Below are 228,490 nucleotides of genomic sequence, written 5' to 3'. Positions count from 1 at the left end.
GGGGCTGCTGCAGCCTCTGCCCGGGGGCCCTCCCTCACCTTACACGGGTTCCCAGCAGGCGGAGCAAGGAAAGGCCAGGCTCGGAGTCCAGGCTCAGCCTTGCGCACACTGGCGAGCGCCTTCCTTTCCAGGACTCGGTCCTTCTCTGTGAAATGGGGATGACCGCGACTCAACCACACCAAAAATGTGGCCAGAGTGCTTTGCGCCCTCTTGGCTGTCTTTGGCCGCCTGGCTTCCAAGAATCCAGAGGGCCGGGCCTTTCTACAGCAAACATCGGTCCCCGCAGGGCTGGTCTTCTTCCCCGAAGGCTTCCTGGAGGAGGCAGTGGAGCGGGGCCTGGAAGGACAGTGACGCAGGAGGGAGCCGAGCCGCTCTGGCCCCACGCCTGGCAGGCGACGCCCGGGCCGGCCTCGAGGGGGCGTGGGCGCGGGGAAGGAAGGCGCAGGCACCGGGCGGCGGCGGCTCGGCGGGAATCGAGAGGCGCGATCCAGTCCGGGCGATCACGTGGGCTCCAGCCGGCCCAGGTGGGGCTGTGACCTGTGACGCAGGCGGCGCCGCCACAGGTGCCCGGGACGCGCCCCGCCCCCTCCCCGGCCTTCCCCGCCCGGGCCCTCGGACCCGGAGCAGCCCCGCCCGCCCAGCGCCCACCTGCGGGGCCGCAGCCGCCGCCCTCCAGCCAGACCACGCAGGAAGTGGAGGAGGCGCCCCGGGCCGGACTGCGCGGCCGCAGGAGCGAAGCGGCTGCAGAATAGGACGGGACCCGGCGCTGGAAGCTGCACCGCCCGCGCGCCGCCCCTCCGTCCCTCCGCCCCGCGGCGCAGGTGAGCCTGGGGGACAGGTGAGCCGGGGGACAGGTGAACCGGGGCTCGGGGAAGCCGGGCCAGGAACCCGGGGCGCCTCTCCTCCCCTCCGCTTTTCCCGCAAGCCCCGCCCCGGGAGCCGCAACAACTTCGCGACCCTCCTGGGGGGCTCCGCCGGGGCGGGAGGGGCGGTGCGCGCGGGCTGAGCCGGACGCGACTTTGGACCCGCCCCCCACACACACCAGGCAGCCCCCTGCTTGCCCCCGTCCGCTCGCTCGCTGCCCTCTCTCGACCCCGAGTGGCCGCTTCCTCTTCCTAAAGGAAAACTTCCATGCAACCGGAACCTGGGTTCAGACTTGAGCGCAGAGGACTCTGGAAGCCCCAGGGAGTTTGAAAGAGCATGGCGTGGGGGGGGGGGGGGGGCGGCGCGGAACAGAACGACCCTCCCGGGAGCTCTTTGGGGAATCTGACACCCAAACCTGCTTTGGCCCCAAAAGTTCAGAAAAGCCCCGAGAAGGAAGAACCCCACACCCAAGACAAACCCAAACCATACGCCCCTCCCCCACCCTTGGCCTTGGTGGGCGGTGGCAGGAAGGGACCTGCTTTGTCTCCCCTGAGAAGGGAGACGGGGAGGGGGAGGGGTGCGTCCCACCTACCAGGGAGCCGTGGCCGCTTGTCTTGGCTGCTCAGCCTCTTTCTGAATGGGAACAGTATCCCTTTTGAGATTTGAGTAGGTGGAGGGACTGAGGGAGTGGCAGCGATGGCAGGTCTTGGTGACCTCTGCATCTGACCAGAATCAAGGCCTGAATCTTCTCTGTGTCCTTGAGGGGAACAGTCTGTGCACCACCTAACATGGGGGCCTAGGAGGTGCATGTGGGCCTGGCTGGGACCAGCAAGGGGGTCCAGGTGCTGTGCCTGGCTGCAGGCCCTGACCCCTCCATGGCATAGTTCCCAGGTGTGTGGGTTTCAGGCTCACATCCTGGCTCTTTGTGAATGAACTAAGCAGCTCTTGGGGCCTCGGTTTCCTCATACGTAAAATGGGACTAGCAGGAGTGTTGAGGAGTTAGAAGATGTTGACCCACAAGTGTGCCAGGCAGACGTGGCCCCTGCTGTGCGATGCCCACAGCCAGGAGAGCGGAACAGGGTGAGATGAAAGGCACTGTCCAGAGCAGGAGGCATGGGCTGAAGGTGGGCACTCCTCACCCACCCCAGTCCTGCTGGAAGGGAGGTGTCTTGGGGACTTCCTGGAAGAAGTAAGTCACCTGGACCAAAGTCACCTGGAGGGTGGGATGGGCCCTCCCCCAACCTGGACACTGGGGAGAAACCCTTGTTGGGGGTGCCTCCCTGAGGGCGCTGGCTCTCCAGGGGCCATCTCTGACCCACAGGACCACCCTATGTGGGAAGCACTTTCCACCTACACATGAGGAAACTGAGGCACAGAGGTGAAGCAGTGAGAAGCGGCGTGCCAGGGTCCCCACAGCTCACATGTGGCGTGCAGGTCCCCATCCTGAGGATGGCCACCTGTGTTCACGTTGTGATCCAGGCGCAGGCGCTCCCCGCAAGTTTGGGTCTGAGTTTTAGTTTTGGTTTCCAGATGGATCTGGGCTGCTCCTGTCCTTAGCGCAGGGGACCGTCCGTCTGGAGCAGCGTCCTTATTTCTAGTGACTCCCTGGCTGAGGCCAGAACCCCCAGTCCCCCCAGTCCCCGTTTGGGGACAGCCATCCAGGTCAGGACAGGGCCTGGCCAGCAGTCCCGCCCAGGCAGGCCACATTCCCTCTGCACCTGGTTTCCTTACCTGCCAGGGAAAATACCCACCTTCCAGAAGTTTGGGGAGGGGCAGAAGACACAGTGGATGACGGGGCATTCAGAGGGCACTGTCTGTGTGTCTGTCCTACAGCGGGTGAACGGGTGGCAGGAGACCTGTCACCCACGTGGGCACCTGTCAGAGGCAGGCTCTGATTCCCACCCTTTGGGGGAACCTCGTGAGTGGCAGCAGAGCCAGGGACAGCACCTGGGTTTATGGGATGTCTCATTCAGAGCCGGAGCTGGGGAGTGACTGGAATGCACTTTGGGTTGAACCAGCTATGTCCAGGTGGGAGAGCCAGGTGCACTTCCCCGCCCCCACCGTGCAGGGTGGCTCTCTGCTTAGCTGCCTAGGGTTTCCCTACCGCAGCCCTAGGGACCTTGATCCAGATAACAGGTCTCTCCAGCAGCCTTGCCAACCAGTAGCCAGGACTCCTGACTACCAGCAGTGTCCCCAGACGTTGCCAAATGTGCTCTGGGGGACAAAACTGCCCCAGTGAAGGCCGCAGAGCCAAATCCCTGGCCACCTTGCAAACAGAGCTGGCTGATGTATGCTGCATGATTTGCAAAACCAAGCCCTCCCCCCGATTATGTGACTGAGTCCGAAGTTTGACGGGCAGAATTACCAGAGTACAAGGGCATCATTGTAGCTTGAGTTTGCCTTCAATGAGGTTGGATGGACAGGTGCTAGAGAGGCCACGCCCCACTGGGCTGAGTGGGGTCAGCTGGACCTAGAGGCCAGGGTAGGGGGGACAGAAATGCCTGAGGGTGGGACCACATGAAGCTGGAGGCCTGTGCAGCATCCTAACTGGAGGGGCAGCAAACTTGGGGCAATTGGGTCCTGGTGGCCGTGAGAGCAGTTGTGCCCAGAGCCCAAAGCCCTGGCTGGGAGATTGTACTGCTATGGGGATGCAGAAGGGACGAGGCTGGCGCCCACTAGACTCACTAGAAGCCCATCTCTCTGGAAGGATGAGGGGGCAGGAGGGCGGGGCTACAGAGCGGCCCACCCAACCAACGCTGGGTCTTGAGATCCAGCAGATCAGCCAAGGCCAAGTACAGACAGGAACGGACAGGCTGGGCAGGGGCCCCTGAGACTGGCCAGCGACCACGGATTCCACCTGCTCGGACAGGCCAGGCGGGGGCCCCTGAGACTGCCCAGAGACCATGGATTCCACCTGCTCGCCTCTGCTGCACACCTCCTCCTGGCAAGTCCCTCGTGCCCCATAACTATATGTGTTGGGGATACCAGGTGGGGTATTTAGTGGTAAAGAGAAAAGAGAGAGTTCTGGGTCCCAGGGCTCAGCCATGGGAGGTCCTTTCCAGCCCACCCTGAGCAGAAGCAGCAGGAAGTCGCCCAAAAAGTGGCACAGATGGGCCCGGAACCTCTATGGGGCTGCCCTGGCCCAGGCTCTGCTCATTTTGAGCGAAGTCCCCTTGCAAGTTGGTTCTTGGCATGGAACACCAGGGCCTCTCTGGGAAGACACAGAATCAAGGTACTAGGAGACCAGGACAGAGCATGTGCCGAGGCAGGCATTTGCTCTTTAGTGCAGAAAATGAGCCCGACTGTGGGGACACGAACAGGAAACTGTCCCTGCCCCGCAAGGGCTCACAGACATGGGGAGACAGGACAGACAGCCAGCCAGCCTGCGGCTCCCTCTGCCCTGTGCATGCCCTGTGCTGAGCCCCCGCTCAGCAAGTCAGGGCTGCCTTTGCTGGGGAGCAGGTCTGCCACTGGCCCGCATGGCTGCTGCAGGAAATCTGAGCTCTCTCTGTGGCGCTGCAGGGACAGCATGGCCAGCTGCTGAAAGGAGTCTGAGCTCTCAGCCCCTCCCTTTCACTGGTTCCACCAGGAGCAGACCAGCATCTCAGTGAGGAAATGGAAAGAGGCCACTGTAGAAACCAGCCGGCCTGCAGGAGAGGCTTCAGGATACAGACCTGGCATGGGGCTGGGGGTCCCATTGGGCCCTCCCGGTCAGACACCTGTGCTCAGGGTGTGCGTACCTGGGCCTCCCACCAGCATAAGGCCTGTCTCCTCAATAGAAGCAGAAACAATCAACCAGCAGCAGCAGATGTTTGAGGAAAACCTTGTGCCTGAGAGACAGAGGCCAGCAGAGGCGGACACAGGAGGAAGTGTGTGGTAGGGGCGCAGCTCCAGCAGCCAGCGACAGAAAGAAAGAAACTCGCTCCAAAGAAAACGTAATCCTTCCTCTCTAAGACAATAGAAGATGTTACACCCATAAAGCAAGAGCAGGATGCCAGGAATGAAGAGCAGAGGGCTCTTCGAGGATAATGAAAATGATAAGACCAGGGGCCAATAAGAAGTCCAAGTAGAGAAAACCTCACACAGAGAACAAAGTAGGGGAGGAAAGGTAAGGAATTAGGGGAAAACGCCAGAGCTCTTTAGTGGGTACTCATTAGTGGAATACTCATTAGTGGGTATTCCAAAAAGAGAAAACAGAGTGGAAGAAATAATATGAAAATCTGCGCAGCCCTAGACAAGAGTGACCGCCTGGCGGGGTTCCACCCAGTGCCTGGCTCAGTGAACGAACGCAGACCCTACCGAGGCACATCAGCAAGACAGCCAGAGCTCCCAGGCTGGCTCAGTGAACGAACGCGGACCCTACCGAGGCACATCAGCAAGACAGCCAGAGCTCCCAGGCTGGCTCAGTGAACGAACGCGGACCCTACCGAGGCACATCAGCAAGACAGCCAGAGCTCCCACGCTCCAGCAGGTGCGCCAGACCCTCAGTGGGGCCAGGGAGAACCACATATCAGTCGTGACCCAAGAAAGAGATCGGGGCCTTGGGGCCCTTCCCCAGCAACTGTGACAACAAGGGAAGGGCGCTGCCCGACTCTGGGAGAAAACCATCTACAGTGGGAACGTTCATCTCCTTGCCAGTCAGGGAAGAGGAAGAAACAGGACATTTTCAGGCAGTCCAAAAGGTGCCTCCTGTGTGGCTTCCTGGGACAGTGCCTGGGGATGTGCTTCAGCACAGTGAGGGCCCAGAGCAGGTGAGAGGGGCCCCGGAAGCAGCAGAGGAGGTCCTGGGATCCGCCCAGGGTGAGGCCCAGAGCACCGGGCCCTCTGGAGAGGGAGGATGGGGGGTGTCTGGGAAAAACATGGAGCTGGCCTGCGGAACGTATAGAATATATTCTCAAGAAGCACATGGCAGAGACGCCGGAACACTCAGGGAAAAATTAACTGGGGAAACCAGGCTGGTCAAATGAGAGAAAATCATTAACAAGATGTGGGCAAGGCCCTGCCCTGGGGCTCAGCGCCTTGTGCCGGCACAGACGTCGTGCGATGGGGCCGGCCGTGATGGAGTCCTCGTCCAAGAGGCAGGGAGAGTGTAGGGATGCCCATAGGTGGGGGTCACTGAGAGCAGGCTGTGCCTTTTTCTGGGAGAAGCTGAGGAGCCCGGAGCAGTGGCCTCCGGGGATCAGGGCAGCGTGGAAGAGGGGACGCTGGGCTTTCATGCTAAGTCTTTGGTGCTCGTTGACTTTTGAAACGGTGTCTATGTCTTCATAGTTCTTTAGAAAAACTGAAAAACAGAAGGCAATGGGTGCACGTGCCTGCCAGGGCCACAGCTCCCGAGAGCCGGCTCCTGGGGGGCTCTGGACTGCCCACACCCCTCAGGCTCTCTGTTAGGCCTGTGGGTGCGGCTGCCTCGCTGGGAGCGGAGGTCACACCCAGCAATGGCTCAGGCTCTGGCTCGCCTGACAGGTTCCCGTTTGGGCGCCTTCTGGCAATGGAGCAGACTTTGACCTCTCCTGGGACAGCCGCTGCCAGCCAGGGAGTGCTGCCGGCCAGGGCCAGGACACAGTCTCAGAGGACGTGGTCAGGGACAGTCAGGCCTGGGCAGTCTGGCCCCATTAGGAAGGAGGAAGGCCTCTATGAGAGTTGGAAGGCTGAGACAATGCAGGCTGGGGTCTCTGTATTTGGGGGCTGTGGGGTCTTGGGGACATTTGTTTGGTGGGAGATGGGGCACAGTGATGGTGTGGGCATGTCAACCCACATCAAATGCCCCCCAGGTAAAGTAATCACATTTAGAATAAAAGGACTACAGGGCCGTAGACCGCCTACGCTGGCCACCCGCTGGAGTGCGCTCTGCTTGGCGTGTAGACAGAAACCTACAAGAAACGGATTTCTCGGCCAGGCCTGGGTAAAACGCAGACACGCTACTGTGAGCGGGTGATCCTGGGATGGTGCAGACCAGTGTCACCCTGGTCAGTGTCATGGACACCAGCCCCGGGGGAGGCCTGTTGTGTCTGCCGCTGTCCTCCGCCGGTGATCCGGAATGCCCTGAGGAATGTACCCTCCCGGCCAGCGTGGGGGCCGTCCCTCCCTGGGGCCTGGGAGGCTCAGCCGCACGTGCGTTCCTGGGATGGTTTTAGCAGAGAATTTGTGTCCTGGGAGAGTTTGGTGGCTCCCGGCGCTGAGCAGGGACAGAGGGGTGTCCCAGGTGCCCCGTGGACGCTCCAAAGGTACTAATCCAGGTCAGTTGTGTGGCTGACTGTGTCCTGGGGGCCCTGTGGACGCTCCAAAGGTGCTAATCCAGGTCAGTTGTGTAGCTGACTGTAGGCAACCTCCCTGTAGGAAGTGACTTTGGGCGAGTGACTCAGCCTTGTTTTCCCATCAGAAAAATCAGTTTCCACCCTCAAGAGACTCCGGTCATTTTCATGTATGTGACGTTCTGGGTGTATAGGAGGCATACTGAGTGGTGGCGGTTATTGTTTTTATTTTTATTTTTTAAAAGGGAAAGAATGAAAGCAGTGAGTTTTCTCCATGTCGTTACCTTTTGAACCTACAAAGCTCCCTGAGCTGAGCATAGGGAGCGTGAGCTTGTCTTTGATTCAGCAAGCGCTTGGTCACTGCAACGCAGACGTGGGCCTCACACCGGCCAGGCCTGTTACACACTTTGCACGCTTTACACTTCCCACTGTACCTTCAGGAGGTGGGCCTTGCTCTCATCGTGCCCATTTTGCAGATTTTGAAACTGAGGCACGGAGAGGCAGCGTCACTTGCTCATTGACCACGTGCCTGGGTCAGGGCTGCTCCCTGACACATGTGGGGAGCCCCTGAGCAGCAGAGGGGAAAGCTGGGAGGCCTGAGAGATCAGACCCTCGGAATCCATTGCTCAGTGGCCTGAGGGTTGCAAGTGCCCAGGCGGGTTGCAAGTTGCGCGGGGCGTGAAAGCTCGCCGTGGGCCTGACCGCTGTGGCCGAGCAATGCGCCGTCACTCAGGAGGTGATGTGTAGCCAAACAGCCCCACGAAGTGCCTGGAAACAGACCTCTGGGCCGGGCTCCTGGAGGCCGTGTCTGCTGGGGGCTCTGCACATCTCGGTCACACGGGGTCCAGGCCATTGGAGCTCTGCCTGGCCACACGTGCCTATAGTCATGGCAGCCAGGGAAGATGCAGAGGCAGGTCGAGAGCTGGCTCTCCACATTCCTACCTGGCAGGCACACATGTCCCAAAGCCAGTCTCAGGACTGTGCCATTCCCAAGGGGCAGAAGGGCAGCCCTGCCTTGGGTCTGGAAGGAGGAAAGTGAGAAATGGGAAACAGCAGTGTCAGGGGCAGGGTGCCAGCCCCGGACCATGAAGGGAACAGTGGGGTAGAGATGGACTCGGGGGCACGCGCTGCCAGGAGGGGTGGGCAAGAATGTGGCGGGGGCGTGGCAGCCCACGGGGTGTGGGGATCGGGCTACAGAGATGTCTACGGGGCAGCTCCCGCTCTGTGCTGGGTGGTATACGTGGGACTGTGGGCTGCCACCCCTGCCACCACCACACCTGCCCAGTGGCCAGGTGTCATACCGGACTCTCGGGCTGGTACCTGGTGGGGCTCCTGAGACCAGAATTGTCAGCTTTATGCCCAGTTCAGAAACGTGGAAAAATGCAAGCATGTTGCCTGGTGTGTGGAAAGGTTCCATGGACAGTCCACAACAGTCATGTCACTGTGTGGCTGAGAGAGGAGAATCACACAGGCCTGGGCTTGGGCTGGGAGCATGTGGGCAAATGCACCTGCCCCCCCCCAACCCAGCAGAGCCTGGCTTAGGTGCCTGGAAGACCCCAATGAGGCAGAGGCTGTGGTCACTGCCGCTGTGACTGATGCCAGCCTCAGGAAGCCCCCCAGTGCAGCGCCATCACCCTTGTGTTCACCATGAGGAAGTGGTTCCAGGAGGCTGCATGGCTGCCAGGTGTGAGCCAGGATTCCAGGCCAGGTATGCAGGGCTCCAGGGCCATGCACCTGTGCTGCCCCACCTGCCTCCAGGCTCAGGAATGTGTCCTCAGCACATGCTGCCTGTCAGAGGAAGGAGTGTGGCCTCCCAGCCTCCGAGGTCCAGCCTCCCCCCATAGGCTGTGCCTGCCTGGTCCCTTGGAGCTCAGAGAACCAGCGCCTGCCCAGTCCCATCCTGTGTCCAGCCTCCGGCCTCAGATGCGGCTGGCTCCCGGTGGTTAGGGCTGGCTGTGTCGCTGACCCACTGTGCTCCTGGCTGCGTCGCTGTCCTTGCCCGCTGTGTCCTGGGAGCTGTACTGGGGCCCCAGCCAGGCATATGCGAAGGAGCACGAGGGTGGACACCTGAAGGGGCCGGGGAGAGCAGCCTCACGAGACCTCACTTCTGCCCTTCCCCCAGGACCCCACAGCCGCCCAGCATGTCCCAGCGGCACTCAGACAGCTCCTTGGAGGAGAAGCTCCTGGAATACCGCTTCCACTCGGAGCTCCGGCTCGATGCCGGTGGGAACCCAGCCTCTGGGCTCCCAATGGTCCGTGGCTCCCTGCGTGTTAGAGACAATGCCGCCTTCCAGCCCGAGGTCCCGGCACCCCCACAGCCTCGGCCCCCGGGGCACGAGGAGCCATGGCCCATCGTCCTGAGCACAGAGAGCCCAGCAGCCCTCAAGCTGGGCACCCAACAGCTGATCCCTAAGAGCCTGGCCGTGGCCAGCAAGGCGAAGACCCCAGCCCGCCACCAGAGCTTCGGGGCCGCTGTACTTAGCAGGGAGGCCGCCCGGCAGGACCCTAAGCTCCTCCCAGCCCCCAGCTTCTCCCTGGATGACATGGACATGGACAAGGACCCCGGGGGCATGCTGAGGCGGAACCTGCGGAACCAATCCTACCGGGCGGCCATGAAGGGCCTGGGGAAGCCAGGTGGCCAGGGGGACGCCATCCAGCTAAGCCCTAAGCTCCAGGCTCTGGCGGAGGAACCCAGCCAGCCTCACACTCGGAGCCCGGCCAAAAACAAGGTAGGGGCCTGCTCGTGTGGACCGTGGGGAGGGGGCTGCTAGGCAGAGGGGCGGTCTGGCCGTCTCCACCACCGTCATCTTCTGCATCATGGCAGCTGCCATTAGTAAGCACCTGCTGCATGAGGGCTCTCGAGTGGTTTATTCCAGTTCAGCCCAGTCTGTGAGTGTGAAGATCCCACCTTACAGATGAGGCAGCAGAGGCTTGGAAAGGTCGAGGGTTCTACCCAGGCCCCGACTCTGGTGTCCCCGCTCCCAGCCTTGGTGGAGGGCAAATCCCTGGAAGGGCCCAGTCCCTGTTTCTGAGCCCCGGACAGGAGCCGGCCTGCCTGGATGATAGGGTTCAGGGTGACCTTGCTGCAGTGACTGGTCTGGGCTCCATTTGCCCCAGCAGCTCCGGACAGGGACTCAGGCGGGAGGGACTGAGGCAGAGCAGCTGTGCGGCGGCCTGGGGGTCGGGAGAAGTCTGCACGTTCCCTCTGTACACAGAGCCTTGCTTCCCTGCCTGCTGGCAGTGGCTCTAGGTCTGGGGCATGGTGGCGGCAGACCCTTTGCTGGGCAGGGTGTAGCCTGGCTGCATGTGTCACTAGGGCCCAGGGGACAGAGCGTCCAGCTGTGACTCCTGGGCCCAGTGTCCCTCATCCTCGGAGTCACCATCCCCTGCGGCTGGGGGCCAGGCCTTCATTTCAGGCAGCCCTGGAGCTGGAAGCCAAGTTCAGGGAGAGTTGCGTGGTACCTGGACACCCACCCAGCCAGGACTGGGACTCTGGCCACCCTGCTTGGTCTCTTTAGCTGGTGGGTCTGGGCTCAGGCAGGGCTGGGGTGGGGGAGGCGAGCTGCCCTGGAACCGCCCATCAGGAGGCCCTGGCAGCCCCGAGCATCCTCAGGAATGCAGAGCAGATGCAGGGCTGGCCTCAGGGGCATCCTTCTTGTTGGGCGCCTTGCTCAGACATGTTGGAAAACAGGCCCCAAGCATATGGGCTGCCTCAGTGAAGGACGAGGGCAGGGGCAGGTGCCATGTGACCCAGACGAGTTCCTGAACCTTCCTGAGCCTTGGCTTCCCCATGTAGAAGCAAAGATCACAGCCGCCCTCTGGGCGTCCTCTGGGCAGTGTCCACGGAAGGCGCGTGCCAGAGTGTCTTCTTCAATGGTTGCCGTCCCAGCTGCCTCCTCAGGCCCGGCTCCTGCCCAGACTGGGAGTGGCAGTGCCAGCCTCAGGAGACGCCAAGACCACCTGCCAGAATGTCCCATGGGCATCCACTGCAGGCCGATGGTGGCTGAGGTGGGCCCCCCCCCGTGTCCCCAGCACCAGCCACTGTCCTCGGTCACAGCTCTCTCTTGTTGTGCCTACCTGAGACGCCCAGGACTCAGAAATGCCTCGGCACCTCTGCCGCAGGCCCCTGCACCCCAGCAGCTGGAAGGGCCCCAGCACTCTCTACACCCACCAGGCCCAGGCCCATGGCGCTCCATTCATTCATTCACTGTTGATTTCATGCAGTCAGCAGACACTTCCTGGGCACCTGCCACATGCTTGGTGCTGGGGTTCCAAAGTGAGCCAGGGGCATGGGCCTGGTCCTCAGAGGGCCTCCAGTGCAGGGAGAATGCCGAGGGCTGGGCTGAGGGCAGCTCGGGGGTGCTGGGAGCACAGAGGAGGGGGCTCCCCATGGCCTCGGGTCAGGGTAGGGTCCCAGAGGAAGGAGGGTTAGCGCAGAGGCAGATAGGAGGAGAGGATAGTGTCGGGGGGTGGGGGAGGCAACAGCTCCAGCCAGACCTGGAGGCCGAAGGGGGGCTGGCGGAGCCCTTGAGGTGGGGTGTCGGGCACGGGGCTGAGGGTGCCAGGCCAGGTGCAGCTGGGAGCGCCACATGCTCCCAACCAGTAAGGGGAGTTTACAGGCCCCAACTCGTTCCGAGAAGTCAGCCCCTTTCCTTCCGGGAACCAGCACACCTGTGGCGTCAGGAAAGTGTGGTGTCCCAGCCAAGGAGGGTGGGCTCCGAGTCGGGCACCTGAGCATGGGGGCTTCCCAGGAGCCCAGCCCTCCCATCACTTCTGCCATCCCGGCCTCCTGCTGGGGCCACCAGGCCCATGCTTGGGGCTGGACACTGACCAGCCAATCCTTGCTCATCTGCCCCACCAGGTCCTAGTCCCCAGGGGCCTGTGTCCTGCCCCACTGTCCCTTCACAGTCCTCTCCCAGCCACACCTGCCCTGCCACGGGCCTGCTCAAAACTCTTCTGAGCGTCCCCTCACGATGAGTTCAACCCTTCCTCCTCCTCCAAGCAGCCCTCAGTCACGTGTCCTGCCTGCTCTGAGCCCTCCTCCTACCTGTCCTGGCCTCTGCTTGGCGGCCGTGAGGCCCTGTGGAGCTGACATCTATTAGGCACAGCTTCGCATGTGGAGCCATGAGGTCTCTGGGATCCCAGGGCAGAATCGCTGGGGCCACACCTGCCCCGGCTGACAGCTGCGGTTTCTGTGTCTCTCTTTTGTGCAGAAGACGCTGGGGAGGAAACGGCACAAGGGCTCCTTCAAGGACGGTGAGTGTGGCTTTGGGAGGCACCGCAGGCTGGGCTCCAGTTGAAACTGGTCTCACTGGGGCACCCTGGGGTCCGAGTGGGCCTCAGTTAGGTGTCTCGGGGTCACCAAAGCTGCTTGACACGGTCCTTCCAGAGGCTGAGGTCCCAGTGGCTGGTCTGATCATGTAGCCCTGATGAGTCTAGAAAGGTCTAGAAAGTTCCCTTGAACTCTATTCTGTGTGTTCTGAAGGTCAGGGTACAGACAGAGCCCCCAGTCTTGCCCTGAACACCCCATGTGTGTGCTGGGCCCAGCCTACAGTGGCCGTGTCGGGGGACCAAGGCCAGATCAGAGGGCGCCGGCCCCATGCCGCGGGCTCTGCCCAGACTCTTCGAGGCTGAAGGGGAGCCGTGTGTTGGGGCCTCCAGCAGGGGTGCCGGTGGTGCACACTCAGCCTGCTGGGGGGAGATGAGAACATCCCACAGGGAGGTTGACATAGGGAGGTGCCTGCTACCTGGGTCCAAGTGCCCGGGGGTGTAAAGAGATTAGAGGTAGTGAGGCCTCTAATCAGAGGGGAGGGCTAAGGCCTCGAGTGCCCAGCTCCAGGCCTGAGGCCCCAAGACACAATGGCCCCTTCCAGCCCCCAGAAGCTTTGTGGACAGGCATGGGCCCAGGAGGGGGTACCCAGGCCTCTTCTACAGAAATCTCTGGGAAGTGTCCCCAGGAGGCAGCAGCGATGCCCCACGTCTCAGGGTAAGGCTGGTTGGGGGATGCTGTGAGGGTCTGGAGGCACCCTGAGCCGGGACCAGCCCATTTCAGGTGGGGCTTGTGGCATAGGAGAGGTCTTGGGACTGGTGCCCAGCCTGGGGCAGTCCCCTCCCAAAGCCTCCCTCTCCCACACAGCCGTGTGGGCCTAGAGGACTCAGCCAGCGGGTTCCAGGGAGGCGCGGCCTTTTCCAGTACCCCAGGGCCACAGGTCACCCTCCTTCTCTCTCTAGACCCCCAGCTCTACCAGGAGATCCAGGAGCGGGGCCTGAACACCAGCCAGGAGTCTGATGACGACATCCTCGATGAGTCCTCCAGCCCCGAGGGAGCCCGGAAGGTGGACACCAACATTGTGGTCAAGAGCTACCGGCCCGCCCAGGTCACCTGGAGCCAGCTCCCGGAGGTAGCGCCGGAGGGTGGGTGAGGCTGCCCCACAGAGGCAGGGAGAAGCCACAGGGGTCCCCCTGCTGTTCCTTCCCCGAGCCCAGGTGGCTGGTCCCCAGCAGCAGCCCAGTCCTCCCAGGGAGGGTGGGCAGCCTTCCCAGAAGCCCCTCGGCTGTGGGTGGCAGACCTGGGGGTCTCCCTCCTGGGCCCTCAGAGTTGCCCTGCCCATGCAGGGCCCTGCCGTCATGCGTGCGAGGGCCGGCCCTGCTCAGACTGCCCTGCAGGGAGCTGCAAGCACCAGAAGTCCCTTCCCAGGGCCCCCGCCCCAGGAGAGGGCTGAGTGGTCTGCGTAGGGAGACAGCTGGGATGGGAGGGGCCGGGACGTGGAGCTGGGGCCAGGGCCAAGACACTCCTTCACTTTCCATATCTGAAATTGGGGGCCCGTCCCTGCCCTACGGGGGTCTCAGTGGAGAGCGTGGCCTGGCAGTGGTCCCCGTGCTTGAGGGGGAGGTGGCTGCTCCTACCCCAGGTGGACCGGCATGTGACCCGCGCCCTGAGGCCCGAGGGAGGGGACCATGTGGCCGTGGGTGTGGCGGGCAGCGGGGAGGGCGGGCAGCGGGGAGGGCGGGCCCCCACCTGTGGTACAATGGGGCTCCTTGTTCGCCATTCAGAGGGGCTAGCACTGCAACCACCCACCACGCTCCATGGTGCTGCGTACCCCGGGACCCCGGCCAGGGCAGGTCCAGCGTGGGGTGAGGGCAGGCAGCGGGCAGCCTCCCCACAGATAGAAAGGTCTGGAAGTGCAGTCTTACTCCCCTGCTGGGAGCTGGGGGCGTGTGGTCTCCGTCTGTCTGGGATAGAGTCCAGTACTGCACCCTGGTAACTGCCAGAGATTCCGACCCTGCATGGGAAGGAGGCACTGGCTTGGGGAATGGGGGACTCACACTTGGCCCAGGCACTGTTGGCGGCCTTTCTGCCCAGCCCAGTGAGGAGCAGAGCACGAATCAGGGTGGCCTGAGTCCTGCAGAGGGGACCCCCGGGCGGTGTGGCAGCCTCCTGGTCCTGATGTGCTCTACCAAGCGAGCCACGTTCCCGCCAAGGTGACCCGCCAGCTGTGGGCCCCGAGGAGGAGGGAGCCCGGGCGGAAACAGCGTCACCCATAGCTTCCAGGCAGGGCACTGACTCGCCTCGCCCAGGTGGGGTCTGAGTCACAGTCCTTCCCTCCACACTCCCTCCCTGGGTGGGTTCCGCGCCTCTCCATCTGCCAGGAAGATCTTTGGGACAAGATCCCCTCCCGCCCTCTGGCCTCTCCCTCTGGATGCCCCATGCTTTTTCTGGGCTGCTCTGGGGCTCTTTGGTGGCTGGGAGGATTGGGGGGGCTGACCCAAGGAAGGTTCCACAGAGAGGAAGGTGACAGGGATAGGCCGTTGGCAGGACAGGCCTACTCCAGGATCGGACTTCCCTGAGCCCTGTGGGGTGGCTGTGGGTGTTCTGCCCAGGTCCCCGCCTCTGCTGTCCATGTTGGCCCTGGTCCGTCAGGAGGAGGAAAGAAGGGAGACTTTGGCCTAGGCTTCTAGGACGTGTGATCTAGAGCTCCTGGGCCTGTGACCCCCCAGGTGGTGGAATTGGGCATCCTGGACCAGCTCTCCACTGAGGAGCGGAAAAGGCAGGAGGTAAAAGGGCCCTGGGTGAGAGGGGAGGGCCCTGGGCGGGAGGGCTGTCCCCCATGGCTTGGGCCATGCAACACCCGGGGAGGGGCAGCAGCCACGGTGGTGCCACCCAGCCATCCCTCTGCGGCCACCGCCAGCGCCAGTCCCTGTCACGCTGACCAGCGCCTCGCACAGGCCCGGGCTATGCCTCCACCTGCGCCAGGCCGTGACGGAGCCCCTTCGCGTCACCGGGTGAATCCTCGGAGTCCAGGGGCTGCCATCACCCCCTTCTCCGACGAGGACGGGGGTTGTTGCCCAGCTTCATGCGGCTCATAAGGCACCCGGCCAAGGGCTTCCAGGGACGTCGGCTGGCATCTCCAAGTCAGCCATCCTGATAGCCCCATCCAGGGGTCTGTCCGGGGCTCCTGTCCCCACCTGCCCCTGCCACCCAGGTCATGTCCTCCTGTTCCAAGCATTGGTCACCGAGGCACGTCCGTGTCCAGCGTCACTGTGGGGCTCACCCAGGCCCCTCTCCACAGGCCATGTTCGAGATCCTCACGTCGGAGTTCTCCTACCAGCACAGCCTGAGTGTCCTGGTGGAGGAATTCCTGCAGTCCAAGGAGCTGCGGGCGACCGTGACCCAGATGGAGCACCACCACCTCTTCTCCAACATCCTGGATGTCCTGGGTGCCAGTCAGAGGTAAGGCCACGCCACAGCCTTCCACGCAGGGTCCTCTGCCAGGAAGGTGCCTCCCCCTGTGGGCACCACACCGTCGTCAGCAGGCCCCGGGGAGCCTCAGCTGCACCTTGATGTGGATGGTTTAGGGCAGCTGCTGACTCCCACGGAGTGTGATGACCTCTGAGGGTCCCCGAGGCCACCAAGAGCTGGCCTCAGGGCCGGGCTAAGCACTGGGGCTGTGGTATCCTGGTCGTTCATAAGACATGGAGCACTTCCCAGGGGTACAGCCCTGCCCCACTGCCAAGCACCATCCCACCAGGACACCCAGGCACAGAGGGCTGCATGACCCAGGCAGTGGTGGCCACAAGCTGCTCACCTGTAGGCAGGAGGCCTAGAGTTGCAGCTCTGGGTCATGTTCCACCCAAAGGTGTCTGGTAGCTGGACCTGAGCTCTGGTTGCAGGGCCTGGAGGTAGAGGAGAGGCCGGACATGCAGCTGCAGCCATGCACGGGGGTGTGTGTGTGGGGTGGAGTGTGTGTGCATGGGTGTGTGAGTTGGGGGTGGGGTGTCTGTGCATGGCTGTGTGTGCATGGTCAGTGGTGTGTGTGAGTGGGCTGGCCCCGAGGCCTGGAGGGTGACTCGGGAGCATCCAGCACCCTGGTGTGTATGCATGGGTGTGTGGGGGCAGGGGTGTGTGTGCATGGGCAAGGGTGTGTGTGCATGGATGTGTGTGTGTGGGCAAGGGTGTGTATGCATGGGCAGGGGTGTGTGCACGGGTGTGTGTGCATGGGTGTGTGTGGACAGGGGTGTGTGTGCGTGGGTGTGCATGGGTTTGTGTGCCTGGGCAGCAGTGTGTGTGCATGGGTGTGTGGGGGGCAGGGGTGTGTATGCATGGTTGTGTGTGCACGGGTGTGTGCATGGATGTGTGTGCATGGACGGGTGTTGTGCACGGGCAGGGATGTGTGTGCATGGATGTGTGTGCGTGGTCAGGTATGTGTGAGTGGGTAGGTGTGTGAGTGGCTGTGTTTTCGGTCAGGTGTGTGTGAGTGGGTGTGTGTGTGTGGGCGGGGGTGTCTGCATATCTGTGTGCGTGGTCAGTGTGTGTGAGTAGGTGTGTGTGCATGGGCAGAGGTTTCTGTGCATGGCTGTGTGTGCGTGGTCAGGGGTGTGTGTGAGTGGGCTGGCCCCAAGGCCCGGAGGGTGGCTCGGGAGCATCTAGCACCCTGGTATGTGTGCATGGGTGTATGTGCATGGATGTGTGTGTGGGGAGGGGTGTGTGTGCATGGACAGGTGTGTGTGCGTGGGCAGGGGTATGTGTGCATGGGCAGGGGTGTGTTTGCATGGGTGTGTGTGCCTGGCCAGGGGTGTGTGTATGTGGGCAGGGGTGTGTGTGCATGGACAGGTATGTGTGCGTGGGCAGGGGTGTATGTGCGTGGGTGTGTGTGCGTGGGCAGGGGTGTGTGTGCCTGGCCAGGGGTGTGTGTGTCTGGCCAGGGGTGTGTGTGCCTGGCCAGGGGTGTGTGTGCGTGGGCAGGGGTGTGTGTGCATGGACAGGTATGTGTGCGTGGGCAGGGGTGTGTGTGCGTGGGTGTGTGCGCGTGGGCAGGGGTGTGTGTGCCTGGCCAGGGGTGTGTGTGTCTGGCCAGGGGTGTGTGTGCGTGGGCAGGGGTGTGTGTGCCTGGCCAGGGGTGTGTGTGCATGGGCGGGGTGTGTGTGCGTGGACAGGTATGTGTGCGTGGGCAGGGGTGTGTGTGCGTGGGTGTGTGTGCATGGGCAGGGTTGTGTGTGCCTGGCCAGGGGTGTGTGTGTCTGGCCAGGGGTGTGTGTGCATGGGCAGGGGTGTGTGTGGTCTCGACCCTGTGCTGCTCCCTATATGCAGGAGGACCCTGGAGCATCATCCGGTGTCCTGAGCCTCAGCCTCAATGCTAACCTGAGGGGCGGTGTCTCTGGTCCCCTCGTGGGCTTAGGTGGCTCTGGGAGATGATTAGGACCCTGTAGTGCCTGGCACAGGGCTGCCCCAACAGTGGTGGTTGCTGGCGCATTCTTATATCAGCCCCGCCCCTGGCGAGTCCCACCCATCTGCTGCCTGTGGGGTGCCCTTGCGGAACTTTGGGGCCCTGAGGGTGGGCAGGGAGCCGCCTTGTCCCTGGAGACAGGGGCTTCCTATAGAGCTCCAGGGACCAGCTATGGGAAACTCCCAACCTCTGACTCAGCATGAGATGGGGCTGGGGGAGGGGGAGGGGTCTATCTGACATAGCGGCTGCCCCTCCCCCAGCTCTGTCCCCAGCCAGGCAGGCTTTGTGTCCTCTGAGCTCTGTGTCCTCCAGTCCCTTCTGCCTCAGGCAGCTGCGTGTTTGCCTCTGACCTCCTCAGGGCTTTCGATTGCTGCCCTGGGGCGGGAAGCTCCGGCCTCCTCCCCCAGCTGGGCCCCCGACAGCTCCTGGCATGCACAGTGAACTCTCTGGGGAATCATGGCTATTTGGGGTCAGCGGCTGGTGGGCGGCTCTCCCAGACCTTTCTCAGAACCTGCAGTCGCCCATGTGAGCTGCTGACCGGCCTGGCCAGCCTAGGCAGGCACGCATGTCGTGGCGCTGCTCATCCAGCAACCGGGGCCTCCCATGGCCTCCTGGGTCCTCGTCCACGGGGACTGCGGCTCCATCTGCTGGGGATTCTCAAGGGCAAGCGGCTGTCAGGACGCATTCCCTGCAGGAAGTGTGGCTCCTGCGTGGGTGGCAGGCCCAGTCGGGCCCGGTGAGCAGGGGGAGGTGGGACTCCTGCCCACCTCCACGCTGGGCAAGGAAGTCCTCCGAAGGACAGAGCTCTTGGGCTGGGAGGACCTCCCGTGGCGGCGGCCTGGAGACATGGATGTGGTCTCCGGTTGGGGGCTCTGAGGGTCTGCAGGATGGACGAGGCTCCGGCCACCGCCTCACACACCAGGTGACCATCGTGGGTCCAGCCAAGCCCAGCCTTGGTGGCTCTGGCCGCCCATGGGGGCAAAATCCTGGCAGCCCTGGCCTAGCTCTGACCAAGTGTTGACGCCCTTCGTCCTGATCACCCTGGGCCAAGGCCTGGGTAATGGAGGAGGTGAGGGGCTGGTAGTCCCTTCCAGGGAGTCTGCCAAGAGCCCACACCTGGCCCCCCTGGCCTTGACTGTTCCCTCAGAACAGGGTGGGGGCCCTAGTGAAAGTAAGCAGACAGTTCGTGAACACAGCTGGGAGCTTGCCCAGCAGAGCTGCCTGGGATTTGGGACTCATCCTTGGAGGGGGTGGCCCCAGGCATCACCCCTCTTTGTGACCCGGAGGCTGGGCTCTTGTGCCTGTCCCCTGAGTCTCCGTCCTTGAGTTTCTTCCCAGGGGCAAGCTGGTGCAGCAGCGGGGGCCCGGGCCTGTGTGGAGGCCCAGTCGTTTTAGCTGGAAGGAGCTTGAAGGGCGAACGGCACCAACTGGACAGGCACCAGGACAGGAGGTCCAAATGGGCCCACCTTTGGGGACAGTCCCTGGGGCTGCCCCTGGACAACAGAGGGATGGCACCAGTGTGTGGGATCGTGGCGGGGGGCTCTGTAAGGAGCCCCGGGCCTCTGTGACCACTTCCCACCCGCCCTCCCTGCCATCCCGCATCCCGGGCCCGGGTCTCCCTGCCGTCCCGCATCCCGGGCCCGGGTCTCCCTGCCGTCCCGCATCCCGGGCCCGGGTCTCCCTGCTGTCCCGCATCCCGGGCCCGGGTCCTGCCCCAAGTGCTTGCTGTGTGCTGCCTCTGGGAGCTGAGCTTAGCTCCTGCCACGTCCATGTATGTGTGAGTGTGCACGCAGATGCATGTCTGTGTGTGTGCACACATGGGGCCCGACCACCAGGCCCGTGGCACCCTCCTCACCCCCCCTTGCCTTCAGGTTCTTCGAGGACCTGGAGCAGCGGCACAAGGCCCAGGTGCTGGTCGAGGACATCAGTGACATCCTGGAGGAGCACGCCGAGAAGCATTTCCACCCCTACATCGCCTACTGCTCCAACGAGGTCTACCAGCAGCGTACGCTGCAGAAGCTGATGTGAGTGGGTGGCCCTGAGGCCCGGAGGGTGGCTCAGGAGCATCCTGCACCCCGGTCTCCCAAAGCACATTCCTGCTCCCAGCCCGGCTTCTGCAGGTCCCGCCTGATTTTGATACAGGCCGGCCATGCAGAGCCTGGAAGAACAGCCTTGTCCTCTTGCAGCAGCAGCAACGCCACCTTCCGAGAGGTCCTGAGAGAGATTGAGAGGCGGCCGGCGTGCGGGGGCCTGCCCATGCTCTCCTTCCTGATCCTCCCCATGCAGCGGGTGACCCGGCTGCCCCTCCTGACGGATGTGAGTCCACGGCCTGAGGGTGGGGCCGGGCACACCATCCTGGGGTCCCACGGCCAGAGCCCTGCCTCGGATGGAGCATTACGTGCTTGTGACCTTCTCCAAGCTTGGCCTGTGATATTGTAATAGTTATGATCCTAAGATGGCTTTAATAACCAGGATAACTTTGTGGTTGCCGCCACCCACAGAGCTCACTGTGCCGGGAGCTGTTCCAGCCCTTGGCGGATTCGTGTTCGCTTACTCAATGGTTCATGAGGTTCAGGCACACTGACGAGCTGGAACTGGCATCACCCAGAGCCCTGCTGAGCCTCCTCCCAGCCCCCACCCCCCCAGTCCTCCTAGATGTGGTAGCCCTGTCCTTGGCACCTACTCTTCCCGTTCTGTGGATGCAGAGAGGGGCTCAGAGAGTCTCACCAGTATGGGCTGTGTGTGTGGGATGCCAGCCCACAGGGCAGAGGGTACATGAGGGTGAAAGGCGTACACACACACACACACACGTATATACAGCGCACATGCACTCAGGCACTTATGTGCCCATGTGCACACAATGCATATGTATCGATGCCAATACACACATGCATGCACACTTGTACACACTGCATTGCACCGATACATGCATGCACACTTGCGCACACTGCATTGCACCGATACATGCATGCACACTTGCGCACACTGCATTGTACCGATACATGCATGCACATTTGCGCACACTGCATTGCACCGATACATGCATGCACACGTGTGCACACTGCATTGCACTGATACATGCATGCACACGTGCGCACACTGCATTGCACCGATACATGCATGCACGTGTGCGCACAATGCAAACACAGGCGCTGCACACACATACACGTGGATGCACACACATGCACGCACACGGTGCACAGGCATATTCACATGTGTGCATGCTGTCCGTACACACAGCCCCGCACATGGCAGTACTGAGCTAAGCTCCCTGAGGCTACAAATGGCAGGGTTGCCCAAGCCAAACAGAACCTCAAACTCCTGGGGGCCCCAGGGATGTGCAGAAATGGGGATGCCAGGGGGCCTCCACTGACGATTCCCCAGGTTGGATGGAGATGGCCAAGGACGGAAAGGGAAGGGTTCCAGGCAGGGGTGCCAGCTCCTGTTCCCACTCAGCCTGGCCTGACCTGGCAGAGCTCCAGGTGGTGCAGAGGCCGTTCAGGGGCTGCACGTGCTGGTGGGGCCCTGCAGGAGCCCTCTGGGGGCAGCTGTTGACCACCTGCAGCCCCACACAGGGTCTGGTGTTGGTGGGAGCCTCCACACCTGGGATGCCAGAGGGGACTTTCTGTCCCATGTCTGTTGTCCATCCAGACGCTCTGCCTCAAGACCCAGGGCCACTCTGAGAGGTACAAGGCCGCCAACCGTGCACTGAAGGCCATCAGCAAGGTAAGATGGGGCCTGGCCCCAGCCCCACCCAAGTCCTGTACCCTGACCCTGTCCCCACCCCACCCCACCCTACCCGATGGCATAGGGCTGGCTCCCCCCACCTTCCAGGGCAGTGAGTGTTCTCAGATTATCCATCCCAAGCCTTTCACAGTGCTGACAGGGAAACTGAGGCCCAGAGGTTCCCAGATTATCCATCCCAAGCCTTTCACAGTGCTGACAAGGAAACTGAGGCCCAGAGCCAGTGGAGCTCTCGCACAGTTGATGAGCCTGTGGCACGGCTGGTCCAGGGCAGGCACTGTGGGCAGCCAGAGGCTGGCTGGGCAGGGGTCCTGGGCACACTGTGGGCCGTGTGGGCTGTGCCAGGGCCCTGTAGCACCAGCCTCTCACACGGGGACCATGCCCTGCAGCTGGTGAGGCAGTGCAACGAGGGGGCCCACAGGATGGAGCGCATGGAGCAGATGTACACGCTGCACACACAGCTGGACTTCAGCAAGGTCAAGGTAGGTGGACGTCAGGCCACTCGCACCACTTCCCACTCAGCCCTCCCTGCTGGCCTGCGTGTGAGGTTACACCCCTGAGCCTGAGGGCTGGAGAGTGGGTACCTGCCCTCATGAGGCCTGGGGGCTGGGCCTCCTAGGGCTGGTGCCTTTGGTCTACCCAGGCCTCAGTCTCCCGATCTGGGAGCATCCCTTGTGTACCCCTCCCCTACTCACACTGGGTGGGCCTCTGTGGCCCTTGCCCCATCCCCAGGACTACACCGGCAAAGGACAGACCCAGGCCCTGAGTGACCAAGCCGAGGGGGCAACAGGAGTGGCCCTGTCAGTGCGCTTGCCTGGGGCCAGGGCTCCTTGCTGGCCCCTCAGGGGCTGGGCAGGGCCTGAGGACAGAGGGAAGGGGACAGGGTGATTTCAGGGCCAGCCCAGATCTCATGTTTCCCAGTGAGCCTTGGATTCTGGGTAGGGTGAAATATTTCCAGCCCAGGCCCGGGCAGCCCTAGTCCCTGCCACAAATGGGCAGGGCTTGGACCTCTCCCTCCAGAGCCCCCCACCCACAATCCCACACACTGGCCCCATCCTCTGTTGTCCTGGGACAGCCCAGGGCCCCTCCCCTAAGGCGGGCCCAGGTGGGTCTCCTGTCCTGGTGCCCCATCCGGTGGGTGCCCTTCAGGGTGGAGCAAGGAGTGGGTGACAGGCTGCAGGCCACCCTCACTCGAGACCGTGGACAACCAAGTAAGGGTGCAGAGGTCCCAGCTGGGGGATGGGGTTCCTGGGGTGGGTCAGGGCGGGCTGCCTGGAGCAGGCATCAGGGCGGTGACTTTGCGCTGCTGTCGCTGAGCCCACACCCGTGCAGGCCTCACGCTTGTCTCCCTGATCCTCTCGGGTCTGGGGTGTAACACCTGCCCCTGCCAGAGCAAGGACCCCCTCCCAGGCCTGGCCCACCCCCGAGTGGGGCTCTCACCCCCACATGGTCTTGAAGTTGATCTTTGAAACAGGTGTGGGGGCAGGGAGAGCAGGCCCATCCAGGAGGGAGGGTGGTGGCAGAGGCCGGGAGTGGGAGGTGCCGGGGGCTCTGAGTCTGTAGTGGGCACAGGTAGGGAAGCCGGGGCCCACAGGGAGCAGGTGGGGAGGTGTCAACAGTGGCTGAGGAGCGGGGGCTGGTGGGCAGGCTCCTCATTCCCACTCTGCCCACCCCACCACCCTGTACTGCCATCCCCTATTGCGACGCTCACCCCCGTCACCGCCACACTGCCCACCTACACGCTGCCCATTCCTGTCACCCCTGTGCTGCCCACCCCCATCGCCCCCACACTACCCACCCCATCACCCCCACACTACCCACCCCCATCACCCCCACACTACCCACCCCATCACCCCCACACTACCCACCCCCATCACCCCCACACTACCCACCCCCCTCACCCCCACACTACCCACCCCCTCACCCCCACACTACCCACCCCCATCACCCCCACACTACCCACCCCCATCACCCCCACACTACCCACCCCCATCACCCCCACACTACCCACCCTCACCCCCACACTACCCACCCCGTCACCCCCACACTACCCACCCCCTCACCCCCACACTACCCACCCCCTCACCCCCACACTACCCACCCCCATCACCCCCACACTACCCACCCCATCACCCCCACACTACCCACCCCCATCACCCCCACACTACCCACCCCGTCGCCCCCACACTACCCACCCCGTCGCCCCCACACTACCCACCCCCATCGCCCCCACACTACCCACCCCCATCGCCCCCACACTACCCACCCCCATCGCCCCCACACTACCCACCCCGTCGCCCCCACACTACCCACCCCCTCGCCCCCACACTACCCACCCCCTCGCCCCCACACTACCCACCCCCTCGCCCCCACACTACCCACCCCATCGCCCCCACACTACCCACCCCCATCGCCCCCACACTACCCACCCCGTCGCCCCCACACTACCCACCCCCTCGCCCCCACACTACCCACCCCCTCGCCCCCACACTACCCACCCCATCGCCCCCACACTACCCACCCCATCGCCCCCACACTACCCACCCCATCGCCCCCACACTACCCACCCCGTCGCCCCCACACTACCCACCCCGTCGCCCCCACACTACCCACCCCCTCGCCCCCACACTACCCACCCCATCGCCCCCACACTACCCACCCCGTCGCCCCCACACTACCCACCCCGTCGCCCCCACACTACCCACCCCGTCGCCCCCACACTACCCACCCCCATCGCCCCCACACTACCCACCCCGTCGCCCCCACACTACCCACCCCGTCGCCCCCACACTACCCACCCCCTCGCCCCCACACTACCCACCCCCATCACCCCCACACTACCCACCCCCTCACCCCCACACTACCCACCCCCCTCACCCCCACACTACCCACCCCCCTCACCCCCACACTACCCACCCCATCGCCCCCACACTACCCACCCTCACCCCCACACTACCCACCCCATCGCCCCCACACTACCCACCCCCATCGCCCCCACACTACCCACCCCGTCGCCCCCACACTACCCACCCCGTCGCCCCCACACTACCCACCCCCGTCGCCCCCACACTACCCACCCCGTCGCCCCCACACTACCCACCCCGTCGCCCCCACACTGCCCACCCCCGTCGCCCCCACACTGCCCACCCCCGTCGCCCCCACACTACCCACCCCGTCGCCCCCACACTACCCACCCCGTCGCCCCCACACTGCCCACCCCCGTCGCCCCCACTGCCCACCCCCGTCGCCCCCACACTGCCCACCCCCGTCGCCCCCACACTGCCCACCCCGTCGCCCCCACACTGCCCACCCCGTCGCCCCCACTGCCCACCCCCGTCGCCCCCACACTGCCCACCCCGTCGCCCCCACTGCCCACCCCCGTCGCCCCCACACTGCCCACCCCCGTCGCCCCCACACTCCCCACCCCGTCGCCCCCACACTGCCCACCCCCGTCGCCCCCACTGCCCACCCCCGTCGCCCCCACACTGCCCACCCCCGTCGCCCCCACACTGCCCACCCCGTCGCCCCCGGACTACCCACCCTCACCCCCACACTACCCACCCCACCACCCTGTGCTGCCACCCTCCACTGTGATGCCCGCTCCCACACTGCCCAGCCCCTGGCCTTTGCCATCCCTCTGCCCCCCACTGACTCCGGCAACTCAGCACCAGGCAGGGAGGATGTTCTGTGGCTCAGGAGCCAGGAAAGGCCCCAGATGTGGAGCGTGGCCATCACAGGTGGGCCTGCCCCTGCCAACTCTCCCTCGGGGCTGAGCAGGCCCTTGTGCCTAGGAGGCCCAGCGTCTGCGTAATCGCCACGGAGGGGTGAGGTGTGTGTGGAGGCTTCCCCAGCACTGGCCTTCGAGTCCTGGCTTGGGTGAAATGTTCAGTGGTCACCCAGCCCTGGGCTATCGGGCAGGGTCTGGTCCAGGGCCTGGTGCACCTTGATTTGAGGCCTGGACACATCGTGCCCCTTTCCTCTGCCCAGCCCCGACTGGGGGCAGCCAGCTGGTCACCCAGTCCAGAGGCAGGGGTCAGTCCCACCTGGTGCTGTGCGTCCTTGACCCCCTGGGGACCTGCTCACCCCGGCTCTGTCCCCCCAGTCCCTCCCACTGATTTCCGCCTCCCGGTGGCTGCTGAAGCGTGGAGAGCTGTTCTTAGTGGAAGAAACCGGACTTTTTCGAAAAATTGCCAGCCGGCCAACGTGCTACCTGTTCCTGTTCAACGATGTCCTGGTTGTGACCAAGAAGAAGAGGTGGCCTTAGGGCAGGAGGGTGTGGGGAGCCCCACTCCATGGACACTGGGCCGCTGGCCCTGGGGCAGGAGGGTGCGGGGAGTCGGCCCTGAGCCCCTCTGACCTCAGAGCTGAGGCGTGGCTTCCACTCGGCACATGCCCTGCGTGACACTCGGGGGCAGGTGGCACTCGCTATGCAGCCTCCGGCCTCCTCTGCAGACCTGGGTCTGCCTGTGACAGCCACGAGGACTGGAAAGCCATGGCCTCTGTTCTGTGGGACGCGGGAACTCTTGGAGCCTGTCCGTGGCTGCCTCCCCACCACTGCAGGGGAGCCGGGTGGGAACTGGACGGGAGCCCAGCAGGCACCGGATAGTAGCTGGGTGGGACCGTCCCACCGACTGCCCACGTCCCCACAGCGAGGAGAGCTACGTGGTCCAGGACTACGCCCAGATGAACCACATCCAGGTGGAGAAGATAGAGCCGTCTGAGCTCCCTCTGCCCGGGGGTGGCAACCGCAGCTCCTCCGTGCCCCACCCCTTCCAGGTGACCCTGCTTCGCAACAGCGAGGGCCGCCAGGAGCAGCTCCTGCTCTCCTCGGACTCCGCGTAAGTGGGCTCCCGGGAGGGCTGTTCCCAGGCCACAGGCACGTTAGCTCCACGGGGACTGGGTTGTCCGCCTGCCTCGCTCGCTGTTCCATGGCTGGCTCTGAACGCCCGCCGTGCACCTGGCCCTGCTGTAGGTGCTGAGGTAGAGCCGGGAGCAACAGAAACGGCCTTGTCCTCATGGAGTTTATGTTCCCGGGAGGGGACGCACCAACAGTTGGGCCACCAGGAGTGGGAACAAGGGAGGAAACAAAGTGGGGGGTGGGGTGCGGGGGGTGCCGTGAGGAAAGCTCAGCCCATGTGAGCAGAGGGAGGTGGGGCCAGAGGGTGGGGTTGCTCAGCAGAGGCCCCGAGGCAGGAGAGCCCTGAGGCCCTGAGGGCACAGCTGCAGGTAGACAGCAGTGATGCTGGGGTGCAGAGAGCCTGGCCGGTAGGGGCCAGTTCAGACAGCAGGGTGGTCCTGGCACTCAGAATGGGAGTGGGCACTGATGGGGTCTCTGCGGGCCCCCCGTGGAAGGCAGGCACACAGGTGCGCCAGTCTCCATATTCCCTCTCAGCTCCTGTTGACAGAGGACAGCTCTGGGCCCTATTTCCAGATGAGGACGCTGGGGCTGAGTCTGTCACAGCAAATGGAGGGGGCAGGGAGCTGGGGCCCAGTGCCAGGAAACAGGGTGGCCTCAGGTCCAGCAGGCTGGGGTCTGAGTGTGTGGCCACTACGCAACTCTGTGACCTGGGGCTGGGGTGACTTGGGGGTTAGCCTGCCTGGCAGTCTGCCCAGCCACTCCTGCCCACACCCCCCATCTCCTTGCCACGGCCTCCATGGGTGGCTGTCAGGAGTCAAGGAACATCAGACGGGCAGGATCGGTCTCCAGGCCTGGCTCACGTTGTCTCTGGTCCCCAGGAGTGACCGGGCACGGTGGATCGTGGCGCTCACACACAGTGAGAGACAGTGGCAGGGCCTCTCCAGCAAAGGAGGTGAGTGCGGGCTGGGGGCCTGCAGGGCTGGCCCTCTGCCGTGGCTGGGCACTTTGGCCCTCACTGTAGCCCAAGGGAGCCTGGCACCTGGCCTTGTGCTGGGGCCTGGCAGTTGGGGGATGGGGTGCCCCGGCCCCAGGGGATGTGTCTGCTGGAGGCCATTGGGGCGTGGAGCCTGGCCCATGCCTCCCGACAGCCCTGTGATGGCCACTGCCCTATCCAGACCTGCCCCAGGTGGAGATCACCAAGGCCTTCTTCGCGAAGCAAGCAGACGAGGTCACACTGCAGCAGGCGGACGTGGTCCTGGTTCTGCAGCAGGAGGATGGTGAGTGCAGGGGCGTTGGGCACAGATGGGCGGGCACGGACGGGCGGGCGTGAGTCAGCGTCCGGCCTGGCCAGGTCCAGAGCATGCTGGGCTGCAGGCTGACCATGTGCTCACCCTCTCTCGAGGGCTTCCTCAAAGGGAGCACTCCCACATCCCCGAGCCCCAGAATCAAAAGCAGGTTCATGATCACTGTGTCCCACGTGGGGAGGAGGAGGTGTCTCTGCCCTCCCAGGGGATCCCCGCTCAGCCGGGCCCAGCAGGAGCCTGCAGAGGGCAGGCAGGGTGCCTCCTCATGCCGGGCAGAGCTGTGTGGGGTGTGCTCAGCCCCGCACCCTTCTCAGTGGCGAGCACCTGAGCAGGGGCCGGGTGCCTGGTGACCATGAGCAAGGCCTCGGCAGCTGTCTGCTCTGAGGCAGGAGCAGGTGGTCAGTTCTAGGAGAAGCCTGGCCCTGGTGTGCTCAGGCACAGCAGCTCAGAGGGGCTGGGGGACCCACAGCCTTCCTCTCACCTCCCTCCCGCCCCATCCGGGTTCAGGGTGGCTCTATGGCGAGAGGCTCCGGGACGGAGAGACGGGCTGGTTCCCCGAGGACTTTGCCCGCTTCATCACCAGCCGTGTGGCCGTGGAGGGCAACGTCCGCAGGATGGAGCGTCTGCGGGTGGAGACGGATGTGTAGCCCTGGCGAGGCCAGCCGGCGGCAGCACAGCCTGTCCCCGATCAGCAAGTGGCCGTGCCTGGCTCCAGAGAGCGTGGGGAGCTGGTCTCAAGGACCCAGCATGGTTCCCTGGGGCTTCCCAAGAGCCTGTGGCTGTGATCCCGGGCTCCGGACACCTCACAAAAGGAAGATCACGTGTCCCCCGAGAGGCACCCCCAGGCAAGCTCCAGGGGGCCACCCCATGTCCCAGGGAGCCCAGCCTATTCCCATTGGCTGGCTGGGCCTCTCTCAGCTGCTGGGCGCCACCTCCCCACTGCACCCAGGGGGCAACTCCACCCGGACTGATGGGCACAGGAGGCACCAATAGCGATTATCGGGGGCAATGCGAGGTCTCCTCCTGTGTCCTTCCTACCCCCGAGTGAGGCAAGAAGGGCCCCGAGTGCCCAGGAGTGCCCACGTTCTGAGAGGGGGCCGGCCGGAGGGAGGGGACCTGGCAGGGAGATTGCGGTTTTGAGGTTTCTAAATACATTAAAGTTATTTCTTAAGAACCTGGATTTTCACAGTGACTCTGAGCCCAGGCAAAGGCCGTGGCCGCACATTTTCCAGGGACATACTCAGGATGCCGCGGGCTGGCACCAGGCCCCCTGTGCATGGCCCCGCTTGTGTTGGGTGCCGTGTCATGTGTGGTCGCCCCAAGCTCACCCCTGGTGTGGCCAGTCTGCCCACCGGCTGGAGCATTGGAGCAGGGCCAGTGGCCCCGATCGTGTACTGAGAACCCGGGGGGCAGCACAGCTGCGCTTTGCAGGGCCCAGGCTGGCCAGTGGTTTAGAGGACTCAGGGATTCAGTAGAGCTTTTGGGGATCCCTCTGCAGTGTCCCCAGGGTTGGAGGCAGGCCCCACCTCCCTCCCAGCCTTTCCTCCCAGCCATCTCGTCCTGGGACCTGCAGGCAGAAGAGGCAGTCCCTGAGCCAGTCGGCTGACCTGGGATGGCACAGGGAGAGGAGGACTGGTCCTCTCTGTCCCAGGAAGCCCCTGCCAGCCCTCCTGTGTCCCACGCCGATGCCCATTGCCTTTGTGGGCTTGGGTCATGCTGTCCTTAGGGAGGGAGCACCCAGCATACACCTGAGAATCTGCCCTAATCCTCCTGGGTCTGGAGCCCTGGCTTCTGCAGGAAAGTCAGGGGTGCATCTACCCCCAGTGCTAGCAAGAAATGGTGATAGGAGGCTGCCCTCCGCCCCTCCCTGGCCTGGGGCAGCTGCAGGACCTGGTGCATGAGAGGTGGGGTGGGCTGAGAGAACAAGCTGCTCCCAGCCCCCACCTGCTGGACCAGGGCTCAGGGGAGGAGGCGAGGTCTGGAGGGCCGTGCAGTGCGAGGAGGGCCAGCTCCTCTCCCGGTCACCTCCATGGCCTTGGGCAGCAGCAATGGCCCAGTCCAGGCTCAGAGCCCATGCAGGACTGTCCTGGGCAGGGCTTTGGTCAGCAGCCACCTCGCAGGGTGGGGCACAGCCAGGGCTCTGGGAAAGAGAAGGCACCTGGGAGCAGAATCCCGAGATGGGGCCAGCCCCTCCACGCCCGCCGCAGCATCTCCAGCCTCCGCTGTCCCGCCTGTGAACTGGTTACTCGCTGGGCTTTTCTGGGAGCTGCTGTGGGAGCAAACTGGCAGCCAAGGCAGGGCATGTGTGTTGGCATGTGGTGTGCACACATGTGCTAGCATGTCTCTGTGTGCGTGTGCGTGTGTGTGTGTGCGTGTGTGGTGGCAGCCAGGGGGCAGCATTTTCATGTTAACCCAGCTCCCCTGCAGCCTCCGGGCGGTTCTCACTGCCAAGTTCATGCTCAGCTCACGGAGCAAGGCGGATCTGGAAAGCCTGGCCTCTGACTCTGTGACCTCACTCTCGCGTATGTGACCTGGGGCAGGTGACTCAGCCTCGGCACCTCAGTTCTGTCTGCAAGTGGCTACAGCAGCCTCTGCGTTTCAGCGGGCAGTGAGAATGCTCAGCCTGCAGGGAGGGGGTCCGGGCCCAGGCTGGGTGGCTGTCCTGCTATGGCAGTGGCCAGGCTGTTGGGGGCATCTGGGGCATCCTGGGGAGGGCCCAGTTCAGGCCTGCTCAGGACGAGAGCCCCTCCCAGCGGAGTCAGGAAGCGCAGGCCTGGGCTGCCAGCGAGGTGTGGGGGCCCAGGCAGGGGCGAGACCTACGGGCAGGAGGGGCGCCAGGAGAGGGGGCCACAGGCTTGTGTAGCCCCGTCCCCAGCACCAGTGCCAGCTCACGCCCCTCTGAGGACCCCTGCTCAGCCTGGGGTGCCGCTCTCACTGGCCCAGGTGCCATGGCCCCCTCAGCAGGATAGAGCCAGCCCGGATCCCCAGGGCGATCACCCCCTCCCTGGGGTCTTCTTGCTCACTCTCCTCATGGAACCTCAGCCTGTCCGGTACTTTCAGTGTTGGGGCCCAGGGACACTTCCCCACCCACAGTCCTCAGATAATAGGGCTCCTGCGGGCGCCCTGCCACACCAGCTCAGCTGGAGAGGGGTCCCAGGAGACAAGGCTTGCCTAGCCCAGCCCTCCTGTGCAGCCGCATAGCCTGGGTAGGGTCTCCAGCTGCACAGACCCTCCTGTTGCAGGGGGTGAAACCGAGGCCCAAAGACCCTCTTCCCACTGCAGGGGGCTATCAGGGCTCTAAAGACACGCGTCTCGCCAACAAGGCCTGTGCCCCGAGTAGGGTGCCAGGGTGCCAGCAGTGCTTGGTGTCCCAGCCCATCCTGCAGGCCATCGTTGGCCTGGGGTGCCGTGGGGGCTGTGTGGATGCAGGACAGTGGGAGGGGGCTGCTGCTGAGGCCTTGCACCCAAGCCCTGTCCCCAAGGCCACCCTGGGCAGGATAGCCCAGGCTCGGGGCAGCCCAGGCCGAGGGCTGGGGTTCATCTTGGCAAACTTCAGTGCCCAGCCCTGGGCGGGCACAGAGTGGACACTGCTGGGTCCAGACAGGCACCACCTAACCTTTCCTGGGGCCAGGGGAGCAAGGGGGTGGGGTTCACAGGGGCACAGAAGCCAGACGGGAGTGGCTGCCCCAGCTAAGCCAGGACAACCATCAGAGACTGGACAGGCCACCGGTCCCTCTGTCCAGCCAGAGACAGGACAGGCCACCAGTCCCTCTGTCCAGGCACGGAGTTGGGTCTGTCACCTGTCAGGTCCGGAGCCCCACAGTGAGCACATCCCTCCATCCCACCCCCGTGTCCCCGCCACCCCATCCCGTGTGCCATGTGCATCTTCAGCCCAGAGCCCCCACTGCTGTCCTGTGACCGGGAGAGAATTTGTACGCAGGGTGTGCACTCACATGACCTCATCCTAGTTCCTGCTCTTGCCCAACCACGTTTTAGGATCTATCTGAGTGGCTCTCTGCTCATCTGTCCCCTCCAGAACATTCCGGAACATGCCCCGCCCTGGCGGTGTCCTCTGCAGGGACTCCCCTTCGCCAGCCTACTGCACGCCTTCCTCTCACGCCACCTGGTGTCTGGCAGAGGCACTGCTGGCTGGGCCCCGGGGCCTCCGATGCCCGGACTGCCGCCGGCTCCAGGGCTGGCCCTGGGACCCCGGTGGTTTCTGGGGGGATCCTCAACCCACATTCACTCAGAGCCCTCTGCCTCCAACTTTTGCTGGTGGCGTAAGCCGTAGACCGGTGTTTTGATGTGCAGATCTCTGGTCTTGGCGAGACGGGCCTTCTCTGTACACTTGGCCTTGGCTGTGGGGTCTCCGTGAATTCTGCCCATCTCCTCCCGCCTCCGGCTGGGCTCCGTCCTCCTGTCTCCGGCTCAGCTAGGCCATTCTTGACCCCAGACCTTTGTCCGTTTTAGACATGGCAGGTTGCCCACCAGATGCCACCTGTGGGCTCCATCGCTGGGCCTTTCCAGCAAACTGGAATGCATCCGACACAGCTGGGAAGTGACATTTTTCATGTCACATTTGCCTTCCAGTTGTCATTTGTTCAGGCCTTTTGAGGTCTTTATAAACTCTATTAGAAGAATTGAAAGAATCCAGAAATTCTTTTGCCAGATACATTCACGTAGATGTATAGGTTTTGTTGCCATGCTGAACAGTGTCTTATTTTGTCGTTTTCTTGTTGGTTATTGTTGGTGTTGAAGCACTATCAACGTATTAGGTTTTATACATGTCGTACATTTTCCACGATTTATAGGATTTTATTGCTAACCTTGCTGAATCCTTATCAGCTATAACAATGTCTGTTAGCCCTTTGGGGTTTTCTGGGGAGATAATCTTGTCCCCTGAGAACCACGGCAGGTGTGTCTTCCCCTGGGTTCCTTATACCTCAGTTGCTTCTCCTCGTCTGAAGATACTGCCTGCTGGGGTGGTGGGGGACAGTGAGGCTGATGCAGGCATCTTCTGATTTGACTTTATTCACTCTTGTGACGATGCTCACCGCTCTCTATCCAGGTCCGGTTCCAGGTGGTCCAGATATGCAGTGAAGCCCCTGCTTCCCGAGTTTGTGCTCTGATGGGGAAGGCCTAGCAAAGACATGGGATGTCACAGCAGGGCTGTGAAGAGCAGAAGGCTGGGAGGAGGTATAGCAGGACCAGATGACTGTCACCCCAGTGGGCACGGCAGGCCCCACTGGGCGGCATCTTTCGGACAGACCCGAATTCATTGGTTTCTCCCCTGAACGTGACTTTTGCACCTAACCACTATCAAAAAAGGTCCTTTCTCAGGTTTCCAAGAATTTCTATCTCAAACAGGCATTGAACTCTGTCCGGCATTCTTTCTGCTGCCATCAATACAGTCATCTGATTTCTCTTCTCACCCAAATGCACCGACGCATCTTCTGATGTGAAACTGTCTTTGCATTTGGTCCATTCGGTCAGGTCAGTGTTCCTGGTAAAATACTCTTATTTGGATAGCTAACATTTGATTTAGGATTTTGCCTACATGGAGTGAATCTGCGGTTACCTTTCCTTGTTAGTGTCCTCTCTTGGCTTTAGAACCAAGTTTCCGCTGCCTTTGTGGGATGACGTGAGCTGGTTTTCCTCCATTTAAAATTTCTGGGCCAGGTACAGTGGCTCACGCCTGTAATCCCAGCAATTTGGGAGGCCGAGGCAGGCAGATCATGAGGTCAGGAGATCGAGGCCATCCTGGCTAACACAGTGAAACCCCGTCTCTACTAAAAATACAAAAAAAAAAAAATTAGCCAGGCGTGGTGGCAGTCGCCAGTAGTCCCAGCTACTCAGGAGGCTGAGGCAGGAGAATGGCGTGAACCCGGGAGGCGGAGCCTGCAGTGAGCCAAGATCGAGCCACTGCACTCCAGCCTGGGTGACAGAGCAAGACTCTGTCTCAAAAAAAAAAAAAAAAATTTCTGGAACGAGTCCTGGTTGACAAATGTATGGTATACACCTGGTGTAACCATGCACGCTACAGCTGTGCCAGGATTCCTGGGGCTGAACAGAGGGAAGGAGCGGCTCTCCCACAGCTCTTCGCCTCTTAGGCCACCACCGGATTCGCATTTTTAACCTCTGTTTACACCAGTCTCGGCATTTTTCCCCCACTTTATCATTTTTCTAAGTGTTTTCCAAGTTATTGGTACATAGTTGCTCATAATTTTTTACGCCTTCTTCTCTATTGTGTCTGTAGTTAATTCTTGTGTATTTTTTTCTCTCGTGTTTAAAAAATCAGTCTTGCAAGGTGTTTTCTTGCTTCTTAGTCTTCAAAGAAGGAAATTTTGGTTTTCTTAAGCGTTCTGTTATTCTCCACTTGCTGAATGTAAAGTTTATACACAGAAATGTAAGTGTGAGTATCACTCATCATCAGAGAAATGTGAATTAGAGCCACGAGGCTGAGTGCAGTGGTTTGCACCTGTAATCCCAGCACTTTGGAAAGCTGAGGAGGTCAGATCGCGTGAGCTCAGGAGTTCGACACCAGCCTGGGCAACATGGCAAAATCCCATCTCTACAAAAAGAAAATACAAAAATTAGCCGGGCCTGGTGGCTCGTACCTGTAGTTAGCTTCCTGGGAGGATAAAGTGGGAGGATTGCTTGAACCCTGGAAGCGGAGGTTGCAGTGAGTCGAGATGGCGCCACTGCACTCCAACACGGGTGACAGAGTGAGACCCTGTCTCAAAAAAATAAATAAATAAAACCACAATGAAATATCTCACACCGTCAGAATGGCTATTATTAGAAAGTCAAAAATATAACATGTTGTTGAGGATGCACACAAGAGGAAATGCATATACACTGTTGGTGGGAATGTGAACTCACTTAGCCTCTATGGAAAATGCTACGGTTTTTCTCAAAGAACTAAAAATAGAACTCCCATTCCATCCAGCAATCCCACCACAGGGCATCTACGCAAAGGAAAGGAATCCATTGTATCAAAAAGATGCTCACACTTATGTGTTTATCACAGCACTGTTCACACTAGCAAAGATATGGAATTAACCTGTATCCATCAGTGGATGACTGGATAAAGATGTGGTGTGTGGAGGTGTGTGTGTGTGCACGCATGTGTGAATTTTACATTCATATATATATATATATATATATATATATATATATATATATATACACACAAATCTGCATTCCATGTAGTACGGACCTGCAGTATTTACATGCATACACACACCATGGACGACTACTCAGCCATAAAGAAGAATGAAATCATGACTGTTCCAGCAACACGGATGGAACCGAAGACCACTATCTTAGGTGAAATAACTCAGAAACAAAGTCAAATACTGCATGCTCTCCCTTATACGTGGGAGCTAAATAATGTGTACAGACAGAGAGGGGAATAACAGACATTGGAGACTGGAAGGGTGGGAGGGTGGGAGGGAGGAATGAGAAATTACTTCATGGGCAGAATGTACACTATTCAGTAAGGGTAACACTAAAGCCCAGACTTTTCCACCATGCGATATGTCCATGTAACAAAACTGCATGTGTACCCCTTAACTTTATACATATTGTTAAGCTGGAAAGGTGTGTGTATGTGAACACAGTAAACATGTAAGTATAAACACAGATGTGCCATGTGTGTCCAAGCTTATTCAGGTTATCATTGCTATGTCTTACTTGCTTAACCTATTGGTTTTTGTAAAGCGCACGTTCAAATCACCCATGACAGCGATTTATTTCTACCTGTTCTATCCATCACTGCTGGATGAATGTTTGAGCCTCATTGTTGGGTGCGTGTATGTGCATGTATATTTACAGACTGTCGCGATGCTTCTCACCCTGAAATATTCAAACACCTGCCCTAATTCTCCTTTGCTTTACTCTGCATATGTGTATTTCTACCCTTTGAAGCATGTCTTTTATGGTGAAAATACTATTTAGTATATTTTTAATGCAGTCTAGTCTGTTTTTAATGTTTTTAATTGACAAATAATAATTGTAGATATTCATCAGATACACAGTGATGTTTTGATACATGGGATGTCTAGTGATCAAATCAGGGTAATGAGCATATCATCTCAAGCGTTTATGATGTGTGTTGACAATGTTCAATATCCTCCTTCTTGCTATTTGAAACTATATAATATACGGTCAGGAGTTTGTTTTTCTGTCGTCATTTGTAACCGTTAACATTAGGATCTGTGAGCGTTTTCTAGTTATTCCGCTTTATTTTCCTCCGCTCCTGACTGCCGTTGGATAGCTGAGATTTCCTCCGGATGGGCAGAAGCTCAGCCTGCCTTATGGCTTCCGTAGCTGAACACTGTGTCTTCACTGAGTGGATGAGTGATTGGTACCTGCCAGGCCCCCGGTCCACACCCTCACACCATGCTGAGACTGTCGGGGGTTCCCACTGGGGAGTAATGGGGATATTTTGATTCTCTGAATTGCTAGGCCATTTGGGAACTGTGGTGACTGAACATCTCAGAGCACCCTCCTGGCTTCTTTCTCTTCTGGCTGGAGAACGTCTCTAAGAGCATTTTCAAATAAGGCTTTTCTGTAGAAAAATGGCCGAGGCCTTGAAGTTCTAAGAATAACATGGACTTTGCACGCCCTTGATAGTTTAGCTGGACATAAAATTCAGCCTTCAAATATTTCCTTCAAACTCTGAGGATGGAACATCACAGTTTTCTGGCTCTCTGTGTTTCTCACGTAAAGTCTGAGGTCAATTCGATTCCCATTCTTCTTTTTTCTCTGGGACTTTAGAATTTATCTTTGACACTGATGTTCTTCAAGGTCTTATGGCTTTTTTATGTTATTTTTCCACCTTGTGCATTTCCAGGCTGAGATCATTCACCTTTAGATCTGAGAACGTCTTGGTCATCGTTGCTTCATGTCAATGACTTCTTACTTTTGTATTTTGCAGTTAGATGATGTGAATGAACACCTCCCTTACCCATTTCCATTCATCTATCTTCTGTACGTTGTCTCTCTTTACGCCTCCCTGCTATTCCTGGGAGAATCTCCTGAGCTGTATCCACTCACCCCATCTGCCGGATGCTTCAAGGTGTGCATTTTCCACATTCCGTCTGCACCCCAGTCCGTCTCTCTCTGGCTGCTGCTCCTGCCTCCCCACCATCCCGCCCTCCCTTATCACTGTTTTACTTTGAAGTCTCCCCACAGCGGTCCATTCATCAGCTTCCTCTGTGACAGCTCCCTTGCTGTCTGTGAGCAACCGAGCTCACTGGACTCCTCCTCCTCCTCCTGCTGGTGAAATCCTCTGCCCTGGGGCCTCAGCCACCTTGGCTGGTTTTAGGGTGATGGGGGGTGGCAGCCCAGACCCTAAGGGGGCCTTCTCAAGGGAGAGAGAGTCCTGTGTTGCAGCGTGAGTGCAGCCCTCTCCATTTGCCACCCTGCCCTGCAGAGGAGCCCCCAGCCACCACCTCTACCCTCTGCCTCTACCGTCCACTCTGGGCCCTTCTTCCGGGAGAAGTCAGCCTCAGCCCATGAGTGCCAGGTGCTCGGGAGGGCCGGCCTGTCCTCACCCAGGGAGTCCCTTCCCTTGCAATGCTGCCCTCCCCCTACTGCTGATGCTCAGGTAGGGGTGGGTGGGGTGGGCCCGAGGAAGTTTGGCCTCAGTCCAGGTTGCCCCTCCACACCAGCCCTCCTCCCGCTGGGCCCTTCTTCGGGACCAGCCACTCTCTGGGTCTCCGGGGGTGTCTCAGTGGTAATGAATGCAGCCCCAGCGTTCTCCTCAATAGCACCGGGAACTGAGATGAGCCCCAACTTCTTCACTTGTGTGGCACCCCCACCCCTGCAAAGGGACCCAGGTGCACTGGGAGGTCCCTGTGTGCACCATTATGCTGGCTGGGCCCCAGGGAGGAGCCCACACAGAGTCCACGTAACACAGCAAACACACAGGCCACGAGGAGGCTGCCTGCTCCTTTACCTTCCTGGGTTTACATGGTACAGGAGCCAGCAGCCTGGTGAGCCCACAGGACCCTGCAGACCTGAATCAGCGTTTCTGGGGATCGGGCAGGAGATGACAGGCAGCTTCCAGCTGATCCCAGGGCTGCAGCGGGCATGTGCAGCAGCCCATAAATACCTTTACATAAATACGGGCTGGGCGACTTCCAGTCCCAAGGCCTAGCACCAAAAAGCCTGCCTGGAGGACAGTGGTCCTGTGCCTGCACCTGCACCCACACCCACACTGGGGCCCACACCTGTCCTCAGTCCCACTCAGAGCCGCAGGGAGAGCGGGGCTTCCTCAGCCCAGGCCCAGAGCGTGCCCCTGGGTTCTGCAGAGCCAGGCCAGGAGGCGCCTCTCTTCCAGCAGCCATGCGAGGCTTCCCTCCTCAAGGCCACACCAGCCTCCAAGAGCGACAGGTTGCTGGGCTGTCCACAGCCCTCCACGGCCCTCAGAGGAAGGGCAGTACCAGGAGCTCTGGGCCCATGAAGTGTCCTTCTCAGTGGTCACCAAAGGCCTGGGTCCCCTCTGGCTGGGACTGGAGAGGCGGGCTCCATGGGACTGCCTCTGCTAGTGCCTCGCTGGTCCACCGCTCCGGGATGTGGGTCTGCTGGAGGCAGGCAGTGTGGCCACTGGGGAAAAGGAGAAAAGAGGGCCAGTCCAGGGTGGGGTGGGTGCTCCCAAAACAGACTGGGTTCTGGGTTGGCACCTCTCCCACCCACCCCTCCCCTCAGCAGCTCAGCCCAGCAGAGCAGGGTGGGGCCCACCCGTCCTTCCCAGCCTGTCCTTCCCAGCCTGTCCTTCCCAGCTCTAGCCCCAGCCTTGGTCTCTGAGCTCCAGATTCCTGGGGCCCAAGGCCCCGGGTGCAGCCGCTGCCCTGTGGGGCCCAGATTATACTTAAGCTCTCTTCTTTGACTTTGCCATAACCCACCCTCCCGGCAAGCCCACAGGCATTCCCCACACCCCTTACCTGAGCCCTGGACTAAGGACGGGTTCTCGGGGAGCCGGAGGGGCCCACCTGGAGGGGAGAGAGAGCAGGCCATGTTAGTATCCCCAGCCTTGAGTGAGACACAGTAATGGCAGCAAGGCGTGACCCCATCCAGGCCTTCAGGGACCTCCACTTCCCCCGCACAGCCTCCTTCCCTTCTCACTCCTTTGCACTCGGGGAAGGAACGGGGGCAGGGGGTGGGGGGGAGCTCTCCCTCTCCCCAAAGGAAAGCTCTCAGCCCCTCCAAGCCCCCACTACCCGCGACATCAGGGGCTTTACCCAACGCCAAGCCAAGTTCACTCCAGGGGAGGGCGCAGGACCCAGGACTCCCCACGCCCAGCAAGACCCTGCCCATGGGGCCCCAGGCTCCTGAGGCCTCCAGCTCAATGTCAAGGCACTGCCCTCGGCACCTAGCTCAGGTGCTGGCAGCCGGCGGTGCAGTACCACAGCTGACCACTAGATGCCGCTGCCGGGCAGCCTTTTGTCCCTGAACCAGCGCACGGGCTGCGGCCCCGCCCCTCCTCTCCTCGCCCCGCCCCGCTCCACCTAGATGGGGGCTCCCCGGTCTTAAGGCTCTGAACAGTCTGCAGCCAGGACTGCCTTAGAAAGCCACAAACAGATGCACACATACACAAAGTCAAGACGATTTGGAGGCCTCCAAGCCGAGGACCCCAAGTGTGAAATCCCCAGTTAGCCAAAAGGCAGAGCCTGCAGCCTGGTGCCCGGCCTTTGCCCCGCCCACATGTCCTGCCCTGCACAGGCCCCAAGCCTGCCTCTCACTTCCCTCTGCAGAGACAACCTTTCCCAACGCCGCTGGGGGGTACACGGTGTGGGGGTGGGGGGTACACGGTGTGGGGGTGGGGGGTACACGGTGTGGGGGTGGGGGGGCGGGCAGCAAAGTCTGGGCTGGCCAGAGGGGTGGCTACATCCCAAAAGCACTGCCTGCAGGCAGAGAGCACATTCCAGGACAGCCTCAGGGGCTTAGGCGCTAAGGAGCCACCTTCACACAGGTGCTGGAACACGCTCACACATGCCTGTCACACACGCCTGTGCCTCCTGCCGCACATGCAAGCACTATTACGCAGATGCACTGGCCACATTCACACAACTGATGCACACTTAACACACAGGCACTGGCACACACAGGTGCCTGCTGCCCGTGCAGGACTGCATCCATGGACTGGCACACACTGAGTGCCACACACATGTACTGGCACACATGCACACACCCCTGCTGCTCACACTGTTGCATATGCGTGCACAGACACACCCTCACACCCTGGTGCACGTGTATGGGGGCAGGAGGGGCAGGGATGGCCAGCGTCCGTCCGCACTGTGGATGGTCCAGCCCAGCCATGGGGTCATGACCCTCTTCACGCCCCCCGGCGGTTTGCAGCCCACCCTTGCAGCTGTTGGGGCTGGGAAGGATGGGCTGTTTCCAGCTGGCAGCATGGCCCACCCCTGTTCCCTAGTTAAGTGACTGGGAAGCTCACACTCCACCCATCAGAAGCCAAGTGACACTCTGGGTACCAGATGGGGACAGATGACATTCGCTATGTCTGAATAGCCATAGGGTGACCCGGCCAACTCTGCAGTGGATGAGAGAGGGGTCCTCTGCCAGGGTGGAGCTGATGCTGATGGAGGGAGGGTGCCTTCCCGCCCTTCCCCAGGAAGCCCAGCTCACCTTCCCGGCACGTGGGCCCCATGTAGCCATCCACACAGTGACACTGCCCACTGACAGGGTCGCAGTCAGCCCCACCCCCGCAGTCACAGTGCAGGGTGCAGTTGGGCCCGAACTGGCCCCTTCTGCAATCTGCAAGGCGGAGGGGGCGGGAGACAAACCTGAGCATCATCCCTGCCTTCCCTGCGCCAGGGACCCTGGGCCTAGGGGCCCCCGGCAGAGCCCGGGTGGAGTGAAGCCTTCCGCCTGGGTGTGTGTGGGAGCTAAGACCTTGGGCCTCGGTTTCCCCTGAGGAGTAAACAGTTCCTGCCCTGCCTTCCTCAGCTACATTCTGCAGCCAGTGAGCTCCTGCATGAGAAAGCCCAGGCCCCAGGCACACGTCCAGAGTCACCAACGAGTTCCTGCCCCACCCCAGGAGGGCAAACAGAAGCCAGTGTTCAGGGATGACCCTCAGGGCACAACAGGCCTGAGAGCCACAAGGCCAGGTAAGCAGCCCCAGCAGGAGGGCCCCTCCTATCCTCAGGTGGGTCCCTCCTATCCTCAGGTGAGCCCCTCCTATGCTCAGGTGGGTCCCTCCTATCCTCAGGTGAGCCCCTCCTATCGTCAGGTGGGCCCCTGCTATCCTCAGGTGGGGTCCTCTAGGCTGGAGGGGCCACAGCCCCCTCGATGTCCCCCCATCCACGCCTGGCAGATGAGGGAAGTCTTTCCACCCAACCAGAGACCCCTCCCATGACCCCAGCCCTCCTGGGACGTTGTGGGGGCCACACGGCAGAGCCCGGCCTAAGGCTGCAGCAGGAGCGCCATGCTTGGCACCGCATGTCCCAGCAGCTGACTCCAACCCCCCCAGGGGGCACAGTCCACGTGCAGAGGCCACAGGAGGGGATGGTGCCCAGCCCAGGACTGGCACAGGTAGGGCCCAACCAATCGATATTGGTCACTGATGGAGACCCACACCCACGCCCTTCCTGGGCAGGACCCCAGACTCACCCAGGTTACAGGTGGCTCCTGAGCGCCCTGGTGGGCAAAGGCAGAGACCGGTGACAGGGTCACAGGGTGACCCCCCGTCGCAGTCACACCGCTGGTGGCAGCCCTCTCCAAATGAACCTGGCTCACACCCTGGTGGGGGCAGTGGGCTCAGTGTCCCCCTCCTGTCCTGTACCCAGACGGGATGGGGCCAGGGAGCGGGGGTTCAGGGTGGGGAGAGGAAGAGGCACGAAGCACTCACCCCTCTCACAGAAGTGGCCGTGGAAGCCAGCGGGACACAGGCACCGGCCACTGATGGGGTCGCAGGGGGCTCCATGTTGACACCGGCACACTCCCTGGCAGCCAGCCCCGTGGAAGCCAGGTGGACAGGCTGAAGGACGCCAGTTAGCACGAGACAAGGGCACACGGTGGCAGAAATGTCCAGTTTGCCCAGAGTGAGTAAAACCCGCCAATTTGGGAGCCCATGAGAAGCCCCCTCCTGCCCGTCCTCATCCCTCCCCACTGCTGCTGGCTCCCCACCTCCCCACCACTTCACTGCTGCCCGGATCACCCACATGGGAGGAGTGGACAGTGGCTCAAAGGGGCCCCAGCCCAGCTGCACAGGCCCCCAACTCACGGTGCTCACAGGCCTGGCCGTAGAAGCCGGGGCTGCAGCGGCAGGTGCCCGTGGCGGGCTCACATGTGCTGTTGTTGTGGCAGGAGCACTCCAGACGGCAGGCAGTTCCGTAGCGCCCAGGGGGACAGGCTGGGGACAGAGCAGGGCGGGCAGGGCGGGGTGGGCAGTCCTCAGGTACCAGCCTTGCCCAACCCTATGGCAGCCCAGGGCACATCCCTGAGGGGATGCTGCGGTCCCGCTGGCCCCGCACACTCACCCAGCTCACAGTGCAGCCCTGTCCAGCCCAGGCCACAGGAGCAGCTGCCATTGTTGGCGTGGCACAGCCCTCCGTTCCTGCAGGAGCAGGTGTGCTCACAGCCCACGCCAAACCGGTTCTGGGGGCAGCCTGGGGACAGAAGGCAGGTGCTGCCTGGACCTCTGGCTGAGGGCTGGGCTCCCTCTGGGGATGTGTCCCCACAGGCTGACAGTCACTCAGTAACTGCTTCCTGAGGCCCATCAGTGCCAGTCTCTGCCTGCTGGGTGGGCACATGCCAGGGAGTGGCACCAGCCGCATCCTCTCATTCATTGGTCATCTCAGGCTTCCAAGTGCCAGGCCTGGTCTAGGAACTGAGAGTGGCTCAGTCATAAAGGGGCTGGGTGAGCGCCTGCCCAGCCTGCAGGAAGGGGTTCACAGAAGGCTTCATGGAGGCAGTGGCCCACTGTGAACCAGCTGTCTCCCACTTGGGAGTGCACATCCTCCAGGCCTGAAAAGTAGCGTGGCTGGGCTGCCATGGGCTCAGAGGTGGCTGGCTGCAGCCCTGCTGTTACAGCCAGATGCCTGATGACCGGCTTGATGGCACTACCCTTCCTGGGAGTGAGGCGGGGCCAAGCTACACCCCAGCTGAGGCCTGAGCCTTGGGATCCTGAACCCTCTGCTGTCACAGGCTCCCAATAAGCCCAGAAGGCCAAGAACTGCTGTGGGGGCAGCCAGTCCCTTGATGCAGACTAAGGGTGGGACCAGGCCAAGAGGCTGTGGCTGTGTTCATGAGCACTGGGCCTGTCCGTGCAGGAGCCACTACGCCTGTCCCCTGGGTCCAGCCCGTCTCTCTACTCTTGACTGTGCTCTAGGCCTACCTCCACTTTGGTCCCTGAGCCCTGGGCCTGGCAGAAAGGGCCAGAAGGACTCCACCCTCAGGCAGAAGACAGCCACCCAATCCCTCCTGCAAGGGGCCAGGCAGGCGCTGGGTAGGAACCTGCAGCCCCCACGGCCACCTCGATGAGGATGGGGTCACTGGGTGGCCTAAGCCCCGGGGGCTGAGTGTCGAGGCAGGGGCTGGGGTGGCATGGGACGGTCCATTCCCCCAGGCAGGGCAGCGTAGTCAACACAAGCTACAGCACTCTCGTCTCAGCCCCAGCGTCAAGTGGGGAGCTGGTGGCAGCCAGGATGTGTGGGTGCCTGGGCTGGGCCCACCCCTCCAGCGTCCCCACGGCTAATCCAGTGACATCTCTGTGAAGGGCCTGTGAGCACGCCCTCCAGAGTGAACACTCACCTCGCTCACAGCGGACGCCGGCTCTCCCCGGGGGGCAGAGGCAGGTGCCGGTCACAGGGTTGCAGGCTGCCCCCTGCCCACACCCACACACGTGGGTGCAGTTGGGGCCGAAGCGGCCCTGTGGACAGGCTGCCGGGGAGGAAGTGGTGATCGTGGCTGGCTTCCCTTCTCTCCCTACCCCGTCAACCCGGGAGTGGGGATAGGACAGGATGGGATGGGGTGAGGGGACCCTGGGTCTGCCCCAGACAGGGTGGGGCCAGCCAACTCCCATGCACCCACCCTGGCATCTCCCTTCCACCCGCAGGCCCTGCTGGGGCCAGGCCACTGCCGCCTGCTCTGCAGTGACTCACTGCCACCCCCGCCCACCCCACCAGCTCTGCCGGGGTCCCAGAAGGGGAAAGTCCCTGCATGACTGAGGGAAGAGGCCCGTTTCCCAGCAGGACGCTTGGCCACAGCTGAGCTGCCCGACTGACCTCTGTGCCCGGCTGTGCTCAAGCCCCTGGCAGACATGGCACAGGTGGCCGGGCACAGCAGGTGCAGGGGCAGAGCTAGCAGAAGCCTGTGGGACCTGGGGCCACACAGACACCCCCAGCGCTGCAGATCCTTTCTGCCCCTCTGGCTTAGCCCCACTTGGGGCCAGGCCCAGCCAGAGGGGGCTGAAGGGCAGGGAGGTGGACAGTCGGGGGTCGTCCTCCTGCAGGCTGGCTGGCCCTACCCCGGAGACACAGGAGGCGCCACTCAGCCCTGCTGCCACCAGCCACTCACTGAGGCTGCAGTCCGCCCCGAGGAACCCAGCGGGGCAGCGGCAGGCCCCCGTGGCTGCATCACAGGAGCCCCCGTTGAGACATCCACACAGCTGTTCACAACCTGGCCCATACCGCCCGGGCGGGCATCCTGCAGGGAGAGGGGCTAGCTGCAGGGGCTGGGGCTGGAGGCTTCCCCAGTGCCCCTGAACACAGCAAGGCAGCTCTCGTGAGGCCCCCACACCCTCCATCTTCCACCCCCTCAGACGAGGGCCTTCCCGGGGACCAGGGGAACTGGGGCCCAGCACGCCAGGCAGGACTCCCGATGAGGGCTTTCCCAGGGACTAGGGGAACTGGGGCCCAGCATGCCTGGCAAGACTGCTGAGACCCTGGGTGGGCACAGGCAGCACTCATGTTGCTGGCACCTGGGGCCGTGGTAGCCAGCAGCACATGAGCAGGTCCCAGTGGCAGGGTGGCAGGCCGGGTTCTCACCGGGACACTGGCACATCCGTGCACAGTCCTCCCCAAAGCTGCCAGGCGGGCACGCTGGGTGCAGACAGGCAGGGTGGGTCCTGGCCCAGCCCAGCCAAGGAATAGGCAGCCTCTCTGGATTCCCCCTGCCCAGCCGCTCCTCAGGGTGGGGGCTTGGGAGCACCTACCCTGCTTGCAGCCAGAGCCAGTGAAGCCAGGGGGACAGTGGCAGGCCCCAGTGACGTGGTGGCAGGCAGCGCCAGGCGGGCAGCTGCAGCGCTGGGCACAGGCCTCTCCAAACCAGCCCCATAGGCAGGCTGCAGAAAGATGAGGGCTGGGGAGGCTTCCTGGGAGGGGCCCGTGGGGATCTGTGGGCCAGGACAGGCCTGGAGCAGGTGCTGTGGTTAGGACCCACCCAATGCTGGCTGAACTGGGGGCTGTGCTCACCATTCTCACACACCTTGAGCCCCCCCACCCCGGAGGGCAGAGGCAGGCCCCAGTGGCAAGGTGGCAGGGGGCTCCCCGCCGGCAGGCACAGCGCCCCTCACATTGAGGCCCGAATGTGCCCTTGGCACAGGCTGCAGGGACCAGACAGAGATTGCTGAGAGCTCAGCGTCTGGCAGCCCCGCCCCATGGAAGGCGAAGGAGCAGGCAGACAGCAGCCAGGGCTCAGCACTGAGGCAATGGGAGCCAGCGACAGCCCTGAGGCCAGCCAAGTGCCCAGGCCTCCCTCAGACAGCAGACCCAAGGCTCCTACCCTGAGCAAGGGACCGCCCAAGCTGCACCCCAAGCAGTGGGGACAGCGCCTCTGCTGGAAGGGGGGCTGGTGTTAGGGGCTTGGGTGGGAGGCCGGGGCTTTGAGGAATGAGGCAGTGTTGCCCTTTCATGTCTGGGCTCTGGACGGGCTGAGGCCCCACTGGGTGGACCAGGCCCTGCTGGCACAGCAGCCACAGCCAGACTCCCACTGGCAGGAGGCCTCCAGCCAGCACAGGCTCCAGGACAAGGGGTGAAGGGGCCCCTTTCTGTATGCAGGAAACAGGAACAGCCCCCTGAGCCCCAGAGCATCCTCCATTCCACCCACCACAGGGCTGGCCGGGGCTACCCCAGCCAAGGCAAAGCAGCAGCACTCTGTCCCCCTAGGCCAGCTTCCTAGGCTGAGACCCTCCCAACAGGGTCTTAGTGCTCCGACGGCAGCTCTTGCATTCACAGGACAACAGATCCCCTGGTGAGGCCCCACCCCGGGCACAGTCCTCAGCCCTGCAGTGAGGCTGATGCCACCCCTTCCCAGCAGGGCCTGCAGACCCCCCTGCTGCCCCGCCCCACTCACGGCTCTGACACTTGTCCCCAATCCAGCCGGCTGGGCAGAGGCAGCGGCCTGTGTGCGGGTCACACAGGCCCCCGTTGAGGCAACCGCAGCTGTGCCGGCAACCAGCTCCGACGTCCCCAGGGAGGCACTCTACAGGAGCAGAGGCAGGCACGAGGGTGAGGGTCCTGCCTCCTGGGCTTATGCTTCCTGCACACAGGGCTGAAGCCCACACCCCAGGGCGCTGCCCCCTGACCCAGGAGCCCTCCTAGGCCTGCAGGTAGGGCTGCATCAGGCATGCTGGGGTATGTCCCTCCTCTGCCGCCCAGCGCTCACCCTTCTCACAGGCCAGGCCAGCCCAGCCCTCCAGGCACGCACAGTGGCCTGACACAGGGTCGCAGGTCCCTCCATTCTGGCAGAGGCAGGAATGTTGACAGTTGTCGCCGTACAGGCCAGCAGGGCAGGCTGGGGCCGGGGAAGAGGGAGCAACCTGCATCCCCCAGCCAGCTGGCCCCACAGGGTCTGTCTGGCTTTCCAGCCCCATGTTGGACTTTGGGGCCAGGGACCTTGCAGGGGGCTGCCTCTAGGATGACCTGCCAGCCCAGCCTGACTCAACATCCCTGCCTGGAGAGGGGCGCAGGTGAAAGGCACGGTCCTCAGTCCTAACAGCCCCTTCCTCCCTCCCCTAGGCACCAAGTGTCCTGTGGGCCCCGCAAGAGGCCAGCACCCTCGCTCAGGCCTGGACCCCGGTCCCTGGACTCCTGGGTGGGGCTTACCCTGCAGGCAGGAGGGCCCCATCCAGCCAGGGGCACAGTGGCACTGCCCGTGGACAGGGTCACAGGAGGCCCCGTTAAAGCAGGCACAGGCCTGGCTGCAATTGTGCCCATAGGTGTGGGCTGGGCAGCCTGCAGGTGGAGAGGGCTGGTCAGAGCCAGGGGTGGGCAGGACCCCAGGGGTTGGCAGCTGGGCAGATCTGCCAGGGTCCCCTCGGCTGCTGCGGCCAACTGTCCCCTCCCTCTGGCTCAGGACACCCGCTCCGCAGAGTGGCCACAAAAAAGGACCAATGCTTTGGCCCGAGTGAGCAAAGCATCACTCTCAGGGGGGTTGCCTGGTAGCTTCGGACACTCAGGACAGGTGACAGGAGGGAGTCTCACGCACTCTCGGGGACTCTCACGCACGCAGGGACCTCACGCACTCTCGGCACAGCGGGGGCCCCGGCGGCCAGCGGGGCAGAGGCAGGAGCCATTCACAGCATCACAGGCAGCTCCGGCGGTGCAGTTGCAGGCACTGCGACAGTCCAATCCAAAGAAGCCGGCCGGGCAGGCTGCAGGTAGGGGGCAGTGATGTGGAGGGGCCCACACTGGAGGCCACCCAGCCTAGCCCCCGCCTGTGCCCTAGCTCACCACGCTCGCAGAAGGTGCCCCTCCAGCCGGCCGGGCAGGTGCAGGCCCCGCTGACGTGGTCACAGGCTGCTCCGTGCTGACACTGGCACCGCTGCTCACAGCCGGGCCCAAAGTGGCCCTGGGGACACCCTGAGACATGCGGCCCCGGCCCACTATCAGCCAGAGGGGCCAGGAGCCTGACCCAGCCATGCCCGGGCCTTGCCGCCATCCCCAGGACTACGGGACAGGCCTGGCTCCTGAGAAGCAACTTCCTGCCCAAGGGAGACTGGGCTCACTCACATGCTTCGTCCCCCACCCAGGTGGGGCCATGGGAGTCTTGAGGGAACTCCAGGCATCAGCTTTAGGGATGGGAACCTCCCCAGGGGCTGCCTCTAGGACACCCGACCCAGGCCTCCCCCAGTTCCACCAACCAAGCCTCGGGGGCACACATTGAGGGACACCAGCCTCAGTCCTAAGCAGATCCCTTCTCCATCCCCCAGGTGCCAGGCCTCCCGCAGTGGGGGACAGGCCCTGCCCCTTCCTGCTGCAGCTCTGGGTGCAGGTCGGTGAGAGGGTGGGACCTTGGTCCAGGCTGTGGAGCAGGGCAGTGGGGGCTGGAAAAGCTCAGGGAAGGCAGAGGAAGCCAGGCCAGGGTCCAGCCGCAGCGCGCATGTGTGTGTGTGCGTGCACGTTTTGGTGGGTGCGTGCACGTTTTGGTGGGTGTGTGCACACAGGAGGCGGCACGGCAAAAGGCTGTGTGTGTGTATGTGTGCGCTCACAGGAGGAGGTATGGCCAAAGGCTTCGTGTGTGTGTGCGCACAGGAGGGAGTACGGCCAAAGGCTTTGTGTGTGTGTGTGTGTGTGCGCGCGTGCGTGCACAGGAGGGGGCGCGGCCAAAGGCTTTATATGTGTGTGTGTGTGCGCGCGTGCACAGGAGGGGGCGCGGCCAAAGGCTTCGTGTGTGTGTGTGTGTGCGTGCACAGGACGGGGCACAGCCAAAGGCTTCGTGTGTGTGTGTGCACACACGCTCACAGGAGGCATGGCCAAAGGCTTCGTATGTGTGCACGCAGGAGGGAGTACGGCCAAAGACTGTGTGTGTGTGTGTGTGTGTGTATGTGTGCATGTGTGTGTGTGCGCTCCAGAGGGGGCGCAACCAAAGGCAGGGCCAGGACTCACGCTGCTCGCATCGTGGGCCCACGTAGCCAGCCTCGCACAGACACAGGCCACTGATGGCATCGCAGGTCCCGTGGCCAGTGCTGCAGTTGCAGGGGTGGCTGCAGTCAGGTCCCCAGTGCCCACTATCACAGGCTGCAACAGAACTCAGGGTCATCCAGCGCAGGCCCAAGCGCAGGCCACGGGCACCACAGCCAAGTCAGGCACAGGGGCGTCTCAGGACTGGGGCACGGCCTCCTGCAACCCCCTAGTCCTCAGGGGCCCTGGGCAGAGGCCTCTCCAGGGGCTAGGAAAGGAGGGATGTCCGGACAAAGGGCAAGCCAAGGGCCCCCATACCTCTCTGGCAGCTAAAGCCGGTCCACCCGGGGGCACAGCTGCAGTGTCCGGTGGCTGGGTGGCAGTGCCCATCATTGGCACAAGAGCACCTTGTCTGGCAGCTGGGACCATACCAGCCTGCTGGGCACACTACAGGCAGGCGAGAGAGGGTGAGTGGGGCCTGGCCGCCTACCCGGGGTCAAAGGCTCAGGGGCGGCTCCAGCTCACTCACCATCCTGGCAGCGGCTGCCGACGAAGCCAGGGAGGCACAGGCAGGCTCCGGTCTCAGGGTCGCAGCGGGCAGCGTGTTGGCATGCTGGGCAGATCTCCTGGCAGCCCAGCCCCCAGTGGCCCTCGGGACAATCTAGTGCCCATCCCCCATGGCCAGTCAGTGCCCAAGCTGCCCTTGCTCAACACATCAATAAACATAGCATAGCACGATGCCCCTGGAGCCACGGCCGAGGAGGCGGAACCACTGTTACCATCTCAGCCTGCCCCGGGGAGGGGAGAGGGCCTGGGCGCCTCCTGGGGCTGCAGGCTGCGGGGTGCCCACCCACAGTAGAGGAGCCCCAGCCCCAGGCACCATTCAGCTGGCAACACAAGGAGCCAAGCCCGTTAGAGACTGGGAGCCTCATGCAGAGAGGGAGCAGCCCGAGAGGGCAGCCTGTAGGCCCCAGGGGCTTGGTGGGGCAGCCGCAGACCCCAACTCCCTACCCTAGGGGAGTGCACTGTGAGCTCTCACACCTGCTATAGACGGGCCTGGGATCCACAGGGCTGGGGCCCCCACAGTTCAGGGCCCCACCAGCTCGGAGCCGTGCAGCCTGGGGAGGCAGAACTGGGGCTGCGGCTGACACTCACCTGCCTCACAGTCTTCCCCGGTCCTCCCTGGCGGACACCGGCACTGCCCCGTGAGCCCGTGGCAGGGGGCCCCCCCACAGGAGCAGGAGCCCGAGCAGTTCACGCCGAACGTCCCCACCGGGCACTCTGCAGGAGGAAGCACGAGGGGCCTCAGCCGCGCCACGTGGAGCGGCCCAACCAGAGCCTTTCCCCCAGGGGCTCCTGGCGAGTGTGCCTCCCACGCCTCCTCTCATGGGCTCTGGCTCTAGCCCCTGGGGGGGCTGCTGAGCACACCTGGGGTCCCCAGAGTGGCCAGGCAGGTCAGAGGAACAGGCAAGGGAGGGGTGAAAGGGGAGCTGATGGATGGGAGGAGAGGGGAGGGGCAGGGCTGCTGGGGCAGCCTGGGAGAGGCTGAAGCAGATCCCTCGGCCGTCCAGGACCCTGGAGAGCTCCCAGGAGCCCGAGGTAGGGCCTGCTCTTCCTCCGCCACCATAGTCACCAGACGACCTGTCCTGGTCAGGCCACTGTGTCCCCAGCCCAACCTGGTGATGCTGGTCCAGTCTCTCCCACTTCCCTCCACCCAGCTGGGAGCCCCTCCAGGGACTCAGCCCGAGGGCTGGGGAGGCTGTGCACCCACTCACTCCAACCCCAGAGACGCTGCCCTTTCCCTGTGCGATGGGGCTAGAATGGGGAGGGCAGGGGGCCTCCTGGAGGCCTAGGGTCCCCCCTGCTCCACCCGGCAGGTGAATGAGACCCCAGGGAGCCCAGAGGCCAGGAAGTCAGAGCATCCCAGGAAGGGGGACCTCGGGAGAGAAAGTGGGGGCTGAGGATTGGGACCCCTGGAGAGGGCCTGCAGGGGCTGCTCCCCAGGGCCTGGCAGAGCCGTGGGTGCTGGAAGCCCTGGAGTGACCTCCCTAGCAGAGCTTTCCTCTGCCCTCCCACGCCTGCCCTGCCCTTAAGGGCCCGGCCTTGGCCTCTCCTGTGAAGACAACAGAGCATGAGGCTGGCCGGGAGCTCGGGTGGCAGCAAATCCTCCCTGCCTCCCCCAGCAAGGCGCAGCCACTCTGATGCCCTGCCTGCTGCTGGAACTAAACCTCTCCCTGGGCTCACAACAGCATCACAGCAGCCCCAAGAAGGTAGTCGACAGAGACCCCGTGCTGCACGCCAAAGATCCACAGAGCCCACGCGTCAGAAGGCCCACAGCGGGGCTGAGAGCCAGGATGTGCCCTGCCTGGGGAGGAGCACCAGGCCTGGCCCCGCTGAGGCCCTGTGGACACACCCTCATGAACCCTTGTCACCAGGGCCCATCCCCAGGGGCACCCGCCCACAGGGACACAGGCAACGTCCCTGGGACTACAGGCCTGGCACTCACCGTGCCCTAGGGCACTGGGCAGTGTGCACAGGGCTGGGGGGTCGCTGACCAAAGCAGCCCCACAGGGCCTCAGGGAACACCCCCTCCACTAACTGGAGCAGATGAGTGCTGGGCAGGAACAGTTTCCAGACCCAACAAGAGGGGATGTTATCTTTATAAAGAGTGTTGATCTTTATATCAACACTCGGATGTCATTGCCTGTGGCTTATCCTCTGAGCACCACAGGCTCTTAAAGAAAAGAGGGGAAGGGGCAGAGGAGGAGCCTTCCTCCTCTCAGGAACTGGGGGCTCTGGGAGCGCTGGAGGTGCTTCTCTGGCGAGGCCTCCTCACTGTCTCCGGTGTAGAGAGCGGGGACTGCAAGGAGGGTCACAGGCATCAGGGGAGGGTGAGCTGCTGGTGTGTGTGTGCATGCACCTGCCTGCATTCATGTGTGTGTGTGTAAGCAGTGTGTGCATGTATGTGTGTGTGTGTGTAAGTGGTATGTGCATGTATGTGTGTACACGTTTGAGGGTGGTGAGCGGGAGGAAGGGTGGGGAGGGGATGCCGGGGAGTCAGGAGGAGCTGAGTCCCCACGTCCGCGCACTCATGAAGCCCTAGGGCTTGTGCACAGATGGGAAGTGGGCGCTCAGAGCTGCTGCACGCCGGCCTGAGACCACAGAGCTTCTACGAGTCCAGGTCGGGAGTCTTGGCCTAGAGTGCTCCGGCCCTTAGTGGCTGGGACCAGGGTGGCCTAACAGCCGGCTGGTGGGTCCTTGGGTGGACGTTGCTCCCTCTGCGGACCCCTTCTCATTCCCCAGATGGAGGTGGGGAGGGGAAGGGCCCATGCTGGAGAGGCTTAAGTCCAGAGAGCCCCCTGGTATGGCCCCAGGGGAGGCAGAAGAGGGGGCTGGCGCCAGGAGAGGCAGAGGAGGGGGCTGGCCCCAGGGGAGGCAGAAGAGGGGGCTGGCACCGGGCTTCTCGCTCTCTCTCCAGCCCAGGCCATGGTCTTGCTGGTCACACAGCAGGCCCTCGTGGCTCCGGTCTCTCCCGGCCAATGGGCGTGGACAGCATGTGCCGCGCCAAGGGAGGCTCCGACCTGCCCAGGCCCTGTCGGCGGCCGCTGCAGCAGCTCCGTTACTCATGCCAAGGGCGTTTTCCATCCCCTCATGGGCCGATGACACACTCGGGTATTCCCTACCCTGGTCATGAGACTGAGGAGTGACCATCCCGCTGAGCCTCAGACTAGCTTGGTCAGCTTTCTGTTTGGCCAGGACCACACGCCGTTGTCCTGGTCATTGCACCTCCCGCCAGTGCAAGCCGGGGCAGCCAGGACACCCCCACCTTCCCAGCCCTCTTGGCAAAGCCCCCAGCCCCATGCATGCTGGGCTGGAATTGTGTCAGGGAGTTGGTCCCCAGGTCTCCCGGGAATACCTAAGCATGGACTCGGCTGGTCCATCTCTCAGCCAGCTCCTAACAGCCTCCTCCCTGCCTGCCATGTAAGCATGGGGCTCCCAGGCTCTATGCCTGCTCACACCCAGGCCACAGCATCCGCGTGCAGGGGCCTGCAGCCATGACCCCAGGCCAGCACTGCAGCCCAGACCACTCTCCGAACTGCCACCTCCAGGGGCAGCCTCTGCTGCTGGCTCACATGTGAGGAGGGAGCTGCTGCCCGGGCCTCTGAGAGAAGCCCACAGTCTGTTCTGGTCAAGCAAGGAGAGAGTGGACGAGGGAGGAGTTTGGAGAAGCACTGGCCCCTCTCTGGGCCAGGCCGTGGGCAGACAGCAGCTCCTGCCCTGAGCAGACCAGACTCAGACTAGCAGCCGCACCACTGCTACGTGACAAGCTGTCAAGGCAACACCGGTAGCAAGGCACCACCTGGGCTTAGGCTAAGGCGGCCGACAGTGACAGCTGTGCAGCCCTTCTGAAGCCCACCCTCCAGCCAGGCAGGCAGCCTAGACCCCACAATGAGACTGCCGGGAGCCCCAGGGACCGGCCACTCACCTTGGCCGCAATCCTTTCCCTGGAAGCCAGCGGGACACTGCTTCCCACACTCGCCGCTCAAGGAGTCACAGGCCACGCCCACTGGGCAGGTGCATGCCTGCCGGCACCCCGGCCCAAAGTAGCCCGGCTCACACTCTGCAGGGCGTGAGAGAGGGGTGGGTGGGGATAGCCGACCCTGGCGCCCCCCCAGACCCCATGCCTGGACTCACCTGCTTGACAGCGCTCACCCCGGAAGCCGGCCTTGCAGGAGCAGCTGCCATCCCTCTTGTCACAGGACCGCGTGTGGGGCTGCACACACTGGCACTCCTCTGAGCAGCCCGGCCCAAAGGCCCATGGCGGGCAGGCTGCACCCACAGAACCGTTGAGGGGGGCTCCCGTCTGAAGCCCCGCCCTCCCAGACCACTTCCACCAGCCCTGGGTCAGCCAGGACGACAGCCAAGATCACGTAGGGAGCTGTCCTCCTCCACCTCTCCCCCTGCAGCCCACCGCCCTTTCCCTCCCTGAGTGTCTGAACCCCAGGGATGGGTGACCCCACCAGGGACTCAGAGCTTGGCCTTGCTGCCAGGAATCTCCAAAAGCCAAGATAGGCCTCATCCCCCGGAGGCTTCTGCAAAAGGCCTGGCCCTGTCCTCATCTGCAGCTCTACCACCCATCAGGGCTGGGAGGCACCACAAGGTTGGGGACCGTCCACCCAGACGCCCTGGATGCCAGCACAGTCACAGTCGAGAGGATGTGGCTTGGAGTCCAGACTCAGGGCGGATCCCAGACCCACATCCCAGCCAGCGGGTGACCTGGCTGGGCTCCGACGGCCTCATCCCAACCCAGACTACAGGTAACAGGACATAGACCCTCCCTTCCACCCGCTGCCACCACCATGGACACTGGAAGGGGCAATGAGACTCACTGAGGTGGCAGAAGCGGCCGTAGAGCCCCGGGTCGCAGAGGCAGGCCCCGTAGAGGCGGTGGCACCGGCCCCGGTTGGCACAGTTGCATTTCTTGCGACAGTGCTTGCCATAGTAGCCCTTGGGGCAGCCTGGGGGCAGCGGGGCTCCATGAGAACCTTGGTGGCAGCCAGCCTACCACATGTGGTCCCCCCATGTGGTAGGATGCTCGGGGGCCCAGGGCCCAGCACAGGAGCTGGGAGCAGCCCCCGCCAGGGCACTAGGTGAGCCTTCTGGATGTGGCCGTCTGCCCTGGCTGGTCTGTCCCCTACATCCCCTGCCCCCAGGGTTTGTGGCAAGGGCGGGTGGAAGAGCACATTCCTCGGCCTACACTGGAGAGATGCACAAAGCTCACGCCCCACTCTCCCCAAAGTCTGGCCCCCATCAGGAGCTGCCTGACTTCTGTCCCATGGCGGTCACTAAGCTTGACTTCAGAACCTCAAAGCGGGAAGGACATGTGGCCCCAGTGGCCAGGGTCCCAGGCCCAAGCCGCAGGTGGCCCCAGAGCTAGAAAGGTCCTCGCCTTTCTTCCCCAAACAATTCCCTCTGGCTGCGTCCAGCCCCACGTCCTTCCTCCTACTGAAGGCGGTAGTCAGCTGAAGGTACCCCCACAACTACATACACGTCCTAGTCCCCAGGACCTGGAGACTAGGCACAGTTGCATTTCTTGCGACAGTGCTTGCCATAGTAGCCCTGCGTTATTCAGGTTGGCCCTGAATCCAAAGACCGATGTCCTCATCAGAGAGGCAGGCAGAGGCTGAGACAGAAAGAGGCCTGGAGAAGAGGAGGTGACCCCTCAATGCTGCAGGCAGCCTGGAGGGTACAGCACAATCCCAGGGGTGCAACACCCAGGAATGAATACAGGGGTTCCCCAGCCCCCTGTAGAACAGAAAGGGCAGACAAAGTGGGGAAGGGAGGCACGCTGACAGGGAAGAGGTAGCAAGCCCTGTGCGGCTGCCTAAGGTCCCCACCACCACCAGGCAACCAGCCCTGCAGAGCCCAGCACATACAGCCAGGAAAGCTCACGGGGCCACCTGGGGGACGGGTTCTAGGGCTGGCTGTCTTCCTCTCACAAAGGCAGAAAGTTTATGATACGTTAGCTGCACTCTCCATCGAAAGAGGCAGAAATGATGAAGTCTGAAGACTTAAAGATGAAGCTTTAGCCACCTGGGAAACAGTTTCTGGACTAATTCCTCCAGAAAGGCTGAAACTTTAGAGTTAATAAGGAAGTCAACATCATCCCTTGCAGCCACTGGTCCCTGAGTAATCCCTTCTGCAAACCTCACCCAGCCATCTACCAGTTCTATTTGAATGCTTCCAGGAACAGGGACCTCACTGCCTCTCAAGGGAACCCATTCCAAAAGTGTTGCTCTGTAAAGTCTTATCATCTGCTATAGTTAGGCCCTGGGAAAATTAGCAACAGTGAAAAAGCAATGCCCCTCTCATTCAAGGGCCTCATTCTCTCTCAAGCACAGCCTAATGCTCTGGAGACAGGGAGGCAGGAAGGGAAGGGAGTCTAGGAAAAGTTTGGCGGCAGTTTTCCTGCTCCAGTGGGAGGAGGGAGACAAGGAGGACGTGGAGGCGTGGTGCCTCCCACTTCCCTTACAGCCCAGGGGTAATTCCAGAAGCACCAGAAGAGGCTGCACGCACCATCCTCACAGTTAGTTCCACTGACACCTGGGGGGCAGCGGCAGGCCCCAGTGACAGAGTCGCAGGTCCCACCATTCTGACATCTGCAGGAGAAGCTGCAGTTCTTGCCGAAGGTGTCCGGAGGACAAGCTACAAAGAGTGACAGGGAAGTGTCAGGGTCACCAGCCAGCACGACACTCTGAGACCCCTTCCTAGGGTTGGAGGCTCTGGGTTTAGAAGCAATTGCCTAGAGATAAAATGATGGCACTTGTACCACATCACCCCTGCCCATGCTCATGGCAGACATCACTAATCGATCACTGACTCCTCTATCTGAACATCAGCGGAGAGAGGAGTCTCTTCCTTCTGAACCAGCTCTTTCAAACAGGCAGAGCCTCACTGACAGTTATGACGGGTCCCCGGCCATCTGAGCTAGAGGAACCCCGCCTGCTGGCTGCCCTTCAGCAGACACCCCTCACTGTCTTAGTTATTTGCTGGCTTGCTTGTTGCTGGACCGTGACGACTGATATTTAGGAAGGACAAACACTTTGGCTCGCTTGTTCCCAAGGAATCCTTACTGCCTGGAACAGTGCCTGGCACAGAGTGAACAGTCAGGGGATGTTTATCAAAGGAATGAACAAATGGATGAGTGAATGGATCTGCACGGAGCCCCCTGCCCAGGGCCAGCAGGCAGGAGTAAAACTGAATGGGCTCAAAGGGCTGTCCCCAGGTCTTGGGGCTCAGAGGCCCCTTCCCAGCCCCCAGCCCCTGCCCAGCTGCCTCACTCTCATTGCAGATGAGCCCAGTCCAGCCCTCGGGGCAGTCACAGCCATCCAGGCCCGGGAGGCAGGTCCCTCCATTCCTGCAGTCATCACAGGTCAAGCTGCAGTCATGGCCAAAGGAGTCATCCAGGCAGACTGGGGGACGGACCAGGATGGGGGGGTTCAGAGCCTGACCCCTGGCCTCAGCAGGCACAGAGGCCAGGCTCAGACCCTCAGGCCAGGGAAGGGGCATAAGGGGCATCCTTGGCCCATGAGGGCCCCAAAAGGGTGACATGGGGGCAGATGCTGGGGCCAGAAGGAGCCCTAACCTGGGAGCTGGGAGCCCGGTCCCGCCCAGGCTCAGCCCACACGAGCTGTGCAAACTGAGCCAGTGGCTCACCCTCTCTGGGCCTTGGTCTAACATGGCATTGCAGGGGTCCTTCCTCACGTCCCCAACCTCTGATTGGATGGCAGCCTAGCCCGAGGGGTTGCTGGCTGCCGGCCCTGCGAGCAGGAGCCCCCGGGGGCTGGGCCTGCGCTCACCAAACTTCTCTGTGAGCGTGTGTTCGCCCCGCAACTCTGCCTCTTCCTCATCAGCCCCGACGTCGTCATCCTGGAAGAGTTGCGGCAGCTCGTCCTGGAGCACGGCAATGTGGGGCAGGGGCCGCACGAAGGGCAGCTCGCCGTCCAGGTCTACCACCGGCTCCTCCAGGGCTGCCAGGGACACAGAGGCCCCTTAGCCCCTGCCACCCACCTGCCTGCCCCAGCGACTCCCCGGCAGATAGGGCTGGGCCTGAGCCCCACCCCAGGGCCCCTGGACACCCTCCTGCTGCCTCCACTACCCCCACCTCCTCAGCCTGGTCCCAGGGGTCATCCCAGCTGTACCCGACCCTCCTTCTCAGGACAGAGAAGGCTCTGGGCCCTGAGGACCTGAACCCTGCCCCTCTGCCCCCAGCTTCATCCCAGCTCTAGGGACTCTGGGGCCTAGAGGGGTAGGGGTGGGAGCAGCTGCCATCAGTCCCAGGAACAACATCACCTTAGGTCTTGGTCTCTTCTCTCACCTGGTCAGGACAGGTGCTGGGTTCCAGGAGGATGCCTGCCTCACCAGCTTCCCCCACCCCACTGTCCCCAATCCCCACACGGCCCTCAGAAGAGGCAGGAACTCAGTGGGTCCCCAGGAGCCCGAGAGCCTCTGAGGTGTGTTGGCCCAGAGAGGCCAGGGGGCAAAAGACCCCAGGCAGGTGGGGGTGGGGTGGGCCAGGCCTGCGGGACGCAGGGTCAGCTGGGGCAAACTTGAGAAGGCAGAGGCCGGTGCTCCGCGGAGGGCGGGAGACTCACGGCTGCAGCCCCTACGGTCCTCGTGCAGCCGGTAGCCGGCCTCGCAGGAGCACTGGAAGGAGCCGGCCAGGTTGGTGCAGCGGTGCTCGCAGCCGCCACTGCTGGAGGCGCACTCATCCACATCTGCGGGCGACCCGGGGCCACTGAGGCCTGTGCTCCCGGGTGGGGAACCAGGGAGGCCCCTGCCCACCCAGTCCTACCCGCAGGACTGAAGCCCTGGTGGCCCTACCAGAGCTGAGTGGCTCATCTCTTGAACCAGCCAGTAAAACTCACCCTCAGCCACAGTGGCCACTCTGGCCGTCCTCCCACCCCAGGGTCAGAGCCATGGCAGACACCTGCTAGAGGGGCCAGGCCCAGCTCCAGGAGAGAGCGGCCAGCGACCTTAGGCCAGACGGAGGGAGGGGGCAGGTCAGCACAGCCCTGCACTCAGCGGGCGCTCAACCAACACCCACAGCCCCGCACGCAGCGGGCGCTCAACCAACGCCCACAGCCCCGCACGCAGCGGGCACTCAACCAACACCCACAGCCCCGCACGCAGCGGGCGCTCAACCAACGCCCACAGCCCCGCATGCAGCGGGCGCTCAACCAACGCCCACAGCCCTGCACTCAGCGGGCACTCAACCAACACCCACAGCCCCACAGCAAAGCACAGAGCAGGCCAACCCCATGCCCACCATGGGGGTACCAGAGCCAGCCCCGTGTCCTTCCTTAGGGCGGCCCTGCTCCCAGGCCACCCCAGCTGTGCAGTGGCAGGGCAGTGCTCACCCTCACAGCCACAGCCATCAGCACTGAGCCGGTAGCCGGCGTAGCAGCCGCACTCGTACCCGCCAGGGTTGTTGGTGCACACCTGCTGGCAGCACGGGCTGTCTGCACAGTCGTCGACATCTGTGGAGCACACACCATGGGCCCCCTGGTACCAGGCACCTGCACGTGCACACGCCCCCACCTGCACACAACTGCATGCAACTGCATACGACCACACACAACCCACACGCCCGACTGCACGTGCACCTGCCCACAGTCTCACGTGTGCACACCTACATTCATGGCGCCTGCAGACAATCGCACCCACCACACAATCACACCCACGCACATGCACATTCCTGGTCCCGCATATGCACACACACAGGACACATGTCACAGCCCCAGGGCCACCCGCCTGTCTGCTGTGGACAAGGTGTTGGGACTGGGGCTAGAGGGTGGGGACTCCATCTGGGAGTCAGGGTCTGAGGTGTGACTTCCAGGACACTGGGTCCTTCCCAGGTGAAGGGGCAGTACTGAGAAGGTGCTGATGGGGCTAAGGGGGTGCCGTGAACATGGGTATGGGCCTGGCGGGCCGATGTGGGACCAAGGGACTTTCCCGGCCAGGATGCTGCCTCTGTCAGGCCTGCCCTACCACCCCGCCTGGGCCCAGGCAGCCAGACCAGGACTCAGGGAGACTGACGAGGACTTCCAAGTCATGGCACGGAACTGATCCCAGACCCAGGGCAGCAGCGGGTCCCTGGAGTGGGGTGCAGGCATCTGGGAGGAGCCAGTGCGCACCGATGCAGGTCCTCTGATCTGTGTCCAGCTCGTAGCCACGGGGACAGGTGCACAGGGGCCCAGCACTGGTGTGGCTGCAGCCATGGGAGCAGCCGCCGTTGTTGGCCTCACAGCTGTTCACGATTTCCATCTCAATCCCTGCCGTGAGACCAGCAACCCGGGGTGTGGGATGGCGGCTAGGATGACCCCCACCTACCTTAGTTCCCCCTACCTCCACCCAGCAGCCAGCCTCGGGCCTGGGGACACCCGTAGGAAACAGCAACATGGAACTCCCAGGCCTTGTCGGGTCTGGGACTCCCTGCCCTCCCTCGACCCTCTGCTCACCCAGGGCTGCCCCTGATTGACAAGGAAGCCCCGCCCTTCAGCCAAAGCAGGCCTTGGGGTCCTGGGGAGCAGCATGGCCATCTCAGGCACCTTCAGCCTGTTGCCGGCTACCCACTCACGGTAGCACTGCCGGCCATCGGCGCCCAGCTCGTAGCCCGCATGACACACGCACTTGAAGGACCCCTGGGTGTTGAGGCAGCCATGGGCACACTGGGCCAGCCCTGCGGCACATTCATCCACATCTGGAGGGAAGAAACCACGGGGAGGGCTCAGAGGTGCCAGGAAGGACCTTTGCATGGGACCAGTGGAAGACAGCACATGGCCTGCTGACACCCAGGGCCTGTGGCCGCATGACACAGGTGTTCAGGGCCAATCCCACTGTCCCTGACGACCACTAGTCACAGCCCTGCACGTCCCCTGGGATGAAGAAGTTGGCACCCACACGGGTCTGACGCTAAGCCCGTTGCGTGACCAGGTGCTGTTACCCAGGCGGCACTTTCCTGGTGTCAGTGAGGACGCGGAACCACACACCACAACACCCCGTGGCCATCCGGTGGGGGCCTGGTGATATGGTCTGGCTGTGTCCCCACCCAAATCTCACCTTGAACTGTAACTCCCACAATTGCCACGTGTGGTGGGAGGAACCCAGTGGGAGGTGATTGAATCATGGGGGCGGGTCTTTCCTGCGCTGTTCTCTTGATAGTGAGTAAGTCTCATGAGATCTGATGGTTTTTAAAATGGGAGTTTCCCTGCACAAGCCCTCTCTTTTCCTACCGCTATCGACGTGAAGTGTGACTTGCTCCTCCTGGCCTTCCGCCATGATTGTGAGGCCGCCCCAAGCCATGTGGAACTGTAAGTCCATTAAACCTCTTTCTTTAGTAAATTGCCCAGTCTTGGGTATGTCTTTATCGGCAGCGTGAAAATGGACTAATACCCTTGGAAACTGACCACTACCTGGTCTGGACACCCGCCACTGCCTCAGAGACTCACCCTGTGGACCACTGGGGCGGCGGCAGCCTGACCCCTCCCCAAGGCTGCTTGGCCCAGGGAAGAGTCAGGAACACCCAGACGTGGAGGGACAGGGTTAACAAATAAACATTGCCCAGCCGTGCTGCAGAGGACGGCGTGGTGTGGCAGAGGGGGCAGAGGGTGCAGCGGTGGGTTCCAAGCAATGGTACCTGCCTGCGACCTGACTCTAAACAAGCACATTCACAAACAGCCCCAGCAAAGCAGCAGCAGAAGCCCATCCCATACGTCCAGGTGTTTCCTGGGCTCAGGAACAATGTCTCCTTTCTTCTTGAGTTCTTTTTTTTTTTATTATTTTATTTATTTATTTATTTATTTATTTATTTATTTATTTTTAGACAGGGTCTCATTCTGTCACCCAGGCTGTAGCGCACTGGTGCAATCATGGCTCACTGTAGCGTCAACCTCCTGGGCTCAAGTGATTCTCCTGCCTCAGCCTCCCGAGTAGCTGGGACCCCTGCCTCGGCCTCCCGGGTAGCTGGGACCCCTGCCTCGGCCTCCCGGGTAGCTGGGACCCCTGCCTCGGCCTCCCGGGTAGCTGGGACCCCTGCCTCGGCCTCCCGGGTAGCTGGGACCCCTGCCTCGGCCTCCCGGGTAGCTGGGACCCCTGCCTCGGCCTCCCGGGTAGCTGGGACCCCTGCCTCGGCCTCCCGGGTAGCTGGGACCCCTGCCTCGGCCTCCCGGGTAGCTGGGACCCCTGCCTCGGCCTCCCGGGTAGCTGGGACCCCTGCCTCGGCCTCCCGGGTAGCTGGGACCCCTGCCTCGGCCTCCCGGGTAGCTGGGACCCCTGCCTCGGCCTCCCGGGTAGCTGGGACCCCTGCCTCGGCCTCCCGGGTAGCTGGGACCCCTGCCTCGGCCTCCCGGGTAGCTGGGACCCCTGCCTCGGCCTCCCGGGTAGCTGGGACCCCTGCCTCGGCCTCCCGGGTAGCTGGGACCCCTGCCTCGGCCTCCCGGGTAGCTGGGACCCCTGCCTCGGCCTCCCGGGTAGCTGGGACCCCTGCCTCGGCCTCCCGGGTAGCTGGGACCCCTGCCTCGGCCTCCCGGGTAGCTGGGACCCCTGCCTCGGCCTCCCGGGTAGCTGGGACCCCTGCCTCGGCCTCCCGGGTAGCTGGGACCCCTGCCTCGGCCTCCCGGGTAGCTGGGACCCCTGCCTCGGCCTCCCGGGTAGCTGGGACCCCTGCCTCGGCCTCCCGGGTAGCTGGGACTCCTGCCTCGGCCTCCCGGGTAGCTGGGACCACAGGTGTTCACCACCATGCTCAGCTAGTTGGGTTCTCTTATTTTTTTGTACATACAGGATCTCATTATGTTGCCCAGGCTGGTCTTGAACTCCTAAACTCAAGTGATCTGCCCACCTTGGCCTCCCAAAGTGCTGGGATTAGAGGTGTGAGCCACCACGCCTGGCCCCTTTTTTTTTTTTTTTTTTAAGAGACAGAATCTTGCTCTGCCACCCAGGCTGGAGTGCAGTGGCGTGATCATAGCTCACTGCAGCCTTGACCTCCTGGGCTCAAGTGATCCTCCTGTCTCAGATTCTTGAGTAGCTAGGACTCCAGACAGTACCACCACACCTGGCTAATTAAAAAAAAAATTGTTTAGAGACAGGGTCTCGCCATGTTGCCTAGGCTGGTCTTGAGCAACTGGGCTTAAGCGGTCCTCCCTCCTTGGCCTACCAAAGTGCTGGGATTACAGGTGTGAGCCACAGCGCTTGGCTCATTTCTCCTTTTCTCTTATTCATCTCTTCAGTTTTCCTGCTAAGCAGGCACTACTTAGGAAATACAATAGTTTAGCCCAGGCACAGTGGCTCACGCCTGTAATCCCAGCCCTGTGGGAGTCCGAGGCGGGCAGATCACAAGGTCAGGAGATCAAGACCATCCTGGCCAACATGGTGAAACCCCGTCTCGACTAAAAATACAAAAAATTAGCCAGGCGTGGCGGCGCCTGTAGTCCCAGCTGCTGGGGAGGCTGAGGCAGGAGAATGGTGTCAACCCGGGAGGCGGAGCTTGCAGTGAGCTGAGATCGCGCCACTGCACTCCAGCCTGGGTGATAGAGCGAGACTCTGTCTCAAAAAAAAAGGAAATACAATAGTTTAAAAACTATAAGCAACACCTGGGCTCCCTGGCTCACTCCTGGTGAAATGAGCCTCGGGCTGGGAGCAGCTTTTGCCAGCCTTCCTACCCTCGCCCCTTAGCCCCCAGCAAGGGAGATGAGACCGCCACATCCCAGGTCACCCAAGGGGGCAAGGCCAAAGGGCCTGGTCTCATGGGAGGCTACGGCCCCAGAGTTAGACACGGGTCCCTCCACAGTGCCTGGGTGCGCTTTCTGACCCTGGGCGGGGCGGGGCAGGGGAGGTCCTACCTTCACAGGCCTTGCCGTCTGCTGCTAGCTGATAGCCCGCGTGGCACTCACAGTGGGCGAGGCCCCGGATCACCTGGCACCTGTGCATGCAGCCGCCGTTCCTGTCGGCACACGGGCTTCTCCCTGCAGCCACGGACCCGAGGAGGGGGTTGGGGAGAGGAGACCCCAGTGGCTGCAGGGCGCCTGCACCCAGGCTTCTTGTGAGACCCCTCACCCAGTGCTCTCCCCACTCTGTGCTCCAGGCTGATGGGCTGGGCAGCGGGTCTCGCTCCTCCCAGGTGCGGGAAGCCCCCAAGACACCGAGAAGACTCTGCAGTCTCAGGATGAGGCCAGCCAGCCCAGGTCAGGCAGCGGCCCAGGCCAGCTCCTCCCACCACCCTTCTCGGCCCGGGTGCTGGCGCTGACACCAGGGCGGTGGCCCCCAGCTCTGTGACTCTGGCCCCTTCAGGCCCACACTGGGGAGGACCTAGAGGCCAGGTGGGGGCATTCTCTCAGCACCTGCCCCACCCACAGCCCCCATTTCCATATTCTGGAGGACTGCTGAGTCTGCCACACGGTCACCATCAGCAAAGCCCCCCGCTTCCACACAAGCAGCCCTGAGGACTCAGAGCAAAGTGCCAAACCGGGCTGGCCTGCCTCCTCCTCCCAAGGGCAGCAAGCCTCAGGTGGGCACCTACGGAAATGAGGCGGCCCCCATCAGGTGGGCACCTACAGCAGTGAGGCGGCCCCCATCAGGTGGGCACCTACAGCAGTGAGGCGGCCCCCATCAGGTGGGCACCTACAGCAGTGAGGCGGCCCCCATCAGGTGGGCACCTACAGCAGTGAGGCGGCCCCCATCCTGAGCTTCCTGGCCCCAAATGTGCCATCCCGGGGCGCAGCCTAATGGGCTGGGCCATGCCCTACCAGGCCTCTCAGCAGCCTTGGGGGCCTCCTGAAGACTCACTTCCCCTAACAGCCCAGGCAAGGCAGCTTGTCCTGCCCTCCACCCCCAGGGGAGGTCCTCCTTCCCTCCCGGGCTGGCGGCACTCACGGACACAGCGCCTTCCGTCCTCCTGGAGCTGGAACCCGGGCCGGCACTGGCAGCGATGCCGAGTGATCGTGAGCTGGACACAGTGGTGCTGGCAGCCGCCATTGCCCAGGGCACAGGAGTTAATGGCTGGGGACACAGGGAGGACCCCAAGTCAGCCCAAGAGGACACCTGGCCAACAGTCTGTCCCTGGCTGGCACGGAGCAGGGAGTGGCATGGCCACTTCCTCCTGCTGTAGGACCCCTCCCGGCCACTCCGAGCCCCTTCGCCTTTTCATCTCCATTGTCACACGCTGCTCCCTGCCCAGCTCACAGGCCTGGTTTTGCCTTCTCTGCTGCCTACAGGATCCTCAGGCCTGTGGGGGATTCACTGGATCCTCCGGCCCTGGCCTGCTCAAGGGCTGGACACAGAAGGGGACCCCACCCAGACAGAAGCCCAACACCCTCCAGCACAGAACACTAAGCACCAGGGGTCTCTGAGAAGCTGCGAGCGAGGGCTCAGTGCCCCAGCAGGCCACATCTCCCTGGAGGAGGATGCAGGCTGGCAGGGGGTGACTGAGACCCAGGCATCTCACCATTGTGGTCCTTAGGCCAGGGCAGGGGCAGGTGTGGGGACGCCGTGGACAGCTGCCATGGGCCACAGGCTTGGCCCCCAGTTCCCAAGGGACCAGCACAGCTCCTACCCACCCCAGGCCAGGCCACACCTCACGCCTGACCCCACTCAGTGCCCATGCCCCCATTTCTTCGTGCACATTCCTGCAGAGCGTGGACTGTGGGGCCAGGTTGGCCCAGTGGGTGCCTGTACCCCGTGGATGGATGGGGTTGTGCCCTGAGCTGGCCCAGGGAGGCAGGGAGAGGGCGCTGGGCCAGGCTGGGCACTGGACCTCTGCCAGAAGCAGCAGCCAGCCCCTCAGCGGGGGTTTGGTTACTGTCAAGTCTGGCAGTCGCCTTGTGGTTAGGGAGGGAGTCAGCCCCGAGCTCAGAGGGAAGCCGCAAGAATGTGCTGTTGCCTGTGCCCAGGCAGGGGAGGCCGTCTGCCCAAGCCTGTGCCCAGAGCAATCCCAAACCCCATTACCAAAGCACCGAGACTCTCTCGGAGTGGGGAGGCTTCTTTGAGATGCCGCCTCCTCTGGGACACCTCCTGGGGGGCTGCCACCATCCCTGGGAGGTGGCTGGGCCTGGGGCTGAGACTGGGGAACCCGTCTACTGTTGCTGCATGGCGGATGGGAAGCCCGGCACCACAGAGGGGAGGGCGGTCAGAGGTCAACAGAGCAGGCAGCGGCTGCAGCAGCAGAGTTGCCTCTGGGCCCTGAGAAGGCAAAGCCCCCTCAGAGCAAGCTGGCTTAAAAACCCACTGCGCTCGCCGTACCTGTCCCACAGGGGAGCAGGCGCTGAGGGTCCCCTCCTGGGGCAGAGCCAGCCTTGGGAGGCTGTTGGGGGTCGCAGTGATGGCTCTGTCTCCTGCCCCACGTGTCCCTGGCACATGCAGGCTGTGGGGAACCCAGGGCAGAACTCAGGTAAGCCCGTCTGCCTCTGAGCCCCGAGCACCATCCACCTACCTGCCCAGACAAGATGGGAGCTGTCCTGGCCCCCAGGCCCGGCCTGCCTTACCTGAGATGGCTCTGCTGAAGCCACTACCGTGGCTCCAGGGGCCTCTGACCATGGCCTGCGTCAGCCCCGCCTTCCCGGGGGCCCTGTTTATTGTGTTCACTACAGCAACAGCACCCCTGTCTGGAACACGTAATAGGAAACAGACCCCCTCCTGGCAGGGCCAGGCAGGCACAGGGGGTACAGAGCCCATGGCAGGGAAGCTGGGCCGTCAGGACCCAGGCGCCACAAGGGCCCAGGAGGCTGTGGCAGGGCTCGGAAAAAAACAGACTTCTCATTAGCCCCTCCAGACAGGCAGAGCCCCGAGACACACCCAGGGACCACCGGGCATGGCGCCCACTGGAGCCCACCAGCGCGGGGGGATCAGAGGCAGGGATCCCCCCAGAGCCTGTCCTCTTGCTACTCCAGTCCGCACAGTTCTAACACCCCAGATGCTCCCAAGCTGTGTGCAGCCGGGAGCCAAGCCCAGTGTCGTCGCATATATCCTGTGCCACGGATTCCCAGAAAGCTGAACCAGGCAGATTTTCGCCAGCACTGGGATGTGCAGCTCAGGAAGGGCCACCCCTGCGTGGCCAGTGCCCAGCACTGCTAGGGATGTGTCCAGACCCCTTGGGACACTGAGACCCAGCTGCAAAACACACAGCCCAGCCACCCCTGCCCAGGCCACAGCCAAAGGTTCACACCTGCTACAGCCCTCCAAAGTGGACCAAGCTCAGACCCGGCAAAGCTGAGTGTGTCCATCAGACATGGACTGGGAATTTGCCTCCCAGTGGGGGAAGACCCTCCCTGCCTGTGCTCCACAGCCCTCACCTGGCTCACCTGCAGACAGATGCGGGCTCGACAGCAAGCCCTACCGTGTCTTTCACTTCTTTAATACTGAAGTGATGTTTTCTCAAAGGAAAAAATCCCCACCCAGTGAGGGTTTGATGGTCAGCGTGCATAATCACACCGGGTGCTTCCACAATCCGGCCCAACATTTCTGCCTCTTCCTGACTCTGGAGTCTTGTTCTGCCAAGGCCTAACTTCGGTCCTTGTCCACTTCCAGATCAGATGCAACTGACTGTTGTTGGGGGGACACTCTGTTATGAATGGAATGTGTCCCCCCTAAAAAAATCCTATGTTGGAGCCTTAATCCCCAAGGTGAATGTATTCGGAGATAGGGTCTCTGAGAGGGAATAGGGTGGGGCCCTGACCAGGTAGGATTCATGTCCTTGTAGGAAGAGACACAGAGCACGCTCTCCATTATGGCAGCCAGAGCTGCCTGGGTCACCCTAACTCCCCAGTTTGCCAATTCTAGGAGACATCACTCCAGCCCAGGCACATGCAGGTCCACTCGGGCTGGGGTGCAATTCCAACCTCTGCCAGAAGGAGGCGGCACCACCCAGGATTCTGCCAAATGTGAGGCTGAAGCTCTGCAAAGGTAAAGGGGCCTCCTTCCGCCTGAGCTGGCTTGGTCTCTGCTCGAGGCACAGCATCCTGGGCGGCGGAGGGAGTGGAGGGTGGGGCATCGGCGGCCAGGCCCAGCCTCTGAGCTCGTTGGCTGACTGCGGGCTGCGCCGAGGCAGGGGCTGGATGCAGGCCCACCAGCTTCTCTGCCCAAGCCTCCAAACCCAGCCCAGTGGTTTCGAGGCCAGCTCTCCAGGGTGGTTCTTGTCCCTGCTGGTTTCACGAGGCTTGTAATTACTGCCCTCAGATTGGGATGGTTTCTAGATCTTGAGTCTCCTGCCACATGTGGTCAGTAGTCACCTGCAGCCCTGCCTTCTAGGAAGCCCTCTGTTGGGGACAGGGACAGGATGGCAGGCTGGGGTGCGTGTTCATCCCCCAGCTCCCCCCCAGGCGGCCCTGCCCTGTACACCTGCCCCATCCCCTGCCCTCTCAATGGGGCCTCTTTGTCGCACAGGCGCACTACTGACTCACAGCCTGTAAGAGTAGCTGTCTTCATCCACACGCCAAGGGGTCTGAGCCCATGATGTCACCCCAACAACATAGAGCACCAGGCAAACACTGGCCCTTCAGCATGGCCACCAGGTGTCCAGAAACAGAGCAGGGAGGGAAACGCCCGCCACCCCCCTCCATGGACCACGCTAAGCTGACCCCACAACCCACACCCCAGCAAGGCCCCCACCCCTGGCCAGGGCCAGATCATCCTGCCCAGCGCCTGCCTTTCTGGATGGTCAGCTCGTCCCATGCTTGGCTGCAGTGGTCCAGACCCACTGGCCAAGGTGACAGGTGGGTCCCTAGAGACAAGTGCTAGCAGTGCCCTACTGGCCTACCAGGGGCACCGGGCACTTTAGGGAGTGGCGGGCGGCAGCTGGACCACACACATGGAATGAAGGAGGCCAGACGGCGGGGGCCAACGGGGTCACTCCCAGGTGGGAGCCGCAGGGCGCACCATGGGCACCCAATGCCCTCAGTGCCTGCACCGCCACATGCGCCTACTCACTGCTGAGCGTCAGCTCCGACCTGCCCTCCTGGGGGAGGCCCCGACCCAGGGTTGCGTGAGCATCACACTGGTTCAGCTTCTCCAGAGCGTTTAGGAAGGCACCTCACTTGTCACCAGAGTCCCGGGAGGGCAGGCCTGGTCTATATTGACAGGACAGCAACCCACTGCCTACGCAGTGCCCGGCAGCAGCACATCAGGCGGCGGTCAGAGGGCAGCAAGGCGGCCAGCCCTGGCCCTTCAGCACAAGCCAAAGGCCTGCCAGCAGCCTCCCCCGGGTCGGGCCTCCCCTCCAAGAAGGAACCAAGGGGCCGGGGGGGCGTCTATGCAGCCTCTCACTGCCGTGATGGGGAGACCCAGGCCCGGGTAGGGAAGAGTCTGCCCCAGGGCACACAGCACACCCATGGCAGAGCCGGGTGGGGAGGCAGGGCTGGGAGGCCTCCCCTAGCCGTGTGCATATGAATCCATCCAACTCTGGGGGACACAGGCAGGGGGTGGCCAGGCCACCAGGGGGTGACAACAGAGTCCCCTCCCCAACAGTGTTCATCCCAAAGGCCTGATGGGCATGGGCTGAGAAGGGGAGAAGGACAGAGGGCCCACCTCTTCCCTGGGGTGGCACAGGGTGTTTCATCTGGAGGGACCTCTGCTGGTTAAGCCAGTGACATCTGTGGCCCTCAGACAGGGCCCAGCAGTGCTGCTCAACCCAGGGCACATGAGGGAACAGCCATGTCCAAGGCTAGGGTCCAGAGTCAGCCAGGCTGCCTCCGGGGTCATGGGCGGGCATCGTGCTGGCCCAGAGCACCCCAGGTACACAGAAGCGGAGGCCTCCAGTGCAGTGTTAGACCACATGGGAGCTGCTCTCCTCTCTGAGTGTTGCATGCTGGCACTCTGCAGGGTGTCACGAAAACCAAGAATGATGGCCCCAGACACTCGGGCCAGACCACTGCTCCCCACACCACCGGGGAAGGCAAGGGCGGGCTCAGGTTTAGGGGCTGAGAATGAGAAGCAAGCTTGGCCCCACCCTCGGGCCTCACTGGGCCCTGCTCTTCCCACCCCAGAGACTGGGCGCCCTGGGCAATGGGGCACACCAGGACTGGGCGGGCAGGGCTGGGGAACGAGGACCCACACTCTCACAGTGTGGGAGCCACTGGCAAAGTCCTTCTTGTAGATTCTCTTTTGAGAGGGGAACCCTTTTGGTGTCTGATTTCCATAAGATCATCTAGAAAGCAGGGAGGTATGGAGGTTGTACCTTTCCTGCCCTCTCTGCCTCAGAGACAAGTTCAAGTGTGTTTCAAGGCCCCTCTGGGGTGTTTTAAGGCCCCCCTCAGGTGCAGCCTCCTCTGGGGCCTTCCCAGATTGCTCCGGGCCCTGGAGGTGTCAGCCCCCTGAGAGCTCCGGCCCCATGCTGGGGAAGGAAGGGTGGATTTTTAGGCAGCTTCTCCACCAGCCTCTCTGTAAGCCTCACTCCAAGCTGCTAGAGGGGAGTCTAACCGCAGAGCCTCAAGCCTGTGGGGGCATGTTCCTTGTCCCCCTGCAAAGCCCCAGGAGGGGTCACGACACCCTCCCGGCCAGGAGGACCCCAGCAGGCCTGGGGGAGGGGCTCCACAGCAGCCCCAGGTTCCAGCTGAGCAGCCCTGGGTTCCAGCCCAGCAGCCCGCCCACAACTGGCCCATGGCGGGTGGGAGAGGCCACTCCTGAGGACCAAGGTCTGGGCAGAGGGTGCCAGTGTGAACCAGAAGATGCCCCCACACTGAGGCCGGAAGGTAAGGCAGTGGAGGGCAAAGGGTCTCAAACTCCCCAGGGGCCAGAAATCCAGCCCTACCCCCATCAAGCCCTCAGAGTCCAGGCAGCCTGGAACGGACTGGGTGGGCAGTGCCCTCTAACAGGCCCAGGCCGAGCTGCCGCAGGAGACCCCCCACAGGGCAGCCCTTGGCCAGGAGCTGAGATGCCCCAACACCCTCCCCATCCCAGGCCAGCATCTCAGGCCCACAGCCTGGCCAGGTCCCTCAGCAACAAGAAGCGGCTTAAGACGGTGAGGCACCCCTCAAACAAACACGCCTGGCTCTGCCTGGGAGGTGGCCCCCAGGGGACTCTGTCCCCGGTCTAGAAGCTTTTCAGGCCCCCACAGAGAGCAGCTCCCACTGGGCCCAGGCTGACAAACCCACGCCAATCCTGGAAACTCCCGGGAGACTGAGGAACTGGCCCCACCCCTGCAGGCGTCAGCTCCCAGGAACTCGCCATCTGGTATCCCCCACCCACAGCTCCCACACAGAGGCCACCATGGGCAAGGGACAAGGGGGGACAACATGCCCCAGAGAGTGCCAGGAAGGGGGTCTGGATGGTGCCAGGCAGGGTGGCCTGGGAATGGGGCTAGTCCTCACGTGTCCCCAGGTCAGGGGTCGCCAGGCCACCACCGGGGACTTCAGAGAGAGGAAGGCGTTTCTCCAACTCGACTAGCCAAACGCTAGTGGGACCCAAGTCACTCTTGTTGCCAAAGCGAGGGTCACCACCTGTTCCCAGGGGGTGAAACCAACAGCATCTTCTGTAGCAAAACAGACGCATCACAGCTCCGGGGCTGTATTTCCTGAAGCTTCGGTGTAAAGACTTTGCTGGGAGCCTCAGTCAAATGAAAGAGAAGGTGCACTCCGAGGTCACTGCTCTGCGTCCAGCAGACCCCTGAGTAGGTGAACGCACTTAAGTGACAGGCTGGTACGCAGGCGAGAGTCTCACCTGGGCCCTCCATGGGGCGAGGAGGCCAGGAGCCGGGCACCAGCCCTGGAGAAGGCTGTGGAGGCACCAGGAGCCCACCACTCACACAGGAGGCACCCTGGGGGGGTGACGGCCAGAGGGGCCCCGAGGTCCCAGGAGCCTCCTGCCAGGCTGTGCAGGCCCTGCCCAGGGGCCCTGGCATCTGGCCCAGAGAAGACCTTTAAAATGGGCGAGCACCACAAATTAAGCCTTCTGGGGCCCCAAGTGTGCAGACATCCCTAGGACGGCCTCCTGGGAGGCAAATCCCAGAAGGCCTGGCTATAGGAGGAGGCTCCAGCCAGGTGAGTGATGGGTGGGTGGGCAGTGGGTTGTGGTGGGTGGGGTGGTCCTTGTCCCTTTTGAGGGTTTCAGGGAAGGTCACCATCACACAGATGGTGAAAACAAAGCCTAGGAGAGTGAGTGTCCCAAGGCCTCCCCCCACCCTCACAGTAGGAGGCCAGGAGAGGCCCCACTGGGCTGATACCTGGGCTACCCTTCTACAAGGAAGACCCCGCCTGAGAGGAGGATCAAGAAAAGGATATGCCCCCCCAAGAGCTGCCTCTTCCAGGGGGCCTGAGGGGACCAGGGGGTGCAAGGCTAAAGTGCCCCAGGCTCCCAGAAGCCCCCACAGGGCAGCGGGCTGGGGCCGCACCCCCGTCTCTGTTGTCCAGAAGTACATCACAACATTCCTGCATCTGTTTCTACTTTCAGACCCAGGGAAACTTTACAGAGCGGCTGCCTGGATCCCCACGGCGGCCGGGACATGTGAGTGTGTGCCAGGGGGGCCCCGGGGCTGGCGGGCCGCCCTGCCACATCGCAGGCAGGACCGGGAAGGAGGCTGCTCAGAGCCGGCCTGGGCCCCGCTCCGGGCCTCCAAGGCAGAAAGAAGGGGCGTCCTGACCCCTGTCACCCAGAGAACGACCCCCCATGCCTCCCAGACAGAAGCCAGCAAGAGGGTCAGTCCTGTCCTTGCTTGGGGCACCTGTGTCCAGAGCCAGCCAGGAGCAGGGGTGCCGAAGGGTGAGGGTGGCTGACTGGCTACTTACTCTTCACCCCAGATTCCTGGGCTCCAGCCCCCTGCTCAGCCCTGTGCCGGTTCCCCGGGGCCTGGCACCTCCCCTGCTTCCCTCTAACCCTCCCTCCCTGCGGCCACAGTCTGTGTCCCCGACGCCTCCTCCAGCCCATTCCAACAGCCAAGAGACCCCGCAGAGGAAGCTGAGGGACAGGGTCCCGCTTCTTGGTCACCCCTACCCCACCTGCCACAGCCCACACCCTCAGCCCACACCCTCCAAGCTCCCCAAGGCTGGGCAGGGATCACCTGGGCCCACAAAGCCCGGCTCTGCAGGCGAAGGGTGGCCTCACGCAGCTCCTGCCCTGGACCAGGCCTCCTCGGCCAGCGTCCCCCACCACCTAGCAAGTGACCCAGGTCTCCCTCAAATCAAATCTAGGGGACATCACAACCAGGCTAGGTCCCTGCTGATCAACCACGGCAGCTTCTGTTGTAGAGAATCTTTAATAGGAGCTCCACCCACGGGCTCACTCCCCTGTCCACTGGGAGAGGCCTCAGCATCACAGCGGGGCTTAGTGTGGCTGCAGAGGGTCTGCAGCCGGGGTCCTGGGGACCTGGCAACTTGGCATTCAGTCCCTTTACCGGCCTGAGCCTGGGGCAAGGTGCGGGCGGATTCCATAGAGCCATGCTCCGCAGGAAGGAGCCACCGCCAGAGCGGCCTCTGCCTCTCCATGTCCACAGCCACCCTCTCAGGCCAGGCCTGGGCACACCCCAGAGGGCAGGGATGGCCGAAGCCAGGAGCCCAGGCAGGGTCTCCAGGTGACACTCACCCAGGCAGGTCCTGCTGTCAGTGTGGAGCCGGAAGCCGGGCATGCACTCACAGAGGTAGGAGCCTAGGGTGTTCACGCACCGGTGCTGGCAGCCACCGTTGTGGGTTCGGCATTCGTCCACATCTGAGCAGGAACGGGGAAGGATCAGCAGCTGGGCACCTGTGCCTTCCTGCCTTGCCGACACAGCCCCCCAGGTGCCGGGGGCCCAGACCCAGGACCCTCCTGTGCCTCAAGGGCACCACCCATGAGCCCTTCACCCACATTTGCCGGAGCCGGAGCAGAAGAGACAGGGTCTGTGCTCCCACCTTGGACACCTGCTCAAGAAGGAAGAGCCACCGCCTCGAGGGCCAGCCAGAAGGTGGGGAGCAGCAGAGGGCTCCAAGGACAGGCTGGGCCTCTAGCGCCTTTCAAGACTGAACCGGGAGCGCACCCGGTTTTCTTAAGTCCAAATCCACAAAGTGCTTCCTGGGCAGTGTCAACCGCTCCACCAGGACCCACAAGCCCAAAAAGAGAAACTGACAGCTTTTGAGACGGCCATGCCCAGGCTGTGGGGGGAAGGAAGCCTGAGAAAGGGGAGGGCGTGCTGGCTTCAAGAGTGTCCCCACAGTTCATGGCCATCTGGAGCCTCCCAGTGAGGCCTTGTCCGGAAACAGGGTCTTTGCAGCTGTCCTAAGTTCAGGCTCGAGATGAGATTGTTCTGGATGAGGGTGAGCCCTAAATCCAATGCGCCTGTCCCAACAAGAGACACACAGAGAGGGCCATGTGGAGACCAGGCAGATATTGGTGACGAGGCTACAAGCTAAGGATGGCCGGAAGGAAGAGGCCAGGAAGGTCCTCTCTACAGGTTCACAGGGAGCGTGGCCCCGCGGACACCTTGGGTTCAGAATCCTGGCCTCCAGATGGTGACAGAAGAAACTTCTATTGTTTGTAGCCACCCCGTTTGCCGTGTTTGTTCCAGCAGCCCTGGGAAACCAATGCAGCTGGAGTCAGCCTGGGCCCCCCACACCCACAGGCTCCCCATGCAAGGACCCAGAAGGGCACCACATCCCAGGGCAAGAGCCCTTGCTGTGCCAGCACCCTCCCCCGTGAAGTGCCACCCACCATCCCGGAGCAGCCCAGACCCCGTCAGACCCTCCCTGCCCAAGGGCCAGCTCGGTTTAGAACCACGTGTCCTCAGGCTCCAGACTTAGCTGAGGCCCCACTCAAAGGCAGGAGAGGGGAGTAGGAGAGCAGGAAGGGGTCGAGGGCAGCCTGGTCCTGAGGCCTCTCCCCGCATCTGCACTGCCTGGACTTCCACAGCCTGGGGACCGGCCAAGGGGAGCAGAGCAGCAGTCCAAGGCCACGGACACCTCGCAGGACGCTTGTCCCTCCCACTGCTTACCAAGCCCCCTGAACGAGCGTGGCTGAAGAGAGCAGGGAGGGATCCAAGGGCAGGTCCACTTTTGAGAGGACACCTCCCACCACAGGACACCTGGGCCTACCTGCTCCTGTCCCCAGCCCCGTGGCACAGGCCACAGGGAAAGTGCTGGCTGGAAGCCAGAGGCCCAGCAGGACCCCTGGGATGTACCACGAGCTGAGAGCCGGTGGTGCTCCAGGCATCCTTCCCCTGAGACCCTGCCAGGGCTGGAGACCCAGGGGGCTGCAGGCCCACGTCGCCAAGCTGGGCCTCAGGGGAATCCAGGCAGCGATCGAGGCAAACAGAACAGAGCAGACAGGCAGGAGGCCACAGGCTTCCTGGACACCTGTGCATGCGGCCCCTGGGCTAACCTGGGTCAGAAGCCCTGCAGCTGCTGGGCCCCTGCCAGCCGGCCAGAGCACCCGGCACACAGGGGCTCTCAGAGGGGAAGCCAGCAGTGGGGATAAACAGAGCTGTGCAGCCTCAGCACTGCCCAGAGAACATGCCATGACCCCCACCAGAGAGACTTCCAGAAGCACTCCAGGAGGACTCTCCTCAGGGTCCGGGGCCTCTGGGCATGGCGGAAGCTCTGGAAGTGCCAGTAGTGCCCCGGCCAGAGAGGCCAAGGCCAACACGAGGGAGAGACCACGTGTGCCACACGGACAGCACAGACCAACTACAGGAGGTGCCAGGAGAGGAGGGCGAGAGCCCGGCACCCAGGCCAGGGCAGACATGGGCATTGCGCCAGGCACCGCAGTCCATGCCTGCTACTCAGGCCAGGTGATACCTTTTTTTTTTTTTTTTTTGAGATAGTCTCGCTCTGTCACCCAGGCTAGAGTGCAATGGCGCAACCTCGGCTCATTGCAACCTCCGCCTCCCGGGTTCAAGCGGTTCTCCCTGCCTCAGACTCCTTAGTAGCTGGGATTACAGGCACCCGCCACCACGCCCGGCTAATTTTTGTATTTTTAATAGAGACAGGGTTTCGCCATGTTGGCCAGGCTGGTCTCGAACTCCTGACCTCAGGTGATCCACCCACCTTGGCCTCCCAAAGTGCTGAGATTACAGGCATGAGCCACCACGCCCAACCCAGGTGACACCTTTTATCCGACAACCTCACCCACCCTGCAGCCGGGTTCACAGATCCGAAGAGAGGGAGGGGCCGCTGACAGCCGCCAAAGAGTCACCATGGGGAGAAAAACACACAGGTGCTCTTCTGAAAGCTATGAGCCGAGCATCTGGGGCCCTCTGGCCAGGGTGACAATGGAGGCCCTGCCTGCTGACCTTGCCTCGAGAGGGAAGGCAACATTTAGCTCAAAATGCCACCGGCAGACTCCCACTGGGCGTGGCATCGCTGGGAGAAAATACTACCATTTCAAAAGACAAGTCCTCGACCGCGTGGGAAGCATGGCTGGCCTGATCCCTCGCTTCCAGGGACTGCACAGAGCCAAGGTCTCCCTAATTCTGCTTAACAATCGCCAGGTCCACGATTGGCTGTGACCACCAAGGCCTTCCCACCACCCTCCAGTTCCCACCCACGGTCCCCGTGAAAATGCCCGCCTTCCGGGCTCCATCCTGAAACTCCAGCGTCGGAGCACTGTTGACAGGTGCAAGCAGCCAGCGGCAGCACACACCAAGAAGCTCTTCATAGCTGTCTCTGAGCCCGAGTCAATGGATGGCACCCACCCGCCAGGCTGTGCCCGCCACCTATGGAAACCCTGCCGCCCATCCACGCTCTGAGAATGTGCCTGCAACCCAGAGACGACACGAACAGCCCCAGGAGGCCAGGGTCTCTGCCTGGCACCTCCAGGGCCATCCACTCCCTGCACAAGCCACCCCCACTCTGGGGAGACCCCCAGGGTCCCTAAGCCCTGAGGCTGCCTCCCAGAGGGGGCTGCAAATGAGAGCAGGAGCCCCTCTCCACCTGCACCAAGAAGTCGTCACCGCAACCTTCACAAAGGCCGGGATGGTTTGCGGGAAGAAGCTGGAAAGCAAAGGGTTAATGGGCCCCCAACAGCGCCCCAAAGAAGCTGGAGGGACAGAGGGACCTGGTGCCCTCCAATGAGAGTCAGCTGGGGGGCAGATTCATGCCCACTGGGCAGGGCAGTGTGGGTGGCACCCACCTGAAGGGCTCAGGAAGGAGACCCTTTCCCCCTGAGCTCAGATCCCTCCATCCAAGATCCCCAAGAGGGTCTCTGAAAAGTAACGATGTAAGTGTCTTCCTGCTACGTGGACAGGAACACTGGGACTCCAGCATCCCAGCCGGGCTCGGCCCCGCCTCTCTCAGCCACTAGTCCCTCCAGAAATTCCATGATCCCTCCAAAAATGCACAGGCCCAGGTCAGCTAGGCCAAGCCCTTCTCACCCCAGCCGCACCATCTGGCAGTGGCAGGGGGCTGTGGTGGGGGAGACAGGGCCTGAGTGGGGGTGCTGAAGCGCACCCAGGCTTCCGGTGCCGGCTGTTTGCTGTCAGCCAGGATCAGCTTCTGGACACAGCGAGCCAGCTCAAGGGTGAAGGATTTGGGGCCTCCCACTTGGACAACAGAGGCCTACAGGGACAGGCACTGGGCCAACCTCCTGCCGCGGTCCCCTCCACTCTGAGATCTCGGCCCCTTTGAACTGAGCAAATCGCCTTAATAGAAATGATTTTCACTCAGAAAGCAAGGCAGGAACGTGTCACCCAAACCCTCTCTGCCCCACTCCCAAGGCACTCCATGTGATGGCAGGGCTGAGCTGTTCTCAGACGGCTCCAAGGACCCCACAGGTGCTGAGCCGGTGACCCTGGCTGCGGCTGTGATCTGAAAAGCCACAGGCGCAGTGGCCTTTCAGGACAATGTGGTCAGCTGAATAACGAACGTCCCCCAGAGATGTCCACATCCTCGTCCCCAGACCCTCATATAGCAGAGGGACCTACCTTTGCAGATGGGACTGAGTTGAGGATCTGGATGGGAGGTTATCCTGGCATATCCAGGTGGGCCCAACATGATCACAGGGTCCTTATAAGAGGGAGGCAGGAGGATCAGAGGGTGGGGAAGAGGAGATGTGAGCGTGGAAGCAGAGGTCAGAGGCAGGCAGGGATTGGCAGGTGCTGTGCTATAGGCTTTGAGGATGGAGGAGGGGCCACAAGACCAGGAATGCGGGCGGCCTCTATAAGCTGAAAGGGGCAAGAGACAGACTCTCCCCTAGAGCCTCCAGAAGGAGCACAGCCCTGCCCACGCCTTGATTTTAGCCCACTTTGGACTGGGCCTCACAGGACTGTCAGGTAATAAATCCGTGCTGTCCTAAGTGCTGAGTGTATGGTTATTTGTTACCGCACCCACGGGGCACAACTGCAGAGCACATCACTGTCGTCTCAGGAGTCACAGAGGCTCGGACCATCTGGGCTGGAAATCGGGGCTCCCAGTGCCAGCTCTGCCAGCCCAGCCCCCTGACTCCTGTGCCTCTGTGGGGCTGGTCACACAGCCAGGTTCACGGGAGCCACGTGCCCTGCAGAAGCTTGCTCCCTGGATTCCCTCCTCTGCAGACCTGTGATCCAGGACCAGCCCATGCCACCTACACACAGACCACACTGCCCACTGAGCCCTGTAGTGGGACCAGGGCCCCCAGGAAGCACTGGACCCCAAGACTCAGAGGCCAGTGTGGGGGCCTGAGCCTGAGGTTAGCAGGGCCCCAGCAAAGGCCGAAAGGAGCTTGGAGGCCCCTATGAGTCAGGCGACAAAACCTGCTTATTCCAGGGACAACGGCCCAGCCTGGAGGCAAATCCACTGTCCCTGTCCAGCCCCAGGCCAAGCCCCACACAGGGCAGGGGGCAGGCCAGAGAGTCCCCAGACAGCTGCAACATGAACCTGGGGGGAGCCATCTGGTGGGAGACGAGTGGGCTCACAGAGCGGCTATTTTAAGGAACAGCTGGGCCAGGATCCTGCTGCTGCCCTCGGCTAGATAGAGACTATGGACTTTGGCAGCCTCACAACAGAACTGTCAGCATACTGGCACACGGCGACACGGCTGTGCCAACACGGGCTGGTTCACCGGGAGCCTGGTGAGACCTGCAGTGTCTACCAGGCTGGGAGGTGGAGGAGCCTCAGGGAGCCCATGGGGCCCCCAGCGACCATCACCCACGTCCCACAGCTCCCAGCCCAGGACTACACAGGCAGGTGGACAGGCATGGCTGGGCTGCCTCGAACCAGCTGCCTCTGCAGAAACCACCCAAGACGCGCCCCTTCCGAAGCCCACCTGGACTTACAGGAAACTCGGAGGGCTCTGGGCCCCCGCCAGAAAGCTCCGCTCAAGGCAGTTATCAAGTTCCAAGCCCTGCTTTGTCCCCACACATGCCACGGGGTCCTCACCCCCAGGGAGCACAACCATAACCTACAGGCCCTTCTCCTCTCTCCCCCAAAAGCTGGAGCACGCTTTGGACCAGGACAGGGGCTCCCAGCTCCCGAGCGCCCAGCGACACCCAGCCAGAGGCCTTGGATGCTTCGCAGTCGCAAGGCATTTAGTGCCACTGTGGGTGGACCCGGCCTTGGCTGAGCCACCCAGCCGGAAGGCTGCCTACCCAGCGAAGATGGAGCCTGGACCCCCTAGGCCAAGCGACCAAGCCAGGGCAGGAGGAAGCCTTTGCCACACTGAGGGCGTGGTGCTTAGTCCTTCACGCAGGAGAGAGGCAGAAGCTCGGCCTGTCACTCGAAACAGCTAAGGAGGGGTGATGTCTCTAAGGAGCCATTTCAGGGCCCCCGCCAGCCACTGCCTATGCCCGGGTGATGCGGCTGATGACTCACTGGGAACGGCACACCCCACACCCCCTCCTCCAACTCCACCCCCTCCTCCAATTCTCGAGGGTGCCCAGCTCCAAGCTCTGTGGATCCCAGGGAGTTCAAAGCAACCACCTGGAGGGAGGCGGGCTCAGTGCAGGCGCCAGATCCCAGCTGCAGAGAGAGGCAGGATGGAACGAGGGCAGGGCTGTAACCTGCTTCCCAGGCCACCAGGGTCCTCAGCTGCCCACGCCTGTGGGACTCCAGGAAGAACGGCACCTGCCACATCCACAGACAGGACCCCAAAGGGGCTGAGCTCTGGGGACCCCGGAGACTCAGCTCCGGGGGTCTCAAAGGGCCTTTCTCTCCAGTCTGCCTTTTCACTTGACCCGCAGTCACCAGTGCCATGGGGAGCTCCCACAGACAAAGGCAGGGGATGTTTTTCTTTCCTCCGGTCAAGGGACCTGGCTGTTAGCAGCCTCTGCCGACAGCCCTGAGAGGGGACGGGGGTGACTGACTCCTCAGCGCCCACGGACCCTGTCCCAGAAGCAGGCGCTCCTGCCGGGCACTGCCCCACCCTGCTCCCTCCAGCCTAGCTGGCAGAGCCCTGGCGCAAACTTTAAAAAGAGGAAACAAAGGGAGCGCGCCGGGGAACGCCCTGGCCCCACCCGCCCTGCCCAGGCTCGCCCGGCGCCCACCTGGCCTCTGGTCACCGGCGCTCACGGGGTAGCCGGCCTGGCCCAGGTGACACGGGTAGCAGCCCCTCCAGAGGTAGCGGTAGTGCGTGCCCGCGACGCGCGCCAGGCCCCCCAGGAGCCCAAGGCACCAGAGCGCGGCCAGCCCGCGGTCCCGGGACGCCCCCATGGCCGGGTAGGCCGGCGGGCGGGAGGGTGCGAGGACCAACCGCGCTGCGCCCTAAGCCGGCGGCCGGGCAACGGGGCAGGCGGCTCGGGCTGGTTCTGGGTTCCGGGCGGGCGCGCAAGCCCAACCCCGGGATCCGCTCCGCTCCGCTCGGCGTCGGCCGGGAGCCGCTCTGGGCCAGGCGCGCCCCGCCCCTCGCCTTTAAGTTCTCAGCTTTCCCTCCGCCCCCGCAGGTAAAGGCCAAGTCCGCAGACGCTCGAGGGGGCCGCCCCCGGCCCCGCCCCGAGCCCCGCCCCGCCTGCCCCAGGGGGCAGCGCCGGCCCGCCTGCCCCGCGCATTCCAGAGTGCGCGCTCCCGGACGCAGATAGGGACCTAGGCACAAACGCAGACATCCACATGCGACCCACACAGACACAGGCACACAGACTCACGTGTGCAAACATGCACACAGGAGGTACACAGACACGCACGGACATACGCACAGGCACACACATGCACAAACGTGTGTTCTTGGAGCCAACACGGAAAGGAAGCCAAAGCAGCAAAGGGAGCCATCCTGGCCGGGCCGCGGGGCGGGGGAGGGGGGCCGCGGGGCGGGGGAGGGGGGCCGCGGGGCGGGGGAGGGGGGCCGCGGGGCGGGGGAGGGGGGCCGCGGGGCGGGGGAGGGGGGCCGCGGGGCGGGGGAGCGGGGCCTGCAGAGGCGGCTGATGGGGCTGAACTCTGACAAGGGTGGGGAAGATGTGGAACTGGTTTGAAGCTGCAGCACCGATGTGGAAACACTGGGGCTGAGACACCCCCAGTCACCACGTCCAGTGCCTGCACTGTCCTGTCCTCCCCTGGCCCAGGGCCCCATACTTGGAGGGAGCCTGGGTGAGGGAACGCTGGCATCCCTGCAGCAGGTGGTGACGGACAGAGAGCAAGGAGAACTTGCCTGCAGGGTGGCCAGCGGTGCCCAGGTGTCAGGCTGCAAAGGCCACAGAGGTGCTTCCAACCCCAGAGCCCTGGGTCCCCACGCTCCTCGAGGGCATAGCCCCGGGGAGGCAGTCCTCCCAGGGTGGGCAGCAGAAGGAACCACATATTAGAGCCTCGTCGAGCATTTAACCTCTGCAGGAGAGCCAGGGCTGTGATTCCGGCTTGGAACAGAGTCCCCAGAGCCCCCCATCCTCTCTGAGCCCCTTTTCACACCTATCCTTGGTGGGGGGTCACTGGGCTCCCACTCCGAGCCCCCATGGAGATGGAAGAGATGTGACCAGCAAGCTGTGGTGCTCAATGACCCTCAGCAGTGATCCCTGCCTGGGACCAGCCCAGCACCACCTCCAGCACTGGCGGTTAGGGTCCACAGGACTGGGCGCCCGCCCACACTGTTCCCAGCCTTTCCAGGAAGGCCCGAAAATCTCCCTCCGAAAGGCAGTGGAAGTGTCCCTGGAGCTCAGCCTGTTCCCAGAGATGCAGCCCGTGTCTCCTCTCAGAGGACAATAGGTGAGCGGTGGGGGCACAAAGCCACATGACTGGGGCCACTGCAGAGTCAGAAAGCTTGGGGACACCTTCCAGCTGTCAGGAAGGAGGACAGTGCATGCTCCCTGGGCCAGCAGGCCCTGTATGTGGGCAAGCCTGGGTCAGGAGCATAGCCACGGGTAGAGCTGTGGGGAAGAAGGACTGCCAACCTCAGCTGCGGCCGCTGTGCCAGGCCCTGGGCTCTGGGGATGCAGTGCCATCCTCACCATTCCCTGCAGGGGAGGGATACTGTCCCCATTTTAGAGGTGAGGAAACTGAGGCCCAGACAGACTAAGATGCTGTCCTCAGGTCAAATTCAATTGAGCAGAACTCCAGCCCCGGCAACTCAGGGAAGCAGGTGGCCCATCCCGGCAGAGCCTCCACCTTCTCTCCACTCTCCACTATAGCCAGGGCCCACCTGCCGGCCGAGACCCACCCCTCAGAAGCCTGCCCAGTGCTAAGATGTGGCAGAGAGCAGTCTCTGCTGGTCCAAGGCACCTGGGAGCAAGGGCTGAGGGGCCACCCTTGAGCACATGGGAAAGAAGAGGCTGCACCCCGTCCCAGCCTGTCCCACCTTGCCCCGTCCTGTCCGCCATCCAGAGGCCAGCCCGCCCCCTCGGCCCCCAACACCCTGCAGAAACGGGCCTGCCTGGGCCCTGCCTGTCTGCGGGGCCTCCTGGGGAGCCCCTCCCATCAGCCTCTGAGCCCTTGCTGTGAGGAGCCCCTGTAAATCTCACGGACAGACAGGCTGACGGGTCTGTTTGAAGGCACCTTCCACGCAGGGCGACATCATTTATGACCATAATGTGCATCTCATTGCCAACAGCTCACCAGTAAGTGCCAACAGAAGCTCAAGGGTCCCGCCCTCCGCAGCCACAGCCCAACAGGGCCTCAGCCCAGCAGTTTCCATGGAGGTAGGGGCCAGGCTTGAGAGGGGTGCAGGGGAAGACACCAGAGGCCAGGCCTGCAAGGGCACAGGCTGCGGAGGCAGCATCCATCCTCCGGGAAGTGCATGGCCGGCCGCCGTGTGAGCTCTCCCTGGTCGCTGTCCCTCTCCACCTGCTACAAGACGGGGACCAGTCCTCGGCGGAAGCCTGGGCAACAAAATCCCTGCACCTCCGACTCCAGTCACCCGCACCAACAGGCGACGGGGCTGGGGTCCTCCATCAGCACCCCATCTGGAGAAGGTCCCTCAAGAGGCCCTTGAAGGGATGCTGTCTCCCAGCTCACGCAGGCCCCACTCTGACACCCTCCAGGCTCCGGGAGGCATCAGCCACACCCTCAGGATCCCACGCTGTCCCCCAAGTCTTGCCCACCCTGGGAAAGGGCTCCTGCCTCGTGCTGTCTCGAGGAGGAGGGAGGAGCCCAGGAGCCGCTGCGTGAGGCCCCAAGCAGGGAAGATCAGGCACCCGGAGTCTACGGCCCGCCAGAGCCCACAAGCCCCAAAGGCCACTGAGCCGTGCACCGTGGCTTGTCCCAGTGGACCTGCTTGCTAGCGTCACACATGTCACCTTCTCAGTCAGTATGTTCTTAGTAAGAAGGAATAGAAGAGAACTACCCGGTGAGCCATTTTTATATGGACTGCATGCTGAAAAGGATCATATTTGCACCTGTTAATGTTAAATAAAATACACTATTAAAATCAATTTCCTCTATTTGTTTTTGCTTTTCCGACGTGGCCCGGAGAAACTGAGAGACAGTGTGTATGGCTTGTGTGTGTGGCTCACATTCTGTTTCTGTTGGACAGCCCCAGCTTTGCTAGTTAGAACTGAGGCCCCAGGCGAGCTGTGCAAATGCTCTGTGCCTCAGTTTCCCCATCTGTAACACTAGCACCTCCCTCCTGTGGGAAAAGCGCTTGACTGAGGGTCCATAAAAGTCAACAAACGTAGGAGTGGGAGGCCGAGTCTGGAGGCCTGACCATGCCCCTTCCCGGCCCTTTGCTCCAGCAGACACCCCAAGGCCACGCAGAGACCCATGGCAGAGACAGTGTCCAGAGCTGATTCCCAGAGGGCGGGGGACGTCCTGGGAACCGTCCACCTCCTAAGCCATGGTGGACACAGCCATGGTCCGGAGGCATCCTGGAAGCCAGCCGGGGACCTGAGCCCTGGCCCTCTCCCTTGATAGCCTTCACCTCCATACCCCCACCTCAGCACCCTGCCAGAGCCATCTGGGGGCCACCGCTCCAGCCCCTCCATTCCCATTGGGGCTGCCATCACCCCTTCCATTCATCTGGACTCCAAATCCCACGTCCATCCAGGGTGAGGGCTGGGCTACCACAGCCCGTGTGCCCAGTACCCAGTGCAGGACTGGGGCCACAGAGGTGGCTCCTGGCCCACTGAAGGGCTGTATGGCATGGCCACATCCCGGGGCCTCTCTGGCCTCAGTTTCCTCATCTGTGCATGGGCAGAGGCCTGAATGAGACCAGCTCAGGGGCCCTGAAGCAATGAGACACGTGACTCGAGAAGGAGAACCAGGGCCAGGTGTGTCACCACGACGGTGTCCGAGAGGTCCAGGCAGAGGAGGGCAGCCAACAGAGCAGGGCGAGCCTCCAGGGAGCAGCTGTCACAGCGCAGCGAGGCCTTCGTGAAGCTTCCTGACAACAAGTTCAGGCAAAGGAAATTGTCTTTTCTGCCCCGAAACCGCCAAGAGCTATGGGAGCCTCCTGGTATCACATCCCCATCTCACCCTCAGGGTCACTCGCATCAGATACCCTCATCTGACAGGCAGCAGGGAGGCTGCCCCTCTCCAGAAGGCTGCATCCAACCCTCTGGTCCCCCACACAGACTACCCTGGCCCTACACAGGCTCCTCCTATCCCGTAGCTGGGAGTCCCCCGCTTCTGCTCCCCTCCTTCTCGTCTGCTGCCCCATGCCCACCCGCCCACCTCCCCTCTGCCCTCACATACAGGCCATGATTCAACCCTCATTCTGCCCAGCTGGAACCCCAGTGTGGGGGACCCCCGGTGGCCCTGGGTCCTGCCTTCTGCCCACGGCTCCTGGGACATTCTTCTGTGGTTTTGCTAAGCCAGTTTCCAGAGGAGAAATGACTTCCCCAGGGTCACGCAGGGAAGAGAAGTGCAGCCCAGGGGGACCAGGTCCGACTCTCCCCCAAATCCTGTCCTCGCTAGGCCACCTCCTTCGGGTTCCTCCAGGGGAGTGGCTCTGGCGGGCACCCACAGGCACCCCTCTGGTTGGGCACAGTGTCTCTCCTGCTCATCACCCTCCCCAGGCCATGGCAGGCGCCAGGCAGGCTGTCGGGCAGGGCTCAGTGCTGCAACTCTCCAAGGGGGCATCCCCGGGGCCTGGGCAAAGTGTTTCTAGGCAACTCCAGCTTCACACCCTGGCTCTGGCTGTCCTCTGGTGGCCTCGGCTTCCCTAAACGAGCCTTCCCTGGCAGTCTAGACACTCACCCTTCCTCCCGCCCAACAGACCATGAACTCTGATGCATCCTTCAAAGACAGCAACTCAGAGGTCACCTCTGCAAAGCCTCCCCAGCTGGCCGGCCCACCCTAGGCTGGAACCCCCTACCCCTGCCCACCCTCCTTTACGACACCCCTTCATTGGCTCATTCATTTAGTTTTTCATTCAACAACGATGTGTGTGCTCACCACGGGCAGCACATGGCTCTGGGGTATGGTGGCACTGCCCCACCCAACTGAGACATCCATCCAGGTCCCCACGGCCTGGGAGAGCTGGAGTATAAATGAGCCCCAGCTGAAGCTCTGGGGTGCGGAGGGCTCTGGGCCGTCCCTTCTGCTAGGCTAGGGAGGAGCCCGGGTGTGGCCGTGGGGGACAGCAGCCCACCGGTAGAGAGCGCCTCCGAGGCCCAGGCTGCACCCGCAACACCCCCTCCCCGACTCAGTGCCGCCACCGAGTACATCCCGGCCGGAGGCTGTGGGGTCTGGAAGCTGTTTGGGAAATGCTTTCCCGATGTGGAAACGCTGCCGGCGTCTGTGCCTGGGAATGTGTGTGTGTCAGCAGAAGGCTCTCCCAGCCCCCAGCGGCTGGCTCCAGCTTCTCCCCTCTCCAAGCTGGGCGGCCACCAGGCTCCTGCCAGGACCCAGGCCAGAGCAAGGGCCAATGCCACCCCCAAATGTCACTGCTCCCCCTTGGGGCTGGGCCTTGACTCCGGAACTTCAGGCAAAACCAGAGCCTGGAAGTGGACGGGGTCCAGCCAACACCCCCGACTGCTGCGTGAGTCTGTCCCTCAGTGCTCACCTCTGACACCCGCTCCACAAGGCCCCCCTCTGGCCTTGCGGCTCAGGCGCCTGGACACGTGCCTCTACCTCCCTGAGAGGGAGACGATGCCGGGCTGTCCACGCTGCCCTGGCCTCTGAACGCAGAGCTAGTGTTGGGCAAAGCTGTGCTGGGTGTGGGAACAAGAGAGGCTGTGGGCATAGTGGGGGCTGCCTCCACCCAGGTTCCTAGGGGCTCAGGCATGGGAAGAGGGGGCCGCCAGTGGGGCCCAAGGGGGCCAAGGCCCCAGGCAGCCCAGTGCCCAGCCCAGTCTACCTCCTCAGCGGGCAATCTCCCCCCTAGCCAGGCCCCTGGGGATGGCATCACAGACCGAGCACCTGGCATGAAACAGGGAAGGAGCTAAGCCCTTGGCTGGTGGTGGGGGGTTGAGGGAAAGATAAATGAGAGAAAGGAGTGACACTCAGAGAAGCTACCAGGAGCCACGGCCCATAGTCCTGACCGAGGTGGCCATGTTGCAGGGAGAAGGTTACAGGCCCAGCAGGCACCCAGGTGGAGCGGCGATCATCACCGCCCACAACTACCTGCGTGTGCTCTGTGTGCCAGGCCAGGGGTGCTCCTAGGTGGGCAGGTGGACCCTGAACGAGTGGCTGGGGGGCACCGGGCCCTGGGCTCTGCCCTCACGGACACCTGCAGCTCACTCTTCCCCGCTCCCACAGAAGGCGGGAGAAGGCGGGTATGGCCACATGAGCAGAGGGCACGGGCATCACTTCTGGCCATGACATTTAAAAGCAAGTGTGAGATTCTTGGTCCTCTCATCCCACCCCTGCCCTGGGCACATGCACTGGTAGGGGGACTTGGCCTGGGGTCTGGATGGGATGATGGGGCAGGCCATGGACACCAGAAGGTAAGGGCGTGTCCCCCGCAAAAGTGCTAGTCCATGCACAGGTGGAGACCATCCCAGCTAATGCAGGGGGAGGGTGGAGATGGGTGGCCTGGGAGGGGCTGGGACCAGGCTTGGAGTGGGGGAAAGGAGCCACCCAGAGCAGCAAGGGGCACAGGGCTGCAAGGACAGGGCAGTGGTCAGTGTGCACCTGCTGGCCCCCACTGCAGACAGCATGGCCAGGAAGGTGCTAGAAGGAGGCCACTCTCAAGCTTCTCTTTAATCTGCCTTCGGGGGCTCAAGGCTCCTAAGCCCCAAAGCCCTCCCATGCCACCCCATCCCTGCCTGGCGGTTTCCAACCATTGACCTCTAGAGCCCAGCCCAGAGCAGGAGGTCCATTTGTGGTCTGGGGTCTCACACAGTCCAAGCTGCCTCCCTGCGGAGACAGAGCAGAACGGCCTCCCCAACGTTCCTCGCACCCTTTCTCCCACTGTTGCCACCACAGAACTTCTGTCAGGAGCAGGGGGGCCCCCACCCGGCCTCAGAGCACACAGGGCCTGGCAGGGGCCTCCCCGAACCTTTCCAATGTCAGCCTCATGGTAAACCCATTACCCTGTCTCCACTCCTCGCCCAAGCCAAAGGAAGGAAAATTGAAACCACCGCTGTTTCCGAGAGCCCAGCTGCCATTCCTGACTGCAGCTGTCCCTGGCTGGGGCCAGGCAGAAACAGGGGGGAGCTCCCTTCTCTTGTACACACCAGCCCCTGGGTGAGCCCAGGATGGAGTGGCCCTGTCTCCTGGCTCTGAGGGAGGCATCAGACCCCCAAGAGCAGCTCCCGAGAGCCCAAGGCCTGGTCTGTCCTGGTGAGGCTCTGCTGCGGGCCAGCGGAACATGGGTGCGTGTGTGTGTGCGTGTGTGACCACGCTGTCTGTGGGTTCTCTGTTGCCAGGCTCTTTCCCACCCAGCCGTGCGAGGCCCGGGGGCACCTGAGCCCTTGAGGGCTGACACAGCACCCGCTGGGGACGCAGCCCCCAGGCAAAGCCAGCCCCACCACCCGGGGCCCAGACTCTCGCTGGGACATCAGAGCTGCCAGGGGAGCAGAGAATGCAGACAGGCAAGAGGATGCCCCAGGTCTCACACTGTACTCAGAGGAGTGATCCGGGAGGCTTCCTGGAGGAGATGGCACTCAGCTGGCCTTCGGACATGACATTTTCAAGGACATGAACAGGCCTCAGTGGGGTCAAGAGCCCAGCAGGATCCCGGGGGTGAGGGGTAGAAGATCAGGGAAAGGCCTGGGCCGAATCCAGTGCTCAAGGGTGCCCTGGGGAAGAGATGGGGCGTGGTCGGGAGGCGGCCCAGGGCGCTGGGTCTAAGGTGCAGTGTCACTACAGACCCAAGGCCCAGAGATGAGCAGTGGCTGGGGACACAGGCAGCAGTGGCCTGCCATCAGGAGGCTGGCCCCCCGACAGAAAGGCCAGGTGGGGCCAGCAGAGATGCATGGGGGAGGGGCCAGGGTGGCTGTGGGAGATAAAAGTAGAGGGAACACGACGGGAGACGGGGAGGCTCAGGGGGCTCAGCGGGGTCTCTCCTTCCTAGGAACACGGCCCCACCTGCACACGCCTGGCTCAGCGCCCCGGCCCTGCCAGGAGGGAATGGTGGGTTCCACTCTCAGGAGGCACAAGGGGAATGTGACTTGGCCCAGGTCATGCAGGAGACACCTGCCCTCCTGAGGTAACCGCAGCTCTGAGAGTTCACAGCCCCTGACGCTGGGGCGCAATCGCCCCAACCTCCTCATGAGTAGCCCCTGGGAAACCAAGCTGGGGCCACTGGGGCTTCCGAGAGGACTAGAGAAAAGTGTCTACCTGGCGCCTCAGTTTCCCCAGCCCAGGAGGCCCTTGGCTTGGTGGCAGAAGCTTCTAGGACAAGGGCAAGGCCTTGCCTGAAGCATCCACTGGTCACCTTCCCAGGCCCAGGCTTATCTTCCCAACAGATGGCTCCTGGGCCAGGCCAGGGTCCCAGGGTACGCTGAGCTTTGCCACATGAAGGTGTCCACTGAGCCTCCCCAAGCTCCAAGTCTGAGGACTGCAGCCTCCGAGAGTTACGCAGGCCTCCGGGGTCGCACTTGTCCAGCATCAGGGCTGGGATCCAAACTCAGGCCTTCTGGGCTGCTGCCTAAACCCACCGGCCCTTCAGCCCTCCGTGTTCATCTGGAGCACCGCCACAGATGCCTGCAGGCTGCCCAGCTCGGGGTGTCCTCCAGGAAACTGCCCCAGCATTCTGGTTCTGGGCAGTCAGAGAAAGCCTCTTGTCTTTCTGTTGCTGGGCTGGCTCTCACCGCTGACGCTGAAGGCTATTATTTTCCCGGCTTGGCCTTAACTGAGAACGTGCCTGCCAGGGTCTGCTCATTAGAGTCGGGAAATGAAAGCTTTTCACTCGCGCGCCTCGGACAGAGGAGGCCTCTGACCACAGACGCCCCGTCGGAAATGCTGCCATCCTGCCTAGAAGGAACACACTTTGCAGCCGGATTTCCCGCTGCATTGGGAAGACAGCCAGCTGAAGGATGCTGGCCTGGGGAGGCCCAGATTCAGCCACCCACAAGAACGTGGCCCCAGCTTTGCAACTGGAAGGCCCAGGTTCAGGCCTGGGCTCCAGGGCCCATGGGCGAGGGACGCTGAGGCCTCACCACACCTCCATCTCTTTCCCTGCGAGGGCAGCCTTCCCCACAGCTGTGTTTGCTTGTTCACTCCTGCTGCTCCTACAAGACGCCTTAGTCTGGGTAATTTACAGACCCCTGGATGTATGTCTTACAGCTCCAGAGGCTGGGAAGTCCAAGATCCAGGCACAGCAGACCAGCCCTCTGGCTCCTCCAGGGCGGCTTCTCCGGGCAGCTTCACAGGGCAGAATGGGAACCACTCCCTCCGATCTTTTCTGGGGCAGTCATCCCATTCCCCAGGGCAGAGCCTTCCCGGCCTCCTCACTGCCTGCAAGGCCCCACCTCTTCACACCATCACATTGGGGAGTCCATTTGAACGCAGGAATTTTGCAGGGACAGTGACATTCAGGTCACGGCACCAGATGTTTATGGAATACCCACTAAGTGCCAGGCGCTTCTGGCATGGGGACTGGGAATGAGTCAGAAGCCTCTTCCACATCCAGAGAAGCCACCAGCTAGAAGGGGAGATGGCATCCTGGGGCCAAACAGTCAGCAGCCCAGGCGTCAGGGCTGGGTGGGGCCAGGCACAGGCTGGGGCCCTGGAGGTTGCCCTGGACTTCGAGAGGCTCTGGGCATCTGTCCCCTCTGCCACCCTCCAGCTCTGACTCCGCAAATGCTTCTGCGCTCTCTGGGCCTCTTGCACCACTCTCTAAATCCCCCATGGCACTGCCCCGTGGGGGGCCTCCGCACTGAGCGTCATGGAGTGGGGCTGCCGCCCAGGCTTGGCATGGAGTGTGGGTCGCACAGCTTGCGGAGGCTTTCGGCCACCATGACCACTTTTCCGGTTCAGCAAGACCACATTGTCCCAGGAAGCGACAAAGTCCTGGAAGCATTAAAGCCTCCCGGGAGACTCCCGTGGAAATGCCGTTCTTCTGGGTGGAGGCCCTGCCATGGGTGGGACAAAGAGTTGCTCCCACAGGAAGGTCAGAGAAAAAGCTCCAGCACCAAGGGGCTCATGGAGTGCAGGCAGACATGCGGGCACCTGGCCTGGGTGCCAGGACCTGGGTCCAAATCAGGCCCCCTTGCCCACTGGTTTCTCCCGTGCCTGGGCTCCGCAGGAGAGGCACAGCTGGCCCAAGGGGTGCAGCCGGTCAGCTCCCAGGCTTCCTAGTCCACAGCCCTCAGTCACTTCCCACATGCCTTCCTCTCCCTGGGGACAGTGGGGACCTGGCAGTGCCCTCAGGCAGCAGGCAAGGGTGTGAAAGGCCGAGCCCACAGTGGCAGCAGAGAGTGGGCGGGGATGGGTGGGAAGGGCAGAGCGACAGACTCCCGGGCACAGGGGCTCCCTGGGGGCACCGTGGGGGGAGTCTCTGGTGGTCTGTGCTACCTTGAGCTCACCCCCTTACAGCAGGTCCGTTTGCTCCTGAGAAGGGTGGCATCCCACAGAGCCCACCCGTGTCCCACAGACACTCCAGTGAAACCCCAGCTCCACCCTGGAAACCCCCGTGGCCAAGTAGCAGCTGAGAGCCGGGGCCGGCACCGAGAGGGAGGGAAGAGCTGCCACTTCCACCAGAGAAGGCGCCTGCTTCCGCCCAGCCCTGGCCTGGCCGCCTCCCCCCACCCCCGGCTGCCCCCTTTTCCCATGATCCCTCCTTATCTCCTGGAAGGAGGGGTCAGCCGGGGTGGGAGCACACAGCGTCGGGGCTGAATCCAGCCCCACTGTGGGAAGGCAGCCCTCGGGCCTGGATAGGTAGGGTCCACCCGGCCCTGGAGGCCAAGGGCAGCACTGCTTCCTCCTTCTGAACAGCACAGAACAACTCTCCCCATGACATTGTCACTGTGCTCTTCCAGCCAAACCATGGCTTAATTCGAGGGTTGGACCCATTTTATAGGTGAGAATGTTCACAGGACTGAACTCTACCCCAGCTGGCAGTGGAGGGAGGAAGCTGGGCTTGCATGGAGACCTGCCAAGGGTCCCCAGGCCTGGATGTAGGGTCCTGGCCGCCCCCTACTCAGCCTGATGTGGGGTCCTGGTCCCCGAGGACCGTGGTCAACAGGAGGCAGAGGAAGGCAGGTGGAGAGAGTGGGGAGCCCAGGCCGAGGGAAGGATGGGCCACGCGAGTGGGGCGGCTCTTCTCTCTGTCCGGGCCTGGGCCTCAGCGCTGGGTGTTTCTCTGCAGTCCGGGCCGTGGGCCCAGAACATTTTCCCCAAATCCTCTAGATTGCTGTAAGGGCTGAGAGCATGACTCGCCGCATTTTACAGAGAGAGACTGGAGTTTAGAGTGGCAGAGCTACTCACCCAAGGCCACACAATAAGGAGCTAAGGGAAGTTCAAACCTGGCCCTCGCTGACACCAACGGCTGCTTCTACAGTGGCATCCTCAAAGCGGCTTCCCTGGAAGGCCTGGGCCATCCTGGAGGTGAGCTCGGGGTCAGGCAGCCCGGGCAGGAGCTCTACAGTGGAGCCTGAATTCCTCCCCAGGGCCTGCTGGCTCCGGCACGCACAGGCCTGAGCCCACCTGCCCAGGGGCCTGGGAGGAGGGTGGGCACATGTCAGAGGCCGCGCCCTGCCCGGGAAATGGCAGAAGCAGCGGCAGGCATCCAGCCTCCCCTGGGAGATGAGCCCACTCCAGACTGCCCAGCCCAGCAGAGCAGAGCTCAGCTCCTGCCCCAGGCCAGTCTCCCAGAACATGACAAACACACTGGCCTGGAGACGCTCCCGGGGCCGGGGCCAAGGCACCCTGAGGCCAGGCTCCTGCGCCAGCACTCACTCAGAGCTTGATGGGGCCGAGTCATCACTGCAAGTGGGTTCTGGGTCCACCCCATCAACTTGGCACACACTGCCCTGCCAGGGGTCCCCAGGCCCTGTGGGTGACCAAGCAACGCGGCCCTTCCCTGCTCCGAGCGGCCCGAATCCTGCGTTCGTGCTCATGCTCGGCTGCCAGCACGCCCTGAGCCATGCGCTCACTCACTCGCTCAGCAAGACGACGTTTTCGGGGGAGGCTGGGCTGGCAGAGGGACAGAGAAAACACAGCAGGCTCCTGGCCTTTGGCAGGGCCCCCTCGGCCACATGGTGACTTGGAGCCCTAGCCATCCCAAACACGCAGAGCTGGGGGTGAGAACCCCCGGGCGGGAGGCGGGGCGAGGCCAGGGATGAGGCAGGAGAGGAAGTGTCGGCACTGCTGGGAGGCAGAGTCTGTGGCCCGGTCCCTGGCCGAGATGCCGTCTAGCCTCCTGGCTGGCCCCGGGTCATCTGGTCCATGCCTCTGCCTCTGGCCAGCTCTGCCAGATGGCAAAGACCTTTCCCGTCCATGGGGACCCCTGGCAGAGAGATTCCAACACCTCCTGAAGGGATACGGGTCGAGGCCTGGACCTAATGTGTTTGCCGTCACCATGCAGTGTCTGTCATGGAGTTGACATTCCAGAGGCCCACCACCCACCGTGCCTGGACGCCCAGCCCGCGTCAGCCCTGGAGGGGATAAACACGGCCGGCAGCCCCAGAGCATGAATCACAAGACCCCCAGCTCTGACCATGGGCAGTGGGAAGCCCATTCACCACCCAGAGCTGCTCTATCGCAGGAGGGCCTCTGAGTGCCGCACCACTCGCTGACACAGCAGACGGGAGTATGGTCAGTCTGTCTTCCGAGGCCTGACACACACCTGCCAGGGACCCCATTACAGGGCCCCCCCACCACCCCAGGCTGAGAGAGACATGGAAGGCCCAAGCATCAGGCTAACCCTCTCCGCCCAGCATCGCAGCGGCATCAGGCTAACCCTCTCCCCACAGCATCGCAGCAGCCAGCCTGACCAGGCTCTGGAGCCCACAGACCTAAACAGGGGCTCCTAGGGCTGCACGGCGGCACCTGTCCCCTCTGCCCCCGAGCACTGTCTGCACCCTGTAACAGGTGCTCTCAACTCCGGAGCACAGCCTTTGTGCAGGGGCCCCCGGGGCCTCTCTGTTGGCTTCCCTGGGCCAGCCTGGGTCAGTGGAGCTCCTCCTAGGAGGGACTCCCACACAGCATCCTGGGCCACCTCAAGAGCCTGCCCTCATGCAGAGGCTGCTGGAACAGGCCCCGACATCAGCAGACGCTGGCCAGCCTGGGGAGTGCTCCACACACCGCAGCCCTGGAGCATCGGGAACCTGCCAGGCAGCCCCCTAGCCCAGCCCCCCAGCAGGGTCTTGGGCCTCTCACTCTGCTCTGCCTGGTGTTCCCAGCCACAGGCACTGAGGCCACACCACGCCCCACCAAGGCCCGGCACCAGCCCTGGCCTGGCAGACCCAGGGCTTCCCACACACCATCAAGGAGTGGGGTTTCAGACCCCATGCAGCAACTAGGGAGACGAGCGGGCTTGGGCCGGGGAACAGCGGGGCAGAGGAGCCCATCTGGAGCTGGGGGCCGGGTGGCCGAGGGGGCAGGTGGCATTCAGGGCTGGGTCCAGGCTGACCTCGGGAGGATGGCTCAGGTCACCAGATGGTGACCCTCCCTTTGCTCCCTACCCCAGCTGGGCAAGCACCCCCACTTTAAAGGGGGCATATACAAGGATCTTGGGGGAGAAGGAAGCTGCCTGGGTCCCATGGCTTGGCGGCGGGGGCAGCCCTCTCCCCAGGACACACAGGCCCCCACCCCGTCAGTTACAACAGGGGAGTTTCAGGGGCCGGGGAGGGTGCCTGTGTTGGCTGCGGGTCTTCGTGCTGCCTCCGCAGGGACTCCCAGCCCCAGGGACACCAGCCCAAGAGGGGTGCACTGCTTCCCCAGGGTTGAGGTAAAATCGGTTCAGCACAGGCCCCCCACAATGCCAGAGACCAGGTAGGGGGGTCTGGTCTTAACCCTGACACCCCAATCCCTGCCGGTGAGCAGCCCTGGTGGGGGCTGAGTGGACCCTTCTGAGGGACTGCACAGGCAGCCGCGGCGGGGGGAAATGTAAGCTGCCCCGTGCCTCCCGCGTCCCACCTGGGACAGGCTCCTCGGTGGGTCAGAACCTCCAGCTCCAATGTGTGGAGGTGGCCAAGTCCTGGGGCCATCCCACGCCTGGAGTGGACAAGGGTGGGGGCCCTGCAGGAGACAGGGCATGACAGCTAGGCCTCTCCTCATCCTGGGTCTGGGAGGGGGTTCTCCTTCCTTCGTCCTGCCCAACTCCACCTGCACCTGGCTCATCCCGGAGCCTCTGGGGCTTTCTGCCAGCCCAGTGGAGCCCCTTTCACAGAAACCAAGGCAAGAGCCAGAGTGGAGTGGGGGTCCGGGAGCTGGCGGGGACTGTGCACAGGTGGAGCCACCCTTCCTCCTCACTGAGCCGGGGCTCCCAGGCCTCCCAGGCCCCGCAGGTCACAGCAGCTTCTCCCCTCCCCCAGCCTCCCACTGGCCACAAGCACAGGCTGGAGAGGAGCACACAGAATCTGTTTCTAGAACATCCCAGACAGAGCAGATGCCCCTCCCACCTCCCCTGACCCCAGGTCCAGCAGGCTGGCCCCTGTCCCCCTCCAGACGGCTCGCAGCTGGACAGCTGGAGACAGCGTTGGGTTTGGCAAAGGAAGTTCTGGGAGATGATGACAGTAAGTGTCTGACCCGGGACAGCAGAGCAGAGGCCTGAGGACTCTCCCAGGAGCCAGGCTGCCCAGACCCACCCCAGGCTCAGATGAAAGGGCAGAGGCTGGAGCAGGCAAAGGAGTGTGAGTGGGAGATGGGGACAGTTTGGGGCCCCCACCACCACCCTCCTCGGCCTCCTCCCCCACCTCAATCCTAATCTGTTCCCGTCTCTCCCAGTGGGTTTTCCTTCTGCCTGTCCTTGACTTTGCTGCCAGCCTGCCAGCCATGGCGGGGCTGAGCTACAGGGTCTGCTCGGAGCTCGCAAGCGCTTCTAGCCCCAGGCCTTGCCTGAGCCGTCCCTGCCCGCCCCTGCTTCCTCCTGCATGGCCCCCAAGGTGCCCCCCACCAACACCAGGTCCTCTGAGTCCCCACAGAGGCAATGTCAGGAGTGGGGAGCGAGTTGGGTGAGGAGCACCCCAGGTGGAGCCCTTGGAGCAGCCTGTGGGGCGGGAAGGGGGCTGCCCAGGAGGCCACCGAGGCGGGGTGGCAGTGGGCTGGGAAGGGAGGCCGAGGCGGGGTGGCAGTGGGCTGGGCCATGCCCTACCTTGGCAAGTCTCGCCATCACCCTGCAGCTGGTGTCTGGGGGAGGGGGCAGTGGCAGTAGAAGCCCCCCACGGTATCCCGGCACCGACCTGCACAGCCCCCGTTGGCGTTGGCACACTCACCCACATCTGCGAGGAGAGAAGCAGCTGAGGTGCCAGCCACACGGCCACCTCCTCCCTCCAGCCTCGGCCTACGCAAGGCCTCAGAGGGATGAGGCTCAGGGCTCCCCACAGCACAGGGGACATTCTCCAGCAGAACAGGCCCCGCAGGAGGGAGGCCTGGGTGTGGAAACCCAGCAGCAGGGGAGCCACACTGTAAAACGGGTCCCTCCCTCGCTCCCAGGGAAGGTGGCCTCTCCCCGGGCCTTCAGTGAGGTGTGACTTGCAGGAGCAACATTTGGGTATGGCTTGGCAGAGGAGGCGGCCCTGCTCCCATAAAGCAGCCACACCCTTTCTGCGAGTCCCCAGAGATCGGCCGCTGTCTGTGCTCTGGTCAAGTGGTCTGCCACAGCTTTGGGTTTTCAGGAAACACCCGGCTTCCCTCGGCTCTGAGGCCAGGAGGAGCTTCACTGTCACCTGCACAGCAACACCCCCTCCCGCCTTTGAACAGCCCCAGGCCCCATCCTCCCTTCCTGGCGTGTCTCTGGGGATCTCGTGGCATCTGAGTTGGGCCTGGAGAGCAGGTTAGGAGCCCTGAACACCATGCCATGTTGCCGAGCCCAGCCTGCCAGGACCCAGAGCCCATGCTCTAGCCCGCCCTCCGTCTTTGCGGGCGCGGGAATGTGGCGGTTCTCCCGGGGTGCACCTCTGCCTGGTTCAGGCAGCAGGACTCCCCCCGGGACATGGTCCTGGGGCAGAGGCAGCGTCACTGCCTCCCCACACAAGTGACTGGGCTGGTAGGAGCATCAAGGGAAGAAGGAAATCAAGTGACCTGCCGTGAGAAGGTGTGGGACCCAACTTGAGGTGACACAGGGACCAGGCGCGTCTGCCCACCCACACCTGCTGAGCTGCACCATCCAAGGTTCCAGGAATGTTCAGCCCCCTGTGCCCCTGCCTCTAAAGGCCAAAGGCTGGGCCCTCCCCAGCTGCATGGGGATTGGAACCCGGAAGCAGGCTCAGAGCCAGTGGAGCCCCCAGCATGCTGAGGACACAGATGACCAGACGCCAGCCCAGCCCACAGGGTGCTGTTCCCAGAAGATGAGGCCGACCTTTCCCACCAGCACCCCAGACAGATGGAACACAGTGCGGGCCTTTCCAGACCTGAGCTGGCCCAAGGCTCCCCAATGCCGGGGGCATTTCTCTCTGCACCTCCTTAGGACAGGCCCTGGAAGAGCCCTGGGTGGGGCCAAAGGCCTCAGGGTGGCCACAGTCCCATGAGAACGGGCCGAGTGGAATGCAGGCCAGCCGTCTCCGGACTGTTGGAATGCAGCTGTCAGCATAGCCCTGTGGAGGTCCATGGTGGGAATTTTTTGGGAATTCCTAGAGAGTTACTCAGGGCGAGACGGAGGCTGGCCAAGGCCAGGGGTCAGAGCCAGGGTGCCCAGGGTCCCCTGTCTGCCTGGCCCCGAGAGACTGCCCTGGCAGGCAAGCAGCAGCCCCTTCTCCAGTGTGGGGCAGGCACCCAAGCTCTGGGACCTGTCCTGACACTTGGGCCTCGAGACCAGGTGGCTGGGAGGGCGGTGTCCAGGCAGGTGGGGCTAGACGCCAGATGAGCTTCCACACAGCTGCTGGCACAGCTGGGTCCCCAGCTTCCCAGGCCTGGAACACAGCTGGCCACGTGAGCACAGGTCCCCAGCACCGGGGCAGCCTCACAGCCCCCTACCCCGACCCTGCTAGGCTCCACGGGGAAAGGAGCCCACTGCAGCTGGGGGCCTTCAGGGACCCCCCACACCCACAGGAAAAGCCCCTAAGCCTGGCACAGGGGCTGCAGGGTCTGGCACTCAGGACAGCCACCGCTGCCTGGTCACCCTCACTGAGGCTGCAATCGCCCCTTGTTCCCCCAAAGCCCCCAACCCCAGCATCTCCATGCTGGCTGGGACCCCGCCTTGGGTACCTGCGGGCACCGCCTCCACCCCAGGCTGGGCTGAGCGCTAACATCCCCATGGCTCCGTGTTGGGTGATCTGCCCCCAGCTGGACCATGCAAGCTCTGGTGGGGACTGGCCCCACTAGTCTCGGGGCCCCCATGCTCAGCCCAGAACAAGCGCACAAGGGCCGCAGGAGACCCTTGGTGAATGCTGAAGAAGCTGCAGGTGGACCGGCCACCAGGAGAAAAGCCAGAGCCCGACAAGGCAGCTGGACCTCCCCCCACCCCTGCCTCAGGCTTGGGCTGGAACTCTGGGCACCAGGCAGGCTGATGCCCCACGGCCACAGGCAAACCTGGGCCCAGGATGGAGAAGTTCAGCTCCAGGAGCAGGTGACGGCTCCTCCCCAAAGCCGGCAGAAGCCTCTCTTTCCTCCAAAACCGAGGACCAGGGTGTTCAGGGCTCCAGTCTAGGTGAGAAGATGGGGGGCTGCTTGGGGGCTCTGGGGGCACATGGTCATGCTCGGGTCTAGGCTGGCAGACGGCAGGCACCCCATTGATTGACTGCATGCAGAAGGGTCCATCGATTCACCGAAGACACTGGCATGGGATATCCAGGGCCACTTGGCCCCACTGCTCCCCACGGCTCACCCCGCTCTCTGGCCCCACAAGGGCTCCAGCTTGGGCTATGGGCATCACTTGTGGCCTGGAATTTACCTGGGCAACACTGCAGCCCAGGGAACCACCCGGAGGCTGACCAGCCTTCCCGTACAAGGTGAGTCTTGAGCAGGGGCCTCTCAAAGCCCAGCTACGTGGGCACCAGACAGGACCCTTGCTCTAGCTTCTCCCAGGGATGACCCAAGCCCAGGCACGGGTGGGCGGTCGAAGGTCAGAACCAGGCTAGGCTCTGAGTCTTCACCTGGAGACTCACAAAGGCCGCCCTCACCACTTCTCACCAGCCCCAACCCAGGGGTCCCCGCTCTCCCCAGAACTGAAGTGATGGTGGATGCCACCTGGTGAGTCCAGCCTGAAGGGTGGTGAGGGGAAGGCTCCATGCCCCCAGCCCTCCCCATCCTGGGAGTTTTCTACCAGCAGAAAGCAACGGCTCCCTCCACAAGTTAAATCCAGAGGCGCCATAGACCCAGCAGTCCCACCCCTAGGCACCTGACTAAGATAAATAGAAACAGGGATTCAAACCACGGTGTGTGCACATGCTCACAGCAGCCTTATCCACAGTCATCACGAGGGGGAGGCCACCCGGCTGCCCACCAGCAGGTGATGAGGACGACAGCGAGGAGGAACCTCAAACCTCGTGCTGCGTGAAAGGAGCTCATCTCGAGAGGTCACACAGTGTAGGATGGGGCGTAGCTGCTGGCGGGTCTGGGGTCTCCTGGGAGGGTGAGGAAAATGTCTCGGAATGAGATAGAGGTGATGGTTGCACAGCACGATGAATGCACAAAGGGTCGCTATGTTTCAAAGCGGGTTATTTTATGCAATGTGAATTTCACCTTCATCTAAGAAAAAAGAAAAAAACGTCATCCCAAGACTGGATTCTGCACCTCACTTCTCCAGCAGTTTTGGTACAGAAGGAAGCAGGCGTGCCCAGGCCTCCGGGGTGCTCCGTGCCGGATCTGGCCCCATGCCAGGGGCCTAACTCAGCAGCAGTGACTGCAATGTCACAAGTGCCCAGCAGCCACCCAACCGGGGCAGGGCTCCGAAGACCCAGCCCTTGCAGCCGATCCAGCAAGCACAGGCTGCAGAGTGAGAACCTGAGGGGAGCAAGAGGGGGCCCACACCCCCACTGCCCGTGCACTCACCCTGGGGTACCCAGTGTCCCCTGTGTGCTGGTCCATTGGCAGGAGACCCTAACGGGTGTGAGAGTGGGGCTCTCAGATCAGCCGCCAGGTGTCGACAGGGCCAGGATCCGAGGCTCCAGCCGGCCGGGGCTGGGCAGCTGCCTGTGTGCCTTGGGGCCCCGGAGTGTGAGGCAGGTGAGGAAGAAGATGTGGCTCCCAGCTCCGAGAGCCAGGCCTGTGTGGCCATGTGGCTGGGCAGCTCCCCGCTAGCGATGCCAGCCTCCTGGCCTACACCAGGCCAGGTGCCCCACAGATGTGAGGCTGCCAGACCCAGCCCCCGTGGTGGTGAGACACCAGGGGCTCCGCTTGGGTGTGGCCCTGCCCCATGCAGGTGACAAAGTGTTTCCTAGGACCACACCTGGGGATGGAGCAGCTGGCGTCAGCCTGCTCCTGCATGCAGACCCCAGGGGTCTCAGCCAGCATGAATCACTCTGGGAGAGGCTGCTGGGGACGACAGGACCTAAAGGGCCAAAGGGGTGGGATGTGGGGAGCCTCCACCAGGAGAAACTCTCGCCAAATTCCAAGTCAACGGGCAGGATCAGGCCCTGAGCCAGTCCAGCTCCACACGTCACTCTGGGCAGTGCCTCCCCTGGGACCAGGCACTGGCCATGTGGCCAATACAACCCCTTAGCAGGCTGGCTGGAAACCCTCCCTGGCCAGACACAAGGTCAACACAGACCCAACACATGCTCCCAGGATGCGGGCCAGCTTCCGCCCTCTCAGTGGTCACAGGCTGGCTCTGAATTATATTGCCACAGCCGCAGGGGACAGGAGACAGCACCCCGCCAACCCTCCCCACACACCCCTCCACCCAGACACACCACACTGCAGGGGAGCCCGAGATGGGGCTGCTGGATAGGGGCATCTGAGATGGGGGAGCTGGATGGGGGCATCCAGAAACCAGCAGGGCTGTGGCTTCCATCAGGAAAACCAGCCACTCGGGTGATCACCCTGCCCGAGGCCACCCTTTGGGAGCCCCTGGCACTTGTAAAGCCCCTGTCACCTCCCAATCCATGCTTCCACACAGGAGCCTGAGAGCTGAGCTCCCTCTGGTGCCTGTGTTCAACCAAGCCTTGCTGGGTGCCCAGGTGGGCCGTGGTAGACATCAGCAATCCCAGCCCCTTGAACCACACTTGTCCCCAAGTCAACGTTATCATCAGCCCAGGCACGGGAGGGGACCCCTGCTCTGGACACGCCAAACTGTGGCTCAACTCTGGGTGCATTTTCTCACCCAACCCTCAGGACCCCAGCGGTGGCTCCCCTCAGGATTGCCACTCCACCGACGCGCACGTAGCCTCCCTATGCCCCTGAGCACCGGGCACAGAATGCAAACCTGGCCACAGAGGAGCCTTAGCACTCAACCCCGCCCACCAGGGCCAGCCTCCCAGGCAGGGCCTTCTCCCTGCTCCAGGCTGTGGGGACACAGCGAGGGCAGGTGTCCAGGCCCCCACAGGAACACAAGCTGCCTGGGGCTGTGCCCGATGCCAGGAGGGCAGCAGGACTGGGGTGAGGACAGAGCCAAGAAAGCGCTGAGGCATCCTGGTAAGACCACACATGGCGGGGACATGGCGAGGGCAGGTGTCCAGGCCCCCACAGGAACACAAGCTGCCTGGGGCTGCGCCCGATGCCAGGAGGGCAGCAGGACTGGGGTCTAGGACAGAGCCAAGAAAACACTGAGGCATCCTGGTAAGGCCACGCATGGCGGCTCACGCCCGTAATCCCAGCACTCTGGGAGGCCCAGGCCGGAGGATCTATTGAGGCCAGGACTTTGAGACCAGCCCGGGCAACATATGAGATCCCGTCTCTACAAAAAATAACAAATTAGCTAGGTGTGGTGGCGCACGCCTGTCATCCCAGCTACACAGAGGCTAAGGCAGGAGGATCGATGGCCTGAGCCCAGGAGTTCAAGGCTGCAGTGCGATATGGTCACATCATTGCACTCCAGCCTGGGTAGCAAAGCAAGATCCTGTCTCTAAAAAAAGAAAAGAAACCCTGGGAGACGCCCTTGGAAGTGAGGAGGCCACAGCCTGCCCAGGTGGCTTGAGGGGAAAGGGCTGCTGTGCTCACCCACTGGACCCAGACCCCCCACTTTTCTCTGCAGCCGCCTTGCCCTCCAAGCCCAGCTGGGTCTTCCAGTTCCCCACCAGGTAAGCCTGCCGCTTCTTCCCGAGGCCCCACCAGTGGACAGATCAGATGCTGCTGCCCAGGTCCCCCACAGAGCTCAGGCTCAGTCCAAGGCTCAGGGCCCGGCCAGGCCCCAAGGACACCCTGCGAGGTGCCCAGCCCCTAATCCCCTCCAGACAGACCTAGCTGCCACTAGGGCTGGTGGCCAGGGGCCTCAAAGGTAATGCACAGCCCTGTTCCAAGGGTATAGGGAGGCCCCAAGCTCCGCCTAACTACCAGGGCCTTGGAGCCAGGTTGCCCCATCACATGCCCCGCCCCCCACTGACTCCCCATCCTCTTCCTGCCCTCCCTGGCTCCAGCCTGAGGATGGGGATCCATGGCCGATCGGCTTTCCCACCAGGGGCCCAGCCTGCCCAGCTCCCCCCACCCCAGGGTACTCCGGGTACCCTGTGAGCCTGGCACCTCCAGCAGGACCCCCGCTGCCTACCCCTGGGCGTGCTGGGTCTTTTCCTGAGAATCTTCAGGAACAGGCGGAACGGGGACACAGGAAAGAGACCCTCCCTGCCAGCCCCAGGAGGAAGAGCTGATGAGGAGGGGGAGCCTCACCACGCAGGATAGAGGCTGGAGCTACAGGAGAGAGGCCGCCCCACACCCCAGGCAGGGGAGCTGTCCTCAGAGACGATGATCCCTGAGCCAAGTCCGCCCACTGGGCCTCGGGCTACGGCAGGAGCAGGATTTACGAGGCCCTGCCTGCCCGGGAGGCCACGAATCTTCCCAGCCTGCAGTCCCGGTGTCACCCAGGCAGGCCAGGGCTGTTCCCAAAACCTCAGCCAAGAGCACTGACGAAAACCAGCTGGCCCAGAGTCCGCCGCGAGTGGCTCCAGAGGAGAGGCAGGGCAGCGGCAGGCATCGGGGGCTTCACAGGGGGCCCTGCACTGGAAAGGCACCCCTTCAGGAGGGGTGGGCAGCCTCTCACCCCGCTGTGCCTCAGAGGTCCAACCTCTGGGAACAGGTGGGCCCGGGAGCGCCCGGTTGGCCAGCACACCAGAAAGTGCCGACGTGGGTGGGTGGCATGGCTGGGGCCTGCCTGGTCTTCCTCCCCAGGAATGTTCTGCCTGGAACCCAGCTGCCCTCCCCCTGCCAACACCTCAGGGGCAGGGACAAGCGGGGGGCCCTGTGCGAGCTTGCTCTGTGGGGCCTACACGCCTCCCAGTGTCCTGCGGGAACAAGCTTGGCACCTGCTTCCGGAACGCCTGCTTGGGGTGGGGAAGAGCACATGCACAGCATCCCGCCCCCGGCAGCCACCGTGACCCCCTTGCCATGCACCCTGCTGCATGCCGAGGGCAGCGGCATTAAGACGACACCTCAGCAGGAGACGGTGAGGACTCTGGGTTGCAACACTGGGCTGGGAGCATCAACCAGCGCCCAGACCAGGCGGCTCCCAGAGAGGGCCGCGGGGGGATGGCAGGGGCACTGCAAAAGCCAGCAGGGTCTAACGAGGGATGGGGACCCAGCCGGGCAGGTGGGAGGAGGACGGCACTCCAGGGGTCCCGGTGAGAGGGGAGGGTGGCTTCGGCCCTGGAGAAGAGGGGCAGGTAATTCACCTGGAGTCAGGTAGGGGCCCGAGGGTCCCAGCTACTACAGGAGGCAGCTATATCCCTTTCCTGGGGCTGATGTACCAGAGTGTCACTAACCGGGTGGCTTCAACAACAGAAGCCTCTCTTACAGTTTCAGAGGCCAGAAGTCCAAAGTGAGAATGACTGGGCCCCCCGGGCAGGTGCTCCAGAACCTCTGCCACAACCGGATCCTCTCACTCTAGCCTCTGTCTCTCAGGTCCTGCTGCCCTTCCTCTCCGGTGCCTGCCTCTCTCCCTCCATGAGAACATGCGTGACAGCATTCAGGGTCCACCTGGGCAACCCAGGGCCACCTTCCCATCTCAAATTCCTTAACATGATCACATCTACAAAGTCGTTGCCATTCAAGGTAAAGGTCACAGGTCCCTGAGATTAGGCTGTGGACATCGTGGGGCCACTGTTCTGGAAACCATAGTGTGGGGGCTAGGGCCACTGATTTGGGGGTTGGCCTCTTCCAGCTCCCTCAGGAAAAAGACAGGGCGGCTGGCAGGGGAGTGGGACAAGGGCTGATCCCAGGCCCTGCCCGGCCCTCTCCCGTCCTGGAACCCAGCCATACCCTCTTGTCCAGGGCAATGGGAGAAAGCTGAAGAGACCAAGTCCCAGATCGCACCAGGCCAATACCCCACGCACGGGGCCTGCCGGCTGGAGAGAACCACAGGTGGTCCCCACCACCCACCCACCTACCCAGGGCTATGGATCAGGGCCGAGAAGGGGCCTCTTCTGCCCAAAAAGACACCAAGCAGGAGGAGCTGGGCACGAACAGGGTATGAGCTGCAGGAGGCCTCTCCCTGCACCTCCACCCATGCTCAGCTGGAAACCAGGTGCCCAAAGGCAGGGCAGAGCCCCTGAGGGCCAGGTTCCAGGCTGGCATGGCCTCAGGCCGCTGGGTGTGGCTGATCCCCAAGCCACTCCGGGCCTCCACCACCCATGTCCAGATGAGACAGGAAAGTACAGGCAGGATGAGAGCCGGGGCAAGGCGACTCCTGTAAGCACTGAGAGTGCTGTGTTTAATGTGGGCGGGTCAGAAATGAAAGCAGGAGACAGCAGAGCTCCTGGGGTCTGGTCTGCGGCCCCCATCCCCCACAACTAGAACCAAGACCCCTGTGGTTCTCACGGCTGCAAAGGGGGCCCCAGGGAGCTGAACATATCAGTAAAACAGCAGGAGCCTGCAGGGCCGAGATGAGCCTTCTCCAGCCCACCCTGCCCCGCAGGGCTGCCAGCTCAAGTGCCCGCTGCCGCTCATGCCAGAAGCTCCTCCTGGGGTCTCAGGCCAAGACCTGGAAAGCCGGGCCAGTGGCGGCATCCAAAGGCAGAACTCGCCCCTGCCCCCAACCGAGGAAGCAAGGTATCCTGGAAGACTGAGCTGGCATCCTTCTGAGCATCTGTCCAAGAAGAAAGTGCCCCAAATAAGTCCCCAACTCAAGCTGTCCCATCATCTCTGACGGAGGGGCTGTGGCTGCAAGTTCACCCAGGACCGGCTACATCTCCAGTCTGCCCGCCCACCCACAGGACTCACGGGATCCTGGCTGGCCCTGGAACCAGCTGGAGTCTGTGGCCAGGGGAGTCCCTCTCCAAGGTGGGCTGGGTTCAGAGACCTCAGAGGTAGGCTCCACCTGTTACAGCAGGAGTGGCCTTCCGTGGCCCAGGCACTAAGTGAACCACGTCCCTGTTGCTGGGCCACCCTGTGAGTCCATGCTCTGCTCCCCAAGCCCCGTCAGGATTTCCCAGGATGGGGAGTGGGGCAGGGTCCCCACACACAACCTAGAGCTCTGTGTGAAGCCAGCAGGCCAGGTCAGAATTAAACTCCATGATCTTGGCACAAAGACACCCCCATGAGCTCCCAGAGGTGACAACGTCACACTCATTATACGATGTTTCATGGTAAGTGGCGCATCCAAAACCGCTGGCTGGCTGAACCAAATTGGCCCAGGACCTCCTCACGGAGCTGCAGCCAGCAGGGGTAGGAGAAAGCTCGGCAAAACAAGAGACGCCCTGGGCCTCCGCTCGGCCGCCCACCAGGTTTTCTGCCTGCTTCCCACTCCAGCGAGTCAGGAGCAGGTCATGCAGGCTGCAGCAGCAGAGCTACCTGCAAATGAGAGGACAGAGGACCCGGTGACTGCCTGAGGCCGGGACACACTGGAGACAAATAGGACTGACCACCAAGCAAGACTGCAGGCAGCTTGAGAGCTCCATTGTGGACAAGGGGTGGCACATAAATTATCCTTCAAAACAGGACACTGGAGAGCAGAAGAGGCTCCGGTGAAAACACAAGGATGCAGGTACTTCATGTCCCTGTCCCAACCACGTGCACTCACAGACCGGAGAATATTAAAAACTGCCGAGCCTGCCGGGTGAGGATGGCGAGGCCGCTTCATGGTACAGGGGAGCCAGGGCTGCAGAAGGAACGAAGGCTGCCCCTCAGCCGACCTGACCTAGGGAGGCGATCCCGGCTTATCTGGGGGGCCTGGTGGAATCGCAGGGAGTTTTGTGGGTGCTGGGGGTGTGGGGGAGGCAGGAGAGAAGGTCGGAATCAGAGAGAGAGGCAAGGACATCGCAGCAGCCAGGAGAGACGGGCGCTGCTGCCTTGGAAGAACGGGGAAGGAGCCACGAGCCAAGGAACGTGTGAGCTCCCCAAAACCTGGAAAAGGCAGGGAGACGGCAAGAGTCTCCCCGGCTGCCCAGAAGGGACCAGCCCTGACAAGACTTTGGCGTAAGCCCAGGGACACCCGAGCTGGGATTCTATCCTCTACGACTAGAGATGACAGATCGGTGCCGTTTGAAGCATCACACTTTCAAGCATTTGTCACTGCAGTAAAAGAAAAATTGAACCTTTACCATGAAAAACAAACAGAACCCAGCTTCCTCCGCAGAGCTCTGCAGGCTGCTCCCGGCTGCAGCTGCCCTTGGCTCCGAGGGCGGCGAGGGCATCCTGCCCGGCCAGGCTGGCCTGGAGGGGTCATGAGGAGGAGCCACTGTCTAAGCAAGCCCGGCGTCCAGGCTACGTGCCCACCTCACTGGGCGGTTATCTCTGCGCCTGCAGCTCAGAAGGCCTGCCAGCCTGCGGTAGCCAGAACATTCCAACCCCAATTCCCATCAGACCCCGCCCCACCTTGGCACAGGCCACAGGGAGCCGGACACAGGGCCCGCTCATCCCTCGCTCACTCCCACAGCCAGCACTGCGGAGCACCGAGGGATGCCCAGCCCAGGCAAGGAGAGACGGTGGGCCCAGGAAGCACCGGCAGCAGGGGGAGTTCAGGGGACAAGGTACAGAAGGGCACATCAGGGAAGGCCTCCCAGAAGAAGCGGCCTGTGGGCAGACATCGCTTGCAGAGGCTCAGAGAAAACCATCTAATCTATGAGGCACTGTCCAGGTGGGTACAGCAGTCAAGAGGGCTGGGTGTCTCCACGGGCTCTCAGGAAACAAACATCGAAAGCTCAGCCCTGTCGTGAGTGTTCTTGGGTGGTCTGCTGTCTAAAGGAGCCACACAGAGCCCTCTGCATAGGAAGCATGCTTCCGCCGTGCAGCCGGCCTTCCCCTCCCTGCTCCGTGCAGTGGTTCAGCCGGGCCAGCGGTCATGGTCTGGATGTGCTAAGTTCAGAGTCTCCTTTAGACCCTCAGCACTCACTGCCTGGAGGACACACATCACCCAGCTGTCCTGGTCCAATGTCACCCAGGTGACAGCTCCAGGAACTGCCTGACCAGCTTTTCTCCTTTCTTCCCTCTGAGGACTGTGCAGTGCCACTGTCCCTGCCTCTCTCGTCCCCTCCTCTCTCTCCTGCTCCACCAACTGGTCATGCATAAATGTACATGTAACTCTGTCGACCTCCTTTCTAATTTTCTTCTAAAACTGAACATCTAGGTCTGGTGCGGTGGCTCACACCTGTAATCCCATCATTTTGGGAGGCCAAGGCAGGAGGATCACTTGAGGCCAGGAGTTCAGTATGTTGGGACAACTAAGTACCTCTTCAAAGACTCAACTTCCTGGTCATAAGTTGGAAAGTTGTAAATCAACCCTACCCCCTTCTTGCCCCCACTTCCCTTTTTCTTGCTCACAAGACGTGCGTTTTCCCTATTTGGAAAGAGTTTAGGTCTAAGCCAACTGGGATCAGCTTAGGTTGTGCGGTCCAACTGCAGCCAATAGGGGAAAGACACAGAAACTGGAACTGCATTGGGGATAAAAACCCCTTCCTTTCTCTGTTCGGTGTGCTCTTGCGATCGTGATGGATGCAAGCAGCACCCTTCTGCCTTGCTGAGAAGTAAAGTTGCCTTGCTGAGAAATTTTTGGTCTAAGTACTGGTTCTTGTTTGCGACACTGAGCACCTGTTTCTAACAAATACTAGCCTGGGCAACATAGCAAGACCCCATCTCTACAATTTTTTAAAAATTGGTTGGGCATAATGGGGTGCCTGTGGTCCCAGCTACTCAGGAGGCTGAGGGGGAGGATCACTTGAGCCCAAGAGTTCAAGGCTGCAGTGAGCCATGATTGTGCCCCTGCACTCCAGCCTGGGCGACAGAGTGAGACCCTGTCTCAAAACAAAACAAACAAAAATAAAAATGAAAAATAAAACCGAATATCTTAGAAGATTCTTCTCCATCGCTCATCCCCTCCCTCTGCACTGGGAGCTCTGGGATGCATCTCACTCTGCAAGGTGGTTGGAGGAGGAACTCTGAGGGCCTCTGCAGTGCACTAAGGCCATTCAGCATGGCAGCCACTTGCCCCGTCATTAAACCTCAGGCCCTGAGAAGTCATTCCGAAACTACTACTTTCCATGGGGTGGTTCCTTCTAATTTAGGTTACCGGTCTTGCAACAGAAGAGCTTCCTCACACCACTAGGAACCTCGACATTGGACCATTCAAACATCAACTTGCAGCCCGGCAAGGTAGCACACACCTATAATCCCGTGCTTTGGGAGGCTGAGACAGGAGGATCACTTGAGCCCAGGAGTTCGAGGCTGCAGTGAGCTATGACTGTGCCACTGCACTCCAACCTGGACAAAGAGCTAGACCTTGTCTCTCAAAAAAAAAAAAAAAAAAAAAAAAAAAAAAAGAAGTCTACTTGCAAACACTTGTGATAATCACACTTACAAACCCAATGGCTTGGGAGTGGAACGGTGGGAGTATCAAGCCCAGACACTGAAAGCACAGAGCTGTCGTCTGTGGAAGACACAGGAAAGGAGGCGTCTGAACATGCACCAAGCAAGAAAGCACCAAAATAAGCACTGGCCAGGCGCGGTGGGTCACGCCTGTGGTCCCAGCACTTCGGGAGGCTGAGGCGGGCAAATCACGAGGTCAGGAGTTCAAGACCAGCCTGGCCAACATGGTGAAACCCTGTCTCTACTAAAAATACAAAAAATTAGCTGGGCATGGTGGCAAGTGCCTACAATCCCAGCTACTCGGGGGGCTGAGGCAGGAGAATCGCTTGAACCCGGGAGGTGGAGGTTGCAGTGAGCCGAGATCACATCATTGCACTCAGCCTGGACAAAAGTGTGAGAGTCCATCTCAAAAAAAAAAAAAAGAAAAAATAAAAACACGATGAGTCCGTCTCCTGGGAGTAGGGAGGTGCTGTCGGGGCAGGAGAGGGCCTGGCAAGGTTAGTCCCAGAGGGCAAAGAAGGCTGGGCTTTTTTTTTTTTCTTTTAACTAATAGATTTTATTTTTTAAAGCACTTTTAGGCTATGGAAAAACTGGACAGAAAGTACAGAGTTTCCTTCTCCCAACACACATAATTTCCTGTATCATTCAATCCTCCATTGGAATGACCGCTTGGTACGGCGGACGAGCCCACGTTGACACATTGCTGTTAACTGAGTCCAGGGTTCCTTTCAGGGCCCGCTGGGGGCTCTGCATTCCATGGACTCGGACAAGTGTCTCATGGCCCGGATCCACCATTGGAAGATCATGCAGAGGAGTTCCTGCCCCAAAAATCCTCTGTGCTCCGCCTATTCACCCCTTCCTCCCTGCTTCCTCACCCCTGGCACCGCTCACCTCTGCTGTCTCCATGGTGTGGCCTTTCCCAGCAGTGTGTGGCCTTGGACTGCTGTCCTCACTCAGCAATTTGCACTGAGGGGCTGAGAGGCCCCCCTGTTCTCCAAGAGGAAAGCTCCATAGGCAGGGAAAGGTTCTGGGGATCTGGGGTCCCTTCCCAGGCTTGGGGGAGGCTGGGTGCCATCAACCCCTCCCCATCTGTGGTTTCCAGGGCAACCCTGGAAACCAAGAGTGGGTCGCCTAGAAACAGTCAGACAGGCCCCACCCACTCTGGATTTCCAGGGTCACCCGGCAGTCCCCTCTGGCAGCCACCGGAGCAGCCAGGAACAGCCTCAGGGGTCGGCCCCGAGGGGGTTGCTGGGCTGTTCTCCCAGGTCTCTACGCGAAGGGGGTGCTGGGCTGTACCCCCAGGCCTCTACTATCCTCCAGCACACATCCATCTAGTGCCCCAGGGTCAGCTCTAGGCCCTTCTGTCCTCCCACAGCCAGGCAGACAGGAGTCTCTGGGTCACATGAAGCTGAAGGTTCTCCCCCAAGTCTGCCCTGGTCTCTGGCAGGAGATGCTACAAGGGTAAAGGACCCACTGGCAGGAGAGACGGCCTTTCCAAGGGGAGGCGGCGCCGCAGGTCGGGTGGAGGCTGCACGCAGACCTGAGGCTGATGGAAGGGGGAGATGCAGGCTTTGCGCTGAGCTCCAGGCAATGGGCAAGGGAGGGCCCCTCCACGCTCAGCTGAGGAGCAAGGGCTATGGGGGGACTCAGAGCTTCCTGTCCAGCCAGGAGCCCCTGGGGACCCAAGCTGGAGAGGGACTCAGGCATCTGGAAGGGCCGGCAAGTTGGCAATAGGAGGCCCTGAAGGTTCCCACACAGGACCCCAGGGTGAAGAAGTCACTAACACTGTTTCCAGAAGTGGGGTCACCCCGCAGGACCAGAAGGGCCCCATCACCTTCCGCCATCAGCCCAGGACGCAACGCCCTCACCATCACTGCTGGTGGAGAGACCTTTCCTGCAGACACCCGGCCTGGATGGTTGGGGACCATGCACCCCACAGTGACAGAGTCACAGGTCCGGGGGAGCTTGTGGGAGGCCCAGGAGCCAGGTCTGGATTCAAAGTCAGGTGCGGCTGATGACAAAGACCGTTCCCGCCCGCACCCTGGGTGTGCCCTAGGAAACCTGCCTCTTCCAGAAATGCAGAAGCAGCAACAGAAAACACAGGGTGGGGTGGCGGGGCCGGGGTGAAGGGGGCACACAGCAGGGAAGCCAGTCCTGCCAGCCCGTCTGATTTCGCTCTTCTGACTTCTGACAGTTTCTCTGCTTACTCTGAAGTTACCAGGTTTGTCCTGTTTCTACAAACCAGCCTCCAAAACGTGGGAGGGGGCTTTTCGTTCCCATTTGTTTCCCAGAAAACGAGACAAAATGTCAAAGGAAGGAAGCCAAGAACATTCCTTGGTTCCCCCAAAGATCCAGGTCTTCAGTCCCCTCCGTGGCTGAGTTCCTGGGACATTTCATTCTTTGGCGGTGCTGGTGGGAGGCCAGCGCCATGCCTAGCGGCTGCCCCAAACCAGGAGTAAGGGGTAGGGGTAGGGGGCTGGTGTGGGAGAGCCAGGCAGTCTCTCCACCCTCTCCTCTGTGTGTCTCTCAGCCGCTCTACTTCCGTGTCTCTGTCTCTTTGTGTGTCTCTCTGTCCTTTCTCTGTGTCTCTTTCTCTGTGTGTTTGTCTCTTTTTCTCCATCTCTATCTTTTTCTATCTGTCTCTTTGTCTCTGTCTTTTTCTCTTTGTCTCTCTTCATCCCGGTCTCTCACTGTGTCTCTGTCTCTCTGTCTCTCTTTGTGTCTCCCTCTCTGTCTTTGTCTTTCCCCCAAGGGCACTGATTTCTGACTCACGTGGGGTCCACCCAGATCCCCAAACCCTCACATAGTCAATACCCACAGGAAGGAACCCAGAGGCTTAGAGGGCCCAGCCCCTGGCGTCCCCCTCAGTCTGGACACAGGCTGTGACACTCCCTGCACCTCTGGCTCAGCCTCTGAGTGCAGATCAAGAAGAATCAGAATCTGGGGCTCAGCACTTTTCTATTATTTCCTTAAGCAGAGCTCAGACCCCCGCCAGGGGTGGGCTGGAGCCTCGCTGGGAACCCCCCAGGTCGGAGAGCCACTACCAGGCTGCACCAGCCAAATCCTCACATCTCTCCAGTCTGAAACCAAGGGTTGGACAGGCTCGAACCTCTGTTGGTCAAGCACCTGCTGAGCAGCCCCTCGACCAGACCACCCTGTCCAGCACTCAAGGCCGGCAGCAACACCTCCCTCTGGGCCAGCTCCGGACAGGTCCTTGGTGACAGTGGAGGTGAGGACCTTACTGGGCCAGCCCCTCTGTACACCCCCCACCCAGGAAGGATGGTGGGCTGTCCTCAGGAGCCCCCAGGCCATGGCTGGAGGAAGGCTTTGAGACACCTCTCTGCCCACCGAGGCAGCCCCCGTCCTGGACTACTGTCATCCCCTTGCTGGTCCTGCCCACAGCCCTTCTTGGTCCAGTACAAGGGTCCCTCCCTGGAGGCTGCCTGCTCTGTTGAGCAGCCCTGCCCCTGCCCCCTGTGTGCGAGCCCAGCGCCGGCCCCTCAGTAAGTCACACGCATCGCACCTGCACCTTGTAGGTGGCCTGTCCCACCTGCCCAAACCTTCATCAAGACCATCATTTCCTGGGGTCCAAGCCCATCTCCCTGTCACTCACATACGGCCACGAGGCTGGGCACTGCAGGCCCCAGAGTCAAGCCCCATGCCTGGCACCTGTGGCAGCCCAGATGTCTGGGCTTGGTGGACAGAGCCTCCCGCCGCCCAGAGCACCTGCCCTGTCCATGGACCAGGCCATGCCCCAGCTACAGGTCCGTCCCCTCGTCATAGCTGGAGTCACAGCTGGGGCAGGGGACGTCTGCCTCCCCACTGGACTGTAGGTCCCTGAAAACGGGCCATGCCTGCTCGGCCACCATGGTGTGGCCAGCCCCCGATCGTGCCTGGCACCCGGGAAAGGCCAGCAGACTTTTTGGAAGAACGCACTTTGCTGATGGACATGCAGTGAGGAATGTTTCACTCATGAGCTGGGTTTGGTGTCGGTTCTATGGTTTTCTGCAGAGTCTCCCTCTGGCTCCCCTGACACCCGTAAGAAAGAGAGACGAGGCTGATGTTCAGGTTGTTTGAATTAAGGAGGCCCTGGGGTCAGCAAGTCCTGCTCCCGTTCTACAGATGGGAACACTGAGACGGAGAGGCTGGCACAGACACCCCCAGTGTGGGAGGCACAGGCCCTGTGGTGTCTGCGAGTCTGGGGAGGGAATTCAGACCTGTCAGGTGCCCTGAGAGGCCAGAGCCCGCCCCTTCCCAAGGCAATGGCAAAACCCTGCAACCTGAGGGCACTTGTCCTGCCAGGCCAGCCCCTCCTGGGCATAGGCACAAACAGCAACTGCTCGTTGTAAGGGATAATTGGAAGGACAGCCGAGAAAGGAATGAGGCCAGTAGACCCAAGTTCAGGCAAGCTGATTTATTGTCAGTCCTGCCGGGCTACCTCCTGATAAAAGCAGAGGAGGCAGCCCCGCTTACAGACTATGGCAGGGCTTTATTGGGTGAGGAACTGGGTCAGGGTTGGGGAGCTGAGCTGGGTGTGCAGGAGGGCTGAGTCGGGGTGGGGAGCTGAGTCGGGGGTGCAGAAGGGCTGAGTCAGGGTGGGGAGCTGAGTCGGGGGCGCAGGAGGGCTGAGTCGGGGTGGGGAGCTGAGCTGGTTGTGCAGGAGGGCTGAGTCGGGGTGGGGGAGCTGAGTCGGGGGTGCAGAAGGGCTGAGTCAGGATGGAGGAGCTGATTTGGGGGTGCAGAATAGCTGAGTCAGGATGGAGGAGCTGAGTTGGGGGTGCAGAAGGGCTGAGTTGGGGTGGGGAGCTGAGTCGGGGGTGCAGGAGGGCTGAGTCGGGGGTGGGGAGCTGAGTCGGGGGTGCAGAAGGGCTGAGTTGGGGTGGGGAGCTGAGTCGGGGGTGCAGGAGGGCTGAGTCGGGGTGGGGAGCTGAGTTGGGGGTACAGAAGAGCTGAGTCAGGATGGAGGAGCTGAGTTGGGGGTGCAGAAGGGCTGAGTCGGGGTGGGGAACTGAGTCGGGGGTGCAGGAGGGCTGAGTCGGGATGGGGGAGCTGAGTCGGGAGTGCAGAAGGGCTGAGTCGGGGTGGGGAACTGAGTCGGGGGTGCAGGAGGGCTGAGTCGGGATGGGGGAGCTGAGTCGGGAGTGCAGAAGGGCTGAGTCGGGGTGGGGAGCTGAGTCAGGGGTGCAGAAGGGCTGAGTCGAGGTGGGGAGCTGAGTCGGGGGTGCAGGTGTCTTGATCGTATCCTAGAGATGTTTTTTTGCCAGCTTTGTTATGCGAGGTGAAGAGATGTTAACCTCATCTTGTAACTGCCTGGACAAACAGCTACTGCAGGGGTCAGTGAAGCGGGGGGTTGTCTTTAGCCCTGGGAGACCTGTGCGGAGGTCACAAAAGACCGCATTGTAAGACCCATGGGAAGGGAGAGGGAACAGTCTGGCCGGGGTGACTCTAATAACTCGTGTTCCTTCCCTCACACCTACTGGAGCCCAAGCTTCCCCTCCCTCTCCTGTGCCCAGCACTGGCCTCCTCTCCCCACTGTGCTGGTCTAAGGTTGCCCTGGCCACCAGCCCAGCCCTGGCAAGAACCACCATCTCCCCTGGGGGCCACACAACCTCCTCACTGGACCGCCTTCCTCGACCTCCAACGGCCAGAGAGAGCTCCCCAAAGCAGGGGTCTGGCCCCCACTTCCTTAAAACCCTCAGCCATGCAACAGGGGTGAGTGTTCCACCGGACAAACCCACCCGGCACCAGGCTCCCCCGAACCTGGGGACGGGCCCCCTGCACCCCCATCCGGGCCCACCCAGGTCCTCACACAGACAGACCTACCCTCCTGTGAGGCCCCGACATCCCCACTAGCACGGTCCCGCTCTGGCCAAGGCATTTTCCAGCCTGTATCCTGACATTTTCCATGGCCCCGCTCCAGCCGAGGCATTCTCCAGCCCCATATCCTGACATTCTCTACGGCAGGCACCACCGTTGAATTACACCTTTCCTTCCAATTCTGTCCCAGCACCAGGACGCGGACCCAGGAGGGCAGGGGTTTTGCTGGACTGGCTGCTGGGTTCCAAGCACGGTGCCTGGCACGCAGTGGGGTCTGGCGATGGACGCACGAATGAAGCCCCCTAGGTACCCCCTTCTTGCCCTGGAACCCCCTGCCTGGGTCTCGTCCTCTCTCCCACTGTGTCCCCAAGGCCTGGGCAGTTGGGCGTCCCCAGGCGCCTCCTTGTTTATCAGACATGGCACCGAGATGGCATCAGCAGTGGGTGAGAAAACACACGTGCAGAGCCCATCCCCAGACCCCACTCTGCCCCAGAGTTCACCAAGTTCCCTTCCTAGCTGGACCTTAAATCCCCTGGGTCCTGGTGCCTGCTCTGGCCTCCCATGGCCACCAGGAGGTGCCAGCGCCCCACCCCGAGCACACGGCGAGAAGGGAGGTGGGGATCGTTGATTGCAGAAGCCCCCTTCCAGGAGGAGTCCAGGGAGCAGGACCAGGAGCCTATCAGTGCCTGGCTTGAGAGGAGGACGCTTCGTGCAGGGCTGCCTGGCCTGGCCCTGGACGGTCCCCATGGTAGGACCTGGGGCACAGCACCAGGGTGCCCGGTGTCCAAGAACCTCCTGAATTGCCTAGTTAAACAGAGTGGCACGGGGCTGTACAGGCTTCCCTGCCCCAGGGGTTCAGGGGCCTGTATGTGCCAAAGCCCACTGCAGTTTCCCAGGAGGGCAGGGGACCCCCAAGTGGAGGTGGCCACGTCACCAAGAACAGAAGTGTGCGTGGACGTCCGGGTGCCTTCCAACTCTGCTCCAGCCACACTCGGCATTCCGTCCAGGGCAGGCACTGTGGACCCTGACACCCAGCAGCACAGGGATTCTCACGGGGTGCAGTGGGGATCCAGCCTCCTCCTCCCTGAGACCTCAGGGTCAGCTGCTATAGGACCCGCCGTGGACCACTGCCCTGCAGGTTCACAGAGCCCTGATTCCACCACGGTGGGTGACCTCCCCCAGCGCTCTCAGCAGAGAAGACACTGACCCATGAGGCTGACCTGGGTAGCAGACCCCTGAGGCCAGCACCGGCTGGAGACTTTAGGAGGCTGTCAGCACCTCGGTCACCTCCTTCTCCTGCAGTCACTGTCCTGTTCATGGCTAGCCTGGCCTGAGTGATGCTGCCCAGGCCCCTGGCTTGACCGGGCCAGAGGGCCGGGCCCTGCTCTGGAATGCCTGGGGCAGCCACATCAGAGAACAGATTCCAGAAGCACGCAGCCCCTTGCTTACAGAGCCTCATTCATTACTCCATGGGAAGGGGGCATGGGTACCACCCCAGGAATCTTAAAAATGGGCAAAACCAGCAGAGGTCCTGGCATCTGCCTCCCTGAACAGGGTTGGCACTGGGCAGCCAGCGCTAAGGCAGGGTGGGCACAAGACGCCGGCCAACCTGGGGCCCACTTTGGTGGCCAGGCCAAGAACCGAGCTGCTCACAGGCCGCTCTGGAAGACCTGGGTGTTCCCTTGCTGGAAGGAACCCCGCAGGGCCAGCAAGCCCCACCTGTCTCTGGGCAGCGTCACAGGCAGACCTCGAGGACCAGCTGCTCGGCCCATCAGAGGGACCCCGGGGCCCTTCCCCCAACGCACTTCATGCTATGAGCCCCCTGGCGCCCCATCAAACAGCTGGAAATGACTGGGGCTAGAGAGGCCACAGAGTCCAGGTCAGCTGCCCAGGCACATGAGGGCACGCCCTAGAGGGGCTTTGCAGGGATCCCAGGAGACACCTGGGCTGGCTGGGTCCTCGGTGCCACAAAGCGATGGCCCCCAGAGCTCACCCAGACTCAGGAGGCAGCGGCGCCTCTCTCCTCCAGCCTCAAAAATAACTGGGTGCTAGACTGAGTGCATCCTGTGGAGCGTCCTGTCTGACTCTCACCATGGCCCCCTACAGCGGCCCTCACTAGCACACCTGTTTTCCCAGGGAGGAAACTGAGGCATAGTGAGGCCGTCCTGGCCAGGTGTAGCACCCAAACCCACCAGGGCCCCACAACCCAGTGGCAGGTGCACTTGGGGCCTGCTGCTGCCCTGTAGTGCCCAGAAGGGCCCCAGCCTTGGTCGCACGGTGCTGGCAGATGGGCAATGCTGCACCTACCCTGCCAGAGTGCTAGAGGCAAAGATGTGAGCAGGAGCCGGGCCACACGGTGAGACAGAGCCCTGATCCCTCCCAGGGATGCACTGGACATGGGCAGGGCCTGGACACGCTTCCTCCCTTCCTACCCGCCAGGGCTCACCCAGCCCAGACCTGCCCCTGAGGCCACAGCTCCAGGAGGCCCAGGCCTTGCCTCCTCGCCTCTCCTGGGACCCTCCCCTCCCCACAAAGGCCCCTGTCTTGGGCATAGCTCCACAAAGCGGGGCTGTCAGTGGACTGGCACTGCCAGAGGTCAGGTGGGACCTGCAGACCCTGAGTGTTTATTGATTGCACATGGGCTGCGTGTGGCGGGGATCCCTCCTGCACCCCAGCATGGACATGGCGCCTCCCCCCCCAGGCCAGGCTCTCCCAGGACAAGCCACCTGCCAGCCAGCACCGCACAGCCCTGCAGGCTCTGACCACAGGTCCCGTTTGCTGGTGACACGGCCAGCCTGGCCCAGCTCCTTGGCCATCACACAGTGGGCCCTCGGTCCCTATGAGCACCTGCGACCCAGAGCGTCACCTTGCAGGCCGGGGTTGTCCAGCCAGGGGCAGGGGGGCCTGGGAGGCTGCAGGGACCTCAAAGGAGATAGCCCTCCACCGACCTGTCCTCCAGGACCTGGTGCAGGCAGGACAGGCCTGTGTTTCTATGACAGGTTCATGGCAGGACCTCGGCATAGGAAACCCCTCCCCTCTTTCCTCACTTAGGTGGCTGAGACCTGCCAGGAGCCCAGAAACCAGCCTCGGGCTCCCCCAGGCTGCTGCCTGCCACCCTGGACCCTTCTTCCCAAGGGTCTCACAGGCACTGCCATGCTGTGGGACAGGCCCAGCCACGGGGCCCAGCTACTGAGGAGGAGGAAGAACCCGTCCCATAAACGCCAGAGAGACCTGGAGTGCAGAATCGCCTGCAGGAATTCCCCAGGAATTTGCACCTGGAGTCTCCACAGCTCAGCCACAGGCTGCAATCTGACTCGTCAACATGTCTACTGCAGCCAGGACCTGGGGTGGAGGCTCCCAGAGATTCCTGGAGTGATGAGGGGGTGCAGTGTGCAGGACCTGCCATGAATGTGTCACTGGGCCTTAGCCCTCAGCGCACCCAGGGTGTGCTCGGGGAAAAACCAAGGCCCCTGAGGGCTCTGGCCTCCAGGAACACGGCAGGGGAATGGGGGCTTCGGTAGTGGTCCTTGGCCCCTCATGGGACCCAGGGAGGCCACCCCTTTGGCTAGAGCAGGACAGGGAGGTTCAAGCAGCAGCTCAGCCCAGCAGGCTCCTCAGGAATCCCAGCATGTACCCACTTTCTTCAGGACGGGGGCCTATCACCTGCACCCCAAGCAGCTCTCCCCAGCGCTCAGGCTAAGAGCCCCCAAATGCAAGGACACCCACACACCATCCCCTGCCTGGCCCCTTCGAGCCACCTCTGTTGCCCCCATGCCCTGTCCTGTATGCCAGCCAGTGCCCTATGACCTTGCCGGCCAGCCCTTCAGTCCCTCCTGACGGTGGGTTTCTCTACATCAGCAGGATGGGCTGTGAGCACTGCAGGGGACACCTGTGTTCTCTGCACCTTACAGAAGCCCTGTGGGTGAGGTTTGCCCCTCTGCTCCCTCCATCAGCCAAACACAGCCTGAACCCACAAAGGCCTACAGAGTGTGTTCACAGGGTGCAGGTCTGCACCCCAGCTCCATGCAGCTTGGTCTAGCCTCTCCACCCAGAAAAGAACATGCCAAACCCTCAGTGCGGCCCATGAGAGCTGTCAGGCTGGGCACTGCAGCTTCCAGGCGAGTGGGCAGAGCCTGGCTTCACTCAGCTGGCGGCTACCCGGTACGGGTCTGCCAGAGGCCAGGGCACAACCCATAGCCCCAGACACTCCCAGAGGGAGCTCCTGCAGCCGACTCCGTCCGCCACAGCCACCTCCAGCCCACACCCGAGAGACCCCCGCCACCAGCCTCCTGTTCGGGGGGGAAACTGAGGCTCCTTCAAAGATGCAGGACCCAAAGAAGCAGGGACAGCCTCTGGGACCCAGCACAAGGCACCCAGGCCACACCAATGCCCAGACACCACCTCACCGCCCCTCAGCCGGGGCTCCCAAAGGCCCTCAGCCTTGCCCTGGGCATGCGATCAAGGACCAAAGGCCAATACCAGTCCACCACTGACTCCAAGCAACTCAAGAACTGCCAGGGGCTCAGTATCCCCTTTTGTGAAATGGAACAGGCACGGCCCCACACCTGGATGCTGTGGTCAGCCCCAGTGCTGCCCTGAAGTCCAGGGGATCTGGATGAGACAGGATGGCCGAGGCAACGAGCAGGGGACTCCAAGGATCCTGGAGGCTGAAGGTCTCTGATGCACTCAGCTGGTGGGAAGAGCTGTCCAAGGAGACCACCCAGGAGACTGGGGGGCCACGGGGTCTCCGGCCTGGGGCAGGCATACGGAGCCAAGAGGCCTGGTCATCCTCTGAACAGTGTTGGAGTGACCTGCCACCGGGCTCAGCTGCTGCCTGGACAGCCGTCTGTGCTATGGGCAGGGAGACTTGAGGTGCCCACTCACCAGGCAGCACGGGGGCAGTTGGGGGAGCCCACAGAAGCCCCCCACCCCGCAATGCCTGGGAGGGTCCGCCTCTTAATGTCTCCTGCTGTAATTATGTCATTAAAAGACCACCCTGTCTGTGAAGCCAGCATGGGAGACGCCACACAACCCCACTGTGCACAGAGCCAAGCCCAGGGAGGATAGCATTATCCCAAGAGAAAGACAGAGGCCCTTTTGTGGGTGGCAGGGAAGGGGGAGAACAAACCTGGTAATTAAACAATTCACTGCACAGACAGGAATCCCCTTCCCAGAGTCAGCCCTTTGAAAGACAGGCTGGATTCTGCAGGCGGTCTCAGTCTCCCCAGCTGTCCTGTCGAGGAGGTGGCCCAGCCTGAGCATAGCAAGATGGTCGTGGAGGGGCCACACCTGTCCCAGCTTCCTGTCACGCAGGGACTGAGGCCAGAGAAGCCAAAGTCAGGCACCTGCCCTGCCTGCTCAACCCACTGCAGGCAGACGGGGCCGCCCGGCAGGCACTGGCTCCCACGGGGAAGCGGGACTCGGGGGATTTCCAGGGGCTCCGTGCAGTTAAAGGGGACGTGTGTGGAAAAGCTGAAGGCCACAGGGAAAGGATAGCCAGGCGGGCTGCTGGGCATGGGGTTTTCTGATTACCCAGAAACCAGGCAGAGCTCCTCAAAGCCTGGGACCTGAGGGCGGCCAGACAAGGTGAGAGTCAAGGAGGCGTCTTCCGGCTCAGGTGCCAGGTGCTCTGTCCACCCGCCGGGCACACCCGCTGCTCCAGCCCTGCTCAGCGGACAACCACTGCACCACCAACCTTGCCTCCAAGAAAGACCATGTGGGCCTGGGAATGTGAGGATAGGAGGCTGCCCCTGCCCTGTCCCTGTGCCGGGCCCTCACTGCCTGCAGGGCATGAAGCCCACAACTGGCCTGGCAGGAGATCATCCTGCCCCCTCCACCGCCCAGCCTGGTACCAGGCACGGAGCCTGCCCAGGAGGCTAGTCATCCTCCCCATTCACACGGCAGAGGCTCAGCCCTCCCTCCAGCCATCCCCCGGGGCCACCCAGTCTCTCCCCTCCACCAATCCCCAGGGACAGGGCCCCAGGGAGGCTGTGGCACACGGGGACACACACACCACAGCCCTATCTCCCCCTCTGAGCCGGCTCAGCACCGGCTTGTCTTCATGGCTGACACCTCCATGTTCCTCGGGGGCCTCCAGGGACCCCATTAACTGTGAGCACAGACAGCCATCAGCCTGGGGAGCAGGACACAGAGAGAGGGTCTGGGGGACCAGGGGCAGCCCTGGGCCATCCCACAAGGAGTGGACAGCCATGGCCAGTGGCTGGGTTTTCTGATAGTCCAGAAACCAGAGAGTGTTCCTCCAAGCCTGGAACCCAGAACAGCCAGGCAGGGCAGGAGTCAATGAGGCATCTCCCATCCCAGGTGTCAGGTGTCTGGTGCTTATAGGACACGACCCCACCATGGAGGCCAGAAGCCTTTTCTTGCTCTCAGAGGACTCCCACCCCTGAGCACAGAGAGCAGGAAAACACCGAGACCAAAGCCAGCCTGCCCCAAAGGCCAAAGAGCAAGGTTCCTGAGTAAGGGCATCCCCCCAGACACGCTGGATCCTCCCCAAGGGTGCTGGGTCCTCCCTGCTCCAAAGGCCAGAGAGCAAGGTTCCTGGGTGAGGGCATCCCCCCAGACATGCTAAGTCCTCCCCAAGGGTGCTGGGTCTTCCCTCCAAGTGTGCTGGGTCCTTCCTGCATATGCTGGGTCATTTCCTGGTATGCTGGTCCTGCTGGGTGTGCTGGGTCTTTCCTGGGTGTGCTAGGTCCTTCCTGCATATGCTGGGTCCTTCCTGGCGTGCTAGGTTCTCCCAGGTGTGCTGAGTCCTTTCCAGGTGTGCTGGGTCCTCCTGGGTGTGCTGGGTCCTTCCTTCTCGGATTGGCAGGCACACAGCAGGTACTGGCAACACCTGCCAGCCAGCCCTGGGCAGGCTCCATCTTGCCAAGAGAGGCCAAGGACCCTCTAGAAGCCTGGCTGACCCTTCCCTTGGTCCCTGCCTGGGTGTGCTGGGTTCTCCCTGGTGTACTGGGTCCTCCTGGGTATACTGGGTTCTCCCGGGTGTGCTGGGTCCTTCCCGGGTGTGCTGGGTCTTTCCTGGTGTGCTGGGTCCTTCCTGAATGTGTTAGGTTCTCCTAGGTATGTTGAGTTCTCTCAGGTGTGCTGGGTCCTCCTGGGTGTGCTGGGTCCTTCCTGGGTGTGCTGGGTCCTCCTGGGTGTGCTGGGTCCTCCTGGGTGTGCTGGGTCCTTCCTGAGTGTGTTAGGTTCTCTCAGGTATGCTGGGTTCTCTCAGGTGTGCTAGGTCCTTCCCAGGTGTGCTGGGTCTTTCCTGGGTGTGCTGGGTCCTTCCTGGTGTGCTGGGTCCTCCCGGGTGTGCTGGGTCCTTCCTGAGTGTGTTAGGTTCTCCCAGGTATGCTGGGTTCTCTCAGGTGTGCTGGGTCTTTCCTGGGTGTGCTGGGTCCTCCTGGGTGTGCTGGGTTCTCCTGAGTGTGCTGGGTCCTTCCTGGGTGTGCTAGGTCCTTACCAGGTGTGCTGGGTCTTTCCTGGGTGTGCTGGGTCCTTCCTGGTATGCTGGGTCCTCCCGGGTGTGCTGGGTTCTTCCTGAGTGTGTTAGGTTCTCCCAGGTATGCTGTGTTCTCTCAGGTGTGCTGGGTCCTCCTGGGTGTGCTGGGTCCTTCCTGGGTGTGCTGGGTCCTCCCAGGTGTGCTGGGTCCTCCCAGGTGTGCTGGGTCCTCCCGGGTGTGTTGAGTCCTTCCTGTGTAAGGTTCTCCCAGGTATGCTGGGTTCTCTCAGGTGTGCTGAGTCCTCTCAGGTGTGCTGGGTCCTTCCTGTGTGTGCTGGGTTCTCCTGAGTATGCTGGGTCCTTCCTGGGTGTGCTGGGTCCTCCTGGGTGTGCTGGGTCCTCCTGGGTGTGCTGGGTCCTCCCTGGGTGTGCTGGGTTCTCCTGGGTGTGCTGGGTCCTTCCTGGGTGTGCTGGGTCCTTCCTGGTGTGCTGGGTCCTTCCTGAGTATGTTAGGTTCTCCCAGGTGTGCTGGGTTCTCTCAGGTGTGCTGGGTCCTTCCTGTGTGTGCTGGGTTCTCCTAAGTATGCTGGGTCCTTCCTGTGCGTGCTGGGTCCTCCTGGGTGTGCTGGGTCCTCCCGGGTGTGCTGGGTCCTCCCAGGTGTGCTGAGTCCTTCCTGAGTGTGTTAGGTTCTCCCAGGTATGCTGGGTTCTCTCAGGTGTGCTGGGTCCTTCCTGTGTGTGCTGGGTTCTCCTGAGTATGCTGGGTCCTTCCTGGGTGTGCTGGGTCCTCCTAGGTGTGCTAGGTCCTTCCTGGGTGTGCTGGGTCCTTCCTGGGTGTGCTGGGTCCTTCCTGGGTGTGCTGGGTCCTTCCTGGTGTGCTGGGTCCTCCCAGGTGTGCTGGGTCCTTCCTGAGTGTGCTGGGTCCTTCCTGAGTGTGTTAGGTTCTCCCAGGTATGCTGGGTACTCTCAGGTGTGCTGGGTCCTCCCTGTGTGTGCTGGGTTCTCCTGGGTGTGCTGGGTCCTTCCTGGGTGTGCTGGGTCCTCCTGGGTGTGCTGGGTCCTCCCGGGTGTGCTGGGTCCTTCCTGTGTAAGGTTCTCCCAGGTATGCTGGGTTCTCTCAGGTGTGCTGGGTCCTTCCTGTGTGCGCTGGGTTCTCCTGAGTATGCTGGGTCCTTCCTGGGTGTGCTGGGTCCTCCTGGGTGTGCTGGGTCCTCCTGGGTGTGCTGGGTCCTTCCTGGGTGTGCTGGGTTCTCCTGGGTGTGCTGGGTCCTTCCTGGGTGTGCTGGGTCCTTCCTGGTGTGCTGGGCCCTTCCTGGTGTTCTGGGTCCTTCCTGAGTATGTTAGGTTCTCCCAGGTATGCTGGGTTCTCTCAGGTGTGCTGGGTCCTTCCTGTGTGTGCTGGGTTCTCCTGAGTATGCTGGGTCCTTCCTGTGCATGCTGGGTCCTCCTGGGTGTGCTGGGTCCTCCTGGGTGTGCTGGGTCCTCCCGGGTGTGCTGAGTCCTTCCTGAGTGTGTTAGGTTCTCCCAGGTATGCTGGGTTCTCTCAGGTGTGCTGGGTCCTTCCTGGGTGTGCTGGGTCCTCCTGGGTGTGCTAGGTCCTTCCTGGGTGTGCTAGGTCCTTCCTGGGTGTGCTGGATTCTCCTGGGTGTGCTGGGTCCTTCCTGGTGTTCTGGGTCCTCCCAGGTGTGCTGGGTCCTTCCTGAGTGTGTTAGGTTCTCCCAGGTATGCTGGGTTCTCTCAGGTGTGCTGGGTCCTCTCCTGGGTGTGCTGGGTCCTTCCTGGGTGTGCTGGGTTCTCCTGGGTGTACTAGGTCCTTCCTGGGTGTGGTGGGTTCTCCTGGGTGTACTGGGTCCTTCCTGGGTGTGCTGGGTTCTCCTGGGTGTGCTGGGTCCTCCCTGGGTGTGCTGGGTTTTCTTGGGTGTGCTGGGTCCTTCCTGGTGGGCTGGGTTCCCTCAGGTGTGCTGGGTCCTTCCTGGGTGTGCTGGGTCCTCCTGGGTGTGCTGGGTCCTTCCTGGGTGTGCTGGGTCCTTCCTGGGTGTGCTGGGTTCTCCTGGGTATGCTGAGTTCTCTTGGGTGTTCTGGGTCCTCCCTGGTAGGCGGGGTTCCCTCAGGTGTGCTGGGTCCTTCCTGGTATGCTCGGTCCTCCTGTGTGTGCTGGGTCCTCCCTGGTGAGCTGCGTTCCCTCAGGTGTGCTGGGTCCTCCCTGGTATGCTGGGTCCTCCTGTGTGTGCTGCGTCCTTCCTGTGTGTGCTGGGTTCCCCCAGGTTTGCTGTGTCCTCCCGGGTGTGCTGGGTCCCCGCCAGGTAACCCCTAGTCCTCCCGGGGCATGCTAGGATCATTTCTCACACCAGACACAAAAAGCTTCCCCCAGGGTGGCCTCCTGGCTGAGCCAGCTCCAGGCCCAGATGGAAACCTTCTGCTTGGCTGCGCCTAAAGGTAAGCACGGGAAACAGTGCGGGGAGCCTGGAACTATAGCCCAGGACCAGGGTCAGGTTAACCCGAGGCCACGTCCACAGGACAAAGCTGAGATGCCTCCCCAGGAATCAGCCCAGGCTGGGGCTGCAGCAGGCTGCAGGCCTCTGGACAGGGTCCCATGGCAGGGAGCAGGACCGGAGACAGCCCCAGCTCCAGCTCCAGCTCCAGCCAGGAGTGCACAACATGGAGACAGGCCGTGAAAAGAACATCCCTGCTCCAGAGCCCGCCCTTCCAGGAGTCCCGTCCTCCCCTCCCACCACTCCCTGGGGCACAGAGTCCGAGGCCGGCAGCGGCAGCTCCCAGGCCTGGCCATGGCTGGTCTCCAAGAGCAGCCCTGGGTGGCGTCTGGAGCTCGGGCGAGGGGTCAGACTCCCACCCTCAGACACAGTGGGCAGCATTGAAGGGCAGCGGGGAGGGCCGCTTCCTCTCCATTAATCAATGATCCCAGTTTAGAAACAGTCGCCCTGAGCCAATGCCAAGGGCTAAACGGGCTCAGGACCCCACCCAGTCCTGGCCACCCAACCTTCTCCAGGGCTCTGCTTCCTGGCATAGCCTCAGGGCCCCAGCAGCTGCCGGAGCCACCTCCAGCCCACACCCGAGAGACCCCCACTGAGGGCCTCCTGCTCGAGGCAGGGAAACCGAGGTTTCCTTCAAAGATGTAGGACTCAGAGTGGGCCTGGGTGCTGAGGCTCCAGGCAGGACCACTGATGTCTCTCCCCGCTTGGCAGGCACACAGCAGGTACCCGGGAGCACCTGCCAGCCGGCCCCCTCTAGAAGGTCTTCTAGAGGATCCTCTAGAAGCTTGGCTGACCCTTCCTTCATTCCCTACCCTGTATCTCAGGGCCAAAATGACTTTCTCCTCCGCTCTGCTCCTCTGCTCCTGTCTGGAAACTTGTCCGGAACAAATTGCACCTCCCAAACCTTCCCCAGCCCACAGGCCCACCTCCTCCAGGAAGCCCTTGGGGCAGCCAAGCCCCTGGTGGGCATCGCTGGAGCACTGACCACTCACCTGGACCCAGGAGTGAGGGTGGCAACACTCTAGTGTGGTGGTGCCGGAGACCCGTCTGATCTGCCCCTTTGACTGGTGGCGGCGGGGGTGTGGCGGGGGGTGGGGAACTGGGGCCCAGAAGGGAATCAGAGCCAAAGGTTACTATTTATTAATTTATGTATTTATCTATCTATTGAGACAGGATCTCGCTCTGTCAGCTAGGCTGGAGTCCAGTGGCGCAATCTTGGCTCACTGCAACCTCCACCTGCCAGGTTCAATCAATCCTCCTGCCTCAGCCTCCTGGGTAGCTGGGATTAGAGGCGCCCACCCACCACCACACCTGGCTAATTTTTGTATTTTTGGTAGAGACGGGGTTTCACCATGTTGCTCAGGCTGGTCTCAAACTCCTGAGCTCAAGTGATACACCTGCCTCGGCCTCCCAAAGTACTGGGATTACAGGTGTGAGCCACCACACCTGGCCTGAGCCAAAGGTTCTTGAACCAAGAAAGTACCTAGAGGTGACCCAGGCCTCATTTCTCAGAGCCTGCCCTTGTCCCATGAGGTCAGCTGAGACCAGATCAAGAGATCTGTAGAGATTTTTGTCACCTCGTGTAGTACAAAAGACAAATCTATTAGGAGGTCATTTGTTCTCAGTAACTTTTTCTTGCTGGTCTTTTCGTTACCGATTCCGAGCCAAGCCCAGGTCACCAGTGGGTGTTGGGGAAGGGTTGGGGGCATCCACCCATACTTGCCAGAGCAGCACACACAGGTGGGACCCAGGTGCAAAGGCAGGAAGAGGCCAGGTTTTTGGCTGTGAAAACTGTTCCTGGTTGGTCTGATGAAACTGATACTCTGATGGGACCCCAAAGTCCTCCCAGGGACAGGGAAGGGGATCTTTAGAGTCCCCCTCGCTCCTTTGCGGACCCACAGGGCAAGGAAACTGGCAGTCCTGGGGGGGTCTCCCGAACCCTGGACCATTCCGGGAGACTCCACATGGCAGCTGGGTGCTCTTGTATAATTACCCCAAGAGCCAGGGTATTAGTCCATCTTCCAACTGCTGACATACCCGAGATAGGGTGATTTACAAAAGAGAGAGGTTTAATGGACTTACAGTTCCACGTGGCTGGGGAGGCCTCACAATCATGGCAGAAGGCAACGAGCAGCAAGTCACATCTTACGTCTTACATGGATGGCAGCAGGCAAAGAGAGGGAGCTTGTGCGGGGAAACTCCCCCTTATAAAACCATCAGATCTCATGAGACTTATTCACTATCACGAGAACAGCACAGGAAAGACCTGCCCCCATGATTCAACCACCTCCCACTGGATTCCTCCCATGACACGTGGGAATTATGGGAGATACAAGATAAGATTTCGGTGGGGACACAGCCAAACCATATCAGCTGGGGACAAAGTCTGCAACTGAGTCATCACAATGGTTGTCCCTGCCACGACCCCCACTTCCCGATCCTTCTGCCAGGCCCACTCTGGGCCTCACCTATGTGGACTCACGCAACCTGCACAAAACATCGTCAAATCTCCTCCCTGCTGAACAGAAGGGGGACTGGGGTCCGAGAGGTGGAGTAGGTTACCCCGGTCACACAGGCACAGGCCTGGGGAACACCAAAGCCAGCCCTGGACAAAATGAGCGGCTGGCCCTGACTCCGACTGCACGGAGGCCTGCACTGGGCGGGGGAAGGCTTCACTGCAGGCCCTGCCCAGGGCCGGGCCCTCCACCTTCCGGGCAGACAGGCCCGCTTTGTGCTCCCACGGCTCCCGCTGCATCTGCGGAAGGGCTCCCAGGGCCTCAGGGAAACACTGCTGCAAAGCCCCCGCCCGCTGCAGACCCGAGACTTGCCATCTGGGCCAAGGAGGGAGAGCTGGGGATGTGGGGAGCGGGGAGGGCTCCTTCCCCCCACTGCCCTCCATAGCTCTCCAGAGAGTTCCTGTCTCCCTCCCCGACTCCTTTGTTCAAATGAAATAATTTGGGGGAACCAGAAAATATGGCTTTTATTTTCAAAACTGGAATCAATTATAATTGGGGGGTTAGTTAAATATTCCCAACTGTGTTTAAGCTCAGGTCTGCAGTCCCCAGACCCAGAGTGCAGGAGGGACAGGAAGGTGATGGTGAGAGGTCTAGGTGGGAGCACTATGGGCAGGGGCTACACCTGCAGGCAGCACCCCCTCACGCCTGGTCCTGCATACCTGGCCCTGCAAACCCGGTCTGCACACTCAGTCCTGCACACTCAGTCCTGTACACTCAGCCCTGCACACTCAGCCCTGCACACTCCACCCCTGCACACCTGGCCCTGCACAGTTCAGCCCTGCAGGCCTGGCCCTGCACACCCAGCTCTACACACTCCATCCTGAATGGCCAGCCCTGCATAATTTGGCCCCGCACCCTCGGCTCTACACACCCAGCCTCCACACCCTCCCCTTCTTCCGAAAGAGTGACCAGGGAGGAGGCCGGGCAGCCACCCTCCAGCTTGTCAACTGCCCCCTGTGAAGGCCACGTCTGCCCCAGCTGGCCACTCTCCCAGGAGGCCCACTACCCAAGGGCCACAAGCCAGCCACAGGTGAGGATGCTCCTGCCCTGCAGGGGACCCTGCTCCCCTCTCCTCCAAAGCAAATCTCAGCAGCTCCCCTGGGACCAAGGCTTGTCCCCGCACCAGGTGGCAGCATGGCCAGAAGGGAGTACATAGCACTCCTCAGACAGACCTGGCTTCAGCCCCAACTAGGCCGCTTGTGAGCTGAGCAGCAGCAGCTGCCGGGTCTCCTCAACCTTGCTTTCTTCTTTCATGAAGCAAATGAAGTGTGGAGTTGATGAGGTGACGCAGGCAGAGAGTGGCTCAGAGCCAGGAGGGAGCTCCCAGCCTCCAGCCTCCCTGCTCTGTGGTGCATTCCCACGGTGACCGGGGCATGGGGCTGCTGCTGTGGAGGCTGAGCCCCGGGCCCAGGCACCGTGAGAGTCTGTGACACAGAAGTCAGAGGCAAGAGGCTGGCAGGGCACAGGGCACCTGAGTGCACCCCACCCCCAAACACCCAAGCATGGGCATCTGAGCCCACTCCGCAGTGCTGGCCTGGGCAAGACAGGCCCCTTCCACTGGGCATGGAGCCCCCCAACAATGCCAAACTCCCAAAGATGCAGAGCCCCCGCCCCATGCTGGACACTGAGCCCCCACGAGACGCCGAGTTCCCCCACGGGGTGTGCAGCCCACAGTGAGCCTCCTGCAAGCCCTGTGCCTGCTGGTGCCCCGGGGGCTGCGTGTCAGGGTCTCATGGAGCAGGGGGTTCGGAGCTGGCTCCTGACAAAGATGAGGTGGGAGGAGGGGACTGACGGTGGGCAGGAGGCCAGCCCTGAGGGGGCAGGTCAGGTGTCCTCCATCCCCTCCCACAGGACACGGCCAGGAAAGGCCACCCCGCAGGGCCACCTCCTCCTCGCCCTCCCCTAGGAACAGAGACCACAGGAGGCTCTGCTTGGCTGACCAGTGAGCCACAGCCCCATCCCGGAAACCTCCCCAGCTGGCCCAGTCAGCCCTGGTATTTCCGCGTGAAACCGAGTCAAGCGGCGCACATTGCCAAAACATTAGACAAATGAGATGGAAAGGCCCTCGGGACGTTTCTCAACTCCCACCTGTGGCCATAATGACAGCTCCCAAGAGGCCAAACGTGACAGTTGGAGCCCACTCCATCCTGCGTGGACCCCATCTGCCCTCAGAGCAGGGATGGGTCACCTCTGACCAGCCCGCAGAGGGACCACAGGGAGGCCTGGCCAAGGCCTGCAGCCTGGATGTCACAGGGCAATGACAGGGCAGGGGCCCCGGGGAGGCCCTTTTTCCACACGAGACAGCCAGGTCTCCATCCACGGTCGGGGCGGCAGCCCTCCCAGCCACCCAGCATCCAGGAAGCAGCAGGCACTCGTGGTGACTCGGCAGGGGCCGTCCCAGCTAACAGAGGACATTCAATAAACTCTCCAGCACAAACCGTCCACCTTTCCAACAACGGCCAATGTCCCAGGCTGCTGGCATCCAGCTCAGAACTCTGGGGAGACCCAGCACCTCCCCAGAACCCCTCCTCAGCCCAGCCCCCAGCAGAACATAGTGTGGGCAGGCGTATCCTTCACAAATGTGGGGACCTCCTGATTCCTCCGATTTCCTCGAATCTCCTCCTGCTGCCTGCCTGGGCGCCGGAGTGCATCTCTCACTCCGCACTGGCATCTGCCTGGCATGGAGCCCCAGTGGCCACCACACAAGCAGTCCCAAAGCTCCAGGGCCACTGGGAGTGTTTCATGCCATTGGGACGGCCGTGGCTCAGGCTGCCTGAGGCCAGGATGAAGAAACCCGGGACACAGCAGGAAGCCACACAGGAAGGGAAGACTCCCGCTTCCCATGGCCCAAAGGAATCAGGACGAGGCTTTGCTGCTTTTCCCCGCATTGGCGTGCACTTTTCTTTACAGAAATCCCGTCACCCTGATAGCTTGCTTTCAGCCCGTCCCCACTCCCTGCAAGCACCTCCTTCGCCGCCAGCTCCTGCTTCAACCTGGTCTTCAGGGCCTGTGCGGGAGTCCCATTTACAGCTGTGCTGCGGTTACTCAACCAGTCGCCTCGGCTAGGACCCCAGGGTGTCCCCCCCCATCTTTTAACACTGAGGACAACGACACTTCGGCAAGGTGACAAGACAGCTGGAGACCCTGGGACCTGGCCACCCCCTGCCTTTCTAGGGGGCCAGTGTCCCCATTTATAAACAGCAGGGCTGGACGCAGTGGGTGCTGAGATGATATGCTTCAGTACCGCCCACTGAGGGGAGTCTCTCGGGGTCACCCTTCCCCTCGACACCCTCAGCATGGCTGCAGGGAACTGGTGGAGGGATTGCAGAACGTCCTCAGAAGAATGCCCGTTCACTTGGGGTGTCTCCTACACAGCTGTGCTGGGGACGGCCAGTGGCCGACACATCCCTGTCCCTCGCCCACAGGCTGGCCATGGCCAGGGCCTTGGTCCCCCGGGGACTCCACTCACCATACTGACAGCGGGGTCCCTGGAAGCCGGGGGGACAGTGACACGGCTGGGCTGAGCCTGGCACACAACGGCCACCGTGAAAACAGAGGCCGGCGCTGCATTCAGCTGCGGAGGGAAGGAGAAAATCGGTGAGAGGGACCAGGAGGGGTGAGGCAGGGGGAGGTGAGGCCTGAGGGTCTCTCAGGCAGGCAGCCCACCCAGCCTGCCAGGTCCCCAGCCCCGTTCTCTCTGTCCTGGGTCACACATTGCCTGGCCACCAATGAAGGCTGGCGTGTCCCCCCAACCCCAGCCACGGCCACATGCAGTTGTGATTAGGCGGAACCCCTCTGGAGTGCAGTAAAGCCCTAACTCACTTCACCTAGATGGGGAGGAGCCAAGGGTATTTCCTGGGGAAGGTGGGCGGGAGTGGGGGCTGGGAGGGGTGGGAGGAGGGAAGGTGAGGGTGCAGGGGGGAGGGGTGGGCCGCTCAGTGGTTAGCGCTGCACAGCTGCAAGGGCCGGCTGAGGATACCCCTCAAGACCCGGATGGTAGAAACTACTAGGTTGGCCCCACCCCTGGGAGGGGTGGCTCCGGCCCAGGCCAATCCCAGGGAGGGGAAGAGGTAAGGTCCTGGCAGGTGGGGAGCCAGGTGTTGACAGCGGCTGCCCTGGGGCTCCCTGGGGAAAGCGAGGCCAGGGTGTGAGGGCGGAGGAGGCCACAGCTGGACCTGAGAGGCGAGGCGGGGGCTCTGGAGAGAGAGGGGCGCCGTGTGGCTTGGCAGGCAGCCCCGTTACTGACAGCCCCACACTGCCTCGCTGCCCCCTCCACAGCAGGTGCCCCCCACGCTGGACCAGGTGCCTCCCGGGGGCTCCAGTACCAACTTCCTTCACCGGGCAGCCCCTACCCTGCACGTTACTACTTGGGAGGGCAGGGCCGGGGCGGGAGGGCAGGGCCGGGGCGGGAGGGCAGGGCCGGGGCGGGTGGGCAGGGCCGGGGCGGGTGGGCTGCACCTCACCCCTGGGGGGCGCTCGCTGGGTGACTGCATGGTCAGCACAGTGACCTGAGACCCCCCTGGCCCACCCCGGAGCCTGTGCGACCCGTGGGCTCAGTGAGTTTGTGTGTCACTCACAGCACCCCTGCCAGTAGCGGGGAGGGAAGCTCTAGACAGGGGGACCCTGCCAGTGGCTGGGCTGGGGCTCCTGGGATTCCCAGGCACAGATGGTGTCAGCTGAGAGGAAGGACACTCAGGTACTCGTCGTCTAAGCAGCCCCAGGCCCGGGGCTGTGCCCGATGGGGAAACAGGCTCAGAGACTTCGTTACCTGGCCTGGACCACAGAGTGAGCCACGACCGGCTCGGGCTTCAGGGCCTGTGTGGCCATCCCGTTTACAGATATGCCCAAGGCCAGCACCCAAACCTGGACTTGGGGTCAGGAGGACCCGGCCTGGGCTGGCACAAAGAAACACGGGTCCCTGTGAATGCATCTTCCTCCCCCACTCCTGCAATCACGGCCACTACCACTGCCCCAGGCATGGCGGCATCCCCTCCCCGCCTGGGCCCTCACAGACATCTGGCCACATTCAGGCCCCACCAGCCTCTTCCCTCCAGCCAAACACCTGCAGCCTGAGGATGTGTCCGAACGCGATAGGGTGGGGGCCGGGGGGCTGCAGGGAAGCCGGATGGAAGTTGCCATGACCCAGGAGGAAGCACAGGAAATTCCCCAGGGATGGAGGACCAACCCAGGGCCCAGTAACAGGAAACATCCGTGTCCCAAGTGTTGAGGCCTGATGCCTGCTGACTTGTGCAACTGCAAGAGCAAGCCAGCTGTGTTTAGTTCCCACCATGAGGAAGGTTTTATGTTTTCCTTGTCCTGAAGACCTCCAGCCCCAAACAGCCAAGACCAATCACCCCCGGGTGGGGAGCAGGTGCCGGCCCGGAGTCCACCCCTGGGATGCGGCCCACCCCAGACTCTGCTGAAGGACGAAAGGCAGGACCTGCCCAGATCTTGGAGCCTGGGGAAAAGCAGCCACTCACTGCCTCCCCCCTCCCACCCTGTTTCCCACCAGCTGGGCCCCACCCTCCTGTTCTCAGGGCCCCTCTCCTGGAGCCCATGCCCACCTCCCTGTGTCTCTCCCTTAAACCCTACACCCTTCCCTCCCTCCCTGCTCTCCCAGGAAGCATCTGCCTAAATCTGAAACAAAGGGGAAAAGGGGTGTGCTTCTGAAAATCCCAGCCAGATCCAGCATCCCCGCTGTCCCGGCTGAAGACACTGTCTCTCAAGGCAGGCGGAGCTGACTCTGCCGGCGGAGAGGGGCACACGGACCCTACCACAGGCGCACCCAGCAGGACACCAGGCCCGGGGCAGCCGCTGCCCTCTCTTCAGTGTCCAGGACAGACATTAATCGTTGGTCTTCATCCTGGGCTAGAAGGAGGACACAGAGACCAATGATTAACGTCTGTCCCAGGCTGGAAGGGTACGGCCACAAGATGTTCCCCGGACCCTGGGCCAGTCACTCGGATGAGCACACAGCAAATCCTCCTAGCAGTTCACCTAGCGGGTCAGACCAGGGGTCTGGGAGATAGCCCTGTACGCACTGGATCACTCACCTGTATCCCGTCCAAAGCCAGTCCAGTCGGGACCACCCTCAGGGTACCTTGAACACACCCACGTCTCTCCACCTCGTCTCCACCATGACACCAAGGCCACCGTCATCTCCTGCCCTCTGCAGACGCCTCTTACCTGGCCCCAGCTTCTCCTGCTCACTCAATTTCCATTCTCTACCCTGCTCCCATAGTGACTTTTTAGAATACAACTCAGATCTTGGTTCCCTGGTGGCAAACCCTTCACTGGCTTTCCATTGACTTGGCACAAAACCCCGCGGCCCCCAGATCCTCCCTATCAGACCCCCGTCCAGCTCCTGGCCTCACCCCAGACTTGTCCCTGCTTGGGGGCCTCCCATGAGCAAGCTGCTCTCTGCATGGACAACTCTTCTCTTCCCCAAATGTCACTTCCACAGGGAGGCTCCCTAACCCCGTCTCCAAATCAGAGCCCACAGCGCCCCGCTCTTGCCCCCTCTAGTGCCTCTCAACTGTGATTAGGCACTCAGTTGGGGTGACAGCTCACTTCCCATGCCAGGCCCTGGGCTCCCTGAGAGCAGCCCCCAACTCCGTCTTGATCGCTGTCACACACCCAGTTCTGACACGCAGGTGTGCCGGCAAACTTGTTGATGAAGGAGAGAATGAATGAACAAACCACCGCATGGCCAGGCCAGCCGGGTGTGAGGGACCTGTGGATGCTCCTTGGGGAAAGGGAGGGCGCAAGGGGACGGAGGAGGAGAGCTGCCCATGGCCTTGCTCCGAAGGGGTGGAAAAACACCAGGAGGCTCTAAAACAAAGATGCACAAAGCTGCGCTCCAAACCGAGAGCAGGTGTTCCTGGCAGACGCCCCCATGCCGTCAGCATCCCCCCTGCACTGCAGCATGTGCTGACAATGCACAGCCACCTGCAGCAGCCCGGCCTCCAGAGCTGTCGAGGGCCACGCCTCTCCCTCATTCACAGAATGGGAACTGGCAGTGAGGACTGTGGCCATTTGCCAGCTGTCCAGCTTCCCAGGCGTCTGCTTTGGGGTGAAACTGGGCAGGTCTACCTCAAATTCCTAGACCAAAGGCTAGGAGGGCCCTTAGAGGCATCCAGGGTGACACCGGCGCAGGATGGCAGGTTTGGGGAGGGCATGGCGGCATGTCCAGGCCATGTCTGTAGCCTCTTTAACACCCCCCACTTTCTCAAATTGAACTGAACCACAAGCAAACGCCTCTCCCAGTGGCTGGAGCTCATTTCCGAAATCGGGTTAACTGTGGAAAGGGGACTGGATTCTGCTCCAAGGGCTCGGTTCCTGCAGGTGAAGACCTTGAGCCACTTCCCTGGAGCTGCCGCTTGGCCAGAGCCCTTGGCAACTTTTCCTCCTGCCCCTTGAACAACCCAGCCATCTTATGGGAAGCTGGGGTGACCACCAGGCGGATCAAGCCTTCCTCTCCTCCTTCCTCGCCCACAACCCAGGCTCTCCAAAGGTGATCGCTGGAGCAGGGGCCGTGCACCCAGAACCTTCCAGAAGAAGGAGCTCCGGCTGCCACTAAGCATCACTCTGGACTCTGGTGACTGGCGCCACCTCTGTGCCTCATGGCCTGTGTTCCCCCTGCACCAGAGTCCCAGGGCAGGCCCACGTCCCCTCACCATGCACCAGCAGAAACCTCCAGGGGACAGGGACGGAGCCGAGGATCAGGGACTCCTGCCCCTTCTGCTGAGGACACTGAGCAGTCCCCAGGCCTGCATCTGAGATGGTAACCACAGAATCCAGGGTAGGTCTCCGCCCCCAAGCACCGGGGAGGCGTGGGCAGGCGGTAAGGCTGCTGCCCTCAGCGCCTGCACACCCTTGGATGGGGCTCCTGGCCCGAAGGTGCCTGGGGACTCTAAGGCATCACGGGGCTCCCCACCCAACACCCTACAGGGCAGCTCTTATGCTGAAGAGGGAAACAGAAGGAAGTTCTGGGCCAGGTGTGAGGATGGAGCTGCAGCCATGAATGGGAGCACATGTAGGTGTGACACACGTCCTGTGTGTGGGAGTGAGTGACACATGTCCTATGTGTGAGTGAGGACACATGTCCTATGTGTGGGTGTGAGTGACACGTGTCCTGTTGTGGGTGTGAGTGACATGTCCTGTGTGTGGGTGTGAGGACACTTGTCCTGCGTGTGGGTGTGACACGTCCTGTGTGTGGGTGTGAATGAGGACACTTGTCCTGTGTGTGGGTGTGAGGACACATGTCCTGTGTGTGGGTGTGAGCGACACATGTCCTGTGTGTGGGTGTGTGGACGCATGTCCTGTGTGTGGGTGTGTGGACGCATGTCCTGTGTGTGGGTGTGAGCGACACATGTCCTGTGTGTGGGTGTGTGGACGCATGTCCTGTGTGTGGGTGTGAGCGACACATGTCCTGTGTGTGGGTGTGTGGACGCATGTCCTGTGTGTGGGTGTGAGCGATACATGTCCTGTGTGTGGGTGTGTGGACGCATGTCCTGTGTGTGGGTGTGAGCGACGCATGTCCTGTGTGTGGGTGTGTGGACGCATGTCCTGTGTGTGTGTGGTTGTGACGCATGTCCTGTGTGTGGGTGTGTGGTCGCATGTCCTGTGTGTGGGTGTGTGGACGTATGTCCTGTGTGTGGGTGTGAGTGACGCATGTCCTGTGTGTGGGTGCGCGTGTGGACACGTGTCCTGTGTGTGGGTGTGAGCGAGGACACATGTCCTGTGCATATGATTGTGCACGGTGTGTGAGCATATGTCTGCACATAAGCATGTATGTGGCGTGTGGCCTTGTGCACGCTCGAGTGAGCATGTATGGGCATGATCGTGAATAGGTGCTCACAGATGTGTGTGCGCATGCGTGTGTGTGTGTGCCAATCTGTGCAAGGTGGTGCGTGAGTGAGCTCGTCTGGTGGGCGGCGGGTCCAGATGCAAACGTGTGCCTGGCATGGGGGTCCGTGAGTCTGGATGCGACTCCATAGGAGGAGAGACCTGGGGTGTAGGGGTGGGGGTCACAGTGGGACAGCAGGTCCCACCGGGCCATTTGTGAAGCCTGTGCTTGTGTCTGCATGGAAGAAGAGGGAGCCCAGAGCCTGGGGCGCCAACTCAGCCAATTCCCACGCTGGGACTTGGGGCTGGCATGCGGCCAGAATGGAAAAGGAAAAGCAAACGGCAGAGGCAAGAAAGTGGAGGGCAGCCCGGGGTCCACAGAGGGCCCTGCAGCTCCTTCCCAGCAGGCCCAGCCAGCCAGGTGGGCAGAGGCCACAGGGCCCAGACGACCCAGGAGGGGAGGGAGACCTGCAGGGCCCGCCGGCCTGATGGTCCAACAGCTGGACACGGGGCCCCAAGCCCAGGCCTCACCCTGGGCACCCCCGACTGTAGGTGCCAAGGCCGCAGGTGCACCAGAGCCCAGATCCAGGGCAATGTCCAGCGGCCTAGACACCCATCGATTCTGCCAACCCCACCTGTGTGCAAGGAGGAAGGCCACCACCCCTGTCCGGGGTTTCTGCAGCAACACAAGCTGTATATAGCACCCTTGACATAAGTAACTCCATCTTAGAGTCAGACTCTATTTCACATCTCACAGGGCACTTTGCCAACAAGGACAAGATGTCTGTTGCTTAATAAACAAATTTTAAAAATAAAGATTGCATGCAACACAAACAAGCACACTCTCCACTCTCAGGCCTCACCGAGGACTCTGCGGTCATAACACCAGCGGGCCTTCAGCTGCTGGAAAGGGCTGTCCTCGTGGAAAGAAGTCAGCATCTGCCCCAAAGGCTCTGCCACATCAGAGTCCCGTGCAAGGCCCACAGAGGCTGCCAGGGCCAGACCAGGAGATGCTTTTTGTCTTTGTTTTGTCTCTTGTCTTTTCTCCCGTTAACCCTTTCTCCTATCTCTTTTCTCCCAGTGTTCAATGTGACTTTGTTTGCTGTGAAATGTTTAACCTACAGCATTTATATATTGACTAAGTACACTGTGATATATAGTTTGCAATGTTGACAGGCGTGTGGAGTGGCGGGAGCCTGTGTGCCTGCGGCTCTGACTACGGAGTGAACCAGAAGCACAAAGGAGAACCGCCTCCTCGGGAACTCCATGGAGCTCACAGCCTCTGTGATAGAAATAGCATCAATAAAGTCTGACATTGTGGAAAGACACGACCGTGTGTGGACCTAGTTATCTCTGAGCCCGCACTGCTCATGAGACAAACCATCGCAACACCTCCCTACAGACTCAAAGCCCACGCAGGCCATGGATTTCCTGAGAATGTGTCTGTCGTCCCTGGACAGCTCAGCATCCCCCAGGTAGCAAGGGGACAGGAGGGGATAGGAGGAGACAGGAGGGGACAGGAGTGGCCAGGAGGGGACAGGAGGGGGCAGGAGGGGACACGAGGGGACAGGAGGGGACAGGAGGGGACAGGAGGGGGCAGGAGGGGACAGGAGTGTCCAGGAGGGGACAAGAGTGGATAGGAGTGGACAGGAGAGGACAGGAGGGGGCAGGAGGGGGCAGGAGGGGACAAGAGGGGGCAGGAGGGGGCAGGAGGGGACAAGAGGGGGCAAGAGGGGGCAGGAGGGGACAGGAGGGGACAGGAGGGGACAGGAGGGGGCAGGAGGGGGCAGGAGGGGGCAGGACAGCCTGGAGAGAAGCTCTGGGTAGTCGCACTGAGGCATCCTCCCTGGGCCGTGGGTGCCTGGGCGTCTGCCCCAGAGTCGAGGGCCAGGCAGGCTGGGCACAGAGAGGGGCTCCAAGGTCCCGCAGCCCCAGCCTTCGCAGAGACAGAGCCGGCTCCAAGCTCTCTAGACTCAGTTCTCGCTCCATCTGCAAATCCAGAATCCCATCCCTTCTCCCCGCCCTTCCTGACCCCCCTAAGCTGAGCCCTGTCACCTCTCACTAGGGCCACCATGAAGCAGCCCTCACTCCCACCTCTGCCCTGCACGGCAGGTCCAGCCCCTCCTTTGCATAGACTCTGCCCCTGCCCTCATGAGGGCCCTAGGCCTATCCCCCTGTGGTGGGGGGAATCCTGTCCCCCAAATATCCCTGCCTTCCTGTGACCTCTAAATGTGACCCTGCTTGGAAATGGGGTCTTTGCAGATGTGATGAACACCACGACTGAGATGAGGCCCTGCTGGATTAGGGTGGGCCCTAGGGCCTATAGAAAAGGCCCCAGAGACACACAGAGGGGAGACGACCACGTAGAGACGGAGGCAGAGTGGGGAATGAGGTGTCTACAACCACAGAACGCCACGGAAGCTGGAAGAGATGGGAAGGACCCTCCCCCAGAGCCTCAGGAGAACGCACAGCCTTGCTGACACCTTGATCTGAGGCTTCTCTCCTCCAGAACTGTGGGAGAGTAAATTCACGTTGGTTTCAGTGCTTGGCTGGTGGTCCCTTGCTGCAGCAGCCCCGGGAGCTCCTACCTGTGCCCCCAACCCCACGCCCGTCCCATTTGCTCCAGCCACAAGATCTTGCCTCAGGGCCCCGCACCTTCTGTTCCCTACTCTGTGACCTCTTCCCAGGCACGTGCAAGGCCCACCCCTCACGTCAGCAGGCCACCACCACCTGGACAGAGGAGGCTTCCTAGACCCCCATCCAAGCCAGCACCACCCAGCCCCTCTGCCCCTTCCTCCTGCCTCACTTTTCTCCGTAGCATTTCTCACTGGCGGCTTCATCCTTTCCTGAGTGTCTCCTGCAAGGACAGGAGCCCCAGGAGGTCACGGCAGGTGCAGGTTTCTGCTCACTGCTACCCTCTGGGTCCTGAGCACCGTGCCAGCTGCTGCCGGGCCTCCATGACCGTGTGTCAAGTGGGTCGCCTGCATCAGCCCCGTTCAACACACTTCAGGGCGCTGTTTTATCTCTGTGACTTTGTGGCTTCTTTATGTTTCCTTCCTAAGATGGCCTCTAGATTCAAGGTGCAACTAGTTTGGGAAAGCCTGTATAGTCTGTCTTAGGAATCCACAGGGCACATTCGCATATTAAAGGCTCTGAAAATTCCTGCAAAAAAAGAAATCTGCTGAACTCTGGTTTAGGAAGCGCTTACTGGACCACAGGATCCCTTCCCAGTGCCCATCACAGCCCACGGAGCTGGTGCAGCTCCTAACTGCACGCTGAGGCCCTGCCTCTCCCTCCAGTGGCCTCCCCCTCCCCTGGGCCAGGCCGGCACAGCCCATATGAGGAGTTGCGGGGTACGGGGGGCTGCAGGCAGGGTATTCCTGGGCCTTGTTCCTCCACGGTTCCATCTCAGGGTGTGCATGTGGAAGCACCGGCGAGTCAGCTGCTCCAGGCTGGCGCTCGTCTGCCACTCTACCCACCGGGGAGCCCGGCTTGGAGGAGGGGTGCCCAAGGTAAATGGTGCTGCCAGGACCAGGGAGACTCCGGCTGAAACATCGGCAGGGTCTGGGAAAAATCTGGCACCGGATCAGGATAAAAGTGGAATTCAGAGAATCCCTGAGCAGGAAGGACACCCCTCAGCAAGAGAATTGGGTCTGAACCCCACTGCACCCGGGCCACAGGCTCTGCAGGGCGTCGTGGGCTCGGGAAGCCCCGGTCATGAGGCCCTGCCGCTCCGCCTGGCACTAAGTAAGTGGCTCTCAGGGAAATCATAACACGATTAGCAGCTTCCGGCCAGTCTCACGGGCGTTAGCCTACTCCTCGCTCCTACACAAACACGGCGGGGCTCCCAGGCCCTGACATTGTCCTCCACGGCCGAGTGTCCAGGTCACACGGAAGCAAGGAAATTTCACAATGGCTGGGGGTGGGGGAGCATCATCGGCTCAGGGGCCTCCCCTGTCCCTCCCCTGCCAGCAGGGGCTGGAGGGCGATGGAGAAACGAGGAAGGGGCAAAGGGTGAGAAAAGGGAGGGCAGAGACAGAGCCAAGCCCCGACCCACAGGGCCCTCTAAAGAGTGAGCGTCTGTCCTGCACAGGGGCCGTGCACCCCACCACCATCCTCCGGCTCACAGGGACAGTGGTGCCCTGGGCTAGGGAGCAGGGAGGAGCCTGGCTGGGCGCAGCCCCAGTGCCCACAGGCACACTGGCTGGGGAGACCGTGAGCAGCCGTGTGTGACTCTCAGCGGACCCCACAGAGGCAGAGCCTCCCAGGGGCTGAGGGGCTCCAGCACCTGCAGGGACCTTGAGACTCCCACCCAACACAAGCCCCCGACCCCACCAGCAGCTGCGCCCCGCCCTCCTCGCATGAGCCGGCAGAGATGGGAAGCGCACAACGGAGCTGGAACGTGGCATTGGAAACGCTCGGCTCACCCAGGGTGGGAAGGCAGAGCCTCAGCTGAGCACGGGGAGGCGGGAAGAGATATCCCAGAACCACCGAGCAGGGGGTAAGGCCCTGGGCTTGGTCCCTAGAGACCCCTGCTCACAAGCCCCTGCACCCAAGCCCTTGGCCAAGTGACGCCGTGACAAGGTGCCCGATCACCGTGTGTGCCACTGTCACTGTCACTGCTACTAACAGGAGTCACCGCAGGCCAAGCAGGCTTCACCCAGGCCTCCTCCTCTAAGAACAAGAGCTGACATTGCTTGAGCGCTTACTGTATACAGGTACCAAGCAAAGGCTCCACATGAAGTGACTCATTTAATCGCAGGTTTTCAGGTGGGCGTTGTCACACCCAAGTCCTGGAGCCTGAGGCCTGATGGGGGCGCGGGCGAGGGGGCTGGTGGGGGCTGCTACCAAGGTCTCAGAGCTCACAAGGGACCTGATGGGGGTGCCAGGGAGGCGGCTGTTGGGGGCTGCTACCAAGGTCTCAGAGCTCACAAGGGACCTGATGGGGGTGCGGGCAAGGGGGCTGGTGGGGGCTGCTACCAAGGTCTCGTAGCTCACAAGGGACCTGGAGGGAACTGAGCCCAGGACTGAGCCATGTTTTCCACTCTTGGCTGCTTGGACAGGCATCGGCATCCGACCCATCAGCGAACACTTGCTCCACATGCTGCCTCAGGCCAGGCCAGGCCAGGGTCCCCGAGGCCACACATTCTGCCCTGCCAGGGCACTACTGTGGGATGCAGAGAAGCCCCCAGCCCTGGCCAGCCCAACAACCTCACACAGTGGCCCCAGGAGAGCAGCAGGTCTACAGAGAGGCTGGCATGGTGCCCCCAGGCCTGCGGGTTCCGGCATGCAGCCCACTGCCCTGAGAGGGGCAGCTTGAGGAAGGGCCTGCAGGCTTCCCTGCCTGGACTGGAGGCCTCGTGGTGTGGGGAGGTCCAAAAGCCTTGGCCAGGCCCCCCGCTGACCCTGACTCACTGCTCCCTCTCTGATGTTCTGAGCTCCCAGGCAGCCCCCCAAACACTCCCGCAGTCCCCAGCACCACCTCCAGGCCCCCAGTGGCCCTCATCTGCTCATCCTCACTCCTGCAGGCCTCGTCACACCCTGGCCACATGAGAAGCATCTGCTCACGGTCAGCGTCCCAGCCATGAGCTCCACGTGGGCAAGCACCCGCTGCCAGGGTCCCCTGAACCCCCAGGACTCAGCAGCAGCTGAGCCAAAACCCAGCAAACAACTCAGTGACCAAATAAATGAATGACTCCATGGCTAGCACAGGACGCACCAGGCAGCACCCCGCCCACCCCTGGGGCTCAGGCGTAGCTCGTGTGAACCCTGACTCCCACCCACCCACCGCCCCCCTCACTCACTGGGACCCAGCCGTGGGGGTGAACAGGGAGCGGCCAGAGAAGGAGATCACAGGGATTCCTGGGACCACGAAAACAAGCAAAAGTAAAACGTGCAAACAAGCAAATCTTGCGCTAAAAACGAATGTTTAAAAACAATAAGAAAGCCAAAGCTCAAGCCCAGGATCTGGGTGGAGACCCCACCGACGTGATAACCAGGACCCTCACCCTCCCCTGCTCCCCGCCCCCAGCCTCAGCCCAGCCCAGGCTGCCCCGGGGAGGGTCTCAGCCAAGATGCCCTCCACCCCACTCCGGCCAGCAGGGCCAGGCCGGGGCAGAACCACCACGTTCTTCTAAGGCCCCAGGGTCCCACATGCAGATGGCGGCCTAGTGCCTGGCCATGGCACAGGCAGACGGAGCTGGCAGGACAGGGCCAAAGCTCACCTCGAGCCAGGCTGGTGATGGAGATGGGTACACTCACTAGGCCCTGCTGGGACCATCGAGACACTGAGGTCCCCACAGCAGGGTGAGGCTGAACCAGCCTCAGGGGACGGCCCAGCCGCTGCCCTTGAGCCTGACTCAGACAGTTACTGCTGACGCGAGTGAACACAAGGTGTACACGAGGATAGCCAGAGCCCAGCTCGGGGCTCGGAGGGGATGGCATCGGGGGAACGCGGCCGCACACACCTCTACCTGCAGTTGCCTTCCCTGCCCGGGCTCTCCACCCCCGCCCCACCCAGGACCCCAGGCCCAGGGGCACCCCTACCCCCACCCCAGCCATTCATGCAGCTGTGCCTTCAAGTCCCCTCCTGGGAGCAAAAAGCCCGCTCTTCCCCAGTAAACCCTGGGGACTCGGGCTGGCAGCCCCATTTCCTCTCCCCGCCCCCTGCCCTGCTCCAAGCTGCCTGTTGTTTCACCCCATTATTAGAATCCCCTTTGGCAGGCCCCAGAACTCCTGCCTCGGAGTGGAAACCCGGGGGAACCTTGGCTTTGATGTCTGCCCTCTCCCCACTAAAAAGACCCCTTTGTTCCTCCCAGACGACAGGAGCAGACAAACAGGTACAGCTCAGGCGCCATCAGCAACAGTGGGGGCTGGGACCTGCTCCGAGGGGCGGCTGGCCAGCACCCCCCTCCCTGCTGCCAGCAGTGGCCCTGTCGCCTCCTTCTTCCTTGTTACTCTCCTCCCTTCCTGGAGAGAATTACCCACTTCCTCTACTGGAAAAACATCCCCATCATCCCTTCTCTTCCCCTTTTCCCGCTGGAGCTCGAGCCAGGACAGGCGACTTCAGCCTCGGTTTGCAGCCTGCATGCTTCCTGTGTGAGAAGAGCCCCTGCGGCTCCAGGCAACTACCTGCCATAAGGACCCCTAGAGCTGGGTTCTGTTCCTGTCACCGGAGCCCAGGGGAGCCCACTGTCCATTAACCCTCAACGTGAGGAGTGCTGGCCGGACATGGTGGCTCACACCTATAATCCCAGCACTTTGGAAGGCCGAGGTGGAAGGATCGCTTGAGCCTGGGAGCTCAAGACCAGCCTGGGCAACATGGTGAGACCCTGTCTCTACAAAAAATACAATAATTATTCAGGTGTGGTGGTGCACACCTGCAGTCTCAGCTACTCGGGAGGCTGAGGTGGGAGGATTGCTTGAGCCCAGGATTTGAGGCTGCAGTGAGCTATGGTGGTGCCACTGCACTCCAGCCTGGTTGACAGAGTGAGACCTTGCCTCTAAAAAATAAACATAAAAAGCAACAAAATAAAAATGTGGGGAGTGCATGACTCCCAGCCACACTCCACGGCGCAGCCTGTCCCTCACTGGCAGGATGCCACCTCGATGTTTTAGGGGAGGCCAGCTTTATGGGACAGGGTCCCACGACCTCTGGACTGACCCCTCCCAGGGAGGGACACTGACCCCTTTGCTCAGGCGGTTTCACCGGCGGGGCTTCTGTCCCCATGCCTGAAACCCTTCCCAAACATCTCTGTAGCTGTGAGCCCCATTCCTTTTACAAAGCAGAGGCTTGAGAGCCACCCACTCAGCTCAGACCACCCAATTCCAGTCCTGGGCCCCACACCTCTGAGCCTCAGCACAACAGCACCTGCCCAGGTCAGGTCGTATGCAGCATGGGCCTCTCGAATTGTGCTGGCTACATAACGGAGAGAGGAAGGAGTAGCTCCCTTATACCCACTGAAGCTGAGGCCCGCCACCCGGCCTGGACTGGCCTTGGGAGAACATGGTATAGGGAAACAGGGCAGGGAGAGGGACTCGGGGAGCTGGGGGTGAGCATGATGTGGCAGGTGAACCCTGAACCAAGCTCAGGAGTACATGAACCACAGACACCAATGCGTGGCCCCAGGAAACCCTCAGACACCCTGCCAATGGCAGGCTCCCGTCCTCCAGCAGAGCCAGCAAAGTGGACTGACCCCACCCTGCCCCAGCTCTCTCTTTCCACAGCTCTGCCAGCCTCGCTGATGTCGCTTTTGCAGCCTTTGGCAAGCGGCATTGCTGAGTGAGTGGCCCCTGAGTCTCTCGTGTGGCTGGGGAAGGGCGATCCCCACCAGGCCCGGGGCAGATTCATGGCTCTGCTGAGTCGTCTGGGGTGGAGGTGGAGGGGAAGGCGGGGAGGCGCAGGCGGCACTCACCCGAGAGGCAGCCCTCCTCACCGGGCTGCTGTGTCCACCCTCGGCAGCACCTGAGCACGGTCCGGGCCTCCGTGGTATACACCTGCCTGTAGCCCATGTAGTAGACGGTTCTAGAAAGAAAGAGAGAAGGGAAGTGCTTACCGTCGCGGGACTGGCTGTATTTGGCTCTCACTGCAACCCTGGGAAGACTGACTCTGCATCAGCCGGGTTCCCAGCGGCACAGGCTGCGGCACCAAGGTTCCCGGGTGGGGTGGCTGATGCCAATGCCCAGCCAGGTTCTTCTGAATGAGGGGGCAGCATGGAGGCAGCAGGGGCCGTGCTGGAACCAGCGACAGTGGCCTCGTGCTACATGCAACCCGGGAACACGCTACCCCACTGCCTCTGCCCGGCCCCCTCCCTCCCAACGGTGGTCCTGGCTCCAGGCTGGCGTTGGGACGCACATCTCACCACTCACTCACAGGTCTGTGAGCGTCACAGGGAGTTGGAAGTGCCCAGCCCTGGAGCCAGAATGGCTTCTGGGATGAGCCAAGTGGGCCCATGGTGCCCGGGACCGGGTGGGCTGTGCCAGGCAGGGGAGGTGCCAGTTCAGACTCCACATTCTGAGTCCATCAGTGAAGCAGACGGCCCCAGTAGGAGCCCCACACACAGGTGCCATGGCCACTGCCCCCTACACCCAGGAGGACAAAGCTGAGCTGGGGAGACAGAGGGGACCTGGAGGAAGCAGTTATGGGGAGCAGCAGGAGGACCTGTGTGGGCCCAGGTCAGAGAGGAGGCGCCATGGCGGGCAGGCAGGAAGGGCTTCCCGGAGGCAGTGTGGGCAGGGCAGCCTTGGTTCACAGGCTGGCTCCTGCTCAGATGGGACGGGCTGCGGGTGTCACTAAGGCTGAGCAGAAAATGGTAGGGCCCCCCAGGAGATGGCAGTGTCCTCCTGGGAATGGGCAGCCCGATCTGGCTCCCACCCCAGGGCACCCTGCGCCATCCCCTGCCCAGCCCCCGTCCCCACCCCAGGGCACCCTGCGCCATCCCCTGCCCAGCCCCCGTCCCCACCCCAGGGCACCCTGCGCCATCCCCTGCCCAGCCCCCGTCCCCACCCCAGGGCACCCTGCGCCATCCCCTGCCCAGCCCCCGTCCCCACCCCAGGGCACCCTGCGCCATCCCCTGCCCAGCCCCCGTCCCCACCCCAGGGCACCCTGCGCCATTCCCTGCCCAGCCCCCGTCCCCACCCCAGGGCATCCTGCGCCATCCCCTGCCCAGCCCCCGTCTCCACCCCACGCCTGCAGGCATCACCAGCCCCCACGCCTGCAGGCATCACCAGCCCCCACGCATGGGAAGTCTTGGCAGAACATTTGGCAAGGGGCCTGTCTCTCCCGCTCTGGTACTCGCCCTGAGTGAGACAGCTACAAACCTATAGCAGAGGGAGGATGGGAGGTGGGGGCACCCCAGCCCACACAGCCCCAGCAAGCCTTCCACCATCACAGCCCCAGCCTGGGGCTCCTAAGTCTCAGTTCCTCTTTGCCTGGGCCTCTTCCAACTCGAGCTGCCCCCCACAGGCCGCCAACCACCCGCTCCATGCCCCCTAAAGTGAAAGACCCTTGGAGAGGGCTGGTTGGCCTGCGGACCCCACAGCCCCTGTGAGGACCAACCCCTCATTGCCCTGCAGCCACCAGCAGCTCACACAGGCTCCACCGCCACCAGGGAGCTGGTTCACGCAGGGCTGGGGTCATCAGGGGAATGAGGCCTCGGCCACACGGGTGCCAACTCCTCTGCCTTCTGGAAGGTTCGCTGCCTCTCGAGGAAGCTCCTTTCCTGCTTCTTCAGAGCATGAGTCACATCAGCCCCAGCACCCGCCCACCGACCCTGCTGTCCTTCCTCAGGGAGCAACCCTGACGCCTGGGTCCTCACCCCTCCACTGCCCAAACAGCCTCCACCCTCACTCTAGCAAGGACTAGCAAGACAGACGGCCACCTGTGCCACCTGCGCACCCTGACGCCCTGTCTCCCGCTGCTTGTTCTGCAGTGACTAATGTCCCCACAAACTCAGGTCCCCCCAGGTGTGACCTTACTTCTTGGAAATAGGGTCTTTGCTTCACCTGCAATCCAGTGACATGAGGTCGTTCACAGCGGACGGGGGGCCCTAATCCAGTGACATGAGGTCGTTCACAGCGGACGGGGGGCCCTAATCCAGTGACATGAGGTCATTCACAGCGGACGGGGGGCCCTAATCCAGTGACATGAGGTCGTTCACAGCGGACGGGGGGGCCCTAATCCAGTGACATGAGGTTGTTCACAGCGGACGGAGGGCCCTAATCCAGTGACATGAGGTCGTTCACAGCGGACGGGGGGCCCTAATCCAGTGACATGAGGTTGTTCACAGCGGGTGGGGGGCCCTAATCCAGTGACTGGCGCCCTTATAAGAAGAGGGAAATTTGGACGCAGGTACAGGGGATGGCTGTGTGAACAGGAAGGCAGAGACGGAAGTGGCGGCCACAAGGCAAGGCACTCCCAGACAGCCGGCAGCAGAAGCTGGGGGCTGTGACAGACGCCCCCTCAGAGCCCCTGCAGGGGCACAGCCTGCCCACACCTTGATCTTGGACTTCCGGCCCCTGGAGCTGGGAGAGAATAAAGCCCCGCTGTTTTGAAGCCACCTGGTTTGTCGGGGCTCACTGCAGCAGTGGCAGGAAACTCTTGCACAGCTCACCGCGTGGTACCTGCCCACGGGTCCCAAGGCTCTGAGGCCTTTGTGTTTGCTCACGTGGATGTGCGTGGTGGGAGGATGGAGAGAGAGGCAGAGAGGGACAGAGGCAAGACAGAGAGAACAGAAAGAGAAATCGAAGGAGTAGAAGATGCGCCCGCCCCAGGCCTGCCCTGCAGCCTGAGGACCCTACAGCAGCCACCCTCCCCCAGCTCTGCCGCTGTCTGCAGGGGAGGTGACCAGGGGCCCAGCCAACAGCCTGGGATCAAGGGCCCTTGAGCCTCTGGGAGTGGCCAGGGCAGCCGGGCTGCCGTCTCTGGGTAACAAAACACCCCCATCTTGCCGGGGCTGCTGCATGGGAAGCCGGAGGTGGGCCCTGGGGACCCTGACACAACAAACAAGCGGGGCCAGTGGCCGGCGGGCGGGCCGCTTCCCGGAAGCATGTGCTCATACACGCGCACTGCACAGAGACGCTCTGGGAGCGCCTTGCAAACCCCGTCTTGGCAGGACATGAAACCACTTGCCCGGACAGAAACCGACCACCGCGGTGAACAATATTTGGCAGAGCTGAGAGTGGGCCTGTGCATGGTAAATATTTATCCCCTCTCCCAGGCTGCAGCAGTGCTGGGCTACGTGCTGCTTCCCTGGGCCACTGACCACCCCCTCCATCCCCCCGAAAGGGAATAGCCCCTGCAGCCCCCGTGAAGACCAGCCCTTCATTCCCCGGCAGCCAGCACCAGCTCACACGGGCTCCAACGCTGGGGAGCTGGTTCACGCAGGGCGGGGGTCGTCGTGGTAACGCGGCCGGCCCCGGGTGCCCACTCCTCTGCCTTCTGCAGCCACCAGCTCACAGTGGAGGCCATGGATCAGGGAGTGTGGGTCTGGCAAGAGGGACCTGGGCAGGAGGGACCTGAGCGGCAGCTCTACCATCAGAGCCCTTCCTCCACCCCTTCCTTCTCAGGGACCTTGCTCCTCAGAGGGCAGGAGTCCCTTTATTCAGACGGCCCCCCAGCCGGGTTTGTCAGGGAAGTACCCACTGAGGGGGCTGAGGGCAAGACCCCTGAATACCCGGGCGCCCTCTCAGCTGTACTCACAGCCTCACCTACTCTGGGCCGGGCCGGGCCGGGCCGGAGCACCCATCACTCCGCGGCCCTGCCTGAGGCAGGCAGCAGGCTCCACAGCCCAGAAGCCAGACGAGGGGCTGAGGTCCCCTGCCCTTCCAACCATAGCCATCACAACACAGCCACTGCGGGGCCAGCCCGGGGAGGCGGCTCATCTAATCCTCACCGCTGCTGTGAGCCAGGTGGGGAAACTGAGGCTTCAGCAGGTTCCCACCCTACTGGGGCTCATCCAGCCTGCTGGCCTCCCCCACAGAGCTCAGGAGAGGAGGTGTCTCCTTGTCTGTCCAGGGCAGGAGGGTGATCCTCCACCAGGCAAGCCAGGGTGCCCTCAGGCTGTGCGGTGTGCAGCTGCTGCCTCTCGCCCTCGGCTCTCAGCCACCCGGCACCCTGCTCCAACCAACTGGAGAATTACCGGTGGAGAATAATTGCTACAGAAAGAGAAGGCCAGAAGCCAAGCCCTCGGGGACACAGTCCTGACAATGAGGCCCCAACAACCTGGCACGGGCACACCGCAGGCAAAGCTGGACATTCAGAGCCACATGTGGCACCCTCCAGGCCTGGGCAGGGTGCCTGCCACCAAGCCCAGCTGTGGCCTCACAGCCCAAGTCACCAGTCACCCAGCCGTGTGACAGTGGAGGGCTTGGCGGCAGTCTCGGCCCGGCTGGCGAGGTGGCAGATGGAGGTGTGTAGAGGCTGAGGGGAACTCATGCTTGCTCCTCACTCCAGGGCCTGAGGAAGCCCAGGCCAGCCCCTGACCCTGCACTGCTGGGGCTGTTCTGCACGTGGGCACCCCGTTTCTGTGCCCCACTCTGTGCCAGGCAGCCCAGAAAGGGTTAGGTTCTGACAGGCACGACCCCAGGCCCAGGAGATACTGTCAGCTCAGCTCACGGGTGAGAAAAAGGAGGCTGAGGTCGCCAGGCTGACAGGGGTGGAGCCAGCAAGGAAACCAGGAGCCTCCCATGGTACCAGCTCACCCTTGAGTCACCCCTCAGTGCCACGGTGCTCTGGGGTCCCGCCTCAGCCTCCCTGTCGCCCCTCTGTGCCCTCCTAAGGGCAGCCCGGGCCGCCTTCCCTGCATCTCCCCAGAACCCAGGGGCCCCAAATGCTCAGTGCCCTGGCTGAATGGTGGCCAAGCCAATGAGCCGCCCTGCCCTTGCTGAGCCCAGCCACACATACCCAGGCGTCTGCTGTGTGGCAAAGCCGTCCCCGTGGGCACAGGAGGAGTGGCCTGTGCCCACCTCCATGATGCCATCCAGAGCCCAGCTGGGACGCTGGGGTCCCCACCAGTTCCACAGTGAGTTGGGAACCTGGTCGTAAGCACTGGGGGCTCGAGGGCAAACGGCAAGGGCTCAGGGTTAGGGACGGGGACTCCTGATACCAGAGGAGGAGAAGCAATGCTCTGAAGGAGGACGGGCAGGAGCCGGAGGGCGGGGAACAGGGCTGGCTCCTGGGAGGAATGAAGAGAGCAGGCCCCAGGCCGGTGCTCCAGGCACCACCCAAAATCTCGCCGCGTGGAGCGTGGAGTGATGTCTGGACCTGGCATCTGAAGAGACTCTCCCAAGGCTGCACAGCTGGATTCAGCCCCCAGCGGCTTGGGAGGGGACACAAATTGGAAACGTGAGATTTGGAAGCACCGTGTGCCCATGAACAGCCCCAGGAGCATCTCAAAGGGACAGGGGCCCGGGCCGCGTGTCACCACCTCACTTGGGGCTGGTTCCAGTAGAGCGCACAGGACACCCATCCCCCCAGCACCTGGGTGGTAAGAGGCCTCTGGTTCCCCAGGAGTAGGGGTCAGGTGAGAACAGCCCAGGGTCCTCGGAGGTGGACCTCGGCCCCTCCCCCACAACAAGCCCAGGACCTTGAGGCAGAACGGCCACCTTTCGGGAGGGAGGGTTGGTGAAGAGACCCGGACACCCTGCATTGGGTAATGCCAGGAGGGGATCCCCTGCCAGTGCCCCCCGCCAGGCAGGGGGACTTTGTCCACAGCTGCCCCCAGTGCCCTGCCAGGAGGCTGAGGACCCTGGCACATCAGCAACGCTGCTCCCACCCTGCCTTCAGGCCAGCCTGGAGACCACAATGGAGAAATCGTGCCCCCATGGCAGGGGGACTTCCTCAGCCCGGCCACCAGCACTCTCTCCAGCCCTGGGCTCAGATGGCTCCTGGCTGCTTCTAGAAACGGAACTCTTCCACCATGAGCTGTTGGCGGGAGACCTGGCTGACGCAAACAAATTCCCACAGGTAAATCCACCTGCATCCACGCACGCATGATTGCATCCATGCACGCATGGCATCCACAGGGCAGGCCCACATCCACGCATGGCTGACAGTCAGGATAGACTGCAAGCTGCTATTTTGGGGAAAACAATGAGAGGAGATTTCTTCTTCTTTTTGTTCAGGCTCCCAGAACCTCAGCCCTCCTGAGATCTCTTGTTTTGGGGGCTTAGGATCCCTGAACCTCAGCCCTCCTGGTACTGGGCCGGGTCCTCTGTTGGGGGGGTCATCCTGTGTGCTGCAGATGCTGAGCAGCATCCCCGGCCCCCTCAGCCTGCCCAGCTCACCTGTCACCAAACCTGACTCCACATCTCCACTGTCCCGGGGTAGGAAGACAGAACCGCCCCTGAGTGACAACCACCATTATTGCTTAACGGCTTTTTTTCTCCTCTACTCTGAACACATCTGAATTGCACAGCAAACACACATTGACCGGAAAGCTGCCGGAGCCCCCTGGAGCAGGTACAGCAGGTGCAAGTGTCCCGCGTGGACCCCACACCCAAGAGAGCAGCATAGAGCAGGACCTCGGCTCCTCCGCAGATCCCAGGCTGAGAAGCTAAGCCACGCTCTTATCTGAGAATGCGTTCCTGCCTTCCCTCCCCCAGACACATGGAAACCCTCCACCTGACATGGGGTGGCTGCCAGCTCCCCGCACAACCCGCTTTGCGGCAGGGCCAGCTCTGCAGAGCCTGAGTCTATAAAAGGGGGAAGAGGTGTGCACAGGCACTCAAGTTCGGTGTTGAAATAAAATCTTGAGCAGTAAAAAGTTTCACGTGTGTTTGGGAACAAGGCCCTAGGGCCAAGAAGCAGCAGCCTCCCACTGGGCCCCTGGCAGGCTGAGACCACTCTCCCTTTCCTGGGTGGCCAGCATCCTCCTGGGCTGGGCCCCTCCTCCTCCACACACCCCTCACAAAAGACTCAGGTGCTTGGCTAAACAGGAGAGGGCTACAGCATGTGAGTAGCCCCGTGGCAGCCCCACCCTGAGGGTGGGAGAGGCCTCATGCTCAGATGAGGGCTTCAGGCAGGGGGTGCGTGTGGCCCCGAGACCAGGACGGGGTCCCAGCCTTGGCTGCCCAGCTCCCGGGTGGTCAGTGCCACCCTTTGTGTGAATGGAGCCCCTCCCCCAACACGGGCCCCTGCACTTACCTCCGCTCATGGCCCACGCACCACGCCTGCCACCCGCAGCCGGCCTTCCACACCGGCACCGTGTGGCTGAAGGCCCGCACGCACGGCTGGCGGCGGCCCACCAGGGTCAGCTCCTCCTCAGCACACACGTGGGGCCTGGAACAGAGACACGGAGAGTCAGCACCTCGGCCACCCCCAGCCGGCAGCACCCACCTCTCCTGCACCCCCAGCCTTGGGTGTCAGCTCATCTGGAGTGAGGTCCAGGCCTCCACAGCACAGTGCCCATGCCAGTGCCCCAGGCCGGCTGTGGGACCCAGGCTTGAGAGCACAGGAGCTCAGGAGAAAAGGCAAGATGACCGCCACATCCCCCACGCATGGGCCACAGCGTGGCTCCTGGTACTCTAAGACCTCGCAACACAGCCACCAACGACGCTGCCTCAACAGACAGGAACTGTGGCCTCAAGGCACAGTCACACCTCGTCCAGAATCCAGGACCAAGCGCGGGCCCATTCTGTCCTCTCCACCCCAGCCCTCCCCACCTCGCTTCAGAGATATCCCCAGGCCTGATGCTGCTGGGGCACACAGCTGGGGTGAACCCAGGCCCATCCACTGTGAAGTCGGTGGCTCCCTGGCAGACCTGTGTCCCCTCTGTCCTATGACCCACACTGGTGAGTGTTTGCTCTTGGAGGAGGAGGTGAAAACCCCAGCCCCATCCCTGCCAAGCTCCTTCAGGTCCCTCCAAGGCCTCTCCAGCCCAGAGGCTGCATAAACCAGGGGAGGGGGCACGCCAGGGACAGGCGCCTTAAGCCAGCCATCCAGACCCCACCGGGCTCGGAGCAGGTGGAGAAAGGACTCAGGCCCTGCAGAGGGAAGGGTCAGAGGGAGGGACCCTCCAAAGACAGCCACACGGGCCGGCACCCCCAGAGCAGGGGCTCACCCCTGGCCTGCCCTGACCGAGGGGTGAGAAGGGCTCCCTCCACAGAGGCAAATTCGGGGGAGGAGGACAAGGCTCCAGCGCACGTGTCCCACTGAATCAGGTGATGTCTGGGGGGGCCTCAGAGGAAAGAAGAGGCTTGTCCTGCTCTCCCAGCTCTGGACTGGCTCCCCAGAACCAGGGCTAGGCACACCTGGTGCGGGCCGGTGTCTCCCCTCCAGCCTCAGGTGCAGCAAGCCTGGCAGATCCCGCCAGAGCCCCTCCCACCTCCTGGGGGCAAGCAGGTGGCATGGGTTCCCCCAGCCTCCTCATCAGAGGTCCCCACCCCACTGGGAATATTGTCCAGACTCGGTACTGCCCTCCGCCCAGGCCTTGCCAGGAGCTCCTAACCCGCCGCCACCCAGTGGGCCAGACCCTGGCTCAGCACCCACAGACTGCACGCCCCGTTCAGCCACCCTGGCCCCAGGCCAGCCGCCCCCAGATGGAGGCTCTCGCAACGGAGGACTTATTTTTCCTCTTTCCCGGGGCTCGTGCTGTGTGGGAAGCCCTGTGTCCCCTCTGACTTCAGCCCACCCCCTTGTGCTGAACAAATCCAGAAAGCACAGACCCAACACAGTGGTGGCAAAAACTGAGAGTGGCAAATGGCAGGGCCTCACAAGCCAGGACAGCAGGGGCTCCTCCAGGCTGCTGTGGCACCCGGAGGAGGGACCCTGGCCTCCAGCTGCCCACCCACAAAGGGGCAGACGAAGGCTGGGACTAGAGTCCAGCTCCAGGTCTCCAGTCAAGTCCGAGAGGGGCTGGGGCTGCTGCTGGACATGTCCTGCCCGTGACCTCCTGCCGAGAGGTTCTGCCCACACTCTCCCGCAGTTTCCCAAACGTCCCATCCCAAGGCTGAGGCTTGCCCACCCGAGGCAGCGTTGATTCCTGGAGTCCAAGCTCAGGTGACTGCAGGGCAGGGGCACAAGCCAGGGCACGAGGCAGGACAGAGCTCCTCCTGGCCATGAGCAGGGTCCAGGTTCCCCACCAACTCCCAGACAGATTGGCAGCTGCAGCCGAGAAGCCTCCACAGCAATGGGGACCCTCCAGCTAGGCAGGATCAGCTGCATGAACCCAGGGCAGGTGGAAAGGCTCTGCCATCGCCTCTTCCTGCACCAGGAAGACAACTCTCACCTGGGTGGAGAGCGAGACTTTCAAAAACCCCAACTATTTCTACCTGGGAGCTAGGGAAGAGGTGACTTGTTCAGGAGTGTCTCCTCCATGCCCAGCACCAGGTCCTTTCCTGACGTTACATCATCGAATCTCTCCCCTCCCAGGGAGGAAGTGACAGTGACCCCCTGATCTGCTCAAGGTCACCAGCTAATGGTGATGACTAAGGGCCAGGTCTCTCCCACCTTCCCCCAGCACTGTTGGGCCTCTGTGTCCCAAGGGCCACGGATCCCAGAGTGAGAACAGGGGAGGGGGCAGGACCAGAGGTTGGATCAGGGACAGAGGGTCATGTCTCCAGGGAGAGCCCTCCTCAGCCTCCCTGGGGCTGGGTCCTGACCTCATTCCTGACCCCCAGACTACAGCACCCATGGGGGATGGTCTCACAGCCCCCAGGGCCACTGCCCCACCCTGCTGTGACTCAAGGCTGACCTCTGTGGATCACATCCTCCCAGCACCCGCAAACACACAAACACTCTCACACTCACACTCTCACACACAAACTCAGACTCAATCACACACATTCACAACCACTCATACACACACCCACACAGTCACACACTCACAGTCACATACACCCTTACTCATACTCAATCACACACACCCACACACACAGTCACACATACTTTACATGGACTCGAACACACACTCACACACAATGAACTCACACATACTCACACACTCAATCACACAAACACAATTACACACATTCACAAGCACATCACACACATTCACACTCACATGTATGCTTACACACTCAACATGCTCATACACTCACACACGTTCACACTCTCACTACCATACCCACAATCACATACACACAAACACACAATCACACATTCACACTCAAAATCACACACCCTCATACACACATACACTTACCCACACATACATACGCACAATTACACACACACAAAATCACACACATACACATTCACACTCACACACAATCACACATACTCTCATACACACTCTCACACGCTCACATACACATTTACAATCACACACACATACACTCATACAATGATACACTCACACACATACACAATCACACACATACACTCACGCGCTTCTGTACCCTCACGCATGCAAGCTCACAAACCCACACACTCGCACACACATATGCACTCTCAAACTCCCATCACACACACTCACAGATACACACACAGGCACACACACACTCACACACTTACACACTTTGCCCTCTGGCTGCCAGGTGGGTTTAGTCAATGGGAGGACCAGCAAGAGATGTGGGAGAGGCACTGGGGTATGGCCCTCCCGTCAGGGGCGGGGGCTGCACCCACTCTCTCCAGGTTCCAGGACCCGGCCCCCACCCAAGGGATGACCTTGGTTCCACGGTGGCACCCCCGTGCTTCCTGTGTGCTTTCGTGAAGATCCCTCCCCAACCCCTCCCGGGACAGTGCCACCCCCGTCCTCCTCCTACTGACAGATACTCTGTCCCCCTGAAACTTAAAAAATTCACGCTTTCATGTAACAGTGTCAAATTTGGGATCAGAGACAGGTGTTTTAAAGAACTAGCGCATCTTGGAGGGCAGAACTCATGATGAACGCACCCACCCCACCGACCGTCGGGCTCTAGGGCTGCAAAGCGTCATGCAGTCGTTCTCAAAGTGGGGTCCCCTGGCCAGGACCAGCCGCCCCTCCTGGGAACCTGCAGAAATGCACATTCCTGGGCCCCACCCTGGAACACTGAATCCAGGACTCTCGGGGTGGGGCCCAGCATTCCTTGGGGAGGGAAGGATTGTGTGTGTTTGCCCAAGCCCACCAGGGGATGCCGGAGCACACTCAAGCTTGTAACCCCAGGCCTAGCGGTTTGAAGCAAGGTCTCACCACCAGGCAGCCTGGGTTTGAATCTCAGCTCCCCACGCCCCATCTTTAAGACGCGCAGGTTACTGAACCTCTGCCTCAGTTTCCTCACCTGTAAAATGAAGACTCACAGCACTGACCTTGCCAGGTTGTCATGAGGGTTAGATGAGCCCTCACAGAAAAGGGCTCCTGAGCCCTCAGGAGGTGTGAGCTAATGTTACTGCAGATGCTGGGACTATTTATTCCGGAAAAAGTGTCACTTGTACCTCGAAAGTGGGCCATAGGAAATGCTACAGGCATTGAACGCTTTTGCCATCCCTGTGCTTTGCAACGCACTTACCCACGGCGAGCCCTGGGCACAGGTGGCCTTGAACTTCTTGCCATATAAAAACGGAAGCGGGGGGGGGAATAGGCCGATGATCCCTGAGCTCCTGGGCTACAGGGTCCAGCCCCTGACTCTGCAATGGCCCCTGTGCTGAGGGCAGCCACTGTGAAGGGACTCTGTCACCATCTCAGGATGGAGATGACACAGAGAGGGCAGAGCTGTGAGCTTGGGTTTTCAACAGACACTCCAGGCCTGGGGCCTGCTGTGCAGCCTGAGGAGTCACTGACCATCTCTGAGCCCTCAATTCAGCATCTGGAAAGCAGGTGTGATGACAGCTCGGGCCTCCAGGGCTTGGAGACCTCAGGGACACGGCTGGGGTTGGGGATACTGAGGGGTTGGGTGCTCCCCTCTGAAGGGCCTTCTTGTCCCTCCTGGCCCTCCTCAAACCTCAGCAATCTCAGCTGCCACTAACCAGCAAGATGACAATGCTGAAGGACTCACCGAGACCCCTTGCCAACCCCACCCTGGACCACCCAGCAGCCCTTCCTGCACATCACACCCGTCACTCTCCAGGCCCCTGCCCGCCTGGTGCGCCCTATGTCTCCCCAATAACTCCTCCCCCTCACGGCTCTCCCCAAGGCCAGAGGGCCCTTGCCCTGCCCAGCCAGGCTGTGGTCCCTGAAAGCAGCTCCTGGATGGCTCTTGCAGTGACCCCCAACAAAATTGATTGATCATCAATCAAGCCAGCCTTCAAGGGCGGAGGGGGTGAGTGTGGGAACGACTGTCTCCTCTGGGGACTTCAGCACCGCACACACGGCCACAGCAGCCTTCCCGCACCGCACCCACGGCCCCGGCAGCCTTCCCGCACCGCACCCACGGCCCCGGCGGCCTTCCCACCTGGGAAGATGGACAAGTTGGCGGGGGGAGGGCAGGCAGAGGAGTGGACAAAAAGAAACCTCCCACTGCTGCACATGGATCTGAGGAGAACCCAATAAAGCGCCTGGTGACCTTTGACAGGACCAGAGTCCCAGGCCTTTCTGTTGCTTGCGGCTGGATCCCACCTCCCATCTGGTGGCGTGGAACAGGAATTCCCAAACTACAAAGTGGATCCGGCACAGTCGGAGGCGGAATGCTCCCAGCTGTCGGGCCATCTGCTCCCGGGCAGAGCTGGGGCTCCACAGGCAAGAGATGGGCATGCTGCAGGGTCCCTCCAGGGCAGGCAGCAACAGTCTGGGCCCAGCGACGGCATCACCAGGTTGGGGAGGGGGGGATCCAGAAACCGGGCAGCCAGCCTGGCTCAGCTCCCCAGCCTGGCTAAATGCAGCCCCTGAACAAACCCCTGTGGTGTGGGCGGCGGGGGTGAGGGGAGTTGGGGGGGCTCACTCAGTACAGCAGCCCTGGAGGTGGGGCTCACTCAGGCCAACGGCCTCACGGTTATTTTTAAAGGCTCGTTTTTACCCCCATGCTTCTCCTCTGCTTATGCTTCCCAGGCCCCTGCGCAGCCAGCATGGGGGGAATCTCAAGGCCCTGGGGTTGGGGGAGCCCAGCTCCTGCCCTGGGGCCCCTTGGACCCTCAGGTACCTTCCTGTAGACAAGGAGACAACGAACAGTGTCACTCAAAGCCCCAAAGGCAGCAGCTCACAGAAGTGAGAGCTCCTTCCCCTCCAGGTCACGTGCTATGAAACTCAGGGCCCTAAGGGGAGGCTGAGAACAGCTGTCTTCTACACCCTGGGGTCGGGGAGCAGGCCTGCTGACAACCTGCAGGCCTCAGGCTCACAAATGGGGCCCTTGGAGCCCATGGCACCAGTGGATCCAAAGAGCTACTTGCAAGATTGGACTTGAGCTTGCAGGGCCCGACCCGCCCTGGAGGGGAGGCATCATATCATTAGCTGATTCCAGAGCACTGGGCCATTTTTGTAGCACAGCTACCCAGAGGGGACTCCATCAGAGAGAACCTGAGCCCCTCGAAGCAGACACTCCTCTCTGCAGCCCAGCAACACCTCTCAGGGTCTCCAAAATGTGGAGCTTCCAACCATGGCTGGTCCAAGCCCTGTGGGTCCATGCCTTAGCAGGTGGGCAATCGGCCCACCTCTCCCAGACCCTGTTCCCAGATGCCCAGCCAGCAGCCTGGGACCTCCTGCATGAGGCCCCAGGAAAGAGGCCAACCATCCTTCCTCATAGTGGAAATTCACTTTGGAGTGACCTGAATCAGCAGATAGATCAGCTCTGCACGCTCCAGGGATGGGGCAAAGCACCTGGATCTGCGAGTTGGAGGGCACCCCCCTCACTGCCCCCGACAGCGTCTCCTAGAGGCCCTGGCTTCCAGCATTAACAGGAGGTTGGCAGTAAGGCTTCAACTCAGCAGCCAGTGGTTCAGGAACACTCAGCCAGAGGGGGTGCCGCTGCCCCGTGCCAGGCCCTGCCTGCTCATCAGATTCCCAGGAGGAAAGGGTAATGGGGAGGACAGGATCAGCAGGGACTGAGCACTCTCTGGGATCTGGCCTGCTCCTCTGGGGTAAGGGAGCCAACAGTGCCCTTGCCCCACCCCCGTACCAGAGCCCACAGCTTCCTCCTCCTTTCTGCTCCACCGAGTGAGCCTCAGAACAGGCCCTGCACTCCACAGCCCAGTGGGGACCTCTCCAGGGTCCAGCTCAGGGTCCCCGCACTCACTCAGCCCGCCAACTTTGGCCCACTGCGGCCTGGCTGCATGTCCAGGCACATGCCAGGTGCTTACAGGACAACAGGCCTGTGGAAGGCACGCCTGCCACCGTCACAGAACTCAGACTCTCGCTGGTGGACGATCTGTGAGCAGAGGCCTCCAGTGGATATGCCTACAGTCAAGAAGATAAACCAGGGGCACAGGCCCCCAGCGCAGCCACCGCCACTTACTGCAGCCAGGGAGGCTCCCCAGGAGAAGAGCAGGATGTGAAGGACAGAGAAGGGAGAGGAGGGGAGGTTTGGAGAAAGGATGAGCAAAGAGAGCCAACTCTGCTGCAACCCATTTCCACCATTTCAAACAGCTTTGCCCCAGGGTCACGAAGGGCCTCCCGAGCCCAGGTGCAGAGGCAGAACACAGGAAGCAGACCCTCCACTCCTTTCCTGGAGACCCCAGCAAGTCTGAGTCCGGCAGCGGGCCCAGGAAGGTCACCGACAGTTTCCGCAGTGCACTGGTGGCAGAGGCCCCTCGCAAGAGCAGGGACATCCGAGCAGAGACAGCGGGACATCCACCTCCGCCGAGCAGCAGCCCACCCCTGGGACTCTGGGGAGCCTATGCCCCTGGAAGCCCCTGGCTGGTCCCAGGAGGAGGTGGCTGGCTGAGCAGTGAAGGCCACTGTGGTGTCCCTTCTGAGCCTGCAGCTCTCCTGGGACAAAGGCATTGGAATCACAAGAAAGAGGAATGTCCCGCCGTCATGTGGAGTCAGGACTAGGGCCGTTCACACTGCGGATGCCAAGGCCCCCAACCCAGGGACAGCAGGGCTTTGAAAAGGCCTCCACTTCTTGGAGTAAAGCCAGACCCAGGGTGGGGTCTTGGGAGCTTGGATCCCCTCCCCTCCACCAGTTCGACGTGGCAGCTTCTCCTGTCAGTCCCCAGGCAGCTGCAGCTCGGTCCTGCACGGCCAGGTTTGTGGTGGGCCCTCGAGCACCAGGCCCTGCGGGGGAGTGCTGGACAGGAACAGCCTGAGGGCCCCTCTGCGGCCCCTGGACGGGGAGGCTGTCAGACAGGAGGCCTTCACCTGGGCCTGGCCCTCGCCCACCCGCCCCTGCCAGCAAGGCCAGGGAGTGCTGGGTCGGGACGCCAGCGACTCCCCCCCGCCTCCTCCTCCACTGCCGCACCAGTTTTCCTTTGAGGCCAACACAAGGATTGATTTGCTGTTCAAGAGAGACCGCTAAACGGCCCGTTGGGGAATCATCTTTCAAAATTAAATTCATCTCGGCTGGCTCCCTGACCCTCTCTTCCTGCACATTCTGGCACTAAATTCCTTCTCCAACAGCCCAAAGCACACGTGTTTACCACACAGACCAACTCCATTCAGCTCTCCCATCTGGGCACGGCTCGCCCCTGCAAAGGCCCCCAGATCCCAGGAGACAGGCTTTGGAGGGAAGCGGGAACAGACGGCTTCCTCTCTGCCTTCTCCCAGCCGGGCTCTGGGGCCAGACCCTGCCCGGAAAGGGGCCCAGATTCCTCACCGCCTTCCAAGTACAGTATCTGCCTGAGCCTGCAGGACCCACATCACGCAGCAAAAGAAGGGGAGAGTGGGAGGAGGGGACGGGACACGGCGAGGGGCCCTGCCACAGAAGGGCCTCCGACTCGACCCTGGAGCCCTGTGTCTCAGCCACCTCCTCCCCAGTTAACGCAAACAGCCCATTGTTCTGGAGCCCCAGGGACAAAGCCTCGGAGCTCGGTCCACCACGGGCCTCCAGAGGCCCCGGGGTCTCTGGACGACCCGCAGAGCCCTCCCAGCTCCTGCTACTCACATGCTGGGCTGCAGCGGGAGCAGGGGCCGCGGCGGAACGCTGGCGCCCACGGGCACGGCGGGGAGCAGCAGCAGCACCAGCGCCAGGACCACCGGGCGCCCCGCTGCCCTCGCCTCTTCAAGGAACGACATCGTGCGCGCCGGTGCCTCCTCCGCTCCCCGGCTCACAGGCGACCCCGGCGGCTCCCCAGAGCCTCCGCCTCCACGTGCGCCATAGGACGCAGCCACAGGTGCCTGCGCCGGGTCCGCGGGGCCCAAAGTCGCTGCAGGTGCGGAGCGTCCCGGCTTCCCGCCCGCGCCCGAAGTGGCACCGCGGAGACCTGATCGCCGGGTACACCCTGCAGGCACTCGCCCCAGCGCATTGAGCACAGTGCCCTGGGCCCAGAGCCTGGAAGGCCGCCACGCCCCCGGCCCGCCCCCAGCCCGGACCCCAGTCCCGACCCGCCCCGGCTCCCCCACCCCGTGCGCCCTCGGCCCCGCCCCTTCCCCCTCCCCATCTCCCACCCCACCAGCGCCCCGCCCCCGGCACGGCCCCTGGACTTGCCCGGATCCCTCACCCCAGCCCAAGCTCCTGCTTCCAGCCCCGCCCCTGGCCCCTCCCATCTCCGGTCCCGGCCCCGCCCACAGCCTTCCCGAGTCCCGCCCCAGACCCCGCGGGGCTGGCGCAGCCCCTTTGCGCTCCCTGCTCGTCTCATGCGGAAAGTCCAAGTCCTAACCGACTCTAGTGACCAATCCAGGAGGGGCTGGGCGCCAGGGGGCCACACCCCGCAAAGGCAGCTCTCTGGGGTCCCGGACCCCAGACCTCGACCTCAGGAGACAGCCCTCAGCCTCCCTCACTTCTCACGTCCCACGGGGAAGCCAGCCTCGGCTTGTCCTGCCCGTGGACTCTCCGTTCACCTTCGCCCTGACACCTCACCCCCTTCCCGCAGGGCAGGGGTCGGGGAAGGGCTTGAGGAGGGCGTGGCCAGCCTCTGCAGCCCGAGTGCACCCTGGACACCCCTGCTTCGGGGACCTGCATTGTTGGTTCCCAACCACCTTCTGGGCATCCCCGTTCCTCTTTCTGTGCTGCGTGTTCTTGGACAGTGGCCTGGAGTGGGTGGGCGCGGGGTCCTAGCAGCCACAGACAGGAGGAGGCGCTAACTTCTAGGGTGCCCATGGGCACAGAGGCACTGTCTAGGGTGCTAACTTCTAGGGTGCCCATGGGCACAGAGGCACTGTCTAGGGTGCTAACTTCTAGGGTGCCCATGGGCACAGAGGCACTGTTTAGGGTGAGGCTTCTGCGAAGCAAGATTCACTTGTCTCCTTTGAAACCTGGTTTTGGTTTGAAATTGACTGACTCCAGGGGCCAGGACCAGGTAGTCTCAGGGATGGAGATGGAGTCTCTGGGGTCAGATCTACCAGACACTCAGGAGAGTCTCTTTTTGAATAGCGGAGGGAGATGCAATCTGGGTGAGACCAGATGGGGGCCAGGTGTGGCCCCCTCATTAGCCACACACAGAGCCAGCCATGCCAGTCCCTGCTAGAGAGGTGCGCTGACCATCAGCTTAGCCATTGAAGCCTGGCCAGGCCCTGTTCCTTGGAACCTTCCCCCTCCAAGGCTTCGTGTGGTCTGGGGGAGGAACTTCTAATAGGGAGCACTGGAGGGAGCCCTGGCTGGGAGGAGCTTGGGAAGGGAGCACCCCGACTGTCCCGATAGGAGGGACAACATTACCCCCAACACACACAGGCTGTCTGTGCCTCCACACCACCTGGAGGCTACAGTCCTCTGGGGGTGGGTGGCCATCTGGCCAGCCTCGCTGTCACCCCAGCTTTACAGAAGGGAAGACCTAGGTCACAGGAGGGGGAGCACACCAAATCACCCAGCTTGTGAACTGCAGATCCGGGAACTGAACATAGGGGTCTGGCTCTGGGGACCTTCGCCTAACCCTGTAATCTGCTGCTTATAAACAACAACAGCAACAACCACCATTGACAGGCACAAAATAGCCAGGAATCCCCAAGAGGTGAGCTAGTTCACTGTCTTCTAAAACCCCAACTACCAGTTGGTGCCCCCGTTGCTGATGCTCCAAACACTGCCCTACTCTGTCCTACGGGGCTCTCAATCCTGCCTCTCACCCACCCCCACTGACCACCCTTCCCAGAATCTCAGCTGCAGGGGCTGCCCCAAGCCTGGGTTTGGGGGCTATTTTCCTCCAGGTCTCCCAAAAGCCTGCACCCAAGAAAAGCTCCCCAGTGCGCCACTTCTGTGCTGGGCCCCTGTCCTCGGGTGGAGGTGCAAGCCTGTGAGTGTCTCCCCCACCCTGAGAGCTGTGGAATGGCTTCCCCATCTTTACATCTCATCCCTGCTCTTTGAGAGCTGGCTTGGCACACATAGGTGGTCGACAAGTGTGTGTAAAGTGAACGAATTAACACCTTGAAAAAGTTCACCAGCTTCTCTGCTGAATTCCAGCTGGGCCTGGGACGGGGGGTGGAGGAGGATGACTCACTGTTTGAGAACATTCTCCAGCTTATCAGAGGAAGAAGGAAAGAATGTGGATGGATCCTATGGGTTCAAAAGGAGGTCTCTGGGCAGGGGAGGGTTCAGGTTTTGAGCAGCCTGAAACGTATAAAATGAGGGGGCCCTCTGGAAGAAAAATCATACAAAAGTAAGTTATTTTACAAAATACTCGACCTCGTGTGTGCATTTCTAGGGCCCTGAAACATGACCTCTGCTGGCCCAGCAGAACCCTGCCGCTACGCACTTCCCTGTCCCAGGCACTGCCTCTATGCTCTCCCCTGTCCTGGGCACTGCCGCTATGCTCTCCCCTGTCCCAGGCACTGTGTTGAGCAGCTGGGGGAAGAGTCCTGAGCAGGCCCCAGGTGGGGAGGCAGGCAGGAAGGGGATATGTCCTTCTTGCTGGAAATCCCTGTGGTCAGGACACCTGCCGCGCCCTCCCAGGCCATGCATAGCTTTTTCCCACGCCATTCAGGGTGATGGGGGCAATCCACTGGGGAGGTCTGTGGTCTTCCCCCACTGTGCTCGCTCGTCCCTAGACAGAACCCTCATTCTCAGGCACAGCAGGGAGCTCACTTCTCTGACAGGCAGGCCCCTGGGGCTGTCTGTGCCCCTACATCTCACCCCCTCCACCCAAAGCCCAGGTCCTCTGCCCAGCCTGGTACTGGAGGGCATGGGTGTCACTCAGACATGTGACCGTCTCAGTCCCAAAGTGTGTCTTCCTGCTCACAAGACAGCCGAGCACCAAAGAGGGTACCCAGACTCGATACATGAAAACAGGCATTAGCCTGGCGTGTGTGTTTAATACACTTCTATATGCAGATTGAACTCATGGTAGACAAGGCTTCTTTTATAGCAAAAAATAAACTATGCAGAGCACAGTAAATATTCTCCAAGAATGATCTTTGTCCATTGTCATAATAAAGTGACAGTCTGTGGGACAGTTACTGCAAACATTTTCCCAGTCTGTAGTTTTGGTTTTAATATGGTTACTGAGGTTGTCAGACTATATAAGCTTCGAATTTCATGTACTAAGATGTATGTAGTTTTTTCTCTGCAGTTCCCTCCATTGCTTAGAAGCACTAAGCTTAGAAGGTTCACTAATGTTTATTCTTTTTTGTTGCTTCCATTGCATTTATTTATTTATTTCCATCGGCATTTATTCTGCTGTCCGCCGTGAAGGAGGACTCTCCCTGGTTAGCCAGTGGTTCAGGCACCATCAGCCAGCCCAGCTCCTTCCACTGATGCGAGGCAGCTTCTTCATCCCGAACTCATCACAAACAGACTCTGTCTCTGGGTATTTCCACTGGGCCTTAGCTCAGCCCCAGACCGTTTTACGCTTGTCCTGCGTTCCCAGGATGAGACAGAAGGGCCTGCCGTGTTGATTCTCATGACAGCTTATCGGGAGCTTGTCTAAACGACGGCACAGCTGGTACCTCCCCACTACTCTCATCTTTCCCCTGAACATTATACTGGTAATTCCCATTTGTCATTCTTCCAAATGAATTTTGGAATCACTTTGCCCAGTCCCTTCAAAGCTGCACTGGACTTCTCATTGCAATTGCCTTAAATGTATGCATGGAGAAAAATGGACATTTTCAGAGTCATCAAACTGTGGGAAGGGCAGGGATCGCAGCAGGGGATGCACTTTCTGACCCCCAAGGAGGCAAAGCAGAGAAAGGGCTGCTGCAGAGACTGTTGCGGGGCACTGCCCCCTGGTGCAGAGCGCAGGTATTGGAACCCACTGGTCCCGTGGCTGGACCCACTGGCCTCCCTCTGGTCCTCTTTCCAAGTGGGGGCTTCCCATGGCTTCAAAGACCCGTTGGGTTACAGCTGCAGCTCAGGCCTCAGCTCCCAGACCAAGTTCCATCCTAAACACCTTTCAGGAAATCGTAGCCAAACATCCCAACTCCACTGTTAGGTTTGCCAGCTCCACTTAGGAAGTACAGACCCGACGAGTCATCACAGCCCTGCGTGTTCTTGGGAAGGCACCAGGTGGGAAGCAGGCTGAATGGAGGTCTATATTAGACCTCAAATGTAGATGCCCACACCCAGGCCTGCAAGAGGGCCCTGAGCCACAGCACCTGGCATGGAAGCCTGGGTGTGGGCCCCACCCACCTGGTCCCAGCATCCCCACCCCCCACCCTATCCAGTGGGCTCAGCTCTCCCGCTTCTCCCCTCTTTATCCCACCTGGCCTCGACTGCCTCAGGCCTGGTGGGGCACCCAGGCCACCACTCCTGGGTTACACGCAGAACTGGGCTTGGCTCAGAGCCTCTTGCCAATAGACACGAGGAGTGGACAGGCTTCCATTTCTTCCATTTTTAAATCTGGCAAACAATTCCTCTAGCTTGCCTGAAAAGCATTACTAAAAGACACTACCTTTCCATGTTTTTGTCTCATTCTCTGCTGGAAATAATAAAAACAGCCTTTGGATGGAGGAGAAATAACGTAGGGAGAAAGAAGAATCAAATCACCAGCTCAGTGGATAACTCAAGGCGCTAATTTCCAAAGCAAACTGCTCCCCGTGTCCGGTCCGCGGGCTGGCGGTTACACACTTCTTCCCTGCAGCCTGACTTTAATCCTTCCAGAGCTGAGAGTCCTACAGAGAGAAATGCAAAACATCCCTGAAAGCTCCCTGAACGAACATTTCCATCAATCCAAGAAAATAATCCAGCATCTTTTCTGAATTTTCACAGACATTTCTCCTGACAGGAGAGTGAGCAAAGTCACTGATGCTAAAGGCGTTTGCTGACCCTCAGATGCAAGGTGCCCACAGCAGTCCTCATGTCAACACCAACGACCGCCCCGTACCGCCCCGGTCTGTGCCAGCACCCCCACTGTGAGATGACCACAAAATCCAGCAAAATCCAGCACGTGCAGGTGATGGCCAGAGACGGGGTGACGGGGGGGTGGGAGGCCGGGGGTGAGAGACGGGGTGGGAGGCTCTCCAGATAGCGAAGGATCGCACCAGAAACCCTGCACCAAATATGTAACTGAGTCTATGGCCAGCCTTTGGGTAGCCGACTCTGAATTCATTTCTAAGCCTCTGAATTTGCCCCAAAAGAGAAAGGAAAGTGAAAAGATCAATCTGTGGCATACCTAAGGTGGGCTGTGTAATGTGGCCCCAAGCGTGGCAGGGGAGAACAGGAATCCCGGAGCAGATGGCCCGGTCAGAACCCCCATGTCCCCACTGCCGCCTGGCCGGGATGTCTTCCTTCCTGGTTCTGTGCCTGTGTCCTCCTGAGTGACAACGGAGACAGCAGAGGGGCAGCCTCCAGTTCTAGTTCCTGCTCAGCGTTTGAATCATGGTACGAGCAAGCACAGCTGCTGTTCTGAGGACCAGACAGTGGCCAGACACACAGGCCTGGGCTGTGGCGTGCAGGCTTCCCCCTCTACACCCCGCTCCCGCCATTCCTCCCTCCAACCCTCCAACCCTCCAACACACAGGCCTGGGCTGTGCCATGCAGGCCCCAACAACTGCCCACCCTCCCACCCCCGGCTCCTGACATCCCTCCCTCCAACCTCGGGGGCAGCATCAGGATGGAGCTAGGTCTGGAAATATGAAGGTGTTTCAGACCAGGCACTGACACTCAGATGGAAAACCACACCTGCTCCCGCCACCATGCTAGCAGCTCAGGACACAGCCTAGTGTATGGGTTGAAGAGTGGCCTCCAAAGACATCGGCCCACATCCTCGCCTGCCACCGGCTCCTGTGAATGTGACCTTATTTGAAAAAAGGGTGTTTGCCCCATGTTCTCACTTATGAGTGGGAGCTGAATGATGAGAACACATGGGTACATGTGGGGAACAGCACTCGCTGGGGCCTGTGGACGGGCGGTGGGGAGGGAGAGCATCAGGAAGAAGAGCTAATGGATGCTGGGCTGAATAACCAGGTGACGGCTGACCTGTGCAGCAAACCACCACGGCACACATTTACCTATGTCACAAACCTGCACGTCCTGCACATGGACCCCTGAACTTTAAACAAAATTTGAAGAAAAAATAAATTAAACTGGGAAACTCCTGAGTGAGGCACCTGAGGCCCTGTCCCTGGGGAGCCCCCGGCCCAGAGAGGAGAGGGGCCTCCACTGCGGATGCTGCCCTGCCCTGCCCTGCCCTGGGGCAGCGACGCCCTGCAGGCCTCTGGCCCCGGCCGCCTTAGCGGCACCTACACGCAGGAACAGACAGAGGCTCCCCCGTCACCCCGGCGCCATCCCCAGCAAGGCCGAGCCTGGGAGGCAGGGCGCTCTGCTGTCCAGCAGGCTTTGTGCAGTGGAGCTCTTGCATTTCTCAAGGTCAGAGCGGTGTGGGCCCCACCCTGCCTGCCACACTGACCAGAACCAGAATCGACACACAGTCCCCAGCAACATTCGGTTTAAGATCTTCTGGCCCCCAAGTTAACCTGAACTCTCCCAGCCTCCTCCTGGGTCCCACTCACCCAAAGGAAGCCCACCGCTCGAGATCAGGCCTTCCCACTGGATCCACGGCAGAGAGACCACCTGGGGACCCTGGGCCCCACACGGCGAGGGGCAGGTGGGAAACAGCGCAAAACCATCCTCCTGCTGGGGTACGGGGTGGAGGAAATTACCATCAACGCGACTCAGCCTTTGAGAACTGCACGAGAATGACACCCCTGCTACTTCCCCGCAGCCTGCTCTTGATCCTCAAACCCATCCGAAAGGCCCCTTCCCCGCCTGCAGGGAGAGGCATTTATTTGTGGAAGTTGCTTCTGCTTCTGTCATGACTTGCCAAAGAGTAAGGGCTGGGTCTGCAAGACACCACCTGAGCACTCACAACTGCCCCAAGCACTGCCGACCCTCGCACACAGCCCTGGGGCCCGCCAAGCCCCAGCCCTGGCTCCATGGAGAAGGGAGAGGCTGAGAAACATTCCTCAGCCCCAAGTGCATCCCCCAAAGCACAGCTGTCTCTGGAAGCCCAGGACCCTGCCTGCGGGAAGAGCCTCCAGGCTGCGCACTAACCGCCAGCCTGGGGGAGTTGGTGCAGGCACCTAGAGGACCCCACCTTTGGGCTGCCCTTTGGCACATGGCCCCCTGACTCCCACATCCATCAGAGAATGAGGGCAAAGGCAGGACCCACTGATTTTGTAAAATGCAAAACCATAACACGTGGAAATTAAGATAAAAACCCACACTGTCCAGCTGAGTTTTCCAGTGGCAGGAAGATAAATAATGACTTCATCTAGGGCTTGAATACACACACCCAGCACGAAACTGTGCCCTCTGATTGGAAGGCCTCGCATGGGTGATGCTGCCACCTGCTGACAGAAATGGAATAGCTTCTTCAAAGCCCCAAGAAATAGACAAACTCATGGGCTCCCCTCCCGGGACCTCACAGCCACACCCCAATCACGAACCATCTTCCCTGCCTCACGACCAGTGTGTGTGGAGAGAGCAGCCATCTGGCTGGATGTTCCATCATGCACATGTGTGACACATCATTACATGTGTCCCCCAGAAAGGCACAGTCCAGTCTTAACCCCAGTGCCTGTGAGATGACTGGTAGGGTTTGGCTGTATGCCCCCACCCAAATCTCATCTCAAATTGTTAATTCCCCACGTGTTGAAAGAAGGGACTGGTGGGAAGAGATTGGATCATGGGGGCAGATTTCTCCCATGTTGTTCTTGTGATAGTGAGTTCTCAGGAGATCTGATGGTTTAAATGTGTGGCACTTCCAGCCCCCGCCCCACCCCTGCCGCCATGCTTCCCCTTCATCTTCCGCCATGACTGTAAGTTTCCTGAGGCCTCCCCAGCCAGGTGTAATGGTGAGTCAATTGAACCTCTTTCCTTTATAAACTACCCAGGCTCAGGTAGTTCTTTATAGCAGTGTGAAAATGGACTAATACAGAAAATTGGTAGCAGGATAGTGGGGCACTGATATTAAGATACCTGAAAATGTGGAGGTGACTTTGGAACTGGGTAATGGGCAGAGGTTGGAACAGTTTGGAGGGCTCAGAAGACAGGAAGATGTGGGAAAGTTTGGAACTTCCTAGAGACTTGTTGAATGGTTCTGACCGAAATGCTGATAGTGATACAGACAATGTCCAGGCTGATGTGGTCTCAGACGAAGATGAGGAACTTACTGGGAACTGGAGCAAAGCTATACTTTAGCAAAGAGACTAGGAGCATTTTGTCCCTGCCCTAGAGATCCGTGGAACTTTGAATTTGAGAGAGATGATTTAGGGTATCTAGCAGAAGAAATTTGTAAGCGGCAAAGCATTTGAGATGTGAGCTGGCTTTTTCTGAAAGCGTACAGCCATGTGTGTTCACAAGGAGATTATCTGAAATTGGAACTTATGTTTAAAAGCAAAGCAGGACATAAAAGTTTGGAAAATTTGCAACCTGACTATTGGTAGAAAACCCATTGTCTGGGGAGAAATTAAAGCCATCAGCTGTAGAAATGTCTCCATGACATTTCAGAGAGCTTCATGGTAGACCCTCCCATCACATGCCCAGAGGCCTGGGAGGCAAAATCAGCTCCAGTCAGGGCCAAAAGGGGTCAAGGTACAAGCCCAGGCAGAGCCCGTAGGTGTGCAGAAGACAAGGGCTGAACTTTGGGAGACTCTGCCTAGATTTCAGAGGATGTATGGAAATGCCTGGAAGTCCAGACTGAAGTCTGCTGCAGGGGCAGAGCCCTCATGGAGAACCTCTGCTAGGGCAATGCAAAGGGGAAATGTGGGTTGGGAGCCTCCAGACACAGAGTCCCCACTGGGGCACCTGTAGGGACCAGCCCTACAGGGTCAGTGGGTCTTTCTCCCCGTGTGCAGAGATGAGAGGTCGTAGAAATAAAGACACAAGACAAAGAGATAGAAGAAAAGACAGCTGGGGCCTGGGGGACCACTACCACCAAGGCACCGAGACCGGTAGTGGCCCCGAATGCCTGGCTGCGCTGTTATTTATTGGATAAAAGACAAGGGGGCAGGGTAAGGAGTGTGAGTCATCTCCAGTGATAGGTAAGGTCACGTGGGTCACATGTCTACCAGACAGGGGGCCCTTCCCTGTTTGGCAGCTGAGGCGGAGAGAGAGAGGAGAGACAGCTTACGCCATTATTTCTGCATATCAGAGACTTTTAGTACTTTCACTAATTTTGCTCCTGCTATCTAGAAGGCAGAGCCAGGTGTACGGGATGGAACATGAAAGTGGACTAGGAGTGTGACCACTGAAGCACAGCATCACAGGGAGACAGTTAGGCCTCCGGATAACTGCGGGCAGGCGTGACTGATGTCAGGCCCTCCACAAGAGGTGGAGGAGTAGAGTCTTCTTTAAACTCCCCTGGGGAAAGTGAGACTCCCTTTCCTGGTCTGCTCAGTAGCAGGTGCTTTTCCTTGGCACTGACGCTACTGCTAGACCACAGTCCGCTTGTTAACGGGCACCTTCCCAGACGCTGGGGTTACCGCTAGACCAAGGAGCCCTCTGGTGGCCCTGTCCGGGCATAACAGAAGGCTCGCACTCTTGTCTTCCGGTCACTTCTCACCATGTCCCCTCAGCTCCCATCTCTGTACGGCCTGTTTTTTCCTAGGTTATGATCGTACAGCAAGGATTATTATAATATTGGAATAAAGAGCAATTACTACAAACTACTGATTAATGATATTTATATATAATCATATCTATGATCTATATCTAGTATAACTCTTGTTATTTTATATATTTTATTACACTGGAACAGCTCGTGCCCTCAGTCTCTTGCCTCGGCACCGGGGTGGCTTGTCGCCTACAGGCACTGACTAGTGGAGCTGTGAGAAGGGGGACACGGTCCTCCAGACCCCAGAATGGTAGATCTACCAACAGCTTGCACCCTGCACCTGGAAAAGCCGCAGGCACTCAGGGGCAGAGCTTCCCAAGGCCTTGGAAGCCCACCCCTTGCATCAGTGTGGCCCTGGATGTGAGACATGCAGTCAAAGGAGATTATTTTGGAGCTGTAAGATATAATGACTGCCCCACTGGATTTTGGACTTGCATGGGGCCTTTAGCCCCTTTGTTTTGGCCAATTTCTCCCTTTTGGAATGGGACCATTTACCCAGTGCCAGTACCTCCATTGCATCTTGGAAGTAACTAACTTGCTTTTGATTTTACAGGTTCATAGGCAGAAGGGACTTTGTCTCAGATGAGACTTTGGACTGTGGACTTTTGAGTTAATGCTGAAATAAGACTTTGGGGGACTGTTGGGAAGGCACGATTGGTTTTGAAATGTAAAAAGGACATGAGATTTAGGAGGGGCCAGGGGTAGAATAATATTGTTTAGCTGTGTCCCCACCCAAATCTCATCTCAAATTGTAATCCCCACATGTTGAGGGAGGGACCTGGTGGGAGGTGACTGGAGCATGGGGGCAATTTCCCCCATGCTGTTCTTGTCATAGTTCTCACAAGATCTGATGGTTTAAGTGTGGCACATCCCGCTACCCCCGCTGCCATGTAAGACGTGCCTTGCTTCCCCTTTGCCTTCCGCCATGATTGTAAGTTTCCTAAGGCCTCCCCAGTCATGTGTAACTGTGAGTCAATGAAACCTCTTTTCTTTATAAATTACCCAGCTTCAGGTAAGTTCTTCATATTAATAGCAGTGGGAAAACAAACACAGTGACCTTACTTGGTCAAAGATGCTGATGATCGACTAAAGATGAGGTCACTAGGGTGGTCCCTAATCCAACAGGGATCTTGCAGAAGAGACCCACCGGGAGAAGGTCGTGTGAAGATGGAGGCAGGGATGGGAGCAGTGCATGAGCAAGCCCAGGACACCAAGCAGGCCTGGCAGAGCAAGGCATGCGTCAACCCTTAGGGCTGCAGAGGGAGCATGGCCCTGCCCATTAAAAACACATTTCTGTTGTTTTTAAAACAGTTGTTTTTAAAACCAGTTTGTGATGCATTGTGGTGCAATGTGACAGAAGCCCCAGGAAACTCATCCATACTGAGTGAAATTTTATTGTCTAAAACACAGTTCCTCCATCATCTATCCCTCCTGTCATTTCTGAAATTTATAGACATCCAAGTCACTCCCCACATCCACAGAAGGCTCAAGCACCTGGTTCAGAATCCTCATTGTCCTGCCAGCTCCCGCCAGCAGTCTGCAGCCTCGGCCCCAGCCAGTGTCACTTCATCCCATTCCCTGGGCATCTAGTTCCAGGACCACAGCTCCATCCTTGGCGTCGTCCAGAACTTGCTCCTACCTCTCTCCCTCATTCTCCCTCTTTCTCCCCCCCATTCTCTCTCCCTCTCTTTCTCATTCTCCCTTCTCCTCCCTCTTTCTCCCTCCCTCTCTCTGGAATCTCTGGTTCCAGTTGCCCATCACTGACCACAGCTTGCAGCTGTCCAGGTATTTCTCATCTACATCCACTCAGCTCCCTCCCGGCCTCTGTTCTTCCTCCCTCAGGGGTATTCTCCCACTCACCAGCACCTGTTGGATCCGCGGCCATTTCTAACCGGACTGGATACTTGGACCTCAAGGTCCCTGCTGGTGAGATAGCTGGGAGACACTCGTCTGTAGGTCCCTCTGGCCGGTCTTGCTGGGCGTGCCAAGAACACATTGCCCTGACCACTCTTTTCTGGGCCATTTCTCAGGCCTGCGCTTGCAGTGGGCACTCTTGCCGGGGAGACAGCCTCCCTCTGGGACAAAGCCCACACTGGTCCACAGGCTCCAGGGTCCTGTTTTGTAGCGCACCCGCTGTGGTGCAACATGCGTCTGGGCACACCAGCGTCGTCCGTTTCCTGTTGTAGTCTTTCCTCTCTGACTCCAGGGGTATTTCGTCTTTCTGCCAGCGCCCATGCAACTTTGGCAGCCTGGCCTGTCTGCTGGCACGTGGGGCAGAATCCCTGCACTACACCATTCTTGGGCAAACACTTCATCTAGGATCTTGGCCTCCCTTTTCTCCCTGGTCTTTGACCACTGCTACCCAGCAAACTCCTCCATCTAGGCCAGCCAGCATTGGTTTCTTCCACTCCCCTAGCTGCCGCGTGGGAGGCGCCACTGCAAACTTCCCTGAGGTCTCCCAGCTGCTCAGAGATCCCCATGCCCTTCCCTGATCAGCTCCCTGCCCGGTTCTCATCCCGGTGATTCTAAACCGTCCATCTTTACCAATACTCCGCTCCATTCCCACTCCCTGACTGAAGTAAACAGATGTACCCTGAACTCCTCATTCTCCCCCCATCTCACTCTCCTCGCCTGTGTGCACCCCGCCTCGTGTGTCTTCCTCACCTCCGAGCAGAGGGATCTGTCCTCCTGCCCGAAGGTAACCCTGACCCCTGGACTCTGCGCCTCCTTCCCGCAGCCTCCACCAGATTGCGGGTCCGTTCATCGCCCCCTCCACACGCGCTGGGGGCACCTCCGGGAGCTGGGGCTAGCGCAGGGCACACACACGTTCCACCTCGAACTGCGAGCGCTGACCGGGATCTCTGGGCAGCCCTCTGTGTGTGCACTGGCTTGCTGAAGGCTCGCGACAGCCTGGGCCTGGGCGCGCATTCCAGCACTTTCTACCCTCCCGCTTCAGAGTGCATTGCTCTGTGGATCCGTCACGAATAAGCCGTGTGTGAAGAACGCCAGGTCCCGGCAGAAGATCGCTGCCCGGCGTGCGAACTCGCCTAGGGTGCACCAGGGCCGCCGCCCTGCATCCTCCAACCTCAGCTCCGGGGCACCGCGACCCTCCGTGCAGTGCGAGCCCCCGATGCGCGCGCGCCCCCACCTGCGCTCCAGAAGGCCGAAGGGGGCATCCCATTTGCAAGGCGGGTCACCCGCTTTCCCCGCGGGCCAAGGGGCTCCAAGACGCCCAGCCCCTCCTTCCCAGCCGCTCCGCGACACCCTGGCAACCGGCTTCGGCCCCGCCCCTTCTCGTTGTGTAAACAGGAAGTGAGCCTGCGCGTGACGGTCGCTTCCGGCGCGGCGAGGGGCGGGAGCGATTGTGAACGGCGGCGGGGCGGAGCCAATCGCGGAAAACGGCAGGAGGAGAGCCAATCCCGAGGGTCGGCGGACGCGGGAAGGGGCGGAGCAAGAGGCGGGGCCGGCAAGGCGGAGCCAATCGCGGCGGCCCACGGGGCGGGGCCGGGGCGCGGCCGGGTGGTGGCGGTGGCTGCGGCGAGGGCGGTCGGGGCGGTGTCAGGGTCGGGGTCGGTAAGGGGTGCGGCGATGCTGCAACTGCGGGACTCGGTGGACTCGGCCGGCACGAGCCCCACGGCGGTGCTGGCGGCCGGCGAGGAGGTGGGGGCAGGCGGCGGCCCGGGCGGGGGGCGGCCGGGGGCGGGGACGCCGCTGCGCCAGACACTCTGGCCTCTCAGCATCCACGACCCCACGCGCCGCGCCCGCGTCAAGGAGTACTTCGTGTTCCGGGTGAGGCGGGGGCCGGGGCCGGGGCGGGGGCCGAGGGCGCGGGGCGGGATGGGGGCGGGTGGGGTCGGAGGCGGACGCCGGGCGGTCCCGCAGGGAGCGACCTGTGACCTGTGATCTTTGCCCCCGTCCCCCACCCCGCAACCCGCCCAGCCCGGCAGCATCGAGCAGGCAGTGGAGGAGATCCGCGTGGTGGTGCGGCCCGTGGAGGACGGCGAGATCCAGGGAGTATGGCTGCTTACCGAGTAAGCCGGGGCTGCGCTCTCCTCTGTGGGGGGACTCGCCCCGAGCCGCCGCGCAGCACCTTGCGAGGACTTCCCGGGGTGCTCGTGCCACGCTCAGGCGCCCCGCGCCGCCCCTGCTGCCCTTCCAGGCGGGCTGGCCTTGGCTAAGTCGAGACAGCCGCGTCCAGTGTGGACTGAGGCCCCTCCTCTGCCTACAGGGTGGATCACTGGAACAATGAGAAGGAGCGGCTGGTGCTGGTCACTGAGCAGTCCCTGCTTATCTGTAAATACGACTTCATCAGTCTCCAGTGCCAGCAGGTGGTCCGGATAGCGCTCAACGCAGTAGACACCATTTCCTACGGAGAATTCCAGTTTCCCCCTAAATCGCTCAACAAGTAAGCCTGTTAAGAGTCCAGTATCACTGGACCTAAGCGCCAGAGTGGACCTTCCAATTCAGCCCTTTTAAATCAGCCCCCCAAGTGGTGTGTCTTCTCTGTCATTATTTATAAGCATAAAGGCTCCAGCTCCAAATATCAATGGGAAGTTCCTTAAAAAGAAGCGATTTCTGGGCAATTGAGTGCATTAAAAGGAATTCTGGCACAGAAGGCAGCTATTAGGCTTGTAGTAAAAAGACTTACATGAGTTCAAGATGCATTGAAGTAGAGCCCAACGTGTTAAAAAGGAACTTGGATGTTCTTCAGGAAAAGGCCAAACTCTGCATTTTTTCTACAGCCAGGGACAGATTGCATGACACATCAAGTCTTGCTCTGGCTAATTTTTTAAAGAGAAAAGGAGGGTCCTGTTTTAATTTATAGATACCACTAAAAGACAAATTTGGAAATATTTAATGACCAGCTTTCAGGAGTTGATCTTTTTGCTGTAGGATAATTTTCTGGCATGTGAGGAACCTAGACATTACTACAGTCAGTTAAGCTGTAGAACTTAAATTTTTGATGGAGAGATTTGGATGGGGGATTCAGGAAGCTAAAATAAAAATTTTACCTTTTGGTTAAAACATTTAATATGACGTAAGGAAAAGGAAGATTACACTTCCTTTTCACTCATTTGGCTAGCCTATCTATAATTATTCCCTTTTTTCTTTCTTTTTTTTTTTTTTTTTTTTTGAGACGGAGTCCCACTTTGTCACCCAGGCACCAGTGGTGCAATCTTGGCTCACTGCATCCTCCACCTCTTAGGCTTAAGTGATCCTCTCACCTCAGGCTCCCAAGTAGCTAGGACTACAGGTGCCCGCCACCATACCCAGCTAATTTTTATATTTTTTGTAGAGATGGGGTTTTGCTAGGTTGCCCAGGCTGTTCTCAAACTCCTGGGCTCAAGAGATCTGCCCATTTTGGCCTCCCAAAGTGCTGGGATGATAGACGTCGGCCACTGTGTCCAGCCAGTATTCCTGTTTATTAATTTTTAATCATGTAAAGATTACCAAAATACATTTAATAACCAAAATATATTTAATTTGTCATATTTATACTTACAGTATTTAAAGCAATTATTAGTGGAGATTGAAGTTACTGTTAAAAGTCACAGGCCGGCCAGGCGCGGTGGCTCACGCCTGTAATCCCAGCACCTTGGGAAGCTGAGGCGGGCGGATCACCTGAGGTCGGGAGATTGAGACCAGCCTGGCCAACATGGAGAAACTCTGTCTCTACTAAAAATACAAAATTAGCTGGGTGTGGTATTGCATGCCTGTAATCCCAGCTATTCTGGAGGCTGAGGTGGGAGAATCGCTTGAACCCAGGAGGCAGAGGATGCAGCGAGCCAAGATCAGGCCACTACACTCAAGCCTGGGCAACAAGAGCAAAACTCCATCTCAAAAAATAAATAAAAATAAAAACCACAAGCCATTTTCCACTGTGATATGTCATAGGTCTTTTCTGTAAACGTGTGCTTTTTGCTGTCATATTCTCCTGACTGATGAGACTCTCAGATTGTCCGCGAGAGGACCGTGACCTGCCGCGCTAAGTCTGGCTATTTCTTCTGACTTTTCAGGCGGGAAGGTTTTGGGATTCGAATTCAGTGGGACAAGCAAAGTCGTCCTTCCTTCATAAACAGATGGAATCCCTGGTCTACCAACGTGCCCTATGCCACTTTCACAGAACACCCGATGGCTGGCGCAGATGAGAAGACAGCATCTCTGTGTCAGGTAAGAAGACAGGCACGTAATAGCCGCACCCCCCGCAGCGATGGAAACACCCCCCGCAGTCACGGAAACACTTCAGGTCTGCACTGTCCAGCGGCCACGCGGAGCTGCTGAGCACTTGAGACATGGCTAGAAATGAGAGAGGAAGCTCTCATTTTAGAGTTTATTCCCTAAGTTTTCAGAAATTCTGGTTAATTTATGTTAAAGTAGCCCTATGTGGCCAGTGGCTGCTGGTTAGCATAGCTCCATAATGTGGCCTCCTGATGGTGATCTGGGTGGGGAAGGGCCCCAACTGGGCTTCAGAGAGTGGCAGCAGACCCAGCCATGCCAGATGATCAGTGCGGATGCGCACCAGGAGAGGAGGCCTTGGGGCTGGGGTTAGAGCAGAGCCCAGAGCCTGGAGGGGGTCCTGCACTTCCCCAGCTGTGTGCCTCGGCCTGGTTACTGACCTGGTAGGTTGGGTGAGGGCAAAGCCACTCAGCCCTGTGTACAGGAATGGTTCTGCAGGTGCTGGCTGCCATTGGCCACAGGAGAGCATGGTGGCAAGATTTCCACACACTTAGAGAGCTCCGTGGGGACGAGAGTTGAGGGAACCCCAGGATGTGGCAGAGGCAGCCCTTTCAAGTGAAGGGAAGAAGAGATAGATGGCATTTGGAGGGATTTAAGTGTCTCAGAATGCTAATTTTTTCAAGTAATGGACACTCTTATTTTGCCTGACAGCTAAAGCTCCATGTTTTTCTCTCTTTAAAGTTGGAAAGCTTCAAGGCTCTGTTAATCCAAGCTGTCAAAAAAGCCCAAAAAGAAAGCCCTTTGCCAGGACAGGCGAATGGCGTGCTGATCCTGGAGCGCCCCCTGCTCATCGAGACCTACGTGGGACTCATGTCCTTCATTAACAACGAGGCGAAACTGGGCTACTCCATGACCAGGGGCAAAATAGGCTTTTAGCCGCTGCGTTCTGGGAGCTCCTCCCCCTCCCCAGAAGGCCAAGGGATGTGGGGGCTGGGGGACTGGGAGGCCTGGCAGTCTTCATGCTGCCCTGCTGCTGCTGGAAGGATGGGGATCTTTTACCTTTAGGGATCTCAGCACAATTAGAATAGTAAAGTGAATTCTATCTATTTAATTGGATATTGGACTCTGCTCATATAAGCTACAGACAAAAGCCAAAAGACTCTCGCTGTCCCTGTGCTGCTGGTATTTCATTCTCTGTAACTTCAGTTCTGGTGTTTTCCTTGAGTATCTACTTGGCTTCTCGTGGTTTTTCCCACCCCAGCTGCCCCAGCACGCGGGACCCATAGCACACCCCTTAGCGCTTGCATAGGTTGCTGAAAACAGGGAGGCACCTGGTATCTCGAGTGCCTGCAGTTGCAAGTATGTTTACACTTGGTGTCCAATTTTGTATTTTAAAATGTAATCCATTTTTACTTCAGCTCATCCAAAAGCAGCCAGCAGACCGGTTGACTGAGACCGGTCTGTGGCTGTGGGCCCCTTGGTGACCCGCTGCTGTTTTGGAAATGGGTGACCTGAAGTGACACTTTTTCCACAATTAACCCAAGTTGTGTTAATACTTCAGGTCTGTTTCCCAGACCCAGAAAGCTTTACAGAAAATCATTTTAAGACAATTTATTAATTTGAGAAAGTCACCTTGACAGTTCTTTGCACACAAGTTTTACAACTCTCTGGATTCTGAGTTTGTATTGTATTCATATTTAAAGGGAATTGGGTCGTTTGCTTTTTGAATAATGCACTTTAAAACAAGGAACCGTATCAGGCCAGCACAGTGGCTCATGCCTGTAATCCCAGCATTTTGGGAGGCTCAGGCAGACAGATCGCTCTAGCTCAGAAGTTGCAGAGCAGCCTAGGCAACATGGTGAAACCCGTCTCTACCAAATAGACAAAAAGCAGCCGGGCGTGGTGGCACGTCTGTGGTCCCACCTACTTGAGAGGCTGAGCCAGGAGGATTGCTTGAGCCCAGGAGGCGGAGGTTGCAGTGAGCTGAGATGGCACCACTGACTGCTGCACTCCAGCCCAGGCGACAGAGCGAGACTCCGTCTATCAGATCCTTATGAAGCAGCTGATGCCTGCCTTGGTTCCTACCGCTCCGGTGTAGACTCGGGGCTCTGTCCAAGTCTCGCACTAAACATGCCCAGGCTTCGATGTGCCTGGAGGATTTCCCCACAGGGACCCACGCACCTCCCTGTATCTGCGCAGCTTGCTCATGTGGCTGGAAGCGCTGTCGATAAGCTTCACGCACTGGCTTGCCAGTTCTTCGTCTCTAGGACTTGTAGCTTTAAGCAAACGGTGTGGCGTGGGTTGAGTGTGGCCCCCTGCAGGATGCGCAGGGCTGCCTCAGAAGCTGGCGGGGGACTCCAGCCTCTGTGTTCATAAAGACATTAAGAAGTGGATGGATGTTGTTCCTTTTTTGAAGTTGTCATTAAAGTAGGTGCAACAACCAAGAAAGTATCTCTTCCCTCTTTGAAAGCCTGCCCCATCTCTGCCGGCTCTGCACCTGTGGGCCTGTTCTGCCTGTACTGTGCGGACTGCCTGTCACAGCAGTGCCGAGTATGGTTCTCTGCAGAAAGAGATCACGATATGCAACAACCTAGGTTTGCAACCTTGATTCCCCCCACCTGTGGTGCCAGCCAAGCCTGGCTGCCTGCCGAGCACCAGCTGGAGAGATTGATGGAATGGTTCTGGGTGGTTCTAGGCACTTCCTGCAAATAACCAGGGTGGAGACCCACGCGCACTGGTTCCAAAACCAGAGACTTTCTGAGGAACTGACAGCTGGTCAGGGACCTGGGGGTGGCGCTGCGCTCAGGTGCCAGGGCTCCCTTCCCACACTTCAGAGCAGACCCACTGTGGGGAGGCTGGATGTGCCCCACAGAGATGCCCCCTCGTTGTCCTAACACATCCAAATAGAAAACCCGGAGCAGGCTGGGTGTCTGGCGGGAGCTCAGTGACCCGGGGCTGTTACTGTAGGGCTGTCCATCTTCCCTAAGACTGACCAGAAACTCGAACCTAGAAAACCTGCCTGTGACTAAACGTTTCAAGAAGAGAAGCAGTTGTATGAATCAGCAAGTATTTATTTTAAATAATAAAACTACAGTGTTATACCATACATATTTACAAAAATGCTTTTCTATAGAAAAATAGAATCAATCACTGAATCCGGACCACCACAGATGGAGAACCTCCTGGTGAAGCTGTGTTTTTTCCCACACTGGAAACACACAGAGTAGCCCCGTTTCTGTACACGTTAGTGCACCGCTGCTACGTGTGGCCGCCCAGCTGTCTGCAGGCTGTGCCGACCACTGCCTCCGTCTCCAGGAAGCAGAGGCAGAAGTGATCCTTGCTGAGGAGGGCCATCGAGTCTCCGCTTAAATGCCAGCACAGAGAAAGCACTGCAAAGTCGCCTAGAGAGAGACAGGTGGCCAGAGGATTACAGCGGGAGAGGCCCAGATTCTGGGGGATGGGCACCCCCTTGTCCTGCAGGCCAGCACAGTGCCTGGAGTGACCCACATAGGCAGAGCCAGGGTGGAGCCCCAGAGCTGCCTCAAGTCAGGGAGAGGCTACTTCTAGCCCATAAAGCTGAGGGCAGCAGGTCCCTTGTGTGTCAGTCTTGAGGTGTACGCAAAGACTCTGAGGGCAGTTTCCCTGGAGTGCTGCTGGAGACAGCAGCTGGGCTTCAACAGTTCAGCCCCAACAGTTCAGCCCGTGTGATGCCAGACTGCACAGAGCAAGGCTGCCATGTCCGTGGCCTCGGGGATGTGCTTACCTTCCCCAGGCACCTGCACCGACATGCAGCCCGCTGGGGACCACAGGTAGAGCCTGCTGCCTCCCGTGCAGATGGCCAGCCGCGGCTGCTGCGGGTCCCACTGAAACGCGCGCACTGGGGACAGCTGCTCGAGCACCGCGAACAGCCTCAGCTTCTGAATGTCCCAGACCCAGACGGCATTGGGGATGTTGTCTGAGGAAGGAAGGACGGGGCATCGGTGTCATCCCTGCCCCTCTGCTCTGCTGCTGACACCACAGGACGGGAGGGGAAGAACTGGTGGGGTGGGGCGGCTCCACCCTGCAGTCTGGGTTCAGCTGGGCCCTGCAGGGCTCCTGGCCAGGGCCAGGGTGGCCATCACGGGCTGTAAGGGGCCCAAATGTGTTTCCTTCTTTCTTTCTTTGGTGGTGTTTTTTTTTTTTTTTTTTAGCCCTTTACAAATGGAGAAACCCTTAACAAAAGACGGGCTGCAGTGTGCCCAGCCCTGCTTTCTACTCAGCAGAGCGGAGCAAGTGAGTGGGGTGGAGGCCTCCTGACTCATGTGCGGGCCTGCGGCTGCTGCAGGACAAGAGGCCCAGCGCCTCCAAGGAGCTTCTGTGAGCACCTCGGCTACTGCAGAAACATGAAAGGAGGTGATGTGTAGGAAACCCCCAACTTGATTTTCTTTTCTAGTCACTTCTACACCTGGGGCCATAGGACACAGTAAGGGGTGAGACAACACCTGCGTCAGCACAACTGACCGTTCCTTGTCGCCAGGAAGTAGCTGTCAGGACTAAATGCCAGCATTCCTATGCCGATTTTCGGGTTTGCTCTGTCGGTAACAGGTTTCAGCGTCTGTAAGGAGACTGGGACAGAGGCGATCTCATCTAGAACACCAACAGGAAGAACACGCCACTGTCACCCTTTCGGGAAGTACGCACACAGCTGAGAGGCTGCTGTGCCTGCGTCGGGCATCGCGAACCCAGCTTCTCTGTTCAAAGAGGAGGAAAGTGCGGCCCAAGGGCAGGAAGAGCTGAGCAAAGCCTGGCAGCTGCAGCAAGGGGCCTGCCCGCAAATGCCCCGGATGAGAGTGGCACCATCACCTGCCAGGCCCGACTAGGTGGGGGGTGGACCCCACGTGCCAGGGGCTGACTGGAGAGGGACATGGACAGGTCCTAGCTGCAATCTCAGCAGCTCCAACTCCTCGGCACTTTTCTGTCGACTACCAGCATCTGAGTTCACAATCCCTTCCACCTCAGCATCCGTACCCTTAGACTTTCTGGCTGTGGAAGAACCATCATCACAGCAGAAGCAGGGGCTGTGGAACAAGGACGCCCCCGGGCTCCTGGGGAGCGCCTCCTGTGTGCCAGGCTGCACCTGTCCTGACCCGCATCCTGAGCCACACACCGAGCCCCGGGGTGGGCCCGTCGGCACTCGGGGCACCGCTTCCTCTACCTGCAACCTTCAGATGCCCTCGTGCCCCTGTGGGGTGGGTGCTTTTACTATGCCCATTTCGGCGATGAGAAAACAGACACATAGGAAACGCCCAGAGTCAAGAGGCTGCATCAGAACCGGGCCTCAAGCCGGAGACAGCACTCGGGAGCACCGCCGGCCTCCAGACCCACTCTGAGCGCCACCCACAGAAAAGTGTTTCTTTGAAAAACATCCCCTAGGAGCTCCCGCTGTCAGATCCGGATCTCCAGGGCTCATATTCAGGAACAGAAGCCGCACCTTCACGGCCCACTGCGCAATTCAGACCCCAGTCAACCTCCAGCCAACAGGCTGAGGGGCAACGCTGGCTGGAAGCACGGAAAGGAAAAAAGTTTTTTTTTAAAAACATAAGGAACATCCGAAGTTTATCTGGACAACGAGGAATCTTGCATTAAAAAAGGAAAACAAATGACATCACGTGTGCTACTTACATTTACTCTCTGAGCTCGGGAGAGGGCCGGCCCCGGCCCGGTGGGGTGGGAAGGAGAGGCAGCCCAGTCCCAGCTGCGGGCTCTTCTCGGCCTCCTTATACACCACCTGAAAGACACAACGTGGCCACGCACGGCTCAGGACAGGGACCCGGAAGCCAAGGATGGACGTGGCAAATGCCCGTGATGGCACATGGTCAACAGGCATGCCTGCCACGACAGCTGGTCCTGCTACCACCGGCAGAGACGGAAACACGAACCCCGCCGTCCCGAGAGCTGAGATCACCCAGCCACCCTCTTTCGTGTCCTGCTGAGGAGCCCACCCTTTGAGACACAGGCAGCAAATGTGTGTCCTGTGATTATAGACGGGAGACCACTGCAGCCACCATCATCCAGCAAGGGAGCGGGCTCAGCCTTCCCTCCGTGATAAGGGGATACAGAGAACACTTGCACCAACACAGCAGAGGCCCTGGGAGCAGCAGACACAGACCCGAGGTGGGGGCATCTGTGCCCGAGAGCCTGGCAAGCAAAGGACAGCGGCCCAGGCTCAGTGGAAGGCGGGCAGCCCCCGCGCCCCTGAAGAGCCCCAGGTAAGGGAGTCACCTGGCCTGGTTCGTGCCTTTAAAGCATGCTCTGCTGCTGTGTGGCGAAGGGATTTGGAGAATGCAGGAATTGCAGGCAAACCTTCAGGACCTGTGAGGCCAGCCCTGCTCTGGCTCATCGGTCCAGATGCCCTGGCCTCCAGCCACACAAGCCACTGGCCACGTCAGGAGGCCCCTCTGCCTGAAACACCCTTTCTGCCCAGACACTGCGCGGCTCCTCAGCTCCTCCTCCTGGTCTTCACTTAAACACCCCTCCAGGATGCATCCCCAGCAGTGGCTGATCTGGCACGCGCAGCCCCAGCCACTCACTGCCCTCTTCATCGAATCCAAACCGCCTTTCACTCAGCTCTGTCGGTTACAGGTCAACACCAGGAGGGCAGCATTTGTCTCTGGCTCCCAGCTGGCTCCCAGCGCAGTGCCCACTGCACACATGGATGCGTGGCCCACTCCTTGGGGCCTTTGCACTTCCTGTTCCCTTGGCCCGGAACGCTCCCTCCCCGAATCCCTGATCACTGGTGCAGCATCTGTGCCTGCGATCCCTCGCTGGTGGCCACTCCCTGCCACCCTGTGGAGACACCCAGCTCTCCGGCCCCTTCCCTGTCTCTCCAGCTGCACTCTGCAAGTGCAGGGGTCTGTCTCTTCTTCTCTGGCTGCAGCCCAGAGCACAGTGCCCGGCACGACAGCAGATGCTCAGTGTTTGGCGGCAGGAGACCCTGGCCACTCTACAGCACAGGGATCTGCATCCAGACAGACCACGAAGGAGACACCCGGGCTGGGATGGCGGCAGCAGAGGACAGGGCAGGCAGAGGCCCACTTCAGACCCTTTGGGCAGCGTGGAGGAGGAAGAACAAAGGCCAGGGCAGGGCCAGACGCGTGAAATGTCACAGTAGCAAGTTTACGGTGAGGGAAGCGCCCGGTTAAATAATAAACCACAATCAAGAAAGCAAAGTGAAGGAGCAGTTTCCCACCGCCCTCCCCAACAGCCTGCTCAGGCACAAACACGTGTTCCAGACTTACTATCTTGGGATTATTAATGGTTGCAGGATGCCCAAACTCCGTGATCATTTTCCAAGTCACGTGATTAAGGATGCGCACCTGAGGAAGGAAGCCACGCACAGGTGAGGCAGGGCCCGGCCGGCTGGGCGGCTGGACTTCCTGAGTGCCCTGCACTGGTTCCCACCTTTCCATCGTAGCTCCCAACTGCCAGAAACTGACTGCTAGGGCTCCAGGCCACAGACTTGATGCCCAGGGACCACTCGTAAGCGCTGTACGCAGACAACAACCGGCCGTCCAGTGAGTACAGCAGAATCTTGTACTGCAGACGAGACATTTCAGTTAATGATGAATACATCCCATTCGCCAGGAACAAGCCACAGACGCGGGTGCTGCAGAGTGACATTGGTGCAGATAGCACAAAGCTGGCAGGACTGTCCGCATGGCCGTGGAAAAGCTGGAACTGCCAGCTAGAACTGAGATAGTCCCTGGAGAGGCAGTGAGAGCATGAGGAAAAAGGGGAAATTGGGAGGTCAACCTAATGGCTCGCTGATAAAAGTTCAACTCGGCCGGGCACTGTGGCTCACGCCTGTAATCCCAGCACTTTGGGAGGCCGAAGCTGGCAGATCACTTGAACACAGAAGTTCAAGAGCAGTCTGGGCAACATGGTGAAACCCCGTCTCTACAAAGAATACAAAAATTAGCCGGGCATGGTGGTGCACGCTTGTGGTCCCAGCTACTTGGGAGGCTGAGGTGGGAGGATCACTTGAGCCCAGGAGGTCGAGGCTGCAGTGGGCCGTGATCACACCACTGCACTCCAGCCTGGGTGACAGAGCAAGACCCTGTCTTTTAAAACAAAGCTCAATATGTTATCTGAAATAAGATAAAGCAAACTATATTGCAGCATTCAGAAAGCGTGAAATTCCGGGAAAAGCTCTCGAAAGCAAACATGTCACCTGGTCATCTTCATACCTCCAAGCAGGTGTCCCACACTGCCAGCACACAGCCGTTTGGGGCCCACTCAATCCCTGTGAGATCCTGGGTGTCCGTATCAAAATGCTTCCAAAGGAAGGGGGGAAACATTAAATTTGGAAAATATTTTCGTAAATAAATAATTGCATTTATAACTGATGTTCTTAACGCACTTAATTTCCTTATATAGAAATTGACAAAATCTCAACAGCTCTATCCTGGAAATGCATGAAATCCCTGTAGAGCTGCTGCTGGGGCTGTACCCCACAGGTGCCAGCGTCACTGCCTGGCCAGCCCACGAGGGCGGCTTGGTCTCCCCGCACCTGCACTCATGTGCACTCTCCCCCCTCACCTTTCCTTGCCTGGCAAGGCTCACTCCTTTAGACCCAGCTCAGACAAGTCCCTTCCAGAGCACTGCCTGGATCCCGGGTTCTGTGCTCTGACAGCATTCTAGAGGTTGCTCTACCTTAACGATGGATTGTGCTGGAATCGTGTTCACATGTCTGCTGTGGGAACAGTGCCCTCTGTGCCTGGGCACCTGGCAGGGCGCCCTGCCTAACGCAGCCCTCAGTCAAGGTGAACTTCCACGTCCCCCCCACTCCCGATGTGGCACACACATGCGCAAACACCATCGCACAGGACAAGGAAAAGGGCTCAAATGTGACAGCATATTCACTTTTAAAACACCTGGGCATACGTCCTTTTCACCAAGTCTCCTGAACACACAACCGGGTGCCACTGGAAGTGATTCACAGCGCACCTGCCCTTTGTTAATACAACATTACCTTGCTCCATATCCTACCAAAGATCCCCTGGAATCCGGAGAAGGATCTACTTCACTCGATCCCTCCGCATTCAGCAGGACAACTTTATTCCAGCCTGGGGGACGCCTTACCCGCAGGAGCTGCCAATCACTGCAGACGAAGATGCTCACGTAATCTTTGCAGTCGCGCCGTTCTGCCAGCGCCATGTAGCGGCCATCCCTGGTGAAGGTGATTCCTGCAGGAAGAGGCAAATGCACTGAAATCAAGCGGCCACAAAATCAAGCAAGAGAAAGCACAGTAGTAATTCCCCAGGACGGAGGAGGAAAAGAAAGCAGAGGTGAAAAGGGAAATGGCACACCGAGCACTGCTCCTCAGACAGATGAGAACATTCTAGCGCAGAGGAGAAATCCGAGGCACTGTGGCTTCACCCCTCACAACACAGTGTGTGGTGGGGGAGGGCTGTACACACACAGGAGCCGGTTTGCAAGGCTCTGTCAAAAATACCAAGTGACGTTACCTCTGATTAATCACAAATATGAGTGAGAAACACAGGCCTTCGAGTTCCCCCATGTCTAAGCTGCGGGACACCCAGGGCTATCTCCAGCTAGGCAAAAGGCGGCTGGTTCCTACCATGTTTATTTTACCTTTGAATTTAATTATTTGGAAGAAGTAAACTGAAGATGAAAATGTGTGGCCAGGCATGGTGGCTCACGCCTGTAATCCTGGCACTTTGGGAGGCTGAAGCAGGTGAATCGCTTGAGCCTAGGAGTTCGAAAGGAGCCCGGACAACTTGGTGAAACCCCGTCTCTACAAAATATCAGCCAGGTGTGGTGGTGTGTGCCTGTAGTCCCAGCTACTCAGGAGGCTGAGGTGAGAGGATCACTTAAGCCCAGGAGGTCGAGGCTGCACTGAGCTGTGATCGTGTCACTGCACTCCAGCCTGGGTGACAGAGCAAGACCCTGTCTGAAAAAAGTAATAATAAGATGAAAATGTGGAAGAAACTTTAGTTGAAAATGTTAAACTCTTATTTTCCAGTTCTGTATTAGCTTAAAAAGCCCTAGGCCAGAATTCATCATTCATGAGTGAAGAGAATACCTCAAATGACGAAACCATGGTGTCCACTCCTATCAAGAGATATGTATCTCATCTGGAGGGACACTAATATTCCAACTATAAGAATAAAAAATAAGAGTGTGATCGCATTGCATTCAAATGCAATTTCCAAACCGCTGGCAGCAACAGAGAAAAATGAAAGCATCATTCCAACTGTGTGTGTTTCATTCCGCGAAAGACAGTGCGGTGTCGTCCAGGACCCAGGAGTGGCACCTCCCACTAGCTCTGCACAGTCCAGTTAGACGCGCTGGTGGTGGGCCATCCTGCGCTGGCCCCCTTCTTCCAGATGGCTCACAGGCTTCCACGAGGAAGGGACACTGGTCACGTAACCCTCTGGGATGCCCAGAGATGACGGGCAAGACCTCCCCCTTTCGCAGACATCATATTTAGTCCACAGAAGAGAGAAAGCTCAGAACTGGATGCCTGAGGTGGGCCTCTGGACAGGCATCGGCTGGAAGGGGTCTGAACACCCAGCTCAGCACCAAGGTCAAGGGGACCGGCATCAACGCCACTGTTCTTCCACGCCTTAGGCCACATTGTCTTGAGTCACTGTGGTCATGTTTTAAAAGGGGACTCTTGCCTTTTTGAGACACATATGGAAATATTTACAGATGAAGTATGAGGAGACCTAAGGTCTACTTTAAAAGAGCCCAAGGGGGTGGGGTGGGTATAGAGGAAAAAAAGGTTGGCTATGTGTTGATATGCTGTTGAAGCTCCTTCTGCCTCTTTGAAACTTCCCGTGACAAAAAAGTCAAACAGCTGCAAAGAAATGGCTTTTGCGTAGCTCCGACTGACTCACCCTGCAGACAAGCTTTTGGGTATTTGATGTAAGATACGGATTTTGTGCACAAGGACCAGACGGTTATCCGCAGCTGTTGGGGGAAAGGGGAAAGAGAAAGGAAACACTTCTTTAGCATCATCAGAGACCGTCTCAATCCTCAACCCGCCCACGCGTCCCCAAGCACAGGCCTGACTGCTGGAGTGGATCTATCAGGACCTGGGGGATGCCTGCCCTCCTACCAGAATATTCAAATGCGTATTTTACTGTGGTTACGGTAAATTTAGCGTTCTTGGTTTTCTGTTGTTGTTGTTTTATAACAATACTGAGTGACACAAAGTTAAATCTAAGTGCATTTTCATTAGCTTTTTCAAAGTGATCACAGGTTGCATGTTATAATAACCCTGAGTTACTTAGAGAAAAATCTTGATCTAGAAACCACCACGGGTTCAGTCTCCTTTATGGGAAGACAGAGGATCTGGAGATTGGATGCAGCCACTCCGGGGCTCACCAGGGGGCTGTGAGCCTGCATCTGCAGCCCTGAGGCAGGAGCAGCCACTCAACACCCAAGAAGGTGGCCGCCCGCCTCCTGCGTGTGCTCGCTGGCCTGGCTGCATCTGCAGAGAGTTCTAGAACATGCGCTGCTGGACTGTTCACTTTTCCACCCCTTTTCCTGACTCAGGGAGCTGAGAGCTGACTAGGCTGGCACAGTGAGGCCAAAAGATTATTTCCTAACCAGGTCGACGAGGGCGTGCCTGCTGAGGGAGAGGCAGCGCAGTGGGTGGTCTGGCCCTCCCCGTGGCAACGCCGCGGTACTTCCAGGGCTGCTGCGTCCCTCCACCTGCATTTCCCACTAAGACCCTGTGGAGCCTACCAGGGAATCATCTTGCTTCCCACATACCCGGCCCACTGATGAATCTGGTAGTTAACTGAAATGTGGCCCAGGTGCAGGGACACAAGGTGCGGGGACAGGGCTGCGCAGCTCCGTGTGGGGTGGGGTGCTGACTGCCAGCTCCGTGTGTGGGGACATAGGGTGCGCGGCTCCATGTGGGGTGGGGTGCTGACTGCCAGCTCCGTGTGTGTCAGGCAGGGGTCCTCGCTGAGGATGAGGCCCGGGGTGGGGGACCGCCTCCAGCAGCGTAAGTGGAGCCGCAGCGTGTGGAGCACTGCATGTCCACAGTGTCACTCCTGCAAACGCTGCCACGTTTTCAGTATAGGATATTAACAAATGATTTAATTTAAATGTCTACGCATCATCTCTTCTTACAAGAGAAAAGAAAATCTGATGTCTGTAATTGTGTCTCCAAACAACATACACAGCGTTCAGGAGGGAAGTCCTGAACACACACGTAGTGGATCGACGAGATCCAGGGGTCACCGTGGCAGCACAGAAGGGCTCCTGTGCTGATGCTGAACCCAAAACACACTAGCTGTTCTGAGGACCACAGGGCAGGGCTCCTGTGCTGATGCTGAACCTGAAACACACTCGCTGTTCTGGGGACCACAGGGCAGGGCTCCTGTGCTGATGCTGAACCTGAAACACACTGGCTGTTCTGGGGAACCATGCCTCGGAACTCCAGCTGGACAGAGCACTTGCTCCTCTAACAGCTCCGCAAGCTGAGGCCAAGGAGGGCGCTGAGGCCTGAGCGAGGATACTTCCCACCAGCCTGTCTGAGGCTGAAACCTTGCCCAAGCCTCTCAGTATCAGCAGGGCGGGGTGGAGCCCCCGAGGCTCTCAGCATCAGCAGGGCGGGGTGGAGCCCCCGAGGCTCTCAGCATCAGCAGGGCGGGGTGGAGCGCCTGAGGCTCTCAGCATCAGGAGCGTCCTTGTGCCACCCAGGGCAGAGACCCGCCCTCCAGAGCCTACTGCAGAGTCACAGGAGAAAAGCACATCTCCCACCTGTGGCCCTGCATCCCTGTGGGGTGCGCCTGGCCGAGGCTCCCCGCTCAGGCACATCTTAGGAAACACACGGAGAACTTTAAGCCTGATTTTTACCTTCATCTCACAAAAATAAAGGAACAAAAACCTTTAAAAGATAACTGTTTGCAACTTTTAAAAACCCAATAAGACAAAAAGGTAGTTAAATATACACCTTCATCAGCACTGTTACCTTCCACTGACCACTGGAGAAGCCAGCAGAGGAGACCCGTGGGATGGGCTCCACGGCACTCAGCAGCAGGAAGAAAGGACCAGAGGGATCCACATGACCCAGAGCACTCAGGAGGGAAGGAAGGGGCCGCTGACCCATGCTACGACCCAGTGTGCTGACGACGGAAGGAACGGGCCACTGATCCACACCACAACTCAGCACGCTCAGGGTGAGAGGAATAGGCCACGGATCCAGGCCATGACCCAGCACGCTCAAGATGGGAGGAACAGGCCACTGATCCATGACACGACTCAGCACTCTCTCCACGCCATGACCCAGCACTCTCAAGATGGAGGAACGGGCCACCGATCCATGCCACAACCCAGCACACTCAAAACCAGCAAGATGCCAGGCTAAAGGAAGCAGACGCACAGCTCCACGCACCATGGCTCTCTGCAGATGGGATTCCGAGGAGGCCGCGCTGCTCGCCCCGCAGCAGGCACCGGCTGCCGGACACAGGTGGGAGACGGACTGAGCACAAGGGGCACGAGGAGCCCCGTACCTTGGAGTGAACAGTCTTGGTCCTGATCGTGGTGGCAACTACGTGCAAAGTGACTCACTCAACTGTACTCTTAAAGTGGGTGAATTCTATTGCTTATAAATTGTTTTAATTGCCTTTATTCAGATATAAGAAAAAGTTTTCAGTCTGCATATATTTTTAAAGCTAACTATAGACTATTTACAACACACACACTCAAGTTTAAGGATGCAGAAATGTAGAAGGTAAAAGGATAGAAAAAGACATATCAAGAAAATCCTAACCAAGAGAAAGGTGGCACTGCCGCATTCGTACGGGATAAATCAGACTCTGAAACAAAAAGAACCGTGAGACATAAAGAGGAATACTTTACAACAAAAGGCCTGGGCCACTGCGAAATCATGAAAACTGCTTCACTAGGAAATTTGTTTACAAACAGTTAAAAGTTTGTATGCAGCTAACAACAAAGTCTCAAAAATACATTTAAAAATCTGGCAGAGCCGGGCGCACTGTTGTGCACCTGTAATACCAGCTATACAGGAGGCTGGAAAGGAAGGATTGTTTGAGTTTAGGAGCTCAAGACCAGCCTGGGAAACAAAGGGAGACCCCAACTCTACAAAAAAATTGTTTTTAAAAAATCTGACAGACTACAAGAGCAGTGAAGAGGAATCAGTCCTATCAGATATTCAAACATACTATAGAACCTCAATAATGTAGACAGTGTGGTGCTGGCACATACATGGACCAACAGTGGACCGGAATGGAAACCAGAAACGATCCTGCAGGTATAATGGAATTGAGTTCCTGCTATAGCTGGTGAAGATAGTCTTCTAAATAAATGCTGCTGGGAGCTGGGCACGGTGGCTCACACCTGTAATCCCAGCACTTTGGGAGGCCGAGGCAGGCAGATCAACTGAGGTCGAGAGTTCGAGACCAGCCTGACCAACATGAGAAACCCCATCTCTACTAAAAATACAAAATTAGCCGGGCGTGGTGGCGCATGCCTGTAATCCCAGCTACTCGGGAGGCTGAGGCAGGAAAATCGCTTGAACCCGGGAGGCGGAGGTTGCGGTGAGCCTGGATCGCACCATTGCACTCCAGCCTGGCGGACAAGAGCAAAACTCCATCTCAAAAAAAAAAAAACTGCTGGGAAAAGGTAGAAATGGATTCAGACCCCACACCGTGCCCCACCACGTGAACCTGCTTCATTTAAATGGAGCGTGTGTGTGTGTGTGAGCATGTGTGAGCATGTGTGTGAGCGTGTGTAAGCGTGTGTGTGTGAGCATGTGTGTGAGCGTATGTGAGCATGTGTGAGCGTGTGTGAGCGTGTGAGCATGTGAGTGTGTGAGCGTGTGGGAGTGTGTGAGCATGTATGAGCGTGTGTGAGCATGTGTGAGCATTAGTGTGTGTGAGCATGTGTGAGCATGTGTGTGAGCATGTGTGAGCATGTGTGAGAGCATGTGTGAGCATGTGTGTGAGAGCATGTGTGTGAGCATGTGTGTGAACATGTGTGAGCGTCAGTGTGAGCATTAGTGTGAGCATGTGTGTGAGCATTAGTGTGAGCATGTGTGTGAGCATATGTGTGTGAGCGTCTGTGGGTAATGAAACAAGATAGGAAAGCACTCAACCTCACCAAGAATTAGGGAAACGCAAACTAAATCCAAACTGCAGTATCGTTTAGTCGCCTGGATGGAATCATTGTAATCCTGCCACAAAAGCCTTGGCAAATGAAACCTCTCCATCTGCTACAGCCAAGCAAGGCTCTCCTAGAGAGGCTCTCTGGATATGTGCCCAGGAGACGTGGACAACACATTCACAGCCACACAGTCCGTGGCGACGCACACGTCCAGCAGGCGAGGACTGAATGACGTTCCTCACGAGGGAGGGAAGGCCCAGCGATGCCTGTCAACACGGAGGAGTCTAAAAGCAGTGACGGGGAAAAGCAACAGCAGAGACTGCAAAGTACAAGCCCCTATAAATCAACTTTACACTGCACACCAAACAATGTGGTGTTTAGACACATCTATACAGTGAGACTCAAGAACAGTGAGGATGTGATTCACGCAAGACGTGGGGCAAAGGTGCCCTCGGGTGGGGAGGGCATTGCTACGAGGAAGAGAAGGGCTCTGAAAGCGTGGCAGTGTTCCGCTGCAGGCCTAGGGGTGAGCCGCTTTTGATGACTCACTGAACCTCGTCTAAAGGGCACAAGCTTGCCTTTTCACGTTAAAATGCAAGAGGTAGGGACGTCTCTTATGCTCCACAGCACCCTCACGTGGGGTGGTGCCTTCGCAAGTGGACCCAGTGGCCCTGCTAAGCCCCATACATGGGGTTGCGCCTTCGGAAGGGGACCCAGTGGCCCCGCTAAGCCCCGGACATGGGGTTGCACCTTCGGAAGGGGACCCAGTGGCCCCGCTAAGCCCCGGACATGAGGTGGTGCCTTCGGAAGGGGACCCAGTGGCTCCGCTAAGCCCCGGACATGGGGTGGTGCCTTCGGAAGGGGACCCAGTGGCCCCGCTAAACCCCGGACATGGGGTGGTGCTTCGGAAGGGGATCCAGTGGCCCCGCTAATCCTTGAACGGGCCTGGTCCTCGCTCTTGTGAATGAGACTGATGGATGGTGCCCGCAGCTCACTTCCTGGCCAGCACGTCTGGAATTCCGGTTTTGTTTCCTCACTGCAACCATTTAAGTTCGCATGCAAAGTTGGAAACACATTTTGACATCTTGGTCAAGATGCCCCATGCCATGAGGTTACCGGTCCTCGTCCACCACCTGGTCTTAACGTTTCCTCTAAGGCCATCAGCAAAGTGGTCATGACCTTAGTCTTAGGTTGAACAATGTCATCTGAATGTACTCTATGAAAAATCAGTTTGTTCTGTAGCAAAGGTGTTTTCAATATTGGTGTGTGTGACATGGGATGCTCAACAAAACCAGGCTTTAATCTTTTAAGGTTTTAAGGTTTCTAATCTTTTAATCTTTTAAGGTTTCTAAACTCTATAGATGGTAGTTTTCCTTCTGGGCCATTTAATAAGATAATACAACAAGGCTGACCCCATGACATGAGCCCTTCTCAAGGGCAGATTTGGGCCCAAAGCATTACAGACCTGAAGACTGTTAGACACGGCTGCGTGAAAAGCTCAAATTATCCTCTCCGAAACACTCAGGCCGAAAGTGCCTTCTAATGTCAATACATAGTACGGAGACACTGGTGGGCCTTTGTTTCCTGTCTTATTCTCTGACAGCCCATAATAGCAGACATTAGATTTAGAGTATTTTTTAAAATTGAAACTGAAAAATATGTAAAGCCATCCAGCCATCTGAAACAGTTGACTCAGCAACCCTGATGGCTGGATAAAACTTAATCCCAGCCGATGCCAGCTCGAAAAAAGCCGAATGAAACCCTACAGAGCATCTGCAGCCACACGCTGGGCGAAATCCTCCCAGGTGCCATCATCTACGTGGTGCGCACGGCGCAGCAGGATGGGCGGGTGGCCGCGTGGTGCGCGCGGCGCAGCGGGATGGGCGGGTGGCCGCGTGGTGCGCGCGGCGCAGCGGGATGGGCGGGTGGCCGCGTGGTGCGCGCGGCGCAGCGGGATGGGCGGGTGGCCGCGTGGTGCGCGCGGCGCAGCGGGATGGGCGGGTGGCCGCGTGGTGCGCGCGGCGCAGCGGGATGGGCGGGTGGCCGCGTGGTGCGCGCGGCGCAGCGGGATGGGCGGGTGGCCGCGTGGTGCGCGCGGCGCAGCGGGATGGGCGGGTGCCGCGTGGTGCGCGCGGCGCAGCGGGATGGGCGGGTGGCCGAGGTGCAGCCAGCAGCCCAGACAACTATGAGCACTCAGTGGACTTGGGCCCAAACACTGGGATCCAACTCCATCAGAAAAGCACATTATTAAAGGATGCATTTTTCTGTATCTTAAAAAGACACTGCGGACACCAAAGACCTGGTATCTAAACACTTGACATATGCCCAATTTTAACTTAAAATGCAGAGTCTCCCTCTGATTTATTCTCGGATGTCAACATTCCCCTCCGCACTGAGCTCAGCACGGAGGCTGTTGTGCGGTACCTACAGCAGGTGAATGGGCGGCTGCCGACCACCCCGAGCCACCCCGCCCCGACCAGGCTCCTGAAGGAAAGGTGTGAGCCGGCTCATATCACAGCGCACTTCCTATCGCTGAATTAAAGGCACTGCCGAAATCCTAAAAAATCTAAATTAAGATTTGTAAAATGTTTTTTCTTCAAAACTGGACAAAAGATCAGACAATAATACTTAGTGGTTTATAATGTTCTGACCTAAAATATACACACCACTATATACGCTCCCCCGCTCCCCTCCAACCCCGCCAATCTATCAGCCACTCAGGAGCCACCTCAGTCATCACACCCAGGGCAGCAGACAGTGCCTGTGTTCACGACACCCTTATCTGACTCAATAGCAGCCCAAAGTACGGGCAGTGGTGCTCGCAATCTGGATACGCCAAAGAGAAGCCGCAAAGTGCTTCATTTAAATGACAAGCTGAAAGTTCTTGATGCAACAAGGAAAGAAAAAATCCTATGCTGAGGTTGTTGCTAAGATCTTCAGTAAGACCAAATCTTCTATCCATGCAATTATAAACAGTATATTGTTATCCTTGTTCTATCCTATTATTGTTGCTAATCCCTTACTGTATCTAATTTATACGTTAAATGTATCACGGGTATGCTGTAGAGGAAAAAACACAGGAAATACGGGGTTTGGTACGATCTGAATCCCCTGGTGGTCTTAGAATGCATCCCCTGAAGATAAGGGGAGACGAGCACACTCCAAACACACCCCCTCACACTCCCCAGCTGTTTCGGGAGCAGAGGACAGGATCACATGGCCAATAAGGTGTCTTGGGGCTGATACTTACATGGAATTCCGTGGTGTTCAGAATGTGGCGCCCGTCCGGGCTCCAGCATGAGGCCACCAGCCCGGCTGAGCCCTCGTCTATTTTGCAGTGCCATTCGGGCTGCTCTAAAGACCAGACCTGGATTGAGAGAAGAAAGAAACACCCAAGTGCAAACCCATCAGCACCGAGAGACAGCGAGGCCTCGCCGAGAGACAGCTCGCTTAAAAGCAGCAGAGACCTGACCGTACAGGGTGTCTTCAAACTCATCAGCAGTCAACAGCGAGGCCTCGCCGAGAGACAACTCCCTTAAAACCAACGGAGACCCGATCTCACAGGGTGTCTTTTTAGAACCTTTCATGATGAAGGGCTGGTGCTGGATTCCACTGTAAAAGTAAGCCACGCTTCTTGGTGATTTCACTTCGTTGTGGTTTTAAAACGGTTTATTCACGTTGTCATTCCTAAGACTTCATTTAGTTAAGCTTTGGACACATAAGAAAACATGACTTCTTAGGACTTCCTGAAACACACCACATCCGAGTGGCTAGATTGCTGTCAACACCTCCGTTTCTCAACTATATTGCTTAGAAATTAAGACTACGTTAGCGTTTCCTTAGTTTAAATGTTCTTAAACTTTAGAGAACATTATAATTTCAAAAGAAAACTGGCTTTGAGCTGCACGGACTTTTTTTTCAAACTAGAAAGGCACAGAACAAAACCCCTCCTTCCCAGTGGCCCTCGGAAGGTGTCCAGATTCTAAGCGACGCGGCAGCACATACCTGCACCAGCCCTCGCTTGTACATGGCGCACAGGATGAAGAGTGAGTCTGCCGACCACTCGATGTGCTGGATCTGGTCTAGGCACGTGTACAGCTGAAGGATCTGAAGGGTGTTCACATCCCGGACCACTAACCGGTACTGGACACAGGAAGCCTAAAAAATATGAGAAAGCAAGCACCTGACATTCTCCACTCCAAAAGAGGGGGGCCTTCGGAACGCTACTGCCCTGGCCTTCGGTGACTGTGGCCTTCTCTCCTGCCAGAAGTTTCACGTCTAGATCACCAGTGACATCCCCAGCCCCTAAAGATCAGTTCAGTTCATACAAGGGTAATGTTGAAATATACAAGCCAGGTTTTAAAATTGCTATACTCTATTGTAAAGTATAAAAGTATGTTTTAACTCGCTACTTAAAGCTTTAAGACATTTTTAAGTCCCTTCTTATCTGTATATTAAAAACTAAACTTAAATGGGAAGTAGCATTGGGAGAAAGCTCTTCTGTGAACTAATAACCAAAATCCTCTCCTAGTTTTATAAACACTTTTGGACAATTTCCTCAAATTTATAAAGGGTAAGAATTGACGCTTCACAGATGACAACGAAAATGGCAAGGAACGCATCAATCTTCTTATGCAGTGCCGAACTCAGAGCCAAAACAACAGAAGATCAAAAGACAGGTTTTCACTTCTGCACACGTAAAGATGCTTCACAAATGCTCATTTATCTCCATTAACCTATTCCTAACATGAAACAGGAAATGTTTAAGTGTTAGTACTATTTTCTTAAAGATAGTTTCTTCTTGTCCATAGTTGTTCATTATGTCCCTATCCAAGCAAACAATTTCAAGTATAAATAATGCCTGAGTACTCACCAGCTGAATGTATATTATACTACAGTTTAAAGATCAAGAACTGATGTTTAAATGTTAACTGCTTCGTTAGTTTTACTTATCAAGGTCAAAGTAGTTTGTGTTTTATGAACTGATATCAAAAAAGAAAGCCACATTAGTTTTCCATGGGAAAAAAGAGAGACGGGTGGGTGACTGCAGATTGGAACAAGGAGCTACCGCAGCACTTACTTTCTCACACTGTAGCTTTGAAAACTGTGATCAGTTACAGTGAATTCCTTATGAAATGGAATATTTTTATCAACACCTTGAGGAACCATATAAACTCTACTGCAAGATATGAAAACTAGAAACATGGACCTGCTCTCCCCAGTCCTCAGGGCTTTCAAGAAGATGATTCCAGTAACAGATCATTACCAAGTGTTTCAGGGTATTTTGACCAGAGTGTACAAGCCGGAAAAAACACCCAAGTTAGGCAAGCAGATGTAATCTTTCTCCTTATAATTCACTGAAATTTTCATAAATGGTAAAAACAAAAAACAAACCTCTCATTTAATTGAGGAGGGGGGTACATTGAAAAATATACCAAGGCTGAGATGCCATTTAAACTAATGAGGTTTTCTGTTTTGTAGCTGATGCTGTTTTATGTGATTTGGAATAAAACCTCCCTGAAGAGGTAAAAAACGTAATTTGAGAGTTAAACTCTCAAAAGCTAGACAGAGCACAGGAATGTCAGGAGAGGCAAAACCTGAAAAAGCATCATGACACATCAGTCAGTTAGTAGAGGTGGTGGATAAGGAAAATGAAGCCCACTTTTTAGGAGGCATGTTTCTTCTTAGTGGCTTTCCAATGCCAATTGTCCCCCTCTTCTGAGGACATACGTACTAGGCATCCAGGTTATCCCTCTCTTCTGAGGATATACACTACTAGGCATCCAGGCACATACACTGTATGTTTTGAAGCTTAAAGTTATAGCTCTGTGATTTAAGCACCTTTCTGCCACCCATGGAACGAAGACCTCAAATCCCAGCCATGAGGACAACTATTTCCTTACGTGGGGATAGAATACTAGTATTTAAATCATTTATTCGGCATGTGGTAGAGGAGAAGAGAATTAGAGGAGATGTAGAGATGACAAAGTAGCCACACCACTTACCAGTTTACAGGCAACAGAATGATCAATTTGCCTTTTGTGACAAAATAACAACAAAGAGCCGACATCTCCTATACCCTCACCTGTGTGCAGTCGGCACTGCCGATACCCACCTTTACAAGGGCACCTCCCCAGACCCCCCAACTGTCTAGGGTATCTTCCTGGGTCCCGCACCTGCCCGGGCACCTGCCGGGGTCCTGCACCTGTCCGGCCCCCATACCTGCTTGGGGTACCTGCCTGGGCCCCGCACCTGCTTGGGGCACCTCCCCGGGCCCTCCACCTGTCTAGGCTATCTTCCTGGGTCCCGCACCTGTCTGGGGCACTTGCTCAGGCCCTGCACCTGCCCCGGATACCTGCCCGGGCCCCGCACCTGTCCGGGTACCGCACCTGCAGGATCCCCAAGCTGCCTCCACCCCTGGGCCACGCGGCCGCCCCCGGCCCTGCCCGCCGGGGACGCTGGCACCGAGGATGTCCTGCCCGTGGCCCAGGTCCCCGCCGCTCACCAGGTACTTGCCGTCCGGGGAGAACTTGCAGAGTAAGCTGGAGAGCTTGAACACCTCGGAGAAGTTCATGGCCGCCGCCTGCCGCGGGCGCCACCCTGCGCCCGAAAACCCGCGGGACCCCTGGGCGCGCAGCTGTCTGCAACCGCCGACGCCGGCCTCCGAGGTCGGAAGTCAGAAGGAGGAAGTGAACTGCAGCCTATCAGCGCCGCCGGCGGCCGCGCGGCATTGTGGGGCTTGTAGTTCTTGTACCGCAGGGCTTTAAAGGAAACGCCCACGTTTCTTCCGACCAGGGATTTCCGACCCGAGAACTTCACCTCAAAGGCCTTTGAGCACCTCCAGCTAGGGCTGCTGATAAAAATGTAGAAAGCATAGTAAAATTTGAATTTCAGATTCACAACAAATCTAGTTATAAGTATATTCCCAAATATTGCACGGGACATGCTAATACGGAAAAATTACTCGCTAATCTGAAATTCAAATTTAATTGGGCGACCTGTGTGTCTGCGTGTGTATACACATGCATATATATTTATATTTATACGTAAATGTATGTTTACATGTAAATATATGTTTGCCTACGAATATATCTTTAATAAGTAATACGGTGTCTGTCGCACATATATCATGTACGTAATGCATAAGTATTTATTTCGTTTGCTTGGGGTTTTGTTTGCTTTTGCTGAGTCCGACCCCCCTACCTGCCGCCTGGCCCTTGCCTCACGCTCCGGTGCCACTGAGATCAAGGAGAGAACGAATTTGCCGCTGACTGGGCAGAGCGAGCGCGTGGATCGCGGGCACCGCCCGTTCATCAGCCGCGCGCATCTGGGCTGGCACCGGGCGAAGAATCGTGCGGGTCCGGGACCTGGCGGCCCAGAGGGAGCGAGCTCCTGCGCGGGCGCTCGGTCCGCAGGTTTCGCAGGATCAGGGGCGTGCCTCGTTCTCTCCCCGACTCCGGACCCCGGTCCTCTTCCCTAGACAGCGGCCCCTCCACCCCTGGCTCCCGCAGGCCACTAGTAGTCCGCGCCAGGCCCCGCCGGCGCCTCTAGGGCCCCCCAGATCGCGCAGACCCTGACATCCCCGCCTGGCCCTGGGTTCTGGGAACTGAGAGCCGGCCAGGGTCCTGCTTGTACCTCCGGGCGCCCAGCCTCGGGTCTGCTCCCTGCGGACGCCCCAACCTCCCCGGCCGAATGGATGGTGGTACGCGCGCGTCTTACTCCGGCGGTGCCGGCCTTTTCTGTTGCCAAAACTAGACCCAAACCCCTGCATGGGATTAGTCTTTGGGTCCCCACTCCGTGCGCCCAGCAAACAGTGGGCGAGCCATAAAGATGTGCAAAAGTCAGCCGGACCCTCCCCGTCAGGCATGGACCCGCTGCGGCCAGAGAACCCAGTCTGCGCCAGCCCGGCTCGCTCGCGACGCCACGGGCTTCACTGACGCGACCTTCCAAGACGTGGGGTTCACCATGGGCAGAGGACATCGGTTCGGAGCCAGATCACGGGCCCCATAAGCATCAGACCATAAGCAGCGCCGCCACTGAGAGCCGCTCGGAACTCGCCCAGCATGTCCGGTCCCCTAGCCAGGGCCTGGTGTACGTGGTCGAGGGCCCTGGAAGCCCCGATGGCCTAGGAGGAGCAGGCGGGCGGGGCGGCGGGTGTCGCCGGCCGGTAGAGAGCCTAGGCCTAACCTAGCGCAGGTCTGGTGCGCGCAGAGAGCAACTCCAAGCGCACCGACGCCCGCGAGCTCCTTCCAAACACCGAACGGGATCCAGAGCCCGAGTCCACAGGCGGCGGCCGGGGGAGGGAGCAGGGTGCTGGCCGTCGCCCGGGAGTGTTCGCGTCCTGAGTGACCCCTGGAAGGACGTGGGGCCCAAACTCCGGCTGGGGTTGGGAGAGCAGCCCCCAGAGGCTCTCCGCGGGCTCCTCTGCCGGGCGGGACCGCGGCTCCACAGGAGGAGTGGGTGGCAAGCCCCGCTTGGCGGAAAGCAGCCGTTCCCCTCCTCCCAGGCCTGGGGCGGCGCCCCTCACCCCTATTCCCCGCACCTCACCCCTGTTCCCGGCCGGCCACATCCCCTGCCCCTTGGATTCCAAGTGCCCCGCGCGCCGAGGGGCCCAGCGCTAGTGGTGGCGGCCGGGAGAGACCCGGGTGTCGGGAAAGATGGGCCGTCTGGGGGACAGCAGGGAGTCCGGGGGAAACGCTGGAGTCGGGCGCAGAGTCGGCACCGGCGTCCCCAGCCCTGCCGAAGATCGCGGTCGGTTCTGGCCCGCGGGAGGGGCCCTGGCGCCGGACCTGCTTCGGCCCTGCGTGGGCGGCCTCGCCGGGCTCGGCAGGAGCTACGCGCGCCAAACGGCGGCGGGAAGGAGGCGGGGCAGAGCGCGCCCGGGACCCCGACTTGGACGCGGCCAGCTGGAGAGGCGGAGCGCCGGGAGGAGACCTTGGCCCCGCCGCGACTCGGTGGCCCGCGCTGCCTTCCCGCGCGCCCGGCTAAAAAGGCGCTAACGCCCGCGGCCGCCTACTCCCCGCGGCGCCTCCCCTCCCCGCGCCCATATAACCCGCCTCCGGGCCGGGCCGCCCGCCCTGCCTCCCCGCCCGCGCATCTGCCCGGAGGCTCGCGCGCCCGCGAAGGGGACGCAGCGAAGCCGGGGCCCGCGCCAGGCCAGCCGGGACGGACGCCGATGCCCGGCGCTGCGACGGCTGCAGGTAGGAGGCCCAGGGCCGGGGCGGGGTTCGGCTCCGCGGGCGGGGGCTGGAGCGCAGCGCTGGGCAGGCACCTGGGCTCGCAGCTCGGAAGCTGGGAGGTGAGGGGAGGGCGATCGGGGACGAGCTGGGACAAGGCGACACAGGGGCTCCCTCGGAGTTGGATCGGCCCCTGGGACTTGGCGCTCGCGAGAGGCTGGAGCGGCCAGAGTCGAGCCTGCGAGGAGACGCGGGTCCTGCCCTCAGCGCCGGCCGCCTTTGGCGCCAAAGACAGACCCGCAGGGGTTCCGAGAGGGCCCTCCTCCTGCTGTCCGCTCTCCACCCCGGGCTCCGAGGGCCGTTGGGAGGGTAACCCCGGGAAGAGGCCGGGGTGCGGGGCGCGGGTGCAGGTGGAAATCGCCAGCAAGCTCCTCCCCGCCCGCGCGCTCCCTCCGACCTGCAGGGCTGTGCCAATCCCGAGGCCTCAGCTTCCCGGAGGAGCCAGAGCCAGGCCCTCCCCTGGACAGGGAGAAGGATCTGCGCGGGGGCCTTGACCCATGGAGTTGGTTACTAAGCGGTTTCGATGGTTTCCCGAGGGACAGCTCCCTGTGGCTCTGAGTTTGTCTGTCGACGGCTCCCGGCCTGTCTCCGGAGCGGTCCCAGGTAGAGAAAGCCCGGGAAGAAATGGCCCGGGCTGGTCTGGAGGGAGACACCTCACGCCACCTTAGCTCCTGGGCCGCCTCCTCCTGCGGCCCCTGCCTTTCCCGGGGCTTGGACTTGGGGAGCGATGATTACCTTTGCTCAGCTTGTATTTTGGTCTGGACGCTAGGAGATAAGCCCATGTAGTATGCACACGTCTGCTACATAAACAGGGGACAGGTAGACGATCTTCAACCAGCAAGGGTGCAGGGAAAAGCAATGCACCCCAAACTTCTGACCAGAGATCATTTGCTTCCAAAGATGCTGCCATCTGTTTATCCACTGCCTGGACATTTGGAAATGGTTCAGGCTCATTAACGCAATGCTTTCGTTTTTGTTGTTTTGTTTTTTGTTGCTGTCGTTGCTGTTTATTTGTTTAGCCTTAGCTCTCGGGGAGGAGTAAACAAAGCGCGTGGCCTCTGGCACTTACTGAGCGCTGAGCCACCCCTCTTTGGATTCATTCAGGAAAAGATTAAAAAGCATTGCATTAAGAACAGGACACGGTGTTTGAAATGTTGCCATATATGAATGTATGCATTACATATGTAGTTTTTAAAATAAGATAAAAAGTTGGCTGGGCACGGTAGCTCACGCCTGTCATCCCTCACAGCCTTTGGGAGGCCGAGGTGGGTGGATCACCTGAGGTCAGGAGTTCGAGACCAGCCTGGCCAACATGGTGAAACCCAGTCTCTACTTAAAATACAAAAATTAGCTGGGCATGGTGGCAGGCACCTGTACTCCCAGCTACTCGGGAGGCTGAGGCACAAGAATTGCTTGAACCTGGGATGGAGAGGTTGCAGCAAGCTGATATCATGCCACTGCACTCCAGCCTGGGCAACAGAGCAAGACTCTCTCAAAAAATAAGATAAAATAAGATAAAAAGTTGGTGCCAGAGGCTGCAGTGTGGCAGCTGCCTATTGTCAGTCAGAGGTTGCCTGGGGTGAGTGGAAGGCGGACCTGAGTGGGGCTTGTCTATGCGCCACAGCCACCCGAGAATGGCCAGGGATGTGAGCCCTGCCTTGCAGTCCTTCTCGTGAAAGCTACAGTGAACAGGTAGCTGTCTCCAAATCCTGAAGGCCAGTGGCATGGAGGAGCTGGTCTGGCACAGTGGTTAATGGGGTAGTGTGGAAGTCAGAATGCTGGGGTTCAAATCTCCTCTTCCCCATTTACTCCAGCAAGTCACTTAACCACTCGGAGCCTCAGGTTACCCATCTGCAGAGTAGGGTAATAATAGTTCCTGCCTCAGAGGCTTGGAGAACAGTCAGTGAGGTGCCATCCGAAGGGCTTGGGAGAGTGCCTGGCACCCACTCAGTGTCCTCACACACGATGCCTTCGGGTCCCAGGTGCTGTTCCAGAGCTGGGAAAGCCAGGAGCCCTGGGGAGAAACCCGGCTCCTTAGTATCTGGTAGGTATCTCCAGGGCAGGAGGGATGGCAGCTAGGCAGGCATCTGCCCGAGGCGTGGGTGGAAGCTGATGGCATCTGTCAGAAGTATGCACTGGGGCAAGGATGCCTGGTTTAGTATTTATTTATAGGGCATGCCCCACCCAGGTCCAAGAATGGATTGATAACACCGAGCACATGTGAAAGGCACAGCTAAAGTGGAGAGAAGAGAAGAGGCTGAGGGCCGAGAGAGGAGCCGCACACCCACTCCAGAACCCGGACGAGGCCCTGCCGTTGACCAACGGCGGTATTAACCCTGAGATTCCGAGCACACCAAAGTGACATCGCATACACGGTGAACCCTGGGTTGGCAAAAAGTCAGAAAAAGTCTTCAAAACATCCTTTAAGGCCAGGCGCCGTGGCCCACGCCTGTAATCCCAGCACTTTGGGAGGCCGAGGCGGGTGGATCACTTGAGATCAGGAGTTTGAGACCAGCCTGGGCAAAATGGCAAAATCTTGTCCCCACCAAAAATACAAAAATTAGCCGGGTGTGGTGTCTGGTGCCTGTAGTCTCAGCTACTCAGGAGGCTGAGGCAAGAGAATCGCTTGAACTTGGGAGGCAGAGGTTGCAGTGAGCCGAGATCACACCACTGCACTCCAGCCCGGGCAACAGAGCGAGACTCTGTCTCAAAAAAATACACAAAAAATACTTTTGGTGTGTGTTTCATATAACGAGCTGCCATTTTGCGGCTTGCCTTTGTTTTCCAGTGTGGGGAGGGCTAAGGCAACCTTTTTAAATATCTGTATGTTATTTCCTCGTGATTTTGCTTTAAAAGAAAAAAAGAAAAAAAGCTGAGATGAGTTACTAAATGACAATAATGCCTACTTTTCTTTGGAATTCCTGTGTTATTTGTATCTGAATGTGGTGAAAGTTTTCTAAATGTGATGTTTTATCACCAGTAAGTAGGCTGAGTGATCACTTACTCCTACCAGTATTTAGTACTTCCATGTTCTGCCCAGATTTCTTTAACAAATACACAAAACACACTTGTAGCTGGCAACATCCACTCATGTATAACGAAAACACACAATGGCTTTCTTAGAAGTTTGCCTTCTTAAGTGGGTTACACAGGATGCCTCGAAAATCCTTCTCTGTGGGTCGTGCAGAAGGTATTTTATTCTAAAAATTCCCTCTGCTCGGCCGGGCGCAGTGGCTCACGCCTGTAATCCCAGCACTTTGGGAGGCCGAGGCGGGTGGATCACGAGGTCAGGAGATGGAGACCATCCTGGCTAACACAGTGAAACCCCGTCTCTACTAAAAATACAAAAAAATTAGTCAGGCTTGGTGGCGGGCGCCTGTAGTCCCAGCTACCCAGGAGGCTGAGGCAAGAGAATGGCGTGAACCCGGGAGGCGGAGCTTGCAGTGAGCCGAGATCGCACCACTGCACTCCAGCCTGGGCGACAGAGCGAGACTCCGTCTCAAAAAAAAAAAAAAAAATCCCTCTGCTCATTGGCGTTTGAGTGTAAGACAGCTTATACCAAAGTGGGCTCAGACAGACATATGCACACGTTCACAGACTTCCTGCCTGCCCCCTGGCAGTCCACTCTGTGCTCAGTATTTCTTTGCAGGCTAAACACTTGCTCATCCAAAGTGCTTTCCTTTCCTGGACAAGCTGCACATCAGAGACCCAAAGAAGAAAAAGATAATCCAGCCCAACTCTTGTTTTTTAATGTTTCCTGTAATAACTCACATTTAGCCCATGGTGGCTGTGAGCTGGTACTTGGCTAAAAAGTTTACATTTTTTCCCTGTAATCCCCACAATAGGCCATTGAGGTAGATACTATAATTATGCCCATTTACAGATGAGGAGACTGAGGCTTCAACTGGCTATTCTACTTGTACAAGGTCACACAGCTGCAAAGTACGGGAGTGGGGACTCCAGCTATGACCACGAAGCTGGGACTGGGGCGGCCAAACCGTCCTTTGCCTGGGTCTGCCGGTGGCTCAGGCCCGCTGCAAATACAAGACACGGCCCCCAGACACCTAGGACCATGGAACATTCATGCCGGAAGGGCCCTTCCAGACCATCTAAGCCAGGGGTAGAGAGTCCAGGGTGCTGTGAGCCTGGATGGGGAAAAATGGTACCTTGTATTAACCTCAAAGCAAATTTCAGCATTTCCTCCAGTTTTGAATGTAGGCAGCAAACTACAGTCATAGCAGTACCTGTGACCTCACCAGTGGGAGCCACTGATATTTTCGTGGTGTCCTGTAATTGCTGCAGCATCTTAAAAAGTGGTTTGTGCTTGTCGCTCAGTTGCAATTAGGGCGGTGATTTAGATCTGCTCTCAGGCTTATGACTTAATGTATGAACAAATGAGCACACATATGATCACCTCCCAGCTTTGCTTTTTAAATATTAGGGTCACTTTTTAAGTTTTCTCAGGCTGCTGTTACAAATGACCACAAATTAAGTGGCTGGAAACAATAGAGAGTGTTGTCTCATGGTTGTGGAGGCAGGAAATCTGAAGCCAGGTGTGGGCAGGGTCGGGTTCCCTCAGAGGCTCTGAGAGGGGGCTCGCCTCTCATCTCCCTCCTAGGATCTGGGGGCTGCCGGCCATCCTGTGGTTCCCGGGAGTGCAGATGCACCACCAAGTCTCTGCCACCATCTCCCCATGGCCTTCTCTGTGTCCCTGTGTGTCTCTCCTTTTTTGTCCCTTAGACGGACACCTGTCCTTGGCTATCGGGCCCACCTGGAAAATCCAGAATGATCTTATCTTGAGACCCTTACCTAAGTGGTGTTTGCAAAGACCCTGATTCCAAATAACATCACATTCTGAGGCTCATTCCGGGAGGCTGCATCCAACCCACTAGAGTGGCTATGTTTCAGTAACTCATGATCCTGTGTATTTTGCTTCATGTATTTAAAACATTCTCCCGGACAAGGCGTCTGAGATTCCCCAGGCTGCTACAGGGGCCATGGCGCAAATGGGGAAGAAGCCTGGTCTAAGCCACACCCCTCTTTTCAGGAAGAGGATCGGGAACCTGGACACTGAAGGTCAGGGTTGGGCACAGGCCGGGATGGGCAGCACGCCTCTCCCCCAGCACCTCCCGCCTGGCGCCTCCTCCACAGCCCCTGCATCCTGGAAAACAAACAGACTGCTCCTCACACTCCAGCAGCTCCTCTACCTGGGGACTGCTTGGGCCGCATAGCCCCCAGTTAGGGAGAGAAACCAGACACGTGTTGAACAAGAAGCCCCACCGGGAGAGGCGAGACCCGGGCCCCAGCCCTGGACCTGGCCGTGGGTGCTACAGAAGGTCGGGGGGCATCAGTCTGCGCGGAAGGGTCTGCAGAGGCACCTCTCAGGGAGTTGGACAGAGAAAAGACGCCGTCCCAGTGGTGGCCTCCAGCGAGGCCTGGAGAGACCAGGTGGCAGGAAGGGCCCAGCTGGGGCCAGAGCAAGGGCACGGAAGGCAGGTCTCATGGAGCAGGGACCGTGGAGGGGACATGGGGAACACTAGATGGACAGTGGCCGGAAGATTCCGTGGGCCTCGGAGATTAAATCGGGTTCCCCAAAGAGCAAGCTGTGGAGAGGGGAGGGGAAAGTTGCCTCCCTCTTCCCTATTGGGTTCTTAGGCTGCCAATAAAAGATTGACAAAAGACAGACTCACAAGAGACAACAGTTTTAAGGCTGTGCCTACGCCCGGAAGTGCCATAAAAACAGGAGACTCAGCAGTAGCCAGATGGGAGCAGTGCAGATGTCCGTCCGCAGCGACAGAAAGGAAAGGGGGCCTGGGCTTCTGGGGAGCGGTAGAGACAAATGAGGAGAAGGTGAGGGAGGAAACGTCTGTTATAAAGGCTGCCTCGTGGTGCAGCTATCAGTCTCATGGTGAGAAAATGCGTCTTGGCGCGGCTCTCTTCCTGGCACACAGACCATTGCTAATGAAAATGTCCTTTACAGATGTCAATTTTCTTTAGAAAAGAGAGTTTTATACTTTATTTTAGGGAGCTGAAGAGCTTTTTTTCTGTTGGCTGGTTCTCAGTTGCTTTTAGCTCAAAGTAATCAACATGTCAACATGGCATATTTTGGGGTGACGTATTCTGGTCTCCTACAGTCATATTTTGGGGTGACATATTCTGGTCTCCTACAGTCATATTTTGAGGTGGCGTATTCTGGTCTCCTACAGTCATATTTTGGGGTGACGTGTTCTGGTCTCCTACAGTCATATTTAGGGGTGGTGTATTCTGGTCTCCTACAGTCATATTTTGGGGTGATGTGTCCTGAGCCCCATTGTTTCCTAGTCTGAAACTTCCCTAAGAAGCTCCACGGTACAGAAACTGGGTTGGTGTGTTGTCCCATAATGCTTTGAAGAGGCATTTCTATGGAAACAAACGAAAAAAAAAAAAGCTAATCATTGGAGCTGACTAAAAACCAGTTTCTGAGCCTGGGGGCTGTGGCGGGGCAGGTTTGTAGATGTTGGGCTCCGAGCATCTTCTGTAGTTTGGTCTCTGGTGATGTCTGGGTGGCCCGTGCAGCAACAGGCATGAGGGTCCTTCGCACCTGGGCTTTGTGGTAATCTCGCTGATGAGTATTTCAGGTCGTCCAGCTTCAGTTTGCAGGATTTCTGGGCAAAGGGCAGTTTTGTTCTTCGTGATTCCAATAAGAAGGGTAGGAGAAAATTGAAAGTGTTAGTTTGGAGAGTTGCAGCCAGATACTGGAGGAAACTAGAAACATCAGGAACCAGTCCAGTTTATAGACATCAATAGATAACGAAACCCTAAAGACGTTAAACAGGACAAGAATCTAATATGGGGCGCACAATATGGCTTTCTACTGAAATATATGTTCTCTCTACATCACCTCTCTTTCTACTAAAAATAATCTGAGTAAGATTATTATTATTATTTTTGAGACAGAGTTCCACTCTGTCGCTCAAGGCTAGAGTGTAGTGGCAAGATCCCAACTCACTGCAACCTCTGCCTCCCGGGTTCAAGTGATTCTCCTGCCTCAGCCTCCTGGAGTTACAGGCATGCACCACCACGTCCAGCTAATTTTTGTATTATTATTATTTTTTTTAGTAGAGACAGGGTTTTGCCATGTTGGCCAGGCTGGTCTTGAACTCCTGACCTCACGGGATCCACCCACCTCGGCCTCCCAAAGTGCTAGGATTACAGACGTGAGCCACTGTGCCCAGCCTAGTCAGATTAATTTGTTTGTAAAATAAGTCTAACCTCATTAAAATTGGCCTGATTATTTGCACAAGTGCAGCAAGAATAGTAAGTGGCCAGCTAGGCTTTCTTTAGGTCAGCTTTTCTGGAACTTTTAATAAGAAATCTCAGGTTAGGCTTTCAAAAGCCTCTTGAGGCTAAGAAGTCAAGCCAAGGACTTGATATCAGACTTCACCTGCAATACCTATAGATTTGGGTGGATTCCTCTTTCTCAAGGTTCCCAACATATTCTTGAGAATTACTGCCAAAAAATGACAGTCTTTCCTCAACCTATGAGGCCGCAGAAGCCCTTTAATCCAGGTACAAGGGCAATTTTGTTTTCCTCCAACGGGTTTCATTGGCTCCATAAAGTCAACCCTAGTTCCTTAAAGCTACTCACATCTGATTTTATGCACATCACTCTCAAATATGATATTCCAAACACTTGGTAAGCTAACCAATATTTCCAATTGTTTCCTATTACAAGGCAGCAGATTCATCTTGAACTTAAGCAAATAACTCTATGGCCATAAAAATAAAAACGCTAATAGTTTCCAGATTCTGGAGAGATCAGGTAGGAGAAAAGTCATCGTTTCAATTTTGCTTACAAAAGTATAATGTACCAGAATGCTGTAAGTTATAAATAGTTTCTTCATTTACATTCTGGAAATTCTTGCCATCCAGTGGTGTGATCTTAATGTATCAGAAACCTGTACTGGTCAAAGTCTTCCCCATGAAATCTTCTCGAAGACACGACATTTTAGGATTACAGTTGCTCGCAAAAGCTTTCGGGAAAGCACCAGAGCCAAACAGTTAACTGTGTATGACAGAAAGGCTTAAAATGGCCTTGGCTAAAGATGTGATGAGATCATTACAATGTAACTGATGAGGAAGTTTGGTTATTCCTGTGGTGTATACTTTCACATAATAACTAGAATTACAACTAATATAGAATGTATCAGATTTCTAAGAATTTCGTATAATTTCTGGAACTCTTATATCAATATATATCCATGCAAATATAACTCACCCAGAGAAGGTTAATCATCACTTCATATTTTACGGTGCTTCCATGCAAATTTAGTTGATCAAATAAGCCCAATTTATTTAATATCTTTTTATTTTATTTAAAAAAATTTTCCCTTTAATGTTGGCAAAATAATCTATGTTTTTATAAGGAGAGAAAATAGATCCTTTTGAGATATTCCAGGGGCCAATCTAGGAAATCCCAAACGTTAATTCAGGGTCAAAAAGACTTAATTTAGAGTGTGTGATTTTGGAAAGTTGTCAAAATATCAAAAGGTTTAAAGCCCTTGATTAAATAGAATCCCAGATCATTATGAAATAATACTTAATTCTCATTTAATCAAAGTAACAATGAAATATTCAAAGAGAAATGCAGAAAGTTAGATAGTTTGAAATACTCTTAGATCTGGCCGGGCACGGTGGGTCATGCCTGTAATTCCAGCACTTTGAGAGGCTGACACAAGCGGATCGCTTGAGCCCAGGAGTTCAAGACCAGCCTGGGCAACATGGCAAAACCCCGTCTCTACAAAAAATACAAAAATTAGCCAGGCATGGTGGCACATGCCTGTAGTCTCAGCTACTCGGGAAGCTGAGATAGGAGGATCCCTTGAGCCCAGGGAGATTCATGTCACAGTGAGCTGAGATTGCACCACTGTACTCCAGCCTGAGCAACAAACTGTATATACACACACATGTATTTTGTATGTATATATATATATATAAAATATGTATTGTATATATACACACACTATATATGTATGTATTATATATATACACAAAATATATATTTTTTATTTTATTTTGTATTTTGTATTTTTTTTAATTAGCTGGGTGTGGTGGTGCCCACCTGTCTCCCAGCTACTCGGGAGGCTGAGGTGGGAGGATCCCTTGAAGCCCAGGAGTTGAGGCTGAGATGAACTATGATGGTGCCACTGCACTCTAGCCTGGGTGACAGAGTGAGACCCTGTCTCAAAAAAAAAAGAACTAGTTCACATCCATGTTTCCTCCTGCTGCCCCAAATTACCGCTCTCCTTGAGCAGCCCCTGAAGGTGGAGACCAGGCACCAGCTGGCGCAGGAATTCTTCCTTCACCGGCTTCTGTTGGGGCCCCAGGATCCCGCAGCTGTGGCATCCACAGGGAGTAAGGCCAGCCACGGAGGTCCTTTCCTGTCACCAGGCTGCAGGGAGGAAAAGTGACATCAGACAGATTAACAGGAGAAAACCCATTTTAATGATATGTCCACAAATGAGAGTCCCACACGAAGATGAAACTGGGGGAAGGGGCCAGATGGCAGAGGCGTCTGTGTAATCCTCAGCTGCAGGAAGATACGGGATTGTGGGGCTGCTGCAGGCTGAACCAGCTATAGCAGGGGAGTTGCCTGGTGAATGAAGGTGGTTTCGTCATGCGGACATGCGTCTCTCAGGTGATGAGAGTTGCCTGGAGCCGCTCTCCTCCCGGCAGAGGGACCTTTACAAATGGAAATGTCTTTCATTTCTCTCCCAGACAGGCAGCTGGGCAGAGTCACTCCTGTGTCTGCAGTTACTCGAAATAATTGATATACCCAAGGCATGTTTGGGGTGGCACATTCTGCCCCCTCAAGCCATGTTTTGGGGTGGGGTGGTGCGTCCTGAGCCCCAACGCAGGTGTCAGGGCTGTGGAGGGGACATTGCAAGGGGGCCTAGAGGGGCCTCTACAGGCCTTGGAGATGGAATCAGCTCCCCATCAGGCCCCAGGACAGACCTGGCTGGGGAGCGCAGGGAGGGGTCCCCAGTGTGAAGACAGCATGGGGCTGCCTCTTCCAGCAGCTCCGAGGGCTCTCAGAGAAAAACGAAATTCTCTTTTATAAGAGAAACTCATCTCTGGGCCCATGCGTTGCCCTTTGGGCACTGGCGTAAGTAATCTGAGGGCGGCGCTTTCCTCACTGCAGTGGCATCATACAGATGAGGGCTTTGCTGACCATTATCTGGAAACAGTGATCATTGTCCCATTCACAGATGGGGAGGCTGAAGCCTGGGAGATCAATTCATGCGACCAAGATCAGCTGCAGGCCGGGCCACCCACGCCTGAGGGGAGAAGGAGCCTCTCCTCTTCACGAGGCTGGTGGCTGCGGCACCTACAAAGACAGGTTAACAAGAGGACCCTCTGCTTATCACGAGCCTGGAGGCTGCCGTACCTGTAATGAAAGACAGGTTAACAAGAGGGCCGTGCAAGCTTATTTACGAGAAGTTCCATGTGACACAGCAGCCTTGAGAATGGAACACCCATCGAACTGGGGAACTCTGCATATTTTCCTTCTGGGTTTGTGGGGTGTGGACAGCGTGGAGTGTGATGAAAAGATACAGGTGGCTGCGTGCGGTGGCTCACGCCTGTAATCCCAGCACTTTGGGAGGCCGAGTCGGGTGGATCACTAGGTCAGGAGATCGAGCCTATCCTGGCTCACACGATGAAACCCCGTCTCTACTAAAAAATACAAAAAATTAGCCGGGCGTGGTGGCGGGCGCCTGTAGTCCCAGCTACTTGGGAGGCTGAGGCAGGAGAATGGTGTGAACCGGGAAGGTGGAGCTTGCAGTGAGCCGAGATCGCGCCACTGTACTCCAGCCTGGGCAACAGTGCGAGACTCCATCTCAAAAAAAAAAAAAAAAGGATACAGGCATCCTGAACCAGGGGCTGGGGCCAGGCCTGAAGGCTCTGGTCTTCCTTTCCTCTGGGTCTAGGGCACATGAGGGTCTGTGACCTAATTCAGAGGAAGACCAGAGAACTCTTTCGTAGCCTGCCTCAGGGTGACAGGGAGCAGGAGAGAGCGTACCTGCTTTCCCTGGCTTCTCAGATGCCACCATGCCAGCTTTTGGGGTAGTGGTATGTCTTGAGCCCAATCAGTACCCTGGGGGTCGTGGCCGGCCCACCTGCCTCCATGCCACAGGCTCTCTGGGGAGGCCGCTGCTGTATCCCCACTGTGAGCTCCATCTGAGCTGCCTATGGGACCACACCTGAGAACCCCCAAGGGTGGCACTGACAGACTTGAGGTGCCCAAGTGAGGCTGGTGCAGCCCCTCTGCCCTGCCAGTCTGGGCACGGGCCCCTGGGCATCACGACTCCTACCCTCCTACCAGCCCAGATGTGGGGCCTGAGCTGGCAGGGCTCCCACCCAGCCCAGGGTGTGTCCCCCTGCCAGGGGCGCTGCATTGGATAGGAAGGACCCACCTGTTTCCCTGCCCAGTACCAGCTGGCAGGCCCCCCGTGGCTCAGGGTGCCTGTGAGGAGGGGTGGGGGCTCTAATTGCTCACCTGCTGCTCTGAGGTGTCAGGCAGGGTTGGGGGTGGCACCTGGGAAGGCTGGGCTGAGGGGGCAGGCTGCCCCTCCTGCAGGAGAGGTGCCGTGTTTCACTGGGTCCTTTGGAGAGGGCAGGGAAGCTCCCGCTCGCCCGTACTGCACCATTTCCCGTGATCTTAGCCGTGACTGCCTGGCTCCATTTTCTCCACCAGCCGAAACACGCGAGCCAGACCCGCAGCTTTCTATTCCACAGCCTCCTGGCCTCCGGGTCCACCTGGGTGGTGCCCACCCGCCGGACTGGGTCCTGGTGGTTGTAGGGGACAGGGGAGCAGCCTTGCTCCAGTGTGGGTCCTTCCTGACTGTGAGATGGTTGGGGGGCCAGGGTTGTAGAGCCTGTGGAGGCCTCAGCTGGGCCACAGAGAGGGGTATCTCTTCTGCAGAAAACCCAGGCACCCTTACCAGATGCTGTCAGGCTACAAAGGGAAGATGTGCTCCCTCTTTAGAGGCAGGTGATTCCTGTCAATCCGATGACCCAGATAAGGTGCACGATTCAGTGCGCAAGGCAACTCACCATCCCCTCTTTGTGGTCCTCGCAATTTGCACCATGTACAATGCAGGGTGGAGTCAGCCGCCAAATTACAGAAGAAAGACTCTGCAGTCTTTGTCAGTTAAACAGGAGATGCAGACTCCAAGCTAGTTAATGAGCTGTGATTGGCCACGCTCACGATTCAGTGCAGGTCTCTCCTTCCTGCTATCACAGTCTTTGCCGGCTGCAGCGTGACTACCAACCAGTCCCCTCATAATTACAAGAGTCTCCTGTCATGTTTTCTTCTGGAGCGAGGCATGCACCAACTTGCTTCTGGGTTCTTAATTTTTGATCAGGGACGGCTCCTTGACTAATTATTTGGCAGTAATGAGGGAGGACAGATCGAGTTGTGAAAGTCCCCCCAAGCTTTTAGAAGGAAGCTGCAAATTAAAAAACGAGGTATTGGTAAACAGGATGCTAATTGGATTAATATGAAAATGATGAATTCTGATAAAAATAGCAAAATACACCGTTGTAAGATTGAGGCCAGTATAACTCCAAGAATTCATTGTCTAATGTTCAGCTGGTCAATCTGGTCTTTGAAAGTATTAGAATAACAGAAATAACTTCTTGACGATGAGTGTACGGTTAGTAATTTATGCAAAACAGAACTTTAAAACCGGAAAGACTTGATATGAGTGGGGTGCATGTAAATCATTCGTATTTTGAAGTTTCATAACTCTCTGACCCCTGGGTCCTTTGGTTTGTCTCTCTTTTCTTTTTTTTTTAAGACAAAGTCTCTCTCTGTCACCCAGGCTGGAGTGCAGTGGCATGATCTTGGCTCCCTGAAACCTCCACCTCCCAGGTTCAAGTGATTCTCCTGCCTCAGCCTCCTGAGTGGCTGGGATTACAGGCATGAACTACCGTGCCCAGTCTTTTTTTTTTTTTTTTTTAAGAGACAGAATCACTGGGCAAGGTGGCTCACACCTGTAATCCCAGCACTTTGGGAGGCCAAGGCAGGTGAATCAGCAGGTCAGGAGTTCGAGACCAACCTGGCCAACATATAGTGAAACCCCATCTCTACTAAAAATACAAAAATTAGCTGGGTATTGTGGCAGATGCCTGTGATTCCAGCTATTTGGGAGGCTGAGGCAGGAGAATCGCTTTTGAAGCCAGGAGGCGGAGGTTGCGGTGAGCCGAGATCGCACCATTGTACTCCAGCCTGGGCAACAAGAGCAAAACTCTGTCTCAAAAAAAAAAAAAAAAAAAGAGAGAGAGACAGAATCTCACTCTGCAGCCTCGGCTGGTGTGCAGTGGTGCAGTCACAGCTGACCACAGCCTCCAACTGCTGGTCTCAGGCCATCCTCTTGCCTGTGTCCTGAGTAGCTGTGACCATAGGCGCACACCACCACATCCAGTTAATTTATTTTTTGTTGTTTCTTGCTTTTAGAGACAGGGTCTTGCTATGTCTCCCACACTAATGAATGTAAAATCTTAAAATGGTGCCTGGTGTGTTGGGTGGGGCGTAACGTATGGGTCATATTGACAGTTTCACTTCTGCAGCATGCCCTCAGGAACTCATCGATGCACACAGAGGGGCCTGCTGGCAAATATTGAAGAGTTGTGGGGAGAAAGGAAGGGGTCTGACAGTGAAGGTGGGTGCGTGGGCGGGGGGCTGTTAATGGCCCCTCTGCTGGCTCCCTCCCCGCCACTCTTGCCCACCTCCCTGGCCTTGCAGGCCAGGGTGCCCTTTGACCTCAGAGAGGCCTGTCCTGTGTGTCTCACTGAGCAGGAACAGACCGTCCCAGAAGCCCTTCAGCTCGGAAGTAAGTAAGCATTGGCGGTGGGGATGGTGCTCTATCTGAGCAGACGCGACTCAGTGCCATGCGGGTGTCTCTCCCAGGGCGGCTTTCAGACTGACCCCCAAACAGAGGGCTCAGAAAACACATTTTTCAATGAGGGACATTTATGGCTGGCAAAAAAAAGTGGGTCCCCAAAGGTCTTCACGTCCCAATCCCCAGAACCTGTGTCTATGTTATTTCCCACAGCAAAGGGGACTGTGATTCAGCTATTTTGAGACGGGGAGGCCATCTGGCAGGATCCAGGTGGGTCCAGTGTCATCAGGGGGCCCCACAAGAGGGGTGAGAGAGGGAGCTGATGATGGAGGCAGGGGTTGGAGGGATGCATTTCAGAGATGGAGGAAAGGGTCACATGCCAAGGAATATGCCTCCCGAAGCCGGAGAGGACGGGGAGGTAGGGATTGTCCCAGGGCCTCCAGAACCGAGAGAAGACAGGGAAGTAGGGATTCTCCCAGGGCCCCCCAAAGACAGGAAGAAGGGGAAATGTTTTCTCCCGGGGTCTCCAGAAGCAACCAGCCCTGCCCACAGTTTAGTTTTAGCTCCCTGGGACCCATCTCGGACTCTGACATACAGAACTGTAAGAGAGCAAATTTGTCTCGTTCTATGCTGCTCATTGTGTGGTCCTTGGTTATGGCAGCCGCAGAAAACAGACAGTGCACACATCCGCACGGTCCCCTCTCCAGCTGTTGCCTGATAGGCATAAACAAGGGCGGCTGGGCGCGGTGGGTCACGCTTGTAATCCCAGCACTTCAGGAGGCCGAGGCGGGTGGATCATGAGGTCAGAAGATTGAAACCATCCTGGCCCACGTAGTGAAACCCCGTCTCTACTAAAAATACAAAAAATTAGCCAGGCGTGGTGGCGCGTGCCTGTAGTCCCAGCTATTCAGGAGGCTGAGGCAGGAGAATCGCTTGAACTCGGGAGGCAAAGGTTGCAGTGAGCCAAGAGGGAGCCACTGCACTCCAGCCTGGGCGACAGAGAGAGATTCTGTCTCAAAAAAAAAAAAAAAAGAAAAAAAAAAGTAAAAAATAAAAGAAAAAGAAAAAAAGAAAAAAGAAATAAACAAGGGCTTGCCCTATGGTTCACATCTGGACCACCCAGCTTAAAATAGGGCAGGAGAGTTCGAGAATAGCTTTGCAACCCTTGTGTTACGGTGCACAGGTGTGCACAAATTCTCCTTGAACTCCCCCTTGAGTGTCCCCCCAGGGCTCATGGCACTGTCACTCTGTACTAGTTGCTCTTCAGACCAGGGAACAGACTTGGCCATGGCTATGGCCAGGGTCCAGCTGCTATCGCTCCTCCTGTCACCCACCCACCTTTTATCTCCAACAAGGATGTTGAGAGGAGCCAGGCACCAGCCTCCCTGGGTTCAGGTCTTTCCTTTCCCCTCACTGTCCTATGAACTAGGGGTGGGGGAGGAGGGGTGCGTGCCAGGAGGTCACTGCAGCCAAGGAACCCAGATTGGTGCGCTTGAGAATGAACCATGGGTACACTTTCCAAAGAGTCACCCTGCTGCAATGAGGGGCCATTTCCCCTCCTGGAGCCAACAGCTATGAGTAGCTGTCACACACATCCATGCAGCACGTAGACACACATCCGTACAGCGCGTAGACACACATCCGTGCAGTGTGTAGGCAGAAATGCACTTTCTTTCCATGACTCACACATCCCCCATTGCACCGTATCTCACGAACACACACGCACACTGCACACAAACACGCCGCTCTGCAGCAATGTGCCTGCATTCAGCTTGTGTCCCCCGGGGCAGTGGGAGTGGGGGAGCCTCAGCTGCCATGCTGCCACTTCATCTGGAACAGCCACTGATCTGAGAGCCACTTTCCCAAGTGCGCAGCCTGCTGTGTTCCTGCCGTGTGTGGAACACAGATATGGGCCCTCCCCTGCCTGCCCAGGGAGCAGAGAAAAGCATCAGGCATCCCTCCGGACTGTGCCGACAAGACACGCCAGCCCCTTGGTCCCTGGGCGGGGTGGTGGTGAGCTGTGCATATTACCGGGCAAAGCCTCCTGCACCTGCAGGGTTTCTGCTCAGACGGAATTTAGTGCTAGGCCTGTTCCAGGGCCCCCGGGCAACGGGGACATCCTTGCAAGAGAGGTTTCCCAAGCTGGAGTTTTGTGGCATTTGGTTAGTCTCCTATGGCTGCTGTGACCAATGACACACACTTAGTGGCTTATAGCGATCAAGATTTATCTTCTCTTGGTTCTGGAGCTTAGACACCTGAGGTCAGGCTCACTGGGCTGAGATCAAGATGTGGTGCAGCTGCCAGCGCTCCCTCTGGAGGCCCTGGGGAGAGCCTGTTTCTTTGCCTTCTCTAGGCTTAGAGGCCACCTGCATCTCTCGCCTTTTGGCCCCTTCCTCCATCTTCGAAGCCAGCAAGGTGGCACTTTCTCTCCTCCCTGCCCTTTCTCCTCCCTCTTATACAGACACAGTGGTTACATCGGGCCATTTGGAAGATCCCGAATCATCTCTCCATCTTGAGATCCTAACCTTCATTGTGTCGGCCAAGTCCCTTTCGTCCTGTCCACTCCATGCTGCTGCAGTTGTGGGAGAGGAAGGTGACACAGTGGTAGCGACACACACTCCCCTCTCCAAAATTGGGGCAGGGCTCCTCAAAATCCTCTGACCAGCATTAAGGATTCAAAATTTGATATTATGGCTGCATATAACGTTGAATTATCTGAACTTGCTGCACGTGTGTGTGTGTGTGTGTGTGTGTGTGTGTGTGTGTGTGTGTTGTTGTTGGTAGGACCAAAACGGTTAATTATCAGCAATTTCATGGTTTGACCTAATATTTTAAAAGAGAGGTTCTTACCTGCTGGAAGCATGTACTGGCGTATTACAGTTGAGATGGTCTCACAGGTGGATTTGCTGTGAAATGCCCCAGGAAACAAAAAGCCAGAGGTCAGAGTGATGAGAGCTGGGGATGGGCGGATGGGTTCCTGGGCCGTTCTCTTTAGTTCTGAGTGTGCTTGGAAGTGTCCACAACGAGGAGTAGAAACGAGTGCAAAGCTGGGTGGAGACAGCCCTGGCCTGGCTGCCCTGAGCTTGGCCCTGTCGGTCGCCTTGAGGAGGGTCGGGGGGAGTAGGGGCGCAGGGTGACGCGTGCATGCCAGGTGGCAGGCGGCAGGTGCTGGCCGGCAAGTGCTGGCTTCAGGCCCGTCTCCAGCCCCAGGGCTCCAGGCCATGCTCCGCCCCCAGCTGCCCTGCAGCTCCACGCCAGCCACGCTGCCGCCTAGTTTCGCAGCTCCAATGTCATCACCTAGGTGACGGGGACGCTGCTGCCACCGCCCGCCTGCGGGAGCCAGGAGCCAGCCGAGGGCCACTTCCACCTGGCCCCACCGACCCTCCGGGGCCCAGGCTTAGCCAAGGTAGGCTTGGGCTTGGCTCGGCCTCCTCTCGGCCTGAGTCGGGGGGAGTCTCCTTGCTGCCGTGGGTGCAGTGGCTCCAGGGGCCCACCCTGGGGTGCAGAGAGCCCCTCTACTGCCTCCCAGGAGGCGGCTGGGAAACGCAGTACTGTTCAGGCCAGGGTGGGGAGGCCTTGCCCACAGTTCTCCTGATGGGACAAGCCACAGCTCTGGGGAGCCATCTGCCCCAAGTGGCACATCAGGGTTCCTCATGTGACCCTAGGATCAGGGGCAGAAGTGGCTCTGGTACCGCCACCTCCACCCCTTGGACCCGCCAGGAGCTCTTTCCACTTCCTGCCAAGGAGGCGCAGAGTGACTGCCCCAGCCTGGCACGTCCAGGGGCTTCGCGGCTGGGGGCCGCCATCCTCAGCCTCACACAGCTGATCCAGAACCTCCCAGTTCTCCCCAGCCCCCTCACTCTCTTGTGGCCCCGGAGCCTCTCCCGGCAACAGCAAGCCATGCCCTCGCCTCCCCGGCACTGAAGCAGCTACTCCCAAGCCTGACCCCGACCGGGACGGCAGGAAGGGGCTGGGCATGTCCTGTTCCTTCTGCCTGGGTCCTGCTTCCAGGGCTGGACTCCCAGGCTGGGGAATCCTCAGGGACCCATCAAACTGGGGGACAGGAGAGGGGCTTGTGGGGATTTGCTGTGAGGAGGGCAGAGTGTGTACGTGGCAGTGCCTGCGGACACATGTGTGCGCATATGTGAATAGGTGTGTCCATGTGCAGGTATGTGCAAGTGTGTTGCTAGAGGTGAGAGGGTGGGTAGGGAAACTGAGTGACCGGCTCCTCCCTGAAGCCTTGGGGGAATGTCCGAGGGGCCAGGGCCTCTGGATCCTGTTCCCTTGGCTCTTAGCAAAGGCTCCAGCCTGGACTCCTGGATGGGCATGTGGCTCGGGGGGCAAGACCGTGGGCTCTTCCTGGCTTGCTGTGTCACTCTGGGTGCGTTTCACACCTCTCTGAGGATCTCTCTGCTCATCCCTAAGGCAGGGATGATGATGGGGCCGGAGGACCACATGGGCACAGGCTTCTGGAATGTGGGTGTCATCTCCCTGGGGTCGTGCAGTCTGAACTTGCTCAAGAGCCCCATGTCCAGGTGGGGATGTATAGGAGCCCCTTAGAAGTGGGGAAGAAGGCCAGCCGTGGTGGCTCACATCTGTAATCCCAGCACTCTGGGAGGCTGAGGCGGACGATCACCTGAGGTCAGGAGTTCGAGAGCAACCTGGCCAACATGGTGAAACCCTGTCTCTACTAAAAATACAAAAATTAGCTGGGTGTGGTGGCGCACACAGCTGTAATCCCAGCTACTGGGGAGGCTGAGTCAGGAGAAACATTTGAACCTGGAAGGCGGAGGTTGCAGTGAGCTGAGATCGTACCGTACCACTGCACTCCAGCCTGGGTGACAGAGCAAGACTCTATCTCAAAAAAAAAAAAAAAAGAAAAGAAAAGAAAAGAAAAGAAAAAGAAAAAGTGAGGAGAAATGAGGAGGAAGTCAAGCAATTTAACCCCAAATGGTGCTTCTCCAGCAGTCGCTCTGGTCCTGTCCTGACCTGACCTGCTGGGCCCCGCTAGCTCAAACTAAATCATGGATTCTGTCATTGTTTCTTCGCGGAGCACGTACTGTGTGCCAGGCGGGTGCTGGGGCTGCAGCGCAGAGAGCAGGCAGGGCTTGGTGGTCTGGCCCGCAAAGAGTCAGCATGCGAATGTCTCTCCACATGGTGGGTGCTGGGAGGGAGGAGTCCTGGCAGGCCCGAGGAAGACCAGCGTCTCTTAAATGGGGGTGCACGGGCCCTGAGGAGTGAGGCTTCCTGACAGCCGTCCCTCATGGGTGCCGTGCTGGTCAGAGTGGGGTCTGGCTGCACAGCCTTCCTCAGGGCTGGGCTGGGAGCACAGGTCGGCTGGCACCTATCCAGGTTTCAGGGTTCCAGGGCTCCAGCTGGAACTGCCTCGTGGATGGCCAGGGGTGGGCCTGTCCCTGGAGAGGCGTGGGGTATGGGAGCCGGGAGCGTGACGGGAAGCAGCCCCCTCAGACCCGGAGTGGCATGGAGCCTAGGAGTGGTCCTGTACCCTGTCCAGCTCCAGTTGCTGTTCCTGCCTCTCGTGATCTACTGGCTGCCCCTTGGCCGAGCCCCACCATGGCCAGTGCCCTTCCCTTCGCTTGTGAGTCCCACAAGATCACAGCCCTGCCCAGGGCCTAGGCGGCTATCGTCAGGAGCCCCCTTCACGACGGGGGCAAAGGCTGGGTCGTTGTCTGCCCTGCAGGAGCCGGGGCCTCCGGAGGACGGGCTGCCTGACGGGAAGGTGGAGCTCACCAGAGCCCAGCCTAAGCCAACCGTGGCGCTTCCGAGATGTGCAGCCCTGGGCAGGCTGCTCGCCCTCTCGGGGCCTCTGGGAACACCTGGGGACCTCCTCCGGGTTCCTCTGAGGATTGAATGAGCTTGAAAATATGGAGGATTTGGCACAGGGTGAGGGCTCAGGGAATGCTGGGCAGCAATATCAGAAAGGCAGCCCTGAGGGCCAGCGGACAGCCACTCTGAGGAACAGCAGTGGCTGCCTCTGGGAGGAGTGGCGGGCAGGTGGACCCCCGTCATCGCTGCACGGGGGAGGTCACAGGGCTGAGCGGCTGTGACTCCAGAACAGGAAAGGAGCAAGCCAGGAGAGGATTGCACATTGAGTCAGGGCGGGACTCAGCGGGACGCGTGACAAGTTCAGGGGATTGACAGCTGTCTGGAAGGGCACGTCCGCTCAGACCGCAGGGTGGGGAGTGCTCAGCAGGGAGACATGGCCGCGGGTGCAGCGGGCGCGTCCCAGACCCTTTAGAGAAAAGCCCAGAGCCAGGGGTGAGGGGCATGTGTAGGGTGGGGACGTCTCAGAGTGGAGCATCCCCGCCAAGGGTGTCCAGAGGAGGGTGGCCAGGTGGGGACAGCAGCTTGAGAAGGGTCATTCTCGCTTGGTTGGAGGAGTGGAAGTGCTTGTCTGGGGAAAGAAAGAAGATTCTGGAGGACAGCACAGGCACTTTGAACATGGGCGCTGGCCACACAAGGGCTAGTGACACCCGGTGTGATCCCTTGGGGTAGAAAGGGGGTGGGAGAGGAGGATCGGAGGGGGCAGGGGACAGGGATGTGTCTGAGCAGAACGAGGCTGTGGCAGCTCCAGCGAAGGCGGCTGCAGCCCCATCAGTCACCTGCCCTGCTGAGGGCAGCGCTGTACTCATCACCTGTGAACACAGGTATCGACTCAGACACCCACTCTGGCCATAAGCTCCGCTCTGTCCCAGCCCTGGACCCCTCACCCCCTGTCCTCAGCAGTCGGTCCTCTGGGTCTTCTTCCTTTGCCCATTGTGCTGGTCTGAACCTCCCTCAGTGACAGCTCTGCTCCCACCGCCCCCGCCGAGGTCGCCCTTCCTCTAACAAGTGGGCTCCTGGCAGGAAACATCGCCAAGCTCAGAGCCCCAGTTCCTTGACAGAGCCCCAGTTCCCTCCCACCGCCAACCTCGTCCCCCCAAGGGCCATGTCCCGGCCCACCCCTTCCACCCGTTTCTTAGAGGAAGCTCAGCCCATCAGCCCATCATGCCTCTGACCCCCACCTCCAAACTCTCCTGACCCGCTTACCCCCAGGAGCACCGCCCACTCCAAGGTGCAAGCAAGCTGGGGCTGGGGTGGAGACTTCTCTTTCACCACCCACCCTCCTCATACCCAGCCTCTGAGCGCCTCACAGACGTAAATGATTTGCCTCCAGTGGGCCAAGGTTATCTGTTTACCGCGTTGCATGCCCCCGGGCATGGAGCTGGCACTGGCTGCCGCTGCAACTGGGCACTACCCGTTTCGAGGGCGCCTCATTCCCTGAGAGACCGAGGGTAGGCTGGTGCTCTGCAAAAGGGCACAGAGGCCACTGTAAAAGGGGGGGTGAGACACACGTGCTGACCATGCAATGGAGAGGCACTCGAAGGAGCCAGGGACCCGGCAGCCACCAGACCCCAGCTTTCCGCCCCCGTGTGTGCAGTTCTGTCCCTCAGCCTGGTGCCTTTGGGACCCGGGCCTCATTGGTTCTTTCTCCACTGCCACCACCTGATACAAAATAACCGTCGGTCAATGGCAACTCGATACTGTTTATGGGGCATCCACGGTGTGCTCATATAGAGGAGTGCTTTTGCTTTTTATATGCATAGAGTTACTTCATTCCACCTAGCGCTTCTAGGAGGCGCTACAATTATCTCCATTTTACAGACAAGGAAACACAGGCTCAGAATGGGCAAGAAATCTATCTGAGGTCACACAGCTGGAGCGCGGCAGAGGTGGGCTGCGTGGGCAGAGCAGGAGAGGGAACTGGAGTGTGTACCCGGCAGTGCTGGGCTTCAGGGCAGGAAGCGGTGGGGCAGGAATCATGTGTCTTGGTATGACCCAAACACATATAGGACAGCAAGAAGGCCTGGGCAGGCAGCAGAGGACAGGGCGGGCCTCTTGGATGTCTGGATGTGGATTGGGCCTCAATGTACCAGTGAAGAAAGATGGACAGGCAGGGGCTTTCCAGAGAGGGGCTTCCCAGGCAGGGTGCGGGGTGGGGCTGTGCGGTGGGAACACAGACTGGGGAGGGGATTGCAGCCGGGCCTGTGCCTCCCTTGCTCAGCTCCAGGTCAGGCCAGGGTACAGCCAGGCTGCTGGGTTCAACCTCCACCCTGACCAGCTGTGTGCCCATGGAGGGCTGGCCTTTCCTCTCTGTGTATGTCTCCTGGTTGGTAACAGGTGTGTGGCCTCACTGGGCCGTTGTGGGCTGGCTGGAATTCCCGGGAATCAGCCATGCTTTGGTGTTTCTACATTTCACTTGGCTGTGTGTGAACTGACCTGGGAAGCTGGTTGGGGGCACCCCCACCCACGGGGGGTCGGGCATTTTGGTTTGGTCATGGCCTCAAGCTTCTGGGGTGAGGCTCAGGGATTCCCCCAGACTGTCCTGGGCATCTGCCTCCCCTCCCCTCCCGCTTCCCATGGGCCATGGCCCAGGAGAGAGAGGGCAGCTTGCTCAGGCACCTCCAGCTGTCCGCATATTTCACACGGTGCACGCTGCCCCACCGTGGGAGGCTGTGTTCGTCTTTCATCCCCATGCTCGGCTTCCCCAGACTAGGGGAGTGGGGCGGCAGGCGTGCCATCTGTGGCGGTAGCTCTCAGCCGCATCCTCCTCACCAGGCCCTGCGGACAGGCCTTTGTCCCTGCCCCTGACCTGCAGACGAAGCCATCCTGGCAACCCTGTCTGAAGGACCTGGCCCCATCGCACCCACAGAGGGAAGCCACATGGTCCTTAGCCTCTGTCGGGAGGAGCAGGCAATGCTGGCAGAGGGCCTCGCCCCTGAGAGGGAGGCCCTCCTGGCCCTCACTCCGGGGGACCCCTGTCCTTGGCCCCAGCCTGCCAAGCGAGAGCGGCCCCTCTTCTTGGGGTGGCTGGAGGGGAGAGTGAGGCCCCTTGGCACAGAGGGCCCCAGGAGGCTGGGCTCTGATGACGCCCTGCAGGAATTCCGCTGGGCCGCTGCCTGGGAGAGCTGCTGTCTCACACAGGGCCAGCCTGCCTGGCTTCATTCTCGTGCGCTGACCGCCCGACCCCTCTGCCCAGGCGGGGGCTCTTCTGGGTTCTGGGTCCTGGGACCTTCTGCCTGAATCCCTGGGAAAAGGGCACAAGGGGATTGAGACGGGCTCCTCCCACAATGGCCCCAGCTTTCTTTGCCACTTCAGATTGGAATCCGTTGATTTGCTGAAATAACAGGTAAAATCATTGGTGGATCGGGAACCACCGGAATCAGAAGTGCATTGAGATGTTTGCTTTAGGGGTGGCCCAGGGCGGGTGGAGTTCCTGGGGGCTTTTCCCTCCTCCCTGAATGGAGGAGGACACCCTGCACCCCTCCTGTGATCACCCTTAAGGGCCAGTGTCCGGATGGCTGGGCCAGACGGGGCAGAGGGGGCTGTGTCTCCTGCCCAGACTGAGTGCAGATGGCTCGGTCTCAGAGCTCCACCGAGGGGTGGGTGGGTAACAGCAGCCCTGCGGCCAGGGCCCCTGCAGGTGGGAGTGGGTGTCCCCATGGGGAGTGCCTCTTCCAGAGTGGGCTCAGTTGGGGTGGAGTGTCCTGGCTTATCAGAGGTGGTCGTGGAGCCCTGTCTGCCCCAGGCCTGGGCAGAGGTGGAAGGGGCGGGAAAACTGACGAGGCCTTACCTGTGGGCCCATGGCCAAGGAAATGTCTGTGCTCCCACCTCCTGTCAGGTGGTGAGGGGAAAGGATGGGGTGTCAGCCAGAGAAGGGGTTCCTGGAGGAGGCTGGGGCCTGGCCTGGCCTGGAGAGATAGGGATGAGATGGGCAGGGCAGAAAGGAGGTGGTAGACAAAGGCTGAACACAGACAGCACATAGCCAGGCATGTGGGGACTAGGGAGAGGGGACAAGGAGGGGACCCATGGGGACAAGAGATAGGGAGAGGACAGAGGGACAGGAGATGGGGAGGGACAGAGGATGGGGGACAAGGAGGGGACAGGAGGACGGGGGACAGGGAGGGGACACAGAAACAGGAGCTAGGACGGGGACAGAGGATGGGAGAAGGAGAGGTCAAAGGGACAGGGAACAGGGAGGGGACCCATGGGGATAGGGCAGGGATCTATGGAGACAAGGGACAGGGAGGGGACAGAGAAACAGGAGATGGGGAGGGGACAGAGGGATGGAGACAGGGAGGGGACAGAGGATGGGGAGCTAGGGGACAAAGGGAAAGGGAACAGGGAAGGAACTTATGGGGACAGGGGGGCAGGGAGAGGACAGAGGGACAGGGAGGGGATGCTTGGGGACAGGGAGGGAATGCTTGGGACAGAGCAGGGGGACAGGGGGCTGTGGCTTTCGTGGGAAGCTATGGAAGACGAGGCCAGAAGGGCTAGGCAGGGTGAGATGAGAGAGCCTGAGAGCCCCTCACGGGCTGCGGACTCTCCCCACAGGGCAGAGGGGAGAATTCGGGTGCGGCCAGGCCATCAGAGGACCCGGGCTTGGCTGGAGTCCCAGCTCCTCAGCCCTCAGTAGCTTTGGGCAAGCCGCTGGGCCTCCCGGCCTCCACTTGCTCATCTCTGACCTGGGGCAGGGTTAGTGTGTGAGCCTGAGGCCCTGCAAAGTGCCCGGCCAGCCTCAGCTCAGAGCCATGGCGCAGCACCCCCTCTCCACCGTGGCCCCCACACCTGGGTGTGCGTTCTGCTGCGGGCAGCTGCCCTGAGCAACGTAGGGTGCTAAGCAGCATCCCTGTCTTGCACGCTAGATTCCACAGCACCCTCTGACCCCGTGGAAAATGTCCCCACATGGGAATATCCTCTGGGGGTGGAACTGCCCCTGGTGAGAACTCCTAGGCTGAGACCTCCAAAGGCCCGGAGTCAAACCGAGAAGTCATCAGAGAGCCTTGTTTTCAGCTCCAGGGAGCTTGGGCAGGCTGGTTTTCTGGGCCACACAGTCCCCTCCCCAGCCCACCTGTGCTCCGTGGGTCCCCGGGGAGCGTGGGGGCCTAATTGCTGGTGTGAGCTCCTTTCCTATTCTGAGTCACACGTGTGTGGGGGCTCTCCCCGTGGTGCAGCTGGTACAGCGGCCCCTGGAGTTGAGGATCCAAGCGGGCTGAGGTCTGGGTTTGCCGGAGGGCCCTCGGTGGCTGGTCTTTGTCCTGCTCCCACTGCTGTGGGCACTGTAGGACCTGGAACGCTGGTCACCTTTCCAGCCTGGCAAGAGGAGGGGACTTGTCTGAGGCCTCACGGAAGTTGGGGCAGGGCTGGGGCAGGGTCGAGGTGCCCTGCTTCCTGGGTGTGCCAGCAGCCTATAGCCTGGCTACAGCGTGACCAGGAACACCCAGCACAACTGTCCTTTGCAACTCTGTGCCCTGACTTGATGGTGCCGGGGCTGGGGGGGTGCCGGCCAGCAGCTCCCCAATGACTACCCCCAAATGCTGTGGCCACACAAAGCCTTCCACTGCAAGACCTGTGCTAATACACACTGGACGCCCGTGTTACAACTGAGAACTCACTTATTTCATTTCCTTCCTTCCTTTCCTTTTTTTTTTTTTTTTAGAGTTGGGGTCTAGCTCTGTTGCCCAGACTGGAGTGCAGTGGTGCAATCATGGCTCACTGCAGCCTCGAGCCCCTGGGCTCAAGTGATTCTCCCACCTCAGCACCCCGAGTAGCTTGGACTGCAGGCACGTGCCATCATGCCCTCGTGCCCAGCTAATTTTTTTTAAAGTTTTTGGAGAGCTGAGGTTTCCCTATGTTGCCCAAACTGGTCTCAAACCCCTGGGCTCAAGTAATCCTCCCTCCTTGGCCTCCTAAAGTGTTGGGATTACAGTTATGAACCACTGCACCCAGCCCATCCCTCCTAGACTAAATCTTCACAGAAAAACCTACGCTTCCAATAATGTATTTGCATTTTATGATGCCGATAAAACTTCCTAAAGATGTCTTATGAAATTGGTCCCTTTTCCCCATTGATACACATGATTTTTAAAATGACTGGCAACGTTTCAAAAGCAATTTCCGTTTTGTCCCAGAACCGTGTTCCCCTTGTGAACGAATTTTCAAATTAAAAGGCAAATGGTTGGGAAAATTTGATTTAATTTAAAGGCCATTTTTTAAGAATTGGTTTATTTTTCTCGCCACTGGGATCCTTGCCTGAAAGGTGGCTGTGGGCAGAGGGCACATACTCCCCCTGCCCCTGGGCACTGTCCCTGCACCCCCAACAGCGCTTCCTGTTCCTCATGCCCAGTACTCCCAGACGCCTGCAGAGCCGGTCACCAGCTCAGGTGTGTGAGGCCGGTTGGGGGATCCCCTGCCTGGCCCCTGTGCCTGTGACCAGCGTTCCTGTGGGGCCCTGGGGCCAATGCTACCAGCATTGGCGTTTTCCCAGGAAGTTGGGAATCAGGCATCTCGTGGCTTCCGGTTCAAGTTCCTCCGTGTGCTCTAAGTCTGGGCAGGTTTCTGGGTCCTGGTTTTGGCTGATGAGGAACCTGGTTCCCATGGGGGAGGCTGGTGGCTGCAGCAGGGCCCCGGGCAGTGGCAAGGCTGGCCTTCATGACAGTGTCCTCCTCAGGGGGCCTGTCCCAGGCTCTTCATGACTCCCCTGGGGACTTGTTAAAGGTGCAGATTCCTGGGCCCTGCCCCAGCCCCACTGTGGGGAGGGGTGTCCTGGAAGATGCATCTGCCCAGGGCTTCTGGCTGGTCCACACGCCTGCACCTGGAGGCCCACTGCCCACATCTCAGGCAAATAGGCCTGGGGATGTTTGGGGACCCAACTCCTGGCGCAGAGGAAGCCCCTTTCCCACCCCACGTGCTCCTGGTGGTGGCCTGTCCTATGAGCCTGGAGGGCTGGACGGGTGGGATCAGGGACCCACGGCCACGCTCGCTGGCCTCTGTCCTGTGCCCAGGCAGGGACGAGAGGCCAAGCTGGTGTCCTGCAGTGCACAGTGGGTGCTGGTCAGGGGATGTGGAAGCTGGGTCTCCAGCAGGCAGGGACGCGCCGACAAGAAGGGTCACTGTTCCTCATTCAGGGTTCAGTGGGAAGAGAGGGTGTGGCTTCAGGGGGAGTTCAAATGATGCCGACTTGAAAATACAGCCAACACCCATGTTCCAGGCATAAGATCGCAAATAATGTTTCACTGACCAGTTCCTGTGAGCCCTGCGTGGAGGGATGCCCTGTCCACACCTGTTCACAGAACCCCTGGACCTCCGGTAGGGGTGCGGCGGGATGCTGTTGGCTCCCACACTCTGTCTCTCTCCCTGTCTATCTCTCTTTCCCTCTGTTTCTCTCTCTGTCTCTGTCTGTCTCTGTCTCCCTGTCTCTCTCCATCTCTCTCTGTCTCTCTCCCTGTCTCTCTGTCTCTGTCTCTCTCCATCTCTCTGTCTCTCTTTGTCCTTGTCTCTCCCTGTCTCTGTCTCTCTCACTCTCTCTCTGTCTCTCTTTGTCCCTGTGTCTCTGTCTCTGTCTCTCTCACTCTCTCTCTGTCTCTCTTTGTCCCTGTCTCTCTTTCCCTGTCTCTCTCTGTCTCTCTTTGTCTCTCTCTTTGTCCCTGTCTCTCTCTCTCTTCCTGTCTTTCTCTTTCTTTGTCCTTGTCTCTCTCTGTCTCTCTCTCTCTGTCTCTCTATCCCTGTCTGTATGTCTCTGTCTCTCTTTGTCCTTGTTTCTCTCTGTCTCTCTGTCTCTGTCTCTCTCTGTCTTTGTCCCACCTTAACCTTTGGGAGGGGACAGCTCACAGGCTGACAGATGAGGTCATGTGTCCTGAGCATGAGGTTTTCAGGTCTCACCCACGCTGTAGCATGTCAGAGCTTCGTTCCTTTTCACAGCCGCGTAATGTTCCATTGTTTGCTGGCATCACGTCTCCTGTGCCCGGCCCTCTGCTGATGGGCGTCTGGACTATGTGCACCATTCAGCTACCAAGAATGGTGCTGCTGTGAAGGGAGCTGGGATTTTGTCATCCACCTGCTGTGGATGGCAAGTCCATTTCCATCTCTGGACTCAGGTGGCCCATCTGCAAAATGAAGGGGATGCGACCCAGTGACCTCTGGTGGCAAAACCTTCCCAGGCTTGTCCTCTTGGATCTAAGGGAATTTCTTTCCTCCAAGTCCAGCCCCTCCAGTGCTCCTGCCCTTCAGGCAACGTGCCTGGGGCCCCTCACTCGTGCCCACCCAGCCTTGGCCCACACACCTGCACCAAGAGGCTACCCCGCTCATACTGCTCAGCCCAAAGGGACCCACCGTGGGGCACGGGCAAGGGCGGGTTCTGCCCTCCCCTGGGGCCCTGCGCCAGCCTCAGCTGGACCTGCGGTTCTGCTTCCTGTCACGCCCTCCCATTTTAAATTAACGGAATGGTGCAGTCCCCATGCACACCCTCAGCTCCACTGGGGTTTTAGAAAGCCCAGCCCAGGATCGGGGGCCTGAAAGGGCATACCCACCTGGCCACATGATGGTGAAGTGGGGTGGGGCAGGGCAACCAAATTAACTTCTAATTCTGAGAAAGAGCCCCTTGGAACATTCATCACCAACACTTACAGCTGTGTGACCTCACACAAGTCACTTAACCCCTCTGAGCCTTGGGGCTCCTGAAAAGTGGGTGGAGTGGTCACCTGGGAGAGGTGGCTTGGGCCAGCACCCTCTAAGCTGCTTGTCCCAGGCCATCATGGCTCACGGACCGCACCTCAGCCTGGCCTGTGCCACTTCTCCAGGGCCCGGTACGTGGCGGCCCAGGAGCGTGCCACAGGCTTCTATCAGCTCCTGCCTGCCTGGGGAAGGACAAAAGCGACAGGTTCCAGGCCATGGCCTGCACCCCCGCTGGCCGTGG

The 228,490-nt window shown here is 59.8% G+C and overlaps 4 protein-coding genes and 1 pseudogene across 58 annotated transcripts; 2 read left to right on the top strand and 3 right to left on the bottom strand.

The window, feature by feature from the left end:
* Nucleotides 1-495: 495 nt before the first annotated feature.
* ARHGEF16 (Rho guanine nucleotide exchange factor 16) lies at nt 496-28,920 on the top strand. 2 transcript variants are annotated; one of them, XM_054542526.2, is made up of 15 exons: nt 496-838; nt 9,238-9,844; nt 12,329-12,371; nt 13,347-13,516; nt 15,114-15,170; nt 15,686-15,846; nt 19,711-19,863; nt 20,026-20,155; nt 21,491-21,565; nt 21,973-22,065; nt 25,686-25,837; nt 26,233-26,421; nt 27,320-27,393; nt 27,617-27,718; nt 28,253-28,917. In XM_054542526.2, exons 2-15 carry the CDS (start codon nt 9,257-9,259, stop codon nt 28,390-28,392), a joined length of 2,127 nt encoding a protein of 708 aa, XP_054398501.1. In that variant the 5' UTR covers nt 496-838; nt 9,238-9,256; the 3' UTR covers nt 28,393-28,917. The 2 variants fall into 2 exon arrangements, with proteins under 2 accessions (XP_054398501.1, XP_024108118.2); XM_024252350.3 differs by having other exon boundaries at nt 497-821; nt 28,253-28,920.
* Nucleotides 28,921-35,694: 6,774 nt separating this feature from the next.
* LOC100434611 (multiple epidermal growth factor-like domains protein 6) lies at nt 35,695-159,625 on the bottom strand. Of its 50 annotated transcripts, none has more exons than XM_054542467.2 (36): nt 159,260-159,625; nt 150,516-150,650; nt 143,287-143,396; nt 129,495-129,599; nt 72,676-72,798; nt 64,045-64,170; nt 63,015-63,137; nt 59,756-59,878; nt 59,313-59,450; nt 58,536-58,655; nt 57,771-57,893; nt 56,976-57,146; nt 56,457-56,588; nt 55,693-55,821; nt 54,006-54,134; nt 53,311-53,445; nt 53,102-53,236; nt 49,771-49,896; nt 49,145-49,321; nt 48,934-49,062; nt 48,601-48,732; nt 47,446-47,574; nt 47,238-47,366; nt 46,819-46,947; nt 46,379-46,507; nt 46,067-46,195; nt 44,928-45,137; nt 44,291-44,419; nt 43,526-43,654; nt 42,253-42,381; nt 41,997-42,125; nt 41,622-41,750; nt 41,384-41,512; nt 40,558-40,744; nt 38,698-38,745; nt 35,695-38,359 (listed from the first exon to the last, which is right to left on the bottom strand). In XM_054542467.2, the coding sequence occupies exons 1-36, from the start codon at nt 159,388-159,390 to the stop codon at nt 38,227-38,229; spliced, it is 4,749 nt and encodes a 1,582-aa protein (XP_054398442.1). In that variant the 5' UTR covers nt 159,391-159,625; the 3' UTR covers nt 35,695-38,226. The 50 variants fall into 50 exon arrangements, with proteins under 50 accessions (XP_054398442.1, XP_054398397.1, XP_054398411.1 ...); XM_054542422.2 differs by having other exon boundaries at nt 49,145-49,276; nt 159,260-159,615; XM_054542436.2 differs by lacking the exon at nt 40,558-40,744 and adding an exon at nt 40,400-40,528 and having other exon boundaries at nt 159,260-159,480.
* Nucleotides 159,626-170,788: 11,163 nt separating this feature from the next.
* On the bottom strand, nt 170,789-172,831 carry LOC112129037 (uncharacterized; annotated as a pseudogene).
* On the top strand, nt 172,786-177,920 carry TPRG1L (tumor protein p63 regulated 1 like). Of its 2 annotated transcripts, XM_009235756.4 has the most exons (5): nt 172,786-173,084; nt 173,235-173,326; nt 173,524-173,700; nt 175,313-175,466; nt 176,214-177,920. In XM_009235756.4, the coding sequence occupies exons 1-5, from the start codon at nt 172,884-172,886 to the stop codon at nt 176,406-176,408; spliced, it is 819 nt and encodes a 272-aa protein (XP_009234031.1). In that variant the 5' UTR covers nt 172,786-172,883; the 3' UTR covers nt 176,409-177,920.
* A 602-nt stretch (nt 177,921-178,522) lies between these two features.
* On the bottom strand, nt 178,523-197,464 carry WRAP73 (WD repeat containing, antisense to TP73). Of its 4 annotated transcripts, none has more exons than XM_002811582.5 (12): nt 197,122-197,464; nt 194,622-194,774; nt 193,867-193,983; nt 186,374-186,446; nt 184,593-184,696; nt 183,698-183,784; nt 182,913-183,047; nt 182,750-182,827; nt 181,134-181,239; nt 179,973-180,098; nt 179,236-179,427; nt 178,523-178,873 (listed from the first exon to the last, which is right to left on the bottom strand). In XM_002811582.5, the coding sequence occupies exons 1-12, from the start codon at nt 197,188-197,190 to the stop codon at nt 178,731-178,733; spliced, it is 1,383 nt and encodes a 460-aa protein (XP_002811628.2). In that variant the 5' UTR covers nt 197,191-197,464; the 3' UTR covers nt 178,523-178,730. The 4 variants fall into 4 exon arrangements, with proteins under 4 accessions (XP_002811628.2, XP_009234035.2, XP_054398485.1 ...); XM_009235760.4 differs by having other exon boundaries at nt 179,973-180,077; nt 197,122-197,299; XM_054542510.2 differs by lacking the exon at nt 197,122-197,464 and having other exon boundaries at nt 194,084-194,754.
* Between the last annotated feature and the right edge of the window lie 31,026 nt (nt 197,465-228,490).

Source organism: Pongo abelii, chromosome 1 (genome assembly GCF_028885655.2).
Source record: "Pongo abelii isolate AG06213 chromosome 1, NHGRI_mPonAbe1-v2.0_pri, whole genome shotgun sequence".
In the NCBI taxonomy this organism is placed as follows: Eukaryota; Metazoa; Chordata; class Mammalia; order Primates; family Hominidae; genus Pongo; species Pongo abelii.
This window is presented reverse-complemented; position numbering and strand designations above follow the sequence as displayed.

Coding starts and splice junctions, on each gene's coding strand:
- ARHGEF16 (XM_024252350.3), top strand. CDS start 9,257: ATGTCCCAGCGGCACTCAGACAGCTCCTTGGAGGAGAAGCTCCTGGAA. Junction 25,838..26,232: donor GTTGTGACCAAGAAGAAGAG/GTGGCCTTAGGG, acceptor ACGTCCCCACAG/CGAGGAGAGCTACGTGGTCC. Junction 27,719..28,252: donor GGTTCTGCAGCAGGAGGATG/GTGAGTGCAGGG, acceptor ATCCGGGTTCAG/GGTGGCTCTATGGCGAGAGG.
- LOC100434611 (XM_054542467.2), bottom strand. CDS start 159,390: ATGTCGTTCCTTGAAGAGGCGAGGGCAGCGGGGCGCCCGGTGGTCCTG. Junction 46,196..46,378: donor TGGCCTGGCCTGTGAGAAGG/GTGAGCGCTGGG, acceptor CTGCTCCTGTAG/AGTGCCTCCCTGGGGACGTC. Junction 38,360..38,697: donor GTCCTTAGTCCAGGGCTCAG/GTAAGGGGTGTG, acceptor CCTTTTCCCCAG/TGGCCACACTGCCTGCCTCC.
- TPRG1L (XM_009235756.4), top strand. CDS start 172,884: ATGCTGCAACTGCGGGACTCGGTGGACTCGGCCGGCACGAGCCCCACG. Junction 173,327..173,523: donor GGAGTATGGCTGCTTACCGA/GTAAGCCGGGGC, acceptor CTCTGCCTACAG/GGTGGATCACTGGAACAATG. Junction 175,467..176,213: donor AGACAGCATCTCTGTGTCAG/GTAAGAAGACAG, acceptor CTCTCTTTAAAG/TTGGAAAGCTTCAAGGCTCT.
- WRAP73 (XM_002811582.5), bottom strand. CDS start 197,190: ATGAACTTCTCCGAGGTGTTCAAGCTCTCCAGCTTACTCTGCAAGTTC. Junction 194,775..197,121: donor CCCCGGACGGCAAGTACCTG/GTGAGCGGCGGG, acceptor CATATTTTTTAG/GCTTCCTGTGTCCAGTACCG. Junction 178,874..179,235: donor GGTGCAGGTGCCTGGGGAAG/GTAAGCACATCC, acceptor GTCTCTCTCTAG/GCGACTTTGCAGTGCTTTCT.